Raw genomic sequence first — 257,501 nt, forward strand, 5'->3', positions numbered from 1 at the left:
ATCCTGCTAGCTGTAACAGCATACCATGATTATGAGATTTGGAAAATGGATGTCAAAACTGCATTCCTGAATGGAGATCTTACTGAAGATCTCTATATGCAGCAGCCACAATGCTTCATTGCTGCAGGTCAGGAAAACATGGTATGTAAACTTAATAGATCCATTTATGGACTTAAGCAAGTTTCTAGAAGTTGAAACATCCGTTTTGACTCTGCCGTCAAATCATTTGATTTCGAGCAGAATCCGGATGAACCCTGTGTTTACAGGAAGTACAGTGGAGATAAGGTTACCTTCTTGGTTCTGTATGTAGATGACATTCTACTCATTGGGAATGATGTAGGTATGTTAACTACGGTGAAAGTATGGCTATCACATCAATTCTCCATGAAAGATCTTGGAGAAGCCTCCTATATACTGGGTCTTCGACTCTATAGAGATAGATCGAAGCGGATAATAGGATTATCCCAATCTGTCTACATTGACAAAATAGTCAAAAGATACAGCATGGAAAACTCCAAGAAAGGAAATGTTCCTTTCAGGCACGGAGTCACTCTCTCCAAGAAGATGTCTCCCAAGACTTCTGAGGAGATTGATGGCATGAAAGACGTTCCCTATGCCTCTGCCGTAGGGAGCATCATGTATGCCATGTTGTGCACTCGTCCTGACATAGCTCAGGCAGTGAGTGTAGTAAGCAGATTTCAAGCCAACCCAGGGTAGGAGCATTGGACTGCTGTGAAAAACATACTTAAGTACCTTCGAAGGACAAAAGAGTTTTGTCTAGTATTCGACGGTAACTCACTACAGATCCAAGGGTATACAGATGCCGATTTCCAGTCAGACCCAGATGATAGAAAGTCTACATCTGGATATGTTTTCACGATAGGATCGTGTGCTGTTTGTTGGAAAAGCATCAAACAGGGGTCCACTACAGACTCCACGATCGAGGCCGAGTACATTGCCGCAAGTGAGGCTGCCAAAGAAGTCGTATGGATGAAGAAGTTCATTCATGAGTTGGGAGTAGTTTCGTCCGACACATCACCCATCCCATTGTTGAGTGACAACAATGGAGCCATTGCTCAAGCTAAGGAGCCACGAGCCCACTTGAAGTCGAAGCACATCGAGAGGAAGTACCATGTACTGCGGGAGATTGTTGGTAGAGAGGACGTCCTGATTCAGAAGGTAGCGTCAACGGAAAATGTAGCAGACCCATTGACAAAGCCACTATCACAGAAAGTGTTTGAGAAACACGTGGAAAGCATGGGACTCCGGCTAGTACCTGATTGGACCTAAGTGCAAGTGGGAGCTGTTAGACAATTTTGTATGCCCTTAGCTTCAATCAAAATTGATGTATTTTATGAGTTTATTGTAAATGAATAAAAGTGCATATTTGATTCATGTTCCCTTCGTATGTTTCTGTGTAATACCCATAAACTGGACACTTATTAAGACTCGTGTTAGTTTAGAATGTTCACAGCCAATGGGTCGGTCTGGGGAGACCTATCCTGACAAGGCTGACACTATGGTGCCACCAAGTCGGTTGGGGTGGCTTGTCTCAGCTACCGGGGTGAGACCCTAGGCACATACAGTGTGGGATTAATTGAATCTTTGAACTGGACCAGATTTCCAGTATTGCCCTGGACCATGGAGATTGATGGGCAAAACTGGAAAGTTACACCCGACCCCTAGACTCGATTATGATACTGCACTAGGTGTCGGATCAGGCTGTCTTTGATGTACCAATCAGTGAGATCCTTAGCGGGGTCAAAACCTGGGTATGTTGGGACAATCCGAGAATTCATCTGAGTGGGTGATCATAGTGACAGGATCAGCCCCTTTGTCGGACAAAGGTAATGATCGGGGATGCACTCTCACTGTTGGAAACCAAGACTACCGACAGCAGATTTCAACCGTTGAGATTTGTTTTGCAAAGTATATTTTATATGAGATATAAAAGTATATATATTATGGTTTCTAAAATGTTTGCAAAAGGGTTTTAATTCCCGGGATCCATATAAGTAGAGAGTGCAACACTGTTCCTTGCAGCCGAGGCAGAGGTCCTCTCTTGTCGGGCAGTGTATGATCATTAAGGGCAGAGAGGTTAAGTGTAAGACCATTGAGGATAATACCTGATGGGATAATCTTGCATCTGCCCACAGTCCCTGGGTGGTACAAGATGGCTTGGCCCAGGGACCACTTAGGGTAAGTGTTGGGCCCATAGAGCCCATTCGATGGGTTTTAGGGGGTGCACTGTCTTTAACAGTGTATTCGACCAGGCCTTGTAACAAAGGCTGGGCCGAACCCATGTGGCTGATGTGTAGATCAATGCTTGGGTCCCACGCCATACAAGAAAACCCAACTGGGCAGCAGTTAGGAAGGTTAAGTGAGCACATAAGCTTAATGGTTCTAAAGCCCATTTCAAACTGGGCTATTTATTTAATTAATTAAAGGGGTGAATTCTGAGATGGATTAGCAGATAGGATAGGGTCTTAATCCTATCCACTCAGAGAATCCAGATCTGAATGTGATTCAGATCTAGAAACCTCCTAATGGGATTAGGAGAAAGCTAATCTAATCTGCAGATAATATAAGGGTTTATCCTTATCAGTAGAAGAGAAGGCTTATGCAAATATGATTTGGATAAGCAGCTCCTAATGGGATTAGGAGTTGATCTTTTAAGTTAACAAAAGGAAGGAGGGGGCGGCAGCCTTTGATAGAGATACATCAGATCCTCTTTAGTGCTGAAATCAAGAAGAGAGAATTCCGCACCCTGCGAATACTCTCTTGCCGCCTCCCTGTTCTTGTCGCCCTGTTTGCCAGTTCGATCTCCAGTTGTGAGAGAAGTCAAAATTGGATCTTGACATCAGTTCTTTGAGAAATGATTGAAAGGAAGTTGTGCTCACGTACCATTCTACTGATTCTTGCGAATGACAGAGTTCTTGGGGAAGAACATTGCTGATTCTGTTCCATCCTGCACTATGCCATCTTCAGTGGGAGCAGTCTTTGGATCCTTCCCTGGGCGTGAATACCTTCGTTGGGAGATATTACTTCTCCGTATCAGGTATAATTCTCTCCTATTTATTTTGGTTCAGATCTGGTCCAGTTTAAAGATTCAATTAATCCCACACTGTATGTGCCTAGGGTCTCACCCCGGTAGCTGAGACAAGCCACCCCAACCGATTTGGTGGCACCACAGTGTCAGCCTTGTCAGGATAGGTCTCCCCAAACCGACCCACTAGCTGTGAACATTCTAAACTAACACAAGTCTCAATAAGTGTCCAGTTTAAGGGTATTACACAGAAACATACCAAGGGAACATGAATCAAATATGCACTTTTATTCATTTACAATAAACTGATAAAGTACATCAATTTTGATTAAAGCTAAGGGCATACAAAACTGTCTAACAATTATATACATAAATTCACATATAATATAATATATAGAATATATTTTTTGTAATTTTAAATATAATTATATAAAACTTATATATTAAAATTAATAACTATTATATTATAAATGGATTTGGATTTTAAACGGATCAGACGGGATCAAATCCGAATCCGATCCGATTGTTAATCAGATGTAGATTGTAACATCCGAATCCGAATCCAAAATAATTAAATCGGATATCGGATAGGGTCTCGGATTATCATGTATGATAGTCCTACTAGGAATTAGTCACTAACCTGTTTGGTTTCACCCTAAAACCATTTTTTTGCCAAAAATCATTGGTTTGGTCAATAAACCTCTGACCTAATCAATTGAATCATCGAACCAAAGAACATATTTTTATCATTTTTAAAACTGTACCAGTCCCAAAAAAATTTCCTGTCCCGTCCGATTTTGAAAACCTTTTGCATGTTAGGCATATAATATGTTTCAAGGGTTACCGAAACACTTTATAGTAAAACTGTACTAGTAGTTTTAAAATTTTGATGGTTTTTTAGGAGAATACACATTCATACATATGGGTGCATGCATACTTTGAACTTTGGGTTAAGTTTCATACTTACATAATCTTTTCCCTTTTGGGCTTGGATTAAACCAAACCCGACCCGTTCGTTTACATCGCTGGCTTGCAGGTAAAACGCATGTATTCTTTCATGTGGCCAGTCCGGATGAATTGGAGACAAAATCATATACACCCGGCTGAACTACTTATCACAGGTGAACACACCAGTGCCCAACCATGTGGGATCCAGCTATACTGAACACTAGCACCCACCAACACGGCAACACCCCGTGAAAGAAGTGGTTTGTACAGCAAGGGAGGCTCATTGGACACTAGGGTTTGGACTTTGGAGGGGTTGAGGTTTGTGTGGTGGGCAGTAAAGCCATATAGCCCGGAAAGTGGACAAGCTGTGTAACTTTCGGCATGGTCAATGGGACATGGAGAATGCATCCTCTGGACCATTTGACCAGACCCAAGCAGCTATTCTAGCCTACTGATGGCGTCAAGCAGAGATATTCACTAAAAGAAGGGGATGGACTATGGGGCTGTCGGCACTCGGCATCCACCTTAATTGGTTATCTGGTTAACTAATCCACTATTAACCCATGACCATGATTCCTTTGAAAACTCGGCTTTGCCGCTCGCTTTATGCAGATTTCAGTTGAATTGGATGGTGCAACCTGCGTTGCCTTCCTCTCCATTTCCACTCACCTTCCATTCCATTTCCATCGTTTGATTCTCTGTAATTGCCAAACGAAGCAGCGAGCGACCTCAGCACAATGGAATTCGAGACTCACCGACTTTTATCAAAATTCCGAATGTCTCACTTCAAATCAAACTTCATTCAAAATTCAAATCGTCTAGGGTTCTACCCTTTGATACGTCTACTCTTGCCACGTGGTAAGTTTTTATCTTTTCATCGGTAACCCTGCCTGGCCTAGACCTTCCGTCCGATGCGCTAGCGGCTAAAGCAAGCAATACCCGACCCAAGAATTTATCCAATTACTTTTAGGTTACTACAACCTCCGTACAGGTGTACCCTAAAGGAAATCAGTCCCACTGCATCCTAAGCAACCAGTACCTGCACCCCCTACACGTGTAGACACACCGATAGGTTCACACTTCACAGTCACTTTTCTTTGACTCCTGATGTCTCCGTGTAGCGTGCGCCCCCAAGCGTACTGCGTACCTTCGACCCAACCAGTGCTCCTCTAGATCGTCCATCGAGATGTACGGTGGAGATGCTACTCGGTTTTGAGTCAGGTGTACGGTATTTTACTGGACGTTCAGTCTTTCCAGCGTAGATAAATACGTGTGTGTTGCACGTGGCATCCCTGTACTCAGTTCTCAAATTCCATTTATTTATTAATGATTATACTTCTGCAAAAGCTAGATAATAACAGGCAACATAAGATAATTTGCTGCGAGTAACTTCATCTACATCCATGCATCCATGCATGTATGTATCAAGGCATCCATCATCATGATGGTATGGGGTACGATGGATAATGATGGCATGGCATCGGCATACATCATGCATCATGCATCATCCATCATCCATCATGTATGGAAGGAAACGGTAGCGGTTGATTCAGCGTTTCCGGACGGTGGGGTTTATCATTGGTTCCATCCACAGCCAGTCGGAACAGCCATACAGTTCAGAACCTTGCTCATTAAAAAAACAGGAAAGGAAGAGTGAGGCTGCTCCCTGGTTGGACGACCGTCAACGAGGCAACCGGAAAGCAGCCGCCGTCACCGACAGGAGGATGGAGGCGCGTGGGGATAAATTAGAAGGTAGCGTCCGCGGACCGCCGTGATGGCTCCGTTGCCGACAATCTTGAGGGCCATTAAGTGCGATAGCTACGGCGCGTCGAAGCACGTGGGGACGCAAGGCGGGACCCAGCGTAAGCAAACGTCAATAATAACACTGAGGGAGAGGGAAGGAAAAGGAGCAAAAAGAAGCGCGTGGGGGTGAGGGGACCACACGAGCGTCGAAACCCGTCGCTGTTCTTTCTCGTAATTAAAGCCAGCCGGCCATGCTGACACTTTGTATTAGGTGGAGCGAGGAGTTGCGTGTTCTCTGCTTCGTTTCTCTCTGCCTTCCTATGTGTTCATTTACTTTTTGCCTTTTATGTGTTCGATGAAATTCGCGTGAGATGTTGGGGACTATCGAATCCAGCTTCCGAGAAACGGAAGGAGCGACTGACACACAGACAGGGCCAAGCAACTCACCCGTTTTGGCGAACAGAATTAAAATAGACCACACACGTACGTGAACAAACTGTCCCAGTTCCCAGTCATTGCTCCTCATGCCCGAAACGAGTATTCGGTAGTTGGTCCCGTTCTACTTATATCTCGCGAATTGATAGATCGTTTATTTACTGTTCTGTTTATGGAAAGGATATGATATCGAAAAAATATCTGACCAATCAACTGAATCATAGATCTAGTAGTGAATCAAGTGTTATTTGTCTAAGTTCATGTGTGGATTGTTGATTCGTCAAAACTCTTTCCATGCCTTGCATCATAGATTTTTCCTAATTACAATTAGAACGTCATCTTATCACAAACAGTCGGCGTGGACCGTAGAAAAAAAAAATACGCTAAAGACCCACTTAACACACCATAGCAGAAAAAATGTGCGTGAGAGAGAGAGAGCTGTTCATTATCCGTAGACGGAGGAGCTGTAAGCGAACGGTTTGATGCTACCACACCAACCAACAAAAGTAGACAATATCAAAGACTTAAAACAGAGATTGCGGGAGCTCGGAAGGTGGAAATAGAACATGACAACATGCTTCGTTTCGCGTAGCTAAGAACTAAAAATATATTCACAAACTGATTCTCTACGAGTCGATCTTTCTCAGTTCCATCTCCGAAAAGTGAAACCCAGAAGAAACAAAGGGGAAAAATAAGCAAGGCAAAGAAGGAAGAGCTGGTGAAATAAGCAAACAACCAACGTAAAAAAACAGCTTCTCTTCTTCCTTTCTCATATCAAGCACAGAGGCGATGTCGTAGAGGGTGGAGGCTCGTTCAAGTCGATCGACAGGCCCCGTCTCGCAATCCCGAAAAACGACTGCGGTGCCGGAGTGAGTTCTGCCGCCGAAGTCTCGCCCGTAGCACATATATCTCTAACCGGAGGACCATCACCGGAGCTCACCTCCTTGAGAACGCGAGTCTGCAAATACTCACCGAATACAAAACCGCCAGGAGGACAGGCCCAGCGGTCTGAAGGGACGTTGAGGTCAAAAGATAGAGCAGTCGCCGGAGCCGGGAAGTTAGTCTTGGCTTTAGCTCCCCTGAGAGACCTGGCAGCGCCGTCGTAAGCAAGAGCAGCTTCCTCGGGGGTATCAAAGGTACCCAACCAGACCCTGGTTTTCTTCCATGGATCCCTTATTTCGGCAGCGTATCTTCCCCACGGTCTCTTCCTCACTCCCCTGTAGTGTCCTTCGCGAGAAGCCATGACGAAGAAGAAAAAGCTCTGCAACGTTATTAAATTGAGCGGCAAAGAGAGAGAGAGCTGCAACTACTGCAGCAGCAGCAGCAGCAGCCTAAAAAAGAGCAAAACAGAAAAAGTGGAATGGGACCCACTAAAGTCTCTGTCTCCCGTAATCATCGGCTAAGTGGCACGATGTTTTCTGAATCAGATGCCTCCCTCCCGTTAACCATCCGTCTAAATTCAGAACGGAAGTAGATCTAAATGACAAAAATAGCCCTAACACGTAACGCTCATCATGATATTGGTGATGGGTAAAATAGTAATTTAGTATTTCCGTTAGTACTTTTTTTAACGCGGACAGGAGTCCTAAAAAAAGAGCTCATAAATTAAAAAAAAAAGGTGCAAGTAGGTCGTCGTGTCGTGGGAGCTGCAAAGGCAGGTGCCAGGCACACACGCATCAGAGCCGCCGCTTGATTGGACGTGTCGCAGGGGGCTTTCATGTGACTCCATAACAGGACGGTGACGTCAGCCCTACTGTAGTACGGATACTGACGAGCGGCGCCTTCTTTTCTGGTTCTTCTCCCTTTTTCTTTCTAATAATAATTCGATATTTTATATATATTTTTTATTGATTATTGTTATTGAGCAGCGGGAATGGGGACCACTGGCAAGGACTGAGGACGGGGGTGTCGTGTCGCGTTGTGGGTGGAGGATAGTTACTTGTCTCTGATGTGTGTTTTGAACTTACTTTAGAAGTTAGAACTGGCTGCGGCTTCCCACGTGGACGGAATCCGCGTCGTGTCGAGCTGCAGGGGACAGCCGAGTTCCACTCGCTCCTCTCCGGCCGAGTTCCTCTTGGTCGGCGACTCGCCGCGCACTGGGCCCCTCTGTTGCATACGGCCTGACATTGGCACTGGCACCGGCAGGGATGTATTCAAATTCAACGCGTTTCTCCTCGTGATTCGTATAAGATTGCTTGTGGGCTGGGCTGACAAATAAAATAGCCCATGTGATGGGCTGCCCTCTCCATGGATTTGAGTCCAATTGAATTCCAGGAGAGTATGAAGCGAAGTAGGATATAAATATAATAATAATACCAACTTCCCTTCCACTCCACGTGCAATAAATAAGTGGGTTTCTTATACTTAATAGAGAGTGGTATTGGTGAATCAAAATTCATTTAAATAAATAAAACATAATATATTTAACATAAAATTTGTTAAATAAAGAATTAAAAACTATTAAATACCCATGTGGATGAATAGCTGTCTTTCATGGATCATGAAACGCATCAGCTTAGCCCCATTGGGATCCATTCCAGGATTGGATCTTGGACCCATTACCAGAAGGGGCTGAAAGCTACTGAAGAGGTCAGACTCAGACGATTAGGCGTCTGTTTGGCATATACGTTACATGCCAAATATATACGTTAGTTACATCGGAAAAAATGGTACTTCAGGAATCGCCTGTTAGTTTGAAATCGTTTCGTGCTCTAAGCCACACCTTACAAATCTCGTTGCTCCAGAAAATGGAGATACATATATGTTATATCAGAAAAAATGTTGTTTCAGGAATCACTTGTTAGTTTAAAATCGTTTTTCTATAAAAAACTGTGCTTCAAGTCATACCTTAGAAATCTAGAAGGCGTGATTTGAAGTAATGCCAAATTTAGCATTTTCTTATATTGCAGCTCGTTGCTGTTAATGAAGACATGATGTGACAGTGACATGGATTTTCTATAAAGGGTACCAGTACTAAAAACAAACATACAACATTGCTACCAAACATAAAGTATTTGTTGTTACTCCAAAAAAATACTACCTGACAGCAATACTTTCAAACATAAAAAAATACATTATTTTAGAAAACAGTGCTGCAACATGGATGCCAAACATATATTAGATAAACGAGTTACAAGAAAATGCAAAAATGACCAAGGAAAAGAAAAGACTGCTATTTTGGGGGTAATTGGATGGCGTATCAGCTCTCAAGCTGAGCTATGTGAAGGTGAAGAAGGGATGACGTGGCTAATTTGTCTCATTCATCATTCAGGAAGGTCAGATTGGAGAAGAATGAAGCTCCTCCGTCCATGTCAAATTGAATTCAATCAAGTCCTCCCCACCAGACCAGACCAGGGTGTTGGGATTTCTTCCTCTGCAACTTGAACAATCACTCAGATTCAATCAAACTCCCAAATGTCCACTTAATTGACGTAGAGTTTTTTCTTTGTTTTGCCACTCAACATTCCTCCTCACTCCTCACAACATGGTGAGAGAGGGTGACGTCGCCAACAAGTTGAGATCCTTTTGGGGCTGACAGTTAAGTTTGCCAAACAAAAAACTCAAGGATCTCTTTGATGGCCTGTTCTGATAAAAAAAATTAAAAATAAAAAACAGCCAAAAACCATTGAACGGACCGACAATTCGATTGTCCGAATCAATGGATCATTGACTGATTGAATGATTTTTTGTTAAGGATCGAGTTTGAGATAAAACGGAACCAGTTGCCTAAATGGTTCCCGGGCCAAATGGTTTATCCATCCAAGTTAACGGCAGTTCAAAAACCATGCATAAAATAAATGTTTTCACTAAAATAAGCACTTCCAAACAGAAAAATCTATAATTGAAGTATTTAACTTTTATGTTTAATGTTTGTTTGGTAAGCCAATCTTGAGTGTAATCCAACAAATGCAGTATGAACGAAAGGTCTCTAATGTTTACTCGCTTCAGTCAATGCAGCCAGTTCAAAGTTGAAACCATTACTTTCATGCGTATTCCAATAGAATTAAGCTAATAAGACTGTTTGTTGTCTGCATTTTGGAGCATAAAAGGATCAACAAAGTATGAATTTAGAGAAGTTTATTCAATCTTTTCTCATTCAACCATCACCCTTTAAGAAAATCTTGTCTGTCATTAAAAAAAAAAAAAACAATTCAATTTTCTCACTGAAGAAGATTTTGACTAAAGGCCTTCTTTTGCTACTTGTAAAGTAGTGACTAAACTTCCAAAAGACCACATATAAAATATAAATCAATAAAGGATAATATAAAAGAACAAAGTGAAGATTTGCAAGTAATACTAAATTAACTGTCAATGACCCAGTAATTGTGATGGTCATTACTCATTAAGCATCTCTTGGGATACAGGTTCTCCATGGTAAGGTCAGTGAACCCTCACATGCACCATACTTTATTCCCACTCCTCAATCCATGGTTTTTAAAATTGACCCGCAGACTAAATCGGTCAGGGGTCTGTTTACTGGGTCGAACGATTGGTCCGTTCTGACAAAAAAATTAAAAAAAAATTAAAAAAAATAAAAAATGGTCAAAATCATCTGAATGGTAACAGTTAACCACCCAGGTCAACGGTTTTCTGACTAAAATCAACGATTTTTTGAGAAATCCTGATTTTGGGGAAAAACGAAACAGGTCACCTGACTGATTCCCGGTTTTTCCGGTCCAGTCCGGTTTTGAAAACCATGCCTCAATCCCCTGAAATGTGTAATATGTAATACCGAAAAACAGTTATTTTCATACAACCATTTTCCTCTTCAAAAAGCAGAAAGAAAAGTGAAATATTTTGCACCTCACTGTTTATGGAGTTAACTTTCAGCCTAAGCAGCCTAGTAATGCTTATTCATCCATTATCATGACCTAGAAATAATTTAGTGGAATTATAAAGAAAAAATAGATTAGAGAAACAAATACACAGCCAATCTTGGAAATCCTTAGGCTCAGTTTAAAAAAAGTACAAATATAAATATATACAGTACAAATACATACAAAATAACACAAAATACAAGGTTTTGTACTCTACATTTTCATTCACAAATTGTCTTTACTGTAAAACCTGGTTTTTCTCCTTTTCCTTTTTCAATAAATGTTTATAATGGATTCAACAGTGGATGTCTCTATCAGCTGCAAGATTTTTGTAGTCAACCAGTTGGTTTTGAATTGTCTGCAAAAAAGCCCAATGAATGCATTCTTCTATGTTAATTGCGAAAGATTATTTGCGAAGTGAATGATTGAGATTATTTTCAAGCTTCCATCTGATTGATAAGTTTAATACGTGGATGGAGAGTTTGTGTGGGTTTTGATTAGTTTAATCCCATAGGATTGAGTGTTCAGGTTGTTTGTGATGGGTGAACTGTGAACAATTTAGACTATATATTCTTTTGGGTTGCTCTAAAGTCATCTCTTGGAACCTTCATATGAAGCAGAGATACAATTACAAGCACTAACAAGTAGCAATTCAACAACGGTCTTAGCCTTTTGGGTTTCTAAAAAAATTCAACGGCCACACAAATGTACCTATTTGGTTTACTAAATTTGTCAACTTTAGATTATCAGGGTCTGGGGGAATCATATTCTAAAAATTATTTATTTTATTGTTCTGGTTCTTGAACATGGTTGGAGTAGATCCTACATCAGTCTCTCAGTTCTATGTCCTTTGCAACCCCAAAAGAGATTCTTCTCGATTTGTCTATGTTATACACGGATGCAAAATAAAACTAGGGATGACAATTTCCACCCTTCCTTCATGGGCGCTCAACCCCCAATGCTTATAATTAGATTATTTTTGTAAGGCATTTAAAATTATGTATTGTGTGTTGAAAATAATAATATTTTGAATGTTATGTGAAGGATAATTAATAACTTTGTATTTTCTTTACATTTCAATCAAATATTAAAAAATTTGATATTCGTTAATGTTATTTTTATTGTTTATTACTTGTCTAATAGGAAATAACAAAAAATTAGGTGTAGTTTCAACTTTCAAAAGCCAACTTGCCAACCCAACCCACCCCACCCTCAAATGTGGGGAGGGTAGGGTTGGGGGAGGGTTTTTTGCATTTTAATGTTCCATAAGGGTTTGGATTTTGAAAACCTAACCGGTTGTGGATTTTGGGGAGGGTACGGGTTGGGAGGTTTGGAGAGGCAGGGAGGGTCTAGAATTTTGCAAAACCTCTCCGATCCCGCCTGTTGCCATCCCTAACTGGAACAGAGGTTCAACCATTGCATTCAAAAAATGGGGATTCCCTTGTTTCTGCTTCCTTTCTTTCTTCCTCTTTATGTATCTATAATGAACTACAAGAGATCTTTCAATACACTGCCAAATTTTGGAGCATTTTCAAAAGAAAGCAGACTGGTGAACTGATTTGCCAATGAAAAGAGGGAAATTTAGGAGGTGTTGACAACATAGTTTTGCTAATGTGGCAGCTGTAGTTGTTAAAGGAGAAAACGAGGGTAGGAGAGATAGAAAGAAAGAGAAAATCCCTCGCTATGATTCTTACTCACCCAGCTGAATAGAGGTTTGGGTTGGAGATTCGAAAATGAGTTGTCACAACTTGGGGAGCTTTGTTTCCCGGTCTCTTAACAAAAACTATTTTAAAAATCCTTTACATCTAAGCAAAGAGACATCAAGTTTGGATTGGTTCTCTTCTTGGAGCGGTTTAGATGATTCCGCCTCTCTAGTTAATCCGATTCGGCTGATGATTTTTGTAGAGCTGATGTTTTGGTTAGAACTCATCATCTGTTGGTGGCTCCTGATTCCCAGACCTGAGATGGTCTTTTTAAATAAGCTTGAAAATGTTGAACAAAATATGATTGCTTCATTCCATCTCTATAACGCAGATACTTCATAAAATTTAAATTTGATTATATAACATTAACTTATATCTTCACCCTTTGTGTATAGCTAGTGTCCTTATACTAATTTCTAGCGATAATCTAAAACTCATGATTTTTCTACATTTATCTTAAATTCACCATGACTTTTCAAAACATCCAGAAAGCTCCCTGTTAGTGATTTTATTGAATTTTCCATGCTACTCGTATTAGAGGTTATAAATTATAATGTGTAAACTAGGTTGTAACGTAAATATGTAATCGGAAACTTTCCCCCCTTATGTCTGTTGGTCGAGACTGAGGTGAGGACAAATAGAACTAATGGATTGTTTATAAAATTGCATACTAGTAGGGAACAATTTACATTGCATGTGATAAAAATTGAAGGCCAAGGTTTTCCAGTGTAACGTTGGCACTCCTAAGGCACCAAAACTGTCCTCGGATCAATTAAAGCTAGTTAACCCAAATCAACTAATACCGAGTATAAGAAATAAAAAATATATTTTTTAATATAAAAAAAAAAAACGAGAGAGAGAGAACATTGAACCAAGGGATATCTATCTTTTCCAGAATATATATCGGAAGATCCAAGGGTATTTCACCATTTTATGGAAATCCATTTTCTGACTTTTTTTATGAAAAAGGATTTCATTTTCCATGGCCATATGCATCAATACATGCAATCAAATACCAAAAACTAGCATTTTCTTGTAACTTCATTGTTTTCCTCCATTCTACGTTGTGCAAGTGCAACCAGAGAAGGAAGTTTGTGTAGCAGGAAAAATAATAATCTCATCCAATGTAAAAATATCAACCGAAGGCCGCTCTTAGCATGAATGGTCGTTTAGTATATGCAAGGAATCATTTGTCTGTGTGTGTAAGATACTTTGGCTGAAAACAGAAAGAGAAGGAATGAGCAATATACATGACAATCTACAGCATACAACTCCACACAAAAATGAAGGGCACGTGTACGCTTTCAGACGTGGTTGAGTGCCTTCTCAAGGCTATTAAACAAGACCTGAGAAGAATCTTGAAGCATTTTATACTGAGAAGCTCAGAAAGCAGCCCAGCTGAAGAACAAAAAGCTTTGGGACTGCAGGGGCAAGCAAATGGATGGTATGGGATTGGAGGTTTTGGTCAAACCAAAGGTATCAAATGGCAAGTGCACAGACAGCAAAGTTGAAAGGATCCAGAATCATAGCCAATCAAGAGAGCAAACTGGGTCCATTCTCAGAAACAGACCGAACGAGCTCATGATGCCTAGTCAATTGCACATCACGCACAAATTGTGTTCTTGCTTTTGCATATGGAGCATCTCTTGCTGACAGACAAAAGTAGGAAGATCGTTAGAACCGGTAAAATAAACCCTGTGTAGGTAACCAAAAAAAACCTGGTGTATCCATGCGGGCTCTTGTTGCTTGTATATATGAATGAGTCTAAATAAACAGGACCAATACACACCAGTACTGAACCCCATTATCCGAGGTCTTGGGAAGGGTGGTCTGGTTATGGACCTAACTTCTATCGCCTTTTATAGAAAGTGTCCCCTCTCAGACTCAAACCCATATTTTTGTTGTCAGCTCACGATTTTACCATTGTTCCAAGCAACGGCCCCACAAATGATCTTGTATAGCATTCTTCTCATAACAGGAGCTGTCACAGCTAAAGTGGCTGAACTGAATGACTTACTACTTTGTCTTTTAGTTGACAAAATAATTAACAAATAAAGATATTTGAGGCTATAATAATCAACCCAACTTCAGCTTCAGCCAGTACAGAGCTCATAACCTCGTTATTCACTCAGAGACAAAACAATAAGCCATTCAATTCAGATCAGCCACTTCAGCTGTTACCAAACGTCCCCCATAATTTTTTTTTTTATTGTTCCTGATAAAATAAGGCCCCAAATTGATGCATATACAAGGTCCTTACCTGCAATTCTCTGTGCCCGCAGTATATTCTGTCTTCGTTTCCACCAGCACATTGAACAGACAAGAAGAAGTATAAATGCCACAAACACCCCAAATGCAATCCCTATCTTGGAACCAGTAGAGAGGTGGGGTCCACATGTCGGTAGTCCCGGTATGCCACAAAGGCCAGCATTACCAGTAAAACTGCATTTGTCCACAGCAAATGTCATAATTTTGCAGTACAAAAGGGAAAACAAGCTCCTCAAGCCGTTTTACCCTCATTAAAAGTCCTAAAAACCATTTTTTACCAATAAGCAGATCAAAGAAACTCTATTAAGGTTATGAAAGTGGTAATTAAGATAATTCTTCACAGGTCAAAAGGCCATTACCTAATGTCAGTCCCAGCTATCTGGATCTTGGGAGGGTGGACTGGATAAAGTCCACCTTCAGTATTTTTTGCACAAAGTGGCTGCTCGTAGACGCGAGTCCACGTTCTCATGCTTGACACATGTTAACAAATATACAAGATCACCCCCAAGCTTCTGAATCATCCAAACAGATTATCCCTCCCAAAACCCTCTCTTGATGAAGCTCATAAAACCATGTTGGAGACACATGAAATGAAATTATTTTATTTAGGTATCTATGGCATTTGAGTCAGCAAGGTTATAAACTAAAATGCTGTAAAAGGAAAAAAAGAATGAGTCCGCTTCTTAAAATCCTGAAATTATTTCACTTTTATCTTTTTTAGCAAACCAGAGATTTGCCCATTTTAAACGGTAGCTTCGCTCACATGTGTGTAATAGTCATGATTAGAATCATTAGATAAGTTCTTTCCAGCCACAATTACACGCTAAATAATTCTAGTGTTTCATATTTTATGGGTAAATTACAAATTGCCACCCTGTACTTAGATGGTGTTGACACTTAACCCCCCAAACTTTGTTATGAACATGGACCCCTGAACTTATGGAATTCAACATTTGCCCCCTATTCCACCAGCAGGGTTGACAGTGAAGGTGAAATTACTAAATTTCCCAGTATAGATTTGATGGGCTGAGAAAAAAAGCTATCAAAATGATAAAAATGGACACTATCTCTTTTGGATTGGGTTACTGTGCTTCCAAACCCTTGTTGAAGAAGAAACAGAGTTCATTGCAGGCATTTGGAAGCACAGTAACCCAGCAAAAGAGATATTGTGATTTAGCATGCCCATTTTTGTCATTTTGATACTCTCAGCTCATTATATCTAAACTGGGCAATTTTACAACTTTACCTTCACTATCAACCCCGGGAAAAGTGCTGAAATCCAAAAGTACAAGGGGGTCTTAGTTGAAAAACAAAGTTCTTATTTATTTATTTATTTATTTTTTTTTTTGGGGGGGGGGGGGGGCGCTAAGTATCACTACCCCCTAAGAACAGGTCGGTAGTCTCTAATTTACCCCATTTTATAATAGTCGTGTATCTTGACCCATTAAATTGACCAATGAAATAAAAACCATAGCATACTTGAAGCTAGCCCTGTGCAGAAGCCTTCCTCCAAGTGCAGCTGGAACTCTTCCAGATAGAAAGTTGCTATTGAGATTCCTGCCACCATGAGTTAGATTAGATCCCAAATTTTGTATATTTCTATTAAATTTCCAAGCCAAGCAAATTGGATGGTTAGAATTTTGCTCTTACAATCTTCTTAACGATGTTAACATTCCAAGGCTTTCGGGTATCGTATCATTAAAGAAGTTGAAGGAGAGGTCTCTGCCATGCAACTATATGCAGTTAATCACCAAGAAATTTCGTAAGCAAAGCACGGCAATTAATAGTCAGGCTGAAAGATTACCATAAAATGAGACAATATATAATTTATTTAATTTAAGCATTAAAGAGATACTATAAACACAGATACAACACATTTCATAACTAGAAATCTTTTCCTTTCACATGCTTTTGATGCTGAGGCATGAAACCATACCATAAGCAAGTTGTGGTTCAAACATGTATGTCACAGAAAGTTTTGGAATTTTGTATTCTTTTTTTTTTCAGAACTTTCTTAATCTACTGGGTGTGATAAGGCAGAAATATTTTCACCTCTTCTATTGGGAGTTGTCTTCACCAAAGATACATCTTCCATACAGTTGACTGGTGACCTTTCTGTGATACGACTGTTATCAATAGAGGCTACCTAATTTTTCTCTGAACATCGAAACCCAAAGATTAATTTGAGGACAAGATTCTGATATTCTGCTCCCAAGTTCAATATCAATGTGGTTCACTATAAACTCATGCACTTCAGTAATATAAATCTCATTGTAATATTTTCTTGGTCAATTGGATTTGTCAGCAGTTGTAATTGTTGTACAGTTTTTGAGTAGTTAAGATGTGGGATGCAGATTCATGATAGCTCTTCTTCATTGATAGACTAATCATTCATGGGGTTTCTGCCAATGAGATTTGAAATAATCATCCCAAAGAAGTGAGCTATTTGTTCATTTGTTCCACATGAAATAGTTGAAAGGTCTGGCATTGCAGTTTCCATAGTCTCTGTGACCAACATAATTGAAATTGGTGTCAATATGTCATCATCAATTCATCATCCAAGCCCTATCCCAACTATACGAGGTTGGCTACATGAATCCAGTTTCGCCAGTCTGTTCTGTTTAATATCATAGCCATTATTAAATTATTGGCACTTAAATCATTTCTTACTACTTCTACCCATTTCCTTGTTGTCTACCCCTTGCCCTTTTAGCCCCTTCTTGTAATAAATCACTTCTTCTTACAGGTTCTGTTCATAGTCTTCTACACATAACCAAACCATCTTAGACTACTTTCTCTCACTTTATCACCTATTAGAGTTACTCCTAAGTTCTTACAGATGACTTCATTTCTGATCCAATCCTTTTCTGGTTTTCCACTCATCCATCTCAGCATACACATTTCTGCCACATGTATTTTCTGGAAATGTTTCTTGACTGCCCAACAGCCTGCTCCATACAACATAGCTAGCCTTATAATTGTGTTATAGAAATTTCCTTTTAACCTGGTGGTATTCACCTATCACATAAAGCTCCAGATGCACCCCTCCAGTTTGTCCTCTGGCTCTAATTCTATGGGCAACATCCTCTTAAATCTCTCCCTTGTTATGATTTGTTTTTTATCAGCACTCTCCTTTGTTATGAATTATCGAACCAAGGTACCAAAAAAGGTTACATTGAGCTATTTTTTGGTCTCCAATCCTAACTCTAAGTGTACCCTGATTTGCATGACATCTATTCTGTTTTAGTCTTACTTCAAAACCTCCTGTTTCTAAGGCACTTGTCCATAAGCTCAATTTTGCATTTAATCCTTCGTTAGTTTCATCAATTAAAATGATATCATCAACAAATACTCTTCTAATGCATAGTATAATTAGGTGCCTGTCCCTAGAAGTTATAAAATAGGACAGACAAGAGTACCCTTCTTTAGACAATAATGACTAAAATACCCCACACACCTATGCATTAATAAACTCTAACAAAGGTGATTTAAGAAGAGGGAAGTAAAGAGCATATTTTTATGGGATGGAGTCAAAGGGGTGTAAAATGGAAGAGAAGGAAAAACTAGATAATGCATCTAAGAAAGGGATGATTCATGAAGGTAGATACATGGATCATGATTGATAACTCACTGAATAATGATAAAATGGGTAGTGATGATGGTATTCATGATAAAGAAGAGAGGAAAAATCAGCCACTAATGGCTAGACGGAGAGAAGTATCAGGAGAAATGGAGAAAGGGAGAAGTAGCGAAGAATTTCCAGAGGTGCACAGGTGGAAATATGAATTGAGCATTGAAGCAAAAAGAATGCTGTTCAATATTGGAAGAGCCAGTGGTAGAAAAGTATTAAAAATCAGAGAGGACAGGAAGGCGATGATTCTCTTGCATGAGGAAGCTGTGTTGTGGTTAAAAGGGTTCATTGACGGACTAATCAATTCCTTCAGGACAGCAGGATGGAGGAACTCTTTGGAGGTGCTAAGGAAAAGGTACGATGTTGAGTTGAGGAGAAATGAAAAGGGATGGTTCATTACTGTTTCGGAGTTTTTTGCTGATAGAAAACAAATGCCAGAAGGGAAGCAGCTACAACGCTGGCTCTCTTTTACAGAGCAGTTGCAACAGTTTCTTGTCTCCACAAACAGGGTCACAAAGGAAAAACAAGCACCAAACCAAGAAAAGAATTCGGAGCAGGTTCAGAGTCAGGTGCTGAGCGATGTTAACATTGAGGAAAGGAACTTGCAAACCTCAAACCTCAGGAGCACAGCCTTTGTGAGTTCCAGTGTACTGAAGAAGGTGGTGATTGAGGCTGAGCCCTGTGACTGGGAACAGAGACTGGTTATATCAGTTAATATAGAAGTAAAAGACTGGAGGAATCTGTTAAACACAGCGGTGGAAAAATTGAAAATCAAAGACGAGGAAGCCCTGAAACCTTTCTCAGACAGAAAGGCTATTATGGTAGTTGGTGATGAAGCAAGACAGGATATCATGATGCTCGAGTTTGAAGGTGGGCTGGTCCAGGTACAGAAGTGGAGGCCGCTGTGTAATTAGATGGAGCCGCTCTCTGGTAGTTTTCGGGTTAAGTTGTTTGGTTTGCCGTTTCACCTCTGGAGTGAGTCTTTCTTGGAGTATATTGTGAGGTCTCTAGGGGGAGTAATGGAGGAAGTCTCCCAAGATGACTTGCAGGCTACGGAGATTAGGGTAACAGGGGTGAAGCCAGAAATCCTGCCAAGATCAGTTGATATTCTCACAGCTGAAGCATGGTATAGAGTCTGGCTGATAACAGAAATGGAAGCAACTCTGTGAGGAAGAAGCTCCAAGGTTGAAGACAAAGCTGATGTGGCGGGCTAGTATACACATGGCATACATTCGGAGGTGAGGAACTCTGATGTTCTGAACAAACTAGATGGGGAAGAGACGGGATCTGCTCCTCACAAATGGGTGCCTCACATGCATATCCACCGTGCATTGGGAACATCTCCCGTGAATAATAATTAATAAGTACGGGAGATGTTCCCAATGCATGGTAGGATGTGCATGTGAGGCGCCAGGTGTGAGGAGCCAATCCGATCTCAATGGGGAAACTGAAAAGTTGAGGAATGTAACCCAAAGGTTAAGTTATTTAAAGAAAGAATTTCAAAAAAATTTGAATTAGAAAGATTTGAGGAGGTCCGGGCCTCTTATGCTGACGTGGCCAAAAGGGGAAGCAGTCTGGCCAAGAGGTTGGGAGGGGTTGTCGAGTTGGGTTCAACGGGGAGTCTAAAAGCCTCAACCAAAGCCCAGCAGACCAACCCAGATGACTCTTTAAGTGGTCACGTGGATCGGGGAAAAAGAGTTATTGTAGACGGTAAAAACCGTCTATCTTCTCCACAAAAAGTGAAGACTCATCTTCTTCCTATGGCCCGAAGGGTAGAACAGACCTCTGAAGGTTCTCTGCAATGGGTCACTCGAACTGATGCAGTCTCTGTTAGTGCCTATCAGGCTGTACAGGATTGGCCAAACCCAAGATACTCTAGAACTCGCCTCGAGGAAAGGGAGGGTGCTGATGAGGACTGGGTAGACTGCAGTTTGGAGGAAGATGAGAGTGAAGAGACTCTGGAGATTGCTCAAGCCTTGGTAGTGGTGGGGATGAAATTTCGACTGAGGAAGAGCTTGATGCAACGTTAAATTTGGAGCTGCTGTTTAAAGGAGAAGCTGAAGGTGAAAATCTCAACTGTTCGTTTCAGCTGGACAGAGAAGAGTTGGTCAATGCTCTGGAAAAAAACCAAACCGTAGGAGTTGGAAAGCCTAGCTCAACTTCAGAGGAACCATTTCCAAATCATGATGCTAGACAGGAAGCGTGTAAGGAAATTTTAGAAACACCTTTGCGGCAGGACAGGGATACAATATAGAGGAACAAACAAAAGGGTACAATGAAAGATCACTGTTTAACAAAAGAGACAGGTAGCTGCACCAAAAGCCATGGCTCTCCTTTCCCAAACCAACAAACCCCAGGTAACTGTATCTTTTCAGGTTTTGCTACTAATGAGTGTTTTGTGTCCTCTGTGCCAGATTCAAGTCCCATGCCAGAGATTGCAATTCCTGTGGGAGGAGAAGGGGGAGGAGAGCACAGTGAAGTTAGGGAGAGTCGTGAGGATGGAAGGCAGGAGGAAGCAGAGAGAAATAAGAGAATACTGGAAATTTTGGAGAGGTTGCTGAATGATTTCGAGGAGAATCATCTTCAGAAGGGAGGGACAGAAGGGATGATCTCTGAAAAAGCAAAAGTGGACAAAAGAAGGTTGGGGGGAATGAATCAGGAAGGAATGACCAAACAATATGATAGAGGAGAGTTGAATAATGAAGATTCTGTGGCAGCCTTTGTGGGGAAGCTTGGATGTAAATTGAAAGATCTAAATGATCTCAAAGTGTTCTTCTAGTTCATCCATTGATTGGAATTTGGGTTCTAGAAAGCCCTTAGAGACCCGGAATTGAACCTCATTGCTGACCTGCTAAAAGTCCTTGAGGGGGTGACTATTGATCCACTTGGGAGGGATAGTAGGATCTGGACTCCTCCTTCGGGTGTTTTCTCATGCTCCTCGTTCTTCAAAGCTTTGGCCCATTCCCAACCTGTCTTTGGAATCCCTTTTCCAGCTTTGGAAGTCTGGGGTAGACCAATTCCTCCCAGAGTTAGTGCATTTTGTTGGGAAGTTTTCCTTGAAAAATGTAACACTTGCGACTTACTTCAAAGAAAAAGGTCTAATTGGTGTTTATCCCCACACTGGTGCATCCTTTGTAAGAAGAATGGTGAGAATTGTTATCACTTACTGATTTCTTGCCCATTTATCTCAGAAATCTGGTGTTGGTTTTTCTATCTTTTTGGATGCAGGTGGACCCCCCCCCTCTCAGATGTACAAAGCCTATTCCATTCTACTACTGTTAGGGGGCTAAAGAAAATAGGGAAAATTCTACGGAGATGTGTAAGAGCAGCTGTATGTTGGACTGTTTGGGAGGAAAGGAACCAACGGACCTTTCATGGGAAAGAAAGAAATAAAGCTGTAATTATTGAATTAATTTCCATAAGGGTGATTCAGTGGGCTAAGACCTTGCAATTTTTTGAAAACTACTCAGAAGGAGATCATCAGGAAGTGGAAAGAAGTGGCTTGGTCAGTTACAAGGAAGAATGTATTTCACCCAGTTTGGTCCCCTCCAGCTTCAGGGTTCATTAAATTAAACTTTGATGAAGCAGCGAAGGAAATCCAGGTTTGTCGGGTATAAGGGGGAGCTTTCAAGGATGATGAAGGTCAAATTATCGCATTGTATTCGGGTCCTATTGGTTGGGGGGACTCTCTTAGAGCTGAAATATTGGCTGTTATGGAAGGGTTAAAAAGAGCTCAAGAGTTAAATATCAAAAACCTGATAGTTGAAGGTGATTCTAAATCGACTATCAACTGGTTAATGAAAGATGATTCTAGTTTGTGGAAGTTTCTGAAATGAAAAGAAGAAATTAGATATCCCATACAAAATATGGAAATCAAGTTTCAGTGGACTAAGAGGTGTGCCAATTAGTTGGAAGATTCATTGGCTAAACAAGGGGTGGGAAGAGATACTTTGTTCTGGGCAACATTGTAATCTGAACTGTTCTCTTAGGAGGGTTAAGAGTTTTTACCCCTCCCTTTGTATTTTTCTATATTAATATCTCTTAATAAAAGTCTGTTATTTATCAAAAAATAAAAAGAGAGAGAGGATGTGAAGGTGAAAAAAAAGAAAGATGAGCGAGGTTGAAAGACTATTGAGGGATGTGGAAGGAGAAAAGAGTCTCCACCTCAGAGGGGAAAGGAGGAAAGGAAGCAAGTGAGGTTAATAGAGGTTAGGGGTGAACGATTTGAAGCAAATGAAAATCTTTAGTTGGAATGTTGGAGGCTTGGAGAGTGCTAGAAAGAGGGCAGTCATTAAAGAAGCAATCAAGAAGGTAAATTCGGATGTGGTAATTCTGCAAGAGACAATGAGGGCAGATTTTGATGATAGGTGGGCAAGGAGTATATGGAAAGCTAGGGGACTGCTCCTCTTAGGGGGCAGCAGGGGGTATTGTGACACTTTGGAAAAATGATACCCTCACAGGGTTGGAGGAATTGAAAGGACAATTTACAGTCTCAATGAAGTTTAAGCAGGTGGAGGATGGTTTCAAGTGGGTATTAACAAATGTATATGGGCTAAATGCTTACGAAGAAAGCGGGAAATTGTGGGAAGAACTGGGTGATATCAGGGGTTTGTGGGAGGGCCTTGGTGTATGGGAGGGGATTTCAATGTGATCAGATTCTCAGAAGAAACAAATAAATCTTGACAAAGGGTGACCACAAGCATGAGGAACTTTAACCAATTTGTGGATGACTTTGAGCTTAAAGAGATCTTATCGTCACATAGCAGATTTACTTGGTCTAACCTCCAAGTGAACCCCATTTGCTCGAAGTTGGACAGATTCCTTTTTTTCAAATGATTAGGAAGAGCACTGGGGGAATTTGATTTGTAGGGCCCTTCCAAGGATTACCTCTGACCATTGGCCTATTGTGATATGTACAAAAGAGTTGGGGAATGCAGGGCCAGCTCCTTTTAGGTTTGAAAATATGTGGTTAGGCCATCTGGGTTTTATTAGGAAAGTCAAAGATTGGTAGAGTGTAATCCTAAAGTTGAGTGGAGCGGTATGAGATTCCATAGAAAGCTCCAATTTCTGAAAAATAAAATTAAAGATTGGAACATTCTAGAGTTTGGGGGTTGGAGGAAAGGAAGCAATCGGTGACAACACAAATTGAAGATTTGGACTTGAAGGAAGAGAGGGGGTGCCTTACAGAAGAGGATAAAGATCTTAGATGGAGGTTGTGGAAACGATTAGATGATTGTTTGCTCAAGGAGGAAATAAATTGGAAGCAAAAATCAAGATGCAAGTGGTTAAAAGAGGGGGGTAGGAATACCAAATATTTTCATGGAGTGGCAAATGGAAGGAGGAAATTTTTCATCTCTAGCCTAGAAGTTGAAGGGGTTACTTTGTCCAATCACAATGAGATTGTTGGAGCCTTTGCAGAACACTTCAGATTAATTTTTAGAATACCTTTAAATAATGGAGTTTGGGTGGAGGGGTTCCTTGAGTGTAGAAAATAGGGTTTGGCTGGAGAGGAGGTTTGAATTGGAAGAGGTGAGAGAGGTTGTTTTTTCTATGGACAAATCAAAGGCTCTAGGCCCAAATGGTTTTACAATGGCTTTTTATCAAGATTGCTGGGAGATACTAAAAGAGGACCTTCAGCTGGACCCTCTCTCCTTTTGGTACCTTCTCTTGTGCTTCCTTTTTTCAAGCCTTAACACAACCAAAAACCAAATGTTCCCTTTGGTCTACCCTTTCCTGTTAAGGAGGTTTGGTCTCAACCTATTCCTCCAAAGGTGGGAAGTTTCTATTGGGAAGCCTTCCTGAAAAGAGTTAACACTGGAGATCTTCTTCAAAGAAAAAGGCCCAATAGATGTTTGTCTCCTCATTGGTGTGTCCTCTGTAAAGCCGTTGGTGAATCTGGGTTTCACTTACTAATTTCTTGTCAATTTGCAAGCTATATTTAGGAATGGTTTACTTCTTTATTTGGGTGTAGGTGGAACTCTCCAAGGGATGTGAGTAGAAGATCAAGACTGTAATCAGTCTTGAATCCTAATAGGTTTTAGGTTTACAAAACAGAAAAAAAAAAAGTGAGAGAAAGGAGAGAGAATAGAAGAGAAACAGGAGAACACAAGTGGTTGAAAGGAGGGACAGATTCTCACAGATCTGCCGCCGCCACTTTCTTATTATTTATAGGTTATGTTTAGTACATAATGGAAAGGACACATCTGCCCTTAGTACTTATATAATAAATAAAGTAAATAAAAGCTAAAATAAATAACTGAATTAACAAACTGACTCAAACTGACACTATAACTGAAACAAATAACTACCCATGTTGTCCTATGAACACAGTGGGGACCACTGCAGTGGGGCCCACATCAGTGTTCTCTATACTCCCCCTCAAGTTGGGAGTAGATATCTATCATTCCCAACTTGGATAGGTCTGTCTCTAACTTCTTCCTTGGTACAGCCTTGGTGAGGATATCCGCGAGCTACATATTAGATGTGATGTACGGAAGACACACTTATTGTGATGTGACCCTTTCTCGCACAAAATGTCGATCAACTTCGATATGTTTAGTTCTGTCATGCTGCACTGGGTTGTGGGCTATATTAATAGCTACCCGATTATCACAATACAGCATTAAGGGCTTTTCATAGTCAATACCCAACTCTTCAAGTAGTGACCTCAGCCATAAGATTTCAGCCACTCCATTAGCCATTGACCTGTATTCCGCTTCAGCATTGGAGGGGGAAACAACATTCTGCTTCTTACTCCAAGAGACAAGGTTACCTCCCACAAGGGCACAATATCCAGAGGTAGACCTTCTGTCATCAATACTCCCAACCCAATCGGCATCTGTAGACTTCCACCCTCATTTGATTTTTGTTCTTGAGCAGTATACCTCTACCCGGGCATCTCTTCAAGTATGCTAATATTCTCTCTGCCGCAAGAAGATGAGAAGTTCTAGGGGAGTGCATGTACTGGCTAACAACACTAACTATATAGTTGATATCCGGCCGAGTGAGGCAGAGATATAGGAGCTTTCCAACCAACCGTTGGAACATAACTTTGTCTTCAAGAGGCTCCCCGCCCTCTGCACTAATCTTGTGATTTTGTTTGATGGGTGTATCAGCCGACTTAACACCCAACTTTCTAGTTTCCGCCAACAGATCTAGAACATATTTTCTCTGAGAGATAAAAATCCCCTGCTTGGATCTAGCAACCTCAATACCCAAAAAGTACCGTAGTGTCGAAGAGAACATATTTTCTCACCACAATATCATCAACATATACTGCAAGTAGTGTCGAAGAGGACTCCACCCTCTTGATGAATAGTGTATGATCTGACTGGGCCTGTACATAACCAAACTTTCTAAGGGCTAATCTGAACCTATCAAACCAGGCTCTAGCTGACTGCTTCAAACCATACAATGCCTTGTTCCGTCGGCAAACCTTCTTACCTATCTCTGTATCATAGAATCCAAGAGGCAACTGCATGTAAACCTCTTCCTGTAAGTCTCCTTTCAGAAAGGCATTTTTAACATCCATCTGAAACGGGGGCCAAGAATGATTTGCTGCAAGGGATAACAGAACTCGGATGGTGGTCATCTTGGCTACTGGGGCAAAGGTCTCCAAATAGTCTATACCATAAGTCTGAGTGAACCCCTTTGCAACCAGTCGGGCTTTGTACCTTTCAATAGAGCCATCAGCATTATGCTTCACAGTGAACACCCATTTGCATCCCACCGATTTTTTTTCCTTTTGGTGGGTTAACCAGTGCCTAAGTATTATTCTTCAACAGGGCATCCATTTCGACTTGCACTGCATCTTTCTATTCTGGAATTGATAAGGCTTCTTGCACTGTTCTTGGAATAGGGACATCGGCAATGGAAGTGAGATAGGACTGGTAAGATGGAGACAGACGATCATAGGATAAGAACTGTGAGATGTTATGAGTTGTAGAAGTGGTGCAATGTCGTTTCTCTTTGCGAATTGCAACAGGGAGATCAAGGTCATCCACAAGAGGGGAAGTGGCAATAGTGAGAGGTATCTCAATAGGCTCTGGATCTGGAGCCGCAGAAGGATGGAGCTGGCCGGGACTGCCGATGACTAGGATCAACCTGCCTGCATCACCTGTGATAGACTCTCAACTCCGGCTCCCTCTGACCACCCTCACCACTACAGCCTTCATTATCCAGTGGAATAGGTAAAGGAACAGCCCCACTTCCACTCTCACTGCTCTCCCCCTGAGGAAAGAAACTCAAAACAGCCCCACTCTCACTGCTTTCCCCCTGAGAAGAAACCCTAGGATAATAGGGTGTCTCCTCAAAGAAGGTGACATCCATGGAGATAAACGGTTTCCCTGAAACCGGATCATAGCAGCAATAACCATTTTGAGTTTGTGCATAACCAAGGAAAATGCATTTAGAGGCCTTAGGTTCAAACTTGGAAAGATGAGGCCCGAGAAGCTGAACGAAACAGGTACAACCAAAGGTTTTAAGGAGAACAATGAACAACTCCTCGTCTATGTATAGAAGGGAAAAGGGGGTTCTCATATCAAGAACCCGGGAAGGAACTCGATTAATGAGATAAATTGCCGTGAAGATAGCATCACCCCAGAAGTGAATAGGTACATTGGAGGTAAACATAATGCTTCTAGCCACCTCCAAGATATGCCTATTCTTTCTTTCGGCAACGTTATTCTACTGTGGTGTATAAAGGCAAGTGCTCTGGTGAATAACAGCATGGCTAAGAAAGTAGGAGGTCAATGGCTGAGCAAAGTATTCCTTTGCATTATCAGATCTAAGGACTTTGATTTTGGTCCCAAATTGAGTGAACCATCTGATGGAAGTTTTGGGTCAGAGTAGGAACCTCATCCCGAGAATGCATAAAATAGACCCAAGAAAAACGGGTATGGCCATCAACAAACAGTAGAAAATATTTGTACCCACCCATTGAGGAGATATGATATGGCCCCCAAACATCAGTATGCACAATATCAAAAGAGGACTTACTCCTTTTATTACTTAAAGAATATGAGGTTCTACAATGTTTGGCAAACTCACAACTCTCACACCTCAACTTGGTAACTCAACAGACTCAAATAAAACAGGAAACGGACTCTTCAAAGACTTAAAAGACAAATGACCTAATCGGTTATGCCAAAGCATAACCGAACTCACAGACTGGGAAACAAAAGACTTCTTATCCACTGACTCCTCCCGACAAGAACTCTCTCCAAGCAGATAGATCCCGTTCGTCTCACGGCCAGTCTCAATCACCTTCTTCGTCTCCAAATCCTAAAAAACACATCGGTCAGGGAAAAAGGTTACTGAACAGTTCATGTGTTTGGTAATACTACCAACTGAAAGCAGGTTAGTATCGAGCTTAAGAACATGCAAGACAGAAGATAAAGAAATAGTATCCGATAGCTTGATGTCCCCCTTGCCCGAAATGGGAACAAGAGAGCCATCAGCAATGGATACTCTATCTCAGCCAAAGGACAAGTGATAAGAAGTGAACAAAGATGGCAAGCTAGTCATATGGTCAAATGCACCTGAATCTATTACCCAGCAGTGGTCAGTATTACCTGGAGCTGAAGCATGGTAAGCTGAGGCTCGAGTACCTGAATGTGCAAATGCAGATGTGGCAGGAGCTGACGGTGACTAAAATGGCTGAGCTAAACTCCCAACTTCCTTTTCCAATTGTATGAGGGCAGCCCGAACAGCAACTAAAGTCTCTAGGGATGTACCTGATGAGGATGTTGAATCAGTGTTCACGGCCACATGAGCATTACCCTTCTTATTTCTTAGTTTTGTTGGGACCAAGTGAGGATGTAGCTTCCAACAAGTATCTTTTGTGTGCTTGGGTTTCTTGCAATGTTCACATACCAGATCCTGTTTATCTTCCTTCTTCCGATCCCTTTCTGAGTCACCCCCTAGCTTAGGTTTAATAGTTGTCAAGGCTGGGAAAGAGGGCTGAGGCTGCATCATGACTTTCCTTCCTGGTCTCTTCACTATGCACCAGGGACTATGCTTGAGAAAGGGTCACACTATCTCTGGTCAATATTTGTTGTCGCACAATGTCATAATCTGAATTCAAACCAACCAAAAACTCAAATACCCTATTCATCTCGACTTGCTTTCTGTGAGTTTGTGCATCTTTGGGACTCTCCCACTCAAGGGTCTCTAGATGGTCAATCTCATGCCACAAGGATTTCAAGGTAGAGAAATAGACAGAAACTGGCTTCTCTCCTTGTTTAAGGTTGTTCACCTCACACTTCAGTTTATAGGCTCTGGCAACATTAAGGGGTTGGGAATAGGTTTCTTTCACAACATCCTATATCTCTTTGGCTGTCTTTGCCCACAAGTAATTTTGGCTGATATGTGGCTGCATAGAATTACACAACCATGCCATAACCAAATAGTTCTCTTGAACCCACTTGGTTATGTTGGGTCCTCTTTGGAGGGTTCTTTCACATCTCCCAAGAGGTAACCCAGTTTTCCCCTTCCTCCAATAGCCATCATGGCTGATTGAGCCCACTCCAAATAATTTGACCCATCAAATCTCATAGTTGTAATCTGAAACCCGGTTTCAGATACACTATCATAACTGTGTTTTCCAAAACTACTTTCTCCCTGACCCTTAAACTCCATCTTTGATCAAGACTCAGTGGCTACAAACTGTAGAGCCACTATACCAGAAAACAGAGTCAAACAAGCAGGTCTGAAATCTTATCCGAAACCAACACAAATCTGATCTGAAACCAACCGCCTATCACAGTATATGCAAGAAATCAACTCAAATCTGATCTAAAACCAATCGGCATGCACAGTACCAGGCAGCCTGTCAATTTGAGATGCTATTTTCTGAAATCACTATTGTGGGGCCCACTGCTGCAAGGGCAAAATTAGGGTTTCAATTGTAGGTCTAAAATAAGTGCTCAGCTGCACTCTCCAAGCAGTTCGCACAAGTGGGACTTGTCGTAGGGCAATATGAAACCCTAAAAACTAATCACCTCTGAGAGGGGGGGGGTTCGGCCCAACAGTCAAACCCTACAAATAAACTTGAACACAGTTCGGCCCCTCCTTCTAGATAGGTCCAACCTATCTCAACTGATTGCAGTCTTTGAAACTCAAAAAAAAAAAAAAAAAAAAAAAAAACTTACTTATGTACTTCGGTTTACTGTCTTCTAGGGTTACCTGAACCCTAACCTTCGCTGCTTCTTCCTGATTACCAACTCTCTGCAAGCCGTAGCAAGTCTTCAACTACTGCGAACCTCTCCTGGTAATCTCCAAGATTCAGCCACCGAATACTTCTTCAAAGCTTCCAGCCCTAGCTAGTCCTCATGTGGTCGGCTGGACTAGACACACATGAGAAGTCCTAGATAGGCTCTGATACCAAGTAGAAGATCAAGATTGTAATCAGTCTTGAATCCTAATAGGTTTTAGGTTTACAAAACAGAAGAAAAGTGAGAAAGGAGAGAGAATAGAAGAGAAACAGAAGAACACAAGTGGTTGAAAGGAGGGACAGATTCTAACAGATCTGCCGCCGCCACTTTCTTATTATTTATAGGTTATGTTTAGTACATAATGGAAAGGGCACATCTGTCCTTAGTACTTACATAATAAATAAAGTAAATAAAAGCTGAAATAAATAATAAATGAATTAACAAACTGACACTACTATAACTGAAACAAATAACTACCCATGCTGTCCTATGAACATAGTGAGGACCACTGCAATGGGGCCCACATCAGTGTTCTCTATAATGTGCAAAGCTTGTTTACTTCCTCTCCTTCTAGAGGACCAACTAAAAGAGCAAAGATTATGTGGAGATGTGTTAGTCTATTTGGGAAGAAAGAAACTTGAGAATCTTCTCAGAAAAGGAAAGAAGTACAGAAGCAGTGATAGAAGTGATTCATGCAAAGGGTAGTTCACTGTCTGAAAACATTGGACTTATTTATGGACTTCTCAATTGATGATTTGTCTAGGAATTGGAAGAAAATTGTAGATTCAGCCCCAGCCAAGAGGGTCTCAAATTCTGTTTGGACCCCTCCACCTATTGGCTTTACCAAGTTGAACTTTGATGGTAGCAGCATGGGCAATCCTGGGCCCTCCAAAATAGGGGGAGTCTTGAGGGACGAAAAAGGGACTGTGATGGTTATGTTTTCTAGTCCAATTGGAATAGGGGACTCATTGAAGGCTGAGGTTTTAGCAACTATGGAAGGGATTCAAAGGGCTAAGGACTTGAACATAAACAAGCTGATCTTAGAAGGAGACCCTGAAACTGTAGTGAATTGGTTAAAAGAAGAAAATTCAAGACTATGGAACTACAGCAATGAAAAGAGGAAATACAACTAGCTGACAAAAGATATGGAAGTTCGATGCACTTGGATAAAGAGAAGTGCAAACTCCTTTGCAAATGGGTTAGCTAGACAAGGGGTGAATAAGAGCCCTGTTTTTTGGGCTCAACTGTAATCTTCTCTGTATTTTTGGCTTTAGTGGCATTTGTAAGAAGTTAAGTTACTTAGCTCTAGTTGAATGTTTTTTATCACTTAATCAATTAATGAAATCTCTGTTATTGATAAAAAAAAATGATGGTATTCATGATGAAGAAGATTAATTTTTTTTTTATAATTGAAATAATTTTATTAAACAGCAATAGACAATAGTACAAAGTCCCCAAGGAAAGGCACGAGTTGCAACCTCTCCGGGCTAGTTAAGTACAGATTTCCAAATTAATAACTTACATAGAAGCACAAAAAAGATCTTCCCTAGAAACCCCCTGTTTGGCTAAAGCATCAGCCAAAGAATTAGCAGAGTCCCCTTGTTAACCACTCTTTTTTTATGAGATCTTTGTAGCCCCAAATGGTGGTATCCAAGTTTAGGAGCCACCTTGTTACCACCTGAGAGTCCCCTTCAACTAGGAGATGCTCCACCCCCAGCTGGCTGGCAATCTGAATTCCTTGTACTGCAGCAAGGATTTATGCCCTTGTGGAATCCCCCACTCCCATCGGTCCTAAGAATAGGGAAATTATGTTGCTGTCCTTATTTCTTAGGATACCCCCTATACCTGAAGGCCCGGGGTTGCCTTGGCTGCTTCCATCAAGGTTCAGCTTGATGACACCTTCCAAAGGCGGAATCCATTTTGACAGAATTCTATCCTTCTTTGTTGAAGTGTTAGCTATTGCTAACCAATTCCTCCAGAAGTCATCAAAGATATCCATAGTTTTCAGCCAATGGATTGCTCTTGTTAGGATACAATCCTTCATTTCATCTAACCCTCTTTCCTTCTCTAAGAAAATTCTTGCATTCCTTTCCTCCCAAAGAGTCCACAGAGTGGCTGCCCTGACACATTTCCACATGACCTTACCTCTTCTAGTGTGCCAAACAAAGACAGATGGGTTGAATAACAAACTTAAATCAAAAGGCATAGACCACCTACCTCCAAATAAACAAAGGCTCCACTTCCATATAGCTGTAGCAAAGGAACAGGAGATAAGCAATTGGAAATAGTCCTCATTCTCGGCCTTACACAAGGAACACCAATTTGGGGAAAGACAAAGCGAAGGTCTCTTTTTCTGTAAGTTTTCCGAAGTATTGATTTTCCCATAGAAGACTTCCCAGCAGAATACAACAATTTTTGGGGGAATAGGTTGCGCCCAGACTTCTTTGACAAGGAATCCTTGGGAAATGGGGTTAGAACTGAGGGATTTTAGAAAAGAAGAGCAAGTAAAAGTACCTTTTGGAAGAGGAGTCCAAACCCTTTGATCAAAAGAAGTGGGGTCCAAGCAAACGGATTCTAGTAAATGAATTAGCTCAATAACACAACTCGACTCACCATCCCTTAATCCTCTACGAAACCCAAAGTCCCAATTTAAAGATAAGAGGTTTAACGGGCTCAGGAGAAAAGTTGCAATTGGATCATGTTTGTGAAGGGAAATGGAATAGAGCGAGGGGTAACAATCTTTGAGGGGTTGAGTACCCACCCAAATATCCTCCCAGAACAGAATAGCATTACTAGAACAAGATCATACCTGATGAATCTGAGGAAGCGAGGGAGAATACCATGTATAGCCTTCCAAGGTGTAGTAAGGGTAGCTCGGCGAGATATCCCGGAATCCCAACCATTTCCTGCACAACCATGAATGCTTGCCACCACCTCATTACATAATCTCTCTCTCTCTCGGGGCCATCTCCATAGCCACTTCCCTAGAAGAGCTACATTCTTCAACACTATGTTCCTTATCCCTAAACCCCCTTCTTCCTTTGGTTTGTTAACTATCTCCCATATGATCAAGTGATCCCTTTTCACCTCTCCTGGTTCCCATAGAAAGTTCCTCATTCTCTTCTCCAGTTTCTTAGCCTCCCTTGGAGGAATCCTGAACGCTGAAAGGAAGTAGGTTGGAAGGTTGGCAAGTGTAGCCTTAATTAAAGTCAGCCTACCCCCTATTGAAATGTAATTCTTTTTCCAAACCACCAAGCACTTATCAAATTTCTCCACAATAGGGGCCCAGAAACTACTTTCTTTAGGGTTGGCTCCTAAGGGTAGCCCTAAGTATGTCAAAGGCCAAGAAGAAATGTTGCAACCTAAGCATTCTGCAATGGATTCAATCTCCCTATTCTCCAAGTTTACTCCAGCCACACAACTTTTATCAAAATTTACCTTCAAGTTGGAGACCCTCTCAAAAGTACTTATTAAAATCTTAAGGTTCTCCACTTTGCTCAACTCATTCCCTTCACAAAAAATAACAATATCATCAGCAAACTGAAGGTGGGTTACTGGAATGCCACTGCTCCCTATCTCCATCCCTTTATTTGGCCCTCCTCGCCTGCTTTGGAGATCATCCTACTAAAGACATCAGCAACAAGTGTAAAGAGGAAAGGGGAGAGTGGATCCCCTTGTCTTAAGCCTCTATTGGCTGGAAAAAAGTCCTTAACCACCCCATTCACCAACACTGAATAACGACAAGAGTTTAAGCATCCTCTTATCCAATTACACCATTTATCCCTAAATCCACATCTTCTCGACATCTCCAACAAGAAATTCCAATCCACTAAGTCATAGGTTTTCTCCAAGTCCAGTTTGCAAACAAACCCTTTCCTGCCCGATCTCCTTATCTCTTCCACACTCTCGTTTGTAATAAGGATCTGATCTGTAATTTGTCTATCCTGTATAAAGGCTCCTTGTGCTTGGCTAACGAGAGAGGGGAGAACTACTTTGATCCTCCTAGAGAGCACTTATGCCAAAATCTTATAGATGCTTGTCACTAGGCTAATTGGCCGAAAATCTTTGGGGTGTTTGGCATCATTCTTTTTGGGAATTAAGCCTATAAAGGTGGCATTGATTCCAGGACTCACAAAATGTTTATCCTCAAATTCTCTAAATACTCCAATTAAGTCTTCTTTGACTATGTCCCAACAGTCCTGATAAAATGCCATTGTAAATCCGTCAAGACCCGGTGCCTTAGCCCTATCCATAGAAACAGCTTGTTTAATTTCCTCTTCCTCAATCATTCTTTCCAGCCATCCCTTATCTGTTTGGTTCAAAGTTGGCCAATTCTCCTCCCCTACTATTAACTGTTTCTCTAAAGGGTCTTTGAAAGATGGATTTGAAGTGATCCACAATCCTACTGGCAATCTCCTCTTGAGAGGCTATCTCCACACCATCAACATCAAGCTTTAGTATCAAATTTTTCCTCCTTCTCCCATTAGCCAAAGCATGAAAGAATTTGGTATTCCCATCCCCTTCCTTGATCCACTTATGTTTGATTTTTGTCTCCAAGAGATCTCCTCCCTCAACAAAGTCCCTCTAACTTCTTTTTCAGTTTCCTCCTCATTTCTCTGTCTTGCTCATCCATCATCCCTTGGGATTCTTTTGCATCTAACTCCTCAATCTGAACCAATAATCTAGCTTTTACCTCCTCAACTCTTCCAAATTGAACCTCATTCCATTCTTTTATTTTGCCTCTCAACCTTTTTAATTTTTTGTGGAATCTAACCCCATCCCATTTCACTTCTCTCATCTCTTCACTCCACCATTCCTTAATCTTAGGCAAGAAGTCCGGATGTGTCAACCACATATTTTCAAACCTAAATGGTCTAAGTCCATTACCAAGAGGTTCTTGTCCTACTTCTATAGGGTAGTGATCAGAGGTTATCCTAGGGTAGGGCGTTAGCCACCAAACCTCTCCAGTGGCTCTCCCAGCCCTCATTAAATAGGAATCTGTCAAGCTTTGAGTAGGTTGGGTTTTCTTGGAAGTTGGACCAAGTGTAGGTAGCCTGTAGTAAAGGAAGCTCCCGAAACTCACAGGAATTTATGAAGTCATTGAACTTCCTCATACTAGTTGTAATGGCCTGCCTAGGATTATTTGACTCATTTGTGAATCTTATTGCATTAAAATCACTCCCCAAACACCAAGGACCTTCCCACAAACCTTGAATTCCATGAAGCTCCTCCCATAACTCGTTCCTCTCTCTGTGATTATTTGGACCATACACATTTGTTAGCACCCAAGTAAATCCATCTTCCACCATTCTGAATTTTAGGGATACAGTGAAGTTTCCTATTAGCTCCTCTAATGGTTCTCCGAAGTCCTCCCTCCACAAAGTTACTATTCCCCCCAAGGCTCCCCACGACGGAGCTGAGCACCATTTTACCCCTCTTATTTTCTAGATCTCCCTAACCCACCTTCTATCCAGTTCAACTAATTTTGTCTCCTGCAACATCACAACATCAGGTCTTTCTCTCCTAAGTAGCTCCTTAATCGATCTCCTTTTTCTGGCACTACCCAAACCCCTTACATTTCAGCTTATTATCTTCATTACCTCTCAAGAATTTAGCCCTCCAATATAGTGTTCCTTCATTTAGAACCCTTCTTTCTTTCCCCTCTGCCACTGAACTCGATATCCCCTTCAATGTCCATTATTAGTCTCTCTACTTCAGACTTTTTCTTCTTTTTCCTACCCTTATTTCCCACTGACTTCCTATTCTGCCCTTTATTTCCTAATTCTTGCCCCAATCTATTGGTTCTTGCCTCTGATTCCTCCAGTAGGGCACAAATCTGCTCCCAAATCCATTCTAACTCCTCTTGTTTCCTTTCTAACAATCCAACTCCCTTCTTTGATCGGACTCCATCATTATCAATCGCCACTTCCCTGTTACCAGTTGGTTGGTCTGGTTGGGATTCCAGGACATCTGTTACAGGCAGAGAACCCAAGTTAGTATCTAAAACCAAATGGACAGGCTAAACTAGAATTAGCATAGATGGTTGCATGTGGACCGGCTGTTGGGTATCAATTCTTGGAGTCAGGACTAGGTGCTTCCCCTTTTCCGAACTCAGCAGTGGAAGCGGGCTAGGTACAACCAATACTTCCTCACCCTCTACAATCATAGAAACTTCACTTCTCTTTCCCTCTACGTGAATCCTTAGGTAAGGCTCCAAGTTTGATTCCCGTCTCTTTGGCCTGATGTCCTGACTAGGCTGCACATATGGGATGGACTCGTTTATTGGCCGGGATGCACTTTGCCTTACCTCTTTCAGTGTTCCCAACTCCACCTGTCTTTTGTATAGCATACCCAGTTTGGGAAAGATCTGTTCTCCGCTGCTAAGGCTTACTCTTCTTTGCGTTTTGATATTACCAGAATCTTGCGAATCCGTCTCCTCTAGGAATAATAGTTCAGTGTTTAGGCTACCCTCTTCTAGTATATCTCTTGGCTTTTGGAGGTCGATACTTCCCAAGCTGATGGTTTCTTCCAAATCTGAATCGGAATCAGAAAGTTCTTCATCGCCTATCAATCTTTCCGAATCAGAGTCGAAAACCTCACTGCTCTTCACACTCCTGGGGTTACGGCGATCCTGTTCCTTATGCGGCATCTTTCGAGGGTCTCCACTGTAACGAGATGGAGACCTTCATTGAACTGTCCGAACGAGAGAAAGAGCTTGAGGAAGACGATGGTAGATGGATTTTACTGTCTACCTGAGGAGCCAACCTTGTCATGTGCTCCTTTAATTTGTCACGCGCCCCCCTCACCCTTGGATCTTTTAAGCATAGCCCACTTAACTTTTCGGGCCTACTGGGCCCAAAATTACAATTTAGAGATGGGCTTGCTAGTTGGACTCCCGTGCATATTCCTGAGGCTACCAATACCTTTGCCCTTCCTTCATTTGAATCATTCAAAATATTTTGTTTGGCGCCACAAGCAGCTACCTGAGCAAAGGTTCTATTGATTATCAAACCTTTACCTTGTATCACACGTCTCCTAATAGTCTCTTGACCCAAATCATTTGAACTGCCTAAAGGTAGAGTTTCCATTTCAATGAAACTTCCTTGTCTCTTTTTTCCAACCAACTTCAAGCTGCCACATAACTCCATTTCCTCCACCTTTTCGTCTTCCTCTTGCCTTGCCTCCCTCCAAAGATTAGCTTCAATGGAGGACACTAACCAAACTAACTCCATTTCCTCCACCTTTTTGCCTTCCTCCTGCCTTGCCTCCCTCCAAAGGTTAGCTTCAATGGAGGACACTAACCAAACTGGTAAGAACAGTTCATCCACAATTACAGTCACCTTCCTCGGTATATCTTCTGGTTTTACTCCACCCAGTAGAATGGCTGCACTTCGCAGATCTCCCCAGAAGACACCATCAAGGTGAGCTCCACACAGCAAACCAATTGAGTTTGCAGTTTCTTGATTCCAGAGATGGAATGGCAGCCCAACCACTCGGACAGTAACATTATTTTCCATTAAGAACACTTTCGAGTTTGATGAAAAAGACCATCTATAGACTGAAAAGGTCCCCAGAACATCTTGGATACAACAGCTCTAACATTTACCTGGTTTTGGAGAGGGTCCAATACTGCCTTAGCAGAATCAAACGGAGTTAAGATGAAGGTGCTTCTTAGCTCCAGTTTGAGCTTCAGTAGTTCTGCAACTTTCCACCAATCTGTCACCAATGCTCCAGCTTCAACCACTTGTGTTCTTTCCCATTTTCCTGCTGTTCCATCTGCTACTATCCAGGAAGGATCCCTCCTACTGTTTGGCATGGTTAAAAATTTCTTTTCTGGTACCTCTTCCTTATACATGATCTGTCTTCTAGTTTCTGGTCTTAGTTCCCTTTCATCAATTTCCGATAGTTCTTTTTTTCCAATTCCCTTCTATTTAGGAATTTTGTTAGTATCCCAGCTATCTTTATCCATCCTTTGCCATTCTTCCCTTGAGGGAAGCAAACCACCTGCTTCCTTCCTTTAGAAAAATATTCAGTAAGAGATATGAATGCACCCTTTGCATTCCCCTTGTTCTCCATCACATAACTCCTACCTGACTCTGAGGACTTTTCTTTCCATTTTGTCTGTTTCCCTTTAGTTGCTGCATCAAAGACATATTCCTTCACACAGACAATCATGTCTGAGCCTTCCACAAGAACCATAGCCCTCTTCTGTTCTCTTATTTTCAGTCCCATTCTTCCTTTGATCCATATTTCTTCAAAGAGAAAATCTTTGGCCTCTACCCTCAAAGCTGACCTCCATTTTGCTTTCTCCACAAAGTCTCCTTCCACTAAGCTTCTATCCATTGCTGAAAAAGTTCAATCCACAAAGCCCTAGCTCGCAAACAGTTATGAGAAGAAATATATTAGATAAGCTTCTAAATTTCAGCCTTCAGTCAAGAACTGCCTGAGTGTAGCATCTGTCAAAAACTTTTGATCCTCAAAGTCTCAAACAAGAGTAGTGGCATCTCCCAAGCTTTGCCTAAAACCCAATCCATAAAATCTTGTAGATGAAATGCTAAAGCAACCTTACAATTAAGATGGAATCCAATTGCTGATTCAACCTAGGGCTGTGATGTTTCTGTGACAAGGCAGTTTCTCTCCATGATGAAGAAGATTATTGATGAGTCAAGAAACCACTTTTTCTGGATTATTCATATGATGATATTCAGAGGGGTTGGGTTACAGTGGCATCTGTAGTCTCTAAGAAGATTAGGGCACAAGTAAGGTGGACATCTCCAGAAGTGGTTGTAAAGCTGAACTTTGATGGTAGCAGCCAAGGCAACCCAAGGCCCTCAGGCATTGGAGGGGTTTTGAGGGACAAGGACAGCAACATTATCTCTTTATTCTCAGGTCCAATGGGAGTTGGAGACTCAACAAGGGCTGGAATGCTAGCATTTGTACAAGGCCTACAAATTGCTAAACCAACTTGGGGTGCAGAACCTACTAGTAGAAGGAGACTCCAAGGTGGTAGTGGATTCGCTGCTGAATCCGAACAGTGCAGTTTGGAGCTACAGAGATCTCCTAAAAAAAGCAAAATGAATCATAAGGAATATGTCAGTCAACTTCCAATGGATTATCAGATCAGCAAATGCTTTGGCAGACTCTCTGGCTAAACAAGGGGTTTCTCAGGCTTCTCTGTATTAGGCTAATCTATAACTTTGTTCTGTTTTTGTTAAGACTTGGGCCTGTACTCACCCTAAAGGGGAGGTAGCATCTCTCGCCTCTTTTTTGTTCTCCTTCATAAATCTACTTATTCATTCATCAAAAAAAGAAACCACTTTTTTTACAGAAGAGCCAGACACCATGGAGGCAGGAGGCTTTCCAGTAGAGTTGGTAATTGAAAAGATTCAATAGGAGAAAAGTAGTTTGTGGGGCTATACACATGGGATTGGTTTGGACCATGGTTCGCAATATCGGCTAGGTTTGGCTAACTTTCCCCAAAATCTCCCCATTCTACTAGGTGGTGATACAAAATTTACAAGAATCGTTTTCCCTAATATCTCCTATTTTTTGTTGATATGTAGGTGATATTTCAAATTTCATTGATATACTATATATTTAAGGTTTAAAATTTTAGAATATTATTATGAACTTTCTAATGTTTCATTAAAATTGGTGACTTAACAATTATTATAGTTTTTTTTTAATCTTTCCCCAAAATAGCCAACCCCATATAGTTGGGATAAGGCATGGATGATGATGATGTTAATGAAAAATCTTTCCCTAAAGAACCAATGAGGAATCAATGATTAGATGATTGGATTATTATTTTCATATAATTCACTTTTTAAGTCATTATAGTTCAAAAGAAAAGAGAAGTGCACACAACTACCAAAATAAATCTAACCAAAACATATAGTAACAAAAAAGACCAAGTCTCAAGTTTGGGATTGGCCCAAACCAACCAAGTCCCAAGTCTTAATTTGGGTGCTCACCTGGTTGAACCAATTGCTGTGGTGACCTTCCCGTGTCAAAGAGAGAGGGAGGCTACTATTCTGCAAGGAAGCACCTGCCCTGCTAGCAGATAATGCAAGCAGGGTAACTCAAGTCTCTCAAATGAAGCAGAAATGGGTGATCCACTGCCGTGTTCTTCTGGTAGAGCGTTAGTGGTGAGTGAGAAAGAAAATTAAGCAATTACAGAGCTACTACAGGAGATAAGACCAATTGCAATGGAGCTGGCAAATCAATGGCAAGAGTCTGACCAGGAGCAGTAGGTGGTGGCCTCGACCATGTGTAATTAAGCAAAGAGGATTAGGCCCAAGGAGGAGGGTATGTCTCCTTGGGTTTTGTCGAAGTTCCAGACCTTTGGGAAATACCTCAGAGTCTCGATCAAGAGAATGGAACCGGAAACAATTAACTTGTTGAAAGAGATAGAAAGGAGAGAATTAGAGGAAAGAGGTTAGAAGGGCAGGAGATCCGACAAAGAAATTTTTATATTAGCGTGGGGTCTAAACAATAGGGCAGGTAGCTAAGCACAACCAAGCAAGAACTACAGGTGACAGCTCGTCTTTTTTTTGTGTGTTTTTTTCTTATACTTCTATAGTTGAAAGGTAAAAGAGAAAAGAGAGAAAAATATTTAGAAAAAAGGGGGAAAAGAAATAGAAAAGAGAAAGGAAAAGGAGAAAGAAAAAGAAAATTAAGAAAGGAAAAAAAAAAAGAGTGAGAAAGAAAGAAAAAAGGAGAAAAGTAATAAAAAAAGAGAATGGACAATTTAAAAATCATTGCTTGGAACATTAGGGGTTTAAATTCCGGACGCTGAAGAGTGGTAGCCAGGGGCTTTTTAAAGAAGTGGCCTTCAATTCTGTCCATTCAGGAAACAAACATGGAGGTTATGTCCAATGAAGTGGTGTGGTCATTGTGGGGGGAAGGGGACTGTGAGTGGGAAACAATTCCTACAGTGGGCACAGCTAGGGGTTTGTTAATTGTTTGGGATCCATGCTCTCATTCGGTTCAGGGGGTGCTGAAGGGATCGTTCTTAGTGTCATTATTATTCCAATCCTTTAAAAATAATTTCAAATGGATTTTGACTGGGGTGTATGGGCCAACAGTGGATAGAGGAAGAGGGGATCTGTGGGCTGAGTTGGACGGGATAAGAGAGAGGTGGCATTTCCCTTGGATAATTGGGGGGGAGGGGGATTTTATTACAGTCAGATTTTCCTGAGATGAGGAGTGGTGATAGTAGATGCAGGGGTAGAAAAGGCTTCTCACAGTTTTTGAGAAGATGGGAGCTAGTGGACTTACCTTTATTGCGGGCAAGGTACACCTGAACAAACAATCAGGAGGATCCTGTGTTAGTGAAGTTGGACAGATTTATAGTTTCCACTGACTGGGAGGATAGCTTCCCATATCTATCCCAAGAAGCACTGCCCCATCCTCTATCAGACCACTCACCAATTGTTTTGAACTGTAAAGGATTAGCCACCATTAGAAATCCACCTTTCAGATTTGAACATTTGTGGTTGAAAGAGGAAGGCTTCATGAATCTGATTAGAAGGTGGTGGGAGGAGTCTACAGTAATGGGAACAGCAAGCCATGTGTTCTGTAAGAAACTTTCTCATGTAAACTCTGAGCTGAAACGATGGAAGAGGCAGGTTTTTAAAGGAGTAGAAAGGAAAAAAACAGGATTTCCTAAGGAAAATAGTGGAGGTGGATAGGGCAGAGGAAGAGAGGAGTGTTTGGGAAGAGGAGAGGCAAAAGAGGGCAAGGGAAAATTTGGACTATGACAAATTATGCTTCCAGGAAGAAATTAAGTGGAGACAACGTTCCAGATGTTTGTGGTTAAAATAGGGGGATAAAAACACATCTTTCTTCCATAAAATGGCAAACAGGACTACTACCATTAAGAGGCTGGAGGAAGGAGGGGGAGGTGGTTGAAGGGGAAGAAAGGATAAGGCAAGCAGCTACTAATTATTTTTAAAACCTCTATAAAGAAATGTGGAGAAGACCAAAGCTGGATGGGATGCTTTTTAAGAGTCTCTCTCAACCAGAGGCCAGCCAACATGGAGCAGAATTTTCAGAAGAGGAAGTTAGAGCTGCAATTGAAGAAATGGAAGGTGACAAAGCACCAGGATCAAATGGATTCACAATGGAATTTTTTAAAAGAAGCTGGAGTTTCATAAAAGAGGATTTAATGAAAGTATTTCAGGAGTTCCATCAGAATGGGGCGTTCAAAAGAAGCCTAAACTCTACTTTTTTGGCTTTGATTCACAAGAAGAAAGGGGTGGTCGGTCTGAAAGATTTCAGACCAATAAGTCTTATTAGCAGTGAGTATAAAGTGGTAGCAAAGGTGTTACCTAAAAGAATGAAAGGGATGATGGGTAAATTAATTTCAGAATCTCATGGAGCTTTTGTAGACAAGAGGCAAATTATCGATGGCATACTAGTGGCAAATAAACTCATTGATTCCAAGAGAACAAGTGGAGAGGGGGTATTGCTTAAAGTTGACATGGAAAAGACATATGACCATGTAAATTGGGATGGATAACATGCTTAAAAGGTTCAACTTTGGTGGTAGTTGGAGGAATTGGATAAAGGTGTGCATAACAACAGCTAGCTTTTCTATTCTGGTAAATGACGTTTCAGCAGGCAGATTTCAGAGTTCAAGGGGCCTAAGGCAAGGTGATCCCCTCTCTCCCTTGCTGTTTATTTGTGTTTCGGAAGCTCTAAGCATGATGGTGAATAAGACAGTGGAAGGAGGACTCCTAGAGGGCTTTAAGGTGGGTCAAGAAGTGGAGGTAGCACTGTTGCAGTATGCTGATGATACTCTTTTCTTTGTCAATGTGTCAAAAGATCAAGTGGAAAGAATCAGAATGATACTAATATGGTTTGAAGTGGTCTCTAGACTTATAGTCAACATGCACAAATGTGAGTTAATGGCGGTGGGGGCTGGCCCTAATTTGGATGTGTATGCAGATATTGTAGGCTGCAAGGTTGGAAAGTTGCCATCAAAGTACTTGGGGATGCCACTTGGAGAAAAATGCATTTCTAAGAAGATTTGGGATCCGGTGGTGGAAAGAATGGAAAGGAAACTAGTCTCTCGGAAATCAAGGTATCTATTGAAGGGAGGAAAACTGGAAAACTTATAATATTAAAAAGTGTTTTATCTTCTCTTCCCACTTATTTATAGCCTCTCTTCTATATTCCAGCCATGTGGCCAAGATGTTGGCGAAGACAATGAGAGATTTTCTATGGCAGGGTTGAAGGATGATTTTAAATTTCATTTAGTCAGCTGGAGTAAAGCCTGTAAGTCAAGAAAGGCTGGAAGTTTGGGTTAAGAAATGTGAAAAATTTTAACTTGCTTGTCTAGGGAAATGGTATTGGAGGTGGAATGAACAGACCACAAACCAATGGAGAAAAGCAATAGAGGCCAAGTATGGTGGGACCCAGGGGAATCAAATCTACTTTACGGATGTGCAGTCTGGAGGGGTATTCAGAAATCAGCGAGGGATTTTAGACAAGGATTAAGAATGGAAGTAGGAGATGGATCTAGAGTTAGTTTTTGGAACGAGGTCTGGTGTGGGGATAGCCCTCTTAAGGACAGATTCCCAACCCTCTTTGATATTGTTATCAACAAGGAGTGTATGGTGTCAGAGGTGTATTCTTAGGATGGAGGGGCAGGTCAGTGGTGTCCCAGTTTTAGAAGGAACCTAAATGATTGGGAAGTGGAGCAATGGGAGGAGCTAGTGCAGATCCTGAATGTGGTAAGGGTGGATAGTACAAGGAGGGACAAGAGGATTTGGGCAAGGGAGAAACGAGGTTTTTTTTTCTTTTTTGAGAAAAAGGTAAGGTAAATTTTATTGATATGAAATACTAGTACAAAGCACCCCCCCCCAAGGAAAACACCTTAATAGGGGAAACAACCCAAACAGAACAAGATTACAGATGCCATAGGCTCCTAGGCCTAGCCCCAAACTGAGAAGCCTGATCCCCTTAGAAGCCGAGACCCAAGAAATCAGCTTTCCAAAAGAAATATATATCCGGTCCTCCGGATCCATATATATTCTGGATTATTCTTTTGTTCCTTTCTGCCCAAATGGTGCTGATGACTTCAGCCGGAATGGACATCCACACAACTGAAGCAAGCTTTGACAATCCCTGTAACCCCCAACCCCATAGCATCTCCTTCACTGAAGCTGGCATAGTCCAAGCAAGACCCACCGTACAGAGAAAACGATTCCAAATTCTAGCATAGATAGAGCAGTGCAGAAACAGATGGCTGTTATCTTCCACTTCTTGACCGCACAATACAGCTCTGATCCTGAAGCTGAACCTCTCTCTTAAATAGGTGGGCTTTAGTTAAGCACCTGCCTAGAGCTGTGGCCTACAACAGAGCATTGATTTTTGAGGGGGATATTGGATTCCAGATTCTAGAAGCAGGCATGTCTTCTGAAAAACTTGCTGTCAGGTGTGTGGCAAATGACTTGACTGAGAAGAGACCATCAGTGCTCCAAGTCCATGACCAACCGTCGTCTTTGAGCAGATTCAGGGGTTGAAGGGAGAGCAGTTCAAGTAGATCCGCCAGGTCTGTGATTTCTCAATCCTGAAAATTCTTACTAAAAGAAGAGCACCAGGCTACTGAGTTCCCAATCACCTCAAAACATTCAGCAATCACTGCATCTTGGTGCTCAGCTAACTGAAATAATTGTGGGAATAAGTCAAATCCTTTTACAGCAACCTATGTAGTGATGAGGAAGCTAATTTCCCCGAAGACTTGGTATGGAGGATCGTGGCTCCTCTAAAAGTCTTTTTTGTTTGTGCGTGACAGCTTTGGGGCGGTGCCTAACAGCTGATAATCTGTCAAAGAGAGGTAGGGTGGTAGAACCAAGCAGATGTGTCAAAGAAATATGAGGCTTTTTGAAGACAATTTGAGGTCAGAGGAGGAAAGTCTTAAACAGCATTTGGGGAAGGTTATACTCCTGAGTGGCGACTCACAAATTGTTCAAGAATTGTCCTTACAGCTTTTTTTGAGCACAGTAATATTTTTGTATGATGTTATTTATCAAAAAAAAATTGTATGATGTTCATATAGCGGTTTTTTGGGATGCACAAAGTGTTTTTGTCTTGCCCGGTGCCTCATTGGGCAAGGCTGTATCTTTTCAGTTTGTTTTAATGAACTAGTTTACCTTTTCTCTCAAAAAAATGAAAAGTAAATGACATATTTAATGAAGAGAAGATGGCTAAACGAGTAAAAGAGAGACAAAGACAAAGATACCTATTTAAGTCTCTATTCTCTTTTTTTTTTTTTGAATAAGTCTCTATTCTCTTATTTGATTTATACAATTCTGTATTATGACTTTTGAGCCTTAAAGTGCAAATATACTTCTTGTAATGATTCCTTTAGGGTTTATTAACTAATTTTGTGTTTCTAGAGAAGAGATTTCCTTGATTTTCTAGATTTTCCAAATATCTTAGTGAAATTAAGAAAATAACCTCAAATTTTCCCTATTTCTACATGGAAAAGTGTCCATTGATATTGAAATTGCAAACCATGGTTTGGACCATATGGACAAAAAAGGAATGGTCGAATTTTTGAAACCAAAATCTGCTTGCAAGACTTAATTGCAAAGGCCCTATGGGGTAGGCTATACTCATGGGAGGCAGCGCATTGATGTTTGGGGTGTCCCTTTTTTTTATTTGAAGGTAGAGTAAAATTTATTGATATCACAATAAAAACAACACCATATACATGAGATATGCCAATCCCCAGGTACAACCAGGCTAATATCACCCCAATAGCACTCAACAACAGAAGTTTGAGGGGGGTTCCTTATAGTTCATTTTTTCGATAACAGATGTCGTTTTTGTAATTAACATATGACAGAATGATGTATAGAATAATTGGGTAACCATGTCACAGCATCTTGCTGTGGTGGGACAGAGATGTATTCTGTTTTCATTTTAATACAATACCTCTACATAGCATTCTTTTTCATTAATTAATCATATTGCAATACACTCAAAAAACTTCCCACCAACAATCTATGAATACATGATTCAATATTTAACCTATTCAAAAAATTATTAACAAATGATCATGTAGCAGACTCTTAGGCAAAGTGAATCCTTTGAGAGAATGCACTAGTAAGAAGAAACCAAGATAAGAAATGAGATAATCATAGACTGGAAAAATATACAAGTTTTACTTACAATACTTCCAGCCTTGTTATTGCTCCGAGTGAGGATGGTATTGTCCCACGAATGCTATTCCCGCTTAGGTTTCTAGAAAAATGCATCATGAAATGAAATGACATCAGGAGAAAGCACCCTTATCCTATAAGGGCATGGACAAACTAGGCACCCTGTTTTATTTATTAGGTGAAACTTTATCAGGCTCAACGAAAATAGGACCAGCATAAGGATGATAGACATACCCTTAGACAACCGTCTTATGTAAATTGGACATTGAAAATTATGCTAGTGAAAGACACACAAGTTATCAGACATGCATGTATGACAATGATAACAACCTATGAAGCTTTTTCTGAATGATTTAATCCATGGAAATGTATCTATTCATCATGATGGAGCCAATTCTGATCCTCCTATTATATTTGAGGATGCTTCTGATATTTTCTTTTCCACTCTTGGTCATTGATAAAATATTTGTTAGGCAGTTGGTCAGGGGGCAGTAGCAATTGTAATTTCGTTGAATGCGTCATTCAATTGGGTTCCTAGGTCTGCAAATGTGTTGGCAGGTTCCTTAGCAAGAGAAGGGATAGGGAAAGAGTCTTTAGTCTGGAGCTACCCAGGTTCAGGCTGTAAATTGCAAATTCTATGTTGTAGGGTGTTGTTTTTTTAGTGGTCATTTTCTACTTTGTATTCTGTTTTTGCTCTGCTGCTCTGTTTTGAACAGTTGGAGTTTCTTAATATATTTTCAGTTACTTGTCAAAAAATTATTAAAAAAAAGGAGTGGAAATACCAACATAGTAAATTAGTATTTGAAATGCTTGCACAATTAAAAAGATGCAATTTTCGGTTTGAAAATCTTCACATAGATCCAAAGAGCATTGCAGCATACATGCTTTGTAGATGTCGGAGCTTGGCTATGTCACTTGGCAAAAATCCCCTTAGACCTTGGTTGTCAAGACCACTGAACATGTAGAAGCAAGTAGTTACTCAGATATACAAGTACAAAGAATGGCAAAGAAACTGACATAATCAATAACCTGCTTAACAGCACAATGGCAAATGGAGACAAGACTTCCAGCAAATGAAGGAGAAGAGAAGAGTGTAGATTGGTGAACTCAAAACCTAAATGACTGAAATATAAAGATTCACATGATTCTCTTATGTTTCTTGGTAAGGTCTGTAGAAATAGATAGCATGTCATATGTTAAGAGAAGGGTATTCTTGTAATTTTTACTTTAATTATAACTAACACAGGTAGCCTGATCCTTAGGGTAACTCATAGAAAATGCAAATGATTCAAATAGAACAACCAAATAACCTATTACACAAACAAAAGATAATATTTAACTTCGTATTTGAAATGAATATCAAGCTCACTCAAAGTGATAATCATGTACATTAGGCAAGCAATAACACTGCTACTCCATGGACCCACAATACTGTCACCAACTTATGTTATAATACTATCTCTTGTACTCCATGGAAATGAAAATATTTGGAAACTTATGGACATTTTAAACCATGACTATGGCTTTTGCTTTTTAAAACAATATGAACAATAACTCGTCCTGATATCAAAAGTCAAAACAACCTTAAGAGCTTAGAAGAAAATTTAGAGCTTAAATGTTCTCCATACTCCATAGAACTAACCTGTGAAGCGCAACTAAGTAAAACAAGTAAACAAAAAACAAGGTCAATAATATGATTTTGCATTCCAATGTCTCTTTAAATTCCAAGGAAATAATTTTTCATTTTACATTAAGTAAACCGTCACTAATGTAGAAGAGAATTTTTCCATTTTTTTCTCATGTGCTGCTTAGTGGGGGCTGGGACAATATGAAATTTTTTGTATGGTTAGATGGGGCACTAGCCACACTGCTTTTCTTTTTCTTTTTTTTTTTCCTTCTTTTTCTGCTTTTCTTTTTCTTTTCTTTTTTTCCTTCTTTTTCTACTTTTCTTTCTGTTTTTGGGTATAAAGTAAAGAAGAAAGCAATGGAGCTTCAAAGGTCAGGATCCATAAGGTATTAACTAGGTAAAGGTTACTTACAGTCCATCAATGAACCATTTGGCACTTATCCTGTCAAATTGGCAGTCCACTCCACTCCATGGATGTTGTTGGGGGACACACGGATCACCATTCCACCCAAAACGAAGAGGAAGCCCCAAAGCATTCTTCAATTTCTGTAAAGCCCCAACTATTAAAACAGAGATAACAGCATATCAGTGACAATTTCTAAATGTTTAAGGATATTTTCTTTACTTTGATTTCAATGCATCGTGTTGGTTTTACCTAAGCAACAAGATGCCTATATGATTTGGAAGAATGAGAGCATTTACTTAATAGGCAATTGTCTAGGTTCCTGGGCAACAATTTTCCTTACGCAACTACAATACCATAATCTGATATTATATAATATTTGAATGTTTACTTTTTAATGTATATGTTGTTATAATTAGTTATATATTAATTTTTAAATGTGTATCCAAATTCCAATACGTAGTTATCTATTTCCCTCATTAAGGCTTCCCTTGCAAACATGCCCGTCTATTTCCTTTCAGTGTTTCAGATCCCTGCCAAAATCAGATCACAGATTAAAAAACTTCAAAGGGATTTCCTATGGGAAGGTGGAGGTGTTAGAAAAGGGCATCTAGTAAATTGGAGTCAGGTTTGCAAACCAAAAGAGATTGGAGGGCTGGGAATCGGACACCTAAAAGAGAAGAATAATGCCCTCCTCGGAAAATGGCTGTGGAGATTCCCCATTGAATCAAACTCCCTTTGGGCAGCTATCATCACCAGCAAGTATGGGTTAAATGCAAATGGTTGGGACCGCAATCTCCGCTCAAACCGATCAGCTTCCTCAAATCCCTGGAAAGGTATCTCTTCCATTCACAACCTCTTTCTTTCTCTCATAAGATTTAGGGTGGGTAATGGAACAAGAATAAAGTTATGGACGGATCTATGGTGGAGCAAGTCCACATTAGCAGAATCTTATCCTAGGCTCTACAACCTTACCCTAAACAAAGGTGCAACTATCTCTCAGTGCCTCCCCAATTCTCCCAATGAAAGCAACATAAACTTGAGCCTCAGAAGACCCTTAAGGGAACCGGAGATCAGTGAGCTTACTGACCCCCTCCTCTCTCTTAGAGAAGTCTACATTTCCCCAAACTCCCAAGACTCCCGAGTCTGGAAACCCCACCCCGGAGGTGAGTTCTCGTCCAAGTCTTTCTTCAAAGCTCTGGTTGCAGGAAACCGAGACTGTGACTTCCCTTTCAAGAAGATCTGGTGCAAGTTTGTCCCCTCAAGAGTGAGTTTCTTTGTTTGGGAGGCTTGTCCGCATCAAGTAAACACTTGTGAGCTATTGCAGAAGAAAAACCTTGGAAGGCTTTTTAACTCCCCTCACGTCTGTATCCTCTACCTTCGTGAGGGAGAGACAACTGACCACCTCTTCATACACTGACAGGTAACTAGCAACATCTGGAACTTCTTCCTACAGGCTATAGTTGGGTGGCTCTTAAGCACCTTCAGGAACTGATTTCTCAGTGGCATGGAAGAGGTCTGAGCAAGAGAGGCAAGACTTACTGGCTGATAGTACTTCATGCTGTACTCTGGGGAATTTGGGAGGAAAGGAACAATCAACTGTTTGAAAATAAGATAAAATCTAAGGGTGAGCTGATCAACCACATCACTTATCACTGCAACTTGTGCGCTTCCAGCTCAGAGGAGTTCACAGGAAGTCAGGAATCAATGTTAACGACCTTAACAGAAATGTGTATAACTTTCTGATCTCCTACCCTTCTATCCCACTCCCCCCCAGAGTTCCCTCAATAAGAAGGGAAGGAACTTGGACTCTAAGCTTTGATGGAAGTGCTTTTGGTAACCCTAGAGCTGCCGGCACAGGGGGAATCCTAAGATATGAAGACGGAGTTACCTGCTGCGTATACAGTAGACCGATTGGGATAGCTGACTCCACAAAGGCAGAAGTGTTAGCAGCTCTCACAGGGATTCGCCTAGTCAGCAAACTGGGTATTTAGAACTTCTCCATCGAAGGTGACACAGCAAATACTATAAGATGGTTAGGACAACAAGAGGCTGGACTGTTATGGTCACACCAACCGGCAGCGCACTGCGGCGCAGTCATAGGCAGCAGCATGCACAGCTGGCCGCACAACAGCAGGCACCGCCTGGCAGCGCCGCACAGCAGCACGCACCGCCGACAGCGCGCAGCACGCACCGCCCGGCAGCGCGCAGCGCGCACCGCCCAACAGCGCGCAGCACGCACCGCCTGGCAGCACGTAGCATGCACCGCACGGCAGCAGCACTAGGCAGCAGCATGCACCGCACGGCAGCAGCACGCACCACACGGCAGCAGCACGCACCGCACGGCAGCAGCACCACGAGACGTGCCCACCGCCCGGCAGAAGCAGTAGGGCGGGGCCCACATGTCAGCTCATCAGGCTGGGCCCACACTTATCCTACCACATCAGCTCTGCCCGCCAACTCACCGCCAGCTTACCTTATCCCTTATCCCTTATCTTATCTTATCCTTATCTTATTTCATCTTCTTAAGTAAGAGTAATGAGTTTTAGTTTGAGTAGGTAATTAGGAGTTCTGGTTTGAGTTGGATTACCCTAGCCTAGCCGAATCCAACAAGGGATTCCCTTCTATAATCTCCTATTTAAGGAGCTATGAGTTGAAATAAAGTATTCAGTTTTCGCAGTCAAGAAAGAGAGTGAGGAGAGTTCGGGTGATCTCTTGGACAAATCACCCACGCGATTGCCACCATAAGGTCTGTACGAAAGGGCAAAGGCAAAGGAAGACAGGAGTCTCTCCTAGTGGACCAACCCGTGACGACATCCTATGCGCGGGACCATAACATTTTGGTATCAGAGCCAAACGTCAGGGGCGATATGGAGCAGCTATCATTCAAGGTCAACGAACGAGAACATAGGCTAGCAGAAACCAGCAGGGAGCTTCATGAAGTCAAGAAAGATGTCCAGGAGATGCGACGCCTGCTGGAAGCATTCCTCTCCAACAAAGAAAGGAATTCTGAGGGAATCGCCAACACCAACAGACGCCGTCCGGACTGGGCAGAGGCATCCAGCGAACAACAGATCACTGCCCCTATAGCCGCAGTTATTTCCAAGGATCAACACACGGAGGATGAAACTGTAAAGTCTCCTCCTTTGGTCAGGGACAATGTCATGAACTTTATAGTAGAACCTGTAGAATGCGCTCCTTTGACGAAGACAGGTGGGCTTGGCAATGTTGCTGGGGCTTTACCAAAGGCCTTGGCTCGGCGTGGACATGGAGTCATGGTTGCGGCACCACAGTATGGTAACTAGACCTGTTCATGGGCCGGGTGGCCCGACGGGCCGGCCCGGCCCGGCCCGGTCCCCGAACGGGCTTGAACATGTATATAGGCCCGCGGGCTTAACCTCGGGCCAAAAAGCCCAGCCCGCAATAAATTCGAGCCGGGCTCGGGATTTGCCAAAATAGCCCGGCCCGAGCTCGGCCCAACCCGACCTATAAATAAACCTAAAAACCCTAGTTGAATACCCTTCTTTTTTTCACCTCTTTCCCTTCTTTTTCCAACCAAATTCTTCTTCTCCACATCCTCTTTCTCTTCTTTATATATATTTTTTAATATAAATAAATTTTGAACTTATATATTTTTTAATGTAAATAAATTCTGATTTATATTGATTATTAAATAGGGAAATTTTCTAATTTTTTTTATTAGGTCGGGCTTCGGGCTTCAGGCTTTTTATTAGGGCCAGGCTCGGGCCCAAGTTGTAGGCCCGTTGGTCGGGCCAGGCTCGGGCTCGGGCCTAACATATTTATGTTAATGAAGAGTAAAAGCCCGGCCCGGCCCATGAACAGGTCTAATGGTAACTATGCAGAAATCCAAGAAACAGGAGTGCGCAAGAGATGTAGGGTGGAGGGGCAGGATAAAGAGGTAACTTTCTCTCAAGCTTATATTGATGGCATGGATTTTGTGTTCATAGACAGCCCTATGTTCCGCAATATTGAGAAAAATACATATGGGGGAGGCCAAGGAGATATTTTAAAACGAAGGTTCGCTTCTGTAAGGCTGCTCTTGAGGTTCACTTCTGTAAGTATACCCGATGCGTTCCTGTGATCCACAACATAGCACACCGGGGTCGTGGTCCAGTACGCGATTTTTGTTATGTGGATCTTCCACAAAACTACTTCAAACTATATAACCTAGGAGGTGAGGAACACTTCAATGTCCTTGCGGCGGGACTGAGTGCAGTAGATCGTGTAGTCACTGTAAGCCATGGTTACGCCTGGGAGCTGGAAACTAAAGAAGGTGGTTGGGGTCTGCATCAAATAATCCAGCTTTATGCACTGAGCTACAGGGCAGTCCCTGTTGTTCATGTTGTTGGTGGGCTGAGAGATAGGGTGCAGCTGTTTGATCCATTGGCAGAGTTCCAAGCCCCGTATCCGGAATTCGAGCTTGAGGACAAGCTCGTTGTCCAGGAGGGGTGTAATGTTATGGTCACACCAACCGGCAGCGCACTGCGACGCAGTCATAGGCAGCAACACGCACAACTGGCCGCACAACAACAGGCACCGCCGACAGCGCGCAGCTCGCGCCGCCCGGCAACACGCAGCACGCAGCACGCACCGCACGGCAGCAGCACGCACCGCACAGCAGCACCACCACGAGACGCGCCCACTGCTCAGCAGTAGTAGTAGAGCGGGGCCCACATGACAGCTCATCAAGTTGGGCCCACACTTATCCTACCACATCAGCTCTACCCGCCAACTCACCGCTAGCTTACCTTATCCCTTATCCCTTATCTTATCTTATCCTTATCTTATTTTATCTTCTTAAGTAAGAGTAATGAGTTTTAGTTTGAGTAGGTAATTAGGAGTTCTAGTTTGAGTTGGATTACCCTAGCCTAGCCGAATCCAACAAGGGATTCCCTTCTGTAATCTCCTATTTAAGGAGCTATGAGTTGAAATAAAGTATTCAGTTTTCGCAGTCAAGAAAGAAAGTGAGGAGAGTGGGACAAATCACCCACGCGATTGCCACCATAGGGTTTGTACGCAAGGGCAAGGGAAGACAGGAGTCTCTCCCGGTGGACCGACACATGACGAGATCCTACCCGCGGGACCATAACAATGGACCTTGGAGATTTGGTCACTTCTTAACAGAGGCAAGGGGCCTACTGGCTCATACGAATGTTTCTCTATACTGGATCCCAAGGGAGCTAAATGCCATTGCAGATGGTCTAGCAAAATTAGGAGTCATTCTGGAGACCTTGTACTGTGATAAATTTCCTCCTGTGTAATTCTCAGGGGTCTGGCCCCTGTTTTGTATTTGTACACCTTCTTGTGTACCCCTCTTTCCTTTAATGAAATCAGTTAACTTATTTCAAAAAAAAAAAAAGTTATCATCTATACTATAATGCACCATATCATACCTTATGAATAATATTTTCTTCTTGTCAACTAAAAACCATGTATATATGTGTGGGTGGGTGGGTGGGCATGCCAGACTTGGCTGTTGTATTTGTCCCCTAACTTCATTTTTCTGAAGCATGGGGTTACTGTGATAAACTAATTAAATGATACTGTTGATGATAAAAAAATAAAAAAATAATAACTTTGTGAAAGAAAAAACAAAATCATAAATAAGGTAATTTGTAAAATACCTTCTTCTGTTAAAGTTTTGGATTCTGCTGAAATAAGCTCAAAGACCTCAATGGCATTGATAATGGCACTTCCTTTGGTAGGGTTCATGGTTATTGTCAAAGTCCTCCCATTGATAGCAACTGTCTTGTTCAACACAATAGCTGTGTAAGTATCCCCACTCATGCCAATAATGTCAACATCTTTAAATGCAATATCACCATTTATGAGGATATCAAAAACCCTGTGTCCTACATTTGTGATGCCAGCATCAATCTCCGCAAAGTGCAACCAAATTGAGTAGTTTCTGTTAGGCTCCACATCCATACTATATGATAAATCTGGCTGACCATCAGTACCAATAATAGCTGTCTGATAAATCTCTTTTGGATAGAAGTTAGGTGACGAATAAGCTTTCCTGATGCTGTTTTGATTAGATCTAATCTTATCAGAACCCTGGCCAAAAGATGTAACTTTTTGCCAAAATCTGTCCCCACCCCAGTGATGCCCATCATAATCTGCATCAAATTTCGCCAATACAGAACCACAGTTAAGTCTTTTGGCTGTCCTCAAGACTGTCCCTTGACCCCAGCCCGGCCCATAATAATATGCTTTGTCATCAACTTGAAGAATCTCAATTGAAAGAATAGCAGGATCTCCATGCCCAGTGCTATGAACACAAGAAGAGACCATACCATCTGGAACAAATACTAGAGCTTCAGCAAATGATTGATCCTCAGTGGTACTCCAACCTGATTCTAAAGAATATATCTGAGTTCCTTCAATAGACACATCAAACAAAGGTTCACTCTCAAAATTAGGGTCTGCAACCAACCCAAAGAAGATTCTCACTGAATAGTGCCCATTGGGTACTCTCTTGATATTATAGCAATTCTCTGGACCATCAGAGAGAGTGAAATAGCGAAGTGTTTTAAGTGGAGGAACAATGTTATTTATTAGTGATGCATTTCCCGGCCTTCCTCCAGTATAACCAAAGTCCTTGTACCAGACAGTATTGGTTGGTGGGGTGTGAACATTAAGTCGAGCCCCACAGCTTATGTGCATAGCAAATGGCTCTGCAAACAACAAAACCCATTCAAAATTTGTCTATTAACCAAGACAGGAAGAAAAACAAGAGCACCAAAGAAAAGATATGTTTCTCTGATTTTGCAGTAAGCCTTTTTTTTCTTATCAATAGATTTTTAGTGATGCCGTGACAAAGCACAAGTAGGCCTTGCCTATGTGGCTCTAGTCTAGGACCATACCCAGAGAATTTCATTACTATTAAGGAGCCCTAGAACTATAATAGGGCTTTCTATAAGCCCAGTACCATGCCCAAATTGAAGCATACATGTAAGCCCATTCTATCAGGCTCATAATGAATAAGGTAGAGAAAGAGCATTCCTAAGAATTTTAAATGTTCGATACTTCGCAATTTTTGTTTTGTTGCTTTGTAAGATAACAACACCTCCTATAAAACGTATCGCACCCCAATTGCTATTTTGGTTAAAGAAATTTTTCTAATTTGTTTCTGTAATTTTGTTGCCATTTGAGAAAGAAGCAAGAGTTTTCTAGTTATCCATCTTATCCCTTCTCTCTGTTGGGGATGATTTTGGAGAAGGCACCACTTCAGCAAGTAAGATGCCAGCTGGCAGCAGAGCAGAAAGACTAACAAGCAATAAGAGATATTTGGTTAGTTCAGTTTGGAGGTTGGACTCAAAAGGACTACAAATGCACTGACACTGGGCTGGGTTGGGTTGAGTATTTGTCAAATTATGAATGGAATCAAGCACAATATAATTGAAATTCTTCAACTTAGGTTGAACACTTTGGTTTTCCGGCTGGTTGAGTATGAAGCTGAGGGTTATTTTCTTGTCCTTGCTTTTGCTATATGAGGTTTATAATTTGGTATTAATGTATTCGGGTAATGTATTTTGAGAACATATAAGCAAAGAGTGTCATTTTGCTTAAACTACCTCGGCTAGATGAGGACTCAGTCCATTGTTCAGGGTCACACCCCTCTAACCTAAAGACATCTAGCGAAATAAAGAGTGTAGATGATGTAAGAACACATTCTGATGCTCATTAAATGCATTTTCCATCATTTCTCTCCTTGCAATTAATGAGAGGGGCAGGTATGTATAAGAGTATAAAATACTCCAGCCCAATGGTTAAGATGAATCAGCCATTGGGCTGATTCTCTCCTTGCAGTTAATGAGAGGGGAAGGCACGTGCAAGAGTATTAAATACTCCAGCCAAACAGTTAAGATGAAACAGCCATTGAGGTGATTGAGGGGATTGTTAGAGATTGTAATAGCAATATCTGTCTCAGTTGCTATGGACCAATTAGAAAGGACATTGCTCTAAGGCAAGGAATTCTTGCCCTCATCTGTGATCTAAAGTTTTTTCAATGGACGGAAAGAATTAATACTGGAGGGAGTCAGGGAGATGGAGATTGCCAAACTGTTATTACATTTATGCGATCTTCTGAGAATATTCCTTGGAGTTACAGACCTTTTGGTCAGACAGGCTCAAGCATTGGGAAGTCAATTGAAATGCTTGCTCAAGTGGATTCCAAGGTCTGAAAATGTTATGGCAGATGCTTTGGCAAGGACAGTGGTAGCTAAAGATTGTATTCTTTGGGGAACTCATGGGCCAGTCTTAAATGTGTAATTTTTATAGTAGTTATCAAGGCTTCTCTTTTTCTCTTCCTTTCCGTTTTGGTTTTGAGTAGGAAGACTCCTATTATGAATGAAATCATTTTATGTCATTGATCAAAAAATTGTTAAGATGAATCAGAAAGCTAGTCCCAATAAACATGATGGTAAGAACTAGTTGTTACCAAGTCTTGACACCTCAATAGTTCAAATTGCTGGCAAGAGGACAGGGAAGTGGCTTATTACACAAATAATTACCATGGGAAGGAAAGATCTTGTGGGCAACATATGTTACTCTCACCTAATCCACCTCTTTACCTCTCCCTCCTCCTTTATCCCTGGGCTTACAGCTAATCAGCTGTGTCAAATCACAGACCAAGGACCCAATACCAGTTTGGTGTGGCCACTCTAAAACCTTCAGGACATGCACTGCCGCAAAAACCACTGAGCGTAGTGCCCTGTGATAGGATTCCCCTTCCACATTATTTTGTGTCCTTTCTTCTTTTTATTTTCTTTCAATTTGGGGAAATCAACCATTAAAGTACCTTCAATCTCTCATTAATTTTACAAATTAAGGAACCCAATCACCTCGGGTTCCATTCCAACATCAAGTTCCTCTGGAGTAGAAATGGAACTGCAAAATCTTAACTTGTCTTCTAACAACTGGAATTTCTGAATAAGCAAAGAAAACCATTAAATGGACTCATTTATTAAAATTCTTAGTGAAGAGTTAAAGCATTACTGGTCACTCACTCAGTCATGTAATTTGTATAACATTGCACTATCTTGTATTATAATTCAATAAATTTCTTTCTAACAAGCCATTTCATCTCGTCTGAATTAAATTTAAATGCTCGAGAAGTTGTCAACTTAACTTGCTCAAGAAGTTGATAAAATTCCAGGGTTACTGCAATGGTAAAAACCCACATTGACAAGTATGAGAATGTGAGTTAAACTCTGACAGTTTTCACACCATCAAAGAAAATTTTAAAAACTAAGCCTGTATCCGGTCCACTACCCTTCCCCATACCCTGGATAGCTGGGACCAAGGTTGAGTAATGATCCTTTTTCACTTAGTCAAAAACTTGTTAGCTTCACAAAAATCCCTACGACTTGTGTTCATTGCGAGAAGGACTAATTGCCACTTAACCCATTTGTTCACTAGTAACCTGAAGTGCAGTGAACGACGCCCCCAACCAAAAAAACTAAAGAAAATAAAAGGAAGAATGAGAAGGAAAACATGGTAAAATGTTCGCCCGATTTCAGGTTTGCCATTTAATCAGGTCAGCAAATAGCTCTTATTGGTATGAACTAGCAGAAAACCAAGTAAAAGTGGACCATCTTAGCAAGCAACTCAGCGGTACTTGATAAATCTTATTTTCTAAATCCATAAGCTAATTTTCTTCAAAGTTCGTAAGTATGTTTTGACCGATATATTGTTCTTATTTGATCAAGAAAACCAGGAGAGAGGATACTAGAGCCCTTTCTGCTTTTTTATATAATTATCGGGTTCTCAATGTAAATTTCAACTTTTTGTCAGTGTGAGCCTGTGTAGAACTAAAGTAAGGGTATACAAAATAATAAAAAGACTCCACCATTTAACACCTCATGGAAATGGATTCATGCATAAAACAAACGCTAATCTGCTAAGTAAACTAGATCCATCAAGATTCATACAGAACTCGGTTTGGGTCACCAGAAACTCAAAAGTTCAACAATGAAGACTCGCCCGCTATCAACATCAATAGAACTAAATAAGTGAAAATAAATCATGTAGAGAGAGCGTGCGAGAGAGAGAGAGAGAGAGAGCAATTATTTTACTTACCAGGCCGAGGAGAAGAAGGATGCAGAGCCAAGAACAGGGTGAGCAACAGTAATACTAGTTTGGACATCGTAGCTTCGAATGCCTGCTCTCGCCTTTTCCTCTGAACCCTCCACCTCTTTTTCACATTCTCTCTCTCTCTCTCTTCCTGTCTCTTCCTGGCTTTTGTATTTTTTGCTTTAGAGAGAGAGGGAGCATTAACGTGACAGCAGGTAGACAGGAAGTGTTTGTTTAATTGTTTATTAATAATCCGTTATTTTTTCTTCTCGTTGGCTCGTTGCGACGTTGCTCGCTCGTGAATTGCAGCTGGGCAGGTGGGGACTCACCAATGAGTTCATACATAATACATCTGATTTCCATCATTTCCAATACACACTACCAGACCAGTCAAAAGTAAAAACATTGATTCAACCTTTAACGAACCATGATGACTCACTCATACTTCAATAATCATATCAATAAGATGATGGCATCGATAGTTTCTGATTTAGGTCCCACTTTATGAGACAATCTCTCATCCAGCAGATGGACGGCCCAGATCAATTGATGGACATTGTTGATTATGGATCTTAAGTGCATTGAAAAATATTTCTTATAGTTATCAGTTTAAAAGTGGGAAAAGTGGGAGACAAGTGAGAGGAGTTTGTCGTTTTCAGAAGGAAAGCCACCCTGGTTCATTTCCTTTGCATGAAACTAGGTTAGTTGATGTCAACTGTAAGCATGTCTGGTATCAAGCGTAGATTGTTGATCAGAGGGTGAGGATGGCTCCTTGGTTGGATTTGACCTGTAAATCATCCTTTTGAGTTCGAAGCTTCTTAACTACTCCTTCTAAAGCGTGAGTTGTCCGCAACCATCGGAGCTGACATGTGGCGTACGGTGGATTCCGTGGCCCCGGGTAACATGGTGTGCGGCAGTATCACATCAAATCACCGTCTGACGTGGCTGAATTAATGGCCACGTTCGGATCAATTCTCTAAGACTGATGTCATTATTAAAAAGGCCAGTTGGATCTATTTATCCATGACACGTGGCTAACAAGATAAAATGCAATGATACCTCCGTCTTATAGCAAGCCTTTTTTTTAATAATAAATATAGCCAGCCACTCACTTGATGAGATGAGGCAACAGTGAATTAGGGAGTGTTTGGATTTGTTGATAGGGCAATTGTTTTTCGTTTAGAAAAAAAAACAAAACAAAATCATACCTTGAAGGTTGAAGTTGAACAATTAACCCCCGTTGGATATACCTTGGATATATGTGACGCTCATTTATCAAAGCAAATAAAAAGGATAATATGTGATATTCTCGTTTTTCTTGGACTTTTGAAATTTTTATATCGCATATCTTTTAATATAAAGCTATGTTTATTTATTTATGCCCTGCATGGCTAGGGATGTTACTGGACCGGATTAAGTGGTAAGCACCTTGACCTTGACCCTATCAAGTCGGGTTCGGGTCAGTGGTTGGGTTAGGTTGGCCAGTTGAGTATATATTTCCAAAGCTTAGCATATGTATGAGGAGAAGTACCTTGGTAATTACATAGACCAAAATAGTACAAAATAACACTATAAATAATATTTGGTTTAAACTCCCATGCATTTACACCAATGCCAATGTTTTTTATTGGACGGTCAGACTATTCGGTTCGGGAATCATTCAGGCAATTGACTCTATTTTACCTTAAAATTGATTTTTGGCAAAAAAAACTATTGAATTGATCAATGATTCATTGATTTGGGTGGTTAAATCGTCAATTCTTTCAATCCGTTCAATAATTTTAGTTGTTTTTTATTTTAATATTTTTTTATTTTTTTTTATTTATTATCAAAAAAGGCCATTCATTCGAATTGGACAATCAAACCATTAACTCAAAAACCAATGCCCAAAATAGTTCCGATTCCAAATCGATTTTAAAACCTTGACCAATGCAAATGAAATTTCTACACAACAAAATGTAAAAAATAAAACAAAACAAAAAATGATCGTTTAATATCTGTAATTACGAATCAACTTGGAATATGGTTAGCTTTGTAGTAGGACATTGCCAAAGCTCCTATGTACCAACTCCAATTGATCCAGAAATCATTGTGTTCTAATTTGTACCGACAAACTACCGAATAAGGCCAAAGCACTTAGAAAATCAAGGAGATTTTGGTATTCAACGTATTGTTTTTTTTTGTAATACATTAGCGTAGGGCCTACTTCGCAGGGTTGTAATAAAATTGCAACATTTCTTAATAATATACAGTGGTTTCTTAATAAGAAACTTGTAATTATAAATATTCAAGTCTTGAAATTTATACAAGGACTTAAAAGAGATCAATATATGCTCATTTTTTAAATATTGTTTTAGCAAAATATCTCATATAAAAGAATACGATCATAGAGTGATAGTTTTGAGTTCTACTTCATATCTGTCATTTGTTTTACATCGAGAACTCACAGTTGATCCAAGCAATAGGACTGTTCAGCCTGAGAACCGTCCAAGCAATTAGTTCCATTTTACCCCAAACCTAGTCCTTGGTAAAAAATCATTGAATTAGTCAATGATCCATTGGCCCGAGTGATCAAACCGTCGACCCATTCAACGGTTTTGGTCATTTTTTAATTTTTTAATTTTTTATGTTAGAATAGGCCATCCTTTCGAATTGGGCAGTCGAACCGTCAACCTAGAAACCAGTGGCCATAACGGTTTCATTTCCGAATAATTTTTTCTAGATGTCAATAATTAGACAAAATAACTTTGTAGTCATAGCCATGGAAAGGCTGGACATTGCAAGGGATTCCCAAACCTTGAAAGATAAATCCAAAGTGCCCTTAAACACAAAAAAAAAAAATGATGGTAAATCTACCAAATTGGAAAAGCTAAGGAAAAAAATCAAAATATCGAGTCCAAAGTTCCACTTTGAGATGGAGCTAAACATTTTGGCCTAGGAACCATCCAGGCAACCAGTTTCCGTTTTACCCCAATCCCGGTCCCTGGCCAAAACCCATTGAATTGATCAATGACCCATTGACCCGGGCGGTCGACTTGTTGACCCATTCAATGGTTTTGACCATTTTTTATTATTTTTTAGTTGAGAACCATCCAGGCAACCGGTTCCATTTTATCCCAATCCCGATCCCTAGCCAAAACTGTTGAATCGATCAACAACCCATTGACCCAGGTGGTTGAACCATCGACTTGTTGACCCGTTCAATGGTTTTTGGTAGTTTTTCTTTTATTTTTTAATTTTTGTTGTTAAAACGGGTCGTCCATTTGAACTAGACGATCGAACCATCGACCCAAAAAACAATGGCCAAAACGGTTCCATTTTCAAGACATATGAGCCACATGCTTGAATGACATGACATGTATGTGCTTAATGGACCTCACACACTCAATTTTTTTCCAGTAATTTATGTTGCCAGAACGGGCCACCCATTCGAACCGGACGATCGAATTGCCATTTTTTTTATTTTTTTAATTCGGAATCGTCCAGGCAACCAATTCCATTTTACCTCAATCCCGGTCCTTGGCCAAAAACCGTTGAATTGGTCAATGACCCATTTGACCTGAGCGGTTGAACCATTGACCCATTCAATGGTTTTGGTCATATTTTTAATTTATGTTGTCAAAATGGGCCGTTCATTTTAATCGAATGGTTGAACCATCGACCCAAAAACCGGTGGCCATAACAGTTCCATTTTTGGGTCGTATGAGTCACACACTCGAATGACATAACACATATGATACTACTTAGTGGAACTCACACACTCAATTTTTTCCTTGTAATTTTTGTTGTCAAAATGGGCCATCCTTGAATCGTCAACCCAAAAACTGATAGCCATAATAGATCTATAATTTTTTGCTTGTAATTTTTATTGTCAGAATAAGCCATTTGTTCGAACCGAACGGTCAAACAGTCAACCTGAAACTAGTGGCAAAAGGGGAGATCACCCCTATCCCTTTAATAGATATATATATATATATAAGATATAAGATGGAAATACATTTTAATGATAGGGGTATAAATGGAAGAATGAAATCAAGGTCCTTTGATGATAACATTATTATATAATATAATATATAAATATATATAAAATTCAAGCATTTTAAGAGGGGATAGGATTGGAAATATGAAACTAGGGAGGGTAGGATTAGAAATATAAAATCAGCATTTTAAGAGGTGATAAGATTGAAAATATGAAATCAGGGAGGGGTAGGATTGGAAATATAAATCAAGGTATTGGACGATGGACGCTCATTCATTTCTCTTTTTTATAAATGGGTAAGATATATATACATAAGATGAAAATATATTTTAATGATAGGGGTATAAATGGAAAATCAGGGTCATTTGACGATAACATTGAAACAATCTTATTTTTATTAATGGGTAAGAAAAGAAATGGTTAGGAGCTTATTTTAAGCAAACCACAAGTGGTTCAAAATGGTATAACAATCCTTTAATATTGAGTTATAAGGATGATAAAATTTCAAAGGGTCATTGTTTGGGGTAATGGTAAAATTTCAGGTTAACAAGTGAGAATTAGGATTCAAGTTTGAGAATAGTGAAAAATGTCCAAGGTTAAGGGTCCGTTTGGTAAGTCTTTTTAAGAAGATCTTCTTGTAGCTCTAATAGCTAAAAACACATTGAGCTTTTGACATAAGATTTAGGCAGTCCAAAGACCGTTTGGCAGACACACATCTTTCCCTACGCCTTTCCATGTCTTCACATGCGAGCATAAAAATGCAAAAGACGCGAAAACGATCCATATAAATTGTAGTGTAAAACGATCCATATAAATTGTAAAATTGGGTTAGGTTTTCACCGATAAAGTTACCTTCTTATCAAACAGACTTTTAGCAGTAATGGATGCAAACACGAATTCCAATAAAACATATGCTTTTTTTATCAAAATCCCACTTGAATTCAAATTTACTTATTTTTTTATTGATGTACTTCTACATCTTATTATCAATATAAATATGCATTTATTTGTCATTTGTCAATGCATAAATGTAATGTTGCCAAACACAAGCAAAAGTGAACCAGAATGCATATTTACCCGAATCAGGATTTACACTCCATTTGCATCATTTCCAAACGCAGCCTTATGATCAATTTGATTGTATTGCAAATTTCATGTGCATTGGTGTAAATGCATGAGAGTGCAAATGGACTTACTATAAATTTTGGTTTACTTTTTTCATATTTGACTTAATGGCGTGCCCTCCACCTTATGAAAGAGAATGAAAGCAAGAAGAGGGTTGTTTGTTTGGGAATGAGGTAAAAAGCAAGATCATATGATCTACACACTTAATTATAAGTGAGATAATTGATGTAGGAGGAAGGTGTGGTGCAAATTTTATATCATTTTTTTAGATATAAAATTTGCACTTGCCAATGAATGCAAATGAAGCAAAAAGTATAAATTTTGTATTAGATATAAAAATACAAACCATAATTATAAACAAAATGGATGCAGAACTGAACTAGGTACAAAATTTCTGTGGTTTAGATTTGCAGTACATTTGGTAAGAGTGCAAATGCTAAACCAAAGTGAATTTGCAATCTTGTTCAGTTTTATAAGCATTTGGTGATAATACATTTTCACACTTAAAAAAATTGAAGCAAATTTTTTTTTCCTGAAATTTTTGCATTTAATAGGGAAGCAAACTTTAAAACTCAAATGTTTGGTTGCAGTGCAATTTTTTTTTTTTTTTTTGCACTTGAACAAATGCATGGGAGTGCAAATGAAAAAAAATGCAAATTCTTATTTAATTTTGTTTTGAGTTTTACTTTGTTCTGCATCATGTCTTAATTTACTTAATTTGTAGTGCAATCAAACAAAATAAGCTAAAATTTGAAACAAAAACATGTCAGAATTTACACTCAAATCATTTTCACTACCATAGTTTTGCATCAATACGTGTAAATTTATTTGCATTGCAACCAAACACAGTCCAAAGGTGGTCAATGTAAAACACGTAGATTCAATTTTGTACCCATCACAACTAAAATACAAAACTTTTTCAATGCAAAACCAAACCAAATTTGCATTATAAACCAAACATAATTGCATTTGAAGTTTGAACACTTACCGCAAATGCTGCAGAGGTCAATATTGTAAGGCAAATTCATGGGATGGAAGTATTGACCTAACAAATAATTAACACACTATTTACTTAAAACAAAAATATGTTGATGAAAATCAATAATTATACCACTAAATTGAAAAGACAAATTTGTTATTGAGAATGAGAAATCATTAATCATTACTCATTACATGACCAAGATGGTGTTCATTGATGGCGTTTTTACGAGCAACAATGCTAGCTCATTACCATTACCATGTAGGTGTTTAATAGAAAAATGCCCATTTTATTATTTGGTTGAGCCGTTTAACTGATAAATGTTTCTCTTGATTTATGTGAGTCATTTATCAAAAATACGCCCAAAATGATATTTTTCATTTTCATGGACATTTTAATTCTACTGTTTGGTGCATGTGGTGCCTAAATGGCATATAGTGGCACTAAATTGTTAACAATATGTATATGTTTGGTTCCATTTATGTTTATTGAATAAATGTTTGTACTTTATTTGTTAGTAAAATCGAGAAATGCAATAATTACAACGGTTTATGACAACTAGGCACCATTAGGTGCCACTAAGTGCCACTTCACCATAACAGTGAATAAATGCTTTATTGTTTGTGAAATCTTCAAAAAGTAACTTTTACAAACAGGTAGCATGCAAATAAATCAAAGTTCACTTTTTACATTTTCAATGTATGCAAAGAGCAAGAGAGAGAAAATACTGAGATGACGCCTAAATGTAAACAGAACCAAACATCCACTATATCTAGCGGCATTGAGTTATCTAAAACCGTTTATTGTATGGTACAATGTTATAAAAAACAAGCACCCCAAATTCCCTCAGGTGGCGTGTCTCTAATATTATTCTCATCATGTCAAACAAAAATAAGTGTGATAAAAGAGTCCTATTATCAGTAATGATGGAATTGACTGAAAATGCAAAATACAAAAGGAATTAATGTCTAATCCATGGCCGAGTAATTCAAATACTGGATCATTTAACGGTTCAGCAAGGGCTAAATATACCTAGAAAACTAGCTAGTGATGGATTAACTGGTCCAACCGGCCAGTTCATCAATTACAGGTGGCACTAACGCTTAGTTTAGAAAGAATACAAATACAAATAAACAAATATGTAGAGTGCAAAACATTGTATTAATATGAGTGCATACAAATTAAAGGTGCTTTGCATAAAAAGCATCAAAGCATAAGATATCCTGAACTAATCAATAGAAGGAAATTAAGAAGAGGTTCGTAGGGGGTTGACTTCATGGGGTTGATAAAACGAAAAGGATTCAACTGATAGCACCGGGCAATGGCTTGCAGCAGAGACTGCTGCTTCAATTCTCTCTTAGTCGGGACTCAGGAGACAGTACTGGAGCTGCTGCATGTCTCGCTCCGAACCGCTGGCAATTTCATTTTGTCGATCAATTCGATCGAAATGGAGCTCTGGTGCACAAACTTGGGCTTGGCTTCGAGTTTGAGTGCTTCCCCGTTAGCATTTGAACCAAGTTAATGAAATGGCGTGCATCTGCGTGGATTACTTGTGGAGTTTCTATGTAAACTATGTTGGGTTCTTCCGTCGTTCTTTTTCATTCCTGAGCACTAATATGAATCTGTGCTTTTGTTTCTGTGTACCACCATGACGCTTCATGGTCCTTGACTCAAAGCTGAGTCATTATCAAGCAACAAACAAGGATGGGCTGTTCCTCTTCAATCTTTTTTGGCAATGTGAGATGGTTTAATCTCTTCTCTTCTTGATGATCTGGGGATATAAAGAAGATGTAGTCGTATATGTCATCAGGTGAATTTGGATGAATGCAGTGGAGGATTAATTTGTTAGGAGAAAGGGGATAGAATTAATTCTGGGTATATTTTATTATACCATGCGCTGCTTAATTAGTTTTGACTTTGGGAAGGAAGCATGACAAGATGGAAGCTTTCTGAGATAAATATATTAGTAATAAAAGAGAAGACTGAACTCTGAGAGAGAGAGAGAGAGAGAGAGAGAGCCTACTACCAATCTTCTTCAAGTTTTAATTAATTAAGATAAATCTTTGTATATTAATTGGAATTTACTTCTCAATGGGATTATAATAATATTGTACCGACAACCTTGAGTTAAGCCAATTCTACAATTCTCATCTTTTACAAGCATACTTTGCATCATACCATGTGGAAGCTGAGGATTCAATTCAATAACCGAATGACAATATGACATGTGATGCCATTTAAATAAAGAAGGCAAACCCCATATTTGACTGGTAAAACATAGCCCATCTTTGCAAGAATCATTCAATCTGTTTACAGATTTTGGTAATGGGTCATGCTATTTCCAATTGTTTGGTTGCAGATTTTCATCAGTTGGCAACCTCTTTGAAAGAGAACTTGTTTATTCCAACTATTTTCATTAAATTAGAGACTGACCCAGACTTGTTTCATAACTGTTATTGATTTTACGACCCCATCCAATTGAGGCTCTCAAGCCATAACTGAGTTCTGTACTGGTAGGTCTAGATCACTTTCGACGTTATAATATTTTGAAGTGGAGGGATCTGGATTATAGAGTTTGTTCATCATTGAATACAGTGGAAACTTTCAATTAATGAGTTTCTCTTCCGATGGTTCTCAATTCTGCTCTGGTTCCCTATAGGAAAATAGCTCGGATGAGAGTGCTTTGAGATCCATCGGCAGGCCGGATTTGTAAGTCATAGTACCTGAGGGTTTGGACCCGGGCTAGGAACTCTAACTCTAATGCACGATTTCGCATGTACCTTGTGAAGATTTGGGGGTCTCTTTATATAGACATCAAGGTTAAAGTGATGTTCCGACATTTCCAGAAACGATCCTCAGAGTTGTAATGATCCTCATCTGGTTCCATGCGAATTGGACAGAATCGGGCTCATCACTACCAGGACATATAATCATGTGCTTCGGAACCAATAGGCGGGGTGAGTGAATGAGGTCGAACATGTAGAGGTGTAAATCATGTCGTATTGGGCTAGCATGGCACAACTCACATGCAGCCCGTGCAAAGACTAGGCGAATCCGCTTCCCTCCCTTGGGATCATTTGGGGGGGGGGGGGGGGGTCGGCTCGACACGGCCCAGGTCCGAGCCCATGTGGGTCTGTGTCGGGCTGCGGGCCTAGGTCATGTTAGGCTGGCTACGGGTTGGGCCTTGGCCTGGGCCGAATTGGGACAATTTGATTTTTTTTTTTTGACATTTTGATTTTTTAATATTTTTTGCTAAAAAATAAAAATTCTAGCAAAGGAATGAAAAAAATACTTAACAAAATACAAAATGGACAACAAATTAGAAAACAAAATAGTAATTTTATTTCATATAAATTTGAACAATACAATGATCAAAAAATACTTAACAAAATAGAATAAAATATAAAAATATAATACAATTACAAATAAAAGATAAAAAATTACATTGTTGAAAAAATAACAAATAATTTAAATAAAATTGAAAAACAAAATTTACAATAATTTTAAAAATTGCTACAAAATTATTGAGTATACCAAAAAATATTGACCATCATTTTTTTTCAAGTTCCACCCGCATCTCCATCTCCTTGACTTTGATCATCTGCTTCAGGTGAAACATCAGGTATAGTGTCATGCCCTCCTTTGTGTTGTAATTTATCTTCAGCATCCATCCAATCTTTGAAGCATCTCTAGACTTTCATCATTCATGTAGCTTTTCTTGTTGTTCAGAACCTAGAATCTACACTAAAACCAAGGTTTTAAAAACCTACCCGAAAACGGAACCATTCTAGCCATCGATTTCTGGGTTAGCGGTTCGACCGCCTGGGTCAAATAGTTCAAATGGTTTAAATACTTTAACAGGTGATATGTCATCTTACCCATTAGATGGAATATTAGATAAGATGCATATAAATATAAGAGAAATAAGGTTTGACTGTTTGAGAATGGGAGAGATTTGAGAAACTGTTGACAACTAAGAGAGTTTAAAAGAGAGAGAAGAGAGAGAGAGAGAGAAAGAAGAAGAAGAAAGATGAGGAGGTCACTTGCAGGCTGTAGTGGCAATGATGACGACGACTTACAGTGGCAACAGTGACAATGACAGTGACGACGATGGCGAACTACAATGGAAACATCAACAGCGATGGTGGTGAACTGGCTATGAAAGTAGATCTGAGATTTCTCTCAATCTCAGATCTCACTCTCTTTCTCTTGCAGATCTGTCGTCTAGACTCTAGATTGCTCTCCCAGATCTCTAAATGTGAGATTTCTCATATCTCTCTCACTATCTCACACATCCCTCAACTGATCTCTCTCTCTCTCTCTCTCTCTCTCTCTCTCTCTCTCTCTCTCTTTCTCTCTCTCCTCGGTAGATCTCAGATATGAGAGATCTTCTTCTCTTTTCATTATTGTTCTAACTTATCACTGTCAGAAGTAATAAACCACAAACCATTCTCCGGATCGACTCGTTCAACAGTCAAACCATCTAGGTCAATGATTCATTAACTAATTCAACGATTTTTTACCAAAGATTGGGTTTGGGGTAAAATGGAACTGGCCACCTGGACATTTCCAGTCTAAATGATTTGACCATCTGGATCAATGACGATTCGAAAACATTGACTAAAACAAGAATGATGGAACTATAAACACCAGAGGGGTTAGTAGATTATGTGCCATGGCAACAATGATCAAATAATTTTTTCATGTCTACTCCACCAAGCTAAAATGTGCCAAAATTATTCTTTTCCTTCGAGTCGAAGGAATCACTTAAATTAGAAAATTTTGTTTGTAAAAAAATTAAGTTTAGTAAATGAACTTGTTGATGAAGTGGCAGCGATTTCTGCCTCTTACTTATTAAAGACCAAACTCTTTCTTTTCCACAATTGGAACTAGTTTTTTCAAAAGTAGAAGTTGCACCTGTACAAGTTGTTGATTTCTTTTGCCCTATCATTTGATATTTATATAAGTTCTACATTTCAAATAATAAATTATTAATTATTATTTTTAATTTTCAATTTCAATACTTATATTTTCACAATATGATTCAAGTAAAACCAAGGTTTTATAAGGCTAAAGGCAGAAGCAAGGCGGATGTGTCTCATAGGGGTGAGACATAAGCCTCAAGGACTTTTGAGGCGTAAGCATTGAGCAAAAAAAAAAAAGATATAATCCATAAACAATAAAGACATGAAAACATAAAATTATGATCTTATATAGCTTGTATGATATATATTAGGCATGGATTCATTGTTCTAAGTATCCATACACCCCAATATGCTGAAAGAGATGTATGAGTATTGACACTTTAAACCATGCTCACCTTTTTTCAGTTTTTTTTTTTTTAATTTTACATGGTTAGCTTTATGTTATTTAATTATTAAAAAAATGTTTTTTTAAATACATTAAAAAAGGGGCGTCGATACCCTAAAGATACAATACAATTTTGGTTAGAATATTATCAAACTAGTTTTTATTTTTTTCCTTAGACGAACAAAACATAGAAGTCAAACTTTTTTCCATTTAAAGATATGAACCAACATTGTTTAAGAACAATGCATTCTTTTTTCTTTTCTTACACTGGTATGCATTCGTGAAGAGTGACCATCTATATGATCCATGTTCTTTAGAAGAAATAAATTATCAAGTATGAGATAAATGGGAAAATGAGTAAGAATAAAGCATGAATAATAAAGCAAGCTGTCTTCTTACACATTTTATATGTATTTTTGTGTTATTTGTATGTTTATTTATTTGCTTCCTACACCAATATATACAAAACATTGTTTGTTTTTGTTTTAAATTTATGTTTGCCCCTATGGATCAGTTTGGAATGAGTACAAATACAAATTTGTAGAGTACAAAACCTTGTATTTTGTATTATTTTGTATGTATTTGCACCATACATATTTGTATTTGTACTTTTTCCAAACTAAGCCTATGTAAACCTTCATATTCCGCATTAGCATGCTAAATAGTTGAGGCCTAAGCCTTGGACATTTTGAGGCCAAAGGCATAAGCCTCAAACAACTCAAGGCCTAAGCTTTGTTGGTGGGGTTTAAGCCTATTGAGGCTAGGCCTTTTTTCTAGCCTCGCCTCAAGAGCCTTTAATTTTAAAACAATGAGTAAAACATCTAAATCATCTTTCCTAATGCTAGTATCTAATATTGTATCTAAACAATAAAGAGGAGAAATGTTCTTTCAATATTTTTTAAAATTTATTTCCATTATTTCAACAATACTTTTAAATTGTAGATCTCTTCCATGTTTTGTAAAACAATCACTAATCATAAATAATTGATTAACTAAAACACAACTAGTTGGGTAATAAACACCTAAAAATTCATTAGTTGTATCATAAAAATTTTGTAAAAAATCTCTGATACAAATTGCCATTTCTCGGTCTTCCTCGATTATAATATCACGTGACATTTTTGTATTATAAAAATTAGTAAGAATTTGTATAGTAGGGTAAGGCTAGGTTAGGGAGCAGTCTCTTTGAAAGATAGAGAAAGGTCTCATGAGTAAGGGAGTGAGGGTTTCTAGGTCAAGGATGCAGAATGAGAGAGTTAGGGCATACTTGGGAGTACTAGGTAATAGATGCTTGGGATTCAATCCCCTCTAATACGAGGAAGATCTCTATTTATGGAGGAAACCCGAGATCCTAAAGGGTAGGAGATGGGGATATTTTCTTCGTATCAAGAAAGGAAATATTTGATTCACTGTCAATTATTGGGTGCACTAATGGGGTTTTGCCACGCATCTCATGAGGATCTTCTTAAGGATTGATTTTCCTTATCCTTAAGATCCCTCATTACTTACGTACGCTACTCCCTTTTTTGCGCACTATAACTAATCCTATGTGGCATCGGTGACGTCCTCGTTCGGCGGGTAGCTCTTCGTCGACTCCATGTGGTGGTTCACTATGTCTTTTGCTGTTGTGGGTTCCACATTCCTCTGGGTATGCACAGGCCTCGTCATGGGTTCGACCAGCATCCCTTTAGTCCCATCGTTGCAAGCGAGTTCACGAGCTACAGGTTCATCGCACACCTTAGTGGGCGTAGCTTCATCACACATTTAGGTGGGCCAGGGACCCTCGGATGGGCTTGGCCATGGTTTCTTTAAGTTCGGGAGCTAACTAGACTCGATGAATCGCGGTTCTGTGATATGTATTGTGAGTTCATCGTAGGGGTGATGGTGTGCTACGGGTTCATCGTAGCGTGGGGGTTGATTGTGAACTGCTCACATGTGTTTCTGTGGTGTTAATCTTGATGTTTGGATGTTCTCTGAGGGTCTGAGTGAGCGATAAGTACTTACAATTTGTTTGTAGGAAATACAACTTTCTAACATAAAAAAATGGAATTCCATCTATATTGAACATTTAACATAAAATGCTTATATTTTAAACTATATATATAATACACTTTCTAATTTTAGAAATATAATGAGAAATAATATTTAAAGCATTCTGAATACATATATTTAAGACGTGACATGTACATATAATATGAAATAATTTACCATTTAAACATGGTTTTAATTGAGATTTTAAATTACTTACTACTGAATCCTTATTACTGGCACTATCAAAACTAATAGAAAAATGTTTATTTTCAATTCCATAAGCATGTAAGGTACTTAAAATACTTGCAGCAATAGTTTGGCCATTATATAGCCATTTAGGCCTAGTAAACTTAAAATTATTTTTTTGTAAAAGCCAATTTTCATCAATAAAGTGATTATAACACAAATATAAATTATATTAAAATTAGAGGTCCAAATATTAGAAGTAATTGCAACTATAGAATTAAGATTTGATAAAGTAGAAATTAAATTTTGTTTATATGAATAAAAAATTTTCAAAGCATTTGTTCTAATAGTATTTCTAGAAACGTTTTTAAAATATGGATTTACAGAATTATGTAAAAATCTTTCAAGTTTAGTATCTTCAGCTAATAAAAATGGTGTTCAACATGTACAATATATTTTTATAACTCTTGCTTCATTTTTCTTAAGAATATTTAAAAGTACCAAAACCCCCACGCCCAATTTGTGTTTGTGATTTTTCTTTTTCTTCTTCTTCTTCTTCTTCTTCTTCTTCTTTCTCAGGGGAGAGCAAATGTCTGCCCAACTGGCTAGTACCCCCTTACTATAGTTAGGGGTGTAAATGGATCGAATTCGAATTGGATAAGACAATATCCGAATTCCAATTCGATTAGATAATCTGATATTTGAATTCGATTTAATATCCGACAAATATTAAAAATTAATATCCGAATTCGAACCTAATTAAATATTTCTTCTTCTTCTTCTTCTTCTTCTTCTTCTTCTTCTTGTTTCTCATGGGAGAGCAAATGTTTGTCCAACTAGCTAGTACCCTTGCTATAGTTAGGGATGTAAACGGATTGAATTTGAACTGGATCAGACAAAATTTGAATTCGAATCCGATATTTGAATTCGATTCAATATCCGATGGATATTGAAAATTAATGTCTGAATTCGAATCCGATTAAATATTCGAATATTTGATTCGATTAATTAATTATTTTAGATAATTAATAAATATATAAAATAAATATTTTATTGATATAAAGTATATAAATATATAAATTATTTATATAACTAAATTATTATATATATAAAATATTTTATATATTATATATAAGAATTAAATAACCAATCGAATTCAGATATTTATCAAATCCGATTAACTATTCGGTATGAATAGGATATCCAAATTTGACTGATTAGATATTCGAATTATCCAAATTTGATTCAATTGTATCGAATATCGAAATCAGATTTTCAAATGCTGTTTACACCCCTAGCTATAGTAGCTAAAGTCATTTATACATTTTTAGCAAACGACTCTTTTTCCCTTCCCCTCAACCTCCTCTATTTTAAATATTTTTCAAACTAGGCCAATCAATTTAGTGCCCTTCTTTTTATTTTCCCTAATAGCAGTAATAAGGGTGGGAACTCCGGTAATATCAGTAGCATCCATATTGTTGTTAACACTATCATGTTGCGATTGAACATCGTCGACATTGAACATGTTAGAAAATTGGTTTAAGGAGGATTCAATCCTTTATTTTAATTCTAAAAAAATAAAAATTAATTTAATTGCACTTACTCGTATTTCTGGTTCAAAATCTCAACTTGATTTCAACAGTTGAATCTTGCAAGCCTCTTGATGAGGGCGGATTTGGCTCTCCAGTGAAATTATGACACCTATCACCTCATGCCAACTAAGTGCAGCCTCTTGACAACTAGACAACTCGAGCTAGCTACAGGCAGCTCGTTACCTACAGGCAACTCGCCACTTATAGGTAGCTCGGCATAGGCAGCTCACCACTTAGGGGTAGCTTAGCACTTACAGGCAGCTCAGCATAGGTAGCTCGCCACTTACAAGCAGCTCGCCTCCTATTAGGCCACGAAGACCTGCCTCAGGTAGAAGCACCTCGGCACATTACCGACAGCTCGATGAAAAGTAGCTCGGTAAAAAGTAGCTCGGTGCAAGGTAGCTCATTGCTAAGCAACTCAGCGTATCGCAGGAAGATTTCCTACCTGACAACCGTACTTGCCAGATTTGGAGACTGTACCCACGTCTCTGCCCAGGCAGCGTCGTGCCTGCCAACTTCGACAATGCCTCATGTTTGACAGGGATGTACACTGCAACGGTTACCTGCGCCCACGAGCTCAGCCCTGGCAAGTAACGGCTGCAGCAGAGAATCAGAGGCGGTTATGCCAGATCTGTCAGGACACCGCTATATAAGAGCTCCAACCCCCCAGAGGGGGAGGAGGATGAAAAATGGAGGTAACCCCTACTCTCTAACTCTCTCATTTCTCTAATATCATCTTCAAGCTCTCTACTATCAGAGTGCTAACTTAGCCATAAGAGTGGCCCCGCCGGGTAAACACCCCCGGGTTCTCTGATTTAGTTCTCGCAGGTTCCTCGGCTCCCGCCGTCTACAAAGAGGAGCAGATCATCTCATGCAGAGGGCAGTCGGGTTGCACTACCAGGAGGCTCGCCACCAAGGCAGCACACCTAGCAGCTCATCGAGGTGGCTTGCCACCAAGTAGCTCACTACTTGGGAGCTCGTCACCAAGTAGCTCACCACCAGGGAGCTCGTCACCAGGTAGCTCACCACCAAGGAGCTCGTCACCTGGTAGCTCACCACTAGGGAGCTCGTCACTAAGTAGCTCACCACCAGGGAGCTCGTCACCAAGTAGCTCACCACCAGGGAACTCGTCACCAAGTAGTTCACCACCAGGGAGCTCGCCATCAAGTAGCTCACTACCTGGGAGCTTGTCACCAAGTAGCTCACAACCAGGGAGCTCGTCACCAAGTAGCTCACCACCAGGGAGCTCGCCACCAAGTAGCTCACCACTAGGGAGCTCCATCATCCTCCGAGTCACAGGCCACCTAGGAGCAGGTCAAATGACGAAGTACTTAGCCAAAAATTGATACATCACAAAAAAAAAAAAATGGTATGCGACTAGAAACAATTACATCACCTCCCAAATTGCTAATTTGAGATACTTGAGCAAGCCTTCTTGTTGAAACTTGAATAAAGTCGAGGCTTGAGAATTGAAGAGTAGAGAGATAGAGTATAAAAAGTGTATGAGAAGAGAATTGTTAAATTGGTATAATGAGAATGGTAGAGGATATGACTATTTATAGGAATTGAAAATAATTCAATTGCCAAGAATACCCTAAAAACTAGTCATTTTTTAGTTGCTAGGAGGGGTATTTTGGTCATAATAAAGTCATTTATCACTTTACCCAAATGCCCTCAAACTAGCTATTATATAGCTATTGGGGGGCATTTTTGTCATTTTGTCCCCCAAAAGCCAAAATACATAAATACTCCTGTTTATAGCTATTGGGGGGTATTTCTATAAAAACTCCCAAAAAATCTGAAACGATTAGCTTCTCGGGCAGGCCACACTCGGTTCACTACGAACCCACACCGCAAGCCATGCCACGTGCTAGGCAATGCTGGCATGCAAGTGCCACGTCAACCCATGGACCTAAAACCCTAGTACCAGCACAATTCGTACAATAGTGCCATGCCTAACATGACCCGCATTCCGTTGTATCGAACCGCGAGCGATACGACCTGATTTACACCTCTACGGACATGTCACGCAAGCCGGTATCGCTAAACACATAGGTCATCAGTTGCCTAATTTGGAGATACAGGTCGGTTGCTTAAGTCCTCAACTTTCGCCTTCAAGGTGGTGTATTTCGGGTTGTGATCGAGCGGTCTGTAAGTCTTTCATTAGTTGAGGTCCGATTCATAGAGGCTGGCTTAAGCCGGCCTAATCAGGCAAGGTCCGGCCATATGTGGTGCCAAAGTGTCATAAAGCAGTCCAAATTTGTCACATGGCATAGCGTTATTGAAAGGTCAAATCACCCCTCATCATCTAGTGATTCATGACCTCATTGAATGGGATATAGATTAATTATCTACCACTAATACAACAACAATAAGAATTGATGCACCACCTAATGGATCATGACCTCTTTCAATTAATTACCACCACTTTTCTGTCTACTATACCAAACCACTGGTTGTTTCTATTAACATCACCAGCAGATCCCATTAGCCATTGCATTCTCGATTTATGTAGGCAGTTCTTTACCGTTCTGTTCATCCATCTTTGCTGGTCCAGTGCAAAACCAATCTGATTGGACAAATTACTCTGTTTTCTTGATGGTTAGAGGTATTTAGTCAAAGTGATTTTTCATCAGGTGGGCTCCTTCCATTAGTCTGGCCAAGGATATGATTTAGATAAACTTGTCTGGCATTTCTGAATGACCTCAGGAAGAAAGTTTGCTATATTGGGAAATTTCCTTGTAAAGCAGCTTAGTGTGGCAGCTAGGGAGCTGACAAGTGTGAGCCCAAATTCTGATGTAAATGTTTGGCAAATTCAGTGGATTGCAAATATGAGTGGATTTCACTCCCACAGGGGTCCTAGCTCTTTGTGCACATACTATTGGTCAATTAATTGACCATGATAAGCTGAACCCAATCTGGGTTAGGTTCATATAAACCCAACGAAACTACCCAAACCCGACCCAACAGGGTCGGATCAAGTCGTTTAACCATTTATCACAATTCATACACCGCCCAGTCTTTAAACTTCTGGCCCACATCCACACTTGTCACAAAATTCAGATATCCAAAGAGAGTATGATTGAGATAAGCCCATAAACAAATAATCAGCCCAACAATACAAATCTTGTATATTTGAAAACACGTGCGTGAGACACGGAGTGAGTCGTTCCAGAGTCCAGAGTCCAGACAACGAAAATATATAAAAATCCAAAAATTCCATTTTCATTTTTCCACAGAAAACATCGACCAAACAAACCTCCGTCCGAATGTCGAAATGGCCTTCTCGGCGAACCCGTTATCTCTAAGCGTCCCTGAGCCCGCCTTCGAGTCCTGGCTTCGCGACAGCGGTTACCTAGAAATCCTCGACGAGCGAACCACCAACCTCGATCGCTCTTCTTCCTCCTCTTCTTCCTCCGACCACCACCACTGCGTCACCAATAGGACCACCGGTTCCACTACCACCGTCGCCACCGTCACCACTACCACCAATGGCTTCTTCTCTATCATTTTCTCTTATTTGGGTACCTTCTTTTCTCTCTTCACGCTAAACCCATTTGCTAAGCTCACAACCGATGACTTCGGCGGCGAGACCCCATCCTGGACATATGGGTTCATCGGACTCTGGGACTCCTACTCCTTGCCTTCCTCTCCTTCCCAGGCAAGGTTGAGGGTTCAGGAGAACTTGAAGCGTTATGCTCGCAACTATGCCACTCTTTCTCTCCTTTTATTCGCGTGTACACTGTATGATTTTCTTTTTGGTATAATTTCGTTCCTTGAATTCAGCTTAGTTTGCAAACCAATTTGTTGGTTTTGTCGTCTGTGGTGATCACAGGTACCAGATGCCGCTTGCCCTTTTTGGATTGATATCTTGTTTGGCACTTTGGGATTTGTTTCGGTTCTGTAATGATAGGTGGAGGTGGGAACGGTACCCATCTCTTCGCCAGAGTCTGCTTCGCACCACTCAATGTGGTGAGGTTTTTTCTCCTCTTTGTTGTTCATTCTTTTTCCGAATGTTTTAGTACACTAATTTTATTTATTCTTTTCTATATATATCTTTTTATGTCGTCTCATAGACTCCTTTTTGGGAATTTATAGCAGAAATGCTTGATGGCTATGTGCAATTCGATTAGATTAGTTTGTTAGACATTATTTTAACTTGTTGCTTGCATAGTTGTGAAGGCGTATAGGAGATTAGGTGACAGTGGAGCGCCTATCCTCTCGCTTAAGCATCACTTAGTAACAGAAATTGATAATCTAGGTTAATTCCCTAGTTTTATCTACCAATCAATCTTTCAGTAAATTGAAAATAGCAATTCACTTTACTAAAAATAACAGTCAATTTATATAATAAGAATTTAGTAGAGAAGTTACTTATAAAAAACTATTAGCAATTAAAGAATGCTATAGTTTTGTATTTGAGTTATTGATAAAAAAATGCTATAGTTTTGTACTAATAAAATATTTAAGGGAGAGAAAAAAAGGAAATTGGGAGGGAGGGAGGGAGTAATTCTAGAATAAAGAAGGGGAAAAACCAGACGAGTCCTTTCTATCCTTCTTTATTTTTTTCTGTCTTCTCAAAACCCTAAAACAAAACATAAGTCTCAACTCAACTACCGCATCAATGAAATTAATGAGATGCACCCATAGTAATAATATAACAATGAGGTTCCTGCTTTGTAATTTTTTGTTTCATGGGCGGCTGCCTTGTTGCCTAGGGTGCATCATTAATTTCATTGATACATCATCTAGGTGATGCCTTGTAATTTTTGGTTAGGTGCCCACGAAGGGTACCTCGTCATCTAGGTGATGATGCCTTGACAACTAGGGCTGTTTGTAAGTTATAAACATCTGGAAAGGATTTAAATAATGTATATGCACCACAAAATCCTTTTAAGAATGCTACTTTCAATTCCTTTGGTCCAAGAGAAAAATATAATGCAACTCCAATATATGTAAAAACTGTTAAACTATATGGGGTTGGCAGCGTGAATCCTGTTTCACTATTTCTCTCCACCAAGTCTGTCAAATTATGAGAATAATCAAAAAGGTCTGTCAAATTGTGAGCTTTAGAACATTTTTCACTACTTCAACCGATAAGATGTCCTTTTCAACCTTCACTTTGCTCTTCTAGCACCATTAAGCAGTCAGCTAATTGAATGATCACATTCTCCTTGTTTAGAGCCCAACCCAACTCACCTTAATCCCAACTATTTGGGGTTGATTACACAGATACTGCCCACCATTGTGCTCTACCAAGAGCCATGCTATCTCTCAAATTATAGGTCTTTGAATCTTTTTTTTGCCACTTCAGACAAGTTTTTTTAGTCTTCCCCTTGCTCTTTAGAGCCTTTTGATTCCACCATTTCACTCCTCATTGGTGCAGCCGTTGCTCGTCTGTACATATGATCAAACTATCTCAATTTGCCCCATCTTGTCACTTATTTGAAGTACTCCTAAGTCCTCTTTAATGTGCTCATTTATGATTCTCTCCTTTTCGGTCTTGGCATTCATCCATCTCAAGATCTTTATTTTAGCTACTCCTTTTTTTTTTTTTTTTATGAAAATATTAATTCTTAATTGCCCAATGCCCATTACTCTGTCCCATATAGCAATGATGGTCTTATAGAACTTTTGTTTTAACCTCATTGTTACATGCAGGTTACACAGCACAGTAGATGTATCTCTTTACTAAAGAAAAATTCTAAAATCATGTTGAAGCAAACTAACAAAGTCCAGACATGAAGTTCTTATATTATCCAATTCCATAATTGGAGTATTTTCTAATTCAGAGTTGTGTATTTCTGCAGTCCATGTATTGAGGTTGATCATCACCTATCTAGATCTGCTAAAAGCTGAATGATCCATTTCATTATTTAACATGCCACTAAGCCCACTATGCCAATCATTTCGTTTAGTGGCTTTCTAATTGATCCTCCCTATTTGTGACACCTAAACAGTAAGCATTCACATAATTTATGTATGATAGCAAGTTGGAACAAGTTGGATTTCCCACTCTAGGTGTTGAATTCAATATCCCCATCCAAATTTTGTTGACTAAGAGTTAGGGGGAGGGACATATCAATTTAACAATTAACCTTCCTTTTATGGATCTCAAGCGTCATCCTAATGTAAAAGTTGAAGATTGGGATGCCCTTTTGCTATTCATGCCATTACCAAGTAAAGAACTTTGCATTTTTTGCAAGGTTCTTCATAGTTTGGTTTCTACTTTCTACCCCGTGGAGCCTTGGCCAGATCTTTGAATGGAGTAAATATTCAATTTCTGCTGTCACTATAAATATATGGAATGCTGGAAAAGAAATCTCAATATAAATAAGACAACTAGTGCAACTCAAATGCTTAATTCTCAAATTCATTATAAAAAAAGAAGTGCTTATCCTCCAACCAATAGTTCTTTTTTTTTATTTTTTTTATTTTCAGATCTATATTGTCCAGAAGCTACTATCTGGACTCCAATCTTCATGAACGGAAGTCCTGTAGTTAAACTTTTAGAAATTGTGGAACCCTCTAGTAGAACTGCTTTGATCCTTTGATTATTTAGTATTTCCAAGAGATGAAATAGATGTTAGAATTTCCTGAAGCACCATATGAGCCTTTTTTCCCAGATATAAAATGCAAAGAAGATGGACAATGGGGTGCAAGTAGGTATGCCCTGATATCCAAAATGTCCTCTGTGCCAAAAGGTGAAGTTACAGTAGAGCTTAATGGCAGGCTTGTAGAGGGGAATACTGTACTATCAGTCGCCATATATCAACATATGTAAGATGCATAACATGATTGAGATCATTTTTGTTTTTTGATATATGGTGGCAAACGTGTAAGGGCAGGTTTGTTGGTGACCTTCTCTAAACAACAAAGGTATCTACATGGCAAATTAGTTTGAACTCAGGAGTCTCCAAGTTCTTCCCAACCCTTCTTCAAAGGAAAAAAATAAGCCCATTTTTATAGGCAATTTTTATTTTAAAAAATTAAAATTCTGTGGCTAATGTTAGTTGTGAAAACCATAATACAAGGTGGGCCACATGGTTGATATTGGACTGTTGCATTGAACATGTGACCAATCCAGTGGGTCCCAATCTGTTGGTCAGTCTTGGTTGGCCACACGATTCCTCCATGTGGCAAAAATATGTTGGTTTGTGTAGGGAAGCTCCCTAAGGCTGTGTTTGGTTTGTATTGGTTTCCCTATCTTTCCCTTCCTTTACCTACCTTTTGTTTCAAACCAAACACAGCCTAATGGACAAGTTGCAGCAGAGTTCCCCTGTTGGACAACTTACATTTATATCGAAATAGTGAACATTTAAACTCTGGACTACAGGGATGGGAGTAACTTAGGATAGACTTCTTTATCAGTCTCACCCAGTTTGCATAATGATAGGGAAAGTGGAAAACTGAGCTTAAATTAGTCCACTTTGCAGCTCAGTCTCAGAGTTTTGCTTGGCTCAGGTGCACAGAACCAGCCAAGCTGCTAGTTATTTGACCCCGTTAGGCCACCTAGGGTGATTCATTTCTTCTCAAGGTATTGAAGCTTATTTGTTCCTAGCGCTGCTACCTTTTTGTTTTTACCCTGCTAGGCCACCTAGGGTAACTCATATCTGCTTAAGGTATTTTGAAGCTTATTTGTTCAAAGCACTGAAATTCTGTTGACACTTGACAGGGCATCTCTAGTAGATGCTGCATATATTCTTTTTTACTTAACGTGTCTCATGGGTACTAACTTCCTTTGCCGTTCACAGCAACTGCAATTATTCTATATTGCACCAATGTTCAGCTATCTCTCTTCTGTGCAATTGCTGTGAGTTATGCAGGTAAATTTAAGCCCAAGCACACACTTCCCATCTTAAACGCTTTGTTTTCTTTTCCTGAACTTTCTTCCCCCTTTGCATCTGTTTTTCAGTCATGCTTTTACATGCCACACTTCGGAAGTTGACTCCTGCAAAGCAAGTTGCTCGGGTTGATGGAAATAAAAGATCCCGACAAAACAAATATAGAAGTTCATACTTGTAGCATCTCCTGTCCAAGTATGATTGAGATATCTTTGGCATGCATAGCTGCAAGAGTTCTGCAGGACGCCTCCATATTGCTAAAAGACATATGGATGATTGGATGGCCCTGTCTCGGAGGATATCTGTAGAGGTTTCAGGCTCATATAAGCATACGATGCGTCTGGTTTTCTTTCACCTATGGAACATATAGATAAAAAATTCTGCATCTTGCCCTATTGCATTTTTGTTAAGAGTAGTAATGTAGATGAAATACGGAAAAATGAAGTTATTTATATTTAGATCATCACGTCACTAAAAGATGCTGGAGAGAATTTAGGGTTGGTTAGGTTCACAGTTGGAATTGGAATGGTCTATTCTCATAGCCTGTTACATGAGTCAGAATCAAACTTGGAATCAGTTGGAATGGGTTTTCATTCTCAAGGGAGGAGGGGATGTGATGTTCATTCCTTCATATGGGGGAATGTTATTCCACTAGGAATGGGAAAGTGATATCGATTCTGCCCAATCACATGGTTGGAATTAGAATTGGACCATTCTGAATGCAATTTCAGACCCCTAACAGGAGTTAGGCTTCAGTCAGGGTAAAGCCTGTTCGAGTAGTTTTTACTGCTTTGCATTGAGAATATCTTCGTACTTTGTACTTTATTTCATAGGGAGATATTTCCAATGCAAAGTTGAAAAAGGCTGTTAGAACAGTGTGGTCACAGATTTGCATTGATAGAAGCTGATCTCCAAGGAAGCCCCGAAAAAAAAAAAATGTCTCATGGGATCTGCCCCTCATAAAACGTGCTTCACACCGATCTTATAGTCACATCCCACCCTGTATCGAGATTACGTCCCTATCAATAATAAATACAAGTACAAGAAATGTTATTGATGTACGATTAGGACACTGAGGTCGGTGTGAGGGCATTTTGTGATGAGCAGATCCTGTCTCCCGCGTGTTCAAACTTATCTACTATTTCTGTCATCCAGTTTGCTTGTTGACCGAAATAACACATGTAGATGTAGATGTAATAGTTGGTGACTGTTCCTCACAAATGGGCGCCTCAGGCACATCCACCATACATTGAGAATATTTTCTGTGAATGATAATCAATAAGTACGTGTGATGTTTCCAATGTATGATAGGATGTGCGTGTGAGGTGCCAGGTGTGAGGAACAGATCCGATTTCTAATAAATCAAAAGGTAATGGAGACATCAACGTGCCTGCCATGTGGCAGGTCCCACTGATGGAAAAGTGCAAAACCAAGTAACTAACCGAATCAAACTAGCATAATAAATCATGCTTTTTTTATCAACAATTCCCAGATATTCAAATAATTTGGGTAACCAATGACAAATCGATTTTGGGTTTGATGCGAAGATACTTGGCATTTCAAATTTCTTTTCTAATAGTCTTAATTAGGTGTTTGGCATGTTTTCAGAGAAAATGTTGTTGTATGTAGAGGGGCTATTGCACCATTTTTTCAAAAAACGGCTCTTTTTTTTTTAGTCTGGCATCAATTCTGCCATATAGGCTGTTTTTTGAAAAAAGAGCATTGGTTTCATTTGATATTAGTGCTGTATAATCATTTTTAGTATTGGTCTACATTATCCAATACCCAAGATAATGTTACGTCATTGTACCGTTGACAGTAATAGTACATTGAATTTGGTGTTTCTTCATATTACACTTTCTTGATTTCCAAGACATGGGTTGGAGAAACATTTTTTATGAAAAAATGATGCCAGATAAGAGTCCGTTTTTTGAAGTACCGCTTTTTCTGACATGGCACCGATGCGGTGCCATTTTCTCAGAAAATGGCATTGATGCCAAACACTGCCTAAAAGGTCATATATTGTACCTGGCTAGAATCTAAACCTCCAAATATAGATGAGCTACTAACTCACATGGTCACTCAACACATCTCTCAATTTAGAGACATGGGATCAAGCCCACAGAACTGCAGGCTGTTTCGATGTATCCTCAGTGGGCCTCACGTGCATCATGCTCTATTTTTCACCCCTTAGACCCGTGCATAATGCATTGTTTCCACCCCGTGATCTGGGTAATGTGTAACAACTTAATAAGTAATTGTTTGGACTCCGAATTCTGAATTCAAAGTTCCTCATCCAATGATTGGAGAGATCCTTGACAACACCCCGCGGACGAACACCAAAGGGCAGTGTGTGGATCTCGACTTATGATAGGACCTACACGAACCGACTCAGACGCTTAACCAGACTTCGACTTCGAGTTCCTCAACCGAGGATTAAAACTCTCTTCTGCGCTACACTTCGGCCAAGCGTTTTACTCATCGACTTCAGAACTGGGGGAGTGGTGTTCGGGTAATGGATGAGCTAGCCTTGGACGCCACATGGTGCCTATGTGGCCGCCCTGTCACCTCAGCCACGCCAAAGCCACGACATATTCGTAGCCTGCCTTATCACCTAGACCACACTAGCACTATGCCCTACCTTATCCATTCAGCCACGTTGACACCATGCCATATGGATAAACGCGATCGAAACAGGAGAAAGGATGGGGATAGACCCACTGGGGATTGGATCTTATTCCAAAGACCTCGATGGTTAACCTCATCCTGATAACCCTAGAAATCTCATTCGACTAGGATACGGATATTCGGCTATAAAAAGATACCTCCCGCTCAAGGCAATGGATCCAACTTCTAGCTCTCGTACTGTTATACTGCTCGGATTAGCATTGTTCTCCAACTGCTCGGCCCGATTGACTTGGGCATCGAAGTGTCTACCCGAGGATAACTCCTCGGGCTTGTGATATCTTTTTTGATTGTAGATCTTGGAGCGCGATTTCGTCCTTCTACCCCAATTGGTAAGGACTATCTATCAGTGACCTCGATTCTTGCACTACCTCAAATCAAATAGCATCAGCAATGGTAAGGTCTAAAATATTGATACCATACTTCTGATATGGGACTTATTGTATTCATATCCATAACCATGAATACAAGATACATTATGATATTCATAATCATACAGTCACAACACTCCCACTTATGATACACCCCCCACACCTTCTACATATTTCTATATTTGCTAAAATCTACCCTCTAGTAAGTATCCCCCAAGTTTGTGTTATTATCTAGAAATGGTCTTGTAACCTCCTAAAATGGGTGGAAAATGTAAAAGAGCATGGCTCCAAGTGTTGTCCAGATTTATTCAAAAAATACTCTCATATTTTTCATATAATGTTTGCACGCTTTATTCAAACCAAGTTATGGGGAAGGGCTTTATTTTCTAAAGGATGATAACGGAACTACTAAAGTAATAAGGGTGTTTTCGAAATAAAAGATCCTGGACCCATGTCGTTTTACATTTTCTACTTGTTTTAAGAACTCATGTGAGTTGTAACCATACACAAAAAGTTCCTAATGGAAGGTCGATCAAGTAAAGAGGGTACAAATTATGAGGTGTTAAGGTGTTTTAATAACATACCAATATGGACTAAAGGGTTGGTTTTAATAAATATGAGAAACTATAGGGGGCTTTCTATGTAAATGACCCCCTCAAAAAATACAATCTAAACTCCAAAGATGTTCTGACTTGTTGAGATGGGTGTACTGTATGGCATGAACTATAACTAGCTTTAGCAATGTCTTTCCCTAACTTGTATTTACTACTATGTTTGTTGGGGTGGCAATATTTATTCTTGTATTGTGTTGAGGTAGGGATATTTGGACAATTGGATACATAGATCAACACGAATATAATATGACTAATTAATTATATCAAAATATTTAAATATGAATATGACTTATTTATTACATTAATAACATGCCATGATTCATGTAACTCATTTATTTAAACAAGTTATTTTGACGACACAGTTTTTGTAACCCATTTAATTCTATTTGACACTTACAACCCAAATTAACATGAAATAAACATAATTAACTTGCTTAAATTAAACAATAAATAGGCTAAAATAGTAAAATAAGCATTCGATCATCCATTACCTAAAAAAATTTATAAAAACCATTCAATGTCATTCTTATTATAATAGTATTTCATCCAAATATAATCCAAACCAACATCTATTAAAACACAAACACAAACATCTAGAATCTAATACTTAGCACATTAAAGGAATTAGGAATTATTACAAAATTCTAATAGAAATAAAAAAGTCATACAAACTGCTTACGTTCTTAAAAACTTTCAAGTTGTGCTGATGTCTAATACTTAGCACATTAAAGGAATTAGGAATTATTACAAAATTCTAATAGAAATAAAAAAGTCATACAAACTGCTTACGTTCTTAAAAACCAAACCTACTTTGTGTTGTATTCAAGTTGTGCTGATGTCTCGTGTAAAATTTTGCCATCCCATACCAGATGATAAGACCCATCACATGGTTGGTACTAGTCCTAAATATCTAGGGCTGTCAATGGATCAAAATCATCAAATTGAATTGGATATACCAATTGTTGGAAGGGTTATAATCCATCATATAGAAAGCCGAATTATGCTAGATGGTTGGATGAAATTTCAAAAGTTTTCTAATCTTTTTGGGAATCGAATTCCTTATATTTTGAAAAACTGTATTTTTTCGAACCGGTCTTGCATTGAATCAAACTAGATTTGAAACCAAATAAAGAGGGAGATGTGTACCTAATATGGATACCACAAATGCAGATTCCAAGGTGGAAGTTCATGCCCAAATCAATCATAAAACCAGCCTCCGCTGAACATGGCGTAGTGTATAGGTGAAGCTAATTCAACAACATAGTTTTCAGCAAAACTGTAACCAAACTGCTTGGATCGAATTGGGGAAGGTGAGTCTAAAATTCCTTTGAATTTTTCTTGAAAACATTAGAAGAAAACTGATCTCTACCAGTCTTTGATAGTTGATGGAAAAAACTAGGAGAAAAAAGGATGTAGAGAGAACAAAAAACTGCAAAAATATAAAGTCGTCTTGGACTAATCCGCCCCTCCTCTTTTATAATATCTTATAAAGCTAATTCCTAATCTAATTTGGAGATAATCCAGATCTAAATCAGAATATGGACTCTAATTAGAGATATACCTTATCTTCTTATAATATTATGTGCTCCATACTCAAGTTCAAATCCAGATTAGTCCCATGTAACATAACAATTTAAACTGTAATGTGACAACTTAATTAATCATATTAATTATGGGCCTTAGGCCCATCAGCTATAAGGCTCACGACTCAAGGGTGTTCAAGGGTGTTACATGGCCAATTTAGATTTGATTTGTATGGCGTGGGACACTACAATGACCTCACATAAATCCACATGGGTTTGGTCCATCTTCTGTGAAAAGGCTTGTTTGGATTTATTGCTAAACATAGTGAACCCCTAAGTACATCACTATGGGCTCAATATGGGCCCAACATTTGAAAGGATGGGAGATCCATCATATGGATGGTCGAACCCTATAGGAAGGTTGGGCAAAATTTCAAAAATTTCTTTACCCTAATTCAGGAATCCTATTCTCAATTTAGAAAATTGCATTTTCAATGTTCGTTCTTATAATCAAACCAGACCAAATATGAAACCAAGATTAGGGAGGGATACACCTGATACGGGGACCACTTAAAAAACTCCTCCCAATGTAGGTGTTCACGCCCAAAGAGTGTACCAAATCCTCCCTCCACTGAAGATGACAACTTAGGATGAGGTAGGATCAGTAGGTACTTCTTCACCAAGAACTTGCGATTCTTTAGCAAGAATCGAATGAGATAATGAGCATAGCTTCAAATTTGTTTCTTCTTACAAGAAACAATATCAAAATCAAATCTAAGAGTTGAAGATTGAACATGGTAGGGTGACAAGAGCAAAGGGAAAAAGAACTGAAGGCAAAACTAGTCAAACTGAATTATCTTCTATAATGTTTATTTTTTTTTTCCCTAGATCCGCCATGTTCTCTCTTTATAGCCTTAAAGGGACAACCTCCTAATTTGATTAGGAGTCTCTTGATCCAAATCTTTATTTGGATCTGAATTCTTTAAGTGATAAGGATAATCCCTTGTCTTATCTGCAGTTCAAGATCAACTTATTCCTAATCAAATTAGGAGTTCCCTTATCCAAATCTTTATTTGGATCTGGACTCTTTAAGTTGATAAGAGTTATCCTCTTATCCTTATCTGTTGATCTAAATACAGATCCGCCTTTATTTAATTAACCCAATTAACCTAGTTCGAAATGGGCTTTAGGCCCATTAAGCTTTCATGCTCACTTCTTTTTAATGCTGGTTAGCTTGGATTACTTTGTATGGCGTGGGATCCTAACATTGATCTACACATCAGCCACATGGGTTCAGCCTAGCCTCTGTTACAAGGCCTGGCTGAATTCACTGTTGAATACAATGAACCCCTGAATCTATCATTATGGGCTCTTAATGGGCCCAACATTTACACTAAATGGTCATTGGGTTCAATCATCTTATGAAGGCCCAACGACTGTGGATAGATGCAAGATTAGCCCATCAGGTATAACTCTCAATGGTCTTACACTTAACCTCTCAGTCCATAATGATCAAACACTGTTTGATAAGAGAGGACCTCTCTCTCGGATGCAAAGTACAATGCTGCACTCTCTACTCACATGCATCCTAAGAATTAAAATCTTTTGCAAATATTTTGAAACCATAATATATATAAATATATCTCTATATAAATATATTTTGCAAAACCAAATTTCAAACACATTTGAAATCCACTGCCGACAGTTTAGGTTTCCATCAGAGAGAGGGCATTTTCCCAATCATTCACTTTATCTGACAAAGGGGCTGATCCTATCACTATGATCACCCATTCAGATAAATTCTTGGATTGTCCCAACATACCCAGGTTTTGACCCCCTCTTAAGGATCTCACTAATTGGCATATCAAAGATAGTCCAATCTGACACTTAGTGCAGTATCATAATCGAGTTTAGGGGTTAGGTGTAACATTCTTGTTTTGCCCATCTATCTCCAAGGTCCAGGGTAATACTGGAATTTTGGTCCGGTTTAGGGTTTCAAGAAAACCTACACTACATGTACATCAGGTCTCCCCCTGGTAGTTGAGACAAGCCACCTCAACCAGCTTGGCAGTACATTAGTGTCAGTCTTGATAGGATAAATCTCCCCATATCTATCCAATGGATGTGAAGATTCTAAACTAACACGAGTTTCATATGTGTCCAGTTTAAGGGTATTACACAGAAACACACCATAATAATATGAATCAAATATGTATTTTATTCATTCACAATAAATGTCATAATGTATATCATGTTGATTAGAGCTAAGGGCATATACTGTCTAACAACTCTCACTTGCTCTTAGGTTTAATCGAGCACAAATTGGAGTCACATACTTTCTACGTGTTTCTCAAACACTTTCTATGTTAGTTAATGGGTCTGCTACATTTTCCGCTGATGCTACCTTCTAAATCAGGACATCCCCTTTTTCCAACTATCTCTCATTGTACATGGTACTTCCTCTCGATGTGCTTTGACTTCAAGTGGACTCGTGGCTCCTTAGCCTGAGCAATGGCTCTAGTGTTGTCATACAAGAGCGGAATGGGTGATGTGCTAGAAGGAACTACTCCTAAATGCTGAATAAACTTTTTCATCCATACGGCTTCCTTGGTAGCTTCACTTGTGGCAATGTACTAGGCCTCGGTTGTGGAATCTACTGTGGACCCTTGTTTGTTGCTTTTACGCTAATTGCACAGGTCCCAATCGTAAAGATGTATCTAGATGTAGACTTTGTATCATTTGGGTTTAACTGGAAATCGACATCGGTATACCCAATGATCTGTAGTAGAATACCATCGAATATTAGACAAAACTCTTTTGTCCTTCGAAGGTATTTCAGTATATTTTTCACAATGGTCCAATGCTCTTGTCCTAGGTCAGACTGATATCTACTTACCACACTCATGACCTAAGCAATGTCTGGCCGAATACACAGCATGACATACATGATGCTCCCTAGGGTAGAGGCATAGGGAACTTCCTTCATGCCCTCAATCTCCTCGGGTGTCTTGGGAGACATACCCTTGGAGAGAGTGACTTCATGCCTAAAAGGAATGTTTCCTTTATTGGAGTTCTCCATACTGTATCTCTTGACTATATTGTCAATGTAAGTAGACTGAGATAATTCTATTATCCTTTTCGATCTATCTCTATAGAGTTGAAGTCCTAAGATATAAGAGGCTTCTCCAAGATCTTTCATGGAGAATTGTTGTGAAAGCCATACTTCCGCTGTAATCAATATTCCTACATCATTGCCGATGAGTAGAATGCCATCTACATACAGAACCAAGAATATAATCTTAACCCCATTGGTCATCCTATAAACACAGGGCTCATCCAGATTCAGCTCAAAGTTAAATTGTTTGACAATAGAGTCAAACTGGATGTTCCAGCTCCTAGAAGCTTTCTTAAGTCCATATATGGATTGATTGAGTTTGCATACCATGTGTTCCTAACTTGCAGCTATGAAACCTTACGGATGCTACATATAAATATCTTCAGTAAGATTTCCATTCATGAACGCGGTTTTGACATCCATTTGCCAAATCTCTTAGTCATGGTATGTTGCTACAGTTAGCAGGATCCTAATCGATTTAAGCATGGCCAAGGGTGAAAAGGTTTCCTCATAGTCGATTCCCTCATTCTATGTGTACCATTTTGCCACAAGACGAGCCTTGTAGGTCTCAACCTCACCATCGAGGCCCTTCTTCCTCTTATAGATCCATTTGCAACCAATTGCTTTTACCCCAGGGAGCGGATCTACTAGAGTCCAGACTCCATTGGCCTCCGTTGAGTCCATCTCAGCTCTCATGGCATATACCCACTTCAAGGAATCTATGTCCAACATAGCTTTCGTATAAGTCACGGGATTCTCCTCACTAGACGTGGCTTCCACTAAGTAACTTTATTTGTCATAGCCGTAACGAACTGGAGGCTTGGATGCCTGGGTAGATCTCCTAGGTTGGTTATTAACTGGAGCTTGTGGGACATCTCCCACTACTCCTGAGCTCTCATCATCAAGAACAACTTCCTGACTATGATTGTTCAGGGCATTTCGACTACAGAACACCTTTTGCTCTCTTGGGTTATAGAATAAATACCCTACAAAGCCTTTTGGGTAACCTACAAATAGGCAACGACTGGTCTTAGATTTTAATTTGTCAGCACTTGTTCTTTTAACATATGCTGCACAACCCAAAATTTTCAAGTGTCTTACACTTGGTTTCTTATTGATCCAAAGCTCATAGGGAGTTTTCGGAACGGTTTTGGTTGAAACCCGGTTTAGTACGTATGTCATAGTGTCTAATGCATAACCCCAAAAGGATGAAGGTAATTTCGAGTGTACGAGAAGTGATCGAACCATATCCAATAAAATCCGGTTCCTCCTCTCTGACACACTGTTCAATATGATTGAATTGTCGCTATATTTGATTGTCTAAGGAAGCTATGATGTAGCACCAGGCAAGAAAGTTTATCTTCCCATTCTTGATATTCCCTCCTGTGGGCCTCAGAAGCCTTATCACCTGAACAATTCGGAGCAGGGTTCTTAGCAACTGTGTCCAATTTCTCGGACGTCAGAACTAGCATAAGGTTATGATACCAGTCAAGGTAATATGGACCCTTAACCTTATTATTGTCCAATAGTTTGGCGAATTGTCTGTTTGCCATTTCTGATAAAAGGCAAAGCAAATATTAGTCTACAACCTAATTTGATTCATGTTATCTACATAGATATGGCTTTTAATCTATGTTCCATTTTCATTTATTCATCTTTGAGATTTCCCTCCTATCTCAGTGATGGAGATTGCGAACTATGTGTCTGTAAATGTGGGAAACCACATACAGTGCATGGAGCCAACTGTTTTAGCTGTATAACCCCACTTCCTTCAGTGAAAGATCACATCCACTAATCTCATGAGCTTCCCCTTTGGCCTCTATCAGACAAGGTTCATTATCATTTTATGTTAAACTTTTCTGTCCAGTAAGTGCTTACCCATCATATTTGTGAACGCCAAGGTACCGTGAGAGAGTCTTTCATTTTAGGATATGTCCCTCCCACATCGGTCTATGACGCCTCTATCATCTTATTAAATAATCCAACAGATCTAGTAGTAAATGGATAACCCAATTTTATGGTGCATCTCCACATTATTGAATGACCCATCTTCATTCTAATGATGGAAGGCCTTTAAAGAGTTCATCATATAAATCTCCTTATCACATGCACTTATATTTGTGGAGAGAATGAAATATTACGCCCTAGTTTTATTTAGGTCAAACCAAAGTGGCTCCCACTGGCTTTCTCAAAGCCATATTTAAATGAGCCCTAAATGGCTAGGGTTCCACATGAATCCTCTTAGGGAGGAAGCTGATATGGGACCCATAAAATGGGGAGATCATCCAATGATCTTATGAACACCATGGAAGTGATGTGGATTCAACCATGATGTGCAAAAGATCCATTATCGAATTAATCATTGGCCAAGTACTTATGGCCCATGTACATGGCATATCACACATCCATACATCACATGCATGAAACAAATTGATCCCATCAATTAAAATATCTATAAAACCCTTAATTAATTAGATTAAATCAATATCAACCCAATAGAGCCCGTAGTATTATCATATAACATTATCTACGTACATGGGCTATACTACAAAAAGCAAGAACAATTATAAAAAAAACCAACCCCATCAAACCAAGAATTCGGTCCAACCAGTTTGGTCCAAATATGGTATGAATCGGCCCAAGTTTTGGTGTCCAGTTCAAGATTTAATTCAGGAATAATGATATAAAAAATAAATTAAATCTAGATAATCAAATTATCAAGAAAACGAAATCAGAGGGCTACACTGTGATTTTCTTGGACATCCTGCAAACCTGCAAAGAACAATTAATCACAGATTACAAAATCGTTATCTGCAAAATCGTAGATTATAGAACTTCTTTCTATGAAAACATCTTTTCCTCTGTTGCGCATTCCGACAATTTCCAGATGGAAATAAAATAGAAAAACCTAATACATCACATCGAATTCATATACAATTTGTCTAAAAATAAAAAAAAATTATTTATACACCAGATTGAATAGAAAAGAAATAGCTGGGTGTGCCAATCTTGGCACAAAAAAGATTCGATCTTTATCACATGTGTAGCCCAAATATTTAAGAAACATTCACAGAACAATTCTATAAATATAACAAACTAATAAAGATTTATTTTCCAGATCATTCCATACATAATCTGGGAACCAATTCCTAGAAAAAATGCTACTGCACAAATCGGGTAGAACACATTCTGCCTATTTGCGCAAATTCAGATTTGATCTAATTTGGTTCAAGACTTGAACCTGACTCTGATACCACTGAATGGATGGGAGATTCATCATATAGATGGTCGAACCCTATAGGAAGGTTGGGCGAAATTTCAAAAATTTCTTTACCTCCATCTAGAAATCTTATTTCTAGTTTAGAAAACTACATTTTCAAGGTTCGTTCTTGTAACCAAACCGGACCAAAATTGAAACTAAGATGAGGGAGGGATAAACTTAAGGATAATGAACTTAAGTAAGATTAAGCCCATAAAGTAATCAACCCTGTAATGATCTCTTACACTTAACTTCTTAACTCATAATGATCAAATACTGTCCGATAAGGGAGGACCTCTCCCTTGGCTACAAGGTGTAGTGTTACAATCTCTACTTGGATGGATCCTAGGAATTAAACACAGTTGAAATCCACTATTGACAGTTTAGGTTTCCATCAGAAATATTGTAAATCCTATCATTCACTTTGTTAAAACAAATGGATCGATCCTATCACTATAATCACACACTCAAGTGAATTCTCAAATTGCCCAAACATATTCAGGTTTTGACTTTTGATGAATCTCACTGATTATTAAAGAAAGCCCAATCCAATACCTAATACAACACCATAATCAAGTCTAGGGGTTATGTGCATGGTTCAAAGTATGGATACGATACACTTCGTATTGGGCATATCATATCGTATCTTTTGAAAAAGGTACGATCCAAAACACCTATCCCCAACTTTTTTTAATAATAAAAAACATTTTAAACTTCCTAAAAAGCCAAAATTTGAAAAAAAAACTAAAAAAAAGATGTTTCGGCCATTTAAGTACCGATACGATATGACTAAAATGCGTATCGTATTGATACTTTGAACCTTGATTATGTGTAACCTTCCAATTTTGCCCATCAATCTTCAAGGTCCTGGGCATAACTGAAAAATGATATGGGTTTAGTGTTTTATCTAAACCCACAATGCATGTGCTTTGGATATAAGCCAAGCAGTTGAGACAATTTGTCTCAATTTCTTTGGTAGCATATTGGTGTCATCATTGACAAAATAAACTCCTCAAATTTATCCAACGGCTTAGAACATTCTAAATTTACACGAATCTCATAAATGTCCAATTTAAAGAGTAATTTCACAGAAATATACTAATATCAAAATAAAACAATAATATACTTTTATTCATTTACAATAAAGACATACAAATAACCTACGCTCTTAAAAACCAAACCTACTTGTGTGTTGTATTCAAATTATGCTGATGTCTCGTGTAAAATATTGCCAACCCACATCAGATGATAAGACCCATCACATGGTTGGTTTGGTACTAATCCTCAATCTCTAGAGCTGCCAATGAATTGGAATCATCAGATCGAATTGGATATACCAATAATCAAATTTAATTTGTTAATATTTGGATTTGAATAGATCTATATATTTGGCATTGGGATCTGCTGCAAATATATCCATATAACAACAGGTCCACAATCCTATATCTGATCCAATTATAAATCAGATTTAAAATATCAACACACGTGATACCAGAATATTACATATTATTTCAAATATCGATACTGTCCAGTCCAAACCCAAGTCAGACAGTTTTAGGTCCAAAATCAGACCAGGACCATAACCGTTTCTGGATCAACCAGTCCAACCGTCCAGTCCGGTCCAATTTTTAAAACCATGCCACTCAAATCCAGTGCTTATGGGATCTATGACCTTCAGTGCCACTACAATACGCACAGTATAATATTATAAATACCAATACTTTAAACCTTGATTGTAAGCGGATCAATTTGAATCACCCTTAGCTCGATTGGATTGTACATTAAAAAAATAACAACAAACTAGATGGATTAGAAACCAAAATTGGATTTTTTTTGGTAGAAGAAACCAAAATTGGATAAACTATACCATTTTCATCCCTACAAGGCTGTAACCATAAATTGATCCTAAAATAAAATCAAATAATGCTCGTGGAACTCCGCCCCTTTTGTCATAAACTCATACTGGATGGGAAAGCTATGACTCTGAGAATATCTTCATTGTTGTCTCTAGAATGTTCCTGAGACACTGATGCAGTTTGTTGTGGATTCATTAACCCTTGTCCTTCAACAACCTAAAGTTATTTCCCAGTCTCAGGCCTCTCGGCCCTCGTTCTTTTTTTTTTTTTATCAAGGAACTCGGCCCTCGTATTAACGTCACGTAACCGAGTAACTAGAGCAAACACAGAGATAGTGATGAATCTATTCTCCTTGGGGGAACAAAAACTGCATTCTCTAACTTCATTATGAAGTGAAGCTAAGAAAGTTGGGAACTTGGGAAGAATTCACAATCAACAACTAATCTCTTGTTAAACTTGAATGTATTATTACAGACTGAAAAAAAAAATAATATAAATACAGTAAGCTAGCAAAAACAGCTAATTCCGTGGTCAGCTATGAATAGGGAGGGCCAACCTCTGTTTTGTCCCCTTTTCGATACAGCAAACTTCAAAAAATGTCATCATACATATTAATCACCAATTAGGAGGTTAGAATTGATAAATGGAAAATGAACAAACAAAAACAAAAGGATGAATAAAAAAACCCCACTAATTATACAGCAATTTTGCTGCTGAGAAGAAGGCAAAAAAATACAAGATTCCTGTCTTCTTCTTCTTTAAAAAAAAAAAGATGATATGTACATTAAAAATCAAAATAAATATACAATATAAGAGGAAAAACATTAATCCACTTATCAGATCAAAATTGTCTTAGATTGGACTTAAATCTTGTGAAATCTGACCCTGCCACCTGCATCACATGCCAATTTTATATTATTTCTGAACAATTTACGAAATATCAAAAGAAAACATCAACTGACGAACCTTGCAACAAGGAACCTTGCAAGCGGGCTTAAATTTTGGTTCCCAGGGAGTTCCATATTGTGCTGTTTCTTCCTGTTCATAGCTTCTGCATTTGCATTTTCTGATTGTTGAGTAGCCATTTTTCCTTTTGTAAAGATGCTAGCTGCAAGTTCCTGGAGTCCCCTCATTGAAGATTCCTTTGAGCTGCACAATGTTTCCTATCCAATTATTTGAAGTAAACAAAATGAACCTTTATATTTTGTAACACAGTCACTAAACTAGAAGGCATATAATAACACCAAATAACTTGTGGACCTTCCCAGCCGCTGAAGAATTCTGCTGACAAGGGCTTCACAAGAACCAGGCTTCAGATACTCCAGCTCCATAAGTGAATCTACCACAGAGTGTTGAACAGGCCTTTTTAAATCATCGTCAATAGCCTGCATATATAATATATGATGGCAGGTCATAAGTTGTCAAATATTGCAGTTCGAAGCACTACTAAATCAAACACCAAACGTCCTACTAGAACTCAAGAATTCTGATAGTGATGTCGTCATCAGGGTGCAAGAGCATTTCATTTCTGCATAAAGTGTGAGGGCCAAACATTAATTGCTTTTGTAATGCAGCAAAACCAGCAGTCATTCCATCAAAATGTGTTGGGTCTTAAATGGGCCAAGGTGCTAAAATCAGCCACACACACCACATAAAACAATAAGGGTCCCCAAGTTCTGTAAAGGTCTAAAGATAATTGCAACTTTATGGGCATACAGATTAGACTTCTTTATTTTAGGTGGTGGGGAAGGAGAGGTAAGAGAACCCTGAGATCTTCTCTAACTAGAGTCAACTTAGTAAAACCTTTTCCCAGCTAGGCCAGTTACATAAATCCCATCTCATCATTTTACTAACAAGAGTTATGTCCTCTGTTAGATTGTGAATTCATGGGTCTTTTCTCACTACTAGAACCCACATTTTTTCCAGCCTCATCCTATTTCTTTCAGAACTGATAACTTGTATCAGGAAACAAAGCTATAGCTTAATGCAACCAAAAATTGATAGCATTGCTTTGATTTGTTCAATATAAAGAAACCTGAATAGTGGCTTGTATATACTTAACTCTTACCTCATTCTCATATGTCATGCCAGATTGTGTCAACATGGAAGTAATAGTAAAAGAATTATTAAGTCTACTGTCTGATCAGCAGACAAATGATCAACGGAGTAGTAAATTAAACCATCCCTAGAAGCAACAGGAGTTAAGTGCTGTCTATAAATGCATTGTGCAAGGGCAATGCCAGCACCACTTTCCATGTCCATGGGCCCTTAAATCACAAATCAACAAATGTAGAGAGGGATGTTAACAAAAAATACAAGGTACAGACAGAATATTAAGTTTTGTCCATTTCTGCTTCAAAGGCTCAGTACAGACATTGCATGGCAAGAACATGTGTGTACCACATACTGGACTTAGAATATACACTAAAATTTGAAGTACACAGAGAGATACCCACTTCAAATGTCCAACCAAGCAATTGGACAAAGTAGAATCTAGAAACCAGAAAAATAAGCAAAAAGAAAGGAAGGGAATGGAAAGAAAGGGTTCATGAAGTAGAAGAGAAGAAGAGAAAGTTCTATGGCCACCCCATTAGTTTGTATTTATACTTTATCTAAAACATATACAATGACAAAGATGCCCCTAGTAGGGTGGCTAGTGTTAAAACAATAAATAATGAAACTAAAAACATAACAGGCCCATATGGGCCAAGGCCCAAGAACACTAAAACAAAAAATAATAAACTAAAAACAACTGTCAACGCTCCCCCTAAATTTGTGAATAATATTAACCATTCTCAACTTGTGTAAGTCATGCTCCAACTTGTTTCCAGCAACTCCCTTGGTGAAAATGTCTGCAAACTGCATCTTAGATGAAATACAGGGCAAACACACTTCTCCCAAGGACACCATATAGCAGATAAAGTTCCTGTCAACCTCAATATGCATAGCTCGATCATGCTGAGCCTGATTGTAAGCAATGTTAATAACAGCCTGATTATCATAGTACAACATCAAAAGTGTCTCTATCTCAATCCCAAGTTCTCCAAGGAGCGAACGGAGCCAAAGCAACTCAAATACTCCATGGGCCATGAATCTGCATTCATCTTCTGCACTAGATCTAGCCACCACAAACTGTATTTTACTCTTCCATGACACTAAGCTTCCACCAACAAGAGTACAAAATCCAGATGTAGACATCCTATTATCTAAGGATCCTGCCAATCTGGCATCTGTATAAACTTCCACCTTCATGTGTCCATGGTAAGGAAACAACAAACTTCTACTAGGATGCTTCTTTAGATATGCAAGTATTCTGTCAATAGCTGCCCAATGTGAAGTCTGTTTAGTATGCATGTACTAACTAACAACACTCACAGCATAGGAGACGTCCGGACATGTCATGCACAAATACAATAACCTCCCTACCAATCTTTGATACCTCCCAAATTCCTTAACACACCATCTGAACCATTAACCATATGGTTCTGACCAATAGGAGTATTAGCAAAAGAGTGTGGTAGGGTTGTGTCTGTGTATGGTCAAATCTAATCAACACACCCATGAACCTCTCAAACCATGCTTTAGGTGATTGCCTCAATGCATATAATGACTTTCTCAATTTTCAAATCTTTCCTTTATCAACATCATTGTAAAACCCTGCTGGAAAATCCATACATACCACTTCTTACAAGTCTCCATTAAGGAAGGCATTCTTGACATCAAGTTGAAACAATAGCCAAGAATATATGGCAGCTAGAGAAAGAAGCACACAAACTGAACTCATTTTGGCCACAGCTGTAAAGGTCTCCATGTAATCAATACCATAGGTCTTAAATATACACCCTTGCTACCAATCTCGCCTTATACTTCTCCATACTACATCAACTCTATGCTTCACAGTAAATATCCATTTGCACCCCACAATCTCCCTACCAAAAGGTTACCTCCCAAGTTTAATTCTTAATCAATGCACCCATCTCCTTCTACATGGTCTATTTTCACTTAGATTTGGAGAGAGCCTCAGAGACATTCCTGGGTATGGATACGAAAGCAAGGGAAGATGGGAAAGCATTACAAAATGGTGAAAGAGAACTATCAGAGAGGATGGGAGATGCAATGTGCTATGAAGGTGGTGCACTGTCTCATCCCCTTGTAGAGTGCAATGGGAAGATCCAGATCATCAAGAGGTGTATCATCAAGAGTAACAGCAATAGGGGTATCAACAAGATCAATAGGAATACCCAGATCAATGTCTAGTGAACCTTAAGTCTCAAAAGGAATGATAGAGTGGCATAGGTTCTCTTAGAGCATCAAAATCAACCCTCCTGTGCTATCACCTGATAAACTGTAAAAAGGCATGAATAGGTGTTGACAAAGAAACAGGAGCAGACGAAGGAGAAAGAACTGGTAGAGGAACAAAGGAAGAAACAACACTCTCATCACCAAAATATTCCCCCTAAGGAGAATTACCAAAAAAGAATAACATCCATGGTAACATAACGACTACCAGATGCAAGATCATAGCAATAATACCCCATTTGATTTTGAGCATGCCCAAGGAAGACACATTTCTTGGCTTAAAGAATAAACTTAGCACGATGAGATCGAAGAACATGAACAAAGCAAGTGCAGCCAAAAACCCATAAAGAAATATGAAGCATCTCCCCCTCAAGAAAAAAAAACTCCGTAAAGAGCCTTAAAACCAAGAATGTGAGAGAGCATACAATTACTTAAGACACTATAATAGAAAACAACATCACCCCAAAAGCGAATGAGGACTGAGGTAGATATCATAAGGCTCCTAGCCACCTCAACTATATTTCCTTTCTTTCATCAACCCCATTCTACTTTGGTGTATGAGCACAATTGCTCTAGTGAACAACCCCATGCTCCAAAAGGTAGGATGCTAGGTTTTTCTCAAAAGTACTTCCTAGCATTATCAGAATTCAAAACCTTAGTCCTCACCCCAAACTTCGTGAAAATCTAGTAGAATTGTTGAACTAGAGATGGAACCTCGTCATGAAAATGCATCAAAGAAAGCCAAGAATAACGAGAGTAATCATCCATAAATAAAAGAAATTATCAATAACCACCCATAAAAGGAACAGAGTAAGGGCCCCCTATATCAATATGAGCAATATCAAAACCCAAAACCTTGTGAAGAGGATATGTTTCCAAAGGTGAAACAGGAAACCCAAAACCCTGTGAAGAGGATATGCTTCCAATTAATTACTCCAACATAAAAAGGAAAGGATTCCAATCCAAATCGATCTCATTAACAAGGTCAAAAAACCTTAAATCAAATCAGATTCCATGGAGAAATGGCTCTGGGAAGGATTCAGCACTAAGTACCTTATCTCGAGAAAGCAAAAAAAAAAAAAAAAAAAGGATCGATCTCTCTAGGGTGCTCTATACTTGATCCTAAGACAACCAATCACTTTCTTGGCGAAAAACAGCCCTAAAACAGAAGCCACGAGTTCCAAAAGTAGAAACAAACTTGCAAAAAGAAAATCTACCTTTTTTCATTCTCTTGTTCTTTTAGTTTCTAGGTAGAACATCAAGACCTTCACCTTGGGCAGAAACTATCACTCCAAAACCTAAGAATCAGTCCAAGAACAATTAAACAATCCACCTTCTCAGTCTTCCATGCAGTCAGATGATCCTAAACTTGAATGGAAATCAAGCCAAGGTCAATTAGACCAGCTCTGATACCAAGTAGAGTTTAGAAAGCAGAAAAAATAAGCAAAAAGAAAGGAAAGGAATAGATAGAAAGGGTTCTTGAAGTGGAAGAAAAGAAGAAAGATAAAGAGAAAGATGGGAGAAAGACGGGGAAAGCCAAAGAAGTTTTATGGCTGCACTATTGGTTTGTATTTATACTTTATCTAAAACATGTACAATGACAGATTGTTCTAGTAGAGCAGCTAGTGTTATAACAATAAATATGCTAAAAACATAACAGACCCATATGGGTCAAGGAACAATAACACTAAAAGATAAAATAAAAAAGGGCAGCCCAGTGCACAAGGCACGGGTACACAGCCTTACTCTTGCACATACAGAGAAGCTAATTCCAAGATTTGAACCCTGGTCACCCAGGCCACAATGGAGCAACCCAACATTGTGCCAAGGCCCACCCTCACTAAAAAATAAAATAATAAACTAAAAACAAATGCCAACAGAAAACTATCATATTAACTTGGCAACATGGCATGTAAGAATAAAACCTCTCTATTCACCTCTTTCAATGAAGGAAGAAGTAAAACTGATAATGCAGGAGATGCTGCAGTGGCGGCAGAAATTTTTACATTCTCTTCATCATCACTTCCTTGACAAGATCTAGGAAAATCTTTTTGTGCATCAAAGTACTCGTGAGATTGTCTGAGAAACGAAACAGAATAATTCAGAAATGTTATCTCTTTATTGCATTATCTTCCATCTTAAGTAATATAATTAGTGGCATGCCTAGAGCAATACAGAATACCTAGAGGAAACAAAGTTGTTTGGGGATTCTGTAATTCTACTTTCTTTCCCATCTTTGTTGAGTTTTCCCAACACAGACCTCTCTCTAGCATTTGCTTTCCTTGAACCACCTTGAATAGCAATCTTAGCCTGAAATAGGAGGAAAGGTAGAAAGCCATTTATGCAAACGGATGTAAAATACAGATTGCACAATAATTGATACAAACACACACACACACACACACACAAATACAAATGGACAGTAACATAGAAAGAAAACAACCTCAGCAAGGTTTTTTGCACTGTCTTCAAGTGATGTACTAGAAGATTTCTCTTGGACCCCCAATCTGGATTTTGGAGTCCGAGGAGAATCAGAGGCATCATGCTGGCTGCGGAGAACAACAGTCCCACTAGAAGATACATCCTCAAAAGAAGCATATCTATTGATCGACTACATAACACAACAAGATATGCATGAGCTATTGTCTAGCAAACCACAGAAAGGTTGCAATACCAACTAAACTCATCTAAAGTTTACATATCATTTTGTAACAATCATACCAAGGCACTCTGCTCACTAAATGGGGTTGATGCCTGCAATATCCTTGGAGATCGTACGACAACAGTTCCTGAATCAAACACTGATACTTGGCCCTGTATATTGAGTGCTTTTAACTTTCATAAAGAAGAGATAGAAGTGAAGTTTAACAGTGCCAAAGAGATGGGAAATATTAATACACAAAGTAATTCTTACATTTTCACGAGAATTCTCCTCTAGTTCATCATCATCTTGCTCACTACTATCCTTTTCCAAGGAAGCTTCTGATGATTCATGACTAGAATTTGCAGATGCAAATGACCATTGATTACCTCTGTCTGCAATTTTTCTAGTGGGACTCTGACTATATAAGGTTTCTGATCTTTTTTCTCTTGTTCCAGCAATCGGAGGTGGCTTTACAGCACTGCGGATGGTCCCTGTACCCTGTGATCTGCTCATGCTGAAGTCCCATCCATCATTCTTCAGGGATATTTCATTACTAGATTCAAGTAAAACAAGTCAGAAGAAAGCAGAATGATAAGATGCTACAAACAGACAAGCCAACGGTAATCTACACATAAGACATACCTAGCTTTAACAGTTTCTTCATTCCTTAAATCCCTGTTAACCTTCACAGTGCCAGAGGCATCTCCAAATGTCCTAGGACCATCTCTTGGCGTTTCTGTCTCTTCCTTTGCTTGGAATTTTGGATGCTCTCTATCAAGAAAACATAAATTCTTCATTCTAAAGGGATATTTCATTACTATATTCAAGTAAAACAAGTCAGAAGAAGGCAAATTGATAAGATGCTAAAACAGACAAGCCAATGGTAATCTACACAAAAGACATACCTAGCTCTAACGGTTTCTTCATTCCTTAAACCCCTGGTAACCTTCACAGTGCCAGAGGCATCTCCAAATGCCCTAGGGCCATCTCTTGGGCTTTCTGCCTCTTCCTTTACTTGGAATTTTGGGTGCTCCCTATCAAGAAAACATAGATTCTTCATTCCTCAGGGATATTTCATTACTAGATTCAAGTAAAACAAGTCAGCAGAAAGCAGAATGATAAGATGCCAAGGACAGACAAGCAAATGGTAATCTACACAAAAGACATACCTAGCTCTAACAGTTTCTTCATTCCTTAAATCCCTGGTAACCTTCACAGTGCCAGAGGCATCTCCAAATGCACTAGAACCATCTCTTGGGGTTTCTTCCTCTTCTTTTACTTGGAATTTTGGACGCTCCCTATCAGGCAAACATAGCGAAAAGCAAGAAGCAATATTCAGCAGAGCTTCAAAGAAGTTTTTTAGTATATAGGTTCCAAGGTATACATATTCCTATTCTAAATGAAAAATTCACTAACCACATTTAAATAGATTTTATGGAAATAGTAAAAAGCAAACAATAATATCATGCACCTTATTCTTTCCAAAAGCCTGGAACCTTTTCTGGCATTCTTAATGAAACGATGCTTTAGAAGTTCCTTAGCACTGGGTCTCTGAATTTAAGATAGTGAAAGAGATAAAAAAAAAGTCAAGACTAGATTTTACTCAATAATGGGTGAACTAATAACAAGGTTTTGTGAACATCTCATCTAGTTAACATCAACTAGAACTGCATAGTTCATACATGGTAGTTCCAATAGATCGAAGATTGAAAACAATACACCAACTACCGTACATAAAGAGGAATAGGATAAATCAATCCAAGGACATGCCACCTTTGCTAACTCACAAGAACTTCTGATGCCCTTCTTCAACAAATGATAATTAATGTTTTTCCAAAATGTAGCTGCAAATAATTGGTTCATTAAAAAAGATACAGTTCTAGGGTTGCCAAATTTCAGAAAATGGTGTGACTATTATATATACAATTTTTATGAAGGCCATTACACAATGCTAGTCCCAGCTACCAGGGGTCTTGGGAGGGTTAGACTGGGTACAGTCCAGATGTAAATCAGTCCTCAAATATTAGGTGTAAATTTGAAGATTAGAAGAAAAAAGGAAGAAGAGAAGTAAGAGCAGCAACATAAGAGAAGAAGATGGCGAAAAGAGAAGGAAGAAGAAGAAGAATCGAATTATCTTCCCTTTCTCCTCTAATCCTTTTTTTATTAAGAATTAAAGTTAGAGTAATGACAAGTATGCCCTTAAGTGGGCGACCAGCTAGGCAGTAACATAAGGAGATTAAACAAAAAGAAATAACAAGCCCATTAAGAGAGGGCCATTAGCCAACAATAAAAGAAAAGATATTACAAGAGAAGATACTAGGACCCATTCGGCCCAGTCTCTTTACACTCCCCCTCACGCTGAGCATAGATGTCAATCATGCCCAACTTGCTTATATAGTGTGTCATTTTCCCTCTTGGAACTCCCTTGGTCAAGATATCAGCCAATTGTTCGTTTGATGTGATGAATGGTAAACAAACTTCTCCTGAGGAAAATCTTTCCCTTATAAAATGTCTATCAACCTCAATGTGCTTAGTTCTGTCATGTTGAACAGGATTATGTGCAATGTTGATAGCAGAGCATCATTGGCTTCTCGTAGTCAACCCCCAATTATTTTAGAAGGGATCGTAGCCACAGTAATTCTGACACACCATGTGCCATTGTCCTATATTCTTTTTCAGCTAAGGATCTAGCAACTACAGATTGTTTCTTACTCCTCCATGACACAATGTTCCCAGCGACCAGAGCACAATAACCTGAGGTGGATCTCCTATCATTAATACATCCTGCCCAATCAACATCAGTGAAAGCTTCCAGCTTCATGTGTCCATGCTTAGCAAACAGAATGCCTTTCCCGGGAGTACCTTTCAAGTAACACAGAACCCTTTCTGCAACAACTAAATGAGTATCTCTGGGAGAATGCATAAATTGACTAATAACACTTACTGCATAGGAAATATCTGGCCGAGTCATGCAAAGATATAACAACTTCCCAAGCAGTCTCTGAAACACCCCCTATCAGATAAAAGCTCACCATCTGTAGCAGAAAGCTTATGATTAGGATCAATAGGAGTGGAGATTGGTTTAGCTCCAAGTTTGCTAGTCTCAGCGAGGAGGTCAAGGACATATTTACACTGAGAAATGAAGATACCATCCTTAGATCTATCAACTTCAATGCCCAAAAAATACCGAAGATCTCCCAAATCCTTGATCTCAAATTCAGAGTTGAGAAACCTTTTTAGTTCACTGACCTCTTGAGTGTCATTACCCGTGACCACAATATCATCAACATAAACTATCAAGAAGGTCACCAGAGAGCCATTTCTCTTCAAGAACAGGGTATGATCAGATTGAGTTTGTGTGTAGCCAAAGGAGACAAGAGCAGCCCTAAACCTCTCGAACCAAGCTTGAGGAGACTGTTTGAGACCATAAATAGATTTCTGCAGTTTGCACACCTTGCCTTGCATTTCCTTCCCATACACCCCTGGAGGCAAAGACATATAGAACTACTCTTCATGCAGGTCTCCATTCAAGAAGGCATTTTTAACATCAAACTAGTGTAGGGGCCAATCAAAAGTAGCGGCTAGAGATAACAAAACCCTGATTGAGGTCATCTTAGCGACAAGAGCAAATGTCTCAAGATAGTCAATGCCATACATTTGAGTGTAGCCCTTAGCAACCGGCCTAGCCTTAAACCACTCAATAGAGCCATCAGAATGATATTTAATGGTAAACACCCATTTACAACCCACTGGTTCCTTCCCTTCAGGCAAGTCAACAATATCCCAGGTATGGTTCTTATGCAAAGCATCCAGTTCAGCCATCATAGCATCCCTTCATTTAGGTTGAGATAAGGCTTCCGATACGGACCTGAGTATCACATGGGAAGAAACAGATGCAAGAAAAGAGTAGTAGGAAGGAGAGAGAAGGCTATAAGACGGGTGTTTGGAGATACAATGGGTTGTACACTTCCGCTTGCCCTTGCGGAGAGCAATAGAAAGGTCAAGGTCTGGGAAAGCTGTAGATGGTTCAGAAGAAGGCTGACCTGTTACCTCAGTAATGATGGGAGGAGCAAGAGGCTTTTCTGTAGGAGTGGAAACAACCTACCCATGTCTGAATCTTTGCCTTTGGTACCACCTTTGGAGAATAGGAGGAGTAATTATAGGAGAATGAGGTGGAGGAGGAGAAGGAATATCAGAGGTAGGTCCAACGGGAGAAGTAGACACCTCATGATAGGACTCAAGAGGAATGGGAAGAGGAATAGCTGGAGACATAGCAAAAGGCTCTTCAGATTTCTCCCCCTCAGGAGAAATGCTAAAGAAAGGAGTAAACTCAACAAACAAAGGTGACATCCCGAGATACAAAGCGGGTGCCACAAACTGGATCAAAACAGCAATATCCCTTCTGTGTGGAAGCATATCCCAGAAAAACACATTTATGAGCCTTAGGTTCAAACTTGTGCCTTTGATGACTGTGAATATGCACATAGCAAATGCGCCCAAAAATACGGAGAGGAAGAGAAAAAATATCCTCATCCGGGAAGAGAAGGCTAAAGGAGGTTTTGAAGTCAAGGACCCAGGAGGGCATACAGCTGATAAAAAAAGTAGCAGTAAGAACAACATCTCCCCAAAATTTTATAGGAACATGAGATGCAAACAAGAGGGATCTGACAACTTCAACCACGTGTCTGTTCTTCCTTTCCACCACCCTGTTTTGTTATGGAGTGTAGGAACAAGAACTTTGATGAATAACCCCAAAAGTTTCAAGATAGGTGGAGAGGGTTCTCTCAAAATACTCCTTACCATTATCAGAACGGAATATTTTGATACGAGTCTTAAACTAGGTGAGGATGAGTTCATGAAATTTTTGCACAATAGCTGGTACTTCATCCCTGGATTTCATGAGATAAATCCAAGTGTAACGAGAGTAGTCATCAATAAAAAGGATAAAGTGCCTGTAACCCCCCATAGTTGGCAAATGATATGGCCCCCACACGTCAGAGTGAACAATATGAAAAGGAGAAAGAGATCTTTTATTGCTTACGGAATAAGAATGTCTACAATGCTTTGCCAGTTCACACGACTCACAATGAAGACTCGATAAAGACACTCCCTTAAACATATTTAGAAACAAACGACTCAAAGCAGAAAATGACAAATGACCAAACCGAAAGTGACATAACAAGACTTTGTTAACAGACTCTGACAAAACTGTCTCTAAGGAAACTCTATGAGGTGGTTCCAAAGCTTGATCCGGTGTGTCCAGCAAGTATATTCCGTTCGCCTAATGGCCACTCCCAACCATCCTCTGAGATTGCAGGTCCTGAAAAACACAATGAGTGGGAAAAAAGGTTATGCTGCAATTCATGGATTTAGTTAAGCTACTAACAGATAAAAGGTTTGTGTTATGTTTAGGGACATGAAGGACAGAGGATAAATAAAGGGTGTCAGAGGTCTTTATATCTCCTTTACCAGAGATGGGAGCAAGATAACCATCAGCAAGGGATATTTTCTCTTTGCCAGAGAGAAGGTGGTATGAGCATAAGAGATTAGATAGGCTGGTCATATGGTCTGATGCACTAGAATCAATAATCCAAGGGATTTTATGATTACCAGAAACTGAAGCATGATTTGCAGAAGCACGAATACCTGAGTGAGCAAATGCTGATGAAGATGATGTGTTGTTGCTGGAAGAGTGAGATGAAGAAACAGTAGCTTCCAAGTGATTTAGTAGCCTCCCATACTTTTCAAAATCTGCCTTCATTGTTGCCAACTACTCAATGGTTGATTTCTCTTCACTCTCCTTATTTCTTCCTTCAGGTACTGTAGCAACATTAGCTGTCTTAGGCTTTCCTACCTGACTGTCCTTCTTGGAGCTGTTGTTATTCTTAAACCTATCAGCAAGAAGCTCAGGATGAAGCTTCCAGCAAGTGTCCTTTGTATGCCTCGGTTTCTTGCAATATTCACATATCTGCTCCTTTTTCTCAGTAGGACCCTTTGGCTTTATTCCAGCATGTGCAAAGTGTTCTATAGGTGGACCCAGCAACTGAACCTGTTGCCTACTCTCCTCACTGCATATCATAGCATATGCCTGGGAAAGACTAACCTCATCTCTGGCCAGGATATTTTGCCTAATTGTGTCAAACTCAGGGTTGAGTCCAGTGAGAAATTCAAACACCCTATTTCTCTCCACCAACTTCCTATACATTTCAGCATCATTCTTACTCTCCCATACAACTATCTCCATAACATCAATTTCTTGCCATAGGGATTTCAGTATAGAGTAGTAGATTGCTACACTCTTCTCCCCCTGTCTTGGGTTCTTCACATCACTTTTCAACTTATAGACTCTGGCTACATTCAACTTCTGTGAATAGGTCTTAGTAACACTGTCCCATATCTCCTTAGCCGAAGACATCCAAAGATAATGCTGACTTATATGAGGTTGCATAGAATTGACCAACCATCCTATGACAGTATAGTTCTCTTGCATCCATTTCTCAAATTCAGGGTCTGTCTCTTCGGGTTTCACTTTACTACCTGTGAGATACCCGAGTTTTCCTCTGTACAGACATAAATTCTTATAGACTGTGCCCAAGCAAAATAATTTGTCCCATCTAGCTTGATTGTGGTTACACCAGTCAAAACGGAATCTACCAAGCCAAGGCCTGAAACCAGCACTTGCTTGAACTCACTTCCGTATGGCTCTATTAATCAAACGAAAATCAAGAACTCTTACTTGAAGTCAAACCAAAACCTAGATGCTTGAAAACTAGGGTTTTACTCCGTCCAACTGTTGGAGAGGAAGAGAGAAGATGTAGCCGCTCCTACCAGAACTTCCCAATCTCTTCCAAACTGAACCACCCTCCTTTAGGAGTCACAAGACACCTACCAAGCACAGAGCGCCACACCCAAAGCTTCACCTTTACCTATACCTTCGAAAATCTCTAATTGGCTAGGGTTTTGGGCGGCAATAGAACAACACCGCTTCTTGGCAATATCCAGCCAGATTTAAACTCTCCAAACCCTCTACCAACTAGGCCAGAGATCCTCTGAACTATAGAGAATCGATCTCTCCATATACTCTCTTAATCTAAGGGTGTATGGGAAAAGAAGAAGAAAGAAAAAAAAAGGAAGAAATAGACCTGCTCTGATACCAAGATGTAAATCAGTCCTCAAATATTAGGTGTAAATTTGAAGATTAGAAGAAAAAAGGAAGAAGAGAAGTAAGAGCAACAACACAAGAGAAGAAGATGGCGAAAAGAGAAGGAAGAAGAAGAAGAATCGAATTATCTTCCCTTTCTCCTCTAATCCTTTTTTTTATTAAGAATTAAAGTTAGAGTAATGACAAGTATGCCCTTAAGTGGGCGGCCAGCTAGGCAGTAACATAAAGAGATTAAACAAAAAGAAATAACAGGCCCATTAAGAGAGGCCCATTAGCCAACAATAAAAGAAAAGATATTACAAGAGAAGATACTAGGACCCATTCAGCCCGGTCTCTTTACAAGTCCTAAACTTTGCCTATTTTTTTTCCACAAAATGGCTTCCCTCGGACTCAAACCTGCACTCTTGTGCTTTCTAGCCTAAGGTTTTACATTGCACAAAGTAACAACTCCTATATATGCAATTTTATATTGAATTTAATACATATTTTTGAGAAATATACTGAATATATGTAATTTACATGCAGTATTGGATTCAACCACATTAGAAAATTCTAGAATTGTAGAAGGCAATGATAGGAAATTGACACTCCTAACTGCCAAAAAGAAAAAAAGAACAGAAAAACGAAAGAAGCAAAAACATGCATTTGTTCTGCAAGAGTTCACAAACTAACTGCAACTCTGCTGGTTAGCAGTTAGAGTTGAATCCTCTAACATGCATGGTAGCGGCACACTTATTTCAAGTATCCAGGTAATTTTTATATGGTGCTTTATATTCAGCCAACCCAAACTAGAAGACCGAATGGTCAAGGTATCTTCCACATAGAAATTTGATTTGGAGCTTACTGTTAGACAGTTTTGTATGCCCTTAGTTTCAATCTGATTTGATGTACTTTTGTTATTTAGTGGAAATAAATAAAGTGCATGTTTGATTCATGTTGTTTGGTTTAATTCTGTGTAAAACCCTAAAACTGGACATTTATAGAGACTCATGTTAGTTTTAAATGTTCACAGCCGTTGGATAAGTCTGGGGAGATTTATCCTGCCAAGGCTGATACTGGTGTGCCACCAAGTGTTGGGATGGCCTGTCTCAGCCATCAGGGTAAGACCCGAGGCACATGCAGTATGGGATTACTTGAATCCTTGAACCGGACCAGATTTCCAGTATTGCCCTGGACCTTGGAGATAGATGGGCAAAACTGGAAAGTTACACCTGACCCCTAGACTCGATTATGACATTTCACTAGGTGTTGGATCAGGCTGCCTTTGATATGCCATTCAGTGAGATCCTTAACAGGGATCAAAACCTGGGTATGTTGGGGCAGTTTGAGAATTCATCTGAGTGGATGATCATAGTGACAGAATCAGCCACTTTGTCGGACAAAGGGTAATGATCGGGAATGCACTCTCTCTGATGGAAACCAAACTGCCGGCAGTTGATTTCAATCGTTGGAATTTTGTTTTGCAAAATTAATATATTTATATATATATGTACGGTTTCGAATTGTTTGCAAATGGTTTTAATTCCCAGGATCCATGTGAGAGGAGAGTGCGGCACTGTTCCTTGCAGCCGAGGGAGAGGTCCTCTCTTGTCGGGCAGTGCTTGATCATTAAGGGCTGAGAGGTTAAGTGTAAGACCGTTGAGGATAATACCTGATGGGCTAATCTTGCACCTGCCCACAGTCCCTGGGTTTTTATAAGATGGCTTGGCCCAGGGACCACTTAATGTAAGTGTTGGACCCATAGGGTCCATATGATGGACTCAAGGGGTTCATTGAGTTTTTCAGTGAATTCGGCTGGGCCTTGTATTAAAGGCTGGGCCGAACCCATGTGGCTGGTGTGTAGATCAATGCTTGGGTCCCACGCCATACAAAGAAGCTCAACTGGGCAGCAGATTGGAAAGTAATTAGACACTGAACACTTAATGGGCCAAAAGCCCATTTGGAGGTGGGCTGATATGATCACCCATCCTTGGGGCGAATTTGAGATTAAAGTTAGTAAAAGGATTGGGCCTTTTAGCCTTATCCACTCTTAGAGACCAAATTCAAATTAGATTTGAATCTGGTAACCTCCTGATAAGATCAGGAGTAAGCTAACTCTATCTGCAGAAAGGATTAAGATTATCCCCTATCCAAATACTGATTTGGATTGGGATAACTCCTAAAAAGGAGGTTTCTTAATCAAGAAGAAAGGAGGAGATTTCGAACCACCTTGAAGAGGTATAGGATATCTCCTACGAATTGAGATTAGATCTAATACTCTCCAGAAAAACAGAAAAAGCAGTTCAGCCTTTTCGTTTTGAAAATCTCCTCATGCCGCCGCCATCTGCCATTGCAAGATTAGATCTTTGCAGAAAAGAAAGTCAAGAAATCTGTTCTTGACATCAGTCTTGCAAGAAAGACTGGAAAAGATTCAGTGTTTAATACTTCTAGAGGATTCTTGTGAAGGATCCAATGTGTAGGGCGCACCCTGCTGGTTCTGTTCCATTCACAGTTGTGTCATCTTCAGCAGGAACGGATCTTGGAGCATTCTTTGGGCGTGAACACCAACTTTGGGAGATACTGCTTCTCCGGATCAGGTATATTCCTCCCATTTATCTTTTGGTACAGATCTGGTTTGATTATGGTTCAAGTAGGATCCTTGAATATTGTATTCTAAATTTAGGGAATATAATTCCCAGTTGAGAGAAGGTAGGAAATTTTTGAAATTCGCCCACCCATTCCGCAACCTTTATGGCGTCCATTAGATGGATCCTACCATTCTTTCACTTACATTGGCCCAACAAATTCCACTAGCTTTCTCTATTAATGTGCCAAATTTGAGCCAACAAACCCTTGCCACCTTGTCAGAATAAAGCCCTAATTTGGGCAATGTTTCAGAAAATTGAAACCTTCAATAGGATATATTATATGCGGTAAACAGTAATAAAGGATGGGGCACAAGGCTATAGTGTGAACTGTAGGATTAGATAGGTGGCCAATACAGAGGGTCCCTACTTGATGGATGGCTCAGATTGGCCAATGGCTATGTGATGCAATGTTCTATGTGACAAAACCTGCACTTGTAATGGTTGCAATCTCCAAGCCTGAAATCAGTATGATTTCAGGTCCTTCAGCGAACCGGCAATGGTCTAGAAGGGGGAATAGAGTTGCAGCAGGTCTTCAATGTGAAATCCGAACAGCTTCTAATGTAGAAGCCGAGAGAGACATATCACCCATAAGAAAGAACAGTAGGGCTACTGGAGTTGCAAAGTTGAACAAACAACAATGAAGTACCTGGGCTGCAAGGTTCCATTTGGTTTATATAGACCCTTCTACAACAACAGTAATAATGACACATAGGAACTCACCAACATTATAAACACTCCCACACTTCCCAACATTTTATGATTCCTAGAGGACTCTTTGGCTAACACAACTAATAGGGAATTGACTATTTAATAGGGGTGTCAATGGTATTCAGAAATCCGATTTCGAATTCAAGATTCTACATAATCGAATCGAATTCAGATGATTCGAATATCTAATCGATCGAATTCGGATATCCTAGTCATACCAAATAGCTAATCGGATTCAAATTCTGATATGACCTAATTCAATTTGATAAATTTCCGAATTCGACCGATTATTTAATTCTTATATATAATATATAAAATATCAAATATTTAAATATTGTATATAATTTATATATATAGTAATTAAATTATATAGATAATTTATATATTTATATAAATAAAATATTTATTTTATATATTTATTAATTACCTAAAATAATTAGTTAATCAAATTCGAATCAAATCGAATATTTAATTGGATTCAAATTCGAATATTAATTTTCAATATCCATCAGATATCGAATTGAATTTGGATATTGAATTTTCAAATCAGATTCGAATTCGGATATTGCCTGATCCGATTTGAATTTGATTCATTTACACCCCTACTATTTAATGCAGTAACAACTTACTATGACACCCCTCCTGTAGTCGAAGTAGCAGAAAAGAGGAGAAGAAGAAGAGATGCTAGAATGTCGAACTGTACTTGCCAGTCGACCATGCTATTATTTATATTTGAATGTAGTACAAGATACAAGAAAGTACTGGAATGCCCTTGATTAGTGATGGGACACCCAGTTAACTTAAAACATTAAATAGGCTTAGGCCCATTAACACAGGCCCAGTTACAGAATAACTTAAACTTAAGTATGGGCTAATAAGAACTCTTATCAGCCGAACACTCATACAAAGAGACTCCCCCTCAAGCTAAGCATGGATATCAATCATGTTTAGTTTGCCAAGTATGTCCCTGAACTTTGTTGTTGCCAGTCCTTTAGTCAATACATTTGCAATTTGCAACTCTGATGGAGTATAAGGCACACAGAGTTCTCCTGAAACAATTCTCTCTCTGACAAAGTGTCGATCAATTTCAATATGTTTTGTCCTGTCATGCTACACGGGGTTGTTGGCAATGTCGATAGCAGCTTTATTATCACAATACAGCCTAAGAGGACTCTCAGCCTTAATACCAAGCTCATTAAGAAGAGTTCTGAGCCATAACAGTTCTGCAACCCCGTGTGCCATAGCTCGGTATTCTACCTCTGCACTTGATCTAGCCACAACATTCTGCTTCTTACTGCGCCATGTGACCAGGTTTCCTCCCAAGAATGTATAGTAACCTGAGGTTGATTTTCTGTCTCCAACAGACCCAGCCCAATCAACATCAGTGTAGGCTTCAATTTCAAATCTGTTGTTTTTCCTGAATAGAATTCCTTTCCCTGGGAAAGTCTTCAAGTATTTGAGAATTCTTTCCACTGCTCTCATATGAGGGATTTTTGGTGAGTGCATGAATTGACTGACAACATGCACTGCATAGGCAATGTCTGGCCGAGTAAGGGATAAGTATATCAGTTTTCCTACCAATTTTTGGTACCTCTCTTTATCACAGTATTCCTCACCCATTGATACTTGTAGTCCATGGTTCGGTTCTATTGGAGTGTCTGCTGGCCTGCACCCCATCATGCCTGTTTCCTCTTGGAGATCTAGCACATATTTCCGTTGACATATGTAGATTCCTTCTCTTGATCTAGCAATTTCAATTCCAAGAAAATATCTTAGATTTCCCAGGTCTTTGATCTCAAATTCTGAAGCTAAGAACTCCTTCAGCCTCTTCATCTCTTCCACATCATTTCCAATAATCACCATATCATCCACAACAATGAGAGCCGTAAGTTTGTCATCCTGTCTCCTTGTAAACAATGTATGATCTGCACTGCTCTGAGTGTACCCCACTTTCTTCATGGCCATACAAAGTCTCTTAAACCATAGTCGGGGAGACTGCTTCAAACCATATAATGATTTCCTTAGTTTACACACCTTCTTTCCAACATCATAGCCAGGAGGAGGTTCCATGAATACCTCTTCATGAAGATCACCATTTAGGAAGGCATTCTTCACATCCAGCTGATGGAGATCCCAAGAGAAATTTGCTGCTAGTGACAGTAGAACCCTGATTGTGTTGAGCTTTGCTATTGGAGCAAAGGTTTCCTTGTAGTCAATTCCTTCCTTTTGTGTAAATCCCTTTGCCACAAGTCTGGCCTTGTACCTCTCGATTGACCCATCTTCTCTGTGCTTTATTGTGAATACCCACTTGTAGCCAACAGTGCCTTTCCCCTCTAGCAAGTCCACCAATTCCCATGTTCTTGCTTTCATTAGGACTTTCATCTCTTCATTCATGGCTTCTTTCCACCTTGGATCAGATGCCGCCTCAGAGTACCTAGAAGGGACACATACAGAGGAAAGAGCAGACACAAAGGAATGATAGGCAGGAGATAAGTGTGATTAAGAAACATAATCAGCTATGGGATGTCGGGTGGTACAAGAACGAACAGGCTTACGGAGAGCAATAGGAAGATCCATATCCGAAGTGAGTGAGTCAAAATTACCTTGGATTGCAGAGACAGATTGATCTGAGTTCAACTGTCTGCAATCACGAGATTGAGGGCCCTTCTTCCTTCTGCTGTATGTATCTCTTTCTCTTGCCTACTGGAACATTCAGGAGCATCTGCAGTATCAAGAGAAATAATTGGCATAGTGGGAGCCTCACTAGGTTGACTCGGAATGTCACAGCTAGGAGTAGTGGAAGGTGATGAAAGGGGAACAAAAAAGAAGGGAGAATGAGAATCCTCTTCCAACCCACAAGTGTCCCCCTGAAGAGGATTTTGAGAAGACTAGAAATAGGGTTGAGACTAAAAAAAGACTACATCTCTGGTCACATATTTTTTTCTTGGAGATAGGATCATAACACTTATACCCCTTTGTGTAGGAGAGTACCCCAAAAATATTCCCTTTGTAGCCTTGGGATCCAGCTTGGTTTTCTTTGGATCCTTCACATGTATGAAGCATGTACAACCAAAAACCCGTGGAGGAAGAGGAAATTCTGGAAGAGTGGGACACAAAACAGAGAAAGGAGTCCTCATACCCAATACCTTAGATGGCATATGATTTATCAGGTATGATGCAGTGAGTATAGCTTGAGACCAATATTGCTTGGGCACTTTGTGCTAGAAAAGTAGGGCTCGAGGTGTCTCCAATAGGTGCCTGTTCTTGCACTCAGCAACCCCATTTTGCTGAGGGGTGTAAGCACATGATTATTGGTGTAACATGCCTGCATCTTCCATGAATGAGTTCAGGGATGTTTCAAAGAACTCAGCTGCATTGTCCGACCGAAATTGCTTAATCTTCTTCTCAAATTGTGTTTCAATCATCTTGCAAAAAATCATGGTTACCCATGGAACTTCATCACGTCCTTTTAACAGATAAATCCAAGTGCACCGAGAATAATGGTCAATAAAACTGATAAAGTAACGAAAGCTATCAATGGAAACAATGGGTGAAGGTTCCTAAATATCAGAATGAACCAAATCAAAAGGAGCTCGAATTTCATTACTAGAAATTGGATACATTGTTCTACATTGTTTTGACATTTGACACACATCACAAACTAAACTTTGACTTGGAATTCCCTTACATAATTCTGGAAACAACATTGCTAAAGAAGAGAAAGACACATGACCTAGCCTAACATGCCACAGGTTCAACCTAGCTATTGACTCCACACTTTCTGGACTAATAGTAGCAGAAGTTTGTAGGGCTGAGCTGATGTCTGCATCAAAATAGTAGAGGCCCCCATACTCATGACCACTCCCAATTGTTCTCCTCGTCAATCTGTCATGGAAAACACAATGAGAGGGAAAAAAAGTTATACTGTAGTTCAAATTTTTTGTAAGCTTTGAAATAGACAACAGATTTGAGGTAAGACTAGGAACATGTAGGACTGATTTGAGTGAGAGATCCTTGCTTAGGTCAACCACCCCCTTTTTAGAGATGGTGGAGAATAAGGAGGACATATTTGTCATATGGTCAGTGGCTCCGGAATCAATCACCCAAGAGGTAGAATTAATGGAACTAGTCGCATTAAATGCAGATGCTGTACCTGATTTGGCAAGAGAGGTGGAAGCTAAAGGATTGTTCTTCAAACGGGCTAATGGCCGACTGAGAATCTCTACCTCACTAGCTGTGAAGCCCAAAGTACTTGGACCAGAGGAGTCGGCAGCCTGCCCTGTGGAGGAAGAGGACACTGTCGGAGTACTCTGTGAGTTGTTACCACTGTTGTTGGTGGCAAGATTCCCACTTGCTGTGTGACCCTTATGTTGCCTTTTGTCCTTTCTCAAAGCAGCTGGCTTCAGATGAGGATACAAGACCCAACATTTTTCCTTTGTATGTTTCTCACCACCACAATGGGTACACTTGAGGGACTTCTTGTCTGAATATCTATTTCCCTTAGTGGAGACTAGGGCTGAATGTTCTCCAGTCCAGTTGACTGTGTCTGGGAGTCAACTTGCATCTCCCTTCTCTTGACTTCTTCATTCCTCACCAGGTAATAGACATGGTGAAGCTCCGGTAATTCATCTCTCCCTAGAATTTGTGACCTTATACCCTCATATACTGGGTCTAGGCCAGCCAGAAACTTGAAGGCTCTGCTCTCTTCAATTTGCTTATCATGTCTCTCCTTGTCCCTGGCATTTTCCCAATCTAATATCAAGTGATGGTCAAGTTCTTCCCAAAGACCTTCCAGAGTTGCAAAGTATGTTGCAACTGTCATATTACCTTGCCTTAGGGCAGCAATGCCTTGGTTCAATCTGTAGATTCTAGCATTGTTTTTCTTCTGTCCATAGGTCTTAGACACCTTTTCCCAAATCTTGGCTGCTGTAGGAAAGTGATGAACAGTCGGCAACCCGAGGAGTCATAGAGGCAAGCAGCCAGGACATAACTGCAGTCAAGATGTCTTCAATATCCGGAGATGTTTCTTCTAGGGATAACAAACCTGCGACAAGGTCTTCAAATCTGGAAAACCCTAATCTGCACAGCCTGTAGATTACAAGTGTACTACTGGACGAATACAACTTCAGGGAGTGGTCCGTTTCTGCAATGCTATTTATTACTTCGCGTGACCTCACAGGCTACCTAGATGGGAGCAAGAAGGAACCTGATGTTGGCTGTGCAGATTATGTTGTGTGGAAGGCACTAATTTAAGACTAGCTGAAGTAGTTCTGAAGCAGTTCTGAAAGTTCTGAACCAGTTCTGATGCAGGTTCTGATTAGCCGAAGTAATCTCACCAGGCCCTGACAGCTCGCAACACAGTTTCTGACCTGCCAAGACTATCACAGTTCTCAAGTAGTTCAGTTACAGCAGCAAAAAAGGTGGTTTGGGCTGGTAACCGACTTGTGCTATGCAGACTCCACTTGAACTTCGAGTACTACAACTGTAAAGGGTCCCCTCCTTACGGACAACACTAGGACTGCTGAAATCAGTCCTCAACTAGGTCTGTCCTATACACACCTCTTCTTAGCAGCTAAATAGCTGCTAACTACTAGAAACTAGTAGGACTGCAGCTTCAGGGTCTTACCTCCCTTGCATCCTACAACCAAGGGAAACCCTAGGTCGAACCTTGTGTTGTTCTCCTGAAACCCTAGGGTTTCACAGCAGCAACCCAGATAAAAATAAGAAGAAAGACAGCAAGAAAGAGGAGATGGCGTCGGCTGTAACCAGGAAGGTGCTCAATGCTCTAATACCATGAAAGCTGAACCACTGTAGTCGAAGTAGCAGAAAAGAGGAGAAGAAGAAGAGATGCTGGAATGTCGAACTGTACTTGCCAGTCGACCATGCTATTATTTATATTTGAATGTAGTACAAGATACAAGAAAGTACTGGAATGCCCCTGATTAGTGATGGGACACCCAGTTAACTTAAAACATGAAACAGGCTTAGGCCCATTAACACAGGCCCAGTTACAGGATAACTTAAACTTAAGTATGGGCTAATAAGAACTCTTATCAGCCGAACACTCATACAAAGAGACATCATTCTAACATTCTAACACACATCTTACAAGACATGGGACTACAAAATGCATTCTCAATTACTAACTAAACATAAATATGATATTGATGACAATTTTGATTCCAGCAATGAATCTACTAATGGTCCTAACCACAGAGGCCCAAATCACCATGTAGCCCAAGGCCCACAAAGCTGGTCAAGAACTCCCTAAGTCTCCAAATTCAGGTCCATAACTTGAATTGCATAAGCTGTCACTTCTTGTTCTAAATTCTGTCCACTTGGCCTATCTTGATCGCCATCACTATGTCATACAAGACCTGCCACATGGAGCTGTCAATGGATTGGGTAGATCCAACAGACCCAAACCAAACTGACCCAATAATCATATAGGGTCTCTATCTGCATTATGTGTTCCAATTATAATTGGGTCGTCAGAATTGGCTTTGGTTGTCCTGAACCAATTAAGACCTGAACTGACTATATATATAATTATGTATGTGTATTTTGATACAGGCTGATACGCCGGATGGGGCGTATTGGCCTGTATTGAAACTCGCCATTATTTTTTTAGTTTTTTTTTTTTTCTTTCAAACTGGTTCAGGGGGGTTGGTTTAAGGCCTGTCTAACCCCCCTGAAATAAGTGGGACCCCAAAACACCAAGTATAGGGGTGTATCAGAGGGCCTCCGATATGATACGTATCGGAGGATAAGCCCCGATACATTGCAATATTTCAATCCTTGGCCAAGGCCCACCCTCATCTAATTAAAAAGGGTCTAATGTCATAATCATCATGACAGAACCTACAGGGAATTTAAGCAAATCTCTACCTATGCTAAATATAGCAGCTTTGGATAAATGAGGGGTGAAATGACTAAACCAGAAAGGATCTGTTTGGAGTTCATTCATGAGATTACCATCTATAACATTGTGGTCTTCATTGGTGAAACTTCGGAACACCTACAAGCTTTTAAGCTTCTCATTAAGCAATAGAGAGGCTTTGCTGATCTGTCAGTTTTCATTGGCATTTTTACCACCATAGCAAGGAGCCTTTCACACCTTTTTGTTGATTTGTCGGTTTGGGACTCTTTGTTTCTCTTTATTTTATTTCTATTGTTAGTGAACCTTAGGTGAAGTGGGCCTGTTATAACCAAGGTTCAAAATATCGATACACCTGATACACCGGTAGAGGCATATTGGGAAGTATCGCTTGCTCTTTTTTTAGTTTTTTTTTTTTTTCAAATCCAGTTTAGAGGGGCCTGTTTAAGGTCCGTCCACCCCCTGAACTGGTCAAAACCCCGATTCACCCTCTGTAGGGGCGTATTGAGAAGCTCCCAATACGATACATATCGGTCGATATTGGCTGATACGTGTCGATATTTTGAACCTTGGCTAGAACTGACATTTTTTTATCTTATTCTTGTAGCCACCCCATCAAGGGCAGTGTTGTAAATTATGTTACATTAAAATTACATTAATAAAAGAGTGAATGAGGAGGTGTAGTGAGGTTGTTATAACTGATGTTTCTCATAAAAGCTAAATTAAATTTATGGACAAATACCCTAGAACAAGGTTCAAAATATCGACATGTATCGACCGATATGTATCGTATCGGGAGCTTCCTGATACGCCCCTACAGAGAGTGTATCGGGGTTTTGGCCAGTTCAGGGGGTGGACATGTTGGACAGTTTTGTATGCCCTTAGCTTCAATCAGAATGATGTACTTTATGAGTTTATTGTAAATGAATAAAAGTGCATATTTGATTCATGTTCCCTTGGTATGTTTCTATGTAATACCCTTAAACTGGACATTTAATGAAACTCGTGTTAGTTTAGAATGTTCACAGCCAGTGGGTCGGTCTGGGGAGACCTATCCTGATAAGGCTGACACTGTTGTGCCACCAAGTCGGTTGGGGTGGCCTGTCTCAGCTGCCAGGGTGAGACCCTATGCACATACAGTGTAGGAATAATTGAATCTTTGAATTGGACTAGATTTCCAGTATTGCCCTGGACCTTGGAGATTAATGGGCAAAACTGGAAAGTTATAGCCGACCCCTAGACTCGATTATGATACTGCACTAGGTGTCGGATTGGGCTGTCTTTGATGTACCAATTAGTGAGACCCTTAGCGTGGGTCAAAACCTGGGTATGTTGGGATAGTCTGAGAATTTATCTGAGTGGGTGATCATAGTGACAGGATCAATCCCTTTGTCGGACAAAGCTAATGATCGGGGATGTGCTCTCACTGATGGAAACCAAGACTGCCGACAACCGATTTTAATTGTTGAGATTTGTTTTGCAAAGTATATTTTATATGAGATATAAAAGTATATATATTATGGTTTCTAAAATGTTTGCAAAAGGTTTTAATTCCTGGGATCCATATAAGTAGAGAGTGCAACACTGTTCCTTGCAGCCAAGGGAGAGGTCCTCTCTTGTCGGGCAGTGTTTGATCATTATGGCCTGAGAGGCTAAGTGTAAGACCATTGAGGGTAATGCCTGATGGGCTAATCTTGCATCTGCCCACAGTCCCTGGGTGTTACAAGGTGGCTTGGCCCAGGGACCACTTAGGATAAGTGTTGATAAAGCCCATTTGATGGGTTTCAGGGGGTGCATTGTCCATAACAGTGTATTCGGCCAGGCCTTGTAACAAAGGCTAGGCCGAACCCATGTGGCTGATGTGTAGATCAATGCTTGGGTCCCACACCATACAAGAAAGCCCAACTGGGCAGCAATTAGGAAGGCTAAGTGAGCACATAAGTTTAATGGGCCTAAAGCCCATTTCGAACTGGACTAATTTAATAAGTTAAATATGGGCGAATTTTGAGATAGATCAGCAGATAGGATAGGGTCTTGACCCTATCCAATCAGAGAGTCCAGATCTGAATATGATTCAGATCTAGAAACCTCCTAATGAGATTAGGAGAAGGCTGATCTACAGATAAGATAAGGGTTTATCCTTATCATCTAAAAGGATGTCTGATCCAAATATGATTTGGATCAACAGCTCCTAATGGGATTAGAAGCTGATCTTTTAGGATTACAAAAGGAGGGGGTGGCAGCCTTTAGAGACAGATACTCACATTCTCTTCAGAGCTGAAATCCCATAAGAAATATTTCTGCAATCCCTGTGAAAATCTTTCTTGCTGCCTCCTTCCTGTAGCCGCCAGACATCCAGTTCGATCTCCAATTCTGTGGGAGAAAGCAAGATTCGATCTTGTCATCAGTTCTTTGAGAAAGAATTGATAGAAAGCTGTGCTCACGTGCCATCCCACAGTTTCTTGCGAAGGATAGGGTTCTTGGAGAAGAACACTGCTAATTCTGCTCCATCCTACACTGTGTCATCTTCAATGGGAGCAGTCTTTGGGTCCTTCCTTGGGCGTGAACACCTTCATTAAGAGATAATATTTCTCGGTATCAGGTATACCTCTCCCTACTCCTTTTGGTTCAGATCTGGTTCAGTTTATGGTTCAAGATTGATCCTTGAAAATATGATTTTCTAAATAGGGAATTCTAAATAGGGAATATGATTTGGGCGTCCATAAGATGGATCTCTCATCCCTTCAGGACGGGCCTTAAACTGGTCCCTCTAATCTGGATTTGAAAAAAAAAAACTAAAAGAAAAACAACCAATACTGCCCGATAATCGATATGCCTTTACCGACGTATTGGGCGTATTGATATTTTGAACCTTGCCCTAGAAACAAGTGGTTTTAAAATAAGTAGGACTAAAACAAAAATATATGTAAGTTAAATAATAATAATATAAGTGCAAATGAGGATACACTTAGGATTGGAGACCAACAGATAATGCAATGTGAGCTTTTCCAGTACCTTGGTTTGATAATTCATAACAAGGGAGAGATTGAGAAGGGTGTTAATCATAGAATTAAAACAGGATGGGCAAAATTGAGGGGTGTATCAGGAGTCTCATGTGATAGAAAAATACCAAATTCAAAGGAAAACTTTCTAACATAATCAATGCTCCAAAATCCTACAACCAATATGGTTGGGGTAAAGCTTGGATGATGATGAATTGATGATGATCAAATAAAATAATCAATGCTCCAAAGGCTTACAAATCTTACAATTCTAGTGTACACCTTACACTTACACATTAGGATGGTAGAACATCTTGTGGCATGCCTCCACCTTTTTAAAACATTACTAATCCTACAACCAATAAGATTAGTATTTATAACTGTTAAAGTAGGCACAATCAAGAGAAAGCAATGTTTGGGTGTGTCTAAGCGACCTACCCACACCCACAAAAGAGTCTCTATATTAAGTGTAGGGAAGGGCCCAAATTTTGGGTTGTGAGATTACCCAGTGGCCATTGAACTATTTGGGGCTTCCACTAGGGGATAACCCAAGTAAAAGGAGATTTTGGAGCCCAGTGATTGATAGATTCACAAATAGGTTAGCCTCTTGGAAGAAAAACTACCTCTCTCTGGGTGGCAGGATAACTTTGATTAAGTCAACATTGGCTGACCTGCCTATTTACTTTTTGTTTGTGTTCAAAATTCTCGAGGGAGTATGTGGGACTTCGGAAAAATTAATGAGAGACTTCTTATAGGAACTAGGGGAGGAGAAAAGAGATCATAGAGTTAGGTGGGATATAGTTACCAAAACCAAAAGTGATGTCGGACTTGCATTACCATTTGTAGAAAAAGAATGAAGCTCTACTGTGGAAATGATTTTGGAGATTGACTTTAGAGAGATAAACTGTGGGCTCAAGTAATTTTAAGTGTTCATGGGCAAGCGACAAATGGATGGGGCACGGGAGTATCATCTAGGGCTACAAGAGCTTCTCCTTGGAAATCTATTCATGCCATGCTTCCTTCTTTCCTTCCTTTAATCAGGTACGACCTTTGCTCTGGTAACCTTGTGAAATTTTGGGAACTTGTTTGGGTGGGAAACACACCATTGAAAGAGTTATTCCCCTCCTTGTATTCCCTTTCGATATTTAAAAATGAGCCAGTTTCCACCTTTCTGACCACTTCTAATTCTATTGTTGATTGGAACTTGGGTTGTAGAAGAGATCTTAGAGACTTTGAATTGAACCTTATTTCTGATTTGCTCAAAATCCTGGATGAGGTGGGTATTGATCCCTCTAAGAGGGATAGTAGGATTTGGGTCCCTTATCCCTTAGGTGTCTTCTCTTTCTCTTCCTTTTTCAAAGAGTTGGCTCATTCCCCACCTGTTTTTTGACACCCCTTCCTAGAATTGGAAGTTTGGAGTAGACCAATCCCTCCCAAAATTAGTTCTTTTTGTTGGGAAGCCTTCTTAGAAAAGTGTAACACTTGTGATTTACTTTAAAGAAAAAGGCCTAATTGGTGTTTATCCCCACACTGGTACATCCTATGTAAGGAGAATGGTGAGACTTGTCATCACTTATTGATATCCTGCCCATTTATTTCAGAGATCTGGTGTTGGTTTTCCTCTCTTTTTGGTTGCAGGTGGACCTTTCCTCCCAATGTGCAAAGTTTGTTCCATTCTACTTTAGTTAAGGAATTAAAGAGGAGAGGGAAAATCCTGTGGAGATGTGTAAGAGCAGCTATCTGTTGGATAAATTGGGAGGAAACGAATCAAAGGACCTTCCATGGGACAAAAAGAAATAAGGATGTCATCATCGAATTAATTCCTATTAGGGTGGCTCATTGGGCTAAGACTATGAAGCTTTTTGAAGACTATTCAGAAGGAGACATTATCAGAAATTGGAAAGACGTGGCTTGGTCAGCTCCACTAAAGACTGCATCTAACCCAATTTGGTATCCTCCAGCTTTGGGGTTCACTAAACTGAACTTCGATGGTAGCAACGAAGGAAATCTAGGTCCGTCAGGTATAGGAGTTTTCAGGGATGAAGAAGGTCGAATTATTGCCATGTATTCTGGTTCTATTGGATGGGGGGATTCTCTAAGAGCTGAAATATTGGCTGTTCTGGACGAATTCAGATTGTGGAAGTTTCTAAATGAGAAAAAGAAAGTTAAACAGTTTACTCAAAAACATGGAAATCAAGTTTTAGTGGACTAAGAGGAAGGCTAATTCCTTGGCAGATTCACTGGCCAAACAAGGGGTGGGAAGAGCCAACCTATTCTGGGAAATACTGTAAATTGAAATGTACCTTTAGGGAGGGTTAAGAGATTTTACCCCTCCTCTTGTATCTTTTTCTCTTAATATCTCTTAATGAAAGTAGCTGTTAATTATCAAAAAAAAAAAAAAAAGTAAAAGGGCTATCTGTCCTTACGATACAAAAATTGTACAGCCAATATAGAAAACGTGTGACAGGCCCGTGCTAGCCTTAGTAAGCAGATCTGCTAGATGAAGCCAAGACAAGACATGAAGAAGGGAAATTTGGCCTGCAAGGAGGTCTCAGATAGAGGGACAATCCACTTCCATATTCTTTATATGCTCATGGAAAACAGGGTTGGGCGCAATTTTGATAGCACTGAGGTTGTCAGCAAAGAGAGGAACTAGAGATAGCAAATCAAAACATGGTTGTCAAGGCAACACCTAGGTCACAAGGCATCCTTGGAGGCTCACCTCACCTAATTTCCAAGCAGTTTTGTACAATGTGTTATAAAACACTTTTATATACTTAATTTTTGAGGATATAATTATAAAATAGACATTGTTAAACTAAAATATTCATTTTGTGTGTTTATATACTAATTTATTTTTATTATTTTCTTATTTGTTAGGATTTAATCAACACAAACATTATTAAATGTTGTATTGAACCCTCAAAGACTACAAAACCTAAACCAATAAGGGAGAACTTAAAATGTGGTCTAATCAAACACATCTTCTTCTTCTTCTTCTGTTCTTCTTCTTCTTCTTCTTCTTCTTCTTCTTTTCCTGTAACAAAAAAAAGGGCTTCAGCCCCTATATTTTTTGAATTTTCTTTCCTTTCATATTTTTCTTCTCATGAAAACGTTGATTTTCTATACTTAAACATGAAGTTTATACTTAAAAAAATCCATTGCCTAGGCAACTAGGCAACAAGGAGCCCCCTTGCCGCCTAGCCTCACCTTGGTGCCTTGAAAAATATGGATCAAAATGAAGATCATGGATGAGTGCCTGAAGCAATAGATTGCTTCTAACATTTCCATGAAATAAGAGAGTCATCCAACAAGATACACCAACCAGTAGTAAACCACCTGGTGTCAAGACAACCAGCCCGATCAGCATCAGCATAGGCAGAGAGATAGAGAGATGATGAGGATGGGAAGAACAACCCATGAGATATGATCCCTCTAACATATCTGATAATACAGTAGATAGCAGATAAAGGTAGCTGTTGAGGAGAAGAAATAAATTGGCTCACAACTTGCACTGCATAAGAGATATATGTATGGGTAATTGTAAGGTAAATTAGGCTGCCCACTAGTTGACGATAGAGAGTAGGATCGCCTAGAAGAAGACTGTCGTCCTTACCCAACTTCAAATTAAGCTCCATGGGAGTATCAACCGGCTTGGTGTCGGTCAAATGAACCATCTTTATATGATCTGTTGCATACTTGTGTTGGTAAACAAAGTAACCATGAGAGTTATGAATCACCTCCAAGCCCAAGAAATAGGTTAAACAGCCCAAGTCCTTCATCTTAAAGGATTAACTCAACAATTGCTTTAAATTAAAGACTCCCTTTTGATCATCCCCAACAATGATAATATCATCAACATACAAGAAAGATATAGTCATTCCTTGAGAACTGTGTAAGGTAAAAAGAGAGTAATCTAAAGAGCTCTGTATAAAGCCAGCATCAGTGATGGCAGAACAGAATTTATCAAACCAGGTTCTTGGAGCTTATTTAAGACCATATAGGGATTTCTTGAGATGAGAAACAAGTTAAAGGTTATCACAATACCCAGGAGGATGTTTCATGTATACAACCTCCTTTAATTCCTCGTGAAGAAAAACATTCTTCACATCCATCTAATGAATCTCCCATTGCTTAATTGCAAAGATAGCCAAAATTAATCGAAATGTTTTCTTCTTTGCTACTGGTGCAAAAGTTACTTCATAATCTACCCCATATTCCCGCTTATAGCTTTGAGCTACAAGGAGGGCTTTATATCAGTCGAGATTCCCATCTGATTTCAACTTCACAAAGTAAACCAATCTGCTACTGATGATAGAGAGACATTTAGAGGAGAAGAAACAAGCTCCCAGGTGTCATTCTCAAGAAGGGCTTGAAGTTTTATGTCCATGGAATCTTTCCAATGAGAAAGAGCAATGACCTATTGGTAAGACTTGGGGATATCTATAGATGGTAACACAATGGACAAGGAGCTATGATCTAAAAGAAACCATAGCAATCAGGAGGTCTAGGAATTCTAGATGAACGGCACAAAGTAGGAGCAGGAGATAAAATGAACTTAGATGGAGGAACGAAGGGACTTACAGTGTCTATAGAATTGGGATGACCGATGTCTGTTGATGAAGAAGGAAGAGGTATAGGGGCTGGAACAGCTGATCGCTTTCGGAAGAATGTCTAAAGAATCTTGGAAATGTATGGAGATGCTTCCGTGGAATCCAAAGTTGTGTGTAATAAAGAAATAGATGAAGCAAGTAACTAAACAATATGTTCAAAGTAGGATATATTTTCCAAGAAAAATGACATTATGAGAAATGTGAATGCGACATGCGTTGGGACCACAGCAAAGAAATGCTTTGTGATTTGGACTATAACCCACAAGGCACACAAAGCAACTTCAGTTGTGAGCTTAGTGCATTTTTGTGGAAGAAGACGAATGAAATAGACGCAACCAAACATGCAAAGCATAGAGAAGTCTGATGGACGATTAAAAAGAGACTAGAAAGGAGAAGAGTTACCTAGAAATGACGAGGGAAGAAGATTTATAAGGTACACAACAGTGCTAGCCACCTACACCCAAAACCATGTAGGTACATGTCAGTCTTGCAAAAGAGTCCTCACAACACTCAAAATGTGACTAGTCATTCTTTTTGCAACTCCATTTGTTGTGGAGTGCCAAGACAGGATTTTTGAGATTGGATGCCTTGTTGTTTCAAGTAGTTTTGGAAGTTTCATCAAAATACTCTCCTAAATCAAAATGTAGGATGCAAATAACAGTTTTGAACTGAGTGGTAATCCAAGCTTGAAATAGTTTAATGGATGAAAAGACTTTTGATTTCTTGCGAAAAAAGTAGGTATAGGTGAAACGGGTACAGTCATCAATAAATGTCACAAAATACTTATAACCCAACCTAGAAACAATTGGAAACGACCAAACATCACTATGTATAAGATGAAAAGGCACAAAAAGCATGCCGAGATGAAGACGGAAAAGGTAAAACATGACTTTTGCACAAAGAACATGACAAACTACCACAAGTAAACAAAAAATTCATCTTCTTTGAATAAGGAAGTCCAAGGCATCTATGGCATAGATGCCAAGCATTAATACAACTAGAAGTTTCAAAACAAGGGGTAGTAGAAAGCATGAGCCTTCTCAAATTCCAAAGCAAATAGTCAACTCAATCAACATCCCTTTGCCTTCAACCCCCCCCCCCCCAATTTCGTTGATCTTGTATCAAACAACCACCAGAAAAGAAAGAAACAATGTTATCATCTTCAACAAGTTGTCCAATGGAGATCAAATTGGTTGTAAGTTGGAGTACAAACAAAGTCTTGGGTAGGTGAAAAGGAGAGGATTTAGAAGTAGACAAATAGATCATCACATCCAATAATATCTAGTCTTTCACCATTGGCGATAACAATATGTTTATAAAAGAGAGAGGTTTAGGAGATTGACCAAAAGAGGGCCCTGTCATTTGATTAGAGGCACTAGAACTGATGGTCAACAGATGATTAGGTGAGGGGCAAAAAGAAAAAAGACTTGCTAGACAAACCGATAGCAAAGAAGGCAAAAGAGATGGCCGAGAGAATAAGTTGACAATTCTTTTCTTCTATCATGACACCTCACACCTGTAGTATTCCTTATTGGCACCGAGGAAGTAGATGTGGATGATCCGTTATGTGGAGCTTTCTTCTGACTAGGCCCACCTCCCTTAGAAGGTCGAGTAGGACATTCTAAAATAATATGCCCTTTTGCTTACAATAGGTGCAGGTAATATTTTACAATATGAAGCTACATGTCCAAATTCTTTACACTCATAATATTGTACACATGAGAAGTCTTTTTATCCTTTGGGTCTGGTTGCAAGAAAAACAGTATCCAAATTAGAGTCCCTCTTCCCATCTAGTGCAGTCTGAGTAGTCAATCTAGTTTTTTCTCTTAGAAGCTCCCCAAGAATAGTATCCAGGTCTAGTAGTGTTTCCCTAGTCAGAATATTAGAACTAACAACTTCATATTCAGGCCTGAGATGCATTAGAAAATGTATAACCTTTCTTCTATTGAAATGTGTTTTCATAAACTTGACACAACAAGTTGAAGGATCCTCCCCCATATGCGCTAGTTCATATTCAGTCCATAAAATGATGAATCCAGCATAATACCCTTGAATCTTCCTCTCTCCTTGATGATAAGAAAATATATCAACTTCTATTTGATATTCCCTAGAGATATTGGACTTCTGATATACTTTTCCATGTATTGATACATCTAATAAGTAATCCTATATCCACACATCAGAATAGCAATATCAACTTTGATCGAACTAAGGATCCAAGAGGCAACTTTTGCATTGTCGATTTTCCACTGCTTTAGGGCTTTTGTATCAATAGTTGAGCCATCCAGATAGCCCCAAAGTCCCTTGGCTTCAACATGAAATTGGAAATGGAACTTCCACAAGGCATAGTTAGATCCAATAAACTTAATGGGAAGACTATTAGCTCCTTCCGCAGCCATTGAAATAGGAAACCAAGCAGAAACAGTAGAATAACAGAAAGAAATCAATCCAATAACGTGGTTAACAGACTACTAATCTAAGAGAACTTTTTTCAGACACTTTTCAGGCTGAAACAAGACCATATTGAAAAAACCAAAAAAGAGAGAAAAGGAGATGCCAAACCTGATCAATAAGACTAATCAAAATCTTCTTAAAAAGGAAACTGCAGAAGTAGCTGATCCATGAGAAAGATCAAAATCTTCTTAAAAATTGACTTAATCCAACCCATCCAAAAGAAATCAGTTTAACCCTTCTGGGGAACCACAGATCCAGAGATTTACAAAGATTTGATGCCTCCTAAGAAAGATCCAAGAGGTTCACAGGTTGCACAAAAACCAGTAAACAGGATCAAAACAGCCCAAAGGAGAAATATCCAGAACAGTAAAATAGAGCTCACTTCCACTTCAAAATGAGCTCCCAATAGCAGAAGAACAGAGGATAGAAAAACTCCTAACAGCAGAACAGATCAAGACCTGCTGTGATATCATGTCAGAGTAGGCATGAACAAGAGAAAGACAGAAGTTCAGGTGTGTCTACATGACCTATCCACACCCAGAAAAGAATATTTATATTAAAAGGTAAAAGAACTGTCCTGTCCTTAAGATGCAAAAAGTGTACAGCCAATATACAAATAGTGTACAGAAAATATACAAGGAAAATAACAAAACTAACCCTCCGTTTTATCTCTACTATTAATGTCTCTGCAATAACACTGACTTAATAACTTGAAATATCTTCTTATATTTCACAATTCTGCACTTCTCCTAAATTTGAGTACAATACTGACATATCCGAATTGCTCAAACATAAAACTTTTCAGAACAAAATAAAAGAAAATAAAGGGAAGTATGAATAACTACCTCAGAAGGCACCTTCTTCAAACACAGGGAAACAAATTCTTTCATAGGACGGGAGAAGTGCTCATCCAGCTGCACAACACAAGCATTACCCCATCCTTCAGAACTAATAAATGGTCTAAAAACAACTCAATCTCAACAATGATTTAACTCTAACTAGTAACTACTTGGAGCAGGGTAGAAATCAAGACGAAATGTTGAACCATTTGCAAATTAAGCAACTACAACAGTAAATGTGATGCATCAAAATAAACAAACCTGTGGCGGGTTTTCTCGCGGTATGATGAAAAGAACCCTCATTGGGTGTAGATCTGCAAATGGAGGCTCCCCTTTAGCCATCTCAATTGCAGTGATCCCCAAAGACCAGATATCTGCCTGCATAAAGTAAAAGCTGAGTGTGTGAAACAAGTGGACCAAGTTCCAAAAAGAAAATAAAATATCCAAGACAACTCTGCCAACAGGTACCTTTTCATTGTATCCTTCTGAATTTTGAATGACTTCTGGAGCCATCCAGAATGGTGTTCCTACAAATGTCTGTGGCTTAAATTTATTAACACAAAGACTTCAATGCTGTAACATAAATACTAAATAATTCCCATATTATCACAAATAAAGACAATGCAAAAGGAAATACCAAAGTACTTCAATCTGTTATTTTTATAAATCCATAGGAAGAGCATGACCTTTCTTTTATCAATTGTTCGTGTTAGTTGAGCAGAAACACCAAAATCTGCAACCTGTTACATATTTGAAAAATAATTTGAGAAATCAGAATCAAGTGAAGGCATTCCATCCATTTTAAACATCATTGGTGATTTTAAGAAATGTTTAGGCAAAAAGGATTTATGTACCTTAACATCTCCATTCTCTGTCAATAAAATGTTCGCAGCTGCCAAATTTATTGCAGGTCATTACATAGTGTGAGTAACATGAAATAAGGCTGAATGCATTTGAAAGTAAGAAAGGAGATGCAAATTCTATTTGCCTAATCTTTGAAAGGGTAAAGTAATAAACCAAACTGGATATTGATATTACTCTAGAGAGGCAATCATTTAACCAATTGAGATTAAAATAATCCATTTGGTGAAGATAAGACATGAATTCTCGGTGTTCACGATAGATGATATCATTAGAGGATAAGAGGCGGTGGCATCTACTTCAATGGTGTGTACTAGATTAACCAATTGTTGGACAAATCTGGCAGAAGACAAGATTAAAATGAACTTTGATGGCTGTGGCATTGGAACTCCAGGAAATTCAGAGATTGGAGGCGTATTTCACGATCAAGGAGGCAACACTATTATGGCCTTTTCAGAGCCAACTGCATATGGGAACACAAGTGCTTGCAGTACTTCAAGGATTGAGGCTGGAAAACACGTCAATATTCAGGAATGTGATTATTGAAGGAAACTCCAAAACCACTATTGCATGGTTGAGGGGTGATATGTAGGTCCATGGAGTCTAAGAAATCAAACCAGAGAGATCAGATTTCTAGTTCAGAGTTCAGACATTACAAGCTGAGGCAGTATGGGTAGCCTGGTTTGATAATTCTCTTAAAGACTCCCTGCCAATGAAGGTGTTAGTAGACAAAATCTAGCATGGAGGCTGGGGTCTGTATCCACCATGCTCAAAGAAAGGTGCAGTGTGTTATAGCTGGTAATTGTAGGGAGCATAATGGCTGGCTCCATAATACTTTGATTGGTACATAATCATTGTATTCTATTTTCAAAAGCAATAAGTTTTCAAGGAGTTGGCGGCAAATTGCTTCTTCAGCCTCATCAAGCAGCATAATATCTATCTACCAACCACCTTTGAACCACATGAAGCCAAATTTTGATGGGAGCAACATGGGCAATCAATGGATGTCAAGAGTGGCAGGAGTATCAGAAATCATGAAGTACATGTATTAACCATTTTTCTGGCCCTTAGCCAAGACAATTCTATAATAGTAGAGTTAATGGCACAATAACATGGAATCAAGCTAGGAAAGGCTCTTAACTACAAAAATCTCATAGTTAAGAGGTTCAAAGAATGTTATGGCTGGATTAAGCACTACAGGGATGGGATATTGTGCTACAGGAATGTTTTAAGAGAAGTAAGATGGTTAGCAAGGGCAATAAGAGTCACATGGACTCAGAGATCAGCAAAAAGCAAGGCAGATACACTAGCAAGTCAAGGGATAAATAGGGATCAAATGTACAGGACTTTCTACCTAGGAAGAGCTGTCTGAAACCGATGAAATTCAGACCTGTTTAGCAAGGAGAAATCAGAAAAGAAGAAAGAAAAACAGAGATGAAGAGAAGAGAAGAGAGGAGGAAGAAATAATAGAGAGAAAAGGGGTGCAAACTTATGTTTCTAGTCTGCCACCACAGGTGCTATTTATATTAGTCTTATAATAAAAGAGGTACAATGACAGGAATACCCGTCACTAGAAACAACAAAAAACATTCTAACAGCAATATAATCAGAAGGAAACATCAAGAAATAATGAAGAGGTGGAACCACAAGCTGGTCAGTCATTTTCTCTACAGGAAGAACAGCAAGTAATGTAATTAAGAAAATGAAATGACAGGTAGCCATCTAAAGTAGCATGAGAAGTGTGAGGCAGAACCATATTGTAAAGATTGATTCTTTTACTCAAACCTAATGAATTCTCTCAAAGTTACCAATCAAAAGAAATAGTTAGTGATTAAGAAATGGTATTACCTTTAATATCTCTGTGAATTTTTCCTTCATTGTGGAGGTATTCGATGGCATGCAACAAGTCACGTAAGATGCATGCTATAGACATCTCATCCAGTGGAGGTCCTGATTGAATCTATCAAAACACAATATATGTTAGATGCTGCCTTTTAGAAGTGTTTATGGAGAGCAATTAAATTTGTATACTTATTTAGGATTATTCCTGTCAATTTGTCCACCAAAATATTGCAACCAAATGAGTATTGATATGAGGACTAATTGCAATGGAAAATAACAGCTCTTTCTTTTTTTTCCTCTCTAATAGACATCCCAAAGAATAGTTTTTATAGTATCACCGAATGGTTGCATATTTGCTTATATATTGCTAACATAAAAAAAGGAAATAATACTTAAAAACCAAAGTATATCCATGTTTTTTCTTATGATGGCAAACATGAATAGAAACAATCAAATTGTAAATACAACTGCTAATTCACACAAATAGATTTGTTACTGATAATTTTTCTCCTGTTTTTCCTTTTCATGAAGTTAGCATTCAATGACCAGTTAGTACTTATGCTCTCAGTGACAAAGTTGTCTCCTTGATATCCAAAGAAGAGTGGAAATGGCATCCACCTATTGAAGGAACAGTCAAACTCAACCTTGATGGGTGCTCAATTGGAACCCAATTTCCTCCAATATTGGTGGTTTTCCAAAGAAACATTTTTTTTTGTTAATAAAGGGAAAGATTTTAGAAAAATAACAACCAAAGGTACAAAAGACATGCAAGGGTGGCAACGTAACATCCCAGACATCATGCACAACTCCAAAATGCCTTAAAAATCTCTAGGGAATACTGAAAATACAAAACATAAAGAGAAGAACAAACAAAAATCAAGGCAAGACAAACTATATCCAGCTCAGCAGAATGCTCAATTGACACTGGATATCTCCAACATAATGCAAAAGAAGCACCCAAACTCATTTCTTTGAACATGAACAAAATATGGGTGAATTTTGATCCAATCAATAGTGACTGGTCCACTCTCCAGGCCAACTTTTTATGGCTCTTCTAAATGTCTTCAAAGGTCCTCATGCTCCTCTCCTTCCAACTATGCCAACAAATGGAAAATGGCACACTGCTCCGAAAAATATTTGCTCTCTTGCTTTCTTGAATGATGACCAAAGAAAATTTTTCATTATACTGAAAAGGCTGCCAGATTCTTGTGCTGAAAAGTGATAAGAAATAAATCCTGTATAAATTTGGAAAATCTGCATAAAATAAATAGATTATTCACATCTTCCTCTGCCTTGAAACCTATGTGGCAAATGCTGACTATGTGAAATCCCCTTTCTTTAAATGGTCATTAATGAAAATACTGTCCACAGCGACAAACCATGCAAAAGCTCCCACCCTAGGTGGAATAAGGTTTCCCCTGTTAGAAAGTATTAGCTTTTATATATGTATTGGCAACAAGGGTGTAAAGGTCTCTTAGGCTCCTTTCATCCTGTTATTTAAACAGGGTACTTTTTGTCTTTGCACTTAACATTATATTGTTAACAAAAGCAGGACAGTAGTAAGAGAGAACCCAGTTCGACCTCTTCTGCCCATTAGCCATATTTCTCCTGACATTCTTCTTCTCTACTTCTTCATTCTCCTGAAGTTCAGGAATATATCAGACCTACTTTCCTCTTATTTTCTCTTGTTTTTGCTCTGTTTAAAGGCTGATCACATCCCCAAACACCTTTTGTAGATGGGATATAGATTCTTGATGGGATCCTTATTGCTAATAAGTTGATCGACTCACGTAGAAGGGATAGAGAAGGGCCAATTCTCAAGGTGGATATGGAAAAGGCTTTTGATCATGTAAGTTGGAATTTCCTGGACTATATGCTCTCTAGAATGAACTTCAGCTCCAAGTGGTGAAATTGGATCAAGGACTGTGTTACCACTCCCACTTTCTCTGTCCTCCTCAATGGTGTTTCCCATGGAAGATTCAAAAGCTCAAGGGGTTTAAGGCATGGAGACCCTTTGTCTCCCTTCCTATTCAACATAATAATGGAAGCCTTAAGTAAGCTCACCTGTAGGGCAACGGACAGTGGTCTCCTTCAAGGGTTTAAAGTTGGTGAGAGAGATGATCCAATCTCCCTATTCAATTTGCTGATGACACCATCTTCTTTTGTGACTCCCCATCTGATCAGCTGGTCTCTTTGGGTTTCATTCTTAGATGGTTCGAAGCAGTTCCAGGTCTCAAAATTAACCTGTCTAAGAGTGAATTATTGATGACATAGAAAGATTTCCTGATCCCAGTATGGCTAATAATTTGGGTTGCAAAACTGGGAATCTGCCCACCACCTACCTACATTGGCCTCCCCTTGGGAGCCAAAAGCAAATCTAAGAAGATATGGGATCCGGTTATTGATAGATTTGATAGGAAATTGTCGATGTGGAAATCTAAATACTTAACAAAAGACGGTAAGCTCACTCTAATTAAAAGTGTCTTGTCTTCACTCCCAATTTATTACCTGTCATTATCTTGGATTCCTGCCAGTGTTGCTAACCCTTCAGAGAGGAAAATGTGACTCTTTTTATGGACTGGTTGGAGGAACAGCTTCAAGTTTAATCTGGTGAGCTGGAATTCGGTGTGAAAATCAAGGAGAGCTAGTGGTTTAGGCATCAGAAATATTAAAACTGTTAACAAGGATCTTCTTGGTAAATGGTGTTGGAGATTCAGCAAAGAGAGGAGCAGTCTCTGGAGAAGAATCATTGCAGATAAGTATGGGCTCACAAATCTGGGGTGGGACTCAGATCCTGGCCTTCTTCCAAGAGGATGTGCCTTGTGGAGTAATATTGTATCTATCCTTCCTAACTTCTTGAAGGGGGGATTAAATGCAAGGTTGGCAATAGACATTTCAAGTTCTGGCTTGACAAATGGTGTGGGGACAATGCTTTAAGTGTAAGTTTCCCCTCTCTCTTTGATATTGCACAGGATAAAGAAGATGTGGTGGAAGGTTTCTTTGAATCGATGAATGGGGAGATTATTTGGGACCCTACTTTCGGAACAAATTTTAACGATTGGGAAATTCGTCCCTAACAGATCTTCTAAGTCATTCATGCCTTCAAGCCCAACCCACAGTCAGATGATGAAAGAATATGGTCTTGGGAGGCCTCTGGCAACTTCTCCTCTCAGTCCTCCTACAACAACCTTGTGATTGGTGACGATGGAGGCTTCCTTTGGGCTATAATCAGAAAATCCCATGCACCTTCAAAAGTTGTGCATTATAGAAGGATCTAATTGTAAAACAGCCATTCTGACATTCTTTCCACCATCTTGCATCCTCCTCCCTCGAAGGAATCTAAACTACTTAAAGCTCATACAGCAAGTCCAAACATTCACCAAGTTCTCTATCCAACAACAGTTTTTTAAATTTGGGGCACCACTCTCACAAAGTTCTCCAGCATCATACCATTCATCTTTACCAAAATCAAATTCTAGACCCTTACCCACTTTAAGCTTCAAAAAAATTCAAAATGTCTGTTCAAAACACATAATGCCATTCCAAACTCAAATTCCATATCTACATAGATGACACCTACCCTTCTGAATCCTAACACATCCTAGTCATACCATATTTACAAGTAATGACCCTTCTCAATTAAGTCTGCTACCCTAGCTGGTATCTTCAAAAGATAAAGACAATAAATGGGCAAGTTAGAGAGTACACTCTTAGTTAGAGTTAAATGACCTCCCAAAGAAAGACACTTGCTTTTCCAACCTGCCAACCTTCTTTCAACTCTATCTACCACTGGCTCCCATGTTGACAATGAGAAGGCTTTTTTCACCATTGTTTTTATCAATAAGAGAAATTCATTAGAAAATATTTAAAAATTACAAGATAGGGAGAGGTAAACTTTCTTAATTCTCCACAGACAAAAAAGCTATTACAGTTGAGCCCAAAACAACTGGTTCCTCCCCACTCCTTGTTTTGCTAAGACATCATCAAAACCATTTGCTGCCCTTTTAACCCATCTGAACTGTACTTCCATATCTTGAGTCATCCACTTCAATCTCTTTTTTTCATTATTGAAAATCCAAAAACCTTTATCTTCCTTTTGCAACCACTCCAATACCATCTTTGAATCACCTTCTACAATCAGATTTCTCACATTCAGATCTTTTGCCTTTTGTAACCCTTCCATGACAGCCATAACCTCAGCCCCTAGGGAGTCACCTATTCATACCAGATGGCCTGGATTCCCAGCACTACTCCCATCAAAGTTCAACTTGATGTAATCAACCATTAGAGGAGACCAAGCAGGGCTTATATTAGATTTTTTGCAATCAGAACTAGCCACTTCCTTCCATTTGTTCATGATATCGACTGTTGAGAAATCAGCAAACATCTTCAAAGATTTTACCTAACGAACCACTCTCACCAAAACGATTTCAATGATAGCTTCTCTACTTCTAAGAATTAATATCGGGATTTTACTTTTGTGGTGGATGATTATTCTCATAATTTGCCATCAACAGTGAGATGGGGAGAGGCCTTAAACAACCCTTGTAAGTAATATTTCAGCCCGACAGTGAAATACAGGTCTCAACATATCACTGAACTGTGAACTGAATTGAGAGCAAGAAGAAAACAGAATTAAGGGTGTCAAGAATAGTCGATCCCCACCCCAAAGAGTCTATTTTATATTAAAGAGATAAAAGATATGTACAATTACAAGAATGCCCTTATAGGGCTGAAAGATAAAAAGAACAGATAAAATAATAAGAATACGATACTGTACAACAAGGACTATTCTAATAATGTACATCAAGGAATATCTTTACACTCCCCCTCAAACTGATGCGTAGACATCAGCATCAGTTTGCCCACAAGAACGAGGTGTCGACTTTTAGTCATGGCCTTGGGGAAGATGTCCGCAATCTGCATGTGAGAGGCTACATGAGGAAGAGATATAGAGCATGCAACAAGAAGGTCTCTAATAAAGTCACAATCCACCTCGATATGTTTAGTCTTTCATGAAAGACAGGATTAGATGCGATCTTGATAGCACTATGTTGTCGGCATACAAAGGGATAGGAATAGGAAGTGGAGTACCAAGATCCATGAAAAGAGACTTCAACCAAACAATCTCGCTACATGCAGAAGACATAGCTCTATACTCAGCTTTAGTAGAAGACTTAGAGACAGTTTGTTGTTTCTTACACTTCTAAGAGATGAGAGAGTCACCCATGAAGACGTACTACCTAGTAGTGGATTGGCAAGTGTCAAGACAACCAACCCAATCAACATCAACATAAGCCCTCAATTGTATGGATGATGAGGAAGAGAAAAACAATCCCTGAGATGTTGTGTCTCTAACATAACGAATGATGCGGTGAACAACAGGCATATGAGGTTGTCGCGAGGCAGAGACAAATTGCTAACGACCTGAACAGTGTTTGAAATATCAAGCGGAGTCATAGTGAGATAGATCAGAGAGCCAACAAGCTGACGGTACAAAGTAACATCAGGAAGGATGAGGCCTTTGGATTTAGATAGCTTGACATTCAGCTCCAGGGAGGTATCAACATGTTTCTCATCAGTAATTCTAGCTAATTTGATGAGATCATAGGCGTATTTTTGTTGACAAATGAAATACCCTCAACTGCCACAATGGAACTCCAAACCCAAGAAGTAAGAGGACCTAGGTCCTTCAAGTGAAAGGAGTTATGAAATGAGGACTTTAGCTCACAAATGCTATCACGATCATCCCCAGTTAAAAGCATGTCATCAACATACAATAGGAGGATAGTGATACCCTGGGGTCTTCTCTTAACAAAGAGTAGTTAGAGGAACTCTGATTATACCTAGATGCAACAACCACATCTCGGAAGCGCTCAAACCAAGTCCTGGGTGCTTGCTTCAAACCATATAGGGACTTCTTTAGGTGACAGACACGTGAAGGATAACTGCAACATCCAGGTGGAGGTTTCATGTAGACTGTCTCCTTCAATTCACCATGAAGAAAAGCATTCTTCACGTCTAGTTGGTAAATAGTCTAGGAATGAACAACAGATATGGCCAGAAGAGTCCAAGCTGTGGTGATCTTAGAAACCGGGGCAAAGGTTTCTTCATAATCAATTCCACATTCCTGACTGTATCCTTGGGCAACTAATCAGACCTTATATCGATCAAGGGAACCATCTGACTTCAGTTTGATTGTATAGACCCAACATCTTCCAACAATAGAAGCATCTGGAGGAGCTGACACAAGATCCCAAGTATCACTCTCATGAAGGGCTTGAATTTCAGCATCCATGGCTTTTTTCCACTAAGAACTTCTAATGGCTTGTTGATAAGATCTAGGGATATCTGTGGAAGAAAGAACAACAAAAAGGAACTATGGTTTGAAGGAAAACCATAGCGGTCAAGGGGTCAAGAAATACGGGTAGAACGACGAAGTGGAATAACAGAACTACTATCTGAAATAGGAGGATCTTGGCTCAAAGTGTCACTTACAGGGGGTACCGAGGAGGGATGCTCTGGACCGGGTGGAAGGGGGGTTGTAGACGCAGGGACCGGGGCACATAGCCACTTGCGGGTGAAGACGAGAAAATATCTCTCAATTGAGGAAGTAGTACTGTTTGTCTGAATCAAAGTCCTGCAAAATAGAGATGGAAGAAGCAGACAATCTAGCAATCCCAACAAAGAATGAAATATGTTCAAGAAACACAACATTCTAGGAACCCCAAATACGATGAATAGCAGGATCATAGCACAAAAATCCTTTGTGATTAGGACTATATCCCACAAAGCCACACATAGCAAATAGAGTAGTTAATTTAGATCGTTCATGAACAGGAAGATGTACAAAACAAAGACAACCAAAAACATGAAGACTAGAGAAATCTGGGGGATGACCAAAAATTTTTGGAAGGGAGAAGTGTTGTCTAGGACAGAGGGAAGAAAATTGATCAAATACACGGCTGTACTAGCTGCTTCTACCCAAAATGAAGTTAGAGTATGAGATTCCTATAGTAATGTCCGCACAACACTAAGAATATGTCCATTCTTCCGTTCAGCCTCACCATTCTGTTGTGGAGTGTTTGGGCAACTGCATTGAGACTGAATTCCATAACTCCTCAAGTGGGCCTGAAAGTTTTGTCTCTAAATCCTCCCCCTGAATCTGAGCGGAGAATGGTCACATTGCACTTTAATCGACTTTGCACCATAGTATGAAATAATTTAAATGTGCCAAAGACTTCTAATTTGTGCTACAGAAAATAAATCCAAGTATATCTGGTACAATCATCTATAAACAATACAAAGTATCTGTATCCCAATCATGAAGTAATAGAAGCAGACCAAACATCACTATGTATTATCTCAAAAGGTTTAGTGGCATGTTCAGATGTATGAAGAAATGGTAAAACATGGCTTTTACTCAAACAACACACAGAGCAAGAAACAACAAAAGTATGAACAGGAATAACTTTATTCTTAATACCAGAGTTAAAAATCACTATGTATTATCTCATATAGATGACCCAATTATTTATGCCATAAACCCTTACAGTGAGATGCAATGTGCCAAAACCTTTACACTCATAGCACTGAGTTTTGGAAAAGTTCTTGGAGGTTGACATCTTACCTCCATGAGCAACAAAGGCTGTTTTAGTCCCAACTTCAGTCATCTTCCCATCAAGCATAGGTGCAGTGAGAAGTCTAGTCTCTTCCCTCAGGAGTTCCCCTAAAACAGAATCCATATCTGGAAGTGTTCCCCTACTCAGAATGTTGGACTTGATTATCTAATATTCAGGTCTAAGTTTCATCAAGAACTGAGTCACCTTTCTCTTCTCAAAATGTTTCTGAAGATATTTCACACACTCTGCTAGATCCGAGGGTTCAATATGAACAATCTCATATTCAGCCCATAAAACAATAAACTTTTTCCAGATACGTTGGACTGTTGATATAGGAAAATATTTCTAATTCTATTTGGTACTGTTTAGATACGTTGGATTGTTGATAAACTTTTTCCAGATACAAGTACATCTCATAGGTTGTTTTCATTCTCCTCATAGGTACAGATATATGATAATCAATATAACTCAGAATCCAAGAAACGAGCTTACCATTATCCAACTTCCATTGTTGTAAAGCCTTGGCCTCAATCTCAGTTGGCTTAGTGACCATTCCATTCAGGTATCCTTCTAAACCTTTCCCTTCAACATAAAAGTCAAAATGGAACCTCCACATCCCATAGTTCTATCCATTCATCTTCACAAGAATAATATATCCTCTGTCTGAAGCCATTACAGCAAGAAAATAGCACAAAATAGGGTTAGGCTGAAGTTTAAAGGAACTAGACTGAAGTAAAAACTGATCAAAATGAGTGATGTAAACTATAATCAAATCCAAGAGAGTAAAAAAACTGAGAAACAAACCCCTTTCTTTCACCGGAGATTGTCCAAGATCCAGTAGAAGAAGAAAACTGGATACACAGTCCAGAAAAGGAAAGTCTAGGCGCAGCTACCTAGAAGAGAAGTTTAGATCTTGCTACAAATGGATGGCAAACAAGAAAGATCCAATGAAATCTCTCTTTTTGGATACGAGAAAGCAGAAAAATGGTTCCTGGAAAGATCAAAACAGTCCAGAAACAATCGGCAGAGATGCAAGTTCTCAATGGATCAAGAAAAAACAAGGTGGATCAGAAAAAAAGGTCAAAGGGCAACATGCTCTGATACCATGTGAACCAAAATGAGAGCAAGAAGAAAACAGAATTAAGGGTGTCAAGAATAGTCGACCCCCACCCCAAAGAGTATTTTATATTAAAGAGATAAAAGATATGTACAGTTACAAGAATGCCCTTATAGGGCTGAAAGATAAAAAGAACAAATAAAAAGAATACGATACTGTACAACAAGGATTATTCTAATAATGTACATCAAGGTATATCTTCACATGAACATCTAAGATGGAGACAAATACAGTTGAAATATTTAGTGACAGGAAGAAAGAACCCAAACAAAGGTAGAGGTAACCCATCATTTCACTTGAGCATTCTGAACTCATGGCCCGACTATTTTATCTTAAAATCTGTTTGCTAGATGATGAACATTACATTTCATATGAAGCATCATTATAACATCTCCACACATCTCATAAAATATTTTATGCAATCAAATTTGGACATTGATATTCGGTTATAAGTTCTATCTGAGACTCTGGTTAGCGTAGAGTGGTTGGTCTTTTTTTCAGAAATAGATAAAAAAGAAAATAACTAAACCCAAAATTTGCAACATACATCACTAAGCGATGAGAAATTTTCCATGATAAAAGGAATCAAAATAAAACATTACCAGCACAACAACCACCAAACAGAAGCAACCTAACCTCATCCACTGTTTCCAACACACCAACCCAAACAAAAAATTGAACCATTCAACAACCCAACCAAAACAACTACTCCCAACAACACCATCTAAAGCCTTAAAACTATACTCCAAACCATAAAAACCCCAATTCCCCCTATTAGAGACAAGCCTTTTCTTTCTGGTTCTTCTTCAACCTCCAAAATCATAAAGATTTATCATCCTTGCCCTTCTCTAATTCCTGGAATGTTTTCCTTACAAACTCTACACCTCCCAAAAGGAACAGGCTCAAGATTTTACTTATCGAACTTCTTGAATACCATCTTCCAAAACAATTCCCTTCTCAACTAATCTCACTTGATAAAATATCCGATCAACATCATTCTCTTTCATCTCCAAGACTTCTTCCTCATGATAGTCTTTCCTTCCCTGTTTTAAGTTTGATCCTTGATCTGCACTGCAGCAGGAACAACAGCCACAACATTGATAATTCTTTATTCTCCTTAGCTGATGGATCTTCAGGCGCCCCTTGTTGCTTCTGCTTAGATGGTTGCTATTTTGTCTAATTAAGAGGTTCTTTTTTCAAAAGGTAATGTTTTGTATTAAAACAAACGGAAAGGATATACAATATAACCCATATACACTCCAATGGAGAGTATGCAATGTTTTTGTTAACCAACAATTAACAAGAAAATAAAGTATCTATATCAAAATATCTACTATAGTCAGACTATAAACTCCTTGTTCATTGACAACCAGTGTTTTAAAAAGCGTGGGAGGTGTACGCCTGGAGGCGCTCCCAAAACACCCTGAGGCATATGCCAGAGGCGCTGACACCTTTGAGGCGTATAGAGAACATTGATGTGGGCCCCACAGCTGTGGTACCACTCTGTCCGTAGGGTAGAATGTATCTAGTCACAGCTGTGGTTATTTAGTTGTTTTGTTATTTCTAGTTTCAGTTTTATATTGGTTGTTATCTAGTCACAGTTATGATGTAAACACCAAGGGCAGATATGTCCTTTCATGTAACTAGCATAACCTATACATATTAACTTAAAGTGGCGGCGGCAGAATGATTGACATTTTGTTCTTCTCCTCAAAATCTGTGTTCTATTGCTCTTCCATCACTCTTTCTTCTACATCTTCTTCACTTTCTCTTCTCATTGAACCTAAAATCTCTTAGTGATCAAGACTGAATAGCAGTCTTGAAAACCTACATGGTATCAGAGCCAGGTTAGGGTTTTTCATGTGAGTCTAATACCAGCCGACCACATGAGAATCTCCTAGGACTGAAAGATGAAAAGGAGGAGTTCGCAGACTGATTCTTGGAGATCGCCAGAGGTACTAGCAGTTGTTAGAAACTTGCTAGGGTTGCAGAGTGTTGGTGGTCAGGAAGGATCAGAGAAGACTAGGGTTCAGGTAACCCTAGAAGGCAGCGAACTATTTTTTCCTTGTAAGTTGTTACTTTTTCATAGAAGTTCTTTCAGAGAAGATAGGTTGGACCTATCTGGAGGGGAAGGCTGAATCATTCTAGCTCTTTCTCTCTTCGATTTCCTAGGGTTTTACATCAAACCCTGGACAGAACTGTGTTTCTTTCTACTCTAGGGTTTGAAAGTGATCTGCAGCAAGCTCTAGTGGTTGACTGAACTCTGTGATCTACCTAGAGCTACTCTTAAGTTGATTGGTAGATCCGATCAAATTCTAGGGTTTCTTACTAACCCTACTGCAAGCTCATCTATACAGTTTGGACTGTGCGACTGAATTGCTTCCTCTCAGGACTGATTAAAACCCTACTGAAAGCTCATCTATATAGTTTGGACTGTGCGACTGAATTGCTTCCTTTCAGGACTGATTAAAACCCTAACTTTCCCTAGCATATCAGTTTTGTTTTAAAGTTGTTCTCAGAGTTCTAAGGGGGATAGGGATCTACAGACAGCTACTGTTGTGTTGGCTAGTTGGTTTCAGATCAGAATTACTTCGGTTTTGTGCACATACACTGAGAATACAGATCAGGCCTATACTGTTTTGATTGTGATTGGTGATTCAAGTACTGTTTTGAGACTTGACAGAAATGGAGTCTAAAATTCAGGCAGAAGGCAGTCTTGGGAACATCAGTCATGGTGGTATTTCTGAGATGGGTGGTCAGATTACGACCGTAAAGTTTGATGGATCAAACTATTTGGAATGGACCCAATCAGTCATGATGGCTATTGGTGGAAGAGGTAAATTAGGGTACCTCCTGGGAGATATGAAAGAACCTTCCAAGGGAGACCCGACATATACCAAGTGGATGCAAGAAAACTACTTGGTTATGACATGGCTGTGTAATTCTATGCAGACTCATATTAGCCGGAATTATTTGTGGGCAAAAACAGCTAAGGAGATATGGGATGTTATGAAAGAAACTTACTCCCAACCCCTTAATGTTGCCAGAGCATATGAATTGAAATGTGAAGTGAACACCCTTGAACAAGGAGAGAAACCAGTATCGGTCTACTTCTCTACCTTGAAGTCCCTGTGGCATGAGATTGATCACTTAGATACTCTTCAGTGGGAGAGTCCCAAAGATGCTCAGACCCATAGAAAGCACATCGAGACAAACAGAGTGTTTGAGTTCCTGGCGGGACTGAACTCAGAATATGATATTGTGAGGCAGCAGATTTTGACTAGAGACAATGTGACTCTCTCTCAGGCTTACTCAATTGTACATAGTGAAGAAACCAGAAGGAAGGTTATGATGCAACCCATATCAGCCTTTGTAGCGGCTACACCCAAATCAGGGGGTGATTCAGAGAAGGACAAGAGGAAGGAAGACAAGAAGGATGTAGTATGTGAACATTGTAAGAAACCCAAACATACAAAAGAGACATGTTGGAAACTGCATCCCCACTTGGTTCCTACGAAGTTAAGAAACAAGAAGGGCACTGCTCATGTAGCCATGAACACTGATTCAGCATCCTCATCTGGCACAAAAGGAACATCTTTGGAGACCTTAGCTGCAGTTCGGGCTGCCCTAATACAGCTAGAAAAGGAGGTTGGAAATTCAGCTCATCCACCGCAGCCTCCATCAGCCCCTGTCACATCTGCCTTCGCCCATTCAGGTACTCGAGCTTCAGCCTATCATGCCTCATCTCCAGGTACTACTGAACCTTGTTGGGTAATAGACTCAGGTGCATCTGATCACATGACTAGCTTGTCTTCATTGTTTACTACTTACCATTTGTCTTCTGGTAGGGATAAGGTATCTATTGTTGATAGCTCCTTGGTTCCTATTTCTGGGAAGGGTGACATCAAGCTTTCAGATACTATCTCCCTATCATCTGTTTTGCATGTTCCTAAGCTTGATACTAACCTTCTTTCAGTCAGTAGTATTACCAAGCATATGAACTGCTCAGTAACCTTCTTTCCTGACCGATGTGTTTTTCAGGACTTGGAGACGCAGATGGTGATTGGGACTGGCCATGAGACGAATGGGATCTATCTGCTCAGGGAGCGGTTTCGTCAGGGAGAGTCAGTAAAGAAGTTGTCTTTTGTTTCTAAGAGTGTGAGTCCGGTTATGCTTTGGCATAACCGATTAGGTCATTTGTCTTTTCGATCTTTACAGAGTTTGTTTCCTACTTTATTTGAGTCTATTGAGTTGTCTCAGCTACAGTGTGAAAGTTGTGAGTTTGCTAAGCATTGTAGAAAGCCTTATTTATTGAGTAATAAAAGGAGTGATAATTTTTTTGATATTGTGCATACTGACGTTTGGGGGCCTTATCACATCCCTTCCATGGGTGGGTACAGATATTTTTTGTTATTTGTTGATGACCATACCCGCTTTTCTTGGGTTTATCTCATGCGTTCACGAGATGAGGTACCTTCCCTGACCCAAATTTTTCACCAAATGATCCTAACCCAGATTGATGCCAAGATCAAAGTTCTCCGATCTGATAACGCAAAGGAATACTTTGCTAAATCATTGACATCTTATCTTCTTCATCATGGGGTTATCCACCAGAGCTCTTTCCCTCATACACCTCAGCAGAATGGAGTTGCCGAGAGGAAGAATAGGCACATTTTGGAAGTGGCTAGAAGACTCATGTTTACTTCTAATGTCCCTATTCGCTTATGGGGGGACGCTATCCTCACGGCGGTATACCTTATTAATCGGGTCCCTTCCAGGGTCCTTGATATGCGATCTCCTTTTTCGCTTCTACACCCACGTGAGGACTTGTTTTCTATTCCCCTTAGGACATTCGGTTGCACTTGCTTTGTTCAGCTTCTCGGACCCCATCCCTCCAAGTTCGAACCCAAAGCCTCCAAATGCATCTTCCTTGGTTATGCACAAACTCAAAAGGGTTATTGCTGTTATGATCCTGTCTCCGGGAGGAAGTTTGTCTCCATGGATGTCACTTTCTTTGAGGGGACACCCTATTATCCTCGGGTTGCCCCTCAGGGGGAGAGTAGTGAGAGTGGGGGTTTGAGTTCTTGTCTTCAAGGGGAGAGCAGTGAGAGTGGGGCAGTTCCTTTACCTATTCCATTGGGTGATGAGAACTGCAATGGTGAGGGTGGTCAGAGGGATCAGGAGTTGAGGGAAAGCTACAATGGTGAGGGTGGTCAGAGGGATCAGGAGTTGAGGGTTTATAACAGGCAGTGCAGACAGGTTGATCCTGATCATCAGTAGTCCAGACCAGCTCCAATCTCATCTGCAGCTCCAGGTCCAGATACTTCAGTCCCAGAGCCCACAGAGACTTCCCCTACAGATGATCTTGACCTTCCAATTGCAGTCCGTAAAGGGAAACGACATTGTACCACATCCACAGCCCACTATATTTCCCATTTTTTATCCTATGATCGCCTATCTCCTACCTACAGGTCCTACCTTAGCTCCATTTCCAATGTCCCTATTCCAAGAACAGTGCAAGAAGCCCTATCCGTCCCTGAATGGAAAGATGCAATGCAAGTTGAGATGGATGCTCTGTTGAAGAACAACACCTGGGAGGTAGTTGATTTGCCAAAAGGAAAGAAACCAGTTGGATGCAGATGGGTATTTACGGTGAAGCATAATGCAGATGGATCTATTGAAAGGTATAAAGCTCGGTTAGTTGCAAGAGGGTTTACACAGACTTATGGCATAGATTACTTGGAGACATTTGCACCGGTAGCCAAGATGACTACTATTTGAGTTCTCTTGTCCCTTGCAGCAAGTCACACTTGGCCTTTATACCAAATGGACGTGAAAAATGCCTTTCTGAATGGAGATCTGCAGGAAGAAGTTTACATGCGTTTGCCTCCTGGCTTCTATGATGCAGAAGTAGGTAAGAAGGTCTGCCGGCTCAACAAGGCTTTGTATGGTTTGAAACAGTCACCTAAGGCTTGGTTCGATAGATTCAGACTAGCACTTGTGAAGTTTGGATATGTACAGGCCCAGTCAGATCATACCCTATTCATCAAGAGGGTGGAGTCCTCTTTGACACTGTTGGCAGTATATGTTGATGATATTATGGTCACAGGGAATGATAGCCATGAGATTGAGTCTCTTAAACAGCTTCTTCACCAAGAATTTGAGGTGAAGGACCTTGGTGTACTCCGGTATTTTTTGGGTATTGAGGTTGCTAGATCCAAACAGAGGATCTTTATATCTCAGAGGAAATATGTCCTAGACCTGTTGGCAGAAACTGGAAAGTTAGGTGTCAAGCCTACAGATAAACCAATTGAACAGAATCACAGGATTAGTGCCGAGAGTGGGGAGCTTCTTAAAGACAAAGTTATGTTCCAGCAACTGGTAGGAAAGCTCCTATATCTCTGCCTCACTCGGCCAGATATTACTTATGTTGTTAGTGTTGTCAGCCAGTACATGCATTCTCCTAGAACCACACATCTTCTTGCGGCAGAAAGAATCTTAGCCTACTTGAAGAGATGCCCAGGTAGGGGTATACTTTTCAAGAACAACAATCACATGAAGGTGGAGGTTTATACTGATGCAGATTGGGCTGGGAGTGTTGATGACAGAAGGTCTACCTCGGGATATTGTGCCCTTGTGGGAGGACTTGTCTCCTGGAGAAGTAATAAATAAAGTGTGGTCTCCCGGTCAAGTGCTGAAGCAGAACACAGGTCCATGGCCAATGGAGTGACTGAAATCCTATGGCTAAGATCTCTACTTGAGGAGTTGGGTATTGAGTATGCGAAACCCCTGATGTTGTACTGTGATAATCAAGCCGCCATTAATATAGCACATAATCCAGTACAGCATGACAGAACCAAACACATTGAAGTTGACCGCCATTTTGTGCAAGAGAAGGTCTCATCTCAAGAAGTATGCCTCCCTTACATCACATCCAGTATGCAACTAGCCGACATTCTTACTAAAGCCGTATCAAGAAAGAAGCTAGAGGTGGATCTATCCAAGTTGGGAATGATGAACATATACTCCCAACTTGAGGGGGAGTGTAGAGAACATTGATGTGGGCCCCACAGCTGTGGTACCACTCTGTCCGTAGGGTAGAATGTATCTAATCACAGCTGTGGTTATTTAGTTGTTTTGTTATTTCTAGTTTCAGTTTTATATTGGTTGTTATCTAGTCACAGTTATGATGTAAACACCAAGGGCAGATATGTCCTTTCATGTAACTAGCATAACCTATACATATTAACTTAAAGTGGCGGCGGCAGAATGATTGACATTTTGTTCTTCTCCTCAAAATCTGTGTTCTATTGCTCTTCCATCACTCTTTCTTCTACATCTTCTTCACTTTCTCTTCTCATTGAACCTAAAATCTCTTAGTGATCAAGACTGAATAGCAGTCTTGAAAACCTACCACAGTTGTGGGGCCCACATCAATGTTCTCTACAAGGCGTACACCTCATGAGGCATGCTAGAGGCATACACCTCATGCGCCTCATTCACATCTGATATAAAAAAGACAGAAAAAAAAAAGAAAAAAGAAAAAAAAAAGAAAAAGAAAGAGAAGAAAAAAGAGAAAAGGAAAGGAAAGGAAAGGAAAGGGAAGAAAAGATAAGGGGAAAGAAAGTGGCTTGCCCCCTGCCCCTTCGGCTGGGGGGCTTCGCCCCCCAGACCCCCCCTTTCAACTAATGTTACACATCTTCATTCTTCTTAATATAAAAGCTTTTTATTAAAAATGAGATCCCCCCTTCCTCTTCATCCTCCTCCTAACCCCTCCTCTTAAGGAGCCTTACGCCTCCTTGTGTTCGGGAGGCTTATGCCTCTTGCGTTTTGAACTACACACCTCACCCCTCTAGGTAGTGGAGCGCCTCGCATCACGTCTCTGCATTTTAAAACATTGCTAACAACCAAGAGCATAGCTTTAATCCTCCTTAGCACCTCTTGGGCAGTGGAACTTCTATTTTCAAAAACCCAAGTACCTCCTCCCCACCCCCCCAACACAAACACCAAAAAAAATGCCAAAGGGATCAAATTCCACACTATGCAAAAAGAATAAGATGGAAAGGGAGAAACCACCTACCCATCTAAACATGTCCAGAGCCATACTCCATACCCTAGAAGAGAAAGGGTAGTGTAAAAAACAGATGGTTGGCCAATTCCTACTCCCAAGAGCCAACACACACCTCACACAGTCCAACAATACTTAGCAGTTTATCCCGTGTGAGACACTTCTCTAACACAGCCAGCCACACAAAGAACTTCATTTTAGAGGGAGCACCTGACTACCAAATTTTGTTAGAAAGGAAATCACCTTAAGTGCATTGACTCGGCCTTTTATATGAGGATTTGACAGAGAAGAGGCCACTATTCTCCCACCTCCACTTTCTACAATCTGATTGACCGGCCTGGGAAGATAACTGCTGGAGGGTCTAAAGAAAGTCCACAATTGGTCCACTTCCCACATGTCCAAGGTATTTCCGAGAGTGGGATTCCAGGTTACCACACCATTAGAAGATGGGTAACAATCTATGACCAAGGTTTCTCTATCGTGTGACACCAAAAACAAGGCTAAGTAGACTTCCATTAAGCCTATTGCCCACACCACCTGTCCAATTGAAAGGGGAGCAAGAAACCATAGGGCAACACCAGATATAGGGTTATATGATGACTGAACCAGCCAATTGAAAGAAAAATGTGGTTTACTAACCTGTCAAGTGTCTTTTCCTGGAAAAAGATGGTACCTCTTGCTGATCAAAACAACCCACACAAAAAACTCCAAACCAGAACGCAGATGTAGGGTTAAAAGAAACCTGATGTCAAGAGCTGGTACAGAGGACCTGCTCTGATACCATATAAACTCTCTTGGTCAAATAGAACAGAGAACACAAAAGGACTTAGGAGTATCAAGAATCTTCGACCCCCACCCCAAAGAGTCTTATATATTAAAGTATATGTACAATTACAACAATGCCCATGCAGAGCTGCAAGGGGGAAAAAGAGAACAAATACAAAAAGTGCAATATGCAACAGGGACTATACTAATAAGGTATATTAAGTCTCAGAATCTCCACATCTATCACCAGAGACCATGTCAATCAACAACCTATCAGAAGGCTGCCACTTAGATCCAAGGAAATCTTCAGTTACAGATCTCCCATGACTTTGTGTAGATCAAGCTCTGACACCAATTTGGTATCATGGCCTCAAGCTTATTCCACTATGTTCCCAATAGGTAAGCCTTTTTTGTTAGTAACCAGATGGAGTTATTAGTATTGAAGCTCAATAAGTATAAAACAATCATTTTCCAAGAGATGGGAATAAAAAAGGATTTACAGGCATAGAAACTTTAGGAGAGCTATAGAAGATTAAAGGGAAAGCATCATTCTCCAATCATCAATTTTAAAAACATGCACATCAAATAAGTGAAAGAATAACTCAAGTTTAGCAACTCAATTGAAGTTAGATCAATGTGGGTCACTTCTTTCTTCAGAAATCCAACCGTGCTGCTTGCAGGGATAATCTATGCATTGCTAGAGGAGTTCTAGCAATCCAAGGATAGCCAGATACCAAATGGTTAAGTACACCCACTCAGGCTACTAATAGCTTCACTTGGCAGGTTCCATCCATCCTAATCATGTTTCTATGGTGAGGAAGTTTGGGAATGACAGAGCAAGACAAACCTAAACCCATTGATCATGCCTCACAGCCCGAATGAATTGAGTGGTGCAACATGAATGAGAAGTGGAAAGTCCAATTCCCCAAAATAAAATTTAACATGGCACACAAAAACCTGAGGAAAGGGTGGTAGACAATTATGATAATGATTTGTGAATAGTTAAAAAGAAAATGATTGGTGGCAGAAGACATTGTGGAATGGATGACACACTCATATGCATATTATTCTTTTTCAATATCTAATCTACCTACCAAAAAAAGTGTGGAGAATCAACTCAAAAGGACAGGTCAACAACCTAAAATACACTGTTACAAGATGACACTAAGAATGAATATATAAATGCACAATGATTTTGAGATGCTCTCTCAAATCAATACAGGCTCATGGGATGACATTAGAAGAGAGATAGATCACTGCAAATAAACTTAATTGTGTACATGTGATCTTGTTTCCAACCAAAAAACAACTATGTACAAGGCATTCCATGAACTATATGGCCCTTAGATTTGAGCAGAATAAAGGGCAATTCATAATTTGTTAATACATGATGTATTTAAGGGACCACAGTCCATAGAGCTACTGATGATAGCTGGAACTCAGGAATCAATATCTGAAACAGGGGAGATTAATCTTGTGGTTGAGGAACTCAGGAACTGGTTGTCTATACATGATGTATTTAAAGATGATTTTTTCTGATTCTTTTTTGAGGGTGGACTTTTTTGAAGGTCCCTAAACGGAATATACAAGTACAGCACCTCATTGTACATGGGACCATTCATATTTTGATTTTAATACAATATGCTTTGCCTTTCTCAAAAAAAGAAAAGAAAAAATGTCTGTTTATGAATACAGAAAAAGTGCCAAGGCAAAAGAAATTCTCTTACTAAAAACCTCAAGACGTATGCCATGCAGTGTGCATATAAGAAAAATGTTTAACAGAACCCACTCACACATGGAAGCAAGAAAACTATGAAATACATACTAGATCAGCAACAGATCCGCCAGCCATATATTCCATGATTATCCATAGTTTGGTTTGGTGGAGATAGGACCCATAGTACTCAGTAATGTATGGAGATCGACACTGTTGCAACACTGAAATTTCCTGGAAGAAAAATGCTTAAATAAGAAAAGACCCATCATCATTAAAGAATTACTTCATTGCCAAATTAAAGGAGGGAGGGAGGGAGGGAGGGAGAGAGAGTGAACCTTTTGAATGTCTTCAATTTCATCCTCTCTGCAGAAGATCAAGAAAAATAAGCAAAGGAACTACAAAGAAAAGATTAGGTAATACACTCAAAAGCTCAAGAAAAATTCATGTTATATAAAAGAATAAATGGTAAATCGAGACATAAGAGATCATGATCCAAGAAAACATCCATGCTTACAAGTTACATCGCATATTTGGGTCCAACAATTCTTAGAGGAAGTCCCAAAGTCCACAAGAAATAGAAGAAAATATGGCATCAAAATTGTGAAAAATTAAGCTTCTTATAACATTGGTTATTTCTATCAAGAAACATGTCCATGCTGGTTGGGAGGTTTCCATTTTTTTTTGATAAATAGGTTGGGAGATTTCCATTTCTTTCAATCTTTCCAAATTTGGTATTTTAATTTGCTTTTTTTTTTTTGTTCTTTACCAAGAAAAGCCTCAGGAGGAAAGACTTCACAGAACTCCTCACCACCCTGGAAGGGTTGTACCCTTATTTCTTTAGAGCAGAGATACATCATTCCCCCATCCACCCACCCACCAATCCTCCCAAGTCAAGATATTTTATTATACAACAACAAATAAGTCAACATCATTTTCTTCTCCTTTTCTTTGTGTGTGTGTGTGCTGTGTGGGGGTGAAGGGGATAATGCTAGAAGCAATCAAACAAAGAGAAAACATTATAGCAGGGTTGAATTCACTCCACAGCTTCTTGACCATTATTGGGATTTATTTGAAACCTTTCTCATCCAATTTGGTTGCTGTGCTTCTTGTGAATCTGAGACCCAATCTCGTCATGGTCATTCACCAGAGTATTTTGTTTCTTTTGGTTCACAAAGGGATCCTATGGCACAAAGTTATGGGTCCTTCAGCAACATGTTGGGAGTTCTGTGGCAATTTTTATTGGGACTGGTACTTTGTTCACATTGGATGTTTAAGAGGCCTTGCAATGTGGGGGATGGTAAAGGGGCCACTGGTTTTCTAGAGATCATGTGCTTCCAATCGTCTCAATTCATGTTGACAAAAATCTGTCTATGAAGTTTCTTGAAAGTGGGCACTGGTACAGGATTTCATGGTGTTTCCGATGAACCAATGCCTCAGGATATCTCCTCTGTTGGAAGCATGTTTTGGGGTGAGCTTTTCACATCTATGGATGTTTTGGGAGTCACAATGCCCCTGGGGTAGTGGCAGATCCAACATGGATGTTTGTTAATGAAGGTTATTTATCTTGGGAGGTAAATAGCTACTATTTGCTGTCCTATACAGACCTCTCTTAGTAGCCAAATAGCTACTATTTGCTGAAACAAGAACCCAGTAGGACATCCACTTCTGGGCCTTACCTCCCTTGAGCCCTACAACCAAGGGAAACCCTAGGTTCAAATCTGCTTTGTTCTCTTACAGCCCTAGTTTTTCAGCAACCCAGAAAAGAAGAAGGAAGAAGATGGAAAGAACAGTAAGAGAAGAGAGAATAGAAGCTAGTGTGCCTGCTGAAACCAAAGAGAAGCTAGTTCTCTGATACCATGTGAGCTTGAGAGATGTACTCGAAGTAGAGAAGAGGAGAAGAACACCACTGATATGCTGTGAATGTCGAACTGTACTACCCAGTCGACCATGCTATTATTTATATTTGAATGTAGTACAATGATACAAGTAATTACTCGAATGCCCCTGATTAGTGATGGGACACCCAGTTCACTTAAAGCATTAAACAGGCTTAGTCCCATTAACACAGGCCCAGTTACAGGATAACTTAAACTTAAGTATGGGCTAATAAGAACTCTGATCAGCTGAACACTCATACAAAGAGACTTCATTCTAACATTCTAACAGGAACAAGTAAAAGTAACATATTCAAAGAAAAGGCATTATGCCAAAATTTATCAATTACAACCAGAACCTTCAACATGTAAGCAAGGGGAAGGAGTTTATCTTCCTACTATTCAGCCCTAACTTCAGTCTAGAAAGAGTTGGATTACTAACAAAACCTATAAACAGCTTGTGTCGCAGCAACGTGTTTTTTTTTTTCTATTGGGCTTCAATCCCATGTACAAGCCCATTAGAGTGCAGACTTTGGATAGCAACGACCTCCCATTTGTCCAAGAGGTATATGCCCTAGTCCAGTCTGAGGAAAGTAAGAGGTCAGCTATGAATGGTCCTGAAGGGGAGACTATCCCTTAGCAGTGAGGGGAAACATAAATTCAAGAAAAAAGGAGGAAGGCCAGAAAAGAGTACATGATAAAGATAAAATGTTGTGTACTCGTCACTAATCCAAGCACACCCATGAAACTTGTTGAGAGTTGATTGGCAAGCCAAAGTGGGCACAATAGCTGGCAAGAAGTCAGCACACAAGATCAAAATAAGAAACCAAATTAGAAGAAGTATACCTCAACCAACCTAGCATCTCATGATTCTCAGTAAAGTAATTCAGCAATAAATTCTTCTTAGGATTGTCCCCCGGTTTTGATCCCAAGGAGGATATTATTAACTCCTTCTGTGACCATTTTGGGTAATATGGTAGGCTCTCTGACATGCAGATACTGGGATTACACCTTCGACTTCTTTGCATCCTCCTCAAATAACTCAGCCTCTGCTTTCCATGTAACATCTATCTCTCCGGAATCCCCATGGATTATTGATTCCGATGCCTCAAACCATATGACTAGTAAGTCAACCCATTTCCAATCATATGCCCTTCTCTCTAGTAGAGATAAAATGAGGTTAGTATATAGATCTTTCTCCTCCATTGCTGGTCGGGGATCTATATCGTTGCCCTTTGGTCTTCAACTATTAGATGTCTTACATGTTCCAAAATTGCCAATTAATTTCTTGTCTGTTAGCAGTATTACTCATGCCTTGAACTGTTCAGTAACCTTTCTACACATTATTGTGTCTTTTATAATTCTGGCCTCATGGAAGATGATCGGTAGGGGGAACATGGTTGATGGCTTCTACATGTTGGAGAATAAAGTTGGTCATGTGGTTTCAGAGTCCTTGAGTCAAGTCATGTTGTGGCACCGTCGTTTGGGTCATATGTCCTCTGAGTCTTTGAATTATTTATTTCCATAACTGTTTGTGTTAGTGACTTTCAATGTCAAGTGTGTCAATTGAGTAAGCATTATAGAACTTAATTTCCTTTACATAATAAAAGATCATATCTTCCTTTTTATCTGGTGTATTCTGATGTTTGGGACCAAGTTAACATTCCAACTGAGAATGGATACAAGTACTTACATTTCATTTATTGATGACTTTTCTCAGTACACTTGGGTTTATCCTATGTAATCTTGAGAAGAAGTTCCTAAATTTGTGAAAGACTTTTGATGCATGATCAATACCTAGTTTTAGACAGAGATCCATGTTTTTCGATCAGACAATGCGAAGGAGTATTTCCATGGTGATCTAACTAACTTTTTTGCTTCCTGTGGCTCTCTTCACCAAAGCTCCTGTGCCAAAACCCCTCAACAAAAGGTTGGGATGGGAGACATGGAAGGAAACACCAATGCTTCAAGGTGTTTGGTTTAGGTATTGATGATTGAAATGAGAGGTTCTCTTTTAGTGAGGTTTTTTTTTTTTTTTTTGGTTTAGGATTAGATTTGCTATGAGAAAAAGTGCTCTTAAGATTCCTTGCTTCAGTAGAAGGATAAAGATGGAAGAAGGCTTCAAGGAGACTAGGAGATAGAGAAAAAAATTTGAAGATATAGGATTCTATTCGGAGAAATAAGGATGAAAGGCTCTTACAATGTGAAGATAAGGAAAGCTAAGACAGCAACAGTCATGGTAGAAGGTATAGAGATGGTAAAATGGCTTACCACGTTTGTGTCTAAGGCAGCCTCCAAGGGTAAGCAGACTTATTGGAAAGAGAGACTGGCAGAATCAGGGAGAAGATATGTGGTGGAATGTAGGAAGAATGCCAAAGGATGTTTTATTGCTCTTTCAGCATACTTTACAACAGGAAGGAAGCAAATGTTATGTTTCCATGAAGGAAGAAAGGGTCAAGGATGGAAAACTGTAGCTGGAGTGCTGATGATTTTTTTGCACGAAAGCAGTATTAAAAGTTTAAAACAACAGAGGTTCCAGGAGAAAAAGGTTGGTTATTATGATTATAAAGGCAGTGCACAGCATTAAACAAGGATTTCTTGACTGCAGACCAGCATTTCTTGGTGTTGGCACACAGTAAAGACAAGTCTTCCTTGGCTGTGAACTTAGGAGGAGAAAAGTGGACAGGCAAATTAGTGGTCAAAAGCAAACAACCTTGTCACTAACTCTAGGAAGTTTGCTGAGTTGTTGAAGTTAAAGTTTAAGTTAAGAGACACCTTCATCCTCACCCCCTTTAGTAGTTGCAAAGCTGTTTTAGATCTTCTGGACAACTCAGCACAAGTAGAAGTTGTCTGCTTCCAAGATGTTCTGGGGACCTTCATAGATTCTAAATGGTCTCCCAGTTTCAACTCCAAGGAGTTTCATGTAGTAGATGGGGTAGTGGTGCGCTTAATAGGGCTGCCTTTCCATATCTGGAACTATGAAGTGGCAGCCACTATTGCAGTACTGTGTGGAGCTCGATTGGAAGGTATTTTCTGGGAAAACCTTTGATCAGCAACTATTCTGTTAGGGGGAGTAAGACCAGAGGACATTCCAAGGAGATTGGATATCAGGGTGGGAGGTATGTTTGTACCAGTCTGGTTAGCTTCATCCATAGAAGCTGTCCTGTGGAACGAGGCTCACGAGGAAGATGAATGGGTAGAAGATGAGGTGTAATGTGGCAAGCTGAGATTGGATTCAGCAGGTGTTTTCAGAAGCTTCTCATTTTTGGACAAGACAAAATGGAAAGGCCATGGAAGAATTGGAGAATATGGTAAGTCCAAAACGTAAAGAACAAGGTAAAGCTCTGGAGGCTGGCAGAACTTTTGCGTAGGTGATTGGAGATGGCGCCAAGCCTAGCAGTTTGAATTCTTGGAACCACTCTTCGGTTCTGAAGGAAGGGTTTGGGTTAGAGAGGTTTAAACCGGCAGGTCAAACTGGGAAGGTGGCACCCTAAATTGGTCATTTGAGACCTCAGTTTGTTCCAGACTGGCCTCAACTTTTAGTTGGGCCAAAGATGGCACCACTCAAGTGGTGCAAGTTAACTCAGATTCAAATGGGCTGATGCTACATGACACACGTGGATCAAAAAGGATTGCACATGATTCATTACAAGTCACATGGATGGGGATGGGATATCAGACCAGAAGAAGGGTGTATCATCTTCTTTGTGTTCTCCTTCATTGTCCTCTTTGAAGCCTTCTCATTGTGTGGCAGAAGAATGAAGAATCAAGCTCCACTCGAAGCAGAAGCTCACTTCAATGGGTTCCAGTGTCAGGTTTGCATCAGCTATCTCAGGACAGACATAACCCAAGATGTGTTAGGCATAGAAGACACAACAAAATAGGGTCAGAGAATTGGAGGGGTGAGGAAGAGTATAGCAATTCAGATTCAGACATAGAAGACACAACAAATATTGATACTGTTGATTTACAGGCCTCAAAAAACTTGTTCGACAGTGATGAGAGTTTCTGCACTGAGTTGTTGTTCTTGGAAGAAGATGTGCTTGCACGAGAGCTTTGTGAGGCAGACAATAGTCTGGATCAAAGGGTAGGCTCCACAGAAGCTGTTCAGGTGATCTCTCACCCGGCAAAGAGGTTTCATCCAGAATTGCAGCACCTCCAGCACAGCTTTGTTGTGGGGCGGGTTAAACCTATGAAGGTTTGTATTGAAGCACCAGAAAAGGGAAGTCCATTGAAAGATGTGTTAATTGGCAAGGACAACAAAGGACCTCATCTTCATGAAACACCCTCTCTTTGCAAGAGCAAAAAGCGGGTGGGCACCCTGACCCTTTAATTGGTTCTGAGCCTCACTCCCCTGTTGTTGGTCCTTCCCTTCTTGCCCCAGGTAAGCTTGTTCTTTCTGATTTTGATACTAATGGGTGTGTTGTGCCTGTTACAGAGAATTCAGCTTCCCAATTGAGAATAACTGTCTGTAGGTTTTGATAAGGACGAGGTCAGAATTCTCAAAAAGAAAGAGGAGGAGCTTGAATACATTTGGAAGTGTATCTGTACTCTTCTAGAGGAGCGTAAACAGGCGGAAATCTATCAGTCTACAGATTGGGAAACAGAGAGAGGAGTATACTTAGAAACAGCTGACTACCCTTAACCCAGTTAAACCTCTAAGGGGATGTCCCAACACTGATGAAGAAGTAGGTGTCACTGGATCCATTAGAAAGGGGGGACAGAGAAAGGAGTATACTTAGAAACATCCGACCACCCTTAACCCAGTTAAACCTCTAAGGGGATGTTCCAACACTGATGAAGAAGTAGGTGTCACTGGATCCATTAGAAGAGTAGGGAGGGGGGGAAGAGAAAAAATCAGAAGTGGAAAGATTAATCGCTGACATTGAAGGAGACCTTGAATTCAATGCAAGGGGGGAAAGGAAGAAGGCTCTAAACTAGGGCTGGAGGTATTCCAGGCGGGTCACTCACTTGACTGGTTAGAATGAAAATAATCAGCTGGAATGTAAGGAGGGGTCTAGGAAGTACTAGGAAATCAAGGACTGACTCAGAAGATAAAGACCAGATGTAGTGATGTTGCAGGAAACTATGGCCCTGTTTGGCATCAAATCTGACAATTCTAATTCTCATAATCCCTCCAAAAAAATAATGGATTCTGAGAATTCTCATCCAGAGAACTTATAGATTCATTTGACATGTTCATTTAAATTTTGTTTCTCGGAATCAAAATCAGGTTTGGCATCACCCTGTTTCTTTAGATCAATTCTAAATGCATGGAACCCTATAACTCCAAACATAAGTCCACTTCAAGATATTCCAGTTCAATCTTGCCTTGTTTACACGTCTACATACTAATATTCGTAGGAGCATGTGAGAAAATTATCATTCAAGGATTGGGTATTCATATTGGTAGGAGCATGTGAGAAAATTATCATTCTAGAAGATGGGATGGGATGTTTAGAGTGCAATGATAGAACCACCAAACTTCATGTTGGTTCAATTGGTTTAGTGTTTATGTTAGTCTTATTTATGTTTTACAATCTTGAGCTTATTATGGGCCTTAGTTATTGGGCCTAAACTTGTTTTATTCTTTTTATGTCTAGGTGTCCCATCACTAATCAGGGGCATTCTAGTCCTTTCTTGTAACATTACATTGTGAATACTTATATAAGATTCTAGGGCCAGCTGAAGTGACTAAGCCGCCATTCTCAGATCTCCTTCTTCTTCTTCTTCTTCTTCTTCTTCTTCTTCTTCTTCTTCTTCTTCTTCGGCTGCTGTTCTCCAGCAAACATGGTATCAGAGCACTAATCGGTATGACTGGTTACAGACGCCTCTTTTCTCCACTTCTCTATTCCTTCTTTTTTCTCCCTCCTATCTCGGCCACTGTGAAGAAACCCTAGGGCTGACCGTAGAACACAGCAAAGTCTGTATCTAGGGTTTCTCTTGGTTGTAGGGCCCAAGGGGAGTTTGTTCCAGAAGCTGATGCCCTACAAGAAATCCTGCAGCAGGTAGTAGCCATTCGGCTGCTAAGAGAGATCTGTGTGGAACAGATCTAGGTGGAAGGACTGAGTTAGACAGTCCTAGTACAGATCGTAAGGGTGGTCACAGTCTAGGTTCGACCACCAGAGGTGCCAAAGAGGTATTGCCCTCGGCTACAGCTACGACAACAGAAGTCAAAGCCCAGCCCAGAAGTGTTTAGTACAGTACAGGGGTGGATTGTTCTTGGTTTCAGAACTGTTACAGAGGTGCTTCAAACCTGTTACGGGGGGTTCTCAGACTTGTAACAGCTTCGGTAAGTCTGAAATCGTGTTCTTTGTACTGAGATTTCAATTGTGATCACTGTAAGAGGAAAGAGATGTCTTCAATATCAGGAAAAGTGTCTTCTAAGGATAATAGAACTGGTGGGAGGTCTTCTAATCTGGAAAACCCAAATCTGCACAACTTGCAAATCACTAGTGTATTGTTGGACGAATATAACTTCAGAAAATGGTCTGTTTCATCCATGCTCTTCATTACTTCCTGGGAACTTACGGGTTATTTAGATGGACAGAAGCAGGAACCTAAAGAGGGTGGTGTGGAGTACGCAATATGTCATAAGGAAAATGCTACTGTTATGTCTTGGCTGCTTGCTTCGGGGCAGGACTGTTTAACACTATCCCACTACTGCTAAGATTTGGGAGAAAATGTCTAAAACCTATGGACAGAGAAAGAACAATGCAAGAATCTATAGGCTAAACCAAGACATTGCTGCATTGAGACAAGGAGATATGACAGTTGCAACTTATTTTGCAACCCTAGAAGGACTATGGGAAGAACTTGATCATCATCTTACTTTTGGTTGGGAGAATATAAGAGACAAGGAGAGGCATGATAAACAAATTGAAGAAGGTAGAGCCTTTAAGTTCTTGGCTGGCTTAGACCCAATGTATGAGAGCATAAGGTCTCAAATTTTGGGAAGGGATGAAATGCCAGATTTACACCATGTCTACTATCTAGTAAGGAATGAAGAGGTTAGGAGGAAAGAGATGCAAGTTGACACTCAATTACAGGCTGTTGAACATTCAGCCTTGATTTCTTCAAACCAAAAAGGGAGCAAGCATTCGGACAAGAGGCATCTTAAGTGCACTCATTGTGGAGGTGAAAGGCATGTAAAAGAGACTTGTTGGGTTCTTTATCCTCATCTGAAACCAGCTGTGTTAAGGAAAGACAAGAAGCCTCAGAGGAATCAAACAACAAGTGGGAGCTTTGTTACTAGTCACAGTGGTGAGAGCCCGAAGAACACATCTACAGTTACACTTCCTCCCATGGGACAGACTGCTAATTCCCACACATCCAGGTCCTTGCATTTCACTACTGATGAGGTAGAGGTCCTTAGTCGGGCCTTAACCCATCTAAGGACTAATTCCCTTGCTTCCATCTCTCTTGCCAGATCAGGTATTGTCTCTGCTTGTAGTGCAACTAGTTCTATAGAGTCTACTTCTTGGATTATTGATTCCGATGCAACTGACTACATGACACACATGTCTTCTTAATTTTCTTCTTATCATTTGATGTTTGGCCAAGATAAGATGAGAGTTGCTGATGGTTCTCTCTCCACCATCTCTGGGAAAGGGAGGGTTGACCTAAGCAAGGACCTCTCTCTTAAATCTGTTCTACATGTTCCCAATCTTACTTCCAACCTCTTATCTGTTTCAAAGCCTACCAAGAATTTAAACTGTAGCATAATTTTCTTTCCTACTCATTGTGTCTTTTAGGACAGACTAACGAAGAGAACGATTGGGAGTGGTCATGAGTGTAGAGATCTCTACTATTTTGATGTAGATATTAGTTCGGCCTTACAATCATCTGCTGCCAGTAGTTAGAATAATGAGGAGTCATTAGCTAGGTTACACTTGTGGCATGCTAAGCTAGGTCATTTACCTTTTTCGTCATTGCAAAGGTTGTTTCCTGAATTATTCAAGTGTGTTTCGAGTCAAAGTTTAGTTTGTGAAGTGTGTCAGTTGTCAAAACAATGTAGAACTCTTTATCCAAATTCTAGTAATGGAATTCAAGCTCATTTTGATTTGGTCCATTCTAATGTTTGGGGCCCTTCACCTCTTGTTTCTGTAGATGGCTTTCGTTACCTTTATCAACTTTATTGATCACTATTCACGACGCACATGGATCTACTTGTTACAAGGACATGATGAAGTGCCACAGATAACCACAGCATTTTGTAAAATGATTGAAACTCAATTCGACAAGAAGATTAAGCAATTCCGTTCAGACAATGTTGTTGAAAATTTTGAAAGTTCCTTGAACCTGTTGATGGAGGATGCAGGAATGCTACACCAGTCATCTTGTGCTAGTACCCCTCAACAGAATGGGGTTGCTGAGCGCAAAAATATACACTTATTGGAGACAGCTCAAGATTTACTATTTCAGCACAAGGTTCCCAAGCACTATTGGTCTCAAGCAGTTCTTATTGCATCATATCTGATAAATCGGATGCCATCTAAGGTGTTGGGTATGAAAACTCCTTTCTCTGTCCTTTGCCCTAATCTTCTAGACCTTCCTCTTCCACCAAGAGTCTTTGATTGTGTATGTTTTATTCATGTAAAATATGCAAAAAAGACCAAGTTGGATCCTAGGGCTACGAAAGGAATCTTTCTAGGGTACTCTCCTACACAAAAGGGTTACAAGTGTTATGATCCAGTTACCAAGAAGAAATACATCACAAAGGATGTGGTATTTTTTGAGTCTCAATCCTATTTTCATTCTTCCTAGAATCCTCTTCAGGGGGAGACTAGTGGGATGGAAGAGGATTCTTCTTCTCCCTCTTTTTTCGTACCCCTTTAAGCCTTGGGCCTTCCATCTTCTCCTCCTGATCCTCCTAGTTGTAGCACCCCAGGTGAATCTAGTCAGGCTCCCATTGAGCCTGTTACCACTCTTGATGTTGGGGATGTAACTGAGGACACTAATAGGCAACAAAAAGATATGAGAATCACCTACAACAGAAGAAAAAAAGGCCCTCCAACTCATGGCAGAAACCAATTGGACTCGGATCAATATGTTTTAAGTTCTTGAGCTTATTATGGGCCTTAGTTATTGGGCCTAAACTTGTTTTATTCTTTTTATGTCTAGGTGTCCCATCACTAATCAGGGGCATTCTAGTCCTTTCCTGTAACATTACATTGTGAAAACTTATATAAGATTCTAGGGCCGACTGAAGTGACAAAGCCACCATTCTCAGATCTCCTTTCTTCTTCTTCTTCTTCTTCTTCTTCTTCTTCTTCTTCTTCTTCTTCGACTACTGTTCTCCAGCAAACACATCAAACCATCCTTGTTATTCAATACTTATAAGCTTCAATTCCTTAGAACAAAACTATAATAGAAAAAAAAAGAAAGAGCATAAAACAAACAGAATTGCAAGTTCTAACTCAAATTACAACAACATTTCAGTAGTGTATCTTTCTTGAATAGAACTTTTTTTTTTTTTGAAAATCAAAGGGAAAATTCATTAAACTGAAAAAAAAAAAAAAAGTCATGCAACTCAAGAAGATGGTTGTTTAGTTGACAAACCATCTACAAAACAGAAGTGACACTGAAAAATAATCAAATTACAAGGACTCATCTCCAAAGTACTCCAGATTCTCAATTCATCAACAAAAAAAAAAAAAAACTCAAGATTCTCAAACAGATCAGGAAGTCAGAATTATGAGTGCTTCAAATTACAAGGACTCGTTTCTTGAATAGAACTATGAGTGCTTCAAATAACAACATTTGTTTGTTTTGATCCACTTGTGGGTCATTTTGCAATGTATACCTTCTTTCATTCTATAAACAAAAAATCATTTTAGCATACATCCAACCAAAATTTTCTTTGTTACTTCACAGGACAACCAACAACAAATCAACTCCTAGCAGTTATTTTTCTCATTATAGTGGTTCCTTTCATGAATAATTATGCAATATAAATTTCCAACAAACACTCAAAAAGACAGAGTCCTAAGGTCCAAAGTACCCAAATAATCAAATGCATAGAATCTTTCTTTATTTTTTTCAAACTTCAAAGATCAAATAGATACAAGACAAGGCGACAATCATGTACATAGAGAACAGTTATTTGTATAAATGGATCCCGCCAAGCAGATATTACTCAAACCAACTTTTCCCATGAATTCAATTTTATTGAAGAACCCTTTCATTTTGTTGCCACTAACATTGAATCACAAAAGGAAGTCTTAGCAGCTTCTGAAAGATAAAAAACAGAACAAACTTACAAATTGCAAATAGTAGACAATACCTTTTCCTTGGAAAGAATAGAAGAGGTGCAGGGTTTCAGAAAAGATCTTCTATTCTGGCTTCCCGAGAGATCAAACTCTAGAGAAATGGTGTTCCAGTAGACAGATTGAGAACAAAGATCTTCCCTTCTCTTTTGGCTTGGCACCTAGACAATCCCAACTCTGTAATCTTCTCATCTGTCTCTGAGGAAAGAGAAAGAAGATGGGAATTCTCTTCTTGAGCATCGGAGCTGTGATTTGACATGTCAAAACCCTATATATACAGGGAAGGAAAAGCCAAAGAAGTAGCCCAATGGGTAAATAGCTTATCGAGGGTGAGCGGAAAACACCACCCAAATGAACTGAAGCTGCAAAGGAGCTTCTGAAAGATACAACAGTGCCAAGTTCTGATTGTTAGACAGTTTTTGTATGCCCTTAGCTTCAATCAGAATGATGTACATTATGAGTTTATTGTAAATGAATAAAAGTGCATATTTGATTCATGTTCCTTTGGTGTGTTTCTGTGTAATCCCCTTAAACTGGACACATAATGAGACTCGTGTTAGTTTAGAATGTTCACAATCAATGGGTCGGTCTGGGAAGACCTATCCTGATAAGGTTGACACTGTTGTGCCACCAAGTCGGTTGGGGTGGCCTGTCTCAACCGCCAGGGTGAGACCCTAGGCACATACAGTGTAGGATTAATTGAATCTTTGAACCAAACCAGATTTCCAGTATTGCCCTGGACCTTGTAGATTAGTGAGCAAAACTGGAAATTTACACCCGACCCCTAGACTCGATTATGATACTGCACTAGGTGTCGGATTGGGCTGCCTTTGATGTACCAATCAATGAGATCCTTAGCGGGGGTCAAAACCTGGGTATTGGGACAGTCTGAGAATTCATCTGAGTGGGTGATCATAGTGACAGGATCAGCCCCTTTGTCGGACAAAGGTAATGATCGGGGATGCACTCTTGCTGATGGAAACCAAGATCGCCGTCAACCGATTTCAATCGTTGAGATTTGTTTTGCAAAATATATTTCATATGAGATATAAAAAGTATAAATATTATGGTTTCTAAAATGTTTGCAAAAAGGTTTTAATTCCCGGGATCCATATAAGTAGAGAGTGCAACACTGTTCCTTGCAGCCGAGGGAGAGGTCCTCTCTTGTCGGGCAGTGTATGATCATTAAGGGCTGAGAGGTTAAGTGTAAGACCATTGAGGATAATACCTGATGGGCTAATTTTGCATATGCCCACAGTCCCTGTGTGTTACAAGGTGGCTTGGCTCAGGGACCACTTAGGGTAAGTGTTGGGCCCATAGAGCCCATTCGATGGGTTTCAGGGGGTGCACTGTCTTTAACAGTGTATTCGACCAGGCCTTGTAACAAAGGCTGGGCCGAATCCATGTGGCTGATGTGTAGATCAATGCTTGGGTCCCACGCCATACAAGGAAGCCCAACTAGGCAGCAGTTGGGAAGGTTAAGTGAGCACATAAGCTTAATGGGCCTAAAGCCCATTTCGAACTTGGCTATTTATTTAGTTAATTAAAGGGGCAAATTCTGAGATGGATTAGCAGATAGGATAGGGTCTTAATCCTATCCACTCAGAGAGTCCAGATCTGAATGTGATTCAGATATGGAAACCTCCTAATAAGATTGGGAGAAGGCTGATCTAATCTGCAGATAAGATAAGGGTTTATCCTTATCACCTAAAGGGATGTCTGATCCAAATATGATTTGGATCAGCAACTCCTAATGGGATTAGGAGCTGATCCTTTAAGGTTACAAAAGAAGGAAGGGGCGGCAGCCTTTAATCATCACTAGAACATCAGATCACTACAAGTCTTTAGAACTGAAATCACAGAAGAGAGAATTCAGCATACCTGTGAAAATTCTCTCTTGCCGCCTCCTTCCTGCCACCGCCTCACCTGCCAGTTCAACCTCCTTTTCCGTGGGAGAAATCAAGATTTGATCTTGATATCAGTTTCTTGTGAAGGGACTGATAGGAAGCTGTGCTCACGTGCCATCCTGCTACTTCTTGCAAAGGATTAGGTTCTTGGAGAGAACACTGTTGATTCAGCTCCACCCTACACTGCACCATCTTCAGTGAGAGCAATCTTTGGATCCTTCCTTGGGCGTGAACACCTTCGCTGGGAGATATTATTTCTCCGTATCAGGTATAATCCTCTCCTACTATCTTTTGTTCAGATCTGGTTCAGTTTATGGTTCAAGATTGATCCTTGAAAATATAATTTTCTAAATAAGGAATGCGATTCCCATATGAAGGGAGAGAAAAATTTTTGAAATTCGCCCACCTAAATCCGTAATATTTGGGTATCCATACGATGGATCTCTCATCCCTTCACTGATTGAAAAATCAGAATTGAATAGCAAGACACCTGACGATGATGAGAATCCCTATGGGGACCGTGCTTACATTCTAGCTTCTGGCACCCATATTGACCAAAGCCAGTGCGGCATCATCAGTCGGTATATGACAATCAATCTTGTGGCTCTTTGTGGGCTCTCTTGTTTACTGTTGTCCTAGGATGGGAATGGGGATGTCTGCAGAAAGCCAAAGGAAGAAGGCCACTACTCGGTTTAGCACTTTTTTGCACAAGTTTTTTGAGTTTTATGGAAAATTATGGAAACGCCCATGCTTTCACGTGCAAAACGCACACATCTGTTTGTTAATTCACAAAGGACATTGCGAGAATTAGGCGAATGAGAATTTCCCATCCTTAGAAGTGAAAAAATATCGCCTTGAAGAAACGCAACTTGGGATGAGAAATTCCATCCAAAAACGGATCGACTCACTAGAACAGGCAAACCCAAACACGATTCTACTCCGAAGATTCGTGAAAATCACCAGAAGCGATTCTCTAGAGTGATGCCAAACGGGGCCTAAGGTAGAAGAGTTAGACAGGTGATGGGTTAGAAGTGTGTGGAGAGCCAGAGGAATGAGGTGGACCTCGGCTCCCTCTTGGGGTGCTTCTGGGGGATTGATTACTCTTTGGAGGGATGATGTGGTAGAACCAGTGGAAGAACTTATAGGTAGCTTTTCAGTTTCCTTAAAGTTGAAAATTTGTGAGGATGGATTCACTTGGGTTCTAACTAATGTGTACGAACCAAATAATTATAGAGAAAGGAATGAAATGTGGGAAAACTATTTGGAATCCAAGGTTTGTGGGAAGAGCCCTGGTGTTTGGTTGGAGATTTTAATGTTATGAGATTTTGTAACGAGTCAAATAACCTTAATCAGTCTATAACAACCAGCATGAGGAAATTTAATGACTTCATTAATACTTGCCAATTAAAGGAATTTCCCTTGTTGTAGGCCAACTTCACCTGGTTTAATGAAGGTTGGGAGACTCATTGGAGAGATTTAGCTGCTAGATCGTTGCCTGGAGTAACCTCTAACCATTGCCCAATTAAGTTAAGCCCAGAACCCCTAAGCAGTGGATCCAGACCCTTCAGATTTGAGAATATGTGGTTGACTCATCTTGTTTTTGTCCACAAGATTCAGGAATGGTGGAATGAGGAGCTAGCAAGGATAAAGTGCAAAGGAGTCAAATTTCATAAAACACTAAAAAGACTCCGATCCAAAATTAAAGAGTGGAATAGGATCCATTTTGGATAGTTAGAGTAGCAAAAATCTTTCATGTTTTCCCAGATTGCGGCTTTGCATGAGAAGTAATCCTTAAGGCTCATTAAGGAACAAGAAAGTGAGCTGAGATGAAAGTTGAAGAAAGAGTTGGATGAGGTTCTTTATAGAGAGGAAATATCATGGAGACAAAAGTCAAAGGCACAAATGGATTAAGGAGGGTGATGGGAATACTAAATTTTTTCATGCTATTGCAAATAGAGAAGAGGTAAAAACTAGGTGACTAAATTAGAGATCAATGGGCAAGAAATCCTCTCTCAGGATGAAATAGTCATGACCTTTGTGGAGCATTTTAAGTCAATTTTCAGAAAGCCTCTGAATCCTCTCCCAGGCTCGGATGGTTTCACCATGCTTTTTTTCCAAGACTGTTGGGATGTAATTAAAGACGAACCATTTTTCTCTTAAAGTTAAAAGATTCCTCTTCAAAGATAAGAGTTAAGAGGAAACGAACAGGCCCTAAGTGTTAGAAAAGTCCTTACTAATCAAAAAAAAAAAGTGACCAAATTCTCATTAGCTAAGCCTAAGGCGCTTTTGTGTAGGGTAGACAAATATGTGACCAGATTCTAATAGCCAATGAATGTACAGAGGAAATGAGGAGGTCTGATCGTCAAGGGTTTGTTTGCAAATTAGATATTGAAAAGGCCTATGATTTGGTAGATCGGGATTTCCTTCTTGAGGTGCTCCACAATTGTAGATAGATGGTGCAAGTGGATAAAGGGATTCTTGTCACTACTCGATTTTAGTTAATGGGGCAGTTAAGGATTTTTTTCCAGCATGTAAATGTCTTAAGCAAGGTGATCCACAATCCCCCTTCTTATTCACACTTGTGGTCGATGTCTTCAACAGGCTGATTACAAAAGCAAATAGGTTTGAAGCAATAACTGGTTGGAGGATAGGTAGAAACCTTAAAGATCTAATTGTCTATTATCAACTCATTTCTAATTTGAAGATTAATTTGGACAAAAGTTGTGTGGGTCTCAATTTGGAGATCAAGGTTATCAAGTCTATTGCAAGTTGCCTAGGTTGTTCCATTTCTTCCTAGCCCGCTTAAGTACTTAGGCCTTCCCCTAGGAGTCAACCCAAGGGAGAGTAGGTTTTGGGATCCAGTGGTTGAAAATTTTGAAAAGAGCTTGGCATCAAGGAAAAAGAATTACATTTCCATAGGGTAGGGTTACCTTGACCAAAGCCACCTTAGCCAATCTACATATTTACTACCTTTTGGTTTCCAGAATCCCCTCTACGGAGGCCAAGAGGCTAGAGAAACTTATATGGGATTTCTTGTGGGAACTAAGGGAGGAAAAAAAGGACCACCTAGTCAGCTAGGAGATGGGCGTTAGAGTAAGGAAGAAGGTGGTTTGGGTTTAGGGAATTTACGGATTAGGAACTCTACGTTGTTGGGAAGTGGTTATGGAGATGGCCTTTAGAGAGAAACGGGTAGTGGCATGAGGTAGTTGCGAGTATTCACGGAGTCTTGGAAAATGGCTGGGATGTTAGCGTCTCTCGTCAGGCTACCATGGCTACATCCTGGAAAGCAATTCACAGTATCCTTCCTCTTTTTCTCAACTTTGTCAAATATGATGTTTGTACTGGTGAATCTGTATTTTTTGGGGAGGACATCTAGGTGGGTAATCAATCTCTAAAGGATCTCTTCCCATCCCTTTACTCCATTTCTTTGTTTGGGGAATAGGTTGTTTCCAACTTGCTCTCCTCACCTAAACTTCCTTTTTCCTTGACCTGGGATTTCAGCATAGGAGGGAGTTGAGGAAAAATGAGGCTTCTTGTGTTTCTGATCTTATACTTCTTTTGGAAGGTGCTTGTCTGGACCCTTGTAAGCCTGATAGAAGGCTTTGGTCACCTAGCCCAAAAGGTACCTTTTCTTGTGCCTCTTTTATCAAGGCCCTTTGCTCCCACCCTATTCCTAGGGTGTTCTAGTTAAGGAACTTTGGTTCACGGTGACACCCAAAATTGTTATTTGTTGTTGGGAAGTGTTTCATGGAAAGATTAATACTTTGGCAAACCTGCAAAAGAGACAACCTTTGTTGTGTTTGTCCCCTAACTGGTGCTTTTTGTGCAAAGCTAGTGGGGAGACTTTCCCTCACTAGTTTCTATCTTTCCCTTTGGTTGCAGCTATTTGGAGAACCTACCAGCAAAAGTAAGTTTTTTTTTATCCTGCTCTATTTGATTGACCCACAAAGAGGGGGAGATTTAAGTGGAAGAATGTTAGAGCAGCCACCTTTTGGACAATCTGGAAGGAACAGCAGAATCTTCCATGAGAAAGAAGTCTCTCAGAACTAGAGGAGTTCATTCTAAAAAGGGTTATACTTTGGTTGAGAACCCTTTACTTATTTCACTTTTATACCTTTGATGATCTATGGAGAAACTGGTTGGCAATGGCTAATGGCTCCACAAGAAGCACCAGAAGTATTTCAGATTGGTCTCCACCTGTGGATGGGTTCATAAAATTTAAATTTGATGGAAGCAGTCAAGGAAATCCAGGGTGCTCAGTGTGAATGGGGTCTTGAGGAACAAGGCAAGCAACTTATTATCTCTTTTCTAGGCCCACTGGGATCAGGAGACTCTACTAGAGCTGAACTATTAGCTGTTGTACAAGGAATTCAGATGGCAAGTCAACTGGGTGTCAACAGACTATGTATTGAAAGAGACTCTAAGGTGGTGGTAGGGTGGTTACAAGATCCAAATTCTACTATTTGGAAATACAGGGATTTATTAAGGAAAGATATGTGGCTAACAAGAAATATGACAATCAGAATACAGTGGGTTGGCAGGTCAGCCAATGCCATGGTTGATGCCTTGGCTAAACAAGAGGCTGTTAGGGAATTTTGTTTTGTGGTTGAGTTGAAATACCTATATTTACTTCAACTTCCAGTTTTTGGCTCAAGGGTATGGTTGCATCTTGTGCCCCTCAAGGGGAGCTTGTAACTGCTTTAATCCTTTGTCAGTAAAACCTATTTATTTATCAAAAAAAAAAAACCTCAACATCAATCGTATGCAATCTCAATTATTGGAATATAAGACTACACATCAGCTTCTTTTCCCTAAGGCCCCTCTGTTTCCCATACCCATGCGTGTCTTTGTTTACCAGTGCTTTGTCCATAATCTATCTCTCATGCGAGGTAAGTTGATCCTAAAGCTATTTTCTATATTTTATTTGGTTATCCTCTTTCTCAGAAGGGTTACCACTATTTTGACCCCATTTCCAAGAAATATTTCGTCTACGGATGCCTCGTTCTTTGAGAATATTCCCAATTTTCCTGTTTCTCCTCAGGGGAAGAGTAAAGTTGAGGAGAAACAGACAAGTTTTATGATTTCCTCTTCCTAACCCTCCTCCATTCCGTTTCTTCCATAGATATCGTTATAAAAGCCAAGGCCAGCAAAGTTAAATAGTTGTGGAGCAACCTAAAGTTGTGCAACCAATGCCATTGGGCTCTCAGGTTAGATCCCTCACCCCATCCAGGTACCATTATTCCAGTTCATACCCTTGAACCTATTGATATTTAAACTTCAAATTATGATCTAGACCTTCCCATTGCAAAGAGGAAAGGTGTCAAATCATGTACCAAACACCACCCTATGGCTCACTTCTTATCCTATGAGAATATTCCACCCTCATTTCGTGCTTTCCTTTCAGCCATTGATATTTGATAGTGTCCCCCTTCATAAGAGTGTTGCAGAGGTCTTATTAATTTCTGAATAGATAGATGCTATGAATGAGGAGATTAATGCCTTGCATAAGAATGGTAAATGGGAGTTGGTAGATCTTCCTGAAGGAAAGGAACTTGTGGGGTGCAAATGGGTGTTTTCTGTTAAACACAAGGTAGATGGCACAATTGAGAGATACAAAGCTCGCCTGGTTGCAACAAGTTTTACATGGGTGTACAGGGTTAACTAGGCAAAAACCTTTGCTCTTGTAGCAAAGATGAACTCTATTTGGGTCCTCTCTCTACCAGCAAATCTGGATTGGGAACTCCACCAATTATTAGAAATAAAAAATGTCTTCTGGAATGTTGATTTGCAAGTCAAAAAAAAAAAAAAAAAGAGTACTGATTTGGAGGAGGAAGAGGTATACATGATCCAACCTCCCAGTTTTTGTGCTAAGGGTATGTAGTGAGAATGGGTCAAATGGGCCTTAGTATTTTTTATTTCTTTTAAGTACTGTTTAAGTTTATGTTCGTTGGTTATGGGCTTTTTTTGTTTTCTTTAATTATTTTTTTAGTGTTGGCTGCCTCATTAAGGGCATCTAGTTAATAGTACTTAATTTTAGAATTAAGTTAATAAAAGAGATCAAGGGGACTAGAGAGAGAGGTTCGAACTCTTCTCTCTTCCCTTCTCTTCTCCTTCCACAACCTACTGCTGAAACCTCTTTCTTATTCTTTCTCTTCCTTTCTTTCTTTCTTTTCCTATATTTTCTGAATTACTGCAGGTGTATTTCTCAACTTGGAATCAAAGTGGGTTCTCAATTTTGACTTCTTTCTCTTTTCTTTGCCCATACAAAGTGTGTATGGAAAACTGATGGGTTGACCAATCAGCAAATTATGCAGTCCACTTAGGAGAGTTTTTGTGGAGGTTTTCATCCTCAATTGAAGCCCAAGGCAGGTTCTTGGAGATTCTTCTCGAAAACCCTAGATAACTGGAGAAATCTTGTTACAGGTCATAGAGACTTTTTGAACCAGGCGCTTGGCGATCGGAGGTAAGACTTTTGATTTCTATTGAGAACGGTTTCAGTTGGACTGAGTTCTGGAACCTCTAGTTGGACCGGTTGAAGTTTCTCTCTCTCCCCATCCTATTAGGTCCTATGAAACCCTGTTTCGGGATGTTGAAGGGTTGTTCTTTGCTTAGAGCAATAAATCTAGCCTAGTAAAATGCCAAATTGATTTTCATTTGCATCTATTCACTCAATGGAGAAAACTGGAGGAGGGACCAAATATTCCATAGATTCCGGGTTTGGACATAGGGGGTCAGTGGAGAATCTTTTGGGGGTTGTGACTATTGTGAAGTTAGATGGGACCAATCATTTAGCCTGGTCTTAATTTATTAAGATACAAGTGTATACTAGAGGAAAATGGGGTTACATTACCGGGAGCAAGAAGAAACCAGAGGAGGAGGATCCTACCTATGAAATGTGGATGTAAGAAAACAACACAATAGTGGGTTGGTTAGTGAATTCTATGCAACCACACATTACTCAGCATTATCTATGGATGGAAAATGCAAAAGAAGTGTTGGATAGTGTCATGGAGACCTATTCCCAAAATGTTGCTCGGGCCTACAAATTGAAGCATAATGTGAATAATCTAAGACAAGGGGACAAACCTTTAGTCGCCTACTTCTCTATGCTGAAATCTGTTTGACAAGAGATTGATCTGATGGAGACCATTGTTTGGGGTTGCACAAAAGATGCAGGAACATATAGGAAGTTGGTGGAGAGAAATCGAGTCTTTGAGTTCCTCACTGGACTTAACTCAAAGTATGATATTGTGAGGCAGAATGTTTTAGCAAAGGACGATGTGACTTTGTCTCAGGCATATGCTATGGCGAGAAGTGAGTAGAGAAGAAGACAGGTTCAGTCTATCAAGCCACAAGTTGATCACTATGCCAATGCCGGGATGAAGCCAAAGGTTAACACTAGGAGGAATGATGTCATATGTGAATACTACAAGAAGCCTAAACACACTAAAGACACCTATTGGAAGTTGCATCCAAAGCTCATTCCTGTCAAACTCAAGAAAGAAAATGGTGGGAAAAGGTTTGAAATTGGAAAGGGTGGAAATACAAATGTAGCCACCTCCTTACAAGGTGAACAAGGACAAGGTGGAGAGAAGTCAGTGGTAGAACAGCTTGCAGCTACCAGGGCTGAGTATGAGAAGTATGGCCGAATAACAAAAAATTTGGAGTCCACTACTCCAGCTCCTTCAGAGACTATTCCTTCCTCTGCATATGCTCACCTAGGAATTCATACCACTACACATCATGCTTCTATCTCAGGTACTCAAAACCCCTTGGATAATTGATTCTGATGCTTCTGACCATATAGTGTTTCACAGTTATTCACCTCTTACCAACACTTTTCTGGCCGAGATAGGATATCCGTCGCTGATGGCTCTCTTGCCCCTATCACGGGAAAGGGAGACATTGAGATCTCTAATGCCCTAACCTTATCATTTGTTCTTCATGTACCTAAACTTATTACCAATATGCTTTCCGTTAGTAATTTAACTAAATACCTGAATTGCAATGTGACCTTTTTCCCTTCATATTATGTTTTTCTTTTTTTTTATAAATAACATCAAGTCCATTAAAATAATGAATAGATACAAAAAGATCCCCTTAGAGGCATGAGGAGCAGCCTCTCCAAACAGCAAATACACAAACTACAACAGAGAAAACATGAATGTTGAAATTAAAACAATAATTACAATTGTGCCCAGAACAATGTTTCCCTATTTATCCCTTGTTTTGCCAAGACATCAACAAAAGCATTAGCTGATCTCCCAACCCATTGTACAGTTATAGACATATTTCTTGTCAGCCATTTGAATTTATTTAACTCATTTTTGTAGCCCCAAGTGACATCCTCCGGAGTATTTAACCAATCCACCACTGTCTTAGAGTTTCCTTCAATCAAAAGCTGCTCCACACCCACTTCTTTTGCAAGAAGTATTCCTTGTATTGCAGCTAGCAGTTCTGCTCGGATAGAGTTCCCAACTCCTCCTAAAGGGCCAGAGTAATTAAGACAACCTCTCCAGCCTCATTCCTCAATACACCTCCCATCCCAGAGGGACCTGGGTTACCCTGGCTACTCCCATCAAAATTCAGCTTCTAGAGTCTTTAACCAATGTAAAAACCTGGACAAAATGCAGTCCTTTAAGGTTTGACTGATTCTTCCTTTTTCTCGGAAGATTCTGGCATTCCTTTCTTCCCATACTGTCCATAACAATGTTGCTCGTGAGCATCTCCAGATTTTCCTTCCTCTTTTATGAGGCCAAGAGAAGAAACAAGGGTTAAAGATTGTGCTTACTTCTGCTGGCATATCCCAACTAGACCCCAACAAATATAGAAGCCAAGCCCAGAGCTCTGCAGTGATACTACAAGATAAAAATAGATGATTACAATCCTCACCATGAGATCTGCAAAGAATGCACCAGTTTGGTGAAATACAAAGGACGGGTCTTTTCTTTTGTAGGTTGTCCATCGTGTTTACTTTACCATGCCACACTTCCCAACACAAAGACATAACCTTGGGGAGGACCGGCCTACACCAGACTTCATTGAAAGGGAAACTCTGATGAGAGGGAGATTGGCAGAGGAACTTGAAAAGGAACCACAAGAAAAAGACCCTTTGGGGTGAATGGCCCAAATCCTTTTATCAGGTTTTGAGGGATCCAACCAAACCTTATCAAGGAGATATAGAAGAGTAGACAAACACTCAATTTCCTCATCCCTTAATCCTCTACGGAAACCAAAATCCCAAGACAAAGTTGATAAGGATAAATTCGACGGAAGGAATTTTGAGATCACCTCATTTTTATACAAGGAAACAGAGTACAATGAAGGAAAAAGGTCTTTCAAAGGGAGATCTCCAACCCAAATGTCCTCCCAAAACCGAATAGAATTACCTGAACAAGCATCAAACCAGACACAGCTAAGGAACTGCGGAAGAACTTTGTGAATTGCTTTCCAAGGTGTGGCTAGATTAGCCCTCCTTGATGCACCCCCAACCACTCTCTGAACATCCATGAATACTCTTCACTACTTTGTGCCAGAGTCTATCCCGCTCCAAAGGCCATCTCCACAACCACTTCCCTAACAGAGTTAAGTTCTTTTTAAGCACATTCCCGAGCCCTAATCCTCCCTCCTCTTTGCTTCTACCCACAACCCCCCACTTAATTAAATGGTCTTTTTTACCTTCTCCCGGTTCCCACAAAAAATTTCTCATCAAATTTTCCAACTTCTTCGCTTCCCTAGACGGTATCCTAAAGACAGAGAGATAATAGGTAGGTAGATTCATGAGGGTAGCTTTTATCAAAGTGATCCTCCCACCCAAAGAGATATAGATTTTCTTCCAAACAGCTAGTCTCTTTTCTAACTTCTCCAAGACTGAGGTCCAGAACCTACTCTCCCTAGGGTTTGCTCCCAACGGAAGCCCTAAGTAAGACAAAGGCCGAGAGGAAAGGGAGCACTCAAGACAGCCTACAATCGCCTCAACCTCCTCACAAATTAAATTTACTCCGGCTATGCAGCTTTTTCCTAGATTGATTTTCAAATTAGAGACTCCTTCAAAAACTGTAATCAATTCTTTCAAATTCTCCACCTTCTCACCGAAACCTCCCTCACAGAAGATCATCAAGCCATCTGCAAACTGAAGGTGAGTGATTGGAATTCGGTTTGTGCCTACTCTCCAACCCCTTATCACATTTTCCCTATCAGCTAGTGATAATTCGACTAAACACATCAGCTACCAAGGTAAAGAGGAAGGGTGAAAGTGGGTTCCTTTGTCTGATTCCCCAACTAGCTGGAAAAAAATCCCTCACCACCCCGTTTACTAGGATGGAAAAGTGAGCTAACACAATCAGCCATCCAACTACACCATCTTTCCCCAAACCCACACTTCCTCAAAACCTCTGGTAGGAACTACCAGTCCACCAAATCATAGGCTTTCTACATATCAAGCTTACAAACAAAGCCTCTCTGCTTGGACCTCTTCATCTCTTCCACACATTCATTGGCAATCAGAATTTGATCAATTATCTGACTCCCTTGGATGAAAGCCCCTTGAGCATGACTAATAATGGAGGAGAGGATTTCTTTAATCCTTAAAGACAAGACCTTGGCCAGGATTTTATAAATAGTAGTCACCAAACTAATTGGCCTAAAATCTATAGGATGGAGAGCATCAGCTTTCTTTGGAACTTAGGCCAAGAATGTGGAGTTAATGCCTCGACTGACTATATGCTTCTCTGCGAACTCATTAAAAGCCCCACAAAGATCATCTTTTATCACCTCCCAACAATCCTGGCAAAAAGCCATTGTAAAACCATCTAGTCCTAGAGCTTTGGACCTGCCCATCAAAAACACTGCCTTCCTAATCTCTTCTTCCTCAAAGTTTCTTTCCAACCACCTAACTTGATCTTCCTCCAACCTTGACCAATCAATCCCTTCGATTTCCCTCCTCTCTTCCAAGGGTCTTCTGTAAATCGATTTGAAATGTTCCACAAACTTCCTAGCAATATCATCCTGGTTAGTGAATTCCTCCCCCCTACCCCCCACCTCTAACTGTTTGAGTGGTAGAAAACCGATCTACTTCATTCCATTGCAAATCGGCATATTTATACAGTAAGTTGTTGCAATAAATAGAAAAAAAAAACTTTCTAAATCAATCCCTATAGTTAAGGGAATCAATCCCTATAATTAAGGGACTAACCTTTTTTAATCCCCATATTTAAGGGATTATGATTTTCCACAATCCTAGGAATACATATTCACATAATTCTATTTTTACACAATTACCAAATATAAATGCTAACTACCGAATATACATCTACACCAGTAATCCCACATTTTCCAACACTCCCCCTCAAGCTAGTGAATAGAGATCCTCCATTCCCAACTTGGCTATAATTCTTCTAAAGCCTGTACTATTAAGCCCTTTAGTAAGTACATCGGCCAGTTGTCCTTTTGTAGATACATAGGGAATGCAAATCAACTTGCTGTCAAGTTTCTCTTTTATAAAGTGTCAATCAATTTCAATGTGCTTCGTCCTGTCATGTTGAACAGGATTGTGAGCAATATTGATGGCTGACTTGTTGTCACAATATAGTTTCATAGGCTCTTCTCGTGGAATCTTCAGGTCTTCTAAAATTATCTTCAACCAGAATAATTCACACACTCCTTGTGCCATAGCCCTGAATTCTGCCTCTGCACTTGATCGAGCCACTACATTTTGCTTCTTACTCCTCCAAGTTACTAAGTTTCCTCCCAAGAAGGTAATAGTAACCAGAAGTGGAAATCTATCTACTGGAGATCCTGCATAATCGGCATTTGTATATGCTTCAAGAGCCAGTCCCCCATTTCTTCTAAATAAATATCCTTTCCCTGGATTGGCTTTCAAATAGTGCAAAATTCGATGAGAAGCCTGCAGATGAACTTCTTTAAGATTATGCATAAACTGACTTATTACACTTACAGCATATGCAATATTTGGCCGTGTATGTGCAAGAAATGAGTTTTCCAACCAGTCTTTGGAACATCTCCTTGTCTACACTTGCATTCTCATTGGCTTCTCCAAGTTTATGATTGGGATCTATAGACGTGGAAGTTAGTTTACATGCCATATTTCCCGTTTCTCTCAAAAGATCAACAACATACTTTTGTTGAGAGATAAAGATGTCGTTTTTAGAATGTGCAACTTCAACTCCGATAAAATACTTTAGTCTCCCCAAGTCTTTTATCTCAAATTCTCTGAAAATGCAGTTTTTCAATGCTTCCTTCTCCTTTTTATCATTCCTAGTAACGATTATATCGTCCACATAGACTAATAGTGCAGTAACTCCCCCTGAGGCTGTGTGTTTGATAAACAATGTGTGGTCACCTTGACTTTGCTTGTAACCTGTACTAAGCATCACCTTTGTAAACCTTCCAAACCATGCTCTCAGAGATTGTTTGAGGCCGTATAGTGCTTTCTTCAACCTACAAATTTTGTTCCCCTTAATGCCTTCTCAAAAACCCGGTGGAATGTCCATGCATATCTCCTCTTCAAGATCACCAAGGAGAAATGCATTCTTTACATCAAACTGTTGCAAATCCCAATTATAGTTAGCAGACAAAGACAGCAACACCCTTATTGTATTCATTTTAGCTACTGGGGCAAAAGTTTCCTGATAATCTACCCCATAAGTTTGTGTATATCCCTTGGCTACCAGTCGTGCTTTGTACCTTTCTAACGACCCATCAGATTTGTACTTAATTGTGAACACCCATTTACAACCTACAGTCTTCTTGTTTCTTGGTAGATCCACAACTTCCCATGTATCGTTCTTTTCTAGTGCCTCCAATTCCACTCTCATGGATTTTCTCCACTCCTTATTAGAGGTGCCTCGGCTAGAGTATTAGGAATTGAAATGGTGTTAAGGCTAGCTAGAAAACTTTTATGGAATTTAGAGAATCTTTGGAACGACACAGATTTGGCTAAAGGGTACAATGGGCGTTTGGTACATTCTCTGGTTCCTTTTCTCAGTGAAATAAGTAGGTCATACTCAGACTGTGAAGGTGCAGGTTCAAGTTCTGCTTATCCCTCAGTTCCAAGATTAGGAGTTGAATCTTGGACTTGCACAAGTTGAGGATTTGGATTTCTTCTCCTAGAGTAAACTTGCATATATCTCACATCATCATGCACATCATTGGTGGGGTTAACAGTGTCTGAATTTGGTTCAATGGTCGGGTTGTTTACTCTTGCTGAGACTCGGGAATGTGGGGTTTAGAGGATTGTGACTCAGAGGGATGTGATTCTTGACGGTCGGATGACTGTAAGGAGGGTAATACATATAAGAAGAGTAGATCCGAGGCCTTAACTTATAATGAGGGCTCCCCCTGAAGATAAGGTTGAGTGAAAAAGGAATGTCCCTCCTCAAATGTGACACCGATGGAGGTGTAGAATTTTCTGGTGGCTGGATGATAACATTTATAACCTTTTTGAGGTGGGGAATATCCCAAGAAGACACACCTGATTGCCCGTGGATCCAATTTTCCCTTACTATGGACATGAACAAAGGCAGTGCAGCCAAAAATTCTTGGTGTGAGATTATTTGAGGTTCGAATATCAGGGTAGAATTGAGAAAGGACTTGTATTGGGCTTCGGTTGTCAAGAACTTTAGATGGTAGTCTATTTATGGTGTATGCAGCAGTAAGGACAGCTTCCGCCCAATATTGTTTTGGCACCCAGTTTTGAAAGAGAAAGGCTCAGGTGGTTTGCAAAAGATGGCCATTTTTCCTCTCAGCTATTCCATTCTGTTGGGGAGTGTTAACACAGGAGGATTCATGCACAATGCCTTGTTTCTAAAAAACTGGGGACAAAATCTGATTAAAATAATTTGTAGCATTATCAGATCGAAACCTTTTAATTCTCACACCAAACTGAGTTTGGACCATGTTATGAAAGTTGGGAAGAATGGTACCCACATCAGATTTAGACTTTCATGTGACCCTAGTGCAATCGTCAATAAAGGTGACAAATCATCTAGAACCAGTAATGTTGAGAATTTGAGATGGGCCCCATATATCCGAATGAATCAAATAAAAAGGAGTTGAAGATCTTTTATTACTGATTGGGAAAGAAACCCTTTTGTGCTTAGCAAGTTCACAAACATCACAATGAAAGGTTTCAACATCAATCCCTTTAAACAAGGAAGGAAGCATTGTTTTTAAAACAGGAAATGAAGGATGACCGAACCGAAAGTGATGACGCCAAATTAAATCTTTATTGGAGGTAGATAAGGATGACTCGTGTGTGACATGCATAACAGTGTGAGATGGTTTGCTGGTTTCTTCAAGGTAGTAGAGTCCATCCCTTTCCTTAGCAAGTTCAATCTTCTTCCCCGAAACCTGGTCCTGAAATACACGGTAAGAAGGAAAGAACACAACATTGCAGTTCACATCTTGAGTGAGTTTATGTATAAAGATAAGGCTAGTGGATAACTTAGGAAATGAAGCACATTTTTAAGTAATAGGGATGGAGTAATTTGAATATTCCCAATCCCTACCACTGTGGTGAAAGAACCATCAGCAACAAAAATTTTTCTATTACTAGGACAGGGTGTATAGGTGAGAAAATGAAGTGAAGAGGGTGTCATGTGGTCAATAGCTCCAGAATCAAGAATCCATTGAAAAACACTAGCTGAGACATGTAATCCTAGAGATAAAGACTCACCTGAGAGAGCAAGAGAGGTAGAACCACTTCCTGGTTTCAAGGATTTCAGGAAACTCCTTAGCCTTTCAATTTCTTCATCATTAAATGGCCCCTGACTTGAGTGTTCTTTCTGCAAGATTGTGGAGACATTATGGGCCTGTTGAACTGCTTTCTAAACTTCCCCCATTCCTTGCTGGATGTAGGAGGTTTCCCATGAAGTTTCCAGCAGCGATCTTGTGTGCCTGGGCTTCTTGCAATAGGTGCACCAGAGGTTATCGTTTGAGTCACAGGTGGTTGTGTCACGAGCCAAGTTGTGATTGTTTTCACCCTTTGATCCACTGTAATTTCCTCCCCTTGCCACCATGGATGAGCCTTTGGGATCTTTAGGCTCAAGCATGATCCCACGGCGGCTTTCCTCAGCTCTGACAAAGGCTATGACTTAATTCAATGGAGGCACTTCTTCTTTGCCGAGAATTTGTATTCGAACCTGATCAAATTCAGCATTCAGTCCAACCAAAAAATCATACACCCTATCTCTTTCAATAAAATTCTTCAAGATCACAGCATCATCGGGGCACTTTGTCTCAGGGACCCGATAATGATCAAGCTCATGCCACAAATTTTGCAGCAAATTTGCATACTCTATAACACTTCTGCTCCCTTGTTTGGCCACCACTGTCTTCACTTTGACCTCATAGACACGAGCAGCGTCATGGGCTTTGGAATAGGTTTGTCGAACAGCATCCCAAATAGCCTTTGCAGAGGGAACATACAAGTATCGCTGATCTCGGGTGTCATTGAACTCCACAACCATGACATAATCATGGAGTCTTCTTCGTCCCAAGCATCAAAATTTGACTCGCCCAGCTTTTGACTCGTCCCAAGCATCAAAATTTGACTCGTCCCTAAACCATGACATAATCAAAATTTGACTCGCCCAGCTTTTGACTCGTCCCAACCATGACATAATCAAAATTTGACTCGTCCCAAGCATCAAAATCATGAAGACCAGAGAAAAACGAAGAGAAAAAACTAGCAATGAAGGCCGAAAGAAAAATTCTCAAGGTTGGCAAACCTAGAACTCTAATACCATGTTTGAAATGGTAGAAAACAGATCTGCTTTATTCCATTGCCAATTGGCATATTTATACAGTAAGCTGCTGCAATAAATAGAAAAGAACTTTCTAAATCAATCCCTATAATTAAGGAACTAATCAATCCCTATAATTAAGGGACTAACCCTTTTTAATCCCCATATTTAAGGGATTATATTTTTCCACAGACCTAGGAATACATATTCACATAATTCTATTTTTACACAATTACCAAATATAAATGCTAACTACCAAATATACATCTACACCAGTAATCCCACGTTTTCCAACACTAACTTAGACACAAAAATTGTTCTCCTCCTCTCATTTGCTACATCATGAAAAAACTTAGTATTCCCATCACCTTCCTTAAGCCATCTATGCCTCGATTTCTGCCTCCAGCTTATTTCTTCCCTCAGTAGGACCTATTCTAGGTCCTTCTTCAACTATCCCCTCAGAACTCTCTCCCCCTCCTCCATTCTAGATTGAGCCTCTCTTTCATCCAACTCTTCTATCCTAGAGATTAGATTCACTTTTTTGCTCCTCAAGTCTTCCAAAATGTTCCTTATTCCAAACTTTTATTTTGGCTCTTATCCTCTGTAGTTTCTTGTGAAATCTTACCCCTTTCCATTTTGTCCCCCTCAATTCCTCATTCCACTGAAATTTTACTTTATTCACAAAATCTGGGTGGGTTAGCCACATGTTTTCAAACCTAAAGGGTCTAAGTCCACTGATAAAATCTTCCACACCTATTCTTATAGGACAACGATCTGAGGTCACCCTAGGCAAAGCTCTAGACACCAAGTTTCCCCAATAGTTCTCCCAGTCAACACTAAAGATAAATCTATCCAACTTCGACCACAAGGGCACTTCCTGTACGTTAGACCAAGTAAATCGAGCTTGCACTAGTGGGATCTCCTTTAACTCACAATCAGCAATAAAGCTATTAAACTTTCTCATGCTAGTTGTGATGGTTTGTTGGGAGTTATAAGTTTCTTCAGAAAATCTTATCACATTAAAATCCCCTCCCAAACACCATGGACCTTCCCATAAACCTTGAATTGCATATAGTTCCTCCCACATGTCATTCCTTTCTCTATAATTATTGAGACCGTAGACATTAGTTACACCCAAGTGAAGTCATCCTCTACATTCTTAAATTTGATGGAAACTGAGAATCTCCCTATTAACTCCTCCACTACCTCTACTACATCATCTTTCCAAAGTGTGACAATCCCCCCGAGGCTCCCCAAGATGGGGCTGAAATCCATCCTACTCCTCTAGACCTCCACACACTCCTCACCCATCTTCTATCCAGCTCTGACAACTTTGTTTCTTGCAACATAACAATGTCAAGCCTTTACCTTTTAAGTAAGTCCATAATCACCCTCCTTTTCCTTGCACTCCCTAAACCCCTAATATTCCATCTAACTATCCTCATAGGCATAAACCAATAGAACACCCTCAACCTTACTTCAATCCCTTTCTCCTATCTCTTCTACCACTAAACTCTAGGTTCCCTTCTATATCACAAATTAATCTTTCCACCTCTGACCTTTTTTTCTTTTCTTTTTCTTTTTTTTCCTCCCTCCTCTTATTGAATGTTTCCACCTGTTGTCTCTTTTCAGCCCTTGCACCAGCCTGATCCCCCCTCACCAAAAACCTCCACTAATGAGGTCTGAAGTTCTCCTCTAACAGGGTCATCCCCTTCCTTTACCCTACCCATTACCACTTCATTGAACCCATCCATATATTCTTCATTTTGTTTGAGTAACTCAAACTCTGTGCAAATCAGTCTCCAAGCTTCATCTAATTCTTTACTCTTTTCTTCAAGATTGCCTTCCCCAACTCTCCCTTCTTCCACCTCTAAGAATACTTTTGTCGTACATTCTGGATGGGATGCTGGTACATCTGTTTCAGGCATATCACACTGGTTAGTATCCATAAATAAACTGACAATCATACCTGATTGGTTAGGGAGAGCACTCGAGAAGCTAGGACTGGACTATTTGCCAAAGACGACCGAGTCTGATGCCATTTCCTTACAAGGGAACTTTTGTAAAGTGTTCATGGTAAAGTTAACAGCAACATCTAACTTACTCCCTTGAAGACCCGACTCCAGTACTCCCCTTTCTGGTTCATCCTTATCCAAGTTCAATAGAGAGGGTTGATTTTTTCCATTTAAATCCCGAGAGCCCTGAGAGATTACGTTGACTTCCTCAGCTTGAGATAGACGGAGATGTCCAGCATTTGCAGCGCCTCCTGTACTTCTTTCTTCCTTGGAATAGTCTGCAACAGTCCCCTCTTCTTCTAAGAACAGAACCTCTGTATTCAAGCTTCCTGTTTCTATCAAGTTTTGTCTTGTGCATGGATCGAGACTACCCAGACTCGAGGCAACAACTGACTCAAAGTCGTCATCACTACTGCTTTCTTCACCAGGCCAAACACCAGATTCTAGCCTTTCTAACACAGCCCGCTTGATGCTTCTTGGATTCGCTGGGATCCACTGCAGGGAGCAGCTTGAGTTTTGACTCTGCCCTCCCTTTCAAGAACGAGCAGAAGAACTCAAGGATGAAGATGATAGACGGTTAACATCATCTATCAAAGGTTCCCTCCCACTATTCACTTGCAGCATTAAGTGATCATGTGACCTCCCTGTTACATGTGGACTTAAGTAACCATGTGACCTCGCTGTGGTCACGTGTGGACTTAAGTGACCATGTGACCTCCCTGTGGTCACGTGTGGATTTAAGCGATCATGTGACCTTGGCTTCTTAGAAATGGGCTCAAAACTGGGCCCAACTGAAGAAGATTTTCTCTCCGTTGGCCCAAAACAAATAAAAGAGTCCACAGGCTCAGCATTCTTGTCCGACCCCACCTGAATATTAGGGCCACCATTTCAACCCACCCACAGTTCACCCAGTTTCACTGTTGGCCCAAAAGTTGGCTTCTTAAAACTTGCCTCTTCTTTACTACCCTCCCCAACCTTAAAACTTTTGGGGGCATTGTTCCCAACCACCTGTGAAAAAGACCCTCTGCATGTCAGAGGGGTTACTTGTGTTTCAAGCCTCTGACTTTCCAAAAAACCCTTGTTTTTATGACTCCCCAAAAGCTATTGGCCCATTCTAGTGTAAGAACCAGAGTTTTTAGAGACTTCCAATCTGCTTCCTCCACGTACAGCTGCTTCCTCCACCTGATCTCCTCCCTCCATTCTTGATATCAGTTTTTGGAGAAAAATTGATCTGAAGTTGTGCTCACTCGCCCTCCATCGGATTCTTGGTGAAGAATCAGGTTCTTGCTGAAGAACCACCCTGCAGATTCTACTCCACCCTACGCTGTGCCATCTTCAATGGGAGCAATCTTTGGTGATTTCCTTGGGTGTGAACACCTTCATTGGGAGTTACTACTACTCTGTATCAGGTATTTCCCTCTCCTACCTTTTGGTTTCAGACCTGATCTGGTTTAGGGTTCAAGATTGATCCTTGAAAATGTAGTTTTCTAAAATAGGAAATGTGATTCCCACATGGGAGAGAGAAATTTTTGAAATTTCGCCCAACCTACCTGCAGGGTTCGGCTATCCATATGATGGATCTCTCATCCCTTCAGGTATATCTTCAGGCCTCACTCCACTGAGAAGAATAGCCGCAGAGTGGAGGTCCCCCCAGTAAGCACCATCCATTCTCCCTTCACACATCATTGCAATGGCCTCTGTAACTTCTTGCCCCCACAGATGGAATGGCAGCCCTATTATCCTTATCAGAACCCCATCTTCAATCGATAAGTTCTTGGCATTAGAGAGGGGATTCCATTTGAATGTTGTGACAGTCCCCAGATCAGTCTGGAAGTTGACAGCCGAGAGGTCTACTCTATTCTCCCCAAAATCAACTACAGCTTTATATTTATCAAAGGGAGTCACAATAAACTCATGCTTCAGTTTTAGGTTAAATATTAAATAATCTGCTACTCTCCTCCATTCAACATTCTTCGTCCCTAACTCTACTATAAATTTGTTCTCCCACTCTTCCTTCTTCAAGTAATCCAAAACCCTGCATTGACCATTGGCTTTTGCTAAGATTACAGATCCCTGCTCCATGCTTCCAGTTAAGGTATCTCCACCCCATCTTCTTTTCCTGAACTCTCCTTTGTTATGTTTTTCAAGACATGAAATCTCAAAAGGTGATTGGGAATGGCCATAAGGCGAATGGGATCTATCTATCAGACAAGCCTAAACAGAGTCAAATACAACCTAAGAGAACCGCATTTGTTTCTAAGTCCACTGCTCGTATTATGTTATGTCATAGTCGTCTGGGCCATTTGTCTTTTTCTTCATTAAGTCAGATGTTTCAAAAGTTATTTAAAGGAATAAGTCTATCGAGTCCACATTGTGAGTCCTGTGAGTTCTCAAAGCATTGTAAGAACACATCCTCCAAGTATAAAAGATCGACTATTCCTTTTAATATTGTTCACTTTGATGTGTGGGGGGGTCCTTACCATTTACCGTGTATGGGTGGCTATAGATATTTCATCATGCTTATTGATGATTTTATACGATATACTTGGATTTACCTTCTGCACTCTCGAGCTAAAGTGCCTAAACTTGTGCAATAGTTCCATGAACACATACTCACTTAGTTTAACACCTACATCAAAATATTCCGATCAGACAATGCTAAGGAATATTTTGAGGACCTTACCTCCTATCTTGAAAAGTTTGGGATTGTTCATCAGAGTTCTTGTGCCCACACTCCGGAGCCAAAAGGAGTAGCGGAGAGGAAAAACAAACATATTGTGGAAGTTGCAAGGAGCACCCTTTTCGCTACCCATGTTCTTGTGATGTTTTGGGGTGATGCAGTTTTAACAGCTACCTACCTTATTAACCGCATGCCTTCCCGAGTCTTGGGGTTAAAATTTCCTTTTAGAGTTCTCTTTCCTGGTGTTAATATTTTCTCCATTCCTTCACGGGTCTCTAGTTGCAGTTATTATGTCCACATTCCTAGTTCTAAAGGGCATAAGTTTGACCCCAAGTTTTAGAAGTATATCTTTCTTGGTTACGCCTCCACAAAGAAAGGGTACTATTGTTTTAATCCCATTAGTGGAACCCGGTTTGTTTCCATGGATGTCACCTTTGTAAAGTTAGCTCCTTTTTTAACCATCCTTCTGAGGGGGAGAGAGATCTTGAGTTGTTATCTTCATCCCTTCCTTTTACCACTCATCCTATTCTCCAGAGGTAGTACCAACGGCAAAGGCTAAGGCAAACATAGGTTGATCCCACACCTCAAATTGAGTCTCAGGCACTTCCAATTACTGAAGAGAAGACATGCCCTTCACCTCCTCCACAAACACCCTCATTTCCAAACCTTGACCTACCCATTGCTTTGAGAAAAGGTAAGAGGAAATGTATAGCTCATTGTATTTCCAAACACCTTTCCTACGGCTTGTTGTCCCCATCCTACTATGCCTCTCTAGCCTCCATTTCTTTTCAACCCATCCCAAAGTCCATTTCATAAGCCTTAGCCACACCAGAATGGAGGAATGCTATGAGCACTAAAATAGAAGCCCTTCATAAAAACAATACCCGGGATATTGTTGACTTGCCAGCTAGGAAGGAACCTGTTGGGTGCAAGTGGGTTTTCACTATCAAGTATCATGCAAATGGGTCAATTGAGAGGTATAAGGCTCATTTTGTTGCCAAGGGATATACCCATACATATGGGATAGATTACACTAAGACTTTTTCTCCAGTTGCTAAAATGACTTCAGTAAGAGTTCTTTTATCCTTGGCAGTGAGCTATGATTGGCCTCTGTATCAGTTTGATGTTAAGAATGCATTCTTGAATGGTGATCTCAATAAAGAGGCATATATGTCCCTTCCTCCTGGTATATATGGCAAGGAGATGCAAGATAAGAGGTGTGCAGATTGAAGAAATCACCTTATGGCCTGAAACAAACTCCACGTGCTTGGTTTGACAGGTTTAGGGATGTTCTTGTTTAGTTCTACTACACTCGGACTCAATCAGATCATACCTTCTTTGTTAAGAGAAAAAGCACCCTGGTGACATTCCTTATTGTTTATGTAGATGATATTGTGGTTATTGGCAGTGATATAGAAGAAGTTAGTGCTCTCAAGAAGTTTCTCAATTCTGAACTTGAGATCAAAGACTTGGAGAAGTTGTGGTATTTTCTTGGCATTGAGGTTGCTAGGTCCAAGGAAGGTATCTTTAATTCTTTATTTCTCAGTGGAAGCATGTGTTAGATCTTCTTACTGAGACTGGAAAACATGGTGCTAAACCTGCCTCTACCCCTATTGATGTGAATCATAAACTCTCAGCTAATGATGGAGAACTTTTAGCTGACAGGGGAGTTTTTGGAGATTACTGGGGAAATTTCTTTATCTATATATGACTTGTCCAAATATTTCATATGTTGTGAGTGTAATCAGCCAGTTCATGCGTGCTCCCAGAGACACACATATGGCTACTACAGAAAGGGTGCTATGCTATCTTAAGGGAACCCCTGGGAAAGGTATATTGTTTGCTAAACATGGCCACATTAAGGTAGAAGCATATACATATGCTGATTGGGTAGGAAATGTGGATGATAGGAGATCCACATTAGGTTACTATGCTATGGTAGCTGGAAATATTGTTTCCTGGAGAAGTAAAAAACAGTCAATGGTTATTAGATCTTTAGTTGAGGTAGAATATAAGGCTATGGCCCAAAGGGTTTTTGAGTTATTATGGCTTAGATCTCTCCTTGATGAGATGAGTGTTTCATGTGACGAGTCACTATGTTCTATTGTGATAACTCTACTACTATTAACGTTGCCCACAACCTAGTTCAACATGATAGAACTAAGCACATTGAAATAGACACGCTTTATACGGGAGAGAGTGGCTCCAAGAGATGTGTGTTTCCTTTCATTGCATTAAAAGAGTAGTTAGCAGATTTTCCAAGGGAATTCCAAAGGCAAAGCTTCAACATTATGTAAGCAAGTTGGGCATGATTGACATCTTTGCTTAGCATGAGGGGGTGTGTAGTGAGAATGGGCCAAATGGGCCTTAATGTTTTTTATTTATAAGTATTCTTTAAGTTTATATTTATTAGTAACATGATTCCTTCAATGTTTTCAGTAATATCCACAAGAATTTCGATCATCATGTTCTTTGCTTCACAAGAAACAAGAAGCAAAGGTGTCACCAATGAACTATAGGCGATATACCTTATCCCCATTAGCCATCAATAACAAATAATCATTAAATAAAAAATCACAAAAATAACAAAGATACATGCAACTATTGAAAGCAATAAACAAAAAAACATATACAGCTTTGATGTGAGGAAAGTTGCTAAGGTTGATGTGAGGAGAGGTCGAAGAGGAGAGGAGGGGATGTCGGTACAGATTGATGTGAGGAAAGTTGGTAAGCTGGAGGAGAGGATGTAAGTTCTAAGGGCAAGCCTGGTTGGAAGATTTGTGGGTCTGGATTTGGAAGTAGAGAAGGTCGAAGCTTGGGCTAGCCTTGAAAGGGGAAAAGATATGGTGATAGGAGTTAGGAAGCTGAACGGAGGTCTGTTCCTCTTCATATTCCACAGTAGAGAAGGGACAAAAGAAATGTTGGAAGCAGAACCGAAGAGGATGAGACAGTTCGATCTCAGATTGAGGCAGTGGTTCCTGGCGGTAGGCGCCTTGAGCAAAGGAAGAAGGAGAAGAAAGGTAGTCTGGATTGCCATTGTGGGGTGTACAGAGGTCTATGGGCTAAACACAGAAGAGGAAAGGATCGAAGAAAAATGAGAGGAAAATCATTTCTTTTGCAGTATGTTGTTGGGTACTAGGGAACAAGGAAACAGCAGACTCTTTGAAGACAATCAGAAAACATTGAAACTCTATTAGCTCTGGTCGGGAAGCAGTTAGTGGTTTGGATTTGGGTGCTACTAGTTTTTTGTTCAATTCAACAGTTTAGGGTTGGGGGAGTATTTATGGAATGTTCCTGAATTCGGTTGATGTAATTTGGTTGAATTTTTGTTCGCAATCAGGTTTTGTTCTGATGCATGTAATGAGGTGCCATCTTGTCACCTATTGGATTGTAATTCCTTTTTTTTTTTTTTGTTTAATGAGTTTTCATTTACTCTTCAAAAAAAACAATAAGTGCAACAAAGTGGTAAAGAGCTTTCACCCACACATTACACTACAACAATACAAAACAAAAACCAAATACTACTAAATCAGCACCCAGCATCCCTGTAACCAGACCCACAGTAGACCATAAGTTGTCCCCAAGATCTTGTCCACTGATATCCTTGCATTCAGCATGAGACAGTGACCAATCCTCAATCAACAAACATATCTCAGCTAGAACTTTCCTTCCCAGTTGATATTTATCATCAAAAATGTCTGTTCCTTTCTTTCCCAATACCCCAACAAACTGCAAGCAGTATAGTGCTCCATAGATTTTTCACTTTTTTCCTGCCTAAGATTGTACGCCAAATCAAGAAGATTACCAAAGAACCATGCAGATTTGACTTCTGAATATTGAACATGTTTAAGCAGTCCCGTATGAAAGCTAATTGTGGACAATTGCCTGATTGATCAAGAGTTTACTGACCAAAACAGTGGAGATGGGGTCATTCCACTCCTAAATCCCCCAGTTTTTTATGAAGAAATTGGAATGTGTATGGAAATTTTCTTTTGTTAAATGGAATGCATTCCAAGGAAGAAGGGAGTGCAATCCTAAAATTTTACACATGAATTTTACATTTTCCAATGTCATTACCATGGAATGACAAGAAAATAATGAGCTTTACTTATCATAAATTAAAATAAATATATATATATATATATATGCAAACCCTAATATGATCAAGCTCTGAAATGGAACATAGAATTAGAAAAAACTAGTTATTAATAGACCAAGCATCTGAAGAGAGAGAGACAGAGAACCAGATTAAAAGATAAAGTATCCAAGAGATGTACTCACGCTTCTTCTAAATCAATAACTTTAATTGCAATATCTTTGTTGAGCTCTTTGTCAAACCTGCAATACAGGAAAGGTATAATGAAACACTAAATTGAGTGATCAAGGGGGCACAAGTCTGTGCAGCAAGTTTGTTCTACTTGTCCAATTGTTCTTATTTTCTACTCATAGCAGTTCTCAACATGATACCAACACAATGGCAGATCCAAGAGGGCCTATGGCACACCAAACTTTTGAGAAAACATTTTATATACATCAAGGGGACGATCTCTTCCATTACTTTGGTTCAATAATTCATAACAAGGTAGAAATTGATGGGGATATCACCCATATAATTAGGGCGGGATGGGAAAAATGGACATTTGAAGTCTTATGTGATAGGCAATAGCCACTTAGGTTAAAAGGAAAACTCTATAAAACAGTTGTAAGCCTAGCAATGCTGTATGGAACAGAATGTTGTGCAGTCAAGAAACAACATATTCAAAAAATCAGTGTGGTAGAAATGCATCTACAAAGATGGAGTGAAATCCACTTGTATCCAAAAGATGGACAAATATTGCATTATTTGAAGCTAGGAATTTAAATGAATCAACAAGATTCAAAAGTTTAGGAATACACAATGTGTAACAAGGTCACATCTATCGCCCAATGGACTAATAGTATCATGGTGAAATTCTAGCATCAGAAGAGTGTCAGTCATGAAGACCTTAAATTAAAATAGTCATCAAGGCATAAAGATGATTCTCAATTCTAGGCAACAATAAAGTGCCTACTCATCAAAGCAACAAAATTTGATAAAGAAAAAAAAACTAATTACAGATTCAAATCCTAGTTTTATATGCCAATCAGAAAATATACAAATAGAAAAATATCAGAGCTCTTTTCCCTTTGTTCCAACCCCTCCTCTTTGGTTTTCCCAGTTAAAGAAATCTAGTCAAGGCCAATTCCTCCTAAAATAACTGTTTTTTGTTGGGAAACCTATTATGGTAAGATCAATACTTTGGAAAGCCTACAAAACAAGCGACCTTATATGTCTTAAGCCCCGAATTGGTGCATCTTGTGTAAAGTGAAAAGCGAGGACTGTTACCATTTGCTGATATCTTGTTCTTTTGTTGTTAATATTTGGAATTGGATTTTAATGCTATTTGTGTGCAGGTGGAATTTGTTGTTAGACAGTGTATGCCCTTAACTCCAATCAGAATGATGTACATTATGACATTTAATGAATAAAGTAAATATTTGATTCATGCTATTATGGTGTGTTTCTATGTAATACCCTTAAACTGGACACATATGAGACTCGTGTTAGTTTAGAATCTTCACAACCGTTGGATAGATTTGGGGAGATTTATCATGCCAAGGCTAACACTGATGTGCCGCCAAGTTGGTGAGGGTGGCTTGTCTCAGCTGCCAGGGTGATGAGACTTGAGGTACATGCAATGCGGGTTTTCGTGAAACCCTAAACCGGACCAGAATTCCAGTATTGCCCTGGACCTTAGAGATAGATGGGCAAAACTGGAATGTTACACCTGACCCCTAAACTCAATTATGATATTGCACTAGGTGTCTGATTGGGCTGTCTTTGATATGCCAATCAGTGAGATCCTTAGAGGGGGTAAAAAATAGGGTATGTTGGGACAGTCTGAGAATTCATCTGAGTGGGTGATCATAGTGACAGAATCAGCCCCTTTGTCGGACAAAGTGAATGATCGGGGATGCACTCTCTCTAATGGAAACCAAAGTTGCCGGCAGTCGATTTCAACCGTTGAAATTTGTTTTGTAAAATACATTTATATAGAGATATACATATATATATTATGGTTTCAAAATGTTTGCAAAAGGTTTTAATTCCCGAGTTCCATGTGAGTAGAGAGTGCAGCACTGTACCTTGTAGCCAAGGGAGAGGTCCTCTCTTGTCGAGCAGTGTTTGATCGTTATGGGCTAAGAGGTTAAGAGTAAGACCATTGAGGGTAATACTTGATCGGCTAATCTTGCATCTGCCCACAGTCCTTGTGTTTTTATAAGGTGGCTTGACCCAGGGACCATTTAGTGTAAATGTTGGGCCCATTAAGAGCCCATGGTGATGGACTCAGGGGTTCACTGTCTCCTACGGTGAATTCGGCCAGGCCTTGTAATAGAGGCTGGGCTGAACTCATGTGGTTGATGTGTAGATCAACGTTTGGGTCCCACGCCATACAAGGATACCCAACTGGGCAGTAGTTTGGAGGATAAGAGAGCACATGGACTTAATGGGCCTAAAGCCCAATTCGAACTGGTTTAATATGATTAATTAAAGAGGGGCGGTTATGGGATTTAGATCAGCAGATAGGATAAGGAGTTATCCTTATCTACTCAGAGAGTCCAGATCCAAATAAAGATTTGGATTAGGAAACTCCTAATGAGATTATGAGGGCTGATCTTTATCTGCAAATAAGATAAGGGATTATCCTTAGAGAGTCCAGATCCAAATATAAGATTTGGATTAGGAAACTCCTAATGGGATTAGGAGAAGCTCTCTTTAAAACTATAAATAGAGGAGGAGGACGAACCCCAATTTACCCCATCAGATTACTGATACAAGAAAGAAGACAGCTACAGTTGGATTGATGCCATCTTCTGCTCTTTCCTCTCCTGTTGTTGCCACCATTGCCAGTTCGATCTCCACCTGTAGGAGCGATCAAGAAAGCTTCTTGATATTAGTTTTTTGAGAAAAACTTATCTGAAGTCGTGCTCACTCGCCCTCCATTGGATTCTTGGTGAAAAATCAGGTTCTTGTTGAAAAACCACCCTGTTGATTCTGCTCCACCCTACGTTGTGTCATCTTCAATGGGATCAATCTTTCGTGATCTCCTTGGGCGTGAACACCTTCATTAGGAGTTACTATTACTTTGTATCAGGTATTTCCCTCTCCTACCTTTTGGTTTCAAATCTGGTCTGGTTTAGGGTTCAAGATTGATCCTTGAAAATGCAGTTTTCTAAACTAGGGAATGTGATTCCCACATGGGAGAGAGAGAAATTTTTGAAATTTCGCCCAACCTACATGCAGGGTTCGGCCATCCATATGATGGATCTCTCATCCCTTCATTTGCCCTATGAAGTAAAGCTGCTTTTTGAACTGCATACCTTAGGACAGCTGACAAAAAGATTTTAATGTGGAAGTGTATGAAAGCAGCTAGTTTGTGGACAATTTGGGAAGAGAGGAATTCAAGAATCTTCCAAGAAAAGGAAAGAAGCCTAACTGAAGTAAAGGAGTATAACATGGCAAGGACAATTTCATGGCTGAAAACTTCAGATCTGTTTGGGAACTATTCCTTTGATGATTTAAGGAGAAATTGGGCAGCATTGGCATCCACAGCTCCCACAAAGAACACTCTACAAGCATAACGGATACCTCCCCCGGAAGGAATGGTAAAACTGAATTTTGACAAAAGCAGTCAAGGTAATCCAGGGCCCTCGGGTAAAGAAGGGATTCTAAGGAATAAGGACAACAACATCATATGTCTATTCTCAAGACCAGTGGGATTTGGTGACTCTACAAGGGCGAAGATACTAGCTGCGGTACAAGGAATACAAGTTGTTGGTCAACTAGGAGTGGAGAACTTGATAGTTGAAGGGAACTCCGAGGTGGTAGTAGGTTGGTTGTCAAAACCAGAAACAGTTTATTGGGGTTACAGGGATCTTCTAAAGAAAGTTCGTTGGCTTACAAGGAACATGTCAGTTAGTTTTCAGTGGGTTAGCAGGTCAGTCAATACATGGCTGACTCTTTGGCTAAACAAGGGGTATCAAGGGCTGATCTGTTTTCGGCTACCTTATAATTGTAATTCAAGATGGAATGTGCTTAATTGTTTAACTCTAAAGGAAGGTAATATCTCACACCTCCCTTTAGGTTGATTGTACAATTTTTCTATTTTATGTTTAATAAAACATCACTCACTCTCATTTATCAAAAAAACAATATCAGAGCTCTTTACTAAATAACAATGAATTGTACATCGAAACATGGTAAATCATGCCCCCACACTTTAGACATGTGGCATTGTAAAATTTCAATAGATAGAATCTTAGAAGAGGTTAAACTCTCACTCTTAAAAAAGTCTATCCACTCACAAAAAAGTGATAAGTCCACTCTCTTAAAATTCACGCACGTAGCATCCTAATCCCTAAGGCTGTGTTTGGTTGCAATGCAAACAAATTTGTATTGATGCAAAACCATGGCAGTGCAAATGATTTGAGTGTAAATTCTGGCCTATTTTTATTTCAAATTTTAGCTTATTTTGTTTCATTGCCGTACAAATGAAGTAAAATGAAACATGAAGTAGAATAAAGAAAAACCCCAAACAAAATTAAATGAGAATTTGCATTTTTTTCATGGCACTCTTATGCATTTGTACTAATGCAAATAAAATTGCACAGCAAGCAAACACAGCATAAAAAGTGGCCACTTCAAATGTTATGGTAGTAACTGAATTTTATTCAAACACAACCATTTCAAAAGTAACGATTAAACAAATAATTTAACTTAAAAGTATTCAAAATATTAAATGGATAAAAATAAAAATAAATTAAATTCATAAAAATGACTAAACAATTTATACAAATGGTGTGAGTTTCATTCTTTTAGATGAAATAGTTTATTAATTGCAAACTAGATTTAACTTTTTTGGAAGCGTAACCTAATTTACCTTTTAAAAATAAATTTATCAAATAAATAGTGAATACAAATTAAAGTGGGTTACTACTTACAAATAAGACCTCATTTAATCTTTTTAATCATATTAAAAAAGTTGCAAAGTTCAGAGATGTTGAAGAGAGAAGAAAAGGAGGAAGAGAAGAAGGAAGTGTCGAGAAGAGCCCTTGAAAAGGCACCCAAATACAAAATAACACAAAAAGATAGAAATGTCCTCACACTCTTAACACTCCCCCTCAAGTTGAGCATAGATATTTATCATGCCCAGCTTGATCAAATTGTTGTTGAGCTTTGATTTGGGAACACCTTTAGTAAGACAATCAGCCAACTGGTCTTCAGACCTCACATAAGGTAGACAAATCTCTCCACTGGAAACTCTTTCTCTAATGAAATGTCGATCAACCTCAAAAAGCTTTGTACGATCATGTTGAACAGGGTTGTGGGCTATGTTTATGGAAGCTTGATTGTCACAATATAATGTCATTGGAGTATCAATTTGCACTCTCATTTCTGTCAACAAGTTCTTCAACCACGACAATTCTGAAACTCCATGTGCCATCACTCTATACTCTACCTCTGCACTAGATCGAGCCACAAATGATTGTTTCTTACTTCTCCAAAACACAACATTACCACCCACCAAAGTACAATAGCCAGAAGTAGACTGCCTATCATCAATGGAACCTGCCCAGTCAGCATTAGAATAGGCCTCTACCTTCAGATGCCCATGGTTAGAATACAATATCCCCTTTCCTGGACATCCCTTCAAATAGGCAAGTATTCTATTCACAACTTGCATATGAGATGATCTAAGCTTGTGCATGTATTGGCTAACCACACTCACAGCATATGATATATCTGGTCTAGTCAGACACAAGTAGAGAAAGCGACCAATAAGTCTCTGATACACACCTTTGTCAAGAAGAGCATCTCCATCATCAACTCTCAACTTATGATTGGGATCAATTGGAGTTTCAGCTGGTTTACAATCCAATTTTCCTACCTCCTGAAGCAAATCAATGACATATTTCCTCTGGGAAATATAAATGCCCCTCTTTGACCTTGCTACCTCAATACCTAGGAAATACCAGAGATTTCCGAGATCGTTAATTTTGAATTCAATAGTAAGGAAAGACTTCAGTTCAACAATCCAAGAGATATCGTCCCCTGTGATAACAATATCATTAACATATACTATCAACATAGTTATTTTTCCATTTTCTCTCCTAATAAGCAGGGTATGGTCAACTTGGAAGATAAACAATTTCCCAAGTCTGGTTTTTTTTAGCGCCTCCATTACTTGGTTCATAGAATCCTTCCAATGAGGGAATTGCACTGCCTCAGTAACATTGTGAGGGATAAAAACAGAAGCAATAGAAGAGATATAGGCACAATAAGAGGGTGACAAAGTATCATAAGAGACATAGATTGAGATAGGATACTTAGCACATGTCCATCTCGCTTTGCAAATTGCAATAGGAAGGTTGAAGTTAGAATCTACAAGAGTAGGCTCAACAATAGATTCAACGTAGGCATCAAAAATAAGAAAAGGTTCAGAATCCAAATTACCTGAGTCCGAGAGGTCAAATTGTAATGGACATTCAATCTCTGGAGCCATCCTCTTTCTTCGTTTGACGAACCACTGATGCCAAGACCGAGGAATATGAGGAGGCAAAGGAGGAGGCACGGAAGGAGGACAACTATGACTACAGGGAGGAGGAGGAGGAGGAGGAAAAGGATTGACAACATCAGTTGCAAGAATTAGCATACAAAAGGGAATCTGGTCTTCACTAACATCCTCCCCTGAAGAGAAGGTCGAGAGACACAGAAGAAGGGAGTAGACTCAAAGAATGTGACATCTTTGGACACATACTTTTTTCCAGAACAATGGTCATAACAACGATACCCCTTTTGGACTAAAGAATATCCCAAAAAGACACACTTAATAGACTTTGGATCAAATTTCAGCCTTGAAAGACTCGTGTCATGGACAAAGCAAACACACCCAAAAACCTTGAGAGGAAGATGGAATGTATCCTCATCAAGAAAAAGAAGTTGCTAAGGAGACTAGAGGTGCAGGGTCCGCAAGGGAAGTCTGTTAATAGGATATACAATTGTTTGAACAACATCCCCCCAAAACCAAGTTAGAACATGCATCTAGAATAACAAGTCTCTGGAAACTTCAATCACATGTCTATTTTTTCTCTCTGATACCCCATTTTGTTGGGGAGTATGAGGGCAAGAACTTTGGTGAATCACTCCTTTTTCTACAAGGAAGGTTTGTAGGTGCTTCTCAAAGTACTCATTAGCGTTGTCAGATCTAATAATCTTAATCTTCTTCTCAAACTGTCTCCACCATACTAAAGAAGCCTTTCACAATTGAATGAACTTCATCTCAGTTCTTCATCAAGTATAGCCAAGTATACCGTGAGTAATCATCAACAATGAGAATGAAATATTTGTAGCCACCCATACATGGAATGGAATAAGGTCCCCAAACATCAGTATGTATTAAATGAAAAGCAACATTACTTCTTTTGTTACTTGCAAAAAAGGTTGTTCTACATTGCTTTGATAGTTAACAAACTTCACATTGCATACCAGAATTAGACAATGACTCAAATAAACTAGGAAACAAAAACTTCAAGGAACCAAAAGACACATGTCCAAGACGATGATGCCACAATTTCAATTGACTTAGTTTCTCATCATGACAAAACACAGACTGACACATTGTTGGTGTGAAAATTTTAATAAATTCTCATGCAACATAATTCACTCAATCAAGTGATTGAGTTTTTATTATTTTGGGTAAGGCCCATTCAGGGAATCATACGGATTGTTCCCCTTAATTACAATCCCACAAGAAAGTAGAGAACACCTTTTGATTCTGACTTGGAGAAATGAACGCGTAGAACAAAAGAAAAGAACAATAGGAGTTTTTATTATTTTGGGTAAGGCCCATTCAAAGAATCATACGGATTGTTCCCCTTAATTACAATCCCACAAGAAAGTAGAGAACACCTTTTGATTCTGACTTGGAGAAATGAACGCATAGAACAAAAGAAAAGAACAATAGGATACTTAAAAAAGAACTTTTCATTTGCTTTTCTTTTACATCAGGTGTACAAGAATGAGAAGAAAGAAGAAGAAAATAAAATTGAGAAACTATACAGTAATACATTTCTCTTTTCTTTAATACAAAGAAAATTTCCTTCTAACTCCTTTATTCATAATAAGTTGTAGTCAATCAAATGAAATTCTGATTGTAGACAGCCTTACTCCTTGGAATTTTTCATACAAAAAGGGAACCGTAGTCAATCAAATTGAATATTTGATTGTAGACGATTTTCATCCCTCCATTATTCATTTTCATTTGAAGGGAGCCATAATCAGCCCTTGAGATTTAGACTGTAGATGGTTTACTCCCTAACTTTGTCTTAAAAGATGAACCATAATCAACCAAGTAGAGGCAACTGGTTGTAGATGGTTCATTCCCCCTTACTCCTCATTTTCATTTGAAGGGAACCATAATCAGTCTTTGAGAATTAGACTGTAGATGGATTAATCCCTAACTTTGTCTTGAAAGAGGGACCATAATCAACCAAGTAAAGGCACCTGGTTGTAGATGGTTTATTTCCCTCTTTTTCCTTTCTCAAAAGTAATAACAAAAGGGAAAGAAAGAAGGATACATAGAAAAAGACATAAATAGGAAGTATTCACAGAGAGGGCTTTCCTTCTCTCTACCTGAATTAGTGAGATTTTCCCTTCCTTGCCTTCCCTTGAGCACTTCTCTTTTCTTTTCTCCTTATCTTTGCTTTTCTTAAGAATCTCTTGTGAAAATTTTCTCTGAAGAGTCGCTCTGTGTGTATGTATGTTTCTAGTTTCCCCTTAAGGAGCTTAAATAGGGAGTGGGGTGGTTATATAACTACCCCCTCCTCCTAGGGGAAGGACACCTGTCCCTCCCACTTAAAGAGAGAGAACTCCCCACTTAAGATGGGGAACTCCTATACAAGATACTTTTTTATAATTTTAATGATTTGGCTAGTAGACTAGCTAGCCCACTTATTACAAATTATTTGAATAAAAAAAATGGCTTCAATACACATCAACCCTAACATTGGAGATTGATCGAGAAGATAAACTCCATCGGCTTCATGTCAACAGCCAATTGTCTTCCCCGTACTCAGGTCCTGAAAGACACAATAAGATGGAAAGAAGGTTACAAAGCAGTTATGAGACTTTGTAAGAGAACTAACAGATAAGAGATTTCTATGCAATTGTGGAACATGGAGTACAGAGTTCAAAGAAAGGCTATTGGTAAGTTTAACTTCACCCAAACCCGATATTGGGGTCTGAGATCCATTGGCAACGGTAATCATACCTTTCCCTGAAAAAAGTCTACAAGTGGTAAAGTAGGAAGACGTACCAGTCATATGATCACTGGCTCCTGTGTCAATTATCCAAGGCTAGATGGTGGGACATGACATGCAAGTGCAGTACCTAATTTTGCAAAGGCACTAGAAGAAGCATTTGAACCAGTAGATGCAGGCAACCCGCTCTTTTCAAGATGGAGTAAGATGCCTCTTAATTTTTCCATCACATCAGAGGTGTCATTAGTAGATGCCAGAGCAGGAGGATTTCCTTCAAGCATGTGAGTCTAAGAATCGTGACTTGCAGTAGCAACATGAGCATTCACTTTCTTTCCGGTTTTAAACTTCTCAGGTTTCAAGTGGGGATTTAGTTTCCAACATCTATCCTTGGTATGCTTCGGCTTCTTATAGTATTCACAAACCAAAACTCTGCTTAGGCTTTGTGGCCACAAGAGCAGTGTGCTCACCTACAGACACTTACATCATAGCATTCCTACTCTCTTCATTCTGTACAAGAGAATATGCTGTGGAGAGTGACACAATATCAGCACTAAGGATGTGTTGCCTAGTGAAGTCATAATCAGCATTCAAACCGGTAAGAAAATCGAAAACTCGATTTTTTTCAATGTACTTCCTGTATTGTTCAGTATCAAGGGGATCTTTCCACTCCAAAGCCTCAAGATAATCAATTTCTTCCTAAATTGATTGTAAGGAGGAGAAATACATGGCCACTGATTTCTCCCCCTATCGCATTTTACATGCTTCTCTTCGCAATTGATAGATTCTAGCAGTGTTTTTCGCTTGAGAATAAGTTGCAGTTAGTCTGTCCCAAATATCTTTAGCTGTTAGAAGGAACATATAGTTACGGGCGATGTGTGATTGCATAGAGCATACAAGCCATGACATCACCAATAGAAAATCCTACTACCACTTGGAATAGTGTGGATCTTCAGGCTTCGTTCGGCTTAGCTTCCTTACCAGTAATAAATCCAAGCTTACCACTTCCACCAATTGTAAGTTTGGCTGATTGTGACCATTTTAGAAAATTTGTCCCATCAAGTTTTAAAGTAGTAATCTGTCCTCCGACATTGTCATTGCTTCCCGGAAGAACATAGGTAGGTATGCGGACGTCTTTGTGTGAGTCCATTGATCACAGCCCCTCCAAAAAAAATTCTCACCAGCACCACAATCTTCCAACAATGGCTGAACTCCCAAAACCTTTTCCACAAGGTTAGACACGAGTTACAGCAAAAAAAACTAGGAAAAATAGGTACTAGTGGCAAAATATGGGAAGAAAAAAGTTCCCAAAATAAGTTTTAGGGCTCTAAAAAATTCAGGGCTGCTTCCTATAGTCCCAGGGGTTTACCACGACTCAAACACAAGAGGTTTCAAAAACAACCAATCCACCATACAAGCATGCAAGCCCTAAATTCCAGATCTGGATTTTTCGCCAATTTTCATCTGAAAAATCCAAAACAACTTCAAACCACCATGAAACTTATACCAAAATTCCCCTAAAATCAGGGCCAATCAGCAACCATCAAAGACCCATGAAGATGCCACCAACAGTACGGACTGCTGATGTCAACCGGCAGCGTGCTGACATCAGCAAATCTGTCTGCAAGTCACGACCAGCAGCAGAGAGTTTTCTTGATCGTGAGCAACTCTGATACCAAGTTGCAAAGTTCAGAGATGTTGACGAGAGAAGAAAAGGAGGAGGAAGATAAGGAGGAAGTGTCAAGAAGAGCTTGATGTGGCACTATTCACACCAAGAGGCTTTTCATTTCTTATTCATATGCAAAATTACAAAGGTGCCCTTGAATAGGCGCCCAAATACAAAATAACACGAAAAGACAGAAATGCCCTCACACTTTTAACAAAAAACAACATAAATTAATAGTGAACTTCAAACAAATTAGGTCAGACTAGATTGTCAATTACAAAGATGTAAGACCCATGTTAATTTTTCTAATTTAATTTTTTATAGTTAAATAGTAAATTTCAAATTAAATGATACTGTAGTTGCCCCTTAATATGGGGTCATTCTCTAGATAAAACATTGTATGTCTCTTAAATCAAATAAAATGCCTAACCTAAATGTCTAATATAAATAATTTAAAATTTAAAATAATTCAGATTAATGGTCCCGTACTTAGTACGGGGGTCATTCCTAGTTACTAATAAAAGATTTAATGGGAGAGTGAGAGAGAGAGAGAGATGTAGATAGGGATATGTATTTTGCTTGGTGGGGCTCATTGTATTACAAGAAGATATATGTGTGTGTGTGTGCAGGGAGAAAAGAAGAGAGGAAATGCCCAGAATCACTTACAGAATGCCTAGAATCACTCTAGGGTATGGGAATCACCATAATTAGAAAAGCTGAAGAAAACTTAATAAACTTCATTGCTCTTTGTGTAAAACACCCATACATATCTACAAACTCTAAACTCATAATAATCCTAGGAATCAAACTGTTAGACTCATAATAGTCCTAGGAGTCAAACTATTAGACTCAATAATCCTAGTAGGACTCAAACTAAGTTGTCATACCCTATTTCAATTCAAAGAAGACTCAATAACTCTAATCCTACTTATGTAATGACTCTAAAATTTTAAACATAAACAAACTATAAATAGATAATCAAACCCTATTATTGGACCCTACAGAAAATTTGTAAAATAACAAAATTATCCCCGGTGTCCAAAAATACAGAAATACATAAAATTTCTCAGAATTCCAATTTTGAATCTTCAGCTCCTGCATCATTCTCCCTCGGTTCAAAAAAACTCATCCTCAAGTTTTGAAGAACTTGAGCACGAAAAGTTGATATGCCCCAATGACAAAAGGAGTAGGACTTCCCGTAGCTACATGCTTGGACTATAGAGTAGGGGCCACACATATACCTAGAAAAGGATCTTGAAAGAAATGTATTTCTGAAACACAGCCTTCCATAACCATCTTTGTTAAATCATCAATAACATTAGCTTCTTGAACACTTAATTCATTAACCTGCCATTGTGATGAATCTTCCCCTCACTTATTCAAAATTTCAACTACAATATTTATAACTTTTCCTTCAATCTCTAGCTTAAGAATCACAATCTCTATCTGTTCTGCTACCCTTGGTTCTTCAACAAACTCTAGCACTTCTTCCATTGTTGACGTTGGTGGAACTTGTGCCATGCTAGGTTGTAATTCTTGAATTAGTTCTAGTTGAACTTGTAAGGTAAAGTCAGTTACTAGGGAAAATTTAGTTTTTTTATTTTACTAAGTTCTTGTCGCCTAGGCAACAGACCGCACTGCTGCCTAGATCACCTAGACGCCTTAACAACTATGCAACTAAAAGATGACATTCAGAGAGAATTGGCAATAGGGTCTATTTAGGGAAGAGACTATCAGAATGGATGTCAGTCTAGTCAAACTACGTTTAAGTTACAAGATGCATAGAACCCCTGCTAGACCTTCTGATTTAGTATTTCTTAAACCTGCAGATGTCCATTTTCGGCTTGCTTATCAATTCCTAGCAATTTCTTCTTCTCAAATTCCAAGATCAACTAATAGGAGGCAACTGATCTTGTGAAGTTAGGAGTTTAGAGAATGTTGTTTATTTGTTTATATTTTGAGTAAAGGCAAAGTGTAATTTTATTTCCATGGGAAAAAAAAGATAGAAAATGTCCTATACAATGAGTGCCTGTACATTTCAGCATGCCCACAACGTATAACTGTAATGCTATAGAGGATCCTTTTTTATCAATTAGTAGTTAAGAGGATGTTATATACAGTGAGATGACTTTCCTATATGGTTGTTTTGAAACTTATGTTTTTATCATGGTAATTTTACTCCAATCCTCTTTCTTGATAACATTTTAACTCTTTATATTTATCTTCCCTACTCATAAGGTTTCATTATTAAACTCTTGGAGTTGGTTACACAAATCTATTCCTACTGTGTACTCTATCAACAACCATGCTTTCTGTCAAAAAAAAATCCCATTTAACACTGCACCAAGGTGCTGGTGCAGCACAATGTCATCCAGAGAACACCTTAGCATTGCACAAAACAATTCAGGATACTTATTCAATATTCATATTGGATTAACTAAGGTTTTTATGTTCGCTGTCAAGCTGGCATTACCCTCCTTTATCCAGGCTAGGCCAACAGTGTATGACAAGGTAGCTACCACTAGCAGCATTTAAAATTATTTCAAAAAGAGTAACATCAAATTCACTTCATTCATATCAATGACAGAAACCAATCATCAATCTTCTCTTCAACTGATTTCAAGTTTTCAACAATTAATCTTCCTTTAAGTCAAAAAACACTATGAAGGAACTCAGCAAGAAAACCCAACTTTCCACTCGGGGTATCTTCTAACAAAAACAATAGATATGCTCCCTCATTTAGCATCCATTTAGGGTTATTAACCTTTAATTTCAAGATGGGAAAAATCTGGATCATTGATTAAGCCGAATTGCAAAGACATGTTACTTTTTCCAGAATAGATAACAAAAGCCTTTCATTATGCCAGTTTCAACTATCCAGTCACATTCTAAAGGATCTGAAGTGCATTTTTTTTTTTTTTTTGAATCAGCAACACAGAAAAGATTTCATCTAAATTAAGCAAAAGAGGTACAACAAGAATTTGTGAAAAGATACAACAGACCCAAAGGGACTAATTTATCCCAGAATATTACAAATGAGCCAAATACATAGACCGTCTCTGAATCCCTTGCTTAGCTAGACCATCTGCCAATTGGTTTGCCGATCTTCTAACCCAATTGACTTGAATTATCATTTCTTTTGATAGTCATTTGAACCTTCTGAACTCGTTCCTTAAATTCCAAGTTATTCCTTCTCCATTTTCAGCCAACAAGTGGTTCTATTGTTAAAGAAATAAATAATAGGCTCAATGCAACATATATTTAAAAGTTCAAGACCATAATGGACTTTGAACCCACAAAAACAGTGGCTTAGCAGACATGAGAAACTAATCCCATCCCCAGATCCCCTCCAATGAATTAGTGCCCAGATTTGAGTGAGACCCCACGACCAAGAATTCCCAGTGAACAAACTAAATAATAAGTAGGCTTGTGACATAATCAAATTGAACTTGCATACAACAACAGTAAAGTGACATAAATTAAGACTTTCATCGCCAATATTAATTTCAGTCCTTAATCACCATAGTCAACTCTCACTTCCACACATTGTAAATCTAAATCAAGAAAAACTGTAGCAGACTTGATTCCATCAAATCGATATGGTAGCAAAACATACAGGCACAGAGAAATAATGGATATCCACCCTTCAGAAATATGTCATCAAGTGCCACAGCAAGTTAAGCATAAATCTACTAATAATCAGAAATGTAGTACATACCCTTTATATACATCACCAAAGGATCCCTTCCCAATGAGTTCCAGCGAACTAAACCTGGATCCAATGGTATCAGCTATTGCAGCTGCGTCAGCCATGTAAAAACAAGGGTGCCTGTATTCCTTACCACCTTAACAAACGATTGCACTACCAATCTCAAATTTCTTCAGAACCCAACAATCTTCTATTCCCTCGTCCTCATCATAAAACAGAATCGACATGGCAACCAATAACCAAGAACAAAGCCGACGAAATTACATCTCAGCCTGAAAGGCCCAACTGAAAACAGCATTTGAAGCGTATAGATCAATGAATGGCGTTGTCCCAACGTTATGAAATTATAATGAAACAAGTGAAAACAATGCTGGTCACACTTTCACTCGAAGAAATGCATAGTTTTACAAATGGATTAATAAATTAAATTGAACATCACGCAACAGAGATACTAAAACGACGCCCCACCAAATCCGGTATACGAAGAGAAATTGAAGTAAACATCCTTATAATTAACTCGTAGAAAACCAAAACAGTGCAACGTTGCCTACCAGTTAGGGTTTTCGAAGAAAAATCAATTCAAAAATATAATAAGATAGCTCTGTTATTAAGCTGAATATTTAAATGGTCGAACATGTAAAAACTTGCCTGATAATATAAGAAATGAGATTTGAGAATTGAGACAAGTGATATTGTTGTTCGTTATCTTGCAATGGGATTTGTTGCAGTGCACAAGACGATCCAGAAGCTGTCAAACAAGAAACAAACAGCGATGGATCTCCTTGCCACCACTTTCGCATCGCAAGGCCTTTGGCTTCGAGAATTTTGAATCATTCTTTTCTTCTCAGTAATTAATTATTGATTGATAGAGGGGAAGTGTCATTTCGAGTGAGAGGTTCTTTGCATCAGGGTCCCACGTAGAAGTTTTACGACTCAAAATCCATCGTCTAACGTTGGATCATAAGAATAGAATTAATATGATTATGTGTAGAAGTAAACGCAACTTTGTCGTGTTGGGTCGTGTTCAAGATAAACCCAGGCCCAAAAAACGATGAACCTAGGCCCAATATCAAAGCCCAAACCAAATCTGGCTACACCCCATAGATGAACTAAGGCCCCTTTGGCAATTGGGAGGGATGAGCTCAAGAGTCGGTTAAGTTTGTTTAGCTGCTTTGAAGCGCTCAATAGTCAAGAGTCAAGACCAAGGAGGTCGAAGCTGATTTGGGCTCTCCAGACTCCGGATAACATAACTTATAGATTGTCCTTGTGGGGCCTACCTTAGAACCCCAAAGCTGTTACATTTCGGTCCATGCAAATGGACAGTGAGGATTAGGCTTTTTCATGGGCCGGGTCGGCCCAGCCCATTCTCGGTCAGGCTAAAACATGCTCTTAGGTTTGCAAGCTTGAATTCGGGCCCAAAACACTAAGCCCGCTTTTCGCGAGTTGGGTTTGGGATTTATCAAAAAAAAGTTTGACCCAATTTTATTTTATATAATAAAAAATATAAATTATATTTTATATATTAAATGTTTTTATTATTAAGTTAACCCAAAACCCTAGAGTCTGGATAACATGTGAACAAAACACGTAACCAACATCATCTCATACATGGCAGGCCCCACTTTTGTGGTGGGTCCCAACCTTATTGTGAGATGCGTGGTGTGAGAAGATGTTGGTAAAGGGTTGGAAGTTGGAACATGTAGGTAATCCAAACTCAAAACCTTGACCCAAAACTTTATTCGAAGTTTTGAAGTCGAAGTCTTCAATCTTCGTACTTTTCTCTGTTTTTAGTCACACACACCCACATACCACAACGGTGACCAGCGGCAAGGGACGTTAGTAGTGCCATCCTCCATCTTTCTCTCCGGCAAACAATTTTCTGCAACGACGGCTGGCAATCCTAATTCATCTGATCCGGTTCTGTTTAGTGTTATCACCTTAGTAATCACCACTCACCACCATGATAGGGGCCACTGGCCACAGCCCACAAGGCACCATGTCCTCTCTCTCTCTCTCATCACAAATCACCACTCACCACCATGTCTAGTTAAGCTTCTCAACTAGACAACTACTCAAATCAAAATGTAATTTTCTTTCTTGTTTTTTTTGGGGGGGAGAGAGGGGGGAGGGGGGGCAAGAGAAGGCCAGCAAAGCTGGCAATTTTATTTATATGAAAAGGAGACCGTCAAACTATTACATATGTAGCTAATATTTATAAAGAGTTATGGTGTTTCATTCGCGCCGGACATGTTCTATCTGAACCTCCTCAAAAGGATTTTAGTAAAGTGTATATATGATTTAAAAGCATTGTTTCAATCCAATTGCCACTGTTTTTACTTTGGATTTTTGTCACAGCTTGCGCTGCATCAAAAAATATTATGACTTTTTTTAATCCATCCTTTGTCTTTCTTTTTTTGTGTATGTTTTATCCAAAATAGGAAGTAATTATTGTTCTTATCAATTTGATCTTCCTTGAAACAATAGGGGGATTGCATGTTAATCGTTGAGATTTTAGGTCAAGCTTTGAGTTTGAGCATGGGCTTTGTGTTTTTATGAGGGTCAGGCTCAAACCCCAATTATAAGCCCGATGGTCGGGCCAAGCTCGGGCTTGATCAAATGTTGTAAATGAATAAAAGTACATAATTGATTTATGTCATTACGGTGTATTTCTGTGTAATACCCTTAAATTTGACACTTATGAGACTCGTGTTAGTTTAGAATCTTCACAGTCGTTAGATAAATCTGGGGAGATTTATCATGCCAAGGCTGACAATGATGTACCGCCAAGTTGGTTGGGGTGGCTTGTCTCAATTGCCAAGGTGAGACCTGAGGTACATGCAGTGTAGGTTTTCTTGAAACCTTGAACCGGACCAAAATTATAGCATTGCCCTACACCTTGGAAATAAATGGGCAAAATTAGATTGTTACACCTAACCCCTAGACTCGATTATGATACTGCACTAGGTGTCGGATTGGGTTGTCTTTAATATGCTAATTAGTGAAATCCTTAGAGGGGGTCAAAAGTATGGTATATTGGGACAGTCCAAGAATTCATTTGAGTGGGTGATCATAGTGACAAAATCAACCCTTTTGTCGGACAAAGTGAATGATCGGGGAATGCACTCTCTCTGATGGAAACCTAAACTGCCGGTAGTTGATTTCAATCATTGAAATTTGTTTTGCAAAATATATTTATATAAAGATATACTTATATCTATATATATATATATATATATATATATTATGGTTTCAAAATGTTTGCAAAATGTTTTAATTCCCAAGATCCATATGAGTAGAGAGTGCATCACTATTCTTTGTAGCCGAGGGAGATGTCCTTTCTTGTCAGGCAATGTTTAATAATTATGGGCTGAGAGGTTAAGTGTAAGACCATTGAGGGTAATACTTGATGGCCTAATCTTGCATCTACCCATAGTCTATGGGTTTTCATAAGGTGGCTGCACCCAATGACCATTTAGTGTAAATGTTGGGCCCATTAAGAGCCCATGGTGATGGACTCAAGGGTTCACTGTCTCCTACATTGAATTCAGCCAAGCCTTGTAAAAAAAGCTGGGTTGAACCCATGTGTCTGATGTGTAGATAAATGTTTGGGTCTCACGCCATACACGCCATATAAAGAGAGCCAACTATGTAGCAAGTTAAGGGTTAAGTGAGCACATAAGCTTAATGGGCCTAAAGCCCAATTCGAACTAGGCTTAAGTTAGTTAATTAAAAATATGCAAGATAAGATTTATAATCTGATTAGAATTAGCTGAAGGATACGATAAGTCTTATCCATTGAAGAGTCCATATCCAAATATCATATATAGATTAAGGAACTCTCTTCTAATTAGATTAAGAGGCTGATCCTAAGAATGCTATAAATAAAGGGGGCGAATTCCTCAATTAGACAACATAACAACATAGCAACCCAATTCGATCTCCTCTTGAGGAATTGATCAAGAAATATTTTTGATATTGTTTCTTAGTTGAATAAATAATTTGAAGTCGTGCTAACCAGCCTCTGTTCGATTCTTGCTGAACGATCCTAGTTCTTGATAAAAAACCATCCTATTGATTCTGCTTCACCCTACGCTGTGTCATCTTTAGTGGGAGCAGTCCTTGGTATTATCTTTGGGCGTGAACACCTTCGTTGGGGGTTGCTACTACTCCGTATCAAGTATATTCCTCTACTCCTCTTTTGGTTTCAGATCTAGTCCAGTTTTGGATTCAAGAACGATAATTGAAAATGCAGTTTTCTAAAATAGGGAATGTGAGTCCCAAATGGGAGAGAGAAAAACTTTTGAAAATTTGCCCTACCCTCCTATAGAGTTCGGCCATCCATATGATGGATCTCTCATCCCTTTAGTTTCAAACCCTAAATCCTCAAAATCCACTATTGATCTCACTTGATACTCTTGACCAAATTACCAAAATTCCCCTTGACCAAATTATCAAAATACCCCTCACCCAAATTACCAAATCACCCCTTGTACCAAATTCCCAAAATCCCCATACCAAATTACCAAAATACCCTCATGTTAAATACCTAAAAACTACCATCTTTTCAATTCACCAAAACTGTCTCTCATGCCAAATGACCAAAATGCCCTCCATTCCAAATACCCAGCTTCCAAATTCTAAAAGTACCCCTCATCCCCTAATTTCCCAAAATACCATTGACTAAAATTTTCAAAATACCCCTTCCTACAAAGTCCTAAAATACCCCTTGGCCAAATTATCAAAATACCCCCTCCCTCTAAATCACCAAAATACCCCTCAAACCAAACTCCCAAAATACTTCCCATTCCAAATTATCAAAATACCTTTCATTCTGCAAATTACCCAAATACCCCTCTAAGCCTTCCCGTTCAAACCCCAAATTACCCCAATCACCCTCTTGATACCTAATTTACCGAACTCCCCCTTCTAAATTCCAATTTACGAAATTGCCCTTCATCCACAATTTTCTAAAATGTATTCTCCATCCCAAATTCCCAAACTACCATTCAGACCGTAATTTACCAAAATACCGTTTTGAACCTGAATTAGCTAAACACCCCCTCCGGCTTGTATCACCCCCCCCCCCCTCAAAAACCTAATTTACCAAATCAGCCCCCCTCTTTTTGCTAAAAGTTTATTAGCCTCCCTTTCTTCCCATTATAAGAAGAGGCTTGATAAATGGGGGCGGAGGGGGGGCTCTCATTGTTTCCCTTTCGAAGGGATGCCGAGTTGAGAATTCAGAGAGAGGGAGGGAGAGGTAAGATGAGAAGGGGTCGAAAGAGGTCAGATGGGTGGAGTTTGAAGAGAAGGTAAGATGAGAGAAGATTTGAGAGGGAGAGTAAGCAAAGAAAATAAGTCTACAAAGGGCTCATCGAGATAGAACAGTTTTAGAGAGAGAGAGAGTTTGAGAGAAATTGAGGGTGAGAAAAAGAGGGAGAAACGAATTGAGGCTAGCTCGAGGAAGAAGAAAACCCTGGTTGATGGTTTTGTCTCTACTTTCTTGTCAAATTCCAGAAAAAATATCTCGTCGATTGAAAGGTTCAGCAAGAGAAGGAATCCTTTTCTTCTCCATGTCTATCATCAACGATCTCTTGTTCGAAGCTGAGCTGTAACACCACGCCACTATCTAAAGAAAATTATCAATGAGGATCGAATCCCTATGTCATCTTGCAGCATCGTCAACCTGTTCTAAGGCTACAAGAGGTAAAACCAATTACCTCATACTCTGCCTCTTTCGAAATGGATGTAGCGATTAAGGCACAGTCATTTCTTTTGTTTTTTTTCTTGTTTATTTTGCTTTGTTTAGTCTTTTATCTTGCTCAAAAGTTCAAATTCGAGAATAAGTGTGTTTTTTGGCGTTGAAGGGGTAGATATGCTCTCTTAACAGGTTAAACCAACTAACCGAGTCCAAGGGTGGTGGGTCCGGATAAAAAGGGGTGGGGTTTCCTACCCTTTTGCTCTGGCCCTTGTGTCCAAGAGGGGTTGGTCTAGAAGTGAAGGGAAGCGTTATTTATATCTTTCTCGGTTAGAGTATAGATTCAAAGCTTTGATTTGAATCCAAAATAAATGGGAAATTTCAGCATTCACACTCACAAGAGACAGGGGTGTCTAATCCCTTCCTCCTCTCTTTCTCAACCTACCTAGAATGACCTCGACCTAGCCATGGTATGGAGTCACTATTAATTTATGAAATTCACAAAATCCAATTTCAAGAGGCCCATCACTCCCGGTTAGTTGTTTTGATGGGTGGTGATTCCTTTTCGCTAGCCATGAAGTGAATTGCTGGTATTTTTTCAACGTTTACACATACATTCATACATACATAGCATCCATTATATCTATACTATCTATAAAAATACGAATATATGTAGTTGGCTTTTAGAAATTTCACTAGACTAAAATGCCCAAGGTTTTTAAAACCAAATTGGATAAAGAACCATTATGGGGTCAAGTTCTCCAGTTGAACAGACAACCTGTTTTTATAAAAAAATAAAAAAATAATAATAAAAGTAAAAAAGGTAAAAACGACTAAAAACCATTGTCTGAATCGACTGGTCGACGGTTCAACTTATGGGGTCAAGTTCTCGAGTTGAACAGACAACCCATTCTTATAAAAAAATAATAAAATAATAATAAAAGTAAAAAAGTAAAAACCACCCAAAACCATTGTCTTAATCAACTGATCAACGGTTCAACTGCTTGGGTCAACAGTTCGCACACCAAATCAATGAATTTTTGCCAAAAAAGTGGTTCTAGGTTGAAACCGGTCACCTAACCGGTTCCCGATTTTTTAATTTAATCTGTTTTTGGTAACATTAAAAATACTCCATTTCTAAAGTATGAATAAAAAAATATAAATATGTAATCTTGTTTTCTCATCTCTATCAGAAAATGTGTGTCACTACTTTCATTCCATCAATGACACGCGTCTCATTATTCCTCTCTTGCTTTCGACACACTTCTTCTTTCTCTCCCAGTTTCCCGCTCTCTCTCTCACCACTCTTCTCTCTCTTTTATAACTCTTCCTACTTCCTCACTTCCCTCGCTCTCTTGCTGTCTATCTATCGTCCTCCTCTCACTTCTGAAAACTCCCTTCTATCTCCCTATCTCACTCATTCTCTCTCTTTCTATCTCGTGTAATAAGTGCGACTTGCTCTTTTTCTTGATGCAACAACCCAAGGGTTTCGACCAAGGGTATGAATGGCGACCTTCGAGGGATCGAGGGAGAACGACGATCTTCGAGGGAGAATGGGAGAGTCCAGCGATCTTCGAGGGAGAATGGGAGAATGGAAGAACGACGACCTTCGAGTTTCTGGCGAGCCCTCTCTGTTTTGCCATGGCTCTGTTAAATCCGAGATAGAAATCTTGAAATAGAGCCGTTCGTTCTCCCAGTCACTATTTCGAGTTTACGACAGGGAGAACGAATGGCTCTGTTTTGAGTTCGGCGACCTTCGCCCTCTCTGTTTTTCCATCACATGGCTCTGTTTTGGAAGGAAGAAGATCGCTCTACCCTGGCATGGGAGAATGAACGGCCTAATCTGACGACCCTGGCCAGCATGTATTAGACGTGTAGTACATGCTGCATCGTAAACCCGCCACTTGCATGTTCAATTGCTTGATAACCTACCGCCACTCATGCTTGACTGTGTTTGATTGCCTAGATAGATAGATAGGTAGATAGATTTCCAGCCATAATCATTTCTTCTTCGGCAGATGTATTTGCCAGTTGATATTTTTATATATTTTTTCGTTCTATTTTCTTATGTTTTTCATTCTTGCCGTTTGGGGTTCTTCTGTACTGCCGTTTGGGTTTTGCCTGCTATTCTTCTGGTGTTTGTATGTTGGTTCTGGTGTTTGAATGCCTTTATTTTCTTTATCTTTGTTATTGTTAAAACTTCGACTGTGTTTGATTGCCTAGGTAAATAGATATAATAATATATAGATTTCTCGTTCTATTTTCTTATGTATTTGCCTGTTGTTCATTCTCGTTCTATTTTATTATGTTTTTCATTCTTTCCGCTTGGGGGGTCTTCTAGTACTACCGTTTGGGTTCTTGCCTGCTGTTCTTCTGGTGTTTGTATGTTAGCTCTGGTGTTTGAATGCCTTTATTTTCTTTATCTTTGTTCTTGTTGAAGCTTCGGTTGTGTTTGATTGCCTAGGTAAATAGTATAATAATATATAGATTGTGTTTTTCATTGTTGCCGCTTGGGGGTTCTTCTGGTACTACCGTTTGGGTTCTTGCCTGCTGTATGCAGTATGCCTTTCTTTTGGGTTCTTCCTTTTAGTCTATATCTACAGGAGCAATATAGAGGTTGTTCAATCTATGCAGTATGCCGTTCTTTTGTGTAACTGAACAGGGCAACCGATTGATCCAGTGTATAGCATCTTTGGCTAGATGGTATAAGAAACCACTAGTGGTGAAGCTTTGGTATATCATGCTGGAAAATAGTAGTAGTAGAACATAACGTTCTGAAGCTTATATGATGTTTTTATGTTAAGTACTATGTTGAATACATTTCCCTTGTTTCTCACTGTGCTGTGTAGGATAAACTTATGTTGTTATCCTATGTCTTCTATGGACTTATAGTATACAATGGATTCTCAGATCTTCATGAAGACAGACACTATTTGGCTGATCATCCTGGATTGGTGCCTATAACCACTGCACAGGTATGATTTCTTTCCATGTAGAGTATGGCCATCTTGTTATATATTAGTCCTTTGCTCTGGAAGATTGAAATATTTTTTCTTGGTAATTGTACTCTATTGTTGTTATTCTCAGGGAGAAGAACTCCGGAAACAGATAGGTGCAGCTTATTATATTGAGTGTAGCTCAAAAACTCAGTAGGTACTAATAAAATAAGTTCTTACTTTTGTAGCCCAAGCTGTTCCTTATTTTTGCATTGCCGTTATTATAAAGACAAGCTACATCATGGAATTGCAACATAATATTAATTCCCTTGGGGGGTACCATTAGACAGATCTAGGATGAGAGAACCCCTATTTAGCCACATCAGATATTTGTAACTGTCTGATCTTTAACATTATTCTTTTGTCTAGACAAGATGGAATTTACTGGAAAATTAGTGCATTAAAAAATGAATCAAAACAAGAAGGTAAATATTTATCATTTGTAGCATAATGGAAGGCTAAGGTATATAACACCTTTTTGTTATCTAGGATCCCTGAAATCAGAATCCCCATTTCTTTCTCTTTGTAGTTTTCCTGGAGATTTTTGGTGTCTCAGTACAGGGAATCTGAGAGCTCAAAAAACTTTAATTATGCATCACAAGTCAAATTCAATGATATTACACTCCACACTGTGGTCTAGAAAATCCTTGGATCTTTTTTATCCTCCTAAGTTCTAGGAGCTAAATTGGAGCTGTTCAAAAGATGAGATATAAAAGGGGGCATACTTTCAAATTTTTGTTGCACAAAGAGGTTTTTAGTTTCATAGAAATCCTTCAAACTTTTGACATTTCATTCTGGTTTTGATCGCCATTGAAATGAGATATAGATACAACTCAATATATATAGAGATCTAAGAGAAATGGGAAAGGTTTTAGAAATTTAGATTAGAAAGGAAGAAATAGGAAGTAATTTATTGAGAGAACAAATGTGGAAAAAAAGAGATAAAATAGGAAAGAATATAAAATCTTTTCTTATATAACAGATCTTTTTCCTTGCATCTTGTCTGAAATTTTGAAATTTCTACAGTTTCTTTTTCTTAAAAGAATCGTTTTGAAGGAGGTCAAAACCTATATCCAAACTAAACTTAACTACTTTGGTTGCAGATCATGATTACAAGTAGATCCACCAGAGTTAAGGCTCAATACCCATAGGCTTTTTCCTAAGATGTCCAATTTTGATTCTTATGAATAATCTTGAAAAGGGCTCTTCAGTTTGAGATGATGCCCCCATTATTTGGACTTTCATTTTGGCTTTCATTTTAGCTCAAATTCAGCTCTTTATATAGCTTGGAGAGTCATCTTTTTGGCTTTCATTTTAGTCATTCTGTTTGTAAGGCATTGTGAGACTATAATTTGAAGTACTGTTCTCCCTCAGCCACCTGAAATGATCAAAACACATTAGAAGGATGTTTCATTCCTTCACTGTCTGAAAATTTGTTCTAGGTGTCCAATGCCTAATACAGCTTCAACTACTTAGGTACAAATTCAAAACAAGAAATACAAGCTTCCTGCCTAATCAACAGGAAAGTCTAATCATCCTACAAAATTTCCAAATGTCTGCATCCATGAACGCAAGGTTCTGGAGGTGGAAAGGTCTGTAAATACAAAAATGCAAGCACTTACTTGATTCACCGACTCCTCATTAGACACAGTTGTTATCTTCTGATGCAACATTTGTAGCTGATGACAATTTAATTGTAAGAGCACTATCAGCACATTCAGATGTGAAGTTCAAAGCACCTGAAATATTGTCATGAATCTCTCTCCACTACATATGTTTCACCGTGTCCAACTTTATGATCTAAACTCAAATAAACAGTTTGTTTATCCAAGGATAAAGGACCCTGTCTACTTCCTGAGTGGTGGAAAGGTCTGTAAATACAAAAATGCAAGCACTTACTTGATTCACCGACTCCTCATTAGACACAGAGTTGTTATCTTCTGATGCAACATTTGTAGCTGATGACAATTTAATTGTAAGAGCACTATCAGCACATTCAGATGTGAAGTTCAAAGCACCTGAAATATTGTCATGAATCTCTCTCCACTACATATGTTTCACCGTGTCCAACTTTATGATCTAAACTCAAATAAACAGTTTGTTTATCCAAGGATAAAGGACCCTGTCTACTTCCTGAGTCATTTTGTTCACTGGTATGCCTCCATGTGAAGATGAGAGGAAACCATTTTGCTTCATCTCTTTCCACAATTTCAAGGAGTCATTTTCCTCCAAAGGCCCAGTTGAGCTCCTACACTCCGAAACCTCTCTAGATTTAACATGACCATAAATTTCATAAGGAAAAAATGATTCTTGATCAACTGAGCTGGAGACATCTGTTGCATTGACATCCAATCCGGTGCCTCTTGAAGCTGTAAAATTACCACCATGATCTTTCCGATGCTTTGCAAGCAAAGATGGCTTGCTAACATCATCATTCTCATTTTCATGAGAATGATTAGGTTGACTAATTCCTAAATCATGAACATTTTCTTGGTCTTTCTTTCTATCATTTACTTCCTTTCCTCTTTTTAAATGGCTTGCTGATCTGCTTTGAATGCGACCATTTTCAAGCTTTTCACATCTGACTAGGGCCTCAATTATAGAATGGACCTGTTTACTATTCCTCACATAGTTAATGATCCCAGGGTTCAATTCATTGAGTAACCCACTAGGGGCTGCAATCTTCGTGAATCTATAGACCTGTTTACCATTCCTCACATATATATGTTGTTTATATGTAAGTACTGAGCTTTAGGTTGAATCATAGCCGGAGTCCCACAAGATGTATGGGAAACTCCTAAAATAATCTTGCTTTCCTATAATAAAAAAGGTAAGAGGAAAATTAGATGTTTATTTTGCTTTTAACATAGATCCTCTTGTGGCAAATGCTCTATGTATGTTAACGCAGGAATGACTTCCCAATCCACTCACAAATATCCATCATTTAGTAATCGAAGTTGTGAGGGCACATACTAGAATTATAAAAATAAATGCATAATCTGAGTATGCAAATACAAATACGTTGTTTATAGTAAACTTATAGATAACATTATTTCTACAATAATTAAGCTTTTTGGATGTCCATGGATCCTATGAGCCACTTACAGATTATGTTACTATAGGTCTGATAGTAATTGAGTTTCAAAGTGACAAGGTTATATTTGCTTCACAATACCAATGCATGGAAAGAAGCAACATTGAAGCTGAATGGTGGGTAGTTATAGGAGCCATGGAGTTGTTATGAAATAGATGAACCAGCCATAATTGGAATGCCATTGGGCTGAGAAGATACTTAAGATTGTGAAGAACATAATTTCTGTTTTATTTTTTCTGCCAAGTAAAGATGAATAACATTATTTCTGTTTTTGATGTATATAAAATCTTACTTGTCAGTAGGATTGACATTGAAACAGCTCACTTTATTTTTGCCTTTTTTTGCTTGTAATTATAAGATGGATCTATGTTTCGACATCCCTGAGTAGGGAATTCTTGTAAATACATTGTCATCTTTACTAAATAGCTTGATGTTTTGAAAAAAAAAAAAAGAATTGTTCCTTTAGATGGTGGGACTCTATCGGCGTCGATGTAGACTGCAAAGATATTAATGAGCCCAGAATCAGCTTGTGGAACAGATGCTGATTTCGGCATTTGCATTTATTGAATACCACATGATGATTCCTCTTTTTGTTTGGTGGAATCCTATGCTCGTGTTTCAGTTTATATTTATCTTTGGCTTTTTGTTTGTTGAGTTTCATTTTTTTTCATTTAATTTAGATTGCTTATTTGAGTAAATGCTTAAAATTTGTGAAAGGTGTATTTGGTTGGATTCCAAACGAAAGCTAAACCATTCAAATGGCTACTAATAATTAATAAAGAGCTCGTAAAAATAAAGCTACTTGTAGGCGTTTGGTACTCAGGTTAATCAAGGTGTCCAATTGTTAATTGGTCAATTCATCAATATATGCAACTTAAATTTGTGGTTAATCAAGGCTGGTTCTAAAGGCAAAATTGTTGAAGTATGGTTATCCAATTTTGTGGGAATGGAAGACCTACAACGAAGAAGAAAGAGAGAATAAGTTAAATCCTTTATTTTCCGTTTCCTTCATTTTTTGGTGGTGGTGGGGAGTCATGGAGGGTTGGGATAATTGTGCACTTGGGCTGCATCTATACGCAACACAACTAATTTACATTATCGCTTGTTTTGTTTTACTATTATTTTTGCACAATTTAATTCACATTCCTTATGATCAGCCCCTATAAAGCAGCGGCCCGCCCGCTAGTTTAATGCTTAATATTAAATGACTCTTCTTTCTCATTTAATGCTTTTTATAAGAAAGACACAAGCCTCCATTCTTTTTTCATAATTATTAAAGAAGTCAATGGCAAAAATGTTATTTAACATACCCATTTAATGCTTGTTGGTGAAAATACACAAATTTCTCTTTTTGTTCAATAGTTAGGAAATAAACCATGACAATTTTTTGACCCCCTTTGTAAAATCTTCTAACAAGTAGTATGAAAATGTCTAAAATACATGTTATGAACAAAATAAATGTTATGAACAACAAAAAAGAGAGTTTAATTAAGGTTGCAATTAGTAATTGATATGAAGGGAAATTTTGGAAAATATATCAATTTCGAAAAAGAGATTAAAAGGGATTGGGGTAGTGATTGATATGAAGAAAAAATTTGGAAAATAAACATTTCGGTCAAAAGCAACTACATGGGTGTTTTGGACATTTTTGTAATTTTTGTTAGAAAATTCTAATAGAGGGTCTATTTGCAACTGTGTCAAAAAATTCATGGGAGGTGATTGCATTTACCAAACTTTATGGGGTTCAACAATGAAAAAAATTATGGGAGGTTTTAGCAATTTACCCTTTCATTTATTAAAATAAAAAAAAACCTTGAAAGTACATCTTATATATGTTCTCAATAACCAATGTTGGGCAACATTACCAGCACAAAGAGATTTCCAACTTGCAAATAGATAAGCAATTTATTCACTATTTTCTTGTTTTTTAAAAATATTTTTAACCTATTTTCATTGGTTTAGTTTTTAATCATTAAGATGTTTTTTTTTCTTCTTTATTCCCACCATATGTTGGGTTAATTTTTTATTTCTGTTACCTTAAAGCTCACATTATTGGATGCATTGCAAGATATCTGTAAGAGTAAGTGATATATTTTTTTTTTTGTTGCTGTTATAGCAGTTCATTATAAGGTTTTCAACAGTTGAAGTTGGATTTATCATATAGAAGTTAATTCTTGCAAAGGTAACAACAATTCAAATAAAATTCTGATGAAGGTAATTAATAAAAATTATTAATTTTATTAATGAACCATACTAAATAAGAATAATAAGAATTTTATTAATGATAAATAATAATAGTTTTTATAGATATACAAGTGGTTTGTTACAATTAAAAGAAACTAAAAGGGATAGAGTAGACTTGAGGATTTGGGGTTCCTGTCCAAGTAGAGCAATCATGGTGAAAATCGCTTATAACTTCTTGAGGCAAAATAACGGATTGAACCAAGTAATGGTTAAACCAATAAATTGCTTCCGCAACATCCTACGTGCTAAAAAAGATAAAAGTCTTCCTATGTCTTCTCATACAAAAAAGATCATATTCTAGCCAAGTGTCAATTTGTAGCTCAAGTTTGGAGGTTAGTGGGATATACATCAACCATCTTTTGGCTGACCCAAATTAGAATTTCATTGATTGGTGGAACAATATCTTGGAGTTAAAACTGCACAAAAAAAGAATGATTCTTATAAAGAATGGTGACCCTATGTTGGTTCCTTTGGAAGAACAAGAATGAAAAGAAAAAAAAATTCTAAAAATAAGCCCTCAGGAAATAGTTACAAGAGTGGGGTGCTACTCCAATGGTTTTATTGAAGTAAACTGCCCTCTCTCCATCTTCCCTTTGGTAGAGCTAGATATAAAGTGGAATCGATAGCACCCCCTGGACCATGGCTCCATGCATAAAGATTAACTTCGATGCATCTATAAATGAAGATGGTAAATACGCCTATGGGTGCACATGAGAAACCATAGAGGGGAGGTCTTGATGGCTAAGACGAGCAAGATAGGAGTTGCAAACAATCATTGTGGCTGAACTAAGAGTGGCCTTTGAGGCTCATAAACTTGACATGCAAATAACCTCCTCGTCCATTGTAATAGAAGGTGACTCATTGTTTTATAGGAAAGTCTAAAGTACCATGAACTTGCCTCTCTCTGGTTGATGATTGCAAACAAATAGCCTACCATTTGGAGGCAAGAATCTCCTACAACCATACTCCTAAAGTAGGAAATTGCGTTGTTAATTGGCTAGTGAATGAAGGTCGAGTTCGTGAAAATTACTTCTCTCATCTCCATGGCTCGTGGGACTTCAACTATCTAGCTCAGATGGATGTGGCTAGAAGAAATCTTCCTTGTGTTTATAGTAGCTTATCTTGGTTGTTTCTTTTCCTTGTTTATCTTTGGCCTTTCTTTCCTTTCCAATGTATCAAAGAAAAGGGATAGGGTAGACTAAAAATGACATAGTTTGAAATAAATAAGAAATGATGGGTGATTAAGAATGACTGATGAACCCCTAATAGAATACTCAGTTATAAAGTGTGATGCTCAAGTGTGGCTATGGCCGAAGCTTTGGATCATAGGAGGGGTGCGGAATTAGTTAACCACCTGGTTCACTTCCCAAGGACGAGATGTATCTTGTAGTCTTACTTGTAGTAGTTGATCAACTCTCTCCTAAGCACTGTTGGGCAACCATCCTTTGTTTTCAATGCTTTCAAACATTCGGTCTTCAACTAAAGGTTGGGAAGATTTCATTTTGCTTCTATCCCAATATCTAGAAATCAGCCTTTCCATGTCATTACCATAGTAGCCAAACAATTATCTTAGGGTCCGTTTGGTTCAAGAGAATAAGAGCTTAGAATCAAAATCAGAATAGGAGCCTAAAATCGGAATCAGAATGGCCCATTCCACCTAGAATGGGATTCCCCCATAAGGGGGAATGGCCATTCCCCATGGTTTTCAAAACCGGACAGGATTGGAAAAACCGGGAACCAGTCAGGTGATCGGTTCTGTTTTTCCCCAAAATCGGATTTTCCCAAAAAACATTGATTTTGGTCAGCAAACCGTTGACCCAGGTGGTTAACCGTTCGAACGGTTTTGACCATTTTCTATTTTTTTGTCAGAGCGGGTCGACTATTCGATTCAAACGATTGGACCATTCGACCGGGAACCATATCCTTAACTGGTTCGTTCTCTGCGTCGGTTTTAAAAACCTTGTCATTCCCGACTCTCCCCCACAGAATGTGATTCCCATTTTGGTCTTTGAGCTTTTTTTTTTGACAAAAAACACCCCTTTTGTTTCAACCCCTAATCGACCAAAATTGTTGTACGAGGAACTCCTTCTGTCCTTCAACCTTCATACTAACCGTTGCCGCCAATCTCATATCTAGTGAGGTAAGACCACCACCGACCATCCTTTATCCTCCTCCTCATTCTTCTTCCAAATCAACCAACCCTCTTCTTATTTTGTCTTTTTCTACAGTAGGTAAAAAAGTAAGTTTAGTTGGGTCATTTTCTATTTTTTGTAAACACAGGTTAGTTGAAAAGGTGTACTTGAAGATGCTTTTATTTGGCTTGTTAAAGAAGTCATTCTTGTATGACTCTAACCAAGAGAAAGCAGAATACATATGAAGTGATTTTTAGCCCTTTCTCTTGCTCTGTTTTTACTTCAATCTGTTGCATGAAAGTTCTCTGTTTCTCCACTTTGCATGCACCAACATTTAGCTGAAACTATAGCCAAATCCCAACAAGTGGTATCAAAGCTGCAAGGTTCGTTGGAGAAGTTCGGGTGCAAGTAAAATTGAACAAAAATTGATTGTGAAGAGCAAACCATGGCCAACACTAATGTCGTTAATTTCAGCACAGTCCAAGTTCCAATTTTTTATGGAGAAGACTATGATTTCTGGTATATTAAAATGAAAACCCTATTATTATCTTCGAATTTATGGGATATTGTTGTCCTTGGATATGAAGAACCAGAAAATGTAGCAAATCTTACAGCAACTCAACAAAATGAACTAAAGGACAAGAGAATTTATAATGCAGGAGCGCTTTCAATGATACAAAGAGGAGTTGGTAAATCTATTTTTCCAAGGATAATGAGCACTGAAAAGACAAAAGAAGCCTAGGAAACACTTTAGTAAGAGTTTCAAGGAGACAAGAAGGTAAGGGTTGTTAAACTTCAATCTCTTAGAAGAGATTTCGAAAGTATGAAAGTTTAAATGATTATTTCAGTAGATTTATGGAGTTGATAAATCAGATGAAAGCACATGGTGAAAATTTTGATGATAGGAGGACTGTTGAGAAGATTTTAATTAGCTTACCTGGAAAATTTGATCCTATTGTGGCTGTCATTAAAGAAACAAATGATCTTACTGAATTAAGTGTTCAAAAGATGTTGGCATCTCTAAAATCATATGAGCAAAGATTGGCACGTCACTCCGAAAAATCAATAGAAAGTGCATTCTAATCCAAGATCAATGTCAATTCAAAAAATCATGATGGAACATCCTCAACTCATGAACATGGGAAAACAGACTCCTATAAAGGAGGTAGATATGCAAGAGGAAGAGGAAGAGGTAGAGGTAGAAACCAAAGAGTAAGAAGCAGAGGTACTTTTGGCAAAAAGTCTAGTGATGAAGGGTCACCACAGTACTATTCTATTTGCAAAAGAAGCAGCCATGTTGATAAGGATTGTTAATATCATTTTTGCAAAAAGTTTAGGCATCTACAAAAAAATTGTAGATTGAAAAAAAATCGTCAAACAAACTTTACAGAAGAAAAAGAAGATGAAGGAAATTTGTTTTAGGCATGTCAAAGTGCCATGGAGGAAAATAATGATGTGTGGTTCTTGGACAACGGATGTAGCAAACATAAAACAAGGCACCCAAATATTTTTCTTAACATTGACACATTATTTAGTTCAAAAGTGAAGTTAGGAAATGGAGAAATTGTTGAAGTAAAAGACAAAGGCACAATTGGTGTCGAAACAAATAAATGATGAAAATTTTATACATGATGTGTTATTTGTACTTGTGTTGAATGAAAATCTTCTGAGTGTTGGACAGTTTTTGGAGCATGGTTATTCATTATATTTTGAAGATCTTGGTTGTACCATTTATGACAATGAGAAACATGTGGTGAAAAATGTGAAAATGAACACAAATAGAAGTTTTCCACTAGTGTTTAATTGTACAAGAAATGTTGCAATGAATGCCAAGGAGATAGATGAATCTTGGCTATGGCATAGAAGATTTGGCCACCTAAATTTCAAGGGGCTGAAACTATTATCACAAAAGGAAATGATTCAAGGGCTTCCAAATGTTGAAGAAAAACATGAAGTTTGTGAAGGTTGTGCACTTGGAAAGCATCATCGATAACCATTCCCAAAAGGAGTTGCATGAAGAGCCAACAAAGTGCTAGAATTAGTTCATGTGTGGACCCATGAGGACTCCCTCTCATTCCCAAAACAAATATTTCATTCTCTCTATTGATGATACTCGCATGACTTGGGTTTATTTTATGAGAGAAAAATATGATGTATTTACTATTTTCAATAAATTTAAATGTCTTATTGAGAAACAAAGTGGTTGTTATATTAAAAATTTGAGAAGTGATTGTGGCAAAGTGTACACTTCAAAAGAATTTGATAAATTTTGTGAAGATAAAGGCATGGAAAAGCAACTTACAGTCCATTATACTTCTCAACAAAATGGAATACTAGAGAAGTGGAACCAAACTGTGATGGAGATGGCAAAATTCATGCTACATGAGAAGAAACTTCCCAAAAGTTTTTGGGCTAAAGCTCTAAACACAACTGTGTATTTGATGAACCGATGCCCCATTGTAACTATTAAAGGAATGACTCCATTAGAAGTTTGGAGTGGAAAGAAACCATCGGTTAGACACTTGTAAGTGTTTAGTAGTGTGTGTTATAACCAAGTTTCAAAAGAGAAGAGAACAAAGCTTGATGAATCAAGTGAGAAGTGTATTTTTGTTGGCTATATCTCTATGTCAAAGGGTTATAGGCTGTATAGTTTGAAAACAAACAAGATGGTTATTAGTAGAAATGTCTTATTTGATGGGAAAGCTATTTAGAATTAGGAACAAGAAAAAATTGAAGAAAAATATGTTCTCGTGTCTAATTTAGAAGAGAATACAACTCAAAATAATGAGAAAACTTCTCAATCATCTCCAAGTTCAATCTTATCTTCATCTAGCTCAACTCCAAGAAAAATAAGGAGCTTGAGTGATGTTTATGCAATGTGCAATTTCTATGTTATAGAACCAGAAAGTTTTGAAGGAGCTATTAAGGAAGAAACTTGGAAAAATGCAATGGAAGATGAAGTTGCCATCAAAGAAAAGAATATAACTTGGGAATTGGTTGATAGACCAAACAACAAAGAAGTGATTGGTGTTAAATGGGTCTACAAAGTGAAGCGCAATTCTGATGGTATGTGCAAAGAAACAAAGCAAGGTTGGTTGCTAAGGATTATGCACAACAGCCCGGTGTTAATTATTTTGTGTTATTGCATTGGGCATGATACCTAGTTTAGCATCAGCTTGCAGTGAGCAGTGAGCAGTGTGCATATGCTTTGCTTGGCAAAACGACTATATTAATAATTTTACAACTGAGAACGACAAGCCTCAGATCACATCATTTCATGTCTGAATTCTGAAAATAACTTTCTAGCTTTCACACTCTGTCCGTCCCTATACAGGTCAATGAATAAAATCAGTATGTGATAGTTTATGGAGCAAGAGTTGCTCACTTTCTGCTTTGTTTCAGTTCCTCTGGGATCAGTTCTCATCCTATTATTCTCCAACAGAAGTTTCATGGCATCAAGAGTTTTCCCATGCATTTGAAGGGAAGGGAGATCCATTATATGGATGGCCGAACCATGCAAGGTGGTTGGGCGAAATTTCAAAAATTTCTTTTCTCCCTTCTTGGAATCATATTCTCAGTTTTAGAAAAACTATAATTTTCAATGATCATTCTTGAAACAAACCAGACCAGATCTAAAACCAAAAGAAAGGGAGGGCAATACCTGATATGGAATCCACATATATAACTCCCAAAGTATGTGTTCACGCCCAACGATGGTACCAAAACCTGCCTCCACTGAAGATGGCGCAACTTGAGATGAAGCAGGTTCAGCAATGAAGTCATTCAGTAAGAACTGGAATCCTTCAGCAATGATCAAGCAAGGGATGGTGAGCACGAATTAAATCTGATTTTTCTTGCAAAAATTAGAATCAAGATCCAATTTTGATCAATCCAAGAAACTGAAGATCAAATAGGTAAGGCGGCAAGAACAGAGAGAGAGAACTAAGAGATGAAAAAAGATGAAACTGAAACAATCTGCCCCCTCTATTTATAAACTTTAAGGATCAGCTTCCCCTAATCCAATTAGGAGTTTCCCAATCCAAATCTTTATTTGGATCTAGACTCCTTAAGTGATAAGGCTTATCCCCTTATCTTATCTGCTGATCCAAACCCATATTCACCCCATGTCACATGACTGCTTACATGATTAATCATAAGCATTCATGTGACACCTTGATTAATCATATTAATCTTGGGCCCTAGGCCCATTAAGTAAATGGGCACACCTCCCCTTTTAATTGTTGGCTAATTTGGTTCTCTTTGTATGTCGTGGGACCTTAACATTGATCTCACAAAAGTCATATGGGTTCAGCCTAGCCTCTGTTATAAGGCTTGGCCGAATTCACTGTTGTACACAACAAACCCTTGAGTCCATCAGTATGGGCTCTTAACGGGCCCAACATTTATACTAAATGGTCATTGAATCCAGCCACCTTATGAAGGCCCAAGGACTATGGTTCTTAAGTCAGATTAGCACATCTGGTGTAAAAGCCCTAAATGGTCTTACACTTAACCTCTCAGCCCATAATGGTCAAACACTGCCGACAAAAGAGGACATCTCCCTCGATTGTAAGGTACATTGTGACACTCTCTTTTCAGATGAATCCCGGAAATTAAAACATTTTTCATAAAACACACACACACACACACACACACACACACACACACACACACACACACATATATATATATATATATTCATATAAATATATTTTGCAAAACAAATCTCAAACACGGCTGAAATCTACTACCGACAGTTTCGATTTCCATCAGAGAGTGTGCTGTCCCCGATCATTCACTTTGTCCGACAAAGGGGTTGATTTTGTCACTATGATCACCCACTCAAGTGAATTCTCAGACTGCCCCAACATACCTAGGTTTTGACCCCCAATAAGAATCTCTCTAATTGGCATGTCAAAGACAGCCCAATCTAACACCTAGTGCAGTACCATAATCGAGTCTAGGGGTTAGCTGTAACTTTCCAGTTTTGCCCATTAGTTTTTAAGGTCCAAGGCACAATTGGAAATTGGTCCATGTTCAGTGTTTCAAACAAACACACACTACATGTGCTCCAGATCTAACCCTGGTAGCTAAGACATGCTGCCCCAACCAACTTGGCAGCACATTAGTGTCAGCCCTAGGTCTATCAAACTGTTGAGAACATTCTACACTAACATTAGTCTCATAAGTGTCCAATTTAAGGGTAATTACACAAAAATATACCAAATATAATATGAATCAATTATGTACTTTTTTAAATTTACAATAAATGTCAAATGTACATCAATCTTATTGGAGCTAAGGGCATACACTGTCTAATAGTCTCTAGTCATCTCATGCAATAGGAATACCTTTCTTATATAAGTTGCTCTCTTTAGACTGCCTATTAATTAGAATAGTATAGGCAACCACATCAGGAGGGACACCCATAACCGCCATTTCTCAGTACAACCCCATTAGCAACTCCAAATCCCTTTTTCATGCAGTAGCAATCTAGGAGGAAAAGAGAGGGTGATTACATTGGGCTCTATACCCTTTTTACCACTTTTGAACACATCTTAAAGGCCTTCTCCATATTCCCTTCTTTGGAGTATTCATCAATATCAGAGTATGTCATAGAGTCTCCAGTAATGCCATTTTGTACCAGCAACCCCTTCTCATATTCTTCCATGCTTCATAGACCCTTTATAAGGTAATGACATCTAGGCAAATCCCTATTTTTGTCATCTCTGAATAAAGACTCAAGGCTTCAAAAATGAGGCCGGATCTACTAGGCAAAACCTTGTGAACACACTTGTTAAGTACTCAGTAATCGAGGGTAGTCTGAGGGTTTTATGTGTGTGTGTTGAGTGATTACACATTGTGCTCACTCTGTGTGCCTAATTGATCAAGATTATTCAGAAAGCTTACTTACATTGATGAGAGCTCTCGATATTATAGTTTGAAGAAATCCATTCTTAGACAAATCAACAAAAATCTAGAGTGGAAAACTTTGTATTTTTTGTATTGCACTATTTTGTATGTATTTGTATTGTATATATTTGTATTTTTGCTCCTTCAAAACAAAGCCAAAAAATTTCAATATTTGGGTGCAAACCATGGCCTAGAAGTTCTTTTACAAACCCAAGTGCTTGTTTTACTCTAACCATATTTTCAACAATGTTTTAAAAACTGACTTGAAACTGGAAATGTTCTGGCCACTGATTTCCAAGTCGACGGTTTGACTATCCAGTTCGAATGGATATTAAAAAAAATATTAAAATAAAAAATGGCCAAAAAATGTTGAACGGGTCAAATAGGTTGATAGTTCGTAGCTCGTTGACCAATTCAACGGTTGTTGTTTGGGGACCAGGTTTGAAATAAAACAAAACTGATTGCTTGGATGGTTTCCAATCCAAATAGTCCAACCATCCGGGTCAATAACGGTTCGAAAACATTGATTTTTAGCACCCATTCAGACGTGCATTTGCATAGAGATAAGGTAAACCATCAAATTGCTACATCATCATATCCATATCTTTATCTTTAGTACCCATCAAATTGCTGCATCATCTACGAAAAGATTAGAGCCATTCCGATCCCATCCTCAGAAATGTATGACAGATGGTGTGGAGTCTTGACTGGAAGGGAAGATACACAGTCAACCATGATTAAATATAATGAAAAGCAAACTAACTGTTTTAAGGAAGTTTGGAAAATTAAGGGAGTGTTTTACAATATGAATGTTTTTGTTTTCATTTATTTTTGAATTGTCACAATAGCAAAAAAAAAAACAAAAACATGTTCTTAAACTTTATTTTTGTTTTCAAAGGGAAAAATAAATTGGTTTTATTTTAAAAAACATTACATGTTTTTGGAACCAACAAAATATTAGTTTCTAAAACAAAAAAAAATGTAGAAATTATATGATTTGTTGAACATGATGTTGGATAATCAGATGAAAACATGTTTGAAAATATATTCAAAAAAATGTTTTTGGTTTCAGTTTTGAAAGCAAAACACATACACACATACAACCAAGAAGAGGTATTTTGTGTTTTTTTTTTTTTGAGAAATAATCTATTTCAAACTAAATGATTTTGATTTATTTTTAGATCCAGCAACAAGAAAAACAATGCATGTTATAGAACACCCCCTAAATGTCTCCCAAAAATCAAATAATTTTTGTTTTATTATTAGAAATTAAATTAATTACAAGAATAATAATGAAAAAGGTGGAGAATGAAAGAAGTGGATTGCCCTTTTTATGGAGAATACGAGGATTCTAAGCATCTTTTTTCTTCACCATTGGGAGATAAAAAACCATTGTGGGATATATTAGAAGGAATTGTGATGACCACCCTAAATTTAAATGAGGAAATTGAGGATTGGTGGAATAGGGTGCACAATAAGGGGAAAAAGAGAAAAGATATGTATATTATTGAAATTTCAATCTTGCCACTTTGAGTGATTCGGAAAAAACAGAAATAATAATATTTTCAACAATAAGAGCTTGCCCCCACCGAGAGGCTACTTGATAAGAGTTGAATAATCTGTTTTGAGTATGTGCAATTCCACTGTGGGGTGACCCATGCCTCCCTGGTACTCATTCAATTCCCCTAGCGATGGAGCCTCTCAGATCAATTTTGATGCATCAAAGGACCGGAGATGGAAGGTGTGCAGTAGGAGTAATAGCAAGGTACTCCATGGACCCTTTCTAAGGACGTTGGATCATGTAATGAAGTGTGGGCTGCGATTGAAGCCCATAAAATAGCTTCAAAGTTCCATTGCTTTAAAGAACATTATTGAAGGTGACTCAAGTGTTATCAATGGCCTCCGAGGAATAAAAATCCTATCTTGGGATATCAAGAACTTCAGCGAAGAATGCCATGCGGTGAGCTGTCGAAGCAACTTAACACTCTCTTATTCCCATACTTTCAGAGAATCTAATATTTTGCTAACATAGGTTAGTCAACTTCCCTTAAAATTTTTGATAAAAAGTATTTAAATGTCTAAAATACCCATGTAGTTAATAACAAAGCCAGTTTCTTCCAAAAAAAAATTAATACAAATTTTATAAACAACGAAAGACATAGGGAATTTAAAGTTACAGCTTCACCTTTGATTGATTGATACGAAGGGTTAGAAAATAATTGAATTTCAAACAAAGAGATTGGAAGGGCTTGGGCCAGTGATCTATATCAGCAGAAAATTTGAAAAATAAACATTTTGGTCAAAATAAGCTGCATGAGTATTTTGAACATTTTAATGCCTCTTTTTAAAGAATTCTAACAGGGAGTCTATTTGCAACTACTTCAAAAAGTTTAGATGAAGTGATTGAAATAATAAAATTAAATTTCAGGGGAAGTTTCATAAAAAAAAAAAACGATGAGGTCCATGAGGATCATGTCAACGGCAACAGTGGTATAAATCCTCTTTTTCCACCGTTTCATCAAATACTTGGTGTGCTTTCGTAATTTGTAAAATCAACCATGCTGTGGTTGTGTTTGGTTGCAGTGCAATTTTATTTGCACTAATACAAATGCATGAGAGTGCAAATGTAAAAAATGCAAATTCTTCTTTAATTTTGTTTTAGATTTTATTTTCTTCTGTTTCATGTCTTAATTTACTTTAATTAAATAAAACAAGCAATTTAAAACACAGATAGGTTATAATTTACATTCAAATCATTTGCACTGCCATGATTTTGCACCAGTGTAAATTCCAATATGTTAAGGGATAGCATGTCCTCATAAAGATTTCAGGTTCCACATGGAAGTGTCAAAACCCCAAGAATTACTTCAAACTCCAAAGCCCAAACACTGATTAGCGAATTTGGAGCCCTCAAACCGGTTGAGCATATCGAAAGTTGAGCAACCAAATTTGGGACTTTTGGAGCCTTTATGCTATGTTTGGTTACGGTGCAAATTTATTTGTATTGATGCAAAATTATAGTAGTGCAAATGATTTGTGTGCAAATTTTTTATTTATTTTTGTTTCAAATTTTATCTTACTTTGTTTGGTTGCAGTACAAACGAAGTAAAGTAAGACTCAAAGCAGTATAAAGTGAAACCTAAAGCAAAATTATATCAATATTTACACTTTTTTCATTTGCACTCCCATACATTTGTACTAGTGCAAATAAAATTGCATTGCAACCAAACACAACATTACCGTCATATGGTGGGGCTGTCAATGAATCAAGTTTGACTTAACGGGCCTGAACTGATTGGGTCAGTATGGTTCTAGCATAGTGAGACAATCGAGTCTGACTTGATGGACCCAATTATAATAAATCTTCTAAAAATATTACAATTTTTTAATGTATTAATAATTATATGAATTATAATATTTTCAAAAGATTTATTATAATTTGGTCTATTGGGTCAAACTCGATTGTCTCAAGAACTGATTGATTCGGTTTTGGGTCCAAAATTACAGACCTATTTTTTATTTTTTAATATTTTTTATCCTGTTGGTTCAAGTTCTACCTAGACTCAACCCATTAATAGGAGTGTCAACAGTATTTGAAAATCTGATTTTGAATTCGAGATTCGACATAATTAAATCAAATTTGGATATGACTTTATTTGATTCAATAAATATCCGAATTTATATACTTTATATAAATAAAATATTTATTTTATATATTTATTAATTACCTAAAATAATTAATTGGTCAAATTCAAATCAAATCGAATTCAAATTCAAATATTAATTTTCAATATTCGTCGGATATCGAATCGAATTCAGATGTCGGATTTCTAATCGGATTCAAATTCGGTTATTGATTGACTCACCTCAAAATTTATCCATTTACACTCCTACCCATTAACTAGGGGTGAGAAAGAAAAACGAAAAACTGAACCAAACCGATCGATATACATATATATTTTATATTATCTTTATATTATAAATGAATATATATATATATATATGTATGTATTATATTATATATATTTATAATATAATATATTATTTTATATATTATTATATATAATACTATGAAAATCGAAAACCAATGTACTAAATCAATTAACCAATTAATTTATTGGCTTCAGTTCGATTTCTGTTACTGGTTTCTAAAAACTAGTAGCACTGGTTTGGTTTGAAAAAAAGGGCCCATGAGCATCCGTAGGCATTAAATGCCCTTATAATTAGGGGTGAACATGGGTCCGTTCAATTTGGCAATTACCTTTTACGTTATTTATTAATAATGGTCAAGTGAAACTATAACTTTTATAACCATAAGTATTTGAATTCAAATCTTTACATCATAAAGTATTTTGAGATTTATTTCATGGAAAATTCAATTTAAAGACTGGCTCCATTAAACAAGCAAAGTCGATTCGTGAGATCGGAATAGGAAACTCCTATAGCACAGCCTTACGGAGATATTCCCAATGCAAGGCTATGAAGGCTGTTCGAACGTTGTTCGTACCGCCCTTGAACTGACCCAAGCCGAGTTCGATTTTTCCTGGTTAACTGAAATACAAACAAGCGTTATTATTGGCGGGAGAATCTTCAACATTTTCTCACTTGTTACTCTCAATCAGGACCATCGTCACCATCCATCACTCCCGCAAGAGAGACCTTCTGGATCGGCGATGAGCCTGTTTAAACTTCAAACGATCTAAAGCAACGATTACAGGTTTACAGAATTACAGTTAATTGCTCATCAAACGCGAGAGTTAAATTGCTTCATGTTCTACAGTCGAAGAAAAAAATTTGATTAATCAGAACAAACGGTATCCGAACCGCTATAAAAGACATTAAATGCAGCAAAAGACAATGCAGGCGAGAACCCAACAATGTGGCGAGGTGAGCCTAAGCCTATCAACCACTCTCGCTTCCATGGCCGAGAGCTGCACCTCCATGCGAGACCTGAAACGGATCCACGGCCGCACGATCCGGATGGGGTTGCACCTCCACACCCTCATACTTGCTAAGATGTTAAGGTTCGCTGCCGTCTCGCCTTCAGGTGACTTACACTATGCGCTCCGCATCTTCTCTCACATGCCCCAACCAAATACCTTCTTCTACAACACTCTTATTCGAGGTTACTGTAAAAGTCCAAGCCCTTCACATTCAATTTCCCTGTTCAATCAGATGAGGCGCAATTGTGTCGAGCCGGATGGATTCACCTTCACATTCCTACTCAAAGCACGATCGAGGATGAACTTGTCATCCATTGAAACATCAGATGAGCTCCATGGGCAGGTATTGAAGTTTGGGTTCTCTTCACATTTGTTTGTTCAGAATGCATTGATTCATCTCTATGCCGTTAGGGGACTACCGGGTGCCGCTCGTCGGGTGTTTGATGAGACACTGGATCCAGATGTAGTATCGTGGTCAGGTCTTGTACTTGCACATGTGAAAGCCTATGAATTGGATGATGCACGCCTAATATTTGATAAGATGCCAGAGAGAGATGTGGTTTCCTGGACTGCAATGATCTCAGGTTATACCCAAACGAAGCGTCCGAAGGAGGCGCTGGAGTTGTTTGGTAAGATGAGGGATGCAGGCGTGATACCGGATGAGGTCACCATGGTGAGTGTAATATCAGCCTGCACGAGTCTGGGGGACTTGGAAGCTGGGGTGGGTATCCACCATTACATTGACAATAACGGATTTGGGTGGATGATTTCACTTGGCAATGCATTGATCGACTTGTATGCCAAGTGTGGTTATATAGAGGGGGCACGTTGTGTGTTTCGGAAGATGGAAAGGAAAAGTTTGATCACTTGGAATTCAATGATCTCTGCCTGTGCGAATCATGGGAATGCGGAAGAAGCAATTCAGTTGTTCTATGAAATGGCCTTTGGTGGGGTTCGACCTGATGGCGTGACATTTCTAGCCCTGTTGACTGCATACACGCACAAGGGGTGGGTTGAAGAAGGTTGCGGTTTGTTTGAGAGCATGCAGAGTGACTATGGAATCGAGGCAGGTATAGAGCACTATGGTTGCATGGTTGATATGTTAGGCCGCGCAGGGTGGTTGGGAGAAGCATATAAGTTGATCGTAAGGATGCCAATTCCGAGCAACGATGTTGTTTGGGGTGCACTGCTTGGTGCTTGTAGAATATATGGTGATGTTGACATGGGGGAGCGGATCATAAAGAAGCTGTTAGAGTTGAAGCCAGACGAAGGGGGCTACTACATTCTTCTTTGTGATATATATGCTGCTGCTGGCCGTCAAGCAGAAGCTATTGAGATGAGGCGAAACATGAAAGCCAGGGGAGCAAAGAAGAACCCGGGCTGCAGTTGGGTGGGGTTACAAGCCTCAGATTAATTACTAGTTGTTTATATTTACTGGGTCAGACACATCTGATATCACACCCAAGTTGTTTGTTTTGCTCGTGTAGTCGTGTTCTTTCCCTCTATAGAATCCTGGGGCTCTGCAGTGATACCTGGTTTCTTCGTTGCAGAACTGCAAGAGGAATATGGAGTTCAACTAAATCTATGCGCCGCTAGAAGATTTGCATTCTTGTCAGGCTAGTATCCTTCTGTATCATACATAAATGGGAACCTCGTATATTGCCCAAAATTTTTGCACTGGTTGAGACCCTAGCAACATTGGTGTTGAATTCAATCTACACTTGCAGTTTTGCATATAAGTATATCAGGATTCCGTTCAGATAAAAGGGAAGCTGATTCTGATAATACCACGTTCATATTCTTCCTAAGCTCTTGAACCAGACCATCGTTTCCGAGAGAAGGGAAGCAATTGCATGGGAAAACGCGCGCTTGTCGATTGGATTTTTCATGCCAACAGTTACTGTTGGAAAGATGGTGGTGTAAATTGTGATAGGTACTTGACAAGACAATGGACAGATGAGGTGGCTCAGAATTCAGGCTTTGTTCAGTACTCTAATGCGATGCTATACGCGCGCTGAAGAGGACACATCTAGAAGTGCACCAGGTGGCATCGGTGGCAATACCATCTGCTCAGACTAGCTAGTTAACTTGACAACAAAGAGGTGCCTTCAATTGATGCGAAGTGGGGGGAGAGGAAGAAGGAATAAAACCCGATAAGATGATTTCACCTGGGTCGTGGGTGCTTTCTGTCTGCAACCATACCAGAAGGGATGACCAGGAGTGGTACTACAGTACTACTTTCTACATGACTAGAGTTTAAGGTATTCAGCACTGGGCACATGGTTGATATACAAAACCAAATGGAGACAACTGATGCACTTTGGGGCATGTAGTTTATAATGTGGTAGCGTCAGCTTCAGAACTTAACTCTAAACAGTTCCCGTGCTAAGGATTCTAAGGTGTGAGGATGTTGGAGGCTATCACATGACACGCTTTGAAGGACATATGGGTTATCTGCCTTGGCACTCTGTTACTTGTCTTCTGGAATTTGGCCCTGCTAATTCTATTTCCAAATATTCAAGATTTTAAGAGAGCTATGAAGAGTGAAACTTCTTCGACCAAAAACAGCAAACCAGGTCATCATATTGAGCATATCATTGACCAGGAATCGATATTTTGCTATTTATCAGGTTAAATCCGTTCTTTACAAAGTTTTATGCTGCGAATTAAGTAACTTTGTCTTTGTCCTCCATTAGTTTGGGTGAAATCCTGTAATAAGCTTTGGTTCTAGGTTATACCTATAGTATAGGAGAAAAAAAAATACAATTCTCATTGCATAGGTAAGATAACTTTAGTAGAGAATAAATACTTCAATTTGGCGTGGTAATGGTTGTATCTATATTATCTACATTATAATCCCACCTCTGAACTTGAGATTCTTAAGGCTACGTTTGTTTGGGGTGAAAAATCGAATTGGGGTAAACTTTACATTACGGTTTGATTTTACATGTGTTTGGTAAATATGTAATTTTACACTAAAAATCGGTATAAATTTTCATTTTGAATTTTCTTTACGCCAATAATCCATGTAATATATACAAAAATTATCGATATAAAATTAATGTCTCTTTCTTCCTCTCTCTTTTCTCTCTCTCTCATCTTCTTCTTCTCCTTCTCTCTCTCCTCCTCTCTTCTTCTTCTTCCCCCCCCTTTTTTTCTCTCTTTCCGTTCTGAACCCACCTCCGAAGGGAGAGCCGGAGAGGACCCAGAAGGAAGAAAAGGCGTTGTCCAATCGGCCCCTCCGGCTGCGGATGGCTTCGTTGCGAGTGATCTCTCCCTCTCTCTCTCTTCTTCTTCTTCTTCTTCCCCCCCCCCCCCCTCCTCCCCGTTTTTCTTTTTCTGTCACCGTTTCTGTCACCGTTGCTGCAACCAGTTGCAACGGCAGATCTGAATTCACCTCCGAAGGGAGAGACGGAGAGGACCCAGAAGGAAGAAAAAGCGCTAGTCTAATCGTCCCCTCAGGCTGCGGCTGGATCCGTTGTGAGTGACTTTGTTAAGGTTTTTCTTGCATTTCTTTCTTTTCTTTTTAATACTTCAATCCTGTCCTTCTTTGTAAAAGTCTTATCCACACAACAGAGAGTCGGAGACGGAGAGGAGGATTGAGTTCGATGGGGACAATTAGCGATCCGACCCAGGATAGATCAGAGGAGCAGCAAAAGCGCTCAGAGATCAACACCTACGAGGCCCCCTGGCACATCTACGCCATGAACTAGAGCATTCGCCGCGATAAGAAGTACCAACTCACCATCGCCAGCCTCCTCGAGCAGTACCCCAACAGAGTCGAAATCGTCCAACTTGACGATTCCACCGGCGAGATACCATATGTCTCTCTTTCGTTCTCTCTCTTTCTCTCTTCTCCTCCTTTTTCTTCTTCTTTTTCCCTGCTTCCCTCCTCTGTAGATCGTCTTCTCCTCCTCTGCACCATCTCACTAAATTTATACCTTCGTGACTTCGTCCCCAATTCCAATCCTCATTGAAATAAATTGTTTAGTTAATTGACAGACACTATCCTTACTGTTTATATATTATCTTAAAATACCTTTTCTATTTCTTACATTGTAACGATTATATTAAAATGTTCTTTCTGGCCTTCCATTGAGTATTGCCAATAGAGTCGAACTCCGACATGGGAGAAGCTGTCACCTAGAGGGACCGCCAGCCAGCTAACAAAACCAATAAAACTCCATAACTATAAACATCACACTTCTTGAAGAGCCTAACACCACCATACTCAAGAGCGGCGTAGAAGATAGTGCCCCTCATGCTAGGAGTGTTGCTGACACCACCACTTTTGGGTATCTCTCCACTTGCCCAATCCTGGCTATTGTGACGATCATTCCGTAACCCCGACTAAGCCCGTCCAACCACCAATCAACACTGCTCTAATTGCTTCCTTTGCTTTTCTTCTTTCTGTACGCTCCAAAATCATCGTCCCCTTTGCTACCAATGCTCTCCAACACCAACAATGTCCACCACTCTAAACACCTCTGCAGTTTCTTCTGTTCCGATTTCCCACTAGGCCTACCATTATCGTCTTGTCCGAAATTTCTGATGGCAACTTCTCCGCGATTGCTATTTTCGGTGATGCCTCGATATTCGAAACCCTTAACTAACTCTCCCGCGACTAATCCGCACCAATATGCACCTCTTCATAACCCGTTGCCACGCTCTCTGTCTCCCCAAGTATAAATCCATTGTCCTCCCCTCCACCAGCACCTCCCTCGCTAATCTCTGATCTCTGATCTCTCTTTCAAACCCTCTCTTTATTCTTAGAGTTCTTTATTCCATTTCAGAAACACAAGAATATTCCTCTATATCATTATTTCAATTATCTGTCTTTTATAGGCTTTCAATTGTTCATGGTTTCTGTTATGTTCAGATGCATTTACAAACCACAATGACAAATAATTTGCTTCAGCCATATGATCATTCCTCAGTTTTCTACAAAAATCCAGCTTTATGATTATGCATCAAGTTGCAAGAAAGCTATTCAGCTATTTTGACAATATTTCTTCTTTCACTACAAAATTAAAGACTTTGTTGATGGCCTAGCAGATCAGAGATACAAACAGAGTGGATCAAAAAGTCCAAGAAAAACAGAAAAGCAAAAAGACCCAGATAATGTGTTGCCCAATTAATAAGTGTGTAACAAGACATTACCCGAAAGTTTAATATTATAGAGACAAGCACATACATTGCATCTGATCGGCGCTCAGCACCTCCTTAGTGTTCCCAAGGCATCCCATGCACTTAATTTCCTCAACCTTATATATGGATTCAACACTTGGCAACTGAGCAACTATTGTGGGAATTCTGCCTTCATCATAGCAACCGGTTTTGGGTCTACTGCCTTCATTGGACAACCAATTGTTCGACCTCAACCAAACGAACATCCTTGACAATCCCAATGTATGCTTGGTAGCCAGCGACACTACAGAAAAAAACGACCCCAACAATACTAGAATAAACATTTATTAGCGGGATGTGCAGCGAAGTGCAATTTTTGAGAAATTATTGTAATTTATTTAGGTTCATATTATTTGATAATTTAAAGTATTTATCATCTTAAGTTCTACTAATTTTTAAAATTTAATGGTTATTTTTATAAAGTTATACTAATTTTATCTATTTTACCATATTTTATGGAAATTAGTGGTTATTTTTCCCTAAGTTCTACTAATTTCTGGTAATTTCTATTGTATAATAATTTATGATAAATCTTAGTAAATATAATATTTTATGAAAATTAGTGGTTATTTTTGGATAAGTTCTACTAATTTCTGGTAATTTCTATTATAATAATTTATGAGAATTCTTGGTCAATATATACTTATTTTTTATACTTATTATATGCTAGTTTATTGGTCAATTAGTGGAAATTAGTTATATTATATAATTTCTACTAATTTCTGGTAATTTCTATCATATACTAATTTTTTAGTAAATATATACTAAGATATTATATTTATTATATGATAGTTTACTGGTAAATTATAGTAATTTTTCAATTTTATGGAATTTAGTGACTATTTTTGGACATTTCTACTAATTTATGATAATTTTTGGCAAATTATTTTAATGTATTGAGGATTATATTATTTGATAATTTCAAGTAATTATCATCCTAAAGTCTATTAATTTGTGATAATTTCTTTTGATTTATTTTTAGTAATTTTTTATAAATATTGGTAATTTTTGTCTACTAATTATAATTTCTTTTAATTTATATTTGATAATTTTTATAATTATTTGACAATTGTTATTGTTATATTATTTGACAATTTTAGGTATAATAGTTATCAAATTCCAAAAAGAAAATTCAAATAGCAATATTTTTAACTTACAATATGTAACAAACAATCTTCAAAGCACAAAATCTATAAATGTAAACCAAAGCAATTCAAGGTTCAAAGTATCGGCCCGTATCGGCCGATACGTATCGTGTCGGTGGCTTCCCGATACGCCCTTACAAGGGTTGTATCGGATCAGCCACTGATTCAGAGGGTAGCTAGGCCTTAAATCGGCATCTTTGAACCAATTCCGAAAAAAATAAGTAAAACATAAAAAAGCACCATCCCAAGGCGTATAAGCCAATGTCGATATTTAGAACCTTGAAGCAATTCATTAAGCTAAATGCAAATAGCATTTTTAACTAACATTATATAACAATCTTCAAAGCACAAAACCCAAAAATTTAAACCAAAGAAATTCAATAAGCAAAAAGGCACATTATTTTTGTTGACTTTTGTTAACATTATTTAGTTATTTTTAATATAGCACTAATTATTAAATTTATGAATAGGATTTATTAACAATATTCATTAATTTAATAATTACCAAAATTGAATTAAGTTAAATTAACAGTATTTATCGGTAATAGTCGATATTTATAATATTTTCTTAAATAATCAATAACAATACTTTTAATATAAAAATAATTACTAAATTTATTAATAGCGTTTATAGTTTTAATTTAAAGTAAATATCTATTTATTACAATATTTATAATAACAGTAATTATTAATTATAATCACTAATTATATATTTATTAAGTTACCATAATAATCAGTAATTATTAAATCTGGGTTACTAAATTTATTAATAACAGTATTTATAATTTTAATTTAAAGTAAAATTAAAGTATATATCTATTTATTAACAATATTTATAATAACAATAATTATTAATTATAATCACTAATTATATATTTATAAAATTATTGTAATAATCAGTAATTATTAAAACTAGGTTAAAATAAATAGATAAATTACTACCATTTGGCGAAAGGGAAGACCACCCCTTTCGTATTAATATATATATAAGATCAGCAGAGCCGAAGTAGTAGGAAGAGTGGAGTGCTTCCTGATCTTGCTGCTACTCCAACCAAGGAGCTTGACAAGATCTGCAACGATGCTATCAAGCTGTTGCGGGTTTGCCCTTGATGAAAAGCCTCTTAACAAGCTCTGCTACAATTTCTTAAAGTTTGCTCCCTAGAACATCTCCAATCGTCAACCTCCTAATCCCAATAGGCCTTGCAAAAAGGTAACAACAGACATCACTCGTCCATTGTGGAAACTGTTGTAGAGGAAGGCATACAAGGCCTTGAGCTTCCCGCTTTGATAGAGCCCCTCAAGAAATCCCTTCAAGGACCCTTGTCGTGTTGATGTCTGTTGATGCCAGTGAGTCAATTTAACAGCAGAACCAGTCCATTCCCTTAATAGGGAACGGAGTCCAACCTCCCCTTGCCCAAACCAAAAAGGGAATTTTAGACCAATAAAGGGTATTCTATGAATTTTTGAACAATACATTTGCCACGTGATGTTACATGTGAATCGTTTATGATGAAGAATTGACAGTAGGGAAGGTTTTAAACAATTGCTAGAAACAGCAAGGATACTTCAAGACAATATATAAATAGTAAAGGTAGGTTAAGAAATTTCTCAATTTTTAAATATAAAAATGTTTTAAATATATGTTGATATAAATAATATTGTGTGTGTGTGTCTATATATATTCCTTCCATGAATAAATACCCGATGAGGATAGAGAAAATTGCGTGTGTGTGTCTATATATATTCCTTCCATGAATAAATACCCGACGAGGATAGAGAAAATTGCCATCCCAATATGAATTTCATATCTTTAAAGTTTGAACCGCTGCCATTGAAATTTTTAATCCAATAACAACAACAACAATAATAATAATAATACATAAAAGGCAATCGCACACATCTACACCAAAGCCCACATACACAGAGTATCAATACAACCATATAAGGTAAATTGCACATTAGTACCTTGTACTTTGGGAACAATCTCATTTTAGTACCTGACTTTGAAACTTGCCATGGAGTACCTCATTTGTAATGGAACAATTCAATCATTGTGCCAAGGTCCACATACATAGAGTATTAATATAACCACATAGGGTAGATTGCATATTGGTACCTTGTACTTTGGAGCAATCACACTTTAGTACCTGAACTTTCGAAAATTACCCCTTTGGTTTAGCAACATTAACAAATGCTATAATGGGTAGTAAAAATACCAAAACTACTCTTTGTTGTCATGAACAATCAACTACATCAAGAGAACCAACAAAACTCCCCCATTCTCTATTTTTTCATGGCATATAGGGGTGGCCACAAGTCGAGCTTCTCACGAGTTGTTCGATCTCGACTCAACTCGGTCTAAACCGAGCTTTGAGCCAAACTTGAGCCGAATATATAGGCTCATTTTCTAATTTATTCAAGCTCAAGCTTAATAAAGCTCGGCTAGTGAGGATCGTGAGCCTATATCACCTCGGCTACTGAGGGAGACCTTGGCTCGACACCTCAACAACTAAGGGAGACCTTAGTTCGGCATCTCAGCTGCTAGGGAAACCTCAGCTCGGCACTTTATCTACTGAGGAATACCTCGGCTTGGCACCTCAATTGCTAGGGAGACCTCAGCGTAGCACTTCAGCAGCTAAGGAAGACCTACAATCAAAGGTAGCCAAGCTTGAACTTCAAAGATTTTGACTCAAGCCGAGCTCGAGCTCAAGTCTATAATTCGAATCAAGCTCGAGCTCGAACTTGAGTCTGATAGTTTATGAGCGAACCAAGCTTAAATAGCCAAATATTCGGCTCGGCTTGAGTCCACCCCTAATGGCATACAATACAAGTCCATACACAACAAATTATTAATACATTTTTTTGAGAAGGAACCTTTTTTTTACCAAAAAGGTGTATTTCATTCAAAATGCTTAAAATACAAATCAATTTAGTATAAGGAACATAAAAGAAAAAAAGATTAAAAAAAAGAAAGAACAAGTATAGATCAAATTATTAAGGTATCTACAAAATGGCACAAATAGAGTAGGCACGACAAAAAGGTGGAACATAATCCTCCAATAGAGAACAACTCAACAATCCAACTCTTGCATTCTAGACAAAATTCAAGTCTCCAACACATTGACCATACATGGTTTTAGAGAATGGAATTGCCAAGGAAATGCCAAGTATTGGCAATAAAGCTTAAATCATCAAATCAAACATGGAGCAAGAAGTGGCCCATTGCCAATGAAGCACCACTTCAACCATAATTGTTTCCTACACTAATAACTTCAACCATAATTCTTCCAATAACCAATGTTTTAAAAGTTGACCCAGAGAATGAATTGTTTTTGCCTCCAAGTAGTGGGTCAACGGTTCGACCGGCCGGGTCGAACAGTTTAGAGCGTGCCACATCAACAAATATATGTATTAAGTATGTATATTTATATACATATATATGTATTTATATATCTCTATAAATGTATATTAATATATATATATTAGCAATAAATATGTATAAATATGTTTTAGATATGTTATATGTATTATTTTATATTTAATTTATGTTTTTTAATACAATTTTTTTATTTTTTATTTATAAAAATTATTAAAAATTGCAATTTGAGGCTAAAAAAGTTCTTTTTTTCACGAAAATAGTGGGGCAAGGCACCTACGGCACATTGGGGGTGCATAGATATCAAAAAGTTACCCAAAATAAAAAAACACCCTAATCGGACATCGAAGTACAAAGTTATGGCCTCCAAAAGTTTTTCATGCATTTAGTGTGCAACTTGCGACCTAGTCTCTGGGTTGAATGGGTCAATGGTCAAATCGGTCGTGTTGAATGGTTCTTGACCAAATCAACGGTTTTTGACTGTCTGATGGGTCTTGATGAACCGGACCTGGAATCTTGGTCGGGTGACGGTTCGACCAGTTGGATCAATGGCAGGTTGAAAACATTGCTTCCAGCAACGTCCCCTACAATTTTCACATATGCACTTTTTTTTTTAATTATATAGTAATAGGAGTGGGAAGATTTAGGAAGCTCAGAACATGAGGAGGGAAGAAGAAGAAGAAGAAAAAGAAGAAGAAGAAGTGGAAGAGAGAAAATAATAGTGTGTGTGTGTGTGTGTGTGTGTGTGTGTTGGAGAGGTAGAGAGAGGAAGAGGAAGAGGAAGCGGTGATGATGGTGGGTTTGCGGCTATGTTCACCATTTCTCTTGCCTACGATTCAATCTCAAGGAAGAAGACAATGAATGGTGTTTTCAAGGAGATGGCTTTTGCTTATGTGAAGGCTAATTTTAAAATTTTGTATCATTTCAAACTGCGTACAACATCACGTGTGTCAAATAACTAACGAAACGCTGATAGATTGTAATGGCACCTCTCAAAATTCGGTTACTAAAGTGTAACCACTCCCAAAATACAAGGTACTAATATGCAATTTACCCTTGATAAAATGAGATACGAAAAAGGGTAGTTTGGTCAACATGAGTATGTATATCCATCTTAGAAGTTCTACACCTTTGTTTGTGCATGGTGGGGTAGGAAGTTCTTCCTATTATATCAACATCCATTCGCTACCCAATCCACCCCATTTGTTGTCAATTGAATCAACCTAAACCAAATAGCAATAAAAGAAATAAAAGGATTATGATTGATAGTTTGAAGAGATGACTATAAGTCTATACCATGTTTGTTGGCAGCTATGAGTCTTGATTTTCTGCCAACAAAACACATTCCAACACCCTATCAACATGAGACAATACACATCTCTTACATACTGGGTCCCAATCTTATGGTAAGATGTGTGGTGTCAGATCATGTTGGTAGGGTGTTGGAATGTACTTCATTGGCAAGGGATCCCAACTCGCCATTTGGAACTCACCACACAAATTGTACATTTGTACTCGAACCTTATCCCATTCTCATCAATCAAATTTCTAATCGAATGACCACTACGGGGTTGCAACCTGGGCCAAGGCCAGGTTATCCTGAATCCAACCCCGAAAATTAAGGGTGGGTTGAAGTTCTAGTTAGAGTTAAGGTAGATGCCATTGACAAATTTGACTAAACCTCTCATTTTTGCATGCAAAAATATTATATAAATATGTATTTGTGCATGTAAGTATTCATGTATATGTGTTAATGTTACTATTCATGTATTGTATGTACATGTAATTATGCATTCATGTATGTATGTATGTATGTATGTATGTTTGTATGTATGTATGTGTGTGTATTTATTGCAACTATTTATTTATATATGTGATGTAGGCACATTCAGCTCCCCGAATATGGGGCTGACGCGTGCCAGATGACGGGCGACAACATGTGGTCGCTATAAGGACGAGCGGACCCCTTCGGTACGAACCGGATGGGCCCAATCACAGAGCGCCGTATGTCCTCCGCTGGAACACCTCGCGAGCCCTCGTACGGCTCGCATCTGGGCCATCTGAACCCAACCACTCCCAGGCAGCTCCAACTATAAATGCAAGGCACCTCCCACAAGGTAAAGGATCCAGAACTTTTGAGATCTTTCATATCCTCTCCTCTAAGGACTTAGTGCTATCGTTGACCTCGTCTGGACCCCTCGGCTCCAAACTTACTACTTACCTCGTGCAAACACTAACTTGATCGTCAAAGTCCTTGCCTTGGCTTTCCCCCCAAGGCTACTGACACTCTCTTCCCTGTAGAGCAACTTCCAAGAACTCCTCCTGACCCCTTGTACACACAAGTGAGCAACTATATCTTGGTCTCCTCAAACGCCCATCTCAGTACTAGCCCTTGGCCTCTATAGTATCCGAGGAAACAATATGCCTCAGCGAACAAACCTCAGCCTCGACACATCCTCTCCGGACCCTCAAGGCCTTCGGCCCTCCTTCGAAGCTCGACAGTGAATTTACTTTGTTGACCTCGACTAATCCGAGTATCAACAATTAGCACCATCTGTGGGAAGAGTTGCTAAGACGATCCCCTAAAACACTCCAAGTTTAAGATCTCCTAAGCTTCGGACACCTTGGTACGAAGAGCCAGGAACCCTCAAAACCTGGTCACTTATGAATAATTCCAGGTGGTCCTTGACCGTCTAGACTACCTCACACAGTGCATGGAGCTAGTCTACCCCCAGGCAGAAGGTCCCCCTCGGGGCGATCGTCCCGCCTGGGTGTCATAACAAAACTGGAGCGAGCATGGCGAACCTCCAGCCCTCGGCCTAGACGACCCCCAATGGGCCCCCGTAGAGTCCGGTAGCATCCGGCCCGCCAGCCCACCACGGAGGAATGTGAGACCTCCCAGTCGAAGGGAGGAAGATCTAGTGTAGAGCGAAGACAGTCACTAGCCCTTGGAACAACACCATCGCCGTAGGAGGGAGAACCCTCGGGATGAACGCAGGCACCTTGGCCGTCGTAGCGCCCACTCAAGGGTCCCTCACCAATCTCGGACCTCCGCGACATCCTGAATGACTGTCGTGCCAGACAGGAGGAGCTCGGTCTTGCCTTGTAGTACTCTGGAGTTTGTGTCGACCTCTGCCAAGATCATGAAGACAAGGACAGGGAGCAGGCTCTACTTGACCCTTGGATTGCGGAACTATGAGCTGAGCTCGGGGTAGTTAGGGACGAGCTCCATCAAGTTTGGGAGAGCTAAACTAATGCCTCGGTAGGCCAGTGCAACCCGACGGGGAGGATGAACGCCTTCGCCCTGGACATCATCTCCGAGCCTCTCCCCCAGCACTTCAAAGCCCCCACGCTGGAGATTTACGATGGGAAATCAGACCCTAACGACCACCTGGAAAGTTTCAGAGCTCTCATGATACTCTATGGTTATTTCGACGCCTTGACGTGTCAGACTTTCCTAGCCACTTTTAGGGGGCTGCCCATCGTTGGTTCTCCAGTCTCCCACCTCGATTGATCAGCTCATGGGAGCAGTTTTCCAACATGTTCTTTACTCGCTTCATCAGCAATAGACGATTTCAGAAGAGTGTGGTCTCGCTAATGCATCAAGTAGAAGTAGGGAGAGAGCCTGCAGTCCTATATCAACCGCTTTAAAAAAGAAGAACTAAAGGTCCATGACCTCGACCCCATGGTCTATGCACGTTGTTACCAATGGGCTCCGCCTCGGCTCGGCCCTGAAGTGTTCGGTCACCAAGACCTCACAGAAGACCAAGATGGAGTTCCTTAAAAAAGCCCAAAAGTACATCGTGACCGAGGAGGCTTCGGTTGGAGATCACCAAGAACAAGAAGCTGAGCGCAACAACGAACCCCCGGAGAAGAAAAGGAAAAGCGGAGACCTCGGCATCAACAACTAGGACAATAAGAAGCCACCAGCTTCAGCCCTGGCTTAAAACTAGTATATGCCACTCAACTTTACTTGAACCTAGATCTTAATGCAGGTCGAGGAGGAGAAATTCATGAAGTGGCCTGAAAAGATGAAGATGAACCCCAAGAGGGGGAGCCCAAAGAAGTGCTGCAAGTACCACTGCGGCACTGGCCATGACACAGAGGGTTGTTTTGATTTCAAGAATGAGATAGAGTCCTTCATCCGTCGGTGGTGAGGATGGCACCTCATCCTCCCAGTAGCAGCAGTAACACCAGCAACACCAGCAAGTAGTCGGCGTCGTCAACATCATCGCTGAGGGCACGACCTAGGGTAGAATCATGGCTTCGGTCTGCAAGGCCTATGCCAGGCAGTTGAGTATCCATGGACCTGCCCCCAAAAAGCCGAAGCAGTAGGAAACCCTCTCCTTCATGGACGGGGACTTGAAGGGGGTCACAGTCCCCCATGATGACTCCTTTGTCGTTTCGGCCACCATCACTAACTTCATAGTGAAGAGGATCCTCGTCGACAGTGGCTCCTCGGTCGATGTCCCACTAGTCGGCTTATCCGGTAATGTGGTCAGACTAGAGGGAAGAATTACCCTACCAGTCGTGATAGGGACTGAGCCTTGACAGGCGATGAGGATGAACGAGTTCCTGGTCATGAAGATCGGCTCACCCTACAACGCATTCATGGGGAGGTCGGCCCTTCACGAGCTCATGGCAGCCATCTCCTCATACCACCTCGCCCTCAAGTTTCCCACCGAGCGTGGCGTTGGAATTGTCTGTAGGGACCAGTAAGCTGCCCATCAGTGCTATGTGTCAGCACTAAAGGGCAAGAACAATGAAGCATTGCCACTAAAGGGCAAGAACAAGGAAACATTGCCACAGAAGCATTAGAAGGCTGTAGGAGAGGAAGTTGGCAAACTAATCGACGTCAGCTTCATCCGAGAGATATACTACCATAACTGCTTGTCAAATGTGGTTTTGGTAAAGAAAGCTAATGGGAGGTGGCGGATTTGCATTGATTTCACATACCTTAACTGATCTTACCCTAAGGACTGTTTTCCTTTGCCGAGGATAGACCCCCTCGTCGACGCCACTGCAAGGTATGAACTACTTGGCTTCATGGATGCCTTCTCCAGATACAACCAAATAAAGATGCACCTTGAAGATGAGAAGAAGACCTCATTCATCACTGAGCATGGTACCTATTGCTATAGAGTGATGTCCTTCGGCCTCAAGAATGCAGGGGCCACCTACTAGTGCCTCGTTAACAAGGTGTTTAAAAATTGAATGAGGAGGAATTTCGAAGCATATGTGGACGATAAGGTGGTAAAGAGCCTGAAAGTTGAGATGCACATCTCGAACCTGGCTGAGACCTTTAACACCTTGTGAAAGTTCAACATGAAACTTAATCCCAGCAAGTGTGCCTTCGGCGTCACCTCAGACAAGTTCTTGGGCTTCGTCGTTACTCAAAGAGGCATTGAGGCCAACCCTAACAAAATACAGGCCATACTGGACATGGCACCCCCTCGATCGGTGAAGGAGACTCAAAGGCTCACCAGTCAAATAGTCCGTTTCAACCGCTTCATATCGAAGTTGGTCGACTGCTATCTTCCCTTATTCCGTGCCATCAAGAAACTAAAAGATTTCCAGTGGACGGAGGAGTGCTAGTGTGCTTTTGACAAGCTAAAGAGATACCTTGCCTCGCCTCCCCTCCTCGCCTGGCCTGCCCTAGGAGAAATTTTGTACTTGTACTTGTCAGTCGGAACGAGGCAATCAACTCAGTATTGATAAAAGAAGACGGGACGCAGAATCCAATGTACAATGTCAACAAGGTTCTCTACGATGCTGAGACCAGATATCCCAAGGTGGAGAAGTTGGCATTCGCCCTCGTAATCTCAGCCAGGAAGCTCAGGCCGTATTTTCAAGCTCACACCATCGTAGTCCTGACGAACCAACCCCTTAAAGCCATCTTCACCAAGCTTGAGACCTCGGGATGACTGGTTAAGTGGGACATAGAATTGTCTAAGTTTGACATCCAGTATCAGCCGCTACCTACAATCAAAGCGCAAGCCTTGATAGACTTTGTAGTAGAATGCACCTTTAGTCGAGCCCTTGAAGATGAATTGGAAGAGGGTCGCCCGGTCAAAGAAGCCCATCCTGCATGGAGGCTTTTTGTTGATGGGTCATCCAACGCCAAAGAAAGTGGAGCAGGCCTCATCCTTCTCACCCCAAACAATGCAATAATAGAGTACGCCTTGAGATTTGACTTTCCGACATCCAACAATGAAGTCGAGTATGAGGCCCTTCTTGCTGGATTATAGCTTGCCAAAAACCTCGGCTCCTAACACATTGAAATCTTCAACAACTTGCAGCTAGTGGTGAATCAAGTCAATGGTGAGTATGAGGCCAAAGAACAAAGCATGACCAAGTACTTCACCAAAATTCAAGAGGTAGTTTGCCACTTCCAACGCTTCTCCCTATAACAAGTCCCACGAGTCGAGAACACAAGAGGCGACGCCCTCTCTGAGTTGGCCAGTACCTCGGATGCAACCATCAATCGCACCGTTCAAGTAGAGAGGCTACCTCGGCCCTCTATAGTAGAGGCCCGGGTCCTTCTGGTAGAGGTCGAACCATCGTGGATGGACCCCATCAATAACTTCCTTTTGATTGAGTAGCTACCCAACGATAGGAACGAAGCTAGGCGACTCCGACGTCAGGCAACCCATTACACCTTGCTCGAGGAAAAGTTGTATAGAAGATGCTTCCGTCTGAAAGAGAGTGAGTATGTGCTTAGAGAAATTCATGAAGGCATCTACAGCAACCACCTTGGAGGTAGAACCGTAGCCCAAAAAGCACTAAGGCAGGGGTACTTTTGGCCGACCCTTCAGAAAGACAACCAAATTGGTACAAAGATGCGACAAATGCCAGAGACATGCCAAATTTTGCCACCAATCGGCCACAACTCTCTAAGCTCTCAACAGCCCTTGGCCATTCACCAAGTGGGGAATGGACCTCCTCGGCCTCTTCCCTCAAGCAATGGGGGACAGAAAATACCTCATCGTCATCGTGAATTACTTCACGAAATGGGTAAAGGTCGAACCCTTGGCTACCATCACAACTCGAGCAATCTAGAGCTTCATTTGGAAGAACATAATCTATCGCTTTGGCCTCTCCCACATGTTGGTAACTGACAATGGAAAACAATTTGACGATGCAAGGTTCTGAGAATGGTGCGCTTCACTTGACATCAAGTTGGAGTACACCTCGATAGGCTATCCCCAGACAAATGGCCTACCCAAGGTCACCAATAGAACCATCTTTGGATGGACTGAAGACCAAATTAGACCGAGCCAAAGGCTTATGGGCTGATGAGCTGAGAAATGTCCTCAGGGCATACCGAACGACACCTCGGACGACCATAGGAGAGACCCCGTTTCAGCCTGACCTATGGTACAAAAGCATTTATCTCAGTAGAGATCGGCCAACCGACGCTCCAGATCGAAGTGTACAATAAAGCCGAGAAGAGCAAAGCACTGAGAGCAAACCTAGATCTGGTAGAAGAAGCTCGTGAGTAGGCACAAATTAGGTTGACCGCCTACCAGCAACGAGTGGCCCGCTACTACAACTTGAAGGTGAAAGAAAGACACTACCAAGAGTAAGAAAGATGGGCCCCAAGCCTAGAGTAAGAAAGATGAGCCCCAACTAGGACCCTACAAGGTCAATCAAGTCCTCGGCCCTGACACCTTTCATCTGGAACACTTAGAAAGAAGACTTGTCCCTCGGATGTGGAACTCAAAGAACCTCTGGATGTATTACCAGTAAATGTAAATTTTGATGGACAAATGATGAATGAATAATGCAAAGTTCCTCTTTGGCTTAATGATTAGCGTGTGTTCTCAACAAGTTCCCAGGACCTCTCGGCTTCGCGACTGGTCAAAGCACGCAGCCTCTCCCGAGGACCATGGTAAACACTTTAGAGGAAGCAACCTAGGCAAACTGCACCTCGGTCGCACCCTTATGCCTCGGCCTCGGTCCCCCAACTATCTAAAGTGAGCGTATACCTAAAGCGAGCCATTACGAAACATTTTTTGAACTGTGATCTCTTCGTTGAGAGGGGCAGGGACCCCTTAGTAAAAGTGGGGAGAGAGAGAGAGAGAGAGAGAGAGAGAGAGAGAGAGAGAGAGAGAGAAAGAGAAGAAGGAGAGAACACTGTACAAAAACTGCTATGATCAATCATTCATCCATCTTTCGAGCACATCTACATTAAAACAAAAAAAAAAAAAAAACAAAAATACAAGGAAAAAAAAAGCAGCTACGCTTCACCACCCGCCAGGGGGTTCGGCTCCATCAGCAACCTCGGCCCCATCAACGGACCTCTCAAGGACTTGGATGCTCTGCTCGGTGGACTCCAGGTACACTTGCAGCCCCACGACATCAAAGTCTGACAGCACTTGCAAAATAGCCTTCTTTGTGTCCTCGATGCAGTCCAAATAGGATTGGGCGGCGTAGTCGGTGAAGCTCTTTTGTTACTCCACCGACTTCTTCCAAATTTCAACGGCCTTAGCTGCTCGTACTTTGGCCTTGGCTTTTGCTGCCCACTTGGAGGCCCCTGGTGCAACTACGTCGAGATGGGCTCTATCCTCCTCAGATTTCTTGAGGGCCTTCTTCACGCGGTTGACCCGGGCCTTCTCCCTCTTCACGCGATCGACCAGGGCCTTGCAGACCCCATTCTCGGTAAAAGAGTCCCCCTCACAAATCTCCCACTAGGGATGGACGAAGGCCCCGCAGGACACCCCTTCGTAGGGGGCTTCTTCGCAACGTCTACCTCAGCAGGCCGGTTCTTGTGCGCCAACTTCTTAGATGGTCGATCCCGTGGAGCCTCCTCAGCTGGCCTCTTCTTCCCTCCCTCGGCTACTGGCTTCTTCCCTCGGCCAGCACAGACTTGTTGCGGGTTGGCCCCCCAGGCGGGAGCAGGCACCTGGTGACCCCTTGTGAGTGCTCCCTCAGCAGGCTTCTTCGGCGCTTGCCCTCCTAGAGGTGATGGTGATCCCATACCCCCTCAACAACTCATAAATTAGAAGGTGAAGAGGGAACCTAAGGCCAAACTCTAAGAAATGATGGTACACATAGATCTCCCCCTCCTCGGGAGTCGACGGATGGTCACCAACGTCGGGAACTCGGAGTGAGTAGGACCAAGGTATGTAGAAGCTCCTGGCCATGGCCCTCACTTGGACCACGTTCAGAGTACTATCGAATTTCGGATGCGGTATATTGGCCAGAGCCACCCCTCGATTAGCGTCTTCCATTGCTCCCCTCGGATTGTGCTCAGGGACCTAGTCCCCCTCGGCCTAGAGGAGACCCCTTCATCTCCCTCAGTGTCACAGATGTGGCACTCTCAAAGCGTGGGTCACTGCCTCGACGGCTACCCTCAACACCCCCCAAAAGCTACCCTCTCCTTTAACACCTCCACGTCTCGTCAAGGGGGGACATTGGCAATCAACAGCCCCAAACTGGAGCTAAGAGGAGTAGGATTTTGAAGAGAACTCCCCTCCGAAAGGTCGGGAAGCTTATAACACTCAGGGCCAAAATCGGAACCAGTCATTGGGACGAGGTGTTACCAAAAGACGAAGGATGGAAGGAACTAGACGAAGTGTATTAGCCGAAGGCTCAGGAAGCGGGAGTCTTGATTGCAAGGGCACCTAGAGTCAAATGACGAAGAAAAATCATGACTTAGGCCCCTATTTATAAGAGAACAGACGGCTCAAATCCACCAGATCCAACGGTGGGGAAGCCTCCGCCTGAAGGGATTAGAGATCCATCATATGGATGGCTGAACCCTACAGGTAGGTTAGGCAAAATTTCCAAAATTTCTTCTCCCTTCATCTGAGAATCACATTCCCTGTTTTAGAAAATCTACATTTTCAATGATCAGTCTTGAACCATAAACCAAACCAGATCTAAAACTAGAAGCAGGAGAGAGATATACCTGATACGGAGAAACAGTATCTCCCAATGGAGGTGTTCACACCCAAGGTAGGAACCAAAAACTGCTCCCACTAAAGATGGCGCAGTGTAGGATGGAACCGAATCAACAGTGTTCTTCCAAAAGAACCAAACCCTTCACAAGAATTCGCTAGAGGCAGTGAGCACACCTTCGGATCAGCCTTTCTCCAAAGACTAATATCAAGATCCAATCTTGATCGCTCCTATTAGAAAGAGGAGATTGAACTGGCAGTAATGGCGGCGGTAGGAAGGAGGCGGCAAGGAGAAAACAACCCAGTCTCACTGGGTGATGTGTTCTCTTTCTGTTTTGAATGTGATTGATCTTCTATAGCTACCGCCCCCTTCTCATTTTATAACCTTAAAGGGATAAGCTCCTAATCCCATTAGGAGTTGCTGATCCAAATCATATTTGGATCTAAAATCCCTTTAAGTGATAATGATAAACCCTTATCTTATCTACAGATTAGATCAACCTTCTTGTAATCTGATTAGGAGGTTTCCAGATCTGAATCTGTATTCAGATTAGATCAGCCTTCTCCTATCCTATCTGCTAATCTAATATTAGATTCGCCCTTTTTTAACTGATCAAATCAGCCCAGTTCAAAATGGGCTTTAGGCCCATTAATAGTATTTGTTCACTTAGCCTTCCAAACTACTGCCCAGTTGCGTTTCCTTGTATGGTGTGGGACCCAAGCATTGATCTACACATCAGCCACAAAGGTTCAGCCCAGCCTTTGTTACAAGGCCTAGCCGAATTCACTAGAAAGCCCAATAAACCCCCTGAGCCCATCGCATGGACTCTATGGGCCCATCACTTACACTAAGTGGTCCCTGGTCCAAGCCACCTTGTAACAGCTAAGGACTGTGGGCAGATGCAAGATTAACCCATCAGGTATTACCCTCAATGGTACACTTAACCTCTCAGCCCATAATGATCTTACACTACCCAATAAGAGAGGACCTCTCCCTCGGTTGGAAGGAGCAGTGTTGCACTCTCTACTCACATGGATCCTGGGATTTAAAACCTTTTGCAAATAATTTGAAACCGTAACATATATATACTTTTATATCCGCATATAAAATATATTTTGCAAAACAAATCTCAACGATTGAAATCGGCTGTCGACAATCTTGGTTTCCATCAGAGAGAGTGCATCCCCGATCATTACCTTTGTTCGACGAAGGGGCTGATCCTATCACTATGATCACCCACTCAGATGAATTCTCAAACTGTCCCAACATACCTAGGTTTTGACCCCTGTTAAGGATCTCACTGATTGGCATATCAAAGGCAGCCCAATCTGACACCTAGTGCAGTATCATAATCGAGTCTAGGGGTCAAGTGTAACTTTCCAGTTTTGCCCACTAATCTCCAAGGTCTAGGGCAATACTGGAAATCTGGTCCGATTTAGGGTTTCAAGTAAACCTACACTGCATGTGTTTTGGGTCTCACCTTGGTAACTGAGACAAGCCACCCCAACACTTGGCAGCACACCAGTGTCAGCCTTAGCAGGATAAATCTCCCTAGACTTATCCAGCGTCTGTGAACATTCTAAACTAACACGAGTCTCATATGTGTCCAGTTTAAAGGTATTACACAGAAACACATCACAAAAACATGAATCAAATATGCACTTTATTCATTTACAATAAATGTCACAAGTACATCAATCTGATTGGAGCTAAGGGCATACAATTGTCTAACACTGCCTTCGTTGCCCATCCATGGCACGACACTCGACACTTAGCCTCGGGGAGACAAAATGATGCTAGTTGAACCGATGGGTCCACTCGTCGCAACCCACCGGTTCAAACCCCTTGACCCAACGAACTCGCGGACCGGCTCACTCAAAGCATCCGTCCCACCTATGGAAGACTTGTCACACATGCCCCATATGGAGGGCGACCATGATGCAGCAACCCACTTGGGCATGAGGCATGGACTTGGCTTCTCCAAACCCACTTGCATGGACTCCCCAATCAGAGCCGAGGCCCTAACAGCTTCACCACACCACCATGAAGTAGAGACCGGGCCGAAGCATATGCAAGACAAACGTGACGCCACTACAGGGTACACCTCGTGAGATGAACCCAATGGCACCTACCAATGTTAGCACTCCCTTCAACTAAAGTCAAAGCCCTATCCAGGCCCCCGCCTCGGCCTCGGGAGCGGGGGGGGGGGGCAAGTGATGTAAGCACATTTAGCTCCCCCAATACGGGGCTGCTACGTGTCGGATGATGGGCGGCAGCAGGGGTCGCCATAAGGACATGCGGACCCCTTCGGTATGAACCGGATGGGCCCAATCACAGGGCATTGTGTGTCCTCTGTTGGAACATCTCGCGAACCCTCGTACAACTTGCATCTGGGCCATTCGAGCTGAACCACTCCGAGGCAGTTTCGACTATAAATGCAAGGCACCTCCCACAAGGTAAAGGATCTAGAACTTTTGAGATCTCTCATATCCTCTCCTTTGAGGACTTAGTGCTATTAGTGACCTCGTCTGGACGCTTCGGCTCCAGACTTACTACTTACCTCGTGTAGACACTAACTTGACCGTTGGAGTCCTTGCCTTGGGTTCCCCCCAAGGCCTCTGACCCTCTCTTCCTTGCAGAGCAACTTCCAAGAACTCCTCCAGACCCCTCATACGCACAAGTGAGCAACTATATCTCAGTCTCCTCGTACGCCCTTCTCAGTACTACCCCTCGGCCTCTACAATATTCGAGGGAACGATACACCTCGACCGTGACACGTCCTCTCTGGACCCTTAAGAACTTCGGCCCTCCTTCGAAGCTCGAGAGTGAATTTACTTTATTGCCCTCGGCTAATCCAATATCAACAATATGCATTTATCTTAGGGTTTGACTATGATAGTGAAAAGGCTTGATATCTAAAAAATTGGTGGCCAATCAACTTGTATGATAAACATGTTGATCAATCAATGGAATTCATCAAAATTTATAGGTGGGCTTTGATTGGTCACATTTCTTTTGGTACCGTGTCTTTCTATTTTCCCATTTATCTATTCATGCATGCATGAATGTCACGTGTCATAAAGTTTAAGTTTGGAATTTTTTTCTAAAACATGTCAATTATGTTAATTTTCACTTAATTGTTAGTATCTCATGTATTCATCAATCGCAATGGTCGGACGAGCACATCCCTTTAGGCTCCATCAACATCGATACACTACACAACCCACCCTATTTTTTGCCGGTTGAATTCGCCCAAGCTTAATAACAATCCACAAAGCTCATCATATAGAAGGAGGCTGTGATCCGTAGTTTTAGGGGATGACTATAACCATGTGTGATTTCACCACCACAAATTGTATTCGAACTTGACCAGTATTGGCTCATTTAGGTTATATTTGGTTTGAAAGAAAAAGTAAGGAAAGAAAAGGTAAGGTAGGAAAACCTTTACAAACATAGCCTTAAGGATGACAATCTTCCTCCATTTTCTCAATCTTTATAGGGCCTGTCCTCAATGGAGTGGGGAATGTTGTTGATTTTTCTTCCAAAGGGAAGAGAATGTTGAAATTTTCATTCCTATTGGTAGAGACGGGGCGAGATTTAAAAAATATGGTTGAATATTTTTTAATATGATTGTAATTTTTAAATATTTTATTTTACTTTTAAAATAAAATAAAAACCAAAAAGAAATAATTGACATCATAAAAAAATTACAGGGAGTGAGTATCCTCCTAGGGATGGGGATCTTCGTGAAGACAAGGATAGGAATAATCTTATCCCTGCTAGTAGGACATTCTCATTAATCAAAATTTGTATCAAATGACCATGTGCAGTAGGGCTGCAACTTGGGCCAGGTTATCCTGAATCCAATCCCAACCTTATATTATTATCCAATTATATGTATAAATATGTATTTATGGACATAAATACTTATGTATAACTATTGATGCATGTATTCATAATTATGCATTTATATATGTTTCTTTTTTTTTTTTGTATACACACGTATGCATGTATTTTGCATATAAAAAAATTAAGTTTAGCAAAATTTTCTAAAACATGATAATTATATTATTTGAGACATAAATAATAATAATACTGACTTAATAAGAACCCTTCAAATCTAGGAAATAAGTACATTTGGCAAAATAAAATAAAGTATACTCACAAAAAAAAATTGTACCAACACATTATCAACATGATACGTGTCCACACATCTTAACTTGAAGACTTTAATGGGGTTCACCTTATCAACACATTATCAACATGATACAAAATTTGTACCATTAGAATGGGATTCGTCTTTTTGTGATGTATAGACATGGATCACGTTGGAACTTCTTGGAACTAATTACAAAGACCCCTTGTACTATGGGGTTAAGTGACAAAGATCCCCTTGCATTTTAATTTGTAGTAGAAGCCCCCTAAACTTTAGCCGTTAGACAAATACCCCCCTCCATTAGTGTTTCATCAGTTAAATTCGACAAAATTTTCATTCAGTTTAAAATTTTTTTAAGTCCCCAAACTATCCTTTCTTATTTGTTTGAATAGTGAAAATACATCACCGACCAGATCACCATAGATTTTGATGACCACGGTGTCAATTGATTTGTCTAGTCCTCTTTAATTGGTAGTTTTTGTCCTAGAAATCCACATGACTGGTGATCTTGCTATTGTGCTAGCAAGATCGTCTTATTCTGCTATTCATGTGGTTAACAGGTTGTGAATGTTGAGGGTGAGTGGTGATCGACATTGGAAGGGGGTAGAGGTGTAAGAAAAGGGAGAGGAAAAAATGGTGATTGGTAAGCAACAGACTAGGGAAGGGAATACAAGTATTAGATTAGGTTAGGGTTTAAGAGAAAATGGCAATGAAAATAGAATAAAGAAAGTTTAGGTGGGTATTTTGGTAATTTATTGCATTTTGTCACTAGATTTAGTGGCTATGGCTCTTATGGAGTAGACCTGTACATGGGCCGAGTAGCCTGATGGACCGGGTTGGCCTGTCCCATTCTAACTTCTAAGTTGGGCTTGGAGCCTTTGACACTATTTTAGGCCTACAAGCTTGGATTCGGGCCTAAAACATCAGGTTTGGTCTTTTTTTCGGGCCAAACTTGGACTTTCTCAAAAAATCATGAGCCTGATTTGATAATATATATTATATAATAAAAAAACATATTTTATTTAATAAAAAATATATACAATATTTTTTCTTTATATTTTTTATATCTTTTCAAGTAATAGTTAGATCTTCTATTATTTTTGAGTTTTGAGGACTTTTAATATAAATAAAACACTTTTTATTGAATAAAAAAATTATATTTTCAAATTTCTAGTTAGGCTTAGGCTTTAGGCTTTAGGCTTTATATGAGGGTTGGGCTCAAGCCTAAATGTATTATGTTGATACATAGGCAAAACCGGCCCAGCCCGACCTATGAACATGTTTACTAGGGAGTATTTGTCGCATGATAAAAATTCAAGGAGTCTTTGTCACTAATCCATAGTACAAGGGGTCTTTGTAATTTGCCCTTTTGTTGTAAAGGCAGTAGGAATAGGGGTGAGCAAATGGGTAGGTTGAATTAAGTTTTACCTAGAATCGAGTGGAACCAATATCGAACTAGCCTTGAACCGACCCTACCCAATTTGATATAGGGTAGGGTCTAGTTCCAAAAATTCAAAATTTTTGGAACCGACCCCCACATAGCAGGTTCCAGGTCTAGAGGTTTATCCTACCTAAACTGACCTTGGTTGTCCTTGATGGAGCCTACCTTTGAACAGAACTTGCATTGAAATAAACCCCTAAATGCTTTTGAGGATATGAAGATTGGAACCAAAGAACTGATGATTAGTAAGGCCATGGTCTCACTT

The 257,501-nt window shown here is 39.5% G+C and overlaps 6 protein-coding genes and 1 long non-coding RNA gene across 30 annotated transcripts; 4 read left to right on the forward strand and 3 right to left on the reverse strand.

Moving 5' to 3' along the window:
- Positions 1-6,726: 6,726 nt before the first annotated feature.
- LOC148877698 (ethylene-responsive transcription factor 12-like) lies at positions 6,727-7,481 on the reverse strand. The gene has a single exon (XM_088942329.1). It carries the CDS (start codon positions 7,413-7,415, stop codon positions 6,942-6,944), a length of 474 nt encoding a protein of 157 aa, XP_088798455.1. The 5' UTR covers positions 7,416-7,481; the 3' UTR covers positions 6,727-6,941.
- Positions 7,482-13,844: 6,363 nt separating this feature from the next.
- LOC148877699 (receptor-like protein 4) lies at positions 13,845-58,322 on the reverse strand. 4 transcript variants are annotated; one of them, XR_016098573.1, is made up of 10 exons: positions 58,114-58,292; positions 53,655-54,707; positions 48,019-48,166; positions 46,861-46,932; positions 45,990-46,061; positions 16,611-16,682; positions 16,440-16,517; positions 15,320-15,511; positions 14,953-15,134; positions 13,845-14,341 (listed from the first exon to the last, which is right to left on the reverse strand). XR_016098573.1 is itself a non-coding variant. In XM_088942337.1 (10 exons), the coding sequence occupies exons 1-10, from the start codon at positions 58,178-58,180 to the stop codon at positions 14,226-14,228; spliced, it is 1,971 nt and encodes a 656-aa protein (XP_088798463.1). In that variant the 5' UTR covers positions 58,181-58,290; the 3' UTR covers positions 13,845-14,225. The 4 variants fall into 4 exon arrangements, 3 of the variants coding, with proteins under 3 accessions (XP_088798463.1, XP_088798464.1, XP_088798465.1); XM_088942337.1 differs by having other exon boundaries at positions 15,320-15,430; positions 58,114-58,290; XM_088942338.1 differs by lacking the exon at positions 15,320-15,511 and having other exon boundaries at positions 58,114-58,322.
- Positions 58,323-76,388: 18,066 nt separating this feature from the next.
- Positions 76,389-81,630, forward strand: PRA1.H (prenylated RAB acceptor 1.H). Its single transcript, XM_088942340.1, has 4 exons — positions 76,389-77,053; positions 77,145-77,281; positions 81,064-81,135; positions 81,225-81,630. The coding sequence occupies exons 1-4, from the start codon at positions 76,587-76,589 to the stop codon at positions 81,332-81,334; spliced, it is 786 nt and encodes a 261-aa protein (XP_088798466.1). The 5' UTR covers positions 76,389-76,586; the 3' UTR covers positions 81,335-81,630.
- Positions 81,631-94,991: 13,361 nt separating this feature from the next.
- Positions 94,992-205,960, reverse strand: LOC148877701 (uncharacterized). 8 transcript variants are annotated; one of them, XM_088942396.1, is made up of 25 exons: positions 205,660-205,850; positions 205,148-205,296; positions 205,021-205,074; positions 190,583-190,639; positions 152,129-152,156; positions 151,902-152,024; positions 140,619-140,789; positions 132,511-132,622; positions 130,656-130,693; positions 130,488-130,541; positions 130,270-130,338; positions 130,063-130,179; positions 129,808-129,876; positions 102,991-103,070; positions 102,689-102,817; positions 102,425-102,553; positions 102,162-102,290; positions 101,790-102,072; positions 101,597-101,689; positions 101,319-101,486; positions 101,058-101,185; positions 100,813-100,954; positions 95,837-95,961; positions 95,543-95,725; positions 94,992-95,468 (listed from the first exon to the last, which is right to left on the reverse strand). In XM_088942396.1, the coding sequence occupies exons 7-25, from the start codon at positions 140,682-140,684 to the stop codon at positions 95,429-95,431; spliced, it is 2,154 nt and encodes a 717-aa protein (XP_088798522.1). In that variant the 5' UTR covers positions 140,685-140,789; positions 151,902-152,024; positions 152,129-152,156; positions 190,583-190,639; positions 205,021-205,074; positions 205,148-205,296; positions 205,660-205,850; the 3' UTR covers positions 94,992-95,428. The 8 variants fall into 8 exon arrangements, with proteins under 8 accessions (XP_088798522.1, XP_088798516.1, XP_088798509.1 ...); XM_088942390.1 differs by having other exon boundaries at positions 205,145-205,296; positions 205,660-205,843; XM_088942383.1 differs by having other exon boundaries at positions 205,021-205,296; positions 205,660-205,855.
- Positions 205,961-210,176: 4,216 nt separating this feature from the next.
- On the forward strand, positions 210,177-217,261 carry LOC148877702 (rac-like GTP-binding protein 3). Of its 12 annotated transcripts, none has more exons than XR_016098635.1 (4): positions 210,177-210,714; positions 213,617-213,681; positions 213,794-213,859; positions 216,825-217,219. XR_016098635.1 is itself a non-coding variant. In XM_088942442.1 (4 exons), exons 1-3 carry the CDS (start codon positions 212,212-212,214, stop codon positions 213,857-213,859), a joined length of 246 nt encoding a protein of 81 aa, XP_088798568.1. In that variant the 5' UTR covers positions 211,958-212,211; the 3' UTR covers positions 216,825-217,261. The 12 variants fall into 12 exon arrangements, 4 of the variants coding, with proteins under 4 accessions (XP_088798568.1, XP_088798554.1, XP_088798578.1 ...); XR_016098636.1 differs by having other exon boundaries at positions 210,181-210,714; positions 213,794-213,855; XR_016098637.1 differs by lacking the exon at positions 216,825-217,219 and adding an exon at positions 214,806-215,075 and having other exon boundaries at positions 210,181-210,714.
- A 14,338-nt stretch (positions 217,262-231,599) lies between these two features.
- On the forward strand, positions 231,600-234,916 carry LOC148877703 (pentatricopeptide repeat-containing protein At5g66520-like). Of its 3 annotated transcripts, XM_088942507.1 has the most exons (3): positions 231,947-232,132; positions 232,261-232,371; positions 232,440-234,916. In XM_088942507.1, the coding sequence occupies exons 2-3, from the start codon at positions 232,355-232,357 to the stop codon at positions 233,440-233,442; spliced, it is 1,020 nt and encodes a 339-aa protein (XP_088798633.1). In that variant the 5' UTR covers positions 231,947-232,132; positions 232,261-232,354; the 3' UTR covers positions 233,443-234,916. The 3 variants fall into 3 exon arrangements, with proteins under 3 accessions (XP_088798614.1, XP_088798625.1, XP_088798633.1); XM_088942499.1 differs by having other exon boundaries at positions 231,666-232,132; positions 232,261-234,916; XM_088942488.1 differs by having other exon boundaries at positions 231,600-234,916.
- Positions 234,917-235,088: 172 nt separating this feature from the next.
- Positions 235,089-236,079, forward strand: LOC148877704 (uncharacterized). The gene is made up of 2 exons (XR_016098658.1): positions 235,089-235,508; positions 235,605-236,079. It is a non-coding gene; the product is annotated as an uncharacterized LOC148877704 (long non-coding RNA).
- The last annotated feature ends 21,422 nt before the right edge of the window (positions 236,080-257,501 follow it).

The sequence above is a fragment of the Nelumbo lutea genome, chromosome 1 (assembly GCF_056320005.1).
Source record: "Nelumbo lutea isolate HS-2025 chromosome 1, American lotus-T2T, whole genome shotgun sequence".
Taxonomy (NCBI): Eukaryota; Viridiplantae; Streptophyta; class Magnoliopsida; order Proteales; family Nelumbonaceae; genus Nelumbo; species Nelumbo lutea.

Excerpts from the sequence above, each read along its gene's own strand:
- LOC148877698 (XM_088942329.1), bottom strand. The coding sequence starts at position 7,415 with ATGGCTTCTCGCGAAGGACACTACAGGGGAGTGAGGAAGAGACCGTGG.
- LOC148877699 (XM_088942337.1), bottom strand. The coding sequence starts at position 58,180 with ATGTCCAAACTAGTATTACTGTTGCTCACCCTGTTCTTGGCTCTGCAT. Across the intron at positions 15,135-15,319 it reads ATAGCTGGGACTGACATTAG|TTTTACTGGTAATGCTGGCC; the intron begins GTAATGGCCTTT and ends GGACAAATGCAG. Across the intron at positions 14,342-14,952 it reads GCGGGCACAGAGAATTGCAG|CAAGAGATGCTCCATATGCA; the intron begins GTAAGGACCTTG and ends TTTGTCTGTCAG.
- PRA1.H (XM_088942340.1), top strand. The coding sequence starts at position 76,587 with ATGGCCTTCTCGGCGAACCCGTTATCTCTAAGCGTCCCTGAGCCCGCC. Across the intron at positions 77,054-77,144 it reads CTTTTATTCGCGTGTACACT|GTACCAGATGCCGCTTGCCC; the intron begins GTATGATTTTCT and ends TGGTGATCACAG. Across the intron at positions 81,136-81,224 it reads AATTGCTGTGAGTTATGCAG|TCATGCTTTTACATGCCACA; the intron begins GTAAATTTAAGC and ends TCTGTTTTTCAG.
- LOC148877701 (XM_088942368.1), bottom strand. The coding sequence starts at position 205,115 with ATGGCTGACGCAGCTGCAATAGCTGATACCATTGGATCCAGGTTTAGT. Across the intron at positions 102,291-102,424 it reads GAAGAAACCGTTAGAGCTAG|AGAGCATCCAAAATTCCAAG; the intron begins GTATGTCTTTTG and ends TTTTCTTGATAG. Across the intron at positions 102,073-102,161 it reads GAAGAAACTGTTAAAGCTAG|TAATGAAATATCCCTGAAGA; the intron begins GTATGTCTTATG and ends ACTTGAATCTAG.
- LOC148877702 (XM_088942428.1), top strand. The coding sequence starts at position 212,212 with ATGGCGACCTTCGAGGGATCGAGGGAGAACGACGATCTTCGAGGGAGA. Across the intron at positions 212,327-213,616 it reads CGACGACCTTCGAGTTTCTG|ATCTTCATGAAGACAGACAC; the intron begins GCGAGCCCTCTC and ends ATGGATTCTCAG. Across the intron at positions 213,682-213,793 it reads TGCCTATAACCACTGCACAG|GGAGAAGAACTCCGGAAACA; the intron begins GTATGATTTCTT and ends TGTTATTCTCAG.
- LOC148877703 (XM_088942488.1), top strand. The coding sequence starts at position 231,928 with ATGCAGCAAAAGACAATGCAGGCGAGAACCCAACAATGTGGCGAGGTG.